Source organism: Rhamphochromis longiceps, linkage group LG10 (genome assembly GCF_057381845.1).
Source record: "Rhamphochromis longiceps isolate RC_006_pf linkage group LG10, R_longiceps_female_GT1.1, whole genome shotgun sequence".
NCBI lineage: Eukaryota > Metazoa > Chordata > Actinopteri > Cichliformes > Cichlidae > Rhamphochromis > Rhamphochromis longiceps.
Window position 1 is genome coordinate 23,081,694 of NC_140566.1, and position 242,067 is coordinate 23,323,760.

Genomic DNA, 242,067 nt, shown 5'->3' on the forward strand with positions numbered 1-242,067 from the left:
CTTCACTGGAGCATCGTCTCTTCAGTGTGTTCACCTCGAGCTCTGGAATGGCTAATTGGCGACCTCTTAACTTTGCCCTGTAGTTGCCCATTTTATACTTTATCCTCTGTTGCCAACCATATAGGCCATTAAAAGAACCTGGCTCTTTGAGGCATGGGTATTTTGCTACCAAGGCTTCAGCAACAGCTAAAATCTGGACACCAGTTGGATATGCTGTGAAGCCAAATATAGTCTCTGCAAGCTTCTCAAGAATGCTACTAGTTACGCTTGGGTTGTTCAAAAGTGTGCCATCATTTTCATAAGCTTGCTTTCCTGCTTCCAGTGCAAGGTCTATATCATAAGAGAAGTCTGGTATTTCAAACTTAAATGGCCATGGCTTAGACCTGTAGGATGGTCCACTCTCATCTGGGGAGGACAACAGGATTGTGTCGCATACAGATGAGGAGGAGCTTGCTTCTGTAGATAGTGGAACTGGAGATTCGACTTCTGACATGTCCACAGTAGTGAGACTTAAGATTACTGGTTCAGTTTTTACTACTTTGAGGTTAGCTTTATCTTGTACTTCCTCAATCGAGGTCAAAGTGAAGAACTGACCATCGAAATCCATGTCCTGGTACATAACAGTGAATGGTCCTGTAATATCAAATGTCTCTCGAAGAACATCATTGAGGTCCTGAAGTGTGCTTGGGATGCCTGCAGGTAAAAGTAGTTTGTGGACATCATCCTCCCCAAAAATTATCCGCAGTTTCGCTGAGGGTGCCATATCAACAGGAAGAAGCTGCAACAACAGAAGAGAAATACAGACATTTATTCACAAGCTTCTCTCCTCACATTTCAAAAAGATAGGCAAATGTGGTGCTTTAAAGTTGTCAGGCGTCTTCCTGCAAGGGTGTATGAAGCCAAAGGATAAAAATCTTTAAGCTCTCTTTGCTCAAGTAACTGCACACTCCCTGTGTTCTCCAGCTCATAACTCCTCAGGTGTTCATTGTACCATGTATTTTGTTGTCTCACGAAAAAAGTCAGTTTGTTACAAATCACCATTATCTGTAACACTTCAGAAAAGTCAGGCAGTCCTGCAGTGGAACCACAACACAACAACATTCCCACTGCATAGTTGGTGCCTAAACTGCACACATTATTGGCAACATGCACAGCTGTAACAGCAGGGAATCTGCATTTCACCAGGTCTTTTAGATCATCCTTAAGCACATCTAAAGAGACCTCTGTTGTTTTTGTGACCGCAAGTGATGGTTTGACAGAATGTGATTGATGATATGCAACCATGAGCTGGTGCTTATTTGCAAGAGACAGCAAAATATTCCTGAAACAACCAGTGTGTCTTACCACCTTCTTGAAAAAGCTGTGTTTGGCCTCGAATCTCATTGTCCAGAGGGCAGCTAGGGGGCCAAATTCCCGAATGAGCTGAGGATAGTGCTCAAGGAAATGGTGCTTGGGAATGAGCTTATGTTGGGGGAAAACATCAAGGAATCTGCTTCAGTGTTCTGAAATGATGCTGTCAAGATAGCAAATGCTTTCTTCAGTATGGGCTCGAGACATGACAAGGTCCACAATGTCTTTCAGTGTCATCAGCATCTGCCATACAGGCTCTTGTTGGGGTACTTTTAAACCTATAATCAGAGGCAAAAGACGTAATAAGCACCAATTTTCATGTGCGTTGCCCCCTACTGATTTTCGAGTCGAAAAGTTAGCAGGAATGAGATGAGGGCGATTTGTTTTATCACTCCACTTGTATGGGAAATTGGAAATGGCATCATTCAGTTCCATGAGAGAAAAATATTTTTTCTTGATCAAGTTATCAAATGCCAAAGCCAGTTCCACTGGAACAATACCCTCCAGCAGATCATGTAAAACATCTGGAGGGTAACCAGATGTAACATGAAAATGCTCAAGTTTTTCTGACAATGCACACTGTTTTTTTACACCATAACAATGAGGGTGATCTGGACTAGACACAGCTGTCTGTACATGCAGTGTATGTTGATCTTTGGTTCTTTGATGAAAAGACCCAGATCTCACTTCATTGGACTGAAACTTGGATCGCTCCCCAACACAAAACCGGCAGATGTATGACCCTGCAAAGCTTTCGACAAATCCTGCCACAGAGTGCGCCCCCAAATTATCTGCCACCACACTGACCACAGTCCCTTTAATGGCTTTCCCTAACGCTGGAACAAAAAGACCATCTTTCTCCAAGCTTTGGATATCTGTTAACAGTGGCTCTAAAACTCGCTGGAATCCAAACTGCTTGGTGTCTTCAGCCTTACACAGAATTGCAAGGTAGATTGATGTCAATGTGGAACGTAATTGCACCGGAATGTTTCCCAACACCCAATAGACAGCTGTGACTTTGTGCTTTTTTCGAGATGTCCCAAGAGGATTACATACCTCAAAGTCATCAATGTACAGGATGAGACTCACTCTGTTCTCCTCTACAGAGAAAAACTTGTTGTTTTGATAGTGAGATCCATCACGAAATGTCTGGTACTTAAAGTCATTTTCAGTTTTTTTTTCACCTTCAAATGTGTTTTCTTGAAAAGACTTACTTAGGACCTGCACCAAGGAGGGCAATATTGGGACATACTGGAAGGTTTTGCCCTTTTTTTTAATCAAGTATGTGTTCTTCTGGTTCAACAACTGAAAAATGCTTCTTCATAAATTCTCTTCTCTTGTAATAAGTTGTGAAAGGGCCACCTGTCCCCAAGGCAGTACTTATAGGGTGTGTCTCACAAAGATTTTTCACTAAATCTGAGATAATGGCTGGATCCAGATCACAGTTATGGCTTTTCAAGGTGGACACCACCACATCTCTTAAAAGTGGACCAGATGCAGAGGTGGATATAAACTGAAGCTCATCTACTATTTCATCAATGCATTTGTTTGGGACATTGAACATGCTTTCTAACTTTAAAAATAGATGGCCAAATTTCTCTTTTATATCTTGAGACAACTCCTGTGGTTCCCCATCCCAAAGCTCTAAGCTCTCTTCCACATAGGTCTCATCCTGAGCAAACATGGGTTCATTAGGTTTGCTTTTTAATACTTCAGTTTTAAAATCCTCAAGGGTGTGTGACTGGTGTTTTCTGTGTCTATGTGTAGCAAAGGTGGAATAAATATTTGTACTGAAGTTGCAGTCTTTGAAGACACATGCAACTACTTCAAACTTCCTTAAGTGGTTGTTAAGATGCTCAAAATACTGCTTCTCTGAATTAAAAAAAACAGAGCAGCAAAGTAGACAAGTAAATGAAAGAGGTCCACTTTGTGTGACCATCTTCACATGGTGTCGAGACAAATGGGTCTTAAGGGCATTAAATGTTTTAAACGAGCAAGGGCAATCAGTGTGAAGACAAGGGACTGACTGGCTGCGACCACCATTTCCATGCTTTAGTCTGTAGTGTTTTAACAATCCCAACCTCTTCTCTGACTCAAAGCTACATATCTTACACATCCATCTCATGTTGTGGCACCTTAAACAGACAAATTATGTGACAAGTTAAACCTAATCGTTACTAATTTGATCTTACCTTGTGGAGTTCAAATTAGCAGTCAGAAGGTCCTATGTTCTGTAAAAAAAAAAGAAAAAAAAAGAAAAAAAAAGAAAAAAGGTTATCTATATGCTTTTCAACTAATTTCTACTAACTCAAGGATGCACACTGATATTAATTTTTTTTTTTTTTATTATTATTATTTTTTTTACATATGTTAGTTCGGTGGCAAATTTAAAACAGGTCAATATGAAGACTTGAGTGAAATCGAGTGCGTATATCGTTTTTTGTTTTGTTATTTTTCAAAATACACCTCATGGCAGCTGTGCAGCAATTATTTTAAACTGGACCATGGTCGTTTTATTCACAAAGACGTTAGTTAAGGCAGCAGGCGTGTGTTGTTTAGGTGGCCATCTAAGCTGTAAAGTGCTGTGGGAAATTCTGGACATACCTCCTGCCAGGAAAGTTAGTCAGCAAGTCTAGCAGGAAAATACACTATTTGCTAGCGCAGCTTCTTTCAGTGCGGAGAAACTGACTTAAGTAGGTGAGCCAACAGGAACGTACAAAGTTTGTTCCGCTTAAAACTTACATTCATGGTTCTACTTCTTCCCATTTCCGTCAAGTCTGCCAACCGTCGAAATGTGAACCATGGTATGTCTGAAGAAAGACCGCTCAAATGTGGGGAGGGGCTTTGACGTCATGCTCCGAATGCAGAGAAGGTGGCCATATTCACTGATGTCACTCCATTACATTTTACTTGGAAATATCAACTAATTAAGCCAATGAATTGGTTTAGTGAATATTACTTGGATCGAATGATTCAATTTACATACAAAACTGAGGACACATAATTACAAACAATCCTCAAGTAATGCACTACAAGAAAAACTGCTATTTTAAAGTAATAGCACTGAATTTGTATTTTTTTGTAAAATTTATATAGCTAATTGAAATAATAATTACAGGGCCAAAAAAACATTTTTTTCAGTGTAGGATGTTGATATTGATACCATAGGTGCATCTAATAAGAATTTCAGACAAGTTTGAATCGCAGTAACCTCGACCTCAAGGTCAAGGTCGCATATTACTAACTCGAGAAAGGAGCAATGTGGGATTTTCAAATTCATCCCACAAGTACAGATACTAAGGAGCTTTCACGAGGGGCAATCGTGGCTCAAGAGTTGGGAGTTCACCTTGTAATCGGAAGGTTGCTGGTTCGAGCCCCGGCTTGGACAGTCTCGGGCGTTGTGTCCTTGGGCAAGACACTTCACCCGTTGCCTACTGGTGGTGGTCAGAGGGCCCGGTGGCGCCAGTGTCCGGCAGCCTCGCCTCTGTAAGTGCGCCCCAGGGTGGCTGTGGCTACAATGTAGCTTGCCATCATTAGTGTGTGAATGGGTGGATGACTGGATATGTAAAGCGCTTTGGGGTCCTTAGGGACTAGTAAAGCGCTATATAAATACAGGCCATTTACCATTTTCTGAAAAAAACCTAAGACTTTCAAATTTATACTACAGGCCGATGCCAGTATTTTTTGATTGCACTTTGATAGGAAATAATATCTGGAAATTATTAAAATATCTTGAAACCAGTAGGTGTTAAGGGCAATTGGCATCTCTGTTCTTTTAGATTACACAGGAGCAGCCTGCTCTGTGCACTCAACTGAAACAAAACTAGGCATAAACTAAAGTGACAGAACTGCTATTGACTTTCATGGGAACAGAATTAACTTAAGTCTGTGCAATTTATTCCCCCCATGTAAGCTTTACTCCAGGCCTCGAGTGATCCCTCAAAGTCGGTTACAAAGTTTGGTAAGTAGCATAGCTAATGCCATTTGGAAATCAGTGCCAAACTGCTGAATTCAAGACTAATGTCAGTCAGTTAAACAGGTCTATGGACGATCAAATTCATCTAAATAATTAAAAAATAAACCAAGACCTGCAATTTTGAGCCTTTTTTGTGTCTTTAAGCTAACTTGCTTGTTAAGCTTAAGCTTGTTTCTCAACATTTTGCATTATGTGTATGTATTGTTTAGTTATATGATTGATAGGCAATATTTTTAGATTATAGTAACAAATAATAAAGGTTATATTTATAAAATATTGAGGTAAAATTAAAAACGTGGATTATCTATTATACATACATAATTCATTGAGCAACATATGACATTGCTTAGCTGTGTCATCCTGTATTTGTTTTCCAAACATGCCATGCATAGAACAATTAATTTCACTGCTTGTATTAATAAGCATCCTATATTAATACAACAGGGGGCTACATAAATAGTCACAGCATTGTAGCGTGGCTAACGGGGTCTGATTGCAGTGTGTAAAACCAACACAAAATTGATCACACAATAAAGCACATACACAATGATTATTATACCCATGTAGCTGTGTGCGTGAACAGACCTTGCTGTGTTAAAAGATGGTGATTTTGCACTAGCTTGATGAAGCATGTTTAAGACTCTATTCCCACAGGGCACTTTAATTAACATATTAAATATTACAAGATGGTGCAATATTAATGTCTCAGACATGGCGCCATCCCATTTTCTTTTCCTAGTGTATACAAAAACACTACATAACATGCATTTATGTTTGCTTACATGTTTGTGTTTATGTGCATAAAATATGCTTTCATGCGTTTGTGTATGTGGAATGCGTTTGAGGATTAATTTCATAGTTCGTACTAATGAAGTGTTGGAAGCATGTCTCTTTCAGTTGCAGCCAACTGCCAAAAGCACCGCAGAAAAGACGAATGATTTTTGTTTGCTTTGGGGTTGTTGTTGTTTTTTCCATTTTGTTTTGGCACTTAAAATTTGGCATCCTGACTTGGGATTGAAAAATAGATGCTTCTGGAACTGATTCTGTGGAATAACAATACAGTCTACTATCCAAGACCTTCAAACGGCACTGATGACACATTTTTCTGATTGAGTTGTCATGAGTTGACTGGATTTATTGCTCTTGTATCAGCAGCAAAGATGCACAAGCTGTTGACAGCAGAAGCAGCCAAATATGAGTCAATATATCTAAATATATATCAGGTCAACAGAGACAAAAATAGATTCTGGTTTGGAATGTAACTGGAAAAAGATGACAGCATACTTTCACAGGGGCTCTTTTTCAGTTTTCCCAATACACTGATGTAATTATTTATTGGCTTACATTTTCTAAACTTCCTAAATTCTAGAGAGACTTTAAAGTGAAAATAAAATTCTGATGGTCCTTATTATTCACAAAGTGTTATGAAATTCTTTATTCACCCTTAGGCTTGTACTGTTTACAAACAGCTTTCCACTTGTGCCTCACAGAACTACGCATGAACTTGTGCTCAATTCGAAAGTGTTGATACGTGAAATGAAATCAGATAATTTTATTTAACTACTGTAATTAATCCATGTAATTTAGTTTAAAAAGGAAATTTAATCCATTAAATCTAGCAGTGCTATTTTGCATTATTTTATTTACATTTACCATGCAAAAAAAAAAATCCGATGCCATGCCACCCACTGATGGATGCAACAGGAAAAATTCAACAGGATTTTTAATTGTTAACACAAGTAAGTATAGCAACTTAGAATTCTACTTCAAGTTTTAGAAAATCAATCTTCTGTTGTCTTTTCTAGTTTTGAGTCCAGCTTGCTCAGACTTCAACACAGCTGAGGCTTTCCTGGATTCCACAGACATAATCACTGGGATGTTTTGAGTGGGACAGGTTGACACACTGGGGAGGGGTATGTGACAGAGGAGGACAAACAGCTTATGTAAGACAAAAAAAATTCTCATGTATAATGAGCAGCAGGTGCATCACCTAAAGCCTAGGTAGCCAGGTAAGCACACACCCACACACACAATACAGGGAGAAAAGACGCAGTAGGTTGGAGGGAGATGGGGAGATGGTGGGGTTGCACCTGAGGGGTGTACTATGAATCAATATGAATGGCTTAGTGAGCTATGTCAACCTTAAAGTGAGAGTTTTCTGTGTCATGAAAGTGGATCTCTTTTTATCTGGCTTAATCACCGTGGTAACTTGTGCTGAACACATAATCTGTTTGGAAGCAGGTTATGCTCCAGGTTTTTAAATTTTAAAACCAGCTGGAAACACTTTGTATTCACTGACTCTTTTATTTATAGCACATTTTAAGTATGATATAGATATACAGGGAGTGCAGAATTATTAGGCAAATGAGTATTTTGTCCACTTCATCCTCTTCATGCATGTTGTCTTACTCCAAGCTGTATAGGCTCGAAAGCCTACTACCAATTAAGCATATTAGGTGATGTGCATCTCTGTAATGAGAAGGGGTGTGGTCTAATGACATCAACACCCTATATCAGGTGTGCATAATTATTAGGCAACATCCTTTCCTTTGGCAAAATGGGTCACAAGAAGGACTTGACAGGCTCAGAAAAGTCAAAAATAGTGAGATATCTTGCAGAGGGATGCAGCAGTCTCAAAATTGCAAAGCTTCTGAAGCGTGATCATCGAACAATCAAGCGTTTCATTCAAAATAGTCAACAGGCTCGCAAGAAGCGTGTGGAAAAACCAAGGCGCAAAATAACTGCCCATGAACTGAGTAAAGTCAAGCGTGCAGCTGCCAAGATGCCACTTGCCATCAGTTTGGCCATATTTCAGAGCTGCAACATCACTGGAGTGCCCAAAAGCACAAGGTGTGCAATACTCAGAGACATGGCCAAGGTAAGAAAGGCTGAAAGACGACCACCACTGAACAAGACACACAAGCTGAAACGTCAAGACTGGGCCAAGAAATATCTCAAGACTGGTTTTTCTAAGGTTTTATGGACTGATGAAATGAGAGTGAGTCTTGATGGGCCAGATGGATGGGCCCGTGGCTGGATTGGTAAAGGGCAGAGAGCTCCAGTCTGACTCAGACGCCAGCAAGGTGGAGGTGGAATACTGGTTTGGGCTGGTATCATCAAAGATGAGCTTGTGGGGCCTTTTCGGGTTGATGATGGAGTCAAGCTCAACTCCCAGTCCTACTGCCAGTTTCTGGAAGACACCTTCTTCAAGCAGTGGTACAGGAAGAAGTCTGCATCCTTCAAGAAAAACATGATTTTCATGCAGGACAATGCTCCATCACACGCGTCCAAGTACTCCACAGCGTGGCTGGCAAGAAAGGGTATAAAAGAAGAAAAACTAATGACATGGCCTCCTTGTTCACCTGATCTGAACCCCATTGAGAACCTGTGGTCCATCATCAAATGTGAGATTTACAAGGAGGGAAAACAGTACACCTCTCTGAACAGTGTCTGGGAGGCTGTGGTTGCTGCTGCACGCAATGTTGATGGTGAACAGATCAAAACACTGACAGAATCCATGGATGGCAGGCTTTTGAGTGTCCTTGCAAAGAAAGGTGGCTATATTGGTCGCTGATTTGTTTTTGTTTTGCTTTTGAATGTCAGAAACGTATATTTGTGAATGTGGAGATGTTATATTGGTTTCACTGGTAAAAATAAATAATTGAAATGGGTATATATTTGTTTTTTGTTAAGTTGCCTAATAATTATGCACAGTAATAGTCACCTGCACACACAGATATCCCCCTAAAATAGCTAAAACTAAAAACTACTCCCAAAAACATTCAGCTTTGATATTAATGAGTTTTTTGGGTTCATTGAGAACATGGTTGTTGTTCAATAATAAAATTATTCCTCAAAAATACAACTTACCTAATAATTCTGCACTCCCTATATAATATAAAATAGGGTGATAGATTCTGTGCTAGAGATGCATGTTTTTTGAGTTGTCAAAGTGTGCCTTGCTAAAACCTTTGAATGAAATGCACACTGTGTGTTGTATTGACAAGGATGTGCAAATGATGTATTATGCATGCAAATTGTGTATTAATTTTGTGATGCAGAAAACGCATAAATGCTATTATACTTGATCATAATCATAAGTCTGTTATTTTACTGGAGTTACAGGTACTACAACACAGAACTCACCCCAAGTGTACCTGTTTATGTTCCTGTCAGTCAAAGCTATGCCCCCAGCTTCTCTGTAAGGCAATGGGACAGTAACCTTTAATGTTTAAATGTATCCAGTTTCAGAAAGTGCAACTTGAAATAACTTGAATTAAAATGTTAGTTTTACCACTCACTGCACTAAATCACTAGATTAGTTTTCTGCAACATTAATCTCTTGTCTTGTTTGCAAAAGTGTTGCATTTTACTGTTTTATCTTCATACATTTTTAATCACCATTTTATCATCATCATCTGTTAATGTCTATGACTTGGAGGCGGCACTAATTTTGTGGAGCGTACACACAAAGCCGACTTCACAGAGAAAGTTGAAAACCACTGTTTTTTGACTGGGACTACAGGATTTGCCGAGCTAGCTAAGCAAAGAAAGCTTAGTTGTGTTGAACTTCCTTTATAGAATACAACTCTGAAGGTGAGGGGGAACCACAACACAACCTCAGTGAAATGCTTTTATATCACTTTCATTTTGGATTTATTTATTTATTTTTTTTATCTTAAGCTCTAAACTGGAGCTAAGCTGCAGTTTAATTCTCACATTAAGCCACAGAAGAATGGAAAGAAAGTCAATCAGGAATTGCACCAGAGAAAAAGTTATGTGTCAAGTGCTGCGGGACACAATTTTTAAAAATCCATGTAGAAATATGGCGAGTGGAGCTCTGAGCTCATCTTACCTCAAGTGATGCTCAGTGCTCATCATGCTTGACTGTCATTTGCTGACTGTCAGAATGAGCAGGAACTCATGATAGCAGTTTTTGAACAGCACTCAAAATGCACAACCATGCAGTAAGTTTAAAAATTGCATCATTATGTTTTTATGCCTCACAAATGATCAATTCATGCAAGAGCTCACTAAGTGATAAAAATCAAACTCACCTATGCAACCGAGAGGTCAGTACTGGGTTGCTAAATAATAATAATAATGGATACTTTATTGATCCCCATGGGGAAATTACTTGTTTTTCTCTGCATTTGACCCATTCACTCAGTGAAGCAGTGGGCAGCCCACTAAGCAGGCGCCCGGGGAGCAGTGTGTAGGGACGGTACCTTGCTCAGGGGTACCTCAGGGTAGCCATTAAGTGGATTCGAACCGCCGACCTTCCGATCATGGGGCGACCACTTTACCTACTGAGCTATCATGAATGCTGCAGCTGTGACTTAGAAATGAGGAACTTCCACCCACAATGATGTGCGCTTGACCTTTTGCTTTTTCTGTCAATCCATGCTGTGACTGCAAAAGGCCTATTGAGTTCAGTGTTTGAAAGGGGATGCACGGTGCGAACTGAATGGTTATATTCACATTCAGTGTATGAAAAATGAATGTGAATGCTTAAAAACTGCTTTCTTTGTAATTGACAGCAGGGGGTAACTCTTGTGGTTGCAAAAAAGATTGCACAGTAGTTTATTAGAAGCAATCCTATTTCTCACTTGTTCAGTGCCAGATTGTCAACATTTTAGTTTTTTTGTGGACTTAGCACACTTACATGTTTAAGATCCTCAAATAAATGTTTATATTAAGATAAAATGACCAAAACAAATATGTGGTTTTCAAATTCATCAATTAAAAGGAAAATGCTACCCAAACCTTTCTGGCCCTATATAAAAAAAAATCACTTTCCTTCCTTGTTAAGCAATGAATTAACTGCAATTAACCACATTTGTTGAAAAGCTGTGTTCAAGCTCATTAACCACACACATATCTGATCACTGTTAAACCTACTGAATCAAGAAATCGCTTAAATGAAACCTGTCTAACTAAGTGAAGTATTCTAAAGGTTAACACATAACGCCATGATCTAAAGAAACTGAGGAATAGCTGAGTCATTGACATCTATCAGTCTGGAATGGATTACAAAGCTAGAAAGCTACAAGAAACTATGTTATAGAGTCAATCAGGTAATGGACTGCAAGTATCACAGAAAGGTGTACAGATAAACCAAAAGAACTTGAGGGTTTTAAACTCACTGCTGTAGCCCCCTGTCCTGAGGAACCAGATGACCAAAAATACTATAATTTTTTAAAGTTTATTTTACTGTTCACTAGTTATTAAATCATTTGATACTATGTTTCACTGGAATAAAGGACAATTCCAGCTAACTTTGTACCACTAGTAAAGTTTAGATGAGGCAATGTCTTTTATCCATCCATCACACTTAGCTCACTCTTCATTACAATAGACTCATACAGCATCTGCATCACTGCAGACATTGATTGACTATCTGTCAATCTCATGTTGCCTCTTCAGGCTGCGCCCAACTGGGCTCCATGGGCTAAGACCTGGCTGCCAGGCACTCTCTCTTGAGTCCCTTCCCCAAAGCCTAGCTAATTCAATGTTTTTATATCATTTCTTTCATTTTATGCGTTATCCCTCTCATCTATTACTACCAAATGTATACCACTAAGACACATAGCACTGACATGTAACAATTACAAAAACAGTTCTAAAAGCACCAACTTAAAATTTACTGATTTTAACAGATCAATGCTGACATCTAACTTCCTGATATTGCTAATCAAGTGCATTGATTTGAATAATTTAGTGATAAACACTTTTAATGGTTCTCATAAATGTACGCTGGGTTGTTGCAAATGAAGGAAATGTCATTTCCATTACCAAATCCCAACCCCAGTCCATTAGCCTGCAGTTGCTCAGATTGATGTGTAAATTATAGGGTGAAGTGCTCAAGTGTTAAACATATCTGCAGCATTGGTGCTGTGTGAATGAAAACATGATTTATTCTTTTATGCTACTGAGCACTCATAACTGAAACAGTAGTTGAGTCAAAATGTAGTTCGAGTGGACTTGCAGGGGCGTGAACATCATCAGGCTAGTTACACCCTTTATGCATCAAATATCTACTGCAACTTATAAAAAGAACTGTCCCCCATCTTCTTGGAGTCACTAGGTGGGGGACAGTTGGGTGTGCCATCTGGTGATTGTGTTGTCCTGCTTGGGGACTTTAGACTTTAGCACTGAAAGACTGAACTGCTGCTTAGCAGACGAAGTTCTCTTTTCAGATGAAAAGAAAATTGCCTCTTTTTGGGAACTCATGGTCCTAGTCTGTGGTGATTTAAGGTGAGTATATTTTAGAGCACTTCTATCTGCTGACAACCTTTACGGAAATGCCTACTTTTTCCCCCACCAGGAATTAGCACCTACCCATGGTCCTAAAAGTACTATGAAATGGTTTGCTGACCATGTAATTACTGTGCTTAATTGGCCAGCTAATTCACCTCACATATAACCCACAGAGACTGTATGGAGTACTGTCAAGAGGAATTTTTATATTTTAAAAAAATAATCACCCAATGGAAAAACACAGACGACCTGTATTTGGGTTTCACTCTCTTCAGCAGCTTCAGCCTGCTCACTCCATGCCATCCTACATTGATACAACTGATGCAATTCATGGTAAAAGAACTCCAACCAAGTACTGAGTGTGTAAATGAACATGCTTTTCAGAAGTTGGACATTGCTGTATTGAAAATACTTGACTGATCTTAGAAAATATTCTAATAGCCTACCGTAAGAAGGTAGGAAAATCTCAGAAATATTATTCTTATTTTGTTACTTATTCAAATGACTTCCTTAGTCTTCCTCTTGGATGAGAAATTAAACGTTCCTCCCACCCATTCTGTTCATCCAGATGAACAGAATCAACTTTCTGGGATGAGCTATAAGACACAGTCATCTAAATTAATGTGGAAAAAACAAAACAAACAAAAGAAATCTTTGATATATTTCACTTATTTACAATGAACATAGATTATTTAAAGTTTAACCTTTTGAATTTAATTGTGAAAAATTTTCCCAATTTTCTATTTTTTTTAAGACACACTTGTAAATTGTAGCTAGAGAACAGCATGCTATGTTGTCGTTGTTTCAGTCGATTTACACGGTCAGCATTAACTTAACAGCTCTAAAATGTTATGTGTTATAGTTACTGTTACCAGTTGACATTCCGTGAGTTTGCGTTGTGACTTTCCTGGAATGACAAGACCTCAAAAAATCTTTGGCTTACTTCAGTTAACAGAGATATAGCATTATATGTCTATTTACTAATCTTGTCAGTGTGATTGCAGAACCATGGCACAGCTGAAGCTAGATCAGCCTTTTGTGCACAAAGACTTGTACCATTGTTTGCTCCACAATGCTTGGCAGTGTGCATCATTCAGCTGTGTTGCTGAGAAAATCATCCCGGCTAGTGGCAACAATGGCGATACACACGGCTGATCTGATTGCCGCACAGGAGTGCTCGCTTTCATCTGTAATGCTGGAAAACAGATCATGTAGCTGCAGCTCTTATCTTAAAGATGGATGCTGACAGCCAACACAGGCTTTGTGTGCTTATTCCTGCTTTCTCCCCTAATCTCTATTTTCTATTATGCACCTCTTGCTCATTGCTGCTGTTCTCTTCCTCATTACGTTTCTCTTCCACCTGTCTCTACACCTGCTTCATGTGTTAGCATGCCTTCTCTACCTGTAAAGTGCCTTTTCCTATCAGTAACAGCTAGTATTTAGTTATTTTGTTTCCTTATTTCCTCTTGTCCTTTCTGTCTTTACTCCTTCCCTCTATGCAGACATCCAGACTACTCATTTTTTCCATCCTCTAACCTCTCCCACTCTTTCCGCTCATTGCCTCGACCTCATCCTGCTCCCTTTCTCACCTTTCATCCTAATTCAATACCTTTCCCTCTCTCAACACTGTTTATCACCTCTCCTTTACACTTCTATTCACATCCCATCAACCCATTTCTTATTTTATCTGTCTCTTTATCGCAGACTTTGTCCAGCTCAAAGAGTCACATGCAGACCCCATTCCCTGATCTTGAGAAGATAGCTGATCCCACTGATGCTATTTTAGGACCTGTCATGCATATTCTCCACCCTCTTCCTTTCCATGGAGAACTGGCAGCCACAAAGAGAGACATGAAACATGCATTCTTCCCTCCCAGCCAGACATTTTCCTTCTGACTGTGACTTTGAAATCAGTATAATTAACTGTATTGTCCGGGGATGAGCTAGTCTGGCAGAAATAGCAGATTTGTCTCCATATGCCTTTTGGAAATAGATTATTTAATTGTCTTGAAGTTTTGTCAGAGGACCTGAAGTAGGTAGAAGAGAAGTTTTTCGAGTTTTTTTAATGATTTTTTTAACATTGCATATCTACATCCTTCACTGAGTACATAAAGGTCACCATAATTCTCATTTCCTATAACTGATTAGTCTCTGATCAAACCCCAGTCGGCACTCTAAGAACTAAATCATCACTATAATAGACATCGGCTGCATGAAAGTCCCCATAGTGCAATTGGTTACTTTATAAAGATTGGGAATATTACTGAGGACAGAGACCTTTACATGATGAAGCACACAAATTGCTTCTATATGATAACTGAAAACACCATCCAATTTTTCAGTTCCATTTCATTTATATGGTACCAAATCACAACAGCAGTTGCCTCACGATGCTTTATATTATAAGGTAAAGACCCTACAATAATGATAATAATGTAAAATATAAACATAGTTGTGCTAAAACACTGTGATAAAACATTGTTGTGCTAAACATTGTGTGCGTGTGTGTGTATGTGTGTTGTTACTCACCTGTCATTTAAAGTCCTGACTTGCCCAACAGCAAGCATTGTCAGGTTTCTTGCTGATCACTGGCATGCTTGTTCAGCTCCTTCAGATGTCCTCATTAGCCTCATAGCACATGTTGTGTAGTGGGATGTGTACCTGGGTTATGGGTTTTTTGTTTTCTTTACAGCATTTTTGCTTGTCATAGTCATAAGAGCACAGGTGAGAGCATTAAATATGACTGTATTCTAGTTGAATCTGAAGAACTTTAGGTATGGTATGCAGTGAGCCCACTGTCATGGTTTTCCTGGTATACATGAAGGAACAAAACAATCAAGAACCATTTGCTTTCACCAGTAATTTTTCTACTTTGACATATCAAAATGTCAGGTGTAAAAACAGCTCAATTAACAGGGCAGCTGTGGTTCAGGTGGTAAAGCAAACCATCTACCAGTCGCAAAGTAATTGAATTTATCCCTGGTTCCTACAAACCATGTGTCGAAGTATCATAGTGAACCCTGACTTGCCATCGGAGTGTGTGTGTGTGTTAGCTAAAAGTGCTAAGGTATCAATATAACCATATGTGTGTGATTGGATGACTAGGACTATAGGCGCTCAAACTGAATAAAATGTGCTACATAATTACCAGTCCATTCGTATTGGTGGTTAAGCTGATAATTTTTTCTTGACAACACCAGGATAAGTGATGTAATTTATCAAAATCATAAAAAAAATCATCCTTTTGGGCTATAAATCTTTTCTGCAGCTTCTGGACAAAAACAACTTTATATACTACTCAGTAAATAGTGTTTAACAAATGGAGTGGAGTTAATTGAAATTTTCTCGGGACTATGGTACGATACTATATGTAGATTTGTGCTGTTTGGTGTCAAGTAGAAAAAAGAATGCAATGCACACAAGTAATGGATTTTTTTTTTTCAATCCATTGTGGGTCTTTAGAAATAGTGCATATTAATATTAATTTTACTCTTTGCCATTTGCCTCCAAATTAAATTATAGAGTAACTCCAGAGAGAAGTAGTTCCACGAGTTATTTTAGTTATCACACTGTAGAAAAAACAGTGTTACAGAACTCCAGACTGGGTTGTTATCAGCCTTTATTAATCCCATATACATGACCAGAGGCATCTTTCCATATCTTGTAGAGGAATCATTGAGCATCATTATCGTCTGTTGTAATCAGGGGTTAAAGTGGGCTGGAACATTTCAAAGACATTCTGTCACCTTCAGTTAATGACCAATTAAATCTGATAGGCAGGTTAATGCATATTACTACGGAATGAGTTAATTTTTCATGTGCTGCAGTCTAGCCTTGCTTCAGTGACAGTATGGAGATTCTTGTTCGGTAATATGAAAATAACCCCATCCCACAGTCCACATACACCCTCATCGCCCTTTTCTTCTCCTCGCTGTGAATGTTTCATGGTGCAGATATAAAAAAAAAGTTGCTTTCTGTAGAGAAAAGGAACAAGCATCAGTGGCGTCGGATTTTAAAATCAGATACTGGATCTATATGCGAAGTGTTGCTCAATTATGTCTTTGTGAGAAGTCCTGCAAAACTAACTAGACTATACAAATGTTCTGTTATTTAAAGGTTATATCAAGATGTTGTAATGTTAATATTAGCAGTATGACTGCAGGTTAAACTGATTAGTTCACAGTACTTTGGTGAAGTTTATAGTAATATGTTATACTGGGCTGGTCGAGAGCAGCTGTGGTGTTCATGGTCAGTGTTAGTTTACATCAAGGGTAGCCAAAATCAGAATATATCAAAGGTGATGAGTGCAAATAAATTCACTCATTAAATTCTACCTTTTATACTAGTTTTAGTATAAAAGCCACAAAAGCTTGTGAAGCATCTGCTTATATTCATATTCTGTATAGTTTTTCATATTTATATCCTGTTCATATCCTGTACATAGCTTGTACTCACTACAGCCTGTACATACTTATAGTTATAGAATATTCACAACATACTTCATACCGTGTACATTATAACATACCATAATAGACCAATTTCTGTAATATACTCACATATCTATATTATTGCTAATATATATTGTAATATATCTATATCACTAAAGCACTTCTGGATGGATGCAAACTGCATTTCGTTGCCCTGTACCTGTGCATGTGCAATGACAATAAAGTTGAATTCTATTCTATTCTATTCTATTCTATTCTATTCTATATCTTGTTGAATTCAGCTAGCTAAACCCACAAAGAACTGTGACTAGCAGCCTGGGTCAAATGATCACAGCCTGTACACAAAGTAAAGCCTACCGGAGCTCACAAAGCAAGATATTATGTGACTTTCTAATCACTTTTTCCCACATTGCACCAGTGCACCAGATTTTATGATACCCCAAGCTGCTAAATCCCACTTTAACTCCTGGTTATAATGAGTGAGAAAGCAAGACAAATTATATGAGTGACAATATCAGGTGGTAAATACTACAGGAAGCTGGCAAATGGAGGTTTGTTCTGATGCCTAAATCTCACTAAATAGACTTCTCTTTAGCTTAGAGTGACAAAAAGTGAAAAGGAAAAAACAAATGAAGCAGGAATAACAAATGTTGCATGCAAAATTCTCACCTTGAACTCGTGTGCCACTGTCAGTAGTTCAACTATCACTAGGTAGAAAGAAAGCGTCACCTGCTAGGCCTCCTTGGCTGATAACATTCATAGCTCGTTTTCAGAGCTAGCATCCAAACGCCCTGCAAAAATGTACAGCAAATCGGGGTGATGCTAAAAAATACTTTTAGTGTGATGCCACTGAAATGCACATAAGGAGCTGCTGGCCACTCAAGTGCTCATCCATGAAGCTTTAATATCAAATGAATACTGAAGATTTGAATATATCACTGCTGCTTTTAATAATGCCACAGAAACTTACGAGAACCCAAACAAGTGAAAAGTGCTGAAAACGTTGAACTCTGTAAGATTTTGAGAATAAATGAAACTCATAGAACACTGTACAGAATGTCTGGTTTATTGGTTGTACTCATACATTTTTAAAATTACTATATGCTTCGTATCTAAAGACTCTCAGATGAACTGTACTGTCTCTAAAGGCAGACATAAGTAACGCCTTGAATACAGAGCAACTCTCACCAGCAGTGATTGTTTGACAATTCAATCTGATGAACTCTGAAAAGTAAATCTATAATTTATATAATAAAGACTTTCATAATGCCACGGTTACTAAAGCAGGATTTAACCTTTCAGGAGAATTTGTGGTGAAGTTTTATTCCATGAGCTATGTGCTCCTGATGAGAGTTGCTTTGTTTTGCCAGAGCTCAGTCAAACTGCAGTTTAGTTTTTATTTGATAATGTTATACACCGGTGGAGGAACAACAGACACTATCAACACAGTTGTGCTTATCTTTTTTCATTTTTTCTTTTTTTTCTGTCAAATATCAGTTTTTAACATAATCTTTTTCACAAGAACAGACTAAGTCAAATCTGTTATAAGTTTTGTATACCAACATGCTCACAATGCTTCTGAACCATTTTTTCTTTTTTTATTTTCATTTGTTGTTTTTCTGTGTGTGTGTGTGTGTGTGTGTGTGTGTGTGTGTGTGTGTGTGTGTGTGTGTGTGTGTGTGTGTGTGTGTGTCAGATCAACATACATCAAAACCGACGCCCCTTTTTGTTTCGTACAGTATCTGCCGGGTCTGCCATGTTGTATTAGAATATTATGATATTCTTTGCGATTAGCAGGCTTATAAAGGCAGGAGGAAAATAAAAAGACCTGCAGTCATGTACACAGGCTTCACTTCACACAGGCAAGAAAATCACAAACCATAATAGGTGCAATCCAAAATGATCTCAGTCAACAAACATATAATCAATTCATTCTCCCATCCTTTACATACGTCTGTCTGAAAACAAGATTGCAGTCATTCTTTATCAAAAAATTCACATTTCTACTGAACTGAAAATCACCTCTTGTGCTTCGAAGATGAAAACTGACCAGACAAATCTACAAAAACAACAAATGCTTGAATAATGACAGACACCTTATTTGTGACTGTGATCTACGTGTAAGTTAATTAACTTTCTTTCATTTAAAATACTGTGTTTCTGTATTACATTATATTTTTTTGTAAATTGTGCAACAACGTCTTTAGTCTACTCTAGAAGGCCACCAGGTGTCTTGGTATATGTCTCCCTCTTTGTCCGTTCAGCAACATTTCGAATCACAGCTTGTGAAAATCTGTGCTTGAAAATGCTCTTAGGTTTTCATGACAGTTGACCTTGTTGTTGAATCATCTCTAAGTAAGAAAAAAACGATGTTTTTAAACTGATGGGTAGAGTCAAGCAAACAGAATCCATAAAGTCACTTCAGCATAGCTGAATATGGACAGCAAAACCCAAACTATTGCACATATTAAAATATATTAAACATATTAAAAAATTACAAACGATATGCTAAAAACTAAAAGCTGGACCCTCACATTACACATAAACTATGTTTGCTCTTGTGTTTTAGTTTGATGATAATTGTACCAGCAATTAAAAACACACAATTTATGGGTTAAATGTGAATCAGTCTTAAGTATGCTACCTACTCTAAAAAATTTAAATCAGCCAGAGACAAAACTGTTTTTCTGTCTATATGTATGCATGTACGTTTGGTTCACACCAAGCAAACATATAGAAAGATTTATACATAAATTCTCTCACCTATGTACGCTGTGAACTGGCTTTGTACTCAGCTAATCTTGGACTGCCTTTCATTGATTAGCCAGACTATGACAAGAAGTTGTGATCTTCAGCTTTATCTTCTGGGTGTTTACGTCCACATGAAAAGAACAGTATCAGAAATTTAAGGTACGATCATAAACCTTCTAATCTCACCCCATACAACTCAAATGCTACAATACCTGATTTAAATTTGACATTTTTCCACCTTTAAGGTCATTTCCTTAGTTCCAGTACTGGTTTTAGATCACTCCTTTGACTCTCCTATCTGACCACTTGCAATGTATCCTGCTGTGAGTTCACAATGTGCCAACATCAAATCAATGTCATTAATCAAACACACAGTGTTGACGTCTTAGGTATGCTCTGTCACGGTTCTGGGTCCATTGGACCCAGTATTTTGAGTTTATTATGTTTTGGTTCACTTTTGCATCATGGATTATTCTTTGTTTCTCTGGTACTTTGTGTTTCAGTTATTTTGGTGTTTTGGATTGTTTCTCATTCTCTTGTTGTGATGTTTATTATTATTATTATTATTATTATTATCATTATTAGAGTTTCATGTTTCTATTATCCATGTTTTAGGAATGGTGGTTTCATGTATAGTTCAGTTCCATGTTTCATTTTCTGTCTCTGTGTTGAGTCCATGTCTCTGAGTTGTGATTCATGTTTCCTGTTTTATTGTGAAAGACTTTGTCTTATGTTAGTGTGTGCAGCTTTGTTCCCCATGTCTCGTTAGCCCTGATCTCTCCCAGCTGTGTCTCCCTTCTGTGGCCCATTTCCTCATTACTACCCTGTGTATTTAAGCCCTGTGTTTTCCCATGCCCAGTGTCGCGTCGTACCCTCAGATTATGCCTGTGTGTTTTTGGTTTCGGGGTTCAGTCCTCACTTCATGTTTTGTTTTCTGGCCAGCAATAAAGCTGAGGTTTTTGAGTTGCATTCCGTTTTCTGAGTCCTGCATTTGGATCCTCCTCTCTGCCTGCCCGCACACAGAGCCCTGACATGCTCAGAACTATGCTCACCATTTTTTAACATTGATTGGGTTTTGTACTTTGTCCACTGGGGTTAGACGGCATTGAGTTTTAACAAGTTCCGCAGTGCTGCCAAAACGATGATCTATAAGCTCAGCCAAATTTAAATAGGGGATGGTTTGAGAATGGCAAGGTTGTGCTAAGGAGTTGTGGGATCGTATGTTTGAATGTATAATTTTTAATCTGTGTCACCCTTTTTGTCAGGCTTTTACTGTCCTGCTGCATTTTCCTGCATCTGCTAAAGGGGATTTATACACTGTTCTTCTGAAATGGAAAAATGGATGTAAACACCCTCAAAGTACTTTTATAGTCACTGTTTCATTTCAAATCAAGTTCAGAGCCAAAACAGCAAAAACATATGACTATTCTAACACTCCATTGTATTCTGGTTGAAAATCAGCATCATAGTCATCAGTGATTGTGACACAGATGAGTGTGCTAGAGAAGTCCATTTATGACACTGTTGTTTGGAAAAAAAACCCAATATAAATATGAGATCTGTTATAGATATATCTTATATTTCCCTAATCCCTGATAGCCCAACGCTAAATGACAAAACAATAAAAACAATAATGGCTGTATTACATTATTGTCAGTCTACTGCACATTAAGAACAGAGTAGCAGCAATGCCTCATGGATTTGCATGTTATATACAGAGAGCATAATACATTTTTCTGGTTAGGTATGATTTATGGTGTTTATTTACATATGATATGTAGCCTGGATTAACATATTTCAACTTCAACGAAAAAGATCAATGACTTCAAAATGAAAATGTAATATTCCAGTAATGTAGAAAAATAAATTATATTACTTGTATTGACATGAGGAGAATGATTAGTTTATATCTAGCACCTATTGCAACCACTTACTCTATACTATAATGAGCTTTAGCAGACATATGGTTATGACTATCCCTGGCACTCTTACTGCCACTTAACTTCTCTCACAGGAAATACATTATATGGGCAGAATAAGTGCTCGACGGTGTATTAAATTAAAGGGCATTTGATAGAAAAATAAGTGTAATAAAACATTTTAAATCATCCTTCTTTTTAACATATCAGGGATTGTTTTAAATTAACTGATCTTTGACAAGTATACATTATGCATATTTTACTCTTAGTTGTGTGTGCTTTTTTTTCTTGCTTTGCAAAAAGCTGTGATTGTTTATAGATCGCACTCCTCTGCACTTTTATAACCCTCAATGATAAATACAAGTCCAGCCAAGTTTGTGTAATATAATTATTTTCATTTTCACCTCTGTTTTTATATATATATATATATATATATATATATATATATATATATATATATATATATATATATATATATATATATATATATATATATATATATATATATATATTTTTTTTTTTTTTTTTTTTTTAATCAAAAGGTCAATCTGAAATTTCAACAATATAAAGAAACTCATTTAGATGTATAGCTTCCTAATGCTAACATCTTTTATCACAGCTACCCAACTATTCAGAAAAACTGTGATTTTATTGAATGCCTTGACCAACACATGTACCAATTTATCAGCTACTTCCTCATGAAGGAAAATACCTTCATGACAAAAATGGAATAATTCTGTCTCATAATCAGAAGCCTTCTCATCGATGTGAATCCCTATCCCACCACTTTTAATACATATCTACAAAAACAGTGATATATATAGTTATCAACTCTTCTTTTACATTTGCAGTTAGTATTGTAATAATAATGAACTAACCTGGCAATGAAAAAGTAAACGGCAGCTTTAAGTGACCAATAACAATATGAAATCTAAAGACAAATGCCTTATAATTGCACCATCAGTGAACGTTTCTGTGCTTTTGCCATTGGCAGTAACTTTTTATTCAGCAAGGACTTTGAAGGAATAACAATCATCTTCCAGGGGATATTAACTCATGCTTTTAAATTGTGTTGCTTTAATATAGCAGTTGACTGTCTACACTGCAATAGATCCCGCAGACCCTGACAGAGCCAAGTAGTAGGTAAATGAATACATGAATAATGACTAATTTTGACTGAATAGAAGAGCAGCTTGTCTTTGTCAGTAACCCAAGAGCTTCATTAGTAATTGTAAACAAGAGTTACATCTATCAGCTCTATCAACAGACTCTATCATCAATAACTATTGATTAGCTTGTCAACAGTCAGTGTAGAAGGCATCTGTCTGTGTTCACTGGGTAAGCAAATACAGCAGTCCCCTTTTATCCTTTCCATATTTATTGTGCCATATTAAGCGTAGTTTAAATGACACTGTGCTTGATTGCTCTGTGTGTCAGTATGTGAATAAAAGTTTGATTGCTTTGTTCATTTTGGAATGTAATTATGCTGCAGTGAATATGATTTTCAGTACATGGGGAAAATGTGTATGTGTGTGCTATATTTTTATTGAACTTCACTGAATCTCTGGTACCTTCACTCTTCTGCTTCCCCTTCACACAGTAATGTGGGTATTGCTCTACATCTAACCAACATTGTGAAGATCTATGCAAAAGTTACTTGCTGATAAAACTGTGCTTACACCAGCTCGGAAGTCTCCAGAAGTTGTTTAAAAGTAATTAACCCAGCTTTTCATGCCATCCTGTCATGAGACATTTTTGCGTGCATTTATAGTGAGAGCACTGTTTGAACAGTATGAAGTGTTTTTGGGTCCCAATGTGGACTTATGTGTGACCTCTAGGCCACCCGGGTGCAAACAGACACAAAACACGCACACTCACATAAACACACACATCTAAGGAGCTTGGAAAGAAAACCTTTGACCTCTCATCCAAGAAGCTTCTTCAGTTTGACACTTCTCGCTTTTCTTTCAACCTCCTTAGATTACCATGACCTGGATGACTGAGAACCTTCACAGACATAAACACATACAATCACATACTAGACCAGTGCTTATCTGCTTTGACTAAAACCGTGGCTCTTGCGATGGTTTTTCAGTGAATGATGACCGATTACAGCATGTGCAGTCCAGCAGCCATCAATAGCCCCAAGTGTAGCCATCAGCAAGCCTTCTGGTGGTTGATCATTTCATGGACATTGTCTTTATCCACTTGTATTGGTCCTCTGGGATAAATTATTCAAAGTTCTGAAGGCATTCAGTAAGTTACAGCACACCTACAGTACATACAGTAGGCCTAATCTACATGAACACACATACAAAGCCTACTACCATACATACGTCAATAATAGAACAGTCTCTTTTTTCTTTATCATTCCTTCTAGCTTCTGTTTAGACTCTCAGCGCACTGGCATAAAAGTAAGGTTTCTTTCAGAAACTTGATTTAAATAAGTTTAGTGTTCTCTCCCCTTTGTTGCAAAATTTATGATCAAAAAACGCTTGAACTGATTCTTGGCCTCATGTGTTTGCTCCTTCAGCTGTGTTTCCTGCCTCAGAGACGATATTTTCTCAGCAGGTCAGCCTGCCACATGTACTTCCTCTCAGGGAACCTCTCTGGGATCTTAATCTTGCGGAAGTCTTGAATGCACTTTTCCAACTCCTCCTCAACTGTGAGCTTCTCTTTTGTGGGCCTTTTCTTGCAGCTGCTGGTATCACGGGAGCTGGCTGTAAGAGTGCGCAGCAAGTCACTCTTGCGTCGTTGTTCAGACTGCTGGACCATGGTGACAGGGCCCTTTTTCAGCGGCCTGTCCAGGGTTTGGACATTGGCACGGGGATGCGACTGGCGACTTACTGGGCCACAGATGACTGTTCCCTGGGGAGAGCTGGCCTCTGACTGGCTCTCAGAGCTAGAGGTGGAGAGCTCATTAAAGGAGGTGCCGCTCTCACCCTCGCCGTCACCTTTGTGGTTCTTGCAGCAGCAGTCACATGGAGGGGACGACCAACGTGATGGACCACCTGGAGAGAGAGGGAAGCAGAGCGGGAGCCAATATTAGATGCTACTTTTTCCACCTTTTCTTTTCTTTTAAGACCAATCATTGTGAAGAGAAAAATGAGACAGTAGCACAAAGAGTGGCACAAATTACAGAGACAGGAGAAGAAAGGAAAAGTAACAAGCGCTACAGACAGACAAAGACGAAAAGTCAGCTAATGCCAAATGGCAATCACATTAGGACAGAGTGACATGACATCGGGGACAGCTGGCTGGCCTCCAGTCATAGAAGTGAGTTGGCTGACTATGTGACAAGCTTGTATTGTTCAGAGAACTACCCTCATAGATTCACACTGTCATATGAAACAAGTGGAGGAGCTAAAGCCTTTTGAAAACAGACAATGAAGGTCCAGATTTATACGTTGTAGCCTACATGTATTCATACTAAAACAGTAGGACGAAGAGCCAGGACAATAAACAATCATCTACACTGCAAATATGTGTGTAACCGAGGAAGAAAAAAAACAATGTGAGCAATGGTCAGTTTTAAGACAAACAAATAGCAGATTGCACAAGTTTGATTCCCCTGAAATGTGTAGTCTTATTTGCCATCATACTGTATTAATCTCTTTAACAATGAAACCAAAGGACAATGCACAGTTGTGGTTAGTTTAAACAGTGAAAACCACAATTAAACCAAATTTATGTAGCACATTGGAATCAATGTGAGCCAATCTACATCAATAAAGTGCAACTTGTATGTAGACACATTGTATTCTGGTTATATTCCTATATAAAAAGGAGATTTTACAACACCAGTTTAGCTCAGCGGGTTAGCAGGTGCCCATCTGCTGTGTGGCCAGAGACCAGCAGCCTGGGTTTGAGTCTGACCTGTGGCTCTTTACTGCACGTCTTCTTTACTGTCACTATCCAATAGTGACCAAAAATAATATTAACCTCCTAAGACCCAAACTCTTCCATGGCATGCGTTTTTAATTTCTCTTTGATATTTAGGCTGATTGGAACCTGGTGAATGTAAAAATAAAGTTATACCAGATTTTTTTTTTCCTAATTTTTGTTTCTAAGAAAAATGAGAGCCACATATGAGGATATTCATTTAAAATTTCAATAGAACAGTTGCAGTATAATTTTCTCGTAAGTGGATATCAGGCCCTTGTAGAGCAAGATTTAGTATTTTGGTCTAAATAACCCAAAATGTAATGTCCACTAATGTGGACGCCAGGTACTAGGAGGTTAAAAAAAATAGGTTCTAAGAATCTATAAAGAAAATTCTACTTTAAGTCAAAGTTTTGGCCTGACCCTGAATGCAAGCAGTGATTTTGAAGGTGAATTTCTGTGTGTATATAGATGGCAGCAGACAACAGATTTTTGGTGATTTATGATACTTGTTTGTTCCATTATCTCCAGCGGACTGCATGTAATGGCAAACTGCAGACAGTTATCAGACTGACACCATTTTATTGCCATTTTATAATTGTCTTGATGCACATAGACACTTTGAAGCCAGGAACTGACAGTGAGTACTCTCAGACCTGGTCCTTATCTTTGAAGTAACCATGTCAACCCTGACTGACAACCAACAAGCCATGTCTCATTTCCATCATGGCAACAAAATTGCAAGTTTATTGTACTCGGTCATAATAATTTTTGTTGTGGTTTGGTCTACATCCACTTTTTTCCCTTGTGTGACTGTAGCATGAAAGACCCCATATTTAGTATTTCCTCTTTCGCCTTTTTGTGCATTTGAAAGCTCCACAAAGTGACAGGGCCAAAACGTGTAACTTCTCACTTTCTGTCATTGTTTCTGTTGTACAAAGACAAATCTTCATGCACTTCATGAACTAAAATCCAAGTTGACTTTTATTATTATTATTAGTTGTCGTCGTACTAGTAGTAGTAATAGTAGTAATAGTAGTAATAGTCACCCCACATTTTCCAACTGTTGGAAAATTGTTAGTTAGCGACGCTAGCCACTTTGTATATGGCTAACATTACCTTTAGCTTTGATGGATTCCTGTGAAGAATGCTGCAAAGCTAAGGAGCTATCAGAAACTGTAGAAACTTTAAGATAATTTAACAATGAATATTGACTGGATGTGGGTTATTGTATTTTCCTGCTTTGTTTTGATTTACTCTAATTTAAGCTGATGTTGTTTGAAACACGTATTAAGAAAATTGTGGAGTTTATTAGTGTTAATGGGGTTAAGCGAGCGGTCTCACATAATTGATCGACTCCAGAATGGAAGCAGTTGCTCAATCTAACCGCTGCGAGAGCGTACAATAACCTGAAATACTCAGGAACCAGCGCAGTGCCACACCTCTCCCTGCAGGAAGCAGCCATTTATTTTTCATGCTAACCTCCTGAATAATTGAACGGGTATCTGTTGCTGATGGACTTCTCTCTGTTTAGCGAAGCGAGAGATCAAAACCCCCGAGGCTAACACACACATGCCCCCACCTCCCTTTCTGATTTTGAGCCCCACCCCTCACCTCCCCTCAGCTCCACACACAAGCTCTGACAGGACTCAGCTTTCCACGCATCTTCTGCTCATCACATTCAATAATACCATTGTTTCTTTTCATGCTGCTGAGCATTTCACTTCAAACAAGATTGTAGAAGACTATAAATAACTCTGCTTAAAATAAATGCCCCCCTGCTTTTAATTCCCTTTATACTCAGCAGCATGCTTGGCTCGTTTCTAGACAGCAGAATGGAAAACAATTGATCCATCCAAGATTTGTTCCTTCTATTGTTCCTCATAAATAGTCACAACTCATCATAACTACATTTTTGTGAGTATAGTTAGAATAGAAATTTATAGTAGAAGTTATATTTTGCTGTGTATGTTGTAAACAGCTTTGACACTGAATCCAAAGCGCACACCCAAATACACTGCTGCCTGCTGTATATTAAACAAAATTCACCTTTCAAAGTCCTTGACAGAAATGGAACACAACACTCTACCAGCAGTGAATCTCTTTAATTACCACTGGCATTTAGAGATTTAAACTTCCATGCACACATTCACAGAAAAGATAGAACATGTGATATTTCATTTCAACTTGCAGTTTTACAGGTATAAACACAATTAGAATGAGATCAGAAGAAATAAAAAAGATGCACTCCTGGCTGCAACGTAGAGGATTTAACCCCATGATAGCCATCTCGTCCCAGCTTTTTTACTGGACACATGAGTTAATTTATGTCACTCTGAGTGAAAGGCTCCCCCCAATTAATGAGATGCAGGCTTGTAATTGGTGACATGAAAAATGGTCTTATACCCTGGAGAATTGTCGAATCTGCTAGTAGCCAATCTGCCTGTCCACATAAATTTAACACAATGGGTACCACTGTTACAACAAATCAGTAAAACAGCGTGTCGTGTGTGTGTTTGTGTGTGTCCCTGTGGCTTTGCGTCTGTGCATTTGATATATGACATTCTGTTTAATCTTTGGCATTTGGTAATTATATCCAGGTCTATTTAGCTTTTTATCCTGTAAGTCTTGACATTGACATGCTGCTTTAATTCACAGGTACTGTGAGTAGCTATTAGCCTCGCGAACATTAAAGACTACAAGGAGGAATCTGATTTGTCACTTTGACTAGCTGAATTTCCTGTTAAAGCTTTTACTTCAGAGAGAAATTGGTTGGCCAAAAAATCTAATTGAAGACACTGCTTATAAGAGCTTACAAGAACAATCCAAACCCTGGTCATCAAAATTAAGGAAATAAATTCACGGTATGTCTCTTATCGTCACGTGAGCACTGTAATTACATGTAATTACATTACTTTCTCCTTTTTTGCACTTGCTCCTAGCCATTGATTTGTATTACATATGTAAACTACATCTTTGCATCACACTATAAAAACTTGCCAGTGTAACTGATCCAAGCCCATTGTCACAACCCTGTGAGGTCAGACTTCATTCATATAGAACTGGGTTAATATTTCTGTTCATTCTCTGTTAATACCACCATCATTTATGTTTTGGTTTTTTTTCCAATGAGTATTGCACTGATTTCCATGTTTTCTCTGATCTGCAAATAAGAGAAATCTCATTTACCTTAAGTGTGATATCTCAGATGCCCTCAGTCCAATTTTGCATCACCATAGATGCATTTTGACAGTGTGTTTTACAGCTTCAAAATTTACACTGATGGAAGCGTTATAATTAAAGGTCAAGGTTTTAGTGTTTGAAAGGCTAGAGCTGCTACACAAACTGATTTTAATTATACTGGGTAGGAGTGATTCATCTTGTTGCTGAGTGTCCCAAAGGATGCTTGCATCCATCACTCAGGTTAAAATTTGTAATTAAAAGTTTGCTTGTTGTTTTTTGCCTGAGGTTGTCTGAACCGTAAGATAAATATCCCTGCATCATCTACCTAATGAGCAATGACCATGTAGAGTGAGTCTTTAAGCCAATGGTGTGACCTATTGTAATGTGTTGACACCTGTGCTGTATAACGGGTGACCTTGCATGAGTTGTATTCAACTCTAACCTAATTTCATCGTACAAAACGGCCAGGTACAATTATTGTCACCTTAGATGAGTTAAGTTAGTGAGACGTTCTCTCCATGGTTACATGAAACTCTTTTAAATGAGCCTCGCTGTCAAAACCTAACCAGAGATTCATGTATTCCCACCTATCCCAGCTGTTACAGGACAGACCAGTCTATTTCAGGGTCAGCTGACCCAACATTCATATCTTTAGATTGTGAGAGGAAACTAGACAAAAGTTGTCAAGTCCACACAGAAAGGCCAGCTGGTGGATTTGTGCTATAGACCTGGAGGTGACAGTGCTACCCACATACCACCAAAGGAGAGAAGAACAGAAAACATCTTCCATTCAGTTTTTTTTCAATCCACATGAAAATAAAAGCAGAAAATTATACTTTTAACTTTGTTGAGGAAATAATAAAATAGGTTAGGCCTATAAATTAGACTCACTAACAGGACAGAAAGAAAACTACTGACTTTATTTGTACCAAAATAATACAAATTATCATGTGCATTTTCAACACTTCTCTCACCATAAAATATTTGAAGTCGTTTCAGAGTCGTGGTGCTGGGCACATCTTAAGGCTGATTTATAAAATCCACTCTTTACACTCAATTAATTCATGTAGCTGTGGTTTTCACAGAAGATAGACACAGAAATAGAATATGCAGTACAATGTGTAGTATTAGAGTCCAGCTGCACAGTTAGATCAAAAAACAAAAAAAATTTAATTAAATTAAAAACAGGTCAGAGAGGTGGCCATGTTACCCAGTATAAACTCATATCCTGGGTTGAGTTCGTGAATTAGAAGTGCCTCGAGAAAAGGGCCTTGATCGCCAAACAGCTCCAGTGACAGACAGTAAAACTGTTGTGTTATTGAGCCTCTTCTGATTGTGTTAAACTAATAAATCGAAAGCGGAGAAATTTCTGTTATTTCCTCAAAGGTACCTTGGGTTAAAAAGAAATTTGTTTTCAGTAACGCCGACTCAGATATAAGTCACAAAATATTATCTTTAAACCATGCACTCCTTCAGTCAGTTGAAGCATGTGTAATCCATGAGACAAGTAAATATGTATGTAAATGCTATCTATATTATCCTGTGCAGTATACGTATGGCATTGTGTGAACTAATGTAAGCCTCATGCATACATTGCTTCAGGGCTGAGTGCATGATGGTGTGTGCTTCTGTTAGTGCAGATAGAATTCCGTACTTTGTGTGTTAATGCTAATAAGTAACATGCAATATATGATATACTGACTGTGTGTGTGTGTGTGTGTGTGTGTGTGTGTGTGTGTGTGTGTGTGTGTGTGTGTGTGTGTGTGTGTGTGTGTGTGTGTGTATCTGAGGGAGAGAGGTATACATCAACAGTTCGCATGCCCGCCTTTGGTCATCCCTCAGTGTGTAAGCGATATTGGCCTTGGAACTAATATCTGTACACTGTTGGGCAGAAAAGGGGATTCTGGTGTCAGGGCGGGCTCCCATTCAAGTCATCAGAGGTGTCAGGCTGTCAGCTATGCCTCTGGCCAGAGTCACTCAGAACACACACTGCTTCGGGTGTGTGTCTGCAGGAGACGTATTCTATGTGAAGCAGATGATTTATGTGATCTCGTGTTGTTTCTTTTCCGGGCAGGTGGGCAGGAGGTCGGACCAAAGTCTAATGACTGTCACATGGTATTACATGCACACACAAACACACAGTGCTTCCTGACAGGTGCCTGATGTATTAATCTCAGCAGGGCCCTCCACAACTTGTGTTAGCCCTGGCCAGTAAAAAGACTGAGCTTGTCACAGCACACACAGCACATATAAAATGAAATTAATGTTCTTATTACTAATCCATACATTATCTATAATTTATTTCCAACAGCTATTATTTAAAAAGGCTTGCTCATTTTCTTTGTCAAGCAGAATTACAACGTGTTTTCTAATGTGGTTTTGTCGAAGGGTCCAGTAATTATGTTTTAACAGTTAGGGTGGTCATGCAAGCATACAGTACTGTGCAACAATCTTTTTTAATTCATATTTGGCTTTTTAACCATTATTGCTTGAAAAAAAAATTCTTTAAGTCGTCTTCAGGATTAGTTCTCCAGGCTTCTTAAAGGACATTCAAAGCGCTTCTTTGAATGTTGGCTGCCCTTTTTTTCTGTTTTAAGTCAAGATGACCTCATACTGCTTCAATAATGTTGAAATCTGGGGCTTTGTAGAGTAAAGTCTATGACTGATAGTATTCCAATGTGTGTTTTTCTACCCAGGTATGCTTTAACTGCAAAGGCAGTCTGTTCAGGATCATTGTCATGCTGAGAAATGAAGCTGGTGCCAATCAAATGCTCTACAGATAGTATTGCATGGTGGATCAAAATCTGACAGTACTTTTCTGTGTTAATAATTCCATCAATTTTGACAAGATCCCCAATATCACTGGCTGAAATACAGCTACAAACCACAACATCTCTCAGTTTCTCTGTCAGGTCTTTCCTGGATTATCACTAAAAAAAAAAAAAGAAAGAAAGAAAAAAAAATTCTGAAAATGGTACAAAGTACAAGGACTAAACTAAAGATGTAGTCGATTTCCCAAGAAGCGCATTGGAAGCCCTTTATAAAGCCTGGAAAACTACTTCTGAAGACCACTTTAAAAAATTACAAAAAACTCTGGCTCCTTGGAAGCAAAATATGAGGAAATAAGGGGTGACTCAAGACTTTGGCACACTACTGCAGTATAAGCTGAGATATTCTAAAATAGAACATTACCATATATGCCTAATCATTTTTCATGTAATTTGTCTTTACTGAGAAAATCTTAGTTGGCATTTTGCACACCGCACTCAGTGACAGGTGGTGCTTCATCACCCTGATGAAGAGAATAGCAGTCCAAAAACACATAAACATACTTTAAAATGTCTCTAACAGCCCATGCAGCAGCATTCAGTGCCATTGTTTCCAAATATGCGTGACATGTTCAAACAGCCTCGGATATTTACCCAAATATGCTGGTTTGAGAAAATTTGAAAAATACAAATCTGCTCTTCTTAAACAGAGCTCCAAGCACACAAGGCAGAGGCTGCTGGAGTATTTGGTGGTCATAAAAACGTGAAAGGACTTTTTAATGACTCTTGAATGAGCAGATAGAGACATGCTGCACATTCATTTTGGAGCCTTTGGAGCCAAAAAGCCTTCTCTTTTAATTTGTTTTCTTGTTGTATTTCCATTTTTCTCTGCACTTCCTTCCCTTCTCTCCTTCTCTTGCCATGCCTCCCTCCTTTACTCTCTCTCCTAAAGCCTGTATCGATGGGTTGGCGCATCAGTGGAAGTGTATGGACGATTGCCCTCTGATTGATTTCTGTCATATAGCCTCTCAGCACTCGGAGGCTGTTCACTGGAGATAAATGATGTTGGCACAACAAAAGCAAATAAACCTCTTCTATCTATCACTCCCTCACTCTGTCAGTTTTTTCTGCCTCCCACCTCCCCTCTGCTGTCTGCATCACTCTGTTTCTGTGTCATGCTCCCTACCTGGGTCTCTCTCTCTCTCTGTCCTCCCTTTGCTTTATTAGTTCCCCCGCCTTCTTCTATCAGTCTTTCTGTCTCAGAATAAGGCTTCTTCTATTTCCATAAGTTGTTTCTAGTATTTTGTTTATTCTCTCTAATTATAGTGCTTCGCACCACATCTTGGCATATCAGCTGCCCCTTGACAAAAGGTTTTCTGTCAGATACCTGTATGGTTCCTCAAGTTTTCTAATGGAGCGCTTCAGTGAAGTGTTACAGCCAAGTTACTTAACAAACAACAAACAAATGATTAAATCTTTGTGGAATTATAACAGCAGAAAATACATGAGCAGCTCAAAATGAAAACTCACTCATTCGAGTTGAAACACATTAATCACAGTCATTTTGACTGAGATTGTAATTTTACACGTTATGTCTTTAAGGGGTATTTTAACAAGGAACTGCCCCAACAAGTTCTTTTGGTGTACCCACCTCCACTCCTCCTCTTACATCTCTTCTAATTCTGTTTGGTTAAAGTTTTCAGAAATGCCTGAATGCTTCTAGTTGAATTCTCTTGAGAAATGGGAGTCAGAATGCATCATGGTCACACCCATTAATCTTTTGTGATGGATGTTCCTCTGTATGAAAGTTGAGCGCTGGTACAAAATGGAAGCGACGTCAAAGACTGACAGTGACGGCTTGCGAGTCGCTTGGAACGGCCCTGTGCTCTAATCGTCTCTGAGATCATTTTAATTTTGCAAACTAAACTTTTTTTTACTTTAACTGAGACCAAAATATAGTCAGCCGAGGCAGTTTTTGGTGAAGAACATTATGCCAAATAGCAAGTAGGAGTAATGCAATAATGAACTGTGTAATATAGCACTGTAATGTGCTATATTACACACACTCATTGTGTATGTGTGTTTTTTTTAATATGATGCATGGATTCAGCCTGTAATTCGATCACAAACTCAGCCGTTTACTTTCACTCAGTGTCAGATAATTTCCTCACAAGAGCACTCAAATAAGCTGAAATAATCCCACAAAGTTGATTCAGTTCATCTGGATGCAGCGTTTTCCATGAGAGAAATGTTCCATCACTCATCCAAGTCACTTATTCAGTCTCAGCTGACTGCCGGTTTCCCCAGACTGCATATCGACTGCATAACGAAACTAGCACCATTGCCTAACAATGAGTCACAAGATCAGTTTCGTGATTATTAATATGCAAATTATTATGACTACTGATAAGTGGCCATGAGTGCTATTCACAGAGAGTCGGGGAAGTGCTCTAATGGCAGCATGGTACAATGGTGAATCTCTTCCTCAGTTCAAATAAGTTGTTCCCTTCTTCCATGCATGATCTCCGTGACTCCCGTCCAGGTTGTGCAGGTTCTCATCAGTGAAAAAGTGGCTACTGGCGTGTAAGTAGACTGTGGGTCTCTAGCTGGACAAGGTGGCTCTTATATGTTGTACCACCCATTAGCATTGTTTGTTTTCCCAGGTGTATAATTTACAGCAATCCTCTTGGCATTTAACTGCATACGCTATATTGCTCTGTTTGTGCCAGGGATCTTGATCCTTGGTGTTGATCCATTTTTGGCATATTGTGTTTTGGGATTTTGAGGCCACCAAGATGTTGTTTTTTGTAAATATGTGTCTCATTCCTTTCCTATGAAAAACACTCGGTACATGAACCAAATACACTGAGCCAAATAAATTATTGATCATGCATCAAGACAACACACCATAAGAGGGGGGGAAGCTCACAGCTGAAGATAATTACGTGTCGGCATCCTAACTTAAAGGCAAAGAAATCTTAAACTGCTGTAAGTGCTTTAAAACTTGCACAACTTAGTGACAATAACTGGTGAAGTGTCACCTTCAATCCATGCTGATACTTTGTGTTTGCGTGTTTTGATTTCTCACTATTTACATGTCTTTTCAGAATTGTAAAATAAATGCAACCTATAAGTTAAATGTACCATTCAGAATAAAAATGTTAAATACCAAATGTTTACTTATGAGTAGTATGCAGACACTTGTATTAGATGTTTTCTTTTCTAAAGCTCTACTGGGAAAGTTTGGCTTAACGCAAGCTTCACCAGGCATGCTGAGTTTTAAAATAAATGCCTTTTCCTTTCAGCTAGCCCTCGAGTTCATGTTTCTCTACAATTGAATTGGTTGGAATTTCAGTCTGTCATGGTCACTGATTTTGGTCTCAGGGTTTTCACTTTAGGTTTTTTGCACTGATCAATGTTAAATGTTTTCTGTTTGGTGTCTCTGTTGTTCTAATGTTGTAAGTATTTGAATTACTATTTTGATTTCGTTATCATTAAAGTATCTTGAGCTAAAGTTGTATTTATGTATTTGTGTTCGTGGAGATTGAATTCCTGTTAAGAAGATTTGCTTTTCTTGTGTTAGTTTTTATCCTTGGCTCTTTCATTCAGCTTCAGTTCCCACTTTGTGTTTGCTATTTGTGTTTCGTTCTGGCTGCATCTCTTCACTTGGCTTAAGTACTCTGGTCTCCGTTTCCTCTGCATTTACGTTTTGATTTAGCTATTATGGATCACTTTTTGTTGCACCTCCAGCATCCTGTATTTGGGGTCTTAACTAAACACTAAATGCAAATATATGAGACTGTGCATAACCGTGCGGTATTCATGCAAGACAGTTTATTTTGGCACAAAGTTTCAAGACTGCAATTCGGACTGCAGGCTTAGGATGCTGCATATCGTTCTCTCTTTTTTTTTTTTTTTTTTTTGTTCGTGCCATTGGTCCACCCGATGAAAACGGATCATATATTTTAGTGCACAATGTCACAAGGATAAGTTACAAGTGTCTGTATCAGAAGGCTTACACTGCCACGCTCCCAAGAACATCAGCAATCAGGAGACAAGTGGTTTGAACTGCTGATAATTTATTATATAGTTTAAAACTGAATTACTAATGTTTCTCAACCCAGTATTACTGCAATCCCTGGGAAAGTAGAGATTATATAACTGAGGCGATCCAAGCAAAAACAAAGCTAAGAGAAAGTAAGAGTTTGCTCTTCCTTTGAGCATCAAACTGATCTGAGGCACCATAGAGAATCAATCAGAAAAGAGGGAAAATGAGACTCTGGCTGCACTCTTTGCGATTTTCTGGGGATGTGAGTCTATTTTCTGGTTCAGAGTTGGTATCACTGTTATATAGTGTATGTTATTTTAGCTCAAAAGCTCAGACAAATGCGTTTTTGGATCCACAAGTCAGTCAGCTTTTCATCGTTAGTAGAGAAGCTTCTGGTGCTCTCATGGCTTCCCAAGAAAGTTCAGTCCCTTAGAAACTAAGTAAGTAATTGTTTTCCCAATCACCTTTAGGTGACAAACATAATCCCTGGCTAAAATATTTACAATACTGATTTTTTACAGTGTTTATTTTTTTTCGCTGGGTAATTGCTGTCAACGTGTTTTACTATTACATCTAACTTAATTTATAAGTTTTACAAGAAGCACATATTTAAATGAAGAGTTTCTGTCTGGTTAGATGTTTTAAAAATATGTGCACAAGATTTTTTTTTTTTTCTTGGCTCCATGCGGAGGTCAATAGAACAACAATTACAGTTGGCAGTGATTCAGCATCTTGCTCAAGGACAGTTCAGCGTGATAGATGCTGGTCAAGTCAGGAGTCCGGACCTGCAGCAGCCTGCTTTACATCTCTGTCTGGCTATTAGCTGTGGGAAGAAGCTTGGTTGGTCAGATATTGATTAAACTCTTCCTGGCCCCAGGAATGAGCTCTTGGTAAAGATGTTAGCTGTCAAATGAAAATTCAGCATATTCTGAATTAAAGAGGCATTTTTCCTTAACTGTGCTGTTTGTTCAAAGAATATTTGCAAGGTTAGCACAGTAGATAATTGGAATGAAGCGTTTCTCCTCCATCCCCGTCTTTCTCATAATGCAGCATTATTAGTCCCTTGCAAAGCAGTGTGAGCTGATGCATTTGACTATCCTCTTAAACAGGCCTCTTCTTTAATGCCAGCATTTTCTCACCCCTTCATTTTAAGACTCTGTCTCTTTGTGAGTGCGTTTCTGCACTCGTGTTTGTTTTGTGTGTCTGCTGGGTGGAAACGCTCGTCTTACCGAGCAGGTGTTACATTTGGCTTCTGAGAGTGACACTACATGCTGACAGGAGTTTCCATTTCTTGCAGCACCCCCTGAAGGGTTTTTGTGTCCCTCATTCTTCCCGCTTATTTCCTCACTCTCTTTCTCTTAGAGTGTCTGTAAATTCCATATTATAAAATGCAGTGTGTCTATTGTTAGACTGCAGTCATCGAAAAGTACATATATAACACAAAGCCAGAGCATTCTACAGATGAGAAAAAAAACTTACAGGATTCATTCTTCTAGATTACAAAAGGTATTTCTGCAAATTGATTAAACTTCTTGTTGTACTTACTTTTTCTCCTTTCAGTTTCATCTCAAATGTAGAAAAATTGGAGTATTTGCAGAATGAAGGAGAATGAGAAATTGAAATCTGACATAAACTAGTGGTGCCCTGTACTAACATGCTCTAGAACTAATTGTAGCAATGGGCACTTGAGTAATTTGAAATACTTCAGAGTAGCTGTGCTGACGCAGGCACAGTGAAACTTTCCTCTTGAAGACCAGTCCTACTGATTACTAATCAAGCCTCCTCCTCCTCCTCCTCCTCTCCAAATGTTCAAAAAGGTTCAATTTGAGAGATTTCTTTTTTTAAACAGACACCAGCCTATGCTAGCATTCATTAATAACCGCCACATCCAGACTGCCCTCTTAAACTTTCATCATGATGCAAACTAATGATCCCTCTCTGAGACTCTGTGTCTCCCAGCTCATGCTGAATGCCAGGCCATCAGTGCTCATACACTTACTGTTTATATTTACAACTTTAATTAGCCTGCCTACATTAATAAATATGAAAAAGGGCAAACTCAAAGCACAGACTGTAAGTCAGTAGCTTCTACTAATTCTATTTTACATTCTACCTTGCCTTCCAATTATGGCTACATACAGCACACATATCAAAGTAATGTACGTAGTGTTAGCCACTCAGACTTTCGCTGACATAACAGGCTTTTGCATGCATGTCACAAGTAAAAAAAACAAAACAATTAAAACTTTAAAGTACTGACAGAGCTGAATAACATTGTCCAGTAACAACACAGTTGTCTGCTGGGAAACCTAATCTCCTAATCCATTTTTTTCTGGTTCTGATCTGATACCAATACCCTGGCTGTAGGTATCTGTGGATATGGAGTGCAGTACCAGCCTTAATTAATAATCTTTGTTTCTCACTCTGAGGAAGATATTCACTAGGCTGGACTTAAAGGCGTTAGTATCTTTGTAGCACAAAATGGAATAAGTAAATAAATCCAACAATATAAATTCACTGCATTTTTTGGTATTCGCTAATGAAATAAGTAATGAAAGCATACCCAGGATAAACATGGTGAAAAAAATTAATGTGTCGGTGTCATTCATCCGATTTATTTCTACTGATCTTATTTTGGATCAAGGTGAGATTCATTAAGCAGCAAACTGCTGTCATTTACACAGTAGTTTCACCTTTTTTTCCCTCACACACAGGTGTGCAGCTAATAGGATACAGCTGAAGTGAGATATTTAATCACACTGACAACAGTGTGCTTTCTTAGCATAAGCATAATAAAAGCCTACAAATGAGCATCAAACTGAAAGAACGCTCTTCTAGCTTTTATATCAGGACAGCCCAAACACTATGAGAAATGAAGAGACAGAAAGCATTGTTGTTCTATGTTAGTTCACTTTGATCACAGTTTGTAGTGAAGTAAAAACATTTGCCAACATATAAGTAGAATCTTTCTGAAATAGCCTTCCACCAAACTACTGTCCCTCTGCTGCTTGCTTCTTCTATTGTATGTTAGCTCTGCTGCTTGTTGCTGGTAGGATATAGTAAACTCAAACAACATAATGTTGAACTGAATGGATCAGGTGATAAACTGTCACTGATATCCAATCCTACTTTTTAGGTCAGTATCAGATCAATACCCCATTCAAATCACAGATCACTGCATTCCTAGTACTGACATATTATTTGACACATAACATCCACCGAAACATTGATGCCGATCAGTGGATCCACCCATAGCACCAGCTCGTGGCAGCTGGCACCTTGAATGAATCAGTGTTTTTAAAATATGTATTGCATTTCTCATACATAATGAATTATTTTGGTTACTTATGTGCAGATACAGTTAAAGGAGTAAATAAATACACAATTATTATTAAATACTTTTGACCCATTTGCTGATTTTCCACAAATCTAGCCTTCATTCATGTACTGCCATGCTTTTAAAAATAACAACTTAAAACACAACATTGACACAAAGGGTAAAAATGTCTCTCGGAGTTAGAAAATGACTTATAAGACAAAAAACGGTGGCAGTAATGACTGCAGCAGTTTATGCAAATCAGGATCTTATTTATATGATTTGAAAAAAGCTAAGCTAATTCCCAGTGACTGCAAACATCCACATGAATGTGTAAATAAAGTCACAGGTGACTAATGGGAGCCTATGAAAAAATAGAGTGGTTTTTAATCTGAATCCATCCAAGCAGAGCAGCATGAAGCAGCGGAAAATGTTGCAAGCATGCAGTAGGCATTAAGAGGAAATGCAGCACATGCAGATGATGACACATGGCATTAACAATAAGTCAAACTAATCATCTGAGAGGAAGGTAAAGTACAAATGTTTGACAGACAAAGGGGTGCAAAACAATGATGCAGACAATGCAAAAGTCATCATTATCTGGTCCTTGATATCCTTAGGAAAAGATGATTTTTCTACAGCTAAAAAGTCACAGAATTAGCAAATGTTGGATGTTTATTAAATATTTAGATAAAGTACACTGCTGGCAATTGTTTACTCTGAATACACAGCTACAGGCAAACGTTTGTGGCAATAAGTGTACACGGGATAGTGCAGCCAGTGAACCAAAATGCCGTGGCACAGTGCAGATCTGTGCAGATGATATCTGTACCAACAAACTAGCTGTAATCTGCAAACAATTGTTTTGGCATTATCGCCTCCCAGGAGGAGACCCGCAGTCCACTATATCTGTCCCTCTGTCATACACAGTCTCATTATCAATCTACGACACAGACAAGGCTTTTAAAATGTAATTGCTTATAGATTGCTCAATGTTTCTGTTGTAATACTGACATTATCTCGACTCTGGCATTGTTTCAGTTGCATCTGGATGACTGCAAACTCGAGGTTAAATGGCACTTTGTTTAATTTTAACTCCTCTATTAGCAACATCATTTGCACAGGTGGACATTCATTTTTCATCTTTCTAAAGATGACTATTATTTTTCCATCATTACCAACATCAACTATTTCATTTTCTCTTCTTTTCCTTTTCTCACATAAGTCATCAGTCTTGTTCAGCTATCATCCACTTTCTTCATCCATCTTCAATCAGTTTCCTCCTTTGTCTCGCAAATCTGTCATCTAACCCCTCTCATGCCTTTCTGCCAACAAAATTAAATGTCTGTGCATACTTCGTCCTCTGTTTTTTTTTTCGAAGATTTTTTTAAAAGCTGAAAATCATAAAAAGTTTAGCAAGAATCATGGCTTCCATTTCTGACATTTCTCTTTATGTTTTCATCAACAAGACTGCTCAGGAGGCTAAAGACAGTGCGCAGCAGTAACATCCCAGGAGACTGGCTCTTTTTGAGCAGCAATAATAATAAAAAGTATTGTAAATTAAACTACCATCTTGGGTTTTTTTTTATTTTTAAGTCATGAAAGTCATGAAGGTTCCCAGCAGTTAAACTGGTGAATTGTGTTTTTTATTTCTCCAAACCCAGTTCCAAAAATGCTGTATGATTCTCTGTAAATGTAAATAAAAAAGAATTAAATGATCATTAAATGTATTTTATATCATAATAGAACATAAAAACAATATACAATGTTTTAACAAATAAAAGTCATTTAGAGCTTGATGGCACCAACATATTTCAAAATAGTTAAGACAGGGCCATGATTACCACAGTGTAGCACCCCCTCTTTTAAACAGTAGTCTGTATATGTCTGGGAACTGAGGTGACCAGCTGCTGGACTTATGGAAAAGAAATGTTGTACCGTTCTTGTCTGATATAGGAATCTATAGAGTTCAAGATCTGGACTGCAGGCAGTCGTCATCTGGACAGGAGCAGATGTTGCTCTAAATCCTCTATACACTTTTCAGCATTGATGTGCAACCTGTCAATTCCATACACTAACACATCCCAATCAGATTTGCGCTGGGCATTAACAACAAGCTGGATAGACCCTGTCCTCTTTAGTCCAGAGGAACTAGTGTCCATGTTTTCCAAAAATAATTTCACATTGCAATTTCCGTCTGACAACAGAACAGTTTTTCACTTCAGTCCTTTCTGAAAGAGCTTTGGCCCAGAGAAGCTTTGGCATCCAATATTGACTTTTGACCTTGATCCTGGTGCACAGAGATTTCTCCAGATTTGATGATGTTCTGTACTGTAGATGATAACATATTCAAACTCAAACTGAGGAAGATTATTCTGAAACAATTTCACAATATATAGATGTTTTTGGGGTTTTTTTTACTGATTAGTGAACCTTTGCCCAGCTTGACTTCTGAAAAACTCTGCCTCTCTAAGAAGCTCTTTTTGTATCCAATCATGTTACTGACCTGTTGCCAATTAACATACATAGTTGTAAAATGAGTTTAGCAGTTCACATGACTGGCACTAATTTCCCCTGTGCGGTCTGCAGACGGGCATTTGAAGTCTTTGGGCAATGAATGTGTTGCATGTGTGAACAGTAGATGAATGAAACAAATACGCGAAATGATGGACGGTCAAATCTGAAATAGATTTTTTCAAAATCAGTTCAGAAAAGGAATCGCAGCAACACCTCTGCCCCATCTCTGAATTACAAATAATTCAAAGATCAGACAAGAGTTTAAAACAAACATGAGCAATTCTGGATTCAGACAGAATCAATGTAGATGTCCGTGGCGGACGGTTGGAGTGATGAAAGGGCTGACTCAAAAGTAGAAACATCAAAAGATTTAAGAAAGACTGTTGGCTCTGAAAGGTATACAGACTGATCAATATAGCCGTGGTGTTTAATCCTCTCGCATCCTGGCAGGGTTCTCTGTATTTGGCCTCTTTATCTCTCATTCCATCATCATCTCTTTTTACTCGATCTGTTTTACTCTTTCTAAGCGGGTTGCCACATGCCGCACGATTGTCTTTCTTTACTGGGAGGAAAAGCTGAGATAGGAAACAGATGCGATGAGCTCTGGAGAGATTTGGTATGAGGCCAGCCAGGATCATTTTCAACTGAGGCATTTAGGCAGGGTGTTAGCACTACATCACTTCATATTGTGAATATCTCTCTTTTGTGCTTTCGCTCCTTGCAGGTGGCTGTGAGACGGCAAGCTTTCGAGAGTTTACCATCTTATCCCCACGAACTCTCTGAAAACAAAACACTACTCGAGAATTGCTTTTCCCCCTTTACACACCACTTCAAGCATCCATTTCACATTAAGAGCCTCCGTCTGGAGCGCCATCTGTAAACGGCTCATCGCTGTTGTCCCATTTCACCTGGAGTATTCCCGGCAGGGATGATTTAAAGAAAACAGCACAGGATAGGGTGTGCAAGAAAACGAGTGTTTGGTGGACCAAAAGGAATTTTTCCCTCATGGGGACATGACAGTCTTTAGCGTAACCTACTGTAAATCTCAGCATGTTGATGTTATCACTGCACGTAGCTTTCATCTTATCATTCTGTTTCCTTCTTGCTTCTCTGTCAGTCATTCATTATGTTGAGAATGTGCTGGCATTTTATCAAAGCAGGAGGCATCAGTGTTCCCTGTGTGAGGCCACTCTTTAAAAAAAAAAAATAAGTAAACACAGTTTCTACTGTAGCACCACTCATAAAGAGAAATTAGAGAAAAATGGAAGTGGAACAGCCTGGGCAAGCAAAAACCAGTTCACAAAAGTGGCTGTAACCAGTTTATGCACGTATTGGCTTGTCTGAAAGAGCACTTTTTATCCGCTTGTGCAAATGTGTGTAAACAAATGGGTATACATCATTATTTGAAATATTTAGGTGTACAGGCCAGATCTGATGATGTTATTATCAGTAGGATAGTGACAAAGCTGGACTGCTGTTTACCAACCATGCCAGTTCAAAGGCTGTACAGCCTTCAAGGCAACAGCTTTGAAATAGAGTTGGAACTGGAGCATTTTTTGGAGAACCGAAAGCCCTGGACAGCTTCCCAGGGGCCTCATTAGGGACTATGTATGATGGGTAGTTGGAGTAAGTAGGGCACAGCTACCGAAAGCACAGACAGCACAAAATCACACATGTATGTTTCTCTTTTTACCCACACACATTCATACAAGTACGTTCAGGCACACAGCAGGTGCCGGGAGAGAGCCTGACAGAGCACAGAAGTAATTGGCAGTAAAATGATATGTCAGGTCTTCTGTGTGCAGAAAGTGTCAGGCAAATCGCAGAAACAAATTTAGACAGATGAAAAGATAAACAAACTGTGTGATTGACACTTCTTGACAGAAAGATGAGCGAACTGAAGTGAGTGTTTGCAGTCCTCTGATTTTTTTTCTCAGTTTAGTTTAATAATTTCAAGTGCTTAGTTTTTTGTTTCCTTCATGAGTTTGTATTATGTGTATACATTTAAGTGTCTTTGAGTGTGTGGTGGATCATTAGCTGCAACAGCTTTGGCTTATTGTGACTTTTAGAGCATCTCCAGAGTTGATCTCATGTTAAGTGTCATTAAGCCACTCGTCTTTTCACACAGCTGGGGTGAGCCTGAATGTGTATATCTCAATGTGTGACTGAGAGTGAGCATGTTTGTGAGCTGCAGTGTGTGTGTAAGTGTGTGTGTGTGTGGGTGGGTGGGTGTGTGTGGGTGTGTGAATATAGTGGAAGCAGGCTGTGTTCCGTCATCCTACATTTAGCTCTTCTACAGCTCACTGGCAGAGCTCCATATGGTGTCTTTCAGTTTCTACCTCATACACCCATCACATTGTGTGATTTATGCTTTTTTAATAGGTAGCCCACCATACATACACACAAACAGGACCCAAAGCAGTCACACTTCACAGTCACGCACGTCTCTCTGAAAGTAGACATTTAGTCAAAACTGCTGAATGAGGCATGTACGTGATTTTCAATACATGAGCAAGCCTTTTATTTTCAGTAAACCACATAGAATATGATATGGTAGAGAAAGAGATACTGAACAATTACAATACATTTATTATGATGATGTTGCAGATTTTTAAGTTAATGGTAAAAAGCAAGTTCATTTATAACATGAATTTTAGAACTTTATCAGTTTTAGTCTAATTGATCTGTCTGCCTGTGCTCGACATGCAGCTGGGACTGCTCAGCACATGCAGCTGAGACACCAGCAGCACAGAGGTTTTTTACGCCTTTGAGCTACTCAGTCATCTGGCATCCATTTAGAGCTGCAGCATAACAACAGACACAGAGGCATTGTTTATGCAAATGCATTCTAATGCATATATACTGGGTGCCACCAGTTATTTCTGACACACAGTAGCGCTTGTTTGCCATCGAATCCTTGGTTAACTCCACCTGTTCAATACCATAAATTGTCTAGTAACAAGTCCAGATGGCCAGATTGCATTCCTTTCCTCCAAACCACAAGTAAAAGCATTTACAGTATATCATACTAGCTCTCACATTTTGGCAGAGGTAGCGTACTCTTAGGAAGCTCGGCATTTAAAGCAACGCTTTCTGTGCTGAAAAAAAAAATGTAAGTTTTAACATATAACATAGTCATTATAGATATTTTAGCTTTCAGACTGTGGCTACCATTTTTGACAGGTGCTTATTGAATTATCTCATTTCGTCGTGTCCTTTTCTTCTAAATGCCTTTTGATTGGTTTAGGCAGGGAAATTAAAGCTATTGTTTCAACGCATTCAAACTCCCAGCCTGTAACATGGGGATACTTATTCGGGTCATTTTGACACACAAGACACACTATTGGCCTAATTTTTTATACTACAGCATAGTGCTCCAAAATAACATCTTTGTAGGTGAGGAAGTACAAAAAAATCAAATAAAAAATGTCCACAAAGGAAGCAACAGAGATGTCAGTCACAAGGATCACAGGAGTGTCACCTGAAGAGATGGGAGTTTGTGAACCATGTAGGGTTTTTAAGTTTAATTTCCAGTCACTGTTTAAGCACTGAAACTAAACAATGAACCATGATGACAATAACAAGAAAAACACAGAAAAAAATTTCTCTATCTATCTCAAATTTTGAAGACTGGTTTAAACTTTGAAAAGAAAAAAGTAAAGAGTGTCTAAAAACATAGAATCAAGGAGTCCTGATCAAGCGGCTACACATGACAAATTAACTGTTTATTCATGGCAGTTCACCCAACTTCTAATATTTGCACATTAAATGTGTGGTTCATGGTGCATATGTCAAAGTTGTGTTGGCGATACTTCCACATCTAGCTGGTGCTACTAAAGGAGAGTTTGTCACAAACAGAGAAATGTTATTTCAAGTGGCTGGTAATATCAAACGCAGCTAATATCAGCAGACAAAAACTTTGTTTCTGTGACATTGTATCTCAGTAGCGATGTAGTTAGCGTACAGTTCATGTGTTTCCCAGAGACAGTTAGAAAAAAAAAGAACGTTAGGCTAATGTGTGACACTCTCAGAGACGGAGAATGATGAAAGAAAGAGAGGAAATGTGAGAAGGATGGGGAATTATTTTTAAAGTTAAGGACTACTCAGCGAGTGGAAATTTAAAACTTAAATGCCTCAATTTATTTCAGAAATTTGGAAAGGATCAGAAAGGATCCAAAATATAAGGCAAGTTAGTGCAGGTTAGTAGTAGTTACTGGTTAGTTCGTAGTACTGTTGTGAAGTTTACAGTGTTGCAAAAAAGTCTTGTGCACAGCAGCCGGTGGTGTTCATAGGTTTCAAAGTTAGGTTGCACTAAGGGCAGCAGTTTAATCATTTAAAATGATGATGCTGATTAGATTCACTTACAAGTTTGACCTTTTATGACAGCTTTATTTTGTCTTGGGCTTGGAAATCAGCCATAATAGGCTATCAAAACATCTGTTCATACGTTGGCACTTAGCTGGCTAAAGCAGCAGCACAGGTCAGCTGATCTGCAGACTGTACTTAAAGAAAAATCTGCTAGAATTCACAATACAAATTATTGTGACTCATTTCCAATTGATTCTTCTCCCCACGCTGCACTTGTTAGGGTTTCCCAACCTGCCGAATCCCACTTTAACCTCTGATAATAGGCTCTATTTCACTTATCATTTAACACCCTTTGTACTCATGCTGTGCTGTCTTAGTCTGTTATTGTTGCTTTTTCGTTGACCTTTTCTTCTACCCACAGTCAAAGTAACTTTGTAAAACCTTTTTTCATTTCTACCTGCTTGTTCTATCAGTCTTGCTTTTCAGTCCAGACTTACGTGTTAATGTTACAACGTCATATGGCTCTTCAGGTTTTATTCACTGGATTATTGGCAGTAAATGGGCCAAAGAATTATGACGAAATAATTCTGAACAGTCATATGATGATTATAAATGATGTTGCCTGTTTTGGTGGCTTTCATGTAAACCACAATGGCAAAAGCACATCAGAAAACAGAGACCTGGGGCAATGTGGCAGCTGGAAGAAAGTGGTCAGATTAACAAAAGAGAAAAGGGTTTGGTCATAAATATCTAAACCAATAGATGTCCTTTTAATTCCTCCTTGAAGGATCAAACACATGTTTAATACGCAACCAATCCCAGCCTGAAGTAAAGCCAGTACATGCAGTGGCATTTCAAAATTACGCTTCAACCATTATCCCCTACTGAATTGGACTCTCTTTTCTTACGATTATTACACATTTAACCATCGCATTAACTACAAGGCTGTTTCACACCATAAGTTAATGCACACTCTGCTTCTTCTGTTTGTGTAATTTCCTACAAACTGAGAGTAGCACACAAAAAATACACTCCACGACAGACACTGGATGGTTTCAAGATTAAAAAACTCACCAGGATAATTTTCCAAATGGACGTACCTACAGAGTTTCGGAGGCTAACACCAAAAGCGTATCAACAATTGCAGCATGGGTCTTAATTGTAAGAAGCAAGTCCTGGTGGATTTCGTTTTTGTTTTTTTTCCTTTTTTGCATTTGTGCTTGAAGAATTTCGTGTGTCAGATCCCTTAGGCAATACCTCTGACTCAGCAAGACAACACAGGGAACAACATCTTTCTGTGCTCACTCTTATGTCTCTTTCCCAGCTATGCTCTGGTGACCATATGTCACTTTTCATGTACAATTGGATTTTAAGGACTCTTACACAGCTCTCCTCCTGTCCCGCCACTCTCCATCCATCCAGCTGTCCTCCTGAGATACACCACATGCCTAATCTCCCAATTGGTAGGTAGTATTGGCCATTGCCTGAGCAATGACAGGGTGGAATCGATAAGGAGCACAATGCTAAACGACTTGTCCTGCTGTTTCTCTCGTTCTCTATTTCTCACTCTCTGCCCGTTTTGCTGTTATCCTCTCTGTTTAAATTCACAGTATCCAAGGCAACAGCCATTCAATCTCAACGCTGCGGCGAAATAAACACTCCTTTAATTTGTCTTTATTACTGCCCCGTTGTTCTTTTCTTCATCTCTTTCCCCATATTTCGCACGTACTTGAAATGGAATAGTGAGCAGGGTTTGCAAAATGTCTTTCCATGCTCCATCAGCTTAGAGGTAATCAATTGAAACCTGGTTCTCAATCAATGCCACTAATTCCCTCACACCACCACCCCCTCCTCCAAGTCCCCGCCGCTCTCAAATGATGCATTATTCACTGAATGACATAGTGTGGCCTGTTTGATGAACAGTCCTTTAATGGACTTTGATGACCGATGTAAATGGATGGAGCATCGTGCTCGAGAAGAGATTGGATGAGAGAAAGGGGTCATACGGTACACTATTTAGCAAAACAAGGATACATCTATTAATATTTTTTTTGACACCAGAGGTGGAGAGAGGCAAAGTTACAGACAAAAGAAAGACAACTGTGACTGTGTTGGTAGAAGAGTTGCTTATCAGTTCTACTCCTACCCTATCCTTCTTTTTACTGTGTAATAAGCAAATTAACACCATAATTGGTATCAACAACTTGACTCTCATCATCTAACAGTCTAACAGACAGAATCTAACAGACTCCTCGGGCAGCACCATACTATGGATACACATTTATGTCTTTGCAACACGGCACTTTTCATGCACCATTTGAATAAAGGGACCTCTATTCCAAGCTGTGTGAATACAATGCACTTCTTGGACCACTGTAATGTCTGAGCTTCTCAAATATGTGCATGCATACAGAGCGGAAAATGAATAAATTCCCCTGGGTGAAACATGTAGGTTTGAAAATCTTATTTGAAGCCAGCAGTGAACGGTCCCACCAGATTATTTTCCTAAGCGGAGCCTGAAAATGGTAACAATCAGTGATTTCTAGCGCAGGGCAGAACTTCATAAAGCTCTGTCATGGTTGACCAAATACCAGTAAACAAAGAAAAAAACAGATGATGGATGTTCTCTCTCACGGCACAAAATGAAAAACCCGCACAAGTTCATGTAAAGAAAAAGAGGATAATAAAGAAAGCGAAATTCGGTTTATAAAATGTTTTTATCTTATGATCAGTATCTGTTGGGGTAATCTGTCTATGACAGACCAAATCGCCTTCCATAACTTGTAATGTCTAACCCATGATTTTTTTTTGTTCTGTTTGCTGTTTCTTTTGATTCAATCCATACTTGATTGCTGGCCAGAGTCTTTCTGTGTGGATGTCTTGACCATCACAGAACAGAGGTGGTGGCCTACAACACTAATATTTAGCCAACACTAACCCGTCCTTGAGATCCCATTCCCCACTCACACCTTAACCCTGGTGACGGTAATGACTCAAACGAATGCAGGTTAATGACTCATGGGGGAAACAAGGTTCTACATTGATCCTACACAGCCTACAGACATGCTGTAGCTGTTTGCTATCACCAGGCAGCAGTGCCACAAATAACCAGTCTGTGGGCAACTCTTGCTCGTGCTGTTGTTGTTTCTTGCCAGCAATTGAAATAGCTAATGAAAAGTGTCGTCTGTGCTTCTCATTCTATATTTTTGTTTTATCTTTCATTAAAATTTTCTTTTTCAAAATTCTCTAGTTTTTGGTGAACTTATTACACACAGCATTATCCATTCCAAGCTACTCACTGTTGTTTTTTAGAGGACTGCACTCAAGCACATTTGCATAGGTTAAAAATCCATCAGCTTAAGCTCTGCAAAGTGAAATACCTACGCAAATCGACACGTAAATCATAAATTTACCATAACATGGTCACAGAGCAGGCCAAAAACCATAGGGACTATTTCCAAAGTGAAAACCCCACAAAGGGTTAAATACCTGAGAATCCTGAATTGTTTTTAGAACTGAAGAAGCTTTCTCGATCAGAGATGAAATGTCTTCAAAAAAAACAAAAAAAAACAAACGCAAGTCTAATTGGTTGAACTGAAGTACTCAAAAACCTTTCTCTTTGGATTTTCATGCAACTCAAAACTGATGGTAAGTGTGCATATTAGCATTAATTATGGCCTGCCTCTCTTTGATCTGTGGTCAGTCCTGTGATGGTCTGGCAACGTCACTTCTGTCAACTGGGATAGGCTCCAGTTTCAAAATATATAGATGAATAGATGTCCTAAATAATATGAAATGTGACATGGACAAGCTGGAACTTCTGAGCTGTGAAATAAAAACACAAATTTTGTCTTTGTGTGTGTGTTATAAAAACAAACATCCAGAGGTGAAATGGTTCCCCACTTTAAAATCAGCATCCCGAATAGCGTCATCTTGCTAGAACATATAAGCTAAAATGACTGTACTTACCCATTAGGAGTAGTTTCCTTTTCTTGCTTCCCAAATTACAATAGCATGTCTAAAATCTCTGTGAGCTAAGAATAGCAGCTTTTTATTTCAAACAGGCTGCTAAAATTCCTCCTTGTGTGCAGCCTCTAATTAGGACATTTTCTGAGCCTAATAATCTGTGAATATTCCTGAAAAGCTCTTACTGTTATCTAGACCAATTAAAATATGAAATACAAAACAACCTTGAAAGACCCCTTAGGTAGTCTCGTCTTGTGCTCGTCAGGCTTTCTGTCAAAAGCTAAAAGAAGAGGATATTTACATCTTGGAAACATTCATTATACGAACACTGAGCCAGTACTTCTGTGGTAAAGATTGTGGATGATGGGTTAATCACTTCAGCTGGATCAGCTCAGAATCACCCTGTAGCAGTTGTAACCTACAACAGCCCTTTCTCCCTTTTCAAAGCAATGCCACTTTTAAACAGCGGCATGTGGGGGGATTTTGTAGCAGAAGCACTTCAGATATTTTTCAGTCTGACAGTGTCACGTTCGGTCATTAAAGCTTGTTTTAATTGAGCTCTAATCACCTTGTCAAAGCTTATAAATGTTGTGTTGTTATGAGTGTATTGTCACAACCTTTTTTTCTGCATTTTATGGCCAGCAAAAATAGATGGTGTCAAATAGGTGCTACATTAAACTTTAAGAGTTAAAGTCATATTTGATCCACTTGTCCCACTCCATAGAGTGGATGCAAATAAAAAATATGCTTTACTTTTGGATTTGTGGACTGCTTTCAATGCTCTATCTCTAATAACATCTGTAGGTTGTTTCCAGAGAGCCCTAATCTAGACCAGGCATTATAGAAAGGGATTTGAGTGTCACAATGTAGAATAGGTAAACAGGCCGAGACTGCCGACTACACACAATCAGGCCTTCCGGGCTGATGGATGAAATGGCTTACAGAGGACACAAGCTCTGTGACATTGATGGACAGTCTGATATTGCCTCCCTAATCTTTCCTCCACTCACACACACTCACATACACATTTCTCTGTGTCCCTCTCATTTGTCTTCCTAACTTTTTCTTTTTGCTTTTCTCACTTCTGCCCTGACTCATACTTTTTGGCTCGGGCTCTCTCCCGTTTCTCTTTTCTTCCTTTATTATCTCTCACTTGCCCATTCCTTGTCTCATCATGCCCTTATGGGCTCTCATCTTATCTTATTCCATTGTTTTCTGACTGCTCTGCACCTCGATCGCTTGCTCTACCCCTTTATTTGGCTCTGTTCCTGCTGCTGCCTCTGTCCTTGTGTGCACACACCGACATGCAGATTCCTGTAATCATTCCACGACATCAAACAGCCACTACTTTGCATGAAGGACACGGCTGAAAGACATCTGCCAGCAAACTACAACTCCCCAAAATATTGACACAAGCACATACTACATGCGTCGATTAAAAAGTGTATAAAAACAACATAAATATATTTTATAATAGAGTGAATAATTTAGTAGCATATGACGTGGATCTATCTATCTATCCATCCATCCATCCATCCATCCTTCCTTCCTTCCTTCCTTCCTTCCTTCCTTCCTTCCTTTCCCGGGCCACCTCCTCCAGCTCATCTGAAGGGGATAATGAGGCATTCCTAGGCCAGCTGAGAGACATAATGTCCTGGGTCTTCCCTAGGGGTTCCTCCCAGTAGGACATGCCTGGAACACCTCACCTCGGGAGGCATCCAGGAAAGATGCCCAAATCACCTCCACTTCTTTAGCGGTGTGGAGGAGTAGCAGCCCCTCCCAGATGACCGCATGCATAAGGAAGAGTCCACTGTCTCTCCAAACACTTCCATTCTAAATCTCATTCTTTCTGTCACACAGCTCGTGGTTATAGGTGAGGATTGGAATGTAGATTGTCCAGTACATCGACAGCTTTGCATTTACACTCGTCTCTCTTCACCACAACAGATCAGTACAGCATCAATCACCTGTTTCTCACATCACTGGAAACTAAGATCCCGAGATGCTTAAGCTCCTCCACTTGAGGTTTCAAAATCATGAAGGAAAAAAAAAGCCAGTAACTGTGAATAATCCATGAGCCGATCATAACTGAAGTGGGTTGTATTGGTAGTGATCCTTATAGCTCTACGTCAGTGGGGCACTTCACAAAATCAATTCGCCACTTCTTCAACTCATCATTCTCAGGAAATTTAAATGAGACTGTGCACTTCTGCGAACTCTGTCATCCCTGCTGTAGTTACTAACTGGATGCTATTAAAGATATAGATGTAGTAAGTTTTGGAGGCAGCAGGAGAACCGCTGACACTAATTGGCTCCAGTATTTCTTACATCATTGTGATAAGAAAGCTCAGTCACAGTGTGACATAGTGCTGTGAGTCATACATGTCCAAAATATCCAAGAATTTCCAAGTTCTCCAAAACATAATAACTACACTAATAAGTTTATTATCATTTAGTAATTTAAGCTAAGCTTTGTGAGTCAGTAAGATTAGACAAAAATACCATCCAACATTTAAAGAAGTCTGCTAGAAATCTGAAGCAGAGGAAGCAAAGCATCCATTAAATACAATTTTGGCTCCAGGTGAGATCTGTTGACCTCAACGCTGAGTGCAGCCTCCAGATGCTCTTCTGTTTTAGTAATAACTTAATGTGTCCACTGACCGCATCTAATATTACAGAGGTTTAACTTGGGTTCACTTATTGTTTTCCGTGTTTTTCCTGACGTGTTGTGTGTACTTACTGGCACTCCTCATGACAAGAAGGAATAACTTCTATCTTTCAATAAAATACAACACTGCATTATGTCTTGGGATAAATAAATACACAGGAAGGCCTAATCACTTTCACAGTTCCACACTGTGCCATTTTCCCGTCATTACAAATACATCTAATTAAACCACAGCCTGAGGTATTCCTTTGCCACATTTCTAAAGGGAATTACCTCTTCTTCGTGTTGATATTTTTGTGTTTTGCTTTTGTTTTTCATTTTACCTGTGACCTCATTTGCTCTCTGGCCTGGTTGTGCAGAAAATGGGAGTTTTCACACTGCATGGTTTGGAGAAGTGGAAAATAGCGCGGCACTCTCATCCAACCTGACTACAGCCCAGTGTTTGATTAAAGCAATCAATCGAGAGCAATAGTTAGAGAGAGAGAGAAAGGAGAGGGGCCCATGTGTAGATTGCGGGTCAGACAAAGCAGAACAGACAAGGACTCTGAAGCACACTCTACTTCACTCTTGTACTCATCTGGAGAACGTGTAGGACGAATATCAAAAAGAACACTGAATTGTCCTGGAGGGGAGATAAAAGAGCACACAAATCCCTATTGGACCACAGTTTCTTTCCCTGACTTATGTTGTGGTTTGTTGGTGAGTGTGGGTGGTTTTGGTTTGACGTTAGCTTGCTCCAGTGCTCTCTGTTGACAAATCTTTAGTTCTCAGTAGTGCATTATTGCCCCCCTCCAATAACAGCTCAAAAGTGAAACCCAGGTCAGGTAAATTGTTTGTGAATTGAAAGCACATCCAGTATCAGTGGGCTATGATTGTGAGATGTAATCATCTAAAGAGTGTGTGTCTTTTTTTTTTTAAAGGGCGACTAGAATTAATGAATAACTGATGTGCAGTTTAGAATGCTTGCAGAGTACAGATTTCATAAGTCATATCCTTCCTCACATCACAGCAACAACTGTTGCCAAAGTCCAGTTAATAGGACTGCATATTAATGTGGATATTACACAACACTTTCATCAAAGGCTCTCATTGGGTATCAGCAAAGCCAGACGAAAATAAATCAAGTAACTTGTTGGAAATGAACTGATCTGACCAAATGACTTTGTCGAACCATAATGATGTAACCCGAGTTTTGGAGGTGAGATATGTTGCACATGTCTGGTGGAAATACTCTGTCTGGGAGCAGCCCCAGAATCAGAATGACTGAATAATGATCTCAGAGACAGAGAGATTGATCCAGTCTTCCATCACTGTAATGAGAGACTATAAGACATCCCAAACACTCTTTTCGGGCTCCCTTAAGAACTGGCAGCAGACATTGAACAATTTTCTTTTGCTGACAGAGATTTTTAAGGCCCCAGCAGAGGCTTTGACGAAGGTCCCTTCACATTAAACAACAAGCCACAACATTATTTCTCCAAATCCTTTGAGAAAGGTACATACAGTTACTGATGAGGCAAGGGATTGGGCTTTCAAATCCAACATCTGGATCAACGGGGGACATAGATTTCCCAGGGTGACCACATATAAACATATAGATGTTGGATTGCTAAAGAACACTGAGGCAAATTTGGAACACAAGTATGGATGATGACAGCACGGAGATGATTTAAAAGAAGTCACTGCATCCTTTTTGTTATGCTTTTTGTGGGGGGGCTTGTTTTCTTTTTTCTTATTCAATATGTTCACCAAAAACTTAACTTAGTGGTACGACAACTTACTTTTTGATAATAACTGTTTAAAACAGCAGAAATAATTTTCCATATAGTACTGTAAAAAAAAGTCTTGAGCCATCCCCAAGGAGCTTGACTTCTTGGAATTTTTTACACTGGTCTCGAGCAATAGTTTTCCGAGTTTTTGTGTTGGACATTGGCAGCTTTGACACTCATTTTTAAGTGAAGTCCTACCATTTTCAGAGCATTTTTTTTTTTGTTTAGCCGCTTGACATTTGATCTTTGAATCATTCAAGGGCTAAACAATAGTACCTAATTAAAGGGATCAATTGGTGTTGTGTCTTCACATACGTATACCTATTTTTACGAACTTTGCCATCTTTCACAAAAACATGTCATTTTGCTACCATTATTTCTTTAGCTTGCCATATTTCAGCATGGACGGCAATCTCTGAGGAAACAGTACAAGTAAAGGATAAAAGAAGCAGTAGTAGGTGTAAAACCTACAGCAGGTGAAAAGAATCTGAAAGTAGTTTTCTTGAGAAAAAGGAAAAGGTCTAGCAAGATCTGACACAGCATCTGAGAGATACATCTGATCAGTTGATCCAACTACTATTCACTGAAGCGTCATCGAAAATGGAAAAGAAAAAAGGGAGAAAAGGCTGATGTAAGCCAAATTAAATAAAAAAAATCAGTGGAAACAGGTCTTATGGAGCGATGAATCCAAATTGTGGTTCAAATCATAAAACAAGGTAAAGTCTCTATCGTGGTTTGGAGCTTACATATAAAATGAACAAAAACAAAATGTTGCATCGAGCCCTCTAAATTTCACCATAAAATATTCTTTCTGCATGAAAATTATTTTTATATGTTTTATAGCTTTCATTTCCACCCATCAACTGTGGTTCATGAATTATCATTTCAGTTAAATTACTCAAAAAAATCTGTTTGGGATGCGGGGTTGGCATTTTGCGAGCAAAAGGCATAATCCATGTAGCATTATGCTGGGTTTGTTTGATATGCAAATTGCTGTGAAGTTCAAGGGATCAATCTGGCATCAAAGACATGTCCAGCATGCTCATTTTAGAGACAGACGAAGCTGCATGAGACATCGCTCTACTTTCTTTCCCCTTCACAATCACTACCTTTCAGTAGATGATCTCCACTGGCCTCTGTCTCTCTCACATGTTATGTCATGTTCACTGTTGTCGTGTCTGCTGTCATCACATTCACCTAAGTAACTTTTGAACTATGCTAGATGTTCTGGGTATTTGCATGAATGCTTTTGCTATGATGGGAGTTGCACCAATCAACAAAAAGTACAGCAAACGATCAATTTACACACAAAATAGATGTGAAAAGCCCAAACAACTATTGTAATGAAAGCAAACACTACACTAAGCATCACCGACATTTCAAGTATGGTGTAAATATGTGAAATATACTTTTTTCAAATTGCAGGCAAATGTCCACTTCGGCTCAAGGACAAACTGATTAGACTCCGATGCTCAAAGATCAAATGTAACTGCGATGTGTTAAGGTTCACAATTGAGGAAGGAGAGTACACACCACCCATGGTCCAGAAGCTCTTGGTCAAACGATGTCACAAAACATGCCTTTGGCTGTAACTCAAGAATTCACACTAATTATGATGAAATTCCACACACACATCTAACTCAGTAAAATGATGAAGTGATGACATTTCATATTCAAAAAGGAAAAGGTCAAGTCTGGATATGAATACAAGCTGCCACATTTTCAATTTCACACAGCTGTGATGCGATGATTCTAAATGTTGTATGAGCAGATTTCTCACTGTTTCACATCCTGCTTGTGGTAAAATAAAATGTTGTATATTGTGGCAAGTTTAGACCTAGGTTCATGCAATGTTCATGTCAAGGATCATCACTGGCTCCACTGATGCAAAGACCTCACCGAAGCTTTTGCTGTGTGGTAGTTTCTAAAGGCACGTCGAGTCATAAGCATGACCAACAGCACGTTCTTTATTATCCTCTCTGTTACAGGCTTGTGCACCATGAATTACTTGCTCAGGGTCATGCTGTGAACACCAGTTTATACTGTAAAGTCTTGTAACGTCTCCCCACCCATAGTGTTTGAAAAAATTTGTTCCCTGCAAATTTATCCTTTTTCCCAAAAGGTAATTCGCTCCTAAGGGTTGTCATTTTGACACAAAGGAGGCAATTTAGTTGCAGATGGTGCTTAAGGTGTTTACAGTACAGCACTTCCAGGGAGGGATCTGAGAGTGGTATAAGGTGACTACTTTAGCTGGGATTGTGGCCAAATTTATATCAAGCACAACTTTTGTTTTTTATAGCCAGTCACAGAACTTCAGATGGAGCCTCCCTCTTCTCTCCTTATTTTAACCTTCATCGTTCCCTCTACTCAATTTCTTCATTTATCTTCCATACTGTCCCATTTCTACTCCTCTCCATCACTCTAGTAAGCCTATGCATCACCTACACCTGATTCCCGAGTACTGCAATAGATTATTTATTCAGAGAGAACTCTATAAATCATGTCATCCTGACCAGCATGTGATGCCTACTGAAGGGGAGAGAGAAATGAGTGCATGTGAGAGAATTTGCTCCCTCAAGAATATTGTGACACAAGCGCTGTTAGCTTTCTTTCAGAGAAAACCCTGAATGCTGAAAAGAAGAAGGCCAAACATGCAAGTTGTGCTGTCTGTACTGAATACTGATGAAACTTTAAAGAGGACGTACAGTGTTTTAATGCAGAGCTGTATTTAAATGTTTATAACATATATATTTTAGATATGCAAACAAAATGTGCATGATTACGATGATAAAGCAGATGCTGTAAAAGGTTGGAGATGAGGCCAGAATAATAGAAAAGGAGGAATTTTGATATTGATAAAAGATGCAAGTATATAAAAACAAGTTGCAACATCACACAGAACACAACATGTTAAGGTTTCTCACATTGGCTACATTGTTACATGCATGTTTTTTTTTAATTTATTTTAATTTAAAACCTTCTAATTGAAGATTTAAGGCTGACTTTTTACGCAGTAAAATTACACAAAAGCGATTAATCACTAGGTATTGGATTCATTTCCCTCGTATCTTTTTGACACTTGAATTTAGCTCGAAACTAATCAGGTTAAATCATTCACACAGTCTTTCTTCTGAAACCGATGTAAACGAGAACGTGAGTGAGTGTACATGTGGTTGACAGTAAAGACTAATAACTTATCACCCAGCTGAACTGATCTATAGGTGGTAATTTGGCAAAAACATGGGAAACATGAAAAAAAGAAAAACACTGTGCTTGCTATTCTGAGTATAAACAATGCAGAAATATGTTAAATGGCAATAAAACTTTTGTTAGCTTTTTATACCATTCACACCAAATGCAGTTTCAAAGACAAACTCTTAAGCAACAAAATATAACTTTTCTCAAAAAGGGCTGTGACAATTTGAAAATATTTACATCTCCCGGTGAGTGCTTCTTTAAACTTTTGGAACAAGCACACTAAAGATGTCAAACACTGAGCCAGGTGATGGTTGATGACAGAGCAGCTCCATCTGATTGGTGTCACGCACCTTGAGATTTTTGTCAGTGCAGCGGCAGTGTCAGTGTGGCTATATAGGTTAGCAGATGCGAGATAACGAAGAGCTCCCTCTCTCATCACCTGTCTGCGCAGACAGGGATGCTAAAACATACTCTAAGAGAAACAGCGAAGTAGAGAAAGTGAGAAATGGGAAAATTGGGTAGAAGCAGCAATAAGGTGGCTGTCTTTCAAAGAGAGTTAATGATAAAAGGACACAGGCAGTGAGAGAGATGGAAAAGAGAGTGACTTTGCGAGCCAAATGAGAACATGGCCATATATATAATTGCAGCCATTACCATCATTAGTCTTGTACTCAGATTCACTTGGCTCACACTCTGGCCTCACTCTTGCCAGCCTGCACAATGCCCCTAAAATAGCCCAGTGTTTTAAATTATGCATGGTGATAGAAATAGGCAAACTGCAGCAGGACATTTCCCTTTCTTTCTCACTAGCATATTGCTCCTTTATAAAAGTTAGAAAGCAGTAAAGAGAAATGTTCTACGGGGACAGATATTTTGTTATTCAAAAAGGCTTGATTCGGCACACTATGATATGCTTATATGATTTTGATTTATTACAGGTACAGGAGGTCAAGATACCCTTCACTTGCTGCTTTGGTGCGCTCTGACAAGTGACAAATGGAGTGAAAAAATAATTTGCGCATACAATAAGATAAAATGTGGAAATCTCTGATATACCAGTACCATCCATATGTTTGATGGCTGTGTATTTTCTAGTAAAGCCTCACCCATGCAGAATTTCTACTGTCATACCGACAAATGATTGAAGCTTAAAATTTGCTATAATGGTAAGGGTAACATCACAGGTAACCTCAAAATGAGCCACCTAAAAGGCCTTTTTAAAAGGATTTTTAATGTAGTTCTAATCTGTTTATACATTCAGTGACATAATTGTATATACATATATACACTCAACAAAAATATAAACGCAACACCTTTGTTACTGCTCCCATTCCCCATGGGATGGACGTAGAGACCTAAAATTCATTCCAGATACACAATATAACCATCCCTCCCAAACAGTGGTCACAAATCAGTCCAAATGTGTGGTAGTGGGCACATCTGCTATATTGAGATAATCCATCCCACCTCACAGGTGTGCCACATCAGGATGCTGATCTGACATCATGAGTAGTGCACAGGTGTACCTCAGACTGCCCACAACAAAAGGCCACCCTGGAATGTGCAGTTTTTTGCGCTATTGGGGGTCTGGGGACCCAGAACCGGTCAGTATCTGGTGTGACCACCATTTGCCTCATGCAGTGCAACACATCATCGCATGGAGTCTATCAGATTGTCAATTGTGGCCTGTGGAATGTTGGTCCACTCCACTTCAATGGCTGTGCGAGGTTGTTGGATATTCGTGGGAACTGGTACACGCTGTCGTATACGCCGGTCAAGCACATCCCGAACATGCTCAATGGGTGACATGTCCGGTGAGTATGCTGGCCATGCAAGAACTGGGACATTCTCAGCTGCCATCTGCCCTGAACAATGTGAACCATGATTCATCCGTGAAGCGCACACCTCTCCAACGTGCCAGACGCCATCGAATGTGAGCATTTGCCCACACAAGTCTGTTACGGCGACGAGCTAGAGTCAGGTCAAGACCCCGATGAGGACGACGGGCATGCAGTTGAGCGTCCCTGAGACGGTTTCTGACAGTTTGTGCAGAAATTGTTTGGTTGTGCAAACCAATTGTTCCAGCAGCTGTCTGGGTGGCTGGTCTCAGACGATCTTGGAGGTGAACCTGCTGGATGTGGAGGTCCTGGGCTGGTGTGGTTACACGAGGTCTGAGGTTGTGAGGCCGGTTGGATGTGCTGCCATATTCTCTGAAACGCCTGTGGAGACGGCTTATGGTTGAGAAATGAACATTCAATGCACGGGCGACAGATCTGGTTGACATTCCTGCTGTCAGCATGCCAATTGCACGCTCCCTCATTGCTTGTGGCATCTGTGGCATTTTGCTGTGAGACAAAACTGCACATTCCAGGGTGGCCTTTTGTTGTGGGCAGTCTGAGGTACACCTGTGCACTACTCATGATGTCAGATCAGAATCCTGATGTGGCACACCTGTGAGGTGGGATGGATTATCTCAATATAGCAGATGTGCCCACTACCACACATTTGGACTGATGTGTGACCACTGTTTGGGAGGGATGGTTATATTGTGTATCTGGAATGAATTTTAGGTCTCTACGTCCATCCCATGGGGAATGGGAGCAGTAACAAAGGTGTTGCGTTTATATTTTTGTTGAGTGTATATAGAGAGAGAGAGAAAGAGAGAGAGACAGAGAGAGTTGTACAGACATCTTTGACACTTTTAGCTCCCATTTCACCAATTATTAATTTTTGTATTTTGGTTGTTTGGCACTGTGTGATTGGAAAGTGGGGGGTTACAATTTTTTTGCTGAAATAACTGCCTGCCTCATAAGAGAGATGAGAGCTACTCAGAACACCAAGCCTTCGGGCCATCAAACTGACAGAGAACATTGGTAAAAGCAACTTTAATAGTCCAAAGAGGAATTTTAGGATGGAAGAGTTGCCTCACTAACATCTCAGAATAAGGCAGAAACATTACTTGTACAATTCTAACAAGCATGAAATTAGACCTGGTGATATTGCAACATGGATCAAAGTCTTATGGTACATTCTGCATTCATAACTGAATGAAATGCAGCCCCAAACCATCACAGAGCCTCCACCATGTTTTACAGATGGCTGTAGACAGTGTTGTATCTATCTCCTGACCTCCTATGTATGTGCTGACAACGATTTCACCCAGAAATTTCCTATTTGTATTCATCACTCTGTAAGTTTTCACTGATTTTCAGTCCTGTTCTTGTGTAGTTTGGCATACATCAGCCTTCTCCTGTTTTCCTTCCTTAAGAATGGCTTCTTGACAGCCACTCTTTCTGGATTTTTTCCTGTTTCTTAAGGACATGACTTTCAGACACTTCTTTGTCTGTCTTTGTCCTTGTTTTGTTAATGGACACACAGTACTCCATTCTGAGATATGACAAGTTTTCACCTAATAAGTCTTTTCTCTGAAATCTATACAGATGGGGTTTTTTTTTTCTAAACTGAATGCTGTTTTCCTATCATTTTGGTTTTTGTCAACTGTTGCATATGACTCAACCTCTTTTCTTTGCTATGGGTTTCCCCCAGGACTATTGGAACATTTTTAATCTTGCATCTTGTAAGCCCATCATGTCATTCTTCAAGTCACTGCAGCTTGCTATGTGCTGACACAAATGAGGGGTTTTAGGCTCCAATTTAGGCGCAAAGTTGGACTGACATTATATTGAATGCACTAATTAAAAATTATTGAAATGAAGTTATTAATATCAGAGTTACTAATTCCTCCTAGTGTTTTATTAACTGGTCACAGATGACTAAAAAGAGCAGGTTATGCATGTTTTTGTTTATATTGTATTTTCCATGACATCAGCCTTCGCTGTGCAGCAGAGTGACTTTTAAACACCAGTTATTAAGAATGCAAATAATGTTAGGTTCACTTTATAAGGTACACAGAGCAGCAGTAGAGAGCACACACACACACACACACACACAAAATAATGTTAATAATGCTACCATAAAAAGCATTAGAGGGCAGGGATTGAATCATTAACTTTGCAATTAGTGAAAACCCCACTTTACCACCTGAGCCACTGGTAGAGTGGCACTGGAAAAAGGAGTCCAGCAAAAATAACGGTAGTGGTTTGAAGACAAAGCATAGGTATTAGGTTTGTAAGATACAATGCTACCAGTGTACAGATACAAATAAAACCTTTGTGAAACCTTTCAAGTTTCCTGTATGTCTGCAATGATTGTCTAAAGAAGTTAAAAAGAATCCATGCTAACATGAAATGTTTACACAAAAGAAGAAGAAGGACACTAAATAAACTATGAAATAAAGCATTGCACACATGTGCCAAAACATTCTACAGCTTAATAATAAATGCAACTAATCATCTAAAATTCTTTAAATGAGTCATGGCCAAGGTAGCAGCCATGCAAAGCTATGCTTAACAGCTTTAGGGTTAAAACCAGCATTAAGATTAATCATTAACTTTTTTTTTTCAGCAACAGTTAATCATCCACTGAATCAAATGCCTTAGAAATATCCACAAAAAATTCAGAATAGTGTTGTCTCCTGTCCAAGGCAGCAATGAGGTAATTTATAACAGGTGTGGCAACAGTTGTGCCACAGTCTGTGCCCAATTTTAAAGGCAGACTGAAAATCGCCTGAGACATCATCATCACGTAAAATGTTTTTAAATGTAAAGAGATTTGAGGATCTTAGCTAGGGTTGAAAGTTTGGAGATTTGGGTAATACATTAATGGATTGCCAGCTTTAAGTAACGGGTAAACACAGGCTGCTTTCCACATTTTAGATATAGAAATAGAAATAGAAATAGAACTGGACTGAAGCTTCAGATAAATAATGTGAGTGTTTGGCTCTCCTATAACATCTGCAGATCTTTAAATGATAAGAATCCAGAAAATATGGGCCTCCAGACATGTTATCAAAGTGTTTCAATCTGAAAAACATTTGCATTTAAACAAATCTGCCATGAGCATTTATCTTCAAGCCATCAATTATAGATCTAGCACAAATGAACCTCCCATTAAATTTACTGTAGCAAGTTTATTAAGTCAGATAGTGTTTGCATATAACGGTGACACACTTTTCATGAGTAGTGCCAAAAAACCTGTAAATTTTATACAGTTCACTTTTCAGTACAACACAAATTCTTCAGTGCCATGTGAGTTTTGATGTTTTGTTTATTCTCATCACGGCCAAGTGTGAAGTGGCAGGGATGAGCATTAGCACCTTCAAGTCTGAAGCCAATGGTCCACAGTCAGAAAAGGGTGAAGTGCCTACTCCACGTTGGGAAAGAGTTGCTGTTCGAAATGGAGGACATCCAGTACTCCAGGGTTTTGTTCACAAGTGAGTAAATGACACAGAATGGTGGATCATCTAGAGCAGGGATGGGAAATTCATTTTTCCAAGCGACTGATGAGACACTAGTTATGGAGAGCCGCATCAATAAGCTTATAAAGTGACTAATATAAAGTGAATATTTAGCAGAATTAAGTTCAGCTTATTGGTGCAGCCCTTCACAGCAGTTCCAGTTTCTAATGTGGCCCCTTTGGAAAATCAGTTGCCCACTCCCAATCTAGAATAACATGGATGTTCATTTACAGGTCTATGTTCCAGTCCTCATCTATGGTAACGAAGTGTGGGTAGTCACCGAAAGAATGAGATCACAGGTAGAAGTGCTGGAAATGAGCATCCTTTGTAAAAAAATCTGGGTGTTTATTCAGAGATTGGGTGAGGGGCATTAAGAAGGGGCTCAGCATAAAGTGCCTACTCCTCCACATCAAAAGGAGCCAGTAGAGGTGGTTCAATTGCCCAGAGTATGGTTACACTATTTCATATTCCTTCCTAAGGTAATGCTGTAACATAATAAAAGGTTGACTACAGAAATTCGTTGGGATTTTTTAACCTCTCGGGTAAGAAATCTAAAGCATGTGTGTAACACTGTAAAATGTGTCATGCAACTTTTTAAAAGATAATTTACCAAATTCTTAGTTGTAGCATATTATATCAAGATATATCCAGCTATTTTCTATACCCCCTCACCAGCTGAGTTCTGATTTGGCCAAAAACTGTACATCTCTTGTCAATCCTGTTGGTATCAAGATTATGAGATTATAACTGCAGACAGCTTTTAAAAAGCTAACTAAAATAAAATTTGACATCATGCTGTGCAAAATGGCAACATGTATTCACAGTACAGTCATCTACATCCGTAGTTGGAAGTTGTATACATACATGTTCTCAAAGTTATGAATGAACTATGAACCACTGAATTCAGTTTCATCGCTGAAAATCTGCACCTGTTTTACTGCATCCTGGATTCTAACAGATGTCTAAACATTTTTTTTAATACTTTAATTATAAAGTTTAATATCTGTGCTTCGTTGGGTCTGTTTGATCTGCTAAATGAATTCTGCCTTCAACCTAAAAACCAATGCTATTGTTTTCTTTCTTCAAAAACGAGGCCCATCACTTATGGAGATGATATTTGAGGACAATACATGTAGATAAGAACCAGCTGCTGATAAGAGAGGGCAGTGAAAAGATGAAAGCTATTCTTCAAACAGATGCTTGGCCAAGTATTCACGTATCACATTTTTAACAACACACTGGTTTATTGCCACCTTAATTAGAATTTCATGTCGTTTACTTCACAGGTGAGGGCACAGTGGGTCTTTATATTCTGTAAATTGGATGAACCATTCTAATTGTCAGAATTAATGCAGTTTCATGCAGAAAGGGAATTGCCATTATAATCTTCTTTTCACACTGCTTTCTTCCTTTCATTTACTGTGTGCTTAACTCACTAATGTTCAATGAAAAAGCCAAGTAAACAGCATTTGAACAATCTTAATTTTGTTTGCTGTCATTTCAGCAGTGCAGTACATTGCCCCACAGTACTTTCTGACCACAGTGACAACTCCTAGCATCATTTCATCTTGGCATCTAATAGAATTTAATATATTGCTGCACATTCCAAATGTTCTAATTATTTTCATTACCTCTACTTTACTTCTCCATTAATTAAAAAAAACACACATAATTCTAATTCTAATTTTCCACTAGAATTCATCCTGTTTAACTCTGGATAGATTTACTTTAAGTGAAATTTGCGCGCGTGTGTGTGTGTGTGTGTGTGTGTGTGTGTGTGTGTGTGTGTGTGTGTGTGTGTGTGTGTGTGTGTGTGTGTGTGTGTGTGCGCGTGCATACCTTGCAGGCCTAGGACATTCATCAGATGTGTCCAAGACCCAGCTCTATGATGAAAACATTGACAAAATTGAATGCTTCAATGTGAAAATTGATTCTTGTGAGACACGTGCAACTGGCTATATTTTTATTTTTTTATTGCAGTAAAACGGAATGTTTGTGTATGTTTGTGTGTGTGTGTGTGTGTGTGTGTGTGTGTGTGTGTGTGTATGTGTGTGTGTGTGTGTGTGTGTGTGAGGTGAGAGAGAGAGAGAGAGAGAGAGAGAGAAATTTAGAGCAAGAGAGAGCAAATGAGAGAGTCAGAACCCCCCATTCACAGGGCATAAGACCAAGTAACCTGCCACTGTGGACTTGTGTCCTCAGAGTTGTCTTCTTGGTTACCTCTCCACTGCCCTGCCAATAGCTAGACCCTAGGCTCATCTCCATCCCACCACACCTGGGGTGTGGCTTTAAATGCAGGCTGTGCTGCTGGGAAAGTATCCTCCTTGACCCCAATATACTGCCCTCAAGAAGCTATCAGTGGATCTGTGGGAAGCTAGGTTGCACCGATAATGGTAAGTGTTCAGATGTCACAGCTGCAGGTTTGCTAGGGGGCAACTCACTGAGGCATGCAGGTTTTGAAGTCGCTTTGTGCCTCCTTCTGCTTTTTATTTTTCTTAGACAATTTATTCGGTTTAGGCTCACTGTCTAGCACTGTCTTTTTTTCAGTTTCTTTTTTTCCTCCTCGGGTATCTTTTTCTTGCTTGTTTTTTTTACCTTTTTATTTGTTCTTATTCTTTTGGCCCTGATCTATATGTATTAGTCATTGCTAATTACCTATCAATAGAAGGCTTTCTTAAGGGTTATTTTAGAAGGCACTTGACCCATTTAATTTTTTGTTTTCTGGAAATGCAATTAAGAAGGAGAGAAATGAAACAACAGCTAAGCATAATAAGAACACCATTCAACCAGCTGCCACTGCCAAACTACAGTAGACATCAATGTTTATGTAATTGGAACAGTGCTCCTTTGTAATTGGGTTGCTTTTCTCGCAATATTATAGGGAAATTGGAAAAGTGACTAACATACAAAGGGAAAGTAATTGTACTGTTCATACAGTAATTATCTTTCTATGTAATGCACACAAGCTCACAAACAGAAGCTGACAGGCAGGAGCAGACTGAGACAATAACAGGCTGGGAATTTGATTCCATCCAAGGCCACCACATTACTAATTTTGAGGGCCAAATTGTTAATGTCAGGAACCAGATTAGATATTTGGCAGTTATTTTCATCTGGGGTAGAGTTATCCTAATTAATAAAAATAAAAAAAGAGGACTGACCAACTCTACACAAGCTTACATGTTTTAAGTAGTTGTGTTTCATCAGAGCAGGCAAGCCAGCAAGCTGTGGTTGGCTACTGGCTCTGGAAGCAAGATCATCTCTGCTTACTTCAATTCTACTCAAATCTGTAGGATATCTTGAGTGTGCCCATGACCTATTAACAGTGGCTTAAACTTGCTGAGAGCAGCCAGCAGCTTTTTCTGGTTGCTCGCATATGCATGACCTCCAATCAGTTAAAGGAAGATGGGAGACCAGCATGCTAGACAAGCTGCTACTGGCTTTGCTGTCGCTGATCTGAGAACAGTAAATTTCTGCAGATTTGAGAAACAAAAGTTAACAAACTTCTGGTTTTCACAATCTTAAAAAAATCTATTTTCTCTTTTTAACTACCTTGGCTATCAAGTCTCATTTAAGAAACCTTTAATAATTCCTTTGGCAGGTTAGCAAGGAAAGCCTTGGTGATGGAGAGCAGACATCAACACTTGTTATATCCAGTTGAATAAAACAGCCAAGTTAAACAGGTGCAGGTTCCAACAGCACTTTATAATTAACAATTTAAAAAAATCACTTGCTTGATAGAATGTAATTTATATATTCTTACAGTATATAAAATGTTACCACTAGATGTCAGTAGACTACAGATTGCAATGAAATAAAGTCTGTTTTCTTACTTGTCCCACTTAAAATGAATAAGTGTGTAAAAGGTCAGTCCACTGTTTATGTCAACTGTAAATGTGTCCATATTTATTTACTAGGAGGAAGCTGTAAAATTTTGTGAAAGTAGTCCAATACAGATCGATGAGGTGGTGAAGCTCTTTTCTGATTGATGACGGTGATACTGAGGTAAGTTCTTGAGGATGTCCTTAACTTGTCAGTATGTGTGGCTGTTTTTGCTGCTGTTAGTCAGTATTAGTGAACTTCTCAGTGAAGTAGATCTATTATTGTTGGATTCAGCCATCAGAAGAGAATGAGGTTTTATCCAGCTCGGTCGTGTTGTATCTGGAGATGATGCTGGAGATTAAAGAGAATACAATCATTTTTGCTTGCCTTTCTATAAAAGTTACCACACACCACTGGTTTTAAAAATCCTCCACCATCAGTGAGTGTACAGGAAATCTGAGTGTACCTTTCCTATAATCTAGTATGCTGGTGGCAGGACAGATGGCACAAATAATAAAACAAAAAATCTGTGTTTAGAAATTTTACTTAGTATATAACAGTGTAATAGTAAAGGTTTGTTAAACACATTAATAGTTGGGTTATGTTTGAGGATCTTTGCCCCAATTTTATGCAGCTAAGTTCAATCATGTGTATGTGTATTTTGTGCCTTTAAGAGTCTCTGCAGGTCCTCTTTCTGATTGGAGGAACTGTTTTGGGCTGACTTTGACCTGGCAGCTGCTGACTGGCCCCCAATATCAACTGGGTTTTTCAAAAACCTTGTCTCCAGGAGTTGTTCCTCTGGCAGCAGCAGCAGGATTTGTATATAGTATTGTAAATAGACTGTAAATAGCACTGAAGCAGACTGGGTAAACTGCCTATTTAATTTTTGTAGGTTTTCTCTTTATTATTAAATTAGGGAGTTAGAGATAGTGCTTGTCTTTTGTTCGGTTTTGTTTCATGTAGGTTTTAAGTACTAAGTGGTTAAGTAAATTTCTTTCGAATAGCTTGTCTTGTTTATTATTTTGGCCTTTGTTCACAATAGAGTTTATGCTTTCAGTTTTGGTGTTATTGGTAGCAATAAACCTCAACTTTAACAGCTGATTGGCTGTTGGGTCTGGATTTGTGGGCCAGGGCAGGGACACCCTTTTTAACCCTTATGATACGCTCCTATACCCCTAGACCAGGACATAACATAAAGTGGGGGCTTGTCCGCTGTGTTTTTCTACCCATCTTTGTTTTTTGGTTCATTCTTTTTGCTCATTGTATTTTGTAGGTTGTCTGTAGACTTTTGTTGGCAGTTTTCTTGGGGTGAGACAAGTAGCCTAGCCACATGGCATTCAATGGATGAATTTCATACTTGAACATTGGTATATCTCACCTAGCCTGGGTATTTGTTCATTTTATAATTAACTATTACATTTTGTTTCCTGAATTACAAGTAGTGGAATGAACTAGTCCCAGGTTATATGTCAGACTTGTTAGACCTTCATGCCCCAGATCATTTATTTGGCCAGTTGAAAAGCAACATTTTTTTTGTCCTTGGATCCAGACTGGCAATTAAGGCTGACTGGTCTTTCTCAGTTAAAGCTGAAACTGTAGAACTGCTTCCACTTCTAGAACCTGTCATCTGCCTCACTAACAGTGCTCATAACTCTACTATAATCATAGCTCTTCCAATTGTTATTTACACATTAGGCCAAATTTGAAAAAGAAAATTATTGGCAACTGTATTAATGACTCCTATAGATGAACTTGCCTAATCAACTTAATTGGTTCTTACTGATTAAACCCTTTTTAGCATTGACATTTTGGTCAGTGTTTTTTGTGATTAAACATGGTAGGCTGACTTGATTTGATTTTATATACATAACCTCTAGATGCCACTTGACAATAAAACATAACCATGTGTTATAATAAGCTGCTTTCTCAAATTATATTTTTTATTGAAGGACGTATGTGTACTTAAACCTTTAAAATAAGCAGTCATAAGCGTCTGTAGCATAGAATCATAAAAGTGTTTGAGAATTTTAGAGTAAGGCATTCAGGCAGACATTAATGGGGTGAAAGAACAGTTGAAATATGAGAAAATAAACAACAGTAGCTGAAGTTCTTGCCCTGTGCTGTATCTGGTGTCTCCCCTCATCTCTTGTGCTTCATCCCTGTTCTCCATAGATGAAAGGTGCTTCTGACTCCTTGTCATGCATTAGCATTCAGACTCCCACCTTCCCCCTTATCTGCTGTCAAAACAGCCACCTCTAACTTCCACAGAGAAACACTTTGACCACACATCAATGACAAGCCTTCTTATCAATGGCCTAAACAAGCTTGGTGCACGTCAAAATCACAGACAGCGGGAGCTGCAAGAAAAAGGAATGGGGAATGTGCCTCTGCAGAGTGAGCCAGACAAACACAGAGTGAAAGAAAGAGCAGTGAGCGTGTCTGACATTTCTAGCGCTGGTATTTTGCTGTATGAGGCCTAGAGGGAGTGGAATTGAAGAAGCACACCCACCCACTCACCCTGCCATCCCCCTCCCCCTTGTTTTCCTCCATGCAGCCACATATCTATCCTCAAAATTTGTTTGGGGCATCTTTGCAATGACTTGCTTGAACCAATAAAACATGCAGGGGGTGAGGACTTGTCATAGAGTGGCTCAGCAACACAGAGCATGTAGGAGAGCGAGAGAGAGACAGAGAGATGGAATAACATAAAGAGACAAGGCAAGTGATGGAAGGACAATTTCAAGGGCTAAGGGCTTGTCACGATGAAGCACACATCTTGTGTCGCTGCAGGGGGCAGTAAGAGGGCTATAAAATTTGCATGTCTGCCACTGGAATGGTGTGTGGGAAAAATCAGAGAAATAGTTTGGACGCCGGAGAATGTCAGTGACTTCATTTTGGAGAATACTACAGTTACTCATGCCTCCATACTTTTAAGAATATGTCTTTTTGTTTTTTGATGACCCTGACTTTTGTTGTTGTATTAAACGCCTATGACACCTATGTCCTGCAAGTAATTACTTTAAAAAAGCAATTAGTGACATAAGAGTTTGGGCTTCAACAATGCGTCCTTTTCACTCCTGTTGCAGTTTTCAAGTGTGCTTATGCTGAAGATCCGCACAAATCCATTTCTCCCTGCACTTGCAGCAGCAAAATGAATAGCTAGAAGAAATAATGGGTGATGGAGAGATGAAGAGAATTAAATAAGGAAAAAGAGAAGCTGTCTATTCATAACAAGGGATCAACACTAGCTCAAAATCCAAGTTTATTTGAATTTAAGTGTTTAAAGCTTTTTTTTTTTCTTTGCTATACTTGTATATAAAGCATGTTACAGCAGCACATAGTGAGAGCCAACAAAATTTGCAATCTAATGGTTTAAGCAGAGTTCTAACCTCAATTTTTTTTTAGTTCATCTCTGTTCAAATCTTTCGACAGACTAACATGAACTGGGAACATACACTTTATTTTTAGACAACAAGTCCGATCAGTCTACTTATAAAAGTACACCGATTATAATTTAACAATCCCTTTTTAGTTATTTTATCTTCTACATTGAAGAAAAACAGTACTGCTGTTTTAGTAACTGTGATGATGTATCTGCATCTCTGTCAGTGTTCAAATCATTCATTAAGACAGAACAACAAATACTTAGCAATGGTTTTTGGTTACAATTTTACTATTCTTTTTTAGGTCATATTAGGACACATTAGTTGCAATGAGGAGCTTTAAAGTAAAATCAGTTAAATCAAAGAAAATATATACAAACAGTTGGTTTAATCATGTACATGGTCATCAGAATAATTCATGGATTCATATTTTTTCATCAGCATTGCTTAGTCAGCTTGTTTAGCTAATGCTTAAATGTCTGACTCTATGATCTCAGCAAAATGCTGACAGTGATCAATGAGTACAACATGAAATTGCCCTAGCTTATAAACCTTTGTCACCCCTCCTTCTCTTCACTTTTACCCTCTTTTCCCTCTGCTTTTCTATATATGTTGCATCAGCACAGTAAATATGCTGTTGGCAAGACGGAGTTTAAAGGTCATATACAGTCTTTGCAGAGAACGGGGGCTGAGGGCTAAATGGCATTCTCAGTCTGGGCACTGTGTATGGCCAGAGGGGGGGGGGGGGGGGGTCACAAGGTCTGATGAAAACAAATCCATCACTTTGCTGTCCAGGCAACAGGCCACAGAACTGACTAAAGGGGTGTAGGAGAGCCTTGGGTTACACAGGCGGACAGAGGGATGGATGGAAATGAAAGGTTTGTGTGCATTGTGTTGTGATGTGATGCGATAATAAGCAAAGCTGAGCCAACAGGTCAGTGACGGTAGTGGTAGAAGTAGGATAAGAATATTGCATTATTTTCTGCTTAGGATGTTAAAAGTATAATATTTATATATCTGGGACTGTTCCTGGAATCACTCGCCCAGTTTAGGGGTCACTGCCCTAAGTGCTCCAATTACTATATACTGTACAACAACTACAATTTAGTAATCCACAGCAGTTTTAGATTGATCACTGTAACAGATATCGAAACAACTGTAAAGTGCCTACATTCACTTACAATTAGGATTCTCTGCACATCTTCCAGAAAAATGCAGCTGAATCAGTTGCTTCTCAGTTCAAGGAAAGCAAACTTCTAAAGGTCAAAACAGGGTGGATCATGCTGAATAATTCACAGCCTTTACTTGAACAAAGAAGCTATGTTTTTGACACTACTTCATCAGAGTAATCCCATTATATTCACTTTAGCCCAGAATTCCTTTGCCCACTTGTTGATTTGTTATTTTTTGCATATGTGTCACACTTACGTTTCAGATCATCTAAAAAAAATTCAACATTGGACAAAGATAATCAGAATAAATACAAAATGGAGTTTTTAAATAATGATTTTATTTAGTAAGGGGAAAAAGCTAACCATACCTACATGGCCCTATGCAAAACATTTTTAGCCCTTCTAAACCTACTAGAACTGCAATCAGGCATTTGTGGTAACAGTCTTTCATATGACTGTGGAGGAATTTCTCCCACTCAAAACTGTAGGCTTTTCAAGCATGTTCAAGTTCATGCTAAAGCATCTTAGTAAGATTTAAACCCACACTTTGACTAGGCTGCTTCAAACCCTTCATTTTGTTTTTTTTAGCCATTCAGAGGTGAACCTGCTGGTGTGTGTCACTGGATCATTCTCCTGCTGCACAACCCAATTGCACTACACACAGACAGACATTACAGACGTTTTCCTTCAGGAATTTCTATTAGAGAATTCATGATTCCATCACTGACAGCAAATTGTCCTGGTCCCAAATCACCAAAGCGGCCCCAGACCATGACACTACCACCACCGTATTTGACAGTTGGAACGATGTATTAGCTTTACACCAGATCTAACAGAACTCAAGCCTTCCAAAAAGTTAAAGCTTTTTCTCATCAGTCTGCAATATTTTCCCAAAAGTTGTTTTGGGTGGTTTTTCTTGTTTGTTTTTTGGGGGTTTTTTACGAACATGGTTATGAAAATATATTATGAGTCGCTATATATGTTATGAGACGCTATTCAACTCATTCAAAAGTGGAAGATGTTAGAGGGTTAATAATAGTACAGTTTGGGTTTGGGGTCTTTTTAACTAAAATAAAAATAGTTTTCAATAGTTTCTAACACTTTTTATTATACTGAATTTGCCATAGAAAAGCAATTACACAAGTCATTGTAATGCATTTTTGCAGTGGGTTTTCAGGTCTGTTTGGGTCTTATTGAGCCTAGCATTAATTAAACTCCCATTAATTCTTTATAATTATAGTGGCCATGACTGGTCAACAGAGATATATATTTTATACATGTGGACTAACAACACACTACAAGATGCATCTCGAGAGATTCTTTGATAATAGAGTGATGACCTTGCTGGGGGATGCCGCTGAGCTTCCTTATAGCCTTGTGATCATCAAGGTTCCACAATGTCTTCATTAAAGAATATGACTCATTCAATTTACACCTTTTTACCACCTCCTTTGAAACCCTTTAATAATGTATGAATGCCTTCAGTGTATTCAGACATTAGTTAACTCCAGTTATCTTTTCAAAGGGTTAAGATGGGAGCTGGAGCTTCCCCTGCCAGTGGCGGACTCCCTTAGACGTCGGTGCGTTGGTGGTTCTTTGTGTCCGGGGATGGGCGTCCAGGTACACACCGGCTCACTCCTTGGCGGCCGCTTATCGGGGCCTGGAGCCTGGGGCTTGCTCGGGCCACTTTGGAGGTGGGGTGCCCCCGGCCTCTCGGCCTGGGGCTCGGTCACTCAGGCACGGCTGGCTGCCGGCGGAGCTCACGGGCGCGTCACTGCAACTCCCCCTGGCTTCTGCTCCGCGGCTGCTGAGTGAGCCCTCATTTGGGACTCTCCTCAGCTCTTTCTGGGACAGTGGCTGCCCCTCTGTTGGTCTTCCTTGGTCTCTTGTGTTCTGGGGGCCTCTGGATGTCTGGAGTTTTGATCTCCTCCATACCTGCTTCATGCCCTGGAGGACGGGGCTGTGGCCCCCCCACACCCTCTAGCAGATCATTACATGAAGGAACCTTTTAAAAAACAAAAAACAAGAGCGTCCATGCTCACAGGTGTACACACGGGGGATCACACCCACAAACTACACCCTTTTTGGCTCCTACCTCAAAGCACACTGTGTTCTGTTGATCTTATGTGCTGCACAATAATGTTTAATATTTAGTATTTACTGTCATATTCCCATATATCATTGTGATGTTGTTTATTCTATTACTCTTGTTCTCTTCTGCTTGTTTTCTTTTTTCTTTCTCAGCAGGTGACCCAGGTGATTGATATATGCATTTTTTTTTCTTTTTTTCTTCTTTTTTTTCTTTTTCTGCTCATTCTGTTGGTTTTTGGTTTTTGCCCTTCTCCCCCGTCCCTCTTCTCAGCTGTTTCTCTTTCCCTCTTTCTTTCTCCCCTTCTTTCCCCCAGTCAAGTCTGTCCCATGTTCAGTAAGTGAAAATAAAATAAACAATAAAAGGTGAATCAAATGGACCATTATGGCAAGGCTGGGATGGTCAATTTGGTAAAGTAAATCCGTTGGGCATCTTTCTTTGCCTTTAGACAACAATTCTGATGGCAAAAGAGCCAAACGGGACAGGCGAAAAAAAAAAAAAAAAAAGATGGGAGCTGGAGCCAACCCTAACTGGAAGTTAAACCATGGGCATGTCACCAGTCAATCATAGGCCAGAAACATGGTAGAAGATAATGCTATGTCCCATTCACATTCATTTTGTTTGGACCATGAGGAAGAAACTGGGTTCTTGCATAGGATTTCTGTATGTTTACCAAACACAAAAAGATGAGAACATGTAGCAGTAAAATATAGATGTGGCATTTGTTAGTTGATGAATTTTTATACTTTGTGTTAAGATATTGTGCATATTGTGATTTTATATCAGTATTAAGGATGACCAGGCCAAATTATTCTGTTGATGCACCTTCACTTTCAAACACAGTAACACCTGCCATCAACAGAACTTAGCCACTCTTAGCAGAAAATAGCTTCATTCAGACAGCTGATTGGACAAGAGTGCTGACTCCATCAAGTCTCAAGAAGTTTAGCCAGACAGTGTAATTGCTAATCGTTCAAGCTTGAGACACATCTAACAAGGCGTGCTGGACCCCCTTGGATTGGCTACATAACATTCACTGGGACTCTCTGACTGCGCTGAAAGAGATAGGCTGTCCACTGAGACCAAAATAATGCACATCGTGCCTCTAATGGGCTAATGGGTGAGTGTGGAAAAGATTGGAAAACAGTCTCCACTCTGACTATTGCAGTTAAAGGAAAACCCCTAGAAACGTATGTGGTGATTACAAAATGGAAGAAGAAAAAGAAAGAAAACATGGAACTGGAAGGAGAACAAAACAGTGGGAAAACAGTGGGAACCAGATCAAGTGAAGTAATCAAAAGATTAAGAAGGTAAAAAGAAAGTGAGATGTGCAGCAGTATTAGAGACAGTATAGTAGTCATAAGGAAGTGAGCGATAAGTACAAAAAGGGAAAGAGATAGAAAGCTGGACAGTAATTATAAAGATAGAAAACGAGTGAGGCAGACAGAGAAGAAGAAAGATAGTGAAAAGGTCTGAGACATGGTGTTTGGGGAAGACAGAAACTGTTAAAGCACTAAGAGGCTGGGCGGAAAAGCAATTTAGAGCTCTAATCAGATTGCTATTGAATGTGCAGGAATTAGACTTTGCCCCAAAGCTGTCTTGGATATGACCAGACACACTTAGACTCCAACACCAAGTACAGTTGGGCTGTTGTCAACCAGACAACAAAGTGGCAAAGAATGCCCAAGAAACCAGCCGTGTGTGTGTGTGTGTGTGTGTGTGTGTGTGTGTGTGTGTGTGTGTGTGTGTGTGTGTGTGTGTGTGTGTGTGTTCTGTGTGTGTGTGTGTGTGTGTGTGTGTGTGTGTGTGTGTGTGTGTGTGTGTGTGTGTGCGCATATGTGTGTGTGTAGTATGTTATTTTTGGGGCTGGGATTGCCACTTGACTCTGTGTCTTGATGGTGCGTGTGTGTCTATGCTTGCCTGCATGCCAATAGGTTTTGTATTTCTTTCTGTCTCTTGTAAGATGAGACTGCAGTTCAGTAGATTAGTGAACTGTGTGAATGAGTTTAGCACATTTATATTGGTTGTGGTGAAATAGACATGCAAGCTCTTTTTGGGGGGGGGGGGGGGGGGGGGGGGGGGTTTGTTGTTCAGAGCAATGTTTTTAAATGTGCAGAAAGAACTAACATGGACTTCAATCTATCTCTAACTCAGTGGTATTAAAATTGCAAAAAGGAATAAAATAAAGCAATAATTGTGATAATATGTTGCCATTTAACTGATGTGGCACTTGGAACACTAGATATTAAAAATTACAAAGAAAGTAAACTGGCTGTATTTTGCTGGGTTCTCTTCTGGCTCTTTGTTTTCCAATAGCCACACAATTTCTGGCTGACAGTCCTTCCCATCATGTCCTATCTGTCTGAACTTCAGTCCAGGACAGGCCGCTTAGCAAAGCGGGATTTTTTTTCAACATAATTCGCTGTCAGGCCAAATTGGTGCAGTGGTCTGAACTTGAGCATCGTGGTCGATGGAGAAGGGGTATAATGAGCAACACAGAGTAAAAAGGCGAAGAAAGTTAAGCAGAGAGGATGAGGGGATAATAGAAAGCCAAACAAAGGTTTCTTTTTCAACTGGGGGTGCTTAAGGACATCCAAAAAAGAAAAGAGTGTGAAAGATAGCCAAAGACTAAGAGTGGCAGTGGAGAGGAGAGGAGAGGCAGATGGAGAGATGAGAAGCAAAACAAAAAAAAGAGGAGATAATAGGAAAAGTTAATAGAGGTGTGAAAACAAATGCTGAATAGCCACAAGTGATTTTTCAGCTTTGTTGATTCTTATTAACAGGCTCAACTGTTTAGTCCTGAATCACTGAGGACTTTTGGAGATGCTGCCTCTCAGCTATTCTACTTTCTTTCCACACTGCTGCTGATAAAGTGACATTCTTCTAAGTTATTGTGCTTGTGTGCATAGGTGTGTAATTGTGTGTGTGTGTGTGTGTGTGTGTGTGTGTGTGTGTGTGTGTGTGTGTGTGTGTGTGTGTGTGTGTGTGTGTGTGGGTGGGTGGGTGGGTGTGGGTGGGTGTGGAATGAAGAGGTGGCGTGCCATTCCGCAGCATGTGAGTGAATGTGGAAACAAAAATACATCCAACTGATGAGATACAGTACATTCTGCCTCCCTCCCGCCTCTCTCCTCTCTTTCTCTGTATATTTCCCATCATCTCTTTCTCTGTGGTCTCTCCCTCTCCTCCATAACTTCTTTTATCTGTTTGTAACCTGACTACTTTGATGTGTGCGAGATTTTGAGAGAAAAAAAAAGTCTTCAGCTCCTTCCAAAAGCCCCAAACAGGGAAAGAAACGTTTGAAGAGAGAAGGCAAACTTGCCTAATGGTGTGTGGGTGGGTGGAAAGCACAGATCCTGGCTATACGTAAAAGCTAAATGATTTTTATCCTGTAATATAAAGGAAATTAAACCAACAACGTAATTACATTGTTCATCTGAGCTATAAGTTTTCATAACAGACTTTCAGAATGTAACTGCAAATGCCTCATAATATACAACAGGGGCATATGTCCGCATATGGCCATCACCACTACAGGCTCAGACACAGAAAGTTGCAGCAGGTTTATAAGAGGAAACTGCATTTGAATGTCTCCCACCACCGCAAGAGACTGAATATTAAACACTGTGTAGAAAAACAGAGCGAGATAAATGAGCTATGCCCCAATTCCAGAGAAATTTCATATGGTTATGTTCGACACAACCCACTTCCCAGAAGACTCAAATGAATGGCATTTTCAGATCCAAAGAAGTGTGATAGAGGAATAAACATGAACAATTTAAGAACAAATATGAGCAATACATAATTGATGTATAATTTGTTTTGTCTGTTTTGTTGGGGGGGTTTTTTGTTTGTTTTTATCTGTGCTATTGTATAAAATGGGAATATCATTATGTTAGAGATATGAGAGAGTATTTGTCTGTGGGTGCATGTGTATTGTTACCATTTTGTAGGCAAACTAAAGGTCAGGACTGGATAAGCCACTGCTTCTTCGTGCTCCCTTTTAATCACCTTTTGTTTTTGATTTACAGACCATTTTCAGTCTCCTCTGTTTTGTTGAAAATTTAATCATTCGAAATCAAAGGAGTAAAGAAAGAAAGTCAGTAACTCGTTCTGGTGTTTTTTGTGTTTGTCCAGGTCATATATGTCTAGATTCTTTAAATCGTCAAGCTCCACAAAGAACACACTGAGGTGTTTGTCCCTCTGGGTGCACTGTGTGAGTGCACTGTGCACACCGGTTTAGGTCAGCTTAGTATGTCATCATCCTGTCCCGTTTACCTTAGTGGACATCTGCTATGAGGTGGCATTAGAGGGCACTGAAGTGTCACTGATAAATGTGAAGCAGAATGTGCATCCCTGTCCATCAGCTGGGTACTCTGAGCCCTACAAACGCATGCTTGTAAATCATCTTGGCAACTTACTCCAGTGACTACCTGTGGCCTGAAAGAGGCTGTAATCCACTGATATCAAAAGGACTTGGGATGTGTAATCGTGACATGGAGAGCAAAACAGATTTGTCAAAGTCAGTCCTCAATATGTCTCATTCTTTCAATAAGGAAAATACGCCATCAAGGTGCTTGTTGTAAAGATACTAAATTATGCAACAAAACCTTAAACCATATTAGATCATGACATCAAAATTCATTTGCATTTATAACATGTTTTCATCATCCTCTATGCGAGCACATACTTGTTTCACAGTTAATGCTAGACATGAAAAGATATATATAAATAACAACCCTGAGCTAAATAAAATAAAATAAAATAAATGCACTGGTATTAAATTTGTGTTTACTAAAGTTTTTTTTTTTGACTTTTTTTAACATCCACCCTGCCTTTAGGGGCTAATTTTTATTTGTTTTTTTCCAGATATATTCATTCATTTAACCTGCTAGTACATGTGCATTACTGGGACTGTTCGTGTCATTGGTAAACTGGTCAAAATAATCACACTGAGAAAGTGGGGGGGGGGAGAATGGTAGATGTTATTTGTATACTAAAAGTTAGTAATTTTAGCCCCTATTAGGTGTTTGCCAGGCAATAATAAATCAAGTATATAGTTCAATAGTTATATAAAACAGTTTTTGTATCTAAATTTGATTTTACTGTAACAAAAATGATACTATTTTTTATAACATGTTAACAGATGTATAATTGCTAAAACCAGGCTGTTTTACCCTATTCTGGGGTGGTTTCTTGGCAACATGATGATACTATAATTTATGACATAGTTAAGAACCTTCAGTGGCCTATAATGGACCTGTGTGTCTTCCTCCTAATGGTCTAGGAAAAGTTTGCAGACAAAGAAATAAACAATCATACAGACAGAGCGTATTATAGCAAGATATCTAACTTACTTTCACTTTTGCACTATTCTACAGAAGATAGCACAGCCTAAGATACTGCTAATATTTGTTTTTTCTTTATTCACCCAATTTCCTTTCTTGTCTTTTTTACTCCCTTATCTAAAAGCTTACCTTACAAGGGGCATTGCATCCCTCCTTCTTCTTCTTCCTTTACCATATATACTTAAATCAGTTTGGTAATACTTTTACTTTTAACCACCTGACTTTAAAAGCATTAGCATTATCTTAAGTGCAGTACTTTGTACTGTACTTCAAATTCCCAGTTGCTCCCCTGTTAGTGATTAAGAACATACGGCTGATGGGTATGGGTAGATTGATGGAGTATCGCTGTTTTATAGAATATCCAGAAACTCATGTATTGCCACCATCTCTCAGAAGTCACACAATTCTCAGAAAGCACTGCAAAGACAAGGATACGTGCCACAAGCTATAAGCTCCACACTCTAATCTAGCAAACATTGTACTTCAAACGTTTCTTCTATGCATTAAGTACAAAGAAAATACATTCCATGACACGCCAAATATCAAATTAAAACCGCAAAGCTCCCAGCAGTCTTTCAAGTCCATGCCTTTGACATTTTATACTTCAGAGTTCCTAATAAAATAAAGTTGAAATGAAAAGGCTTTTTGTTGTCTGAATAAAAGCAAAGGTGCATAGTCTTGGGCAGTAGGACATAATCTTGTCATGTCAATTAACAGCATGAGAAACACAGAAGCTACTTTCACATAAAAATTTTAATTTGCCTCACTGTGTACATCTTTTTTTTTTAAATAAATTCTTTTAACCATTTAACCTTTTTCTTTCACCTTATCGATAGCAGCCCAGTTGGCATTTACAACACAATTTGGTTTACCTAAAGGTTAGGTGGATGGTTACATGCAGAATGTTCGTGAGCACAAGACACAGTGTCCAATTGCTTCAGTGAAGCTGCTCTGTAGTGAGTTGTTGTTCTGAAAACTCCCCTGAGGTGATGATATGAATATAAATTGTGCTGCTATAAAGAGCATGCTTGAGGAGGAATATTAAGATTAATTTCCTGGATAAGGTAAAGTTGCTGATTATAAAGCGGCAACAACCTCACTCACACTTCACTGTTATTAAGGGAGGATTCGCCCTCCAGCCACAGAGGGTATTGGTGGCATTTTGCTTAAAAGAAATTCAAACGCACTCACTCTATCTGCCATTGTGTGCCTCCCTCCTTCTCACAGAAAGCGGCCTCTAATTAATTCATTAATAGCATGCAATTGTAAAGTTGCTTCAAACCAAAGTTCTCTATTATTATTATCTGTGTCTCTGCGACACTATATTTTCTTTCAAGGAAATGACTGAGCATTAGCCAAATAGTTATGCATTGCATATACATTATATATGAATTATAGGTATATGTGTTCGTTTGTAGACATGTGTCTGTATGTGTGATGTCACACATACAGACACATGTCTACAAATATGTGTCTGTATGTTAGAGCTGGGCGATATGAGATTTTTTCATATCACGATATGTTTTTTTCATTTCAGGCGATAACGATATCTATCACGATATGAGCCAAATAACTATATTTGTAAGATTTAAATGTGCCGTTGCTCACAAGTAAAATGTGAAATAATCAGCAGCTTGTTTTTATTTAAATATTTATTTCCCATAATAAGTTCAACAGGGTAGATGTACTTAAGGAACATGAGACTTTTTCAGATAAATAAAGGCAAATATTGCAAACTACACAAAAGGCAGCCGCTAAAGCGTTTAAGTTTCAAAATAGAACAAACGAAACAGACTAAATTGTCAATTCCACTTAGAAACAAAATATTAATTCTAAAAATAAATCTTAGTTTGTTTTACAGAAGAACAGACAAAACTGACTAACTTTTGTCAATATCAAATAAACTGAGAACTAAAAGGAAATTCTCAATCTCTCCTTGTTGTATAGCTTAGCTTTTCAAACAGTTTTAACAGTTACTTTAGTCTGACAAAAGCCGAATGACGAATTAGCGCTTCCAGTCAGAGACTGAGGCTACGTACACGGGTATTTGTGAAAACGGAGATTTTCCGTTTTCGTTTTAAAAAATAATCCCGTCCGCACATAAAGGGAGAAATGAAGGAAAACGCTGCTATGAACATGCCAAAGCAGCAGGTGGCGCTAGATTCCTAACCGTGCAGAAATGTTGGCCAATCAGAAGTCTAGAAGCCTCGGTGGGAAAAAGTAAACAAAGCTGGGGCATAGAAGCAGAACCGAGTCGTATGTGTGGACGGACAGTAACTGTGTGTATATGTAAGCATTTAAACACTGCAGAGAGTAGAATTAACAGTAACAGTATTGTAGAAATTCATTTCACCGAAACAATAACGTGGCGCACAGTGTGACGCATGCTCCAGTTTATTGTATTTCCAGACTTGCTTTCGGCACAATTTACAGTGCACGTTACTCTGTTTTTTGTCAGACTTGAAATAGCCGAAATACCTTCACACTACGGAACTTCTATGGCTCTTCCGTTCGACAATCTCTCCGGCATTGGAACCATCATCTGTTTTCTCTTCGGTCACGCTCGGTTGATTTTTCTAGTCGGCACACTCATTTCCTCCATTACGCGCTGGCTCCATTACCCGCTGGCTGCTTCCCAAACAAACACACGTGCGGCTTGGCACTTGTGCTGTACGTAACAAGCCACGCAACGTGACGCTGCGGCTGTGATTGGTTCGGCTCTGCGCTACTTAATTTGGATTGGCTGACTTTTTTTTTTTTTTTTTTTTTTTTTTTAGAGGACAAGAGCGGCGAGGTCTATCGCGATAGCTTAATTTCTCTATCGAGTAAAAGTTATATCGCGATACATATCGTTATCGTTCTATCGCCCAGCTCTACTGTATGTGTGACATACATGTCTGCATTCATGATATATTAGAATAGGGATGCAACGATACCAATTTTTTCAAACCGATACGATACCGATACTTGGATCTGAGTACTTGCGGATACAGAGTACAAAAACCGATACTTCTACCACCCACACACACACACACACACACACACGCAATGAATTGGAAGACAGGTTTTATTTTATTCTCTGCCGATAATAAATAATATCTTAATAAAAATGACCACAAAAAAATTTCAAGTGAAAAATAAGCACTTCTGTTAAATTATTGCAAACAAAATAACGAAAGTATTTGGCATTGACAAACGAACTCCCCATCTGCCCGTGGATCATCAGTCCACTGTGCCGTTAAACCAAAGACTGACATCGCGCACACACTGCTTGTCTTTACCTCTTTAGAAAGTTTTGGCACCATTATCTCCCTGATGTGTGGGCAGCTGGGAATTTCATATCGCAGCTCGAGTATGCTGAGAAGAATCCTATGTTTTCCACAACTGGCATTAGCTGGTCATCCAGAGCGATAAACTGAGTCAGAGCCTCTGTTATTTTAACTGCCCGTGGATTTTGTCTTGACATTTTTCATCGCTTTTCCAAAACCTGAGTTAAAGTTGGCTGTTCCGGTCCACACTGCTGACATTTTGTTTAGCCTAGCTACAGCAGCCTCCAGTTTCTCTTTTTTTATCTGGAGCTGCCAGTCTGACTCGTCTAACCCTGTGCCTCTTTAGCGCGGGATGTCCCCCTAGTGGCGAATCTAAAAAACTACAACAAAAATGACAAGCCACCCTCTGATTAATGAAATAAGTTAGTATCGGTTCATGGTATCGGTTAACTTTTACGAGTATGAGTACACACACATTTTACAGTATCAGCCCCGATACCCGATACCAGTATCGGTATCGGTGCATCCCTATATCAGAATCAAGATATATCATGATTCTGATATATCAAACAGAATCATGATATATCTTATGAAGAAGAAATGACGAATCTGTTACCTATGTACACATCGAACAGTCTGCCGAGACCGTAGATCTTTTTTTTTAGTGTTAAGGTTTCCAGTCAATGGTTATGGTACTAATTCTTAGAGGAACTCAACCTGTTCTGCTCGAATTATATGCTGTTCTGTAACACCGTCACTGTGGTGGTGCTGCTGTATACAGAGAGTTAATTAGAACTTAGTTCATGAAAAAAGCAGCTGTAATTTACTACTAGTGAACAAAAACAGCATAGTTGCAGTTTACAAAACAAGCCAGTGAGCCAAAGTCACTTGAAATCTCTTTTAAATACAAATCTGAATTTTAATACTAATAATTTAAATACTAAAAAGGGAAGGAGCTTCACTTTAAATATTTTTGGTGTGAAATCATTGTAGAAATCATTCTCTAAATATCTCTTATTTAAGAGGACCTAATGACATTTAAGTTTTTTACTGAGTGTTCATCCTTTGTGTCGGTTTTAAGGTGATGAGGAGCGCTGGTTAAATACCATGTTTCTAAGATTTTTAGGTTGGAGAATTTAGAAGCAGGATACATGCAAAGGCTGACACAGTGCACATTTGTCAGAACTACTTTTTCTTAAATCGTGGTGAGAGAAAGACAGTGGAGTTAGATGGCACTGCAAAAGACAGCTTCATTTTGAGTTAACTATCCCTCACCTAGTGTTGATAATGGTAGACTCTCTCATAAGAGAGCACTCTGGACAAGATGTTCGGGTAACTGTACAAAATATCTTGGTCATGTCTTTTTTGGCACTAGACTCTAGTGTGTCCTAATTGTCATCAAATGCAATCATCCAGTCACTCCTCTAATGTCAGGCAGATGGTCAGCACTTACCCAATCATGTACTAACATGCAAATTAGTGTGTCTGTTGTTGGAAGCGGCTGGTGTAATTTTGTGCTTTTATGCAAATCAAGTTTGCATAGAAATCATAAATTGAACCAATCTTTTAGTTCAGATATTATACAATCACTAAATACAGAGGTGAATACAGCTTGCATCTTTCTTGATAACATAAGGCGAAAGGCTACAGCAAACAGCGCATTAGGGACACTGTGGGACTAAGAACAAAACCCACATACAACCTCTTTAACTCATGAAACAAGCGAGACAAGCGGAGAAATAAATAGCCTACTTAATCACTTGCAAATTCCATGTGAGGAAACATGCTGAAAATGGAAATATAACCATGCAGTCAGACGGCATAATTGCATTCTGTTTTGCCCTTAACAATTTACTCAACACGGCAGCATCTTTCAGGATGAAGCATTACACCATATTCAAGATAAAATGTTGCACTATTTCTTTATGTTTGTCCGGTACAATATCCACTCACAGTCCGATATCTGTCTCTTTCCCTTTTTTTTATTCACATAAATAATGGAGGATCTGGTGTGACTATGATGAAAGTTATATAATTGCTGCCAAGTGAAGATTAAAAATAAGAAATCTTGGATTGTGCTCCTGCTTTGATATTATCAGATCACATTTTGAAGCTGTCATTGTGTCAACACAAAGCTCATACTTTTAATCATGGTGCGCTCATGAAAAAGTCATAACAAATAACATTAGGGGAATTAAAAACATGACAAACAAGCGGGAACTCCATCAACAGCTCCTTCTACCCGCACTCTTACTTATGCACCAGGCAATCTTCTTCCTGTTCATTTCAGCTCTGGGCCCCAGGCTGGGTGTTGCAGAAATCAGGATGAAACATCCATGCTATATATCTTTTCCACTGTATAGTATGCTGTGAAGCTAGTGGTCCCCAGAGCACGCTGGAACACACATAAATTGAATTCAACAGAGAATTCCATTTGGGACCAGACATTTCCTGGAGCCATCAGCACTGGTATCATAATGTACAAAAGACACCCAGTATGTTTCAGCCAGAACAATCATGACTTCAAAGGCCCCCACCCTGAAAGAGACTGTGAAGAATCTTTTTGTTTTTTAGGCAAACCTCAAGGTCATTTCTCTCTCAGAGATTCTACACTGAGAGTTACTTTTGGGTGCTTTTAGACTGCTTTAAAAAGAACACTGGTGAAAACAAGACTCATTTGCTCTTTCATCTCGTCTTTTCATAGTGTCCCACTTGTTCTTTGATCATGTGATGTGCCCTCTGACAATAAGAGGAGAAACAATCTAAATCTGCAAAAAGTCCTTAAGAGTAGTGTGTTGATGAATGTTAGTTTTTCTTTCAAACTTGGTGAAGCTTCAGGAAATCTGAGTTTCAGATCACATCTCAAAACTCTAAAGGTCACATTTGTCCAGTTACATGACAGATTGCATTTGCCAACACAACGGGCTACACACCACAGCAGCAAGATGTTTTGAAAGGTTTTATTTTGTTAAATAATTTAGATTATTGTATAATTTTAGATTATTTTATTATTTAATTTTCATCTAGTACAGAAAAGTATTTTGCACAGACTAGTAATATTTGGTTAGGATATTGGTTCACAAGCTGGTCTCAGGGAAGTTCTCAGTTTTCTGAGCACATCACTGGTTCATCCCTAGTTAGTTGCATTTTTTAGAATATATCATTAATACAAATATGCTGCTTTGTACAGTTTAGCCATTAAAAATTACGTATACATTTTTTACACTTGGTAGCAGTTTGTAATCTAATGACTCTCACTTTGATCTGAAATAATACTTGTGAAAATAAATCAGATGCAATACTTTTTTTTTTTTACCTGGGGCTGTTTTCATTTATTATTCAAATAATAAATACCAAAGATTCCACAGATTTAGTTTGGGAATTTTTCCAATTTAGGGAAGCTGTTTAAGTCGAACTTAATGGTTTCTTAAAAACATTAAAAGAGCGAGTTTCTGCTGAGGAATACAGATTTTTAATTAAACACTGGCACTGGCAGATACCCAAAACCAAGTTATTGGTAGTGATCAGAATCAGGAAAAAGCTGCACCATTCACATCTTTAAATATTATACAATATCTTATTAACACTTAAATAATAATCATTTGATTGTCACTCACCAAATCTTTAAATTTGAGGTTATAGCTAATTTTAATACTTATTTTTGTTGTTATTGTTGTTATTTGGTAACAATTCTTATACACATTTTCACATACCTTTGCACCATAAGTGCAACTACCTCATGGCTATGACCTTTTTTCTTTAAAATTGGAAAGTGTAATATGTGTGCACTATTTGGGAAAATGTTCCACTCATTCACCAGTTCACTGGCCGCTCAGGCACCAGCAGCAGTCAGCTATGCTGTGGTGTTTGCCTGACCTAGACTAACTGGTACCCGTTTGGTATTCACTATCCATATGAAGGCCACTTCAGCACATGGGAAGAAGATCAATCCATAAACTGCGTGATCTTCTCAACCACTGGCCAGAACCACCCCACTCATATGTTCATTATGCAGACAATAAGAAAATGGGTTGAGTGTAATAAAGTTATTACCTGCCACTGCAGTTATTTGTTTGTGTGTCTGTATTTCTGCATGCATTTCTGTATTTCTGAGCATCTGTGTGCGTGTGTATGTTTGTGTCTGTGTGTTTATGCATACATGAGGGCCATTTCTGCTGCCAGCATGAGCTGTGGAGTCTCTGAGTCTCCAGAGGCACTGGCAGCCAATAGCTTGCCTGTCAAAGCGCTGCCTTATCTGATGATCCATGAGCGCGTGAAGCAGCAGTGAAAGCCAGCCCATGAAGTGGAAATATCACTTAATAATACCAGATCAGATAACCTCTTTCATAACACATGACCTTACAATTTATGGTGCATATAACGCCGTGGAATCGCGAGAAACATTTCCTGGGCAAACAGAGATTATTGGCTGGCTTAGACGAATGTTTGCACCAGCTGAAGAAACTAAGGGGTAGCAGTGACTGATTGACTCGCTCATTCACTGTTGAGAGGCCTTTCAGAAAGACTTATATGGGAACTGCCCAACTGGAGTTTGTTAGACGCAAAAGCCAAAGACAGTTGGGAGAACACTGTTCCAGAGTTATTCTTTTTTTTTTTTTTTTTTTTTTCTTTTTTTTTTCTTTTTTTTCTAAATGACATCAGAAACAGCAGTATGCGACATTACGTGATGGCAGAGCTTCAGTTCATCCTTTGTCATTTTTTTTTTTTTTTTTTTTTTTTTTTTTTTTTCCAGAGTTATTCTAAATCATTTCCCAAGTATAAAATTAACATTTACAAGAAATATTAAGAGTGATTCACAGACCATTTTTGAAGGTTTTTTTCCTCCTGGGCAAGCTGCCCTGCATTGTTGATGGAGGTTGCTGCAGTTGTGTGCACAGCCCATAAGGAAGACTGCAGACATTAGTAAGGGCTTTTTTTTACGATTTCAATATTGCTGTTTTTATGCTTGAAAAAAAAAAAGAATGATCAATCAATGAAAATGCAAAAGAAGTGGTCTTTGCAGCAAGAATATGAAGGAAACACCAGTTTTTAAGTATACAGGTTAATTGTTGACATGCTGTTATTTGTTAGTGCATTAAAATGAAATAAAACAACCGTTTCCATTTCAAACAAACACAGATCCTGAAATGTGGGGTGTGACAGACTTAAATTCACTAAAAGCTGGAAGAAACAGACTCAACGACGTTACAACAGAGTGGACAACAGCAGCGTGCGGCAATTTAAAATAAACCAGACATGAACTTTGATTATTGCTGCACCAGAACCTCCGGTGAGTCTATCAGTGTGAAAGTTACTCCTAGCTGAATTCAAAAACAGAGCCATCACATCCTGCCGCAGAGGCTTCCAGTACCTCGCCTCTCCAAAATGAAGTCGTTCTGACTCGCATTCATCACACCATAACCAAGTTGATCACAGGAAGTCCTCCGCTCAGCGTGAATGCACAAAGTCATCACTTCAGTTGACTGGTGGCTGCACGCAATATATGAGAAGCATCCATTCACATTAGCACCCCACCCACTCATACCACATCACTCACATTCTCTCTCGGCTACTCCATACTGATAATGGATTCCTGTCTTACCGTAAGCATTTGTGTGTGTGTGTGTGTGTGTGTGTGTGTGTGTGTGTGTGTGTGTGTGTGTGTGTGTGTGTGTGTGTGTGTGTGTGTGTGTGTGTGTGTGTGTGTGTGTGTGTGTGTGCACGCGCGCAGGTGGGTGGACAGGCACGCATTACTTATCTTGTGGGGACCTACTGTAAATTCCTAATAGAATGTCATTGTGGAAAAGCTTAGTGAAAGGTTAAGGTTAAGTTAAGATTAAGGTAATGCTAGAGTTGAACAAGTTGTAGTTACAGTAATGTTAGTAAGTCTGCAGGAAGTGAATGAGAGTCAGTGTATTGCCCTTTGAAGTTATGAAAACATGCTGTCTCAGCAGCAGTATATGTGTCTAGAAAACATAATGTGCTCCATTTTGTTGATACTTTTGGATAGCGGTGTCTTCATTTCAATATCTGAATGTCATATATGGTCATATATATACATGCTGAACATAAAACTGGAGAGTCAATATAAACTGACATGCCAGAAATGTGACTGACACGATCTCCTTTCAGCTGTTTACTTTATGTTACAGAGAGACACATGCAATTACACAGGCTGACAATTTCCTCTTAAGAATGAGGGTTACAATATGAGACACATCTATCTGTGTAAGCAGGAGGACCAAAATACATCACTGTCACTGAAACAGAATGGGAGGGATGGGTATGCAAAAGCAAACCGTTCAAAACCACTTGGATTTAAAAGCAAACTTCACAAAGAAAACCAACTGAAGGCTAAATGTTAACTAGGGAAAAAAGAGGGAACACCAAAACTGGGAGATTTTAAAAAACCCAAGTTGCTCCAAGGCCACCTGATGCTTTTAATACACGTTATAATCAAGGCTGAGATACGTCTATATCCTTGCTGGTTAGTCAATTGCATCTTCAATTTGTAATGTGTGCCTCCAAAGCAATGATTATAAAATAGTTTGAATGAAGCAACATTCATTTTACCAGTTTTCTTTTAGCCTCCATCAATGATCTGATGATTTAAGTGTCCAAAAAATGAGATTAAATTCCAATTGTTAAAAAGAAATCAAATATTGCTTTTTTTTTCTCATTACTTTCACTTAATAAAACAAAAAAAACCCCAAAATGCAAAAAATGATTTAGCATCGCCGAGCTTTAAAATACTTGTGCACAGACATTTATTACCCTTCCATTGTGTTTCTATCTTCCTTGTCTCTCATCCTGCTCTCTCCTCTAATTTATCCGTACTTCTGATTGGCTGCAGAAGCCTCAGTGCTACACATATAAAGCCAGAAAAGACAGAGCATGCAGTTAGCAGTTGACGCCTCAGTCCCTCCATCACCTCTAACAGCACTGGTATCCTTCTGCTGCTTCTCCGGTTTCTATTTATGAATTACGAGCTGAGTTGGGAGTTACTGGCAGTTTTTTAGTTTGATTAGTTTATCTTACTAATATTAGTTTAGGGGAGAAGATGGACTCTATTGTGTGGCTGGCTCATGGTCTTCTTTTGTTTGTTTTCCCCCCCATCTCCCTTGTTTGTGTTTGTGCTTTGTAAGCAATCAAGCTTTCATTATTAAATGTTTGTTGAACTGAAGCAGTTTAGGGATGGATTTAGGGACCGTGACAACAGAAACGTCTAAAAAATGCAGCATAACGTGAATTATTTTCTTTCTCACTCTCTTGTTTTTTTAACTATCAGAACATGATGCCTACATTAACAAAAGTGCAACTCAACAGTCCAGACAGATATTCAGAGATTCAGTTGCGTTGTGCTAGGAGCAAATGCAGCTTCGAAATGCAAGCGTCAGTCAGAGATGAATATCAGACTCAATTCCACCATCAAGCCAGGGTCTTTCTGTGTGTAGTTTGCATGTTCTCCCCCTTTTTGCGTGAGTTCTCCCTGGGTACTCTGGCTTTCTCCAACAGTCCAAAGACATGCAGTTAATTGGAAACACTAAATTGTTAATGTGAGTGTCACCTTGAGGTGACTGCTGAAGCCACATTATGATTGGACTGTGAGCGTCTGCGCACATCCACCTGATAGAAGACCTAAAAAATTATAGCGGGATTAAATACCCCCATCTGACCTGGAAACACATCAGGATTACCCAGGAAGACCTGAAGGACATGGGCGGGGAAAAGGGCATATGGACTACATGCATAGTTTGCTTCAACTGCACTGATTTAAACTGATGAATCTGTTGAGATGCAAGATGGGTCTTGTCCCGTACCAGTTCTGTAAGCAGTGTGTGTGTTTCTGTGTGGATTTAAGATCTAAATCATCTAAACGTCACTATTCATGATTTAAGTCACTGTTGCCTCTGCCATGTGAAAAGTTAAAGATAAAAGGCAGACTGGGGTCAATTTTTTTCAGGATTGTATTATTGCTTTCAGTAGGAGCGTCAGCTGGGGGAAGTTGTAGGACGGAAACAAGAAGAAACAGACAAATGCTTTTTTTGTCATGAAGTATGCTCTAATTGTGGGTAATAGAGCCCTGGAGATCACACATTATACATCACCATATTGTAAGATCACTTCATGTGTTCATGTCATTTTTCAGTGGACGGTGTCTTAGTATGCATGCAAGCTATAGTATAACAGGAACAACTGAAACAAAGTTTCAAAAGAGGCCTATGGATTTCTTAAAAACTTTGACCTTTTCCTTGACTTTCTCTTCACACACCTGGGCAACACTTGCTCACAATTGAGAGCAGGAAGATGGACCCAGCCTCCCTTACAACCAACTCAGTCCTACCCACCCTTTTTGATCTGACCTTTGAAAGTTTTCTTTAGTATTTATGCTACATGTGATTAATGTAAGAGGCGCAAGAGACCAAGAAGTGCATCTTTTCATCCTTAACGTAACTGGGCTACTGTATTGTCATTCCTGTTGGTTGTTGTTAGTCTCTACCTATATTTCTTTGGTGGTAGTAAGCATTAGAAAGGGTTTGAGAATCTACTGAAGAAATAAAGAAATAAAAAGCTTGAGTCAGTGGGAGAGGAGCAGAAAATAAAACACCGCAGAATGAAAAGGACCAACGGGACTGTTGTTTTCTCTGCCCCTGATTTTATTCCTCGGGCACTTGGAACGAAAAAGTGAAGCAAAGAGCAATAATGATAAGGACAGAGAATAGAAAGAAATGGCAGCAATTCTTCCAGAAAGAGAGGATGAAATCACAGCTAAACCCATTTCTTGCAGGATGAAGGGGGCTAAGGAGAAGCAAATACAGACGGGAATATAGTCAGCAAACAACAAAGGTCTCAAGCACCTACCAAACACTCCCATCGTGGGTGGGGGAAATGCAGGGAGGGAAATAGAGAGACGAAGGCTAATAAGCGAAATGACTACACAATGAGACAGAAGCTCAACCCTGAATTTAAAAAAAAAACATCTGTCGGCAGCTGCAACACTGGCAGCTATATCACTCTGTTCACTTCAGGTCTAATGTTTGGAATCAGTAAAACAAGCAGTTGCAGATTGTTTACGGAAGAGAGGAGGCTGTGCTCTCACCACAACACCACAATGTTTTAAATGCTCGGGAGAAAACTGAAACCTATCTGATCTGTATGACTGGCTCAGAATCAAATCCTTAAAGCAGCAGGAAATATGGAAGAGGAAGGTGAGACCTGAGAAGACAAACAAAAAACAGAGAAAAATATGCTTGTGCCCTATATGCTCAACGCCCACTTGTAGATTTCATTCCAAAGCATATTTCTGTGTTGCCACTGAGCCATATCTAAGCATCCATTGATAGTTTGCAATAACGTTAGCTGTAAAACTGCTAAAAACAGAAAACTTTGTAATGCAGCAGACATATACTGAAACCATTACTGGAAAGTTAGCTGTGCTCTGATTAGCCATCATGTGTTTGTTTCTCTGCTGTCCCTTTTTCTGTTTTGCTTCCCCTTTTTAAAAAATGTATTTAGTTCAAGTTATCAGTGTTTGGAAGGAGGGCATTGCATGTAGCTGTACATCACAGATTACTAGTTACACAGTTTTGAATGTAATGAGCAAGCATTTTAATGTGGACTACATTTTCATCACAGTCCACATCGGACCGATTTGAAAAGGGAAAACGTTATTGAATTCCAAGGAACGACAGTGCCGGCAGCCTGGCCTCGTTCACTGGTTGCAAAGCGATTGGACTGGCAGACAAAAAGTGGTTGAAATTTTGAAAAAGGAAAATAGAAAAGAACTTGTCAAAAACAGTGCTACATTTTGTGCTTACTACAAAATGAATTGAACTGTGCTAATGTGAATGAATCCCCCTCTTCATGGTGTTGCATTCAAGTTCATTATAGTAACTTTGCTAACCCACGTTGTCCGCAAATATAAATGAAGGTATTCCTGCAGAACAAAAGCATGCAGTGCAACAAGATGACTGGTTTAGTCTACAAATATTGTACACATTTTTTTATAAGAGGTAATTAGAATATTTTTGGATGTATCCCATCTCGGTAGCTGTAACTGATTACAAATGCATTTTTTTGTAATTTAATCATCAAAAGAGTTGCTTATATAATATACATAGAATATTCTGTTGCACTGAAAACTTTATTAACAAATATCCAGATGGCCCATGTGGTGTGCTTAACAGCACAGAATTACGATGCCCTAAGTGTTACAGTGAGAACACAAACCACCTGACCAGTAAACAGGAGCTGGAAATCAAAAATCCAAACAAGGCAAAGTCCTCCAAAGGCCTTGAGAAGGTATTAACACTAGCATACTACCCAAAATCACACACACGATAAAAAACAAAACATTTTTAAAGAGATTGTAAGTTCAAAAGTAAATTGAATAGTTATTTTAAATATTCATTTTTGGATTAATGGTTGCCAATTTCATATAAATATTTTTCTTTAGCGTTTGTCTGTTTTTGAGTCTAATTTTGATTGGTTGGTTTGAGCATTGTGGCACATCTCTCCAGCCGCACAATGTTTTTTAGCTGAAAAAAGAAACAAAGCATAGCTGATCAAGTATTCTTCGTGTATTCATCCGTGAAAGAGAAGTGAGGCTTGGTGAAGTTAAGAAGTAGAACAAAGAAGAGCGTCTGCAAAGGGCGAATGATGTCTGATAACAGAAGGCAGAGTGACATTTGTTTTCGAGTGTCACACGAAAACAGGGGAGTGAACTCTGAAAAGGCTAGTGTCCCCTGTTACACCTCACACACACACACACACACACACACACACACACACACACACACACACACACACACACACTCACAAGAAAATATAACACACACACACTCCTAATCAGGATGAATGAGATTTGCGCTTCAACAAGGACATGTCATTATATTATGAGACAACTACATTATTGCTCTGATCCTACCATTTTAACAGCTTAGTGTGTGCGTGTGTACGTGTATTTCTGTGTGTGCGCGTGTTTGTGTGTGTGTGCATGACAGTCTTAATTATTAAAATGGGATCATTGCACCTAAATGTCAGCCTGTAACAGTTTTAATTGACTAAATGAGTTTCTGAAGTGATGGATGTAGATAATTGTCTTGCTCCATTTGCTTGTTTCTCATCCCAGCACACACAAGCATGTTCATGTACAAATGAGCCTGCTGCAGTCCTGAGATCATATCAGTCCCTGGTATGGCTGGCACTTGCATGCAGACACAAAGACAGGTCTGCAGATTGGACTTTTGTTAGCGTTGGTGCCTTGGTTGTGTTGACTTTTGTAAAGGCGCACACTGCTTACTAATCCCTCTAAAGCTTTGGCCAGGTTAATCTAGTATCTCCCACCCCCATTCTCTGCGGCCTGCTGGAGCGGGAGGGCTAGTAGGAGGAGTTGGCCGTCCGACTGCGGTCTGGGGTGTGGGGCCTCCCTGCTGCTGCGGAGTCGGGGTGGTCTGCCTCTCCCCACGCAGGGAAAAGGGTAACACCACCTGGGTCTGGGTGCAATTCCCCCCTCCAGGGGCAAGGGTACCTAGACCCGGTTTGTAGAGTATGCTTGGGGAGTGTGATTGTGTGTACAGCGTCTCTTTATGTCTGTCTCCACGTTGGTTGAGTGTGGAGTGAGTGCATATGAGAGCATGAGGGTGGGAATGGATGTTTGTGTCTGTGTGTGCCTGTATGTCTGTGTCTATATGTCAGGTTGGGTATCAGACGCCACCTCTCTGGGGACACCTCAGGCCCTCCAAGGTTTGGAGGCCTATCTCCACCCACCACCACTTCCCCTGCCGGTGGCGGACTCCCTCAGGTGTCGGTGTGTTGGTGGTTCTTTGTGTCTGGGGGTGGGCGTCCGGGTACACACCGGCTCACTCCTTGGCGGCCGCTTGTCGGGGCCTGGGGCCTGGGGCTCGCTCGGGCCCCCTTTGGAGGTGGGGTCACTCAGGCACAGCTGGGGGCCGGCGGAGCTCACGGGCGCGTCACTGCAACTCCCCCTGACTTCTGCTCCGCGGCTGCTGGGCGAGCCCTCATCTGGGACTCTCCTCAGCTCTTACTGGAACAGTGGCGCGGCTGCCCCTCTGTTGGTCTTCCATGGTCTCTTGTGTTCTGGGGGCCTCTGGATGTCTGGAGTTTTGATCTCCTCCATACCCGCTTCACACCCTGGAGGACGGGGCTGTGGCCCCCCCCACACTCCCTAGCAGATCATTACATGGAGAAACCTTTGGAATGCAAGCATGCTGATCCACACAGGTATGCACACATGGGTATTCACAGACGCGGACTAAAGCTTTCTTGGCTGCTGCCTCAAAGCACACTGTGCGCTGTCTATCTTGCGTGCTGCACAATATCGTTTATTATTTAGTAAATATTGATATCTATGACTAGCTAGTTTATTGTGATGGTGCTTTGTTTTCTCTATTATTATGTTACTCTTTGTTGTTTGCTGTCTCCTCTGTTTGTTTTTTTTGTTTGTTTTTTTTTTTTCTCCATACAGGTGACCCAGGAGTTCTTTTTTTTTTTTTCTCTCTCTTCCCCCCCCTTCTCACCGTCTCTTCTCCCCTTTGGTTTTCTTTCTTTCTCTCCCCCTCTTTCTCTCATTCATTCCCCCTGTCCTATTTATTTAAAAAAAAAAAAAAAAAATGACAAAGGATGAACTGAAGCTCTGCCATCACGTAATGTCGCATACTGCTGTTTCTGATGTCATTTAAAAAAAAAAAGAAGAAAAAAAAAAAAGGTTAATCTAGTAGTAAACAATGTGTCTCTGGGCCAGAATGCTGTCTGATCTTATCTATATAGTCTGTGCGAGTGTGTACTTGCATGCATTTGTGCATATGTGCTGTGGGATGTTTGCACTTTGATGCGGTTGCTGTTGTCCCACAAAACCAATTTATCAACAGACCTCCTGTCTGCAGACCATAATCACACAGGTTCACAGACAGCAAATCATCTTCTACACACAGGTAATACTGGCTTGTGCAGTTAGGAGACCATTACACAGGTTGTATGTGTACATAGGGCTCTCAGTAGCAAACCATTACTTTTTCAAACAAACAGCCAGGGACCTGTTTTGGACTGCCACGGACTGGGCAGTCTACTGTGAACAGCTCTCAGTAATTCATTATAGCATGAATAGTAAACAAGACTGTGGGCTAGATGGGATTACAGTGGACGCTTTGGTTTTCTAAAAATCCTCCTAACTATCAGTCGAAAAACACCTGTTCATTTTCACTGGACTTTGATCAGGCAAAGCTAACCAAAAACCCAAGAAGTGATTATTCAGTGGTCTTTTTGTTTTTATTCACACATATACAGTGGAAGCCCGACTTAAGAATACCGCATTAAACGAAAAATTCAAGTTACGAACGCACTGAACGGCAATATTGTTGCCCGTGTTACGGCAAAATGCCCATGTTACAAAATCCACTGGCTCTGATTGGCCGAGCCCACAATGCCCACAAAGCCTTCCGAATCATGTGACAACCCCTTGGCTTTCGTAATTGCGCTTTGCTGTTCCACTTGAATGACGTATTGTTATTCTAGTTATCAATTAGCCTATTGTTCAGCATTGCCTCACTCAAAAGGCGCGATGGGTGCTTCGACTTCGACGATTTTCGACTTATGAAAGACCCTCGGGAACGAATTAATTTCGTAAGTCGGGGTTATATATATATATATATATATATATATATATATATATATATATATATATATATATATATATATATACGAATGTATACATGTTAGTTCTAGTTAGGTCCCACACAGATGAGACAAATAGGCTGCAGCCTATGAAGGCATGTGCATGTAAACAAGCTGAAAGTTCTGCTTTCTAGAGAAGAGAGAGAGAGGTGCAACTGTGTTCAGGTATGAACTCTGATCTCAGTGTGATATATTTACCCTGTAAATCCCCCTCAGTCTTAAAAGGGAGCTACAGATGAAAGCAAAGAAAACAGATTACAGCAGAAATGTTAGGCGATGAGGTGGCTTAAGGTTCAGCATGGTATGTCTAATAATTTGTGTGCATGGTAGGTGTTACTTTGTAATGAAGCATTGCACAAAATTCATTCTGGCTGAAATTAATAGGCAGTAGGTACGCTACACAACAGTGAAAAGATTGCCGGTATCTGTTGATACACTAAGTGTGTTTAAGTGAGCGGTCTGATTTATAATCTTTTCTCTAATGAGAGCCATTTTTCATCTGTGAGCTGTTTATATAAAGTTAACCTTCGAGCGTGTGCGAGGGGAGGAGGGATCATGTGTGCATGCATGCCATGCATATGCTTACAGCATGTGTGTGTGTTTTAATGGACAGGGAGCTTCACAGATACTTAGGAATGAAATGGCGATGACAGTATGCTCTAGCAAGCAGCTGAGTACCCTGACATGACAAAGAGGGATTACTAATGAGACACAGTGTAGAAGTTTGGAATAATCCTTAACAGTGGTACTGCCTGCTAAAAGTGTTTAACTGCTTAAATATAGTATATACTCCTTTAAGACATTCACAACTGTAAAAGTGCCCAGACACTCTTCTCTGGAAGCTCCATGACTTATGGTTTCAGGTATCTGTTTAAGATGTAACTGTAATGGCTTGAGATTAATTATTTCTCCTCTTTTGGGCTCTAGCACATTCAGGATAACGACATTTGACAATTATTTGCATCTTTTCTCTCAGTGGTAAAGGAAGGAAATTTGAAACAAAGCCTTTTCTAAGACCAAGACACATTCGGCTGGTATCACAAGTTACCTTTGCAATTTCTGCCAGAGATAATTTCCTCTGGAGTTACTACACCAGTGCCTCTAGCTATCTTAATACACATAAAGACTTCGTTGCTGCTTCTAAATGAAATGGCACTGTCATTCTGCCCCAGGAAGATATAAAGCACCGAGGAATGAAATTACAAGGGTATGACCATATGCTCAAACGGGATGTGGACCACTGCTGTGTGAGCGACAATGTGTGATTCTAATGAGGCACAACAGAATAAGAAATGGTTCCAAACATGATCAAACTGTGAGGTTTCTTTGTGAAGTTTTCTTCCTGATGGAGCTGAATGCAGGTGCTGATGAATTAAAAAGATGAAGCACCTTGGACGGGACTCAGAAAGTGCCACATTACAACCCCCTTCATTTAACTCCAACTTATGAAGGTAAATGTTTGTTTAAATCCATCAATAATTAATCAATAATAATCAGGCCCCATCTTAAATACCTCATTGTACCATATCACACAAATAGAGCTCTTTGCTCTTAGACTGATAGCTTACTTGTGGTTCCAAGGATATTTAAAAGTAGAATGAGAAGCAGAGTCTGCAGCCTTCTAGATGCCTCCTATGAGGAACCAGCTCCAAGTCTGTATTTAGAAGATAGACACCCTCTTCAGTTTTAAGATTAGGCCAGAAACTTTCCTTTTTAATAAAACATATAGTTAGTGGTGGCTCAGATTACCTGCAATAGATCTTGTCTGATATGGGCTTCCTAGGATGCACTGAGTGTTTCTACTTCACTCTGCTTTTAATCATTAGTTATCATTAATCTTTGGCTTTCTTCCACAGTGTGTCTTTTGTCTCACTTCCATCACCCCCAACTAGTTACAGCAGATGGCTGCCCCCTTTCTCACATCCCTTTCTGTGCCTCGTTCTGCTTAGAGGTTTCTTCCTGTTAAAGGGGGTTTTTCCTTCCCACCATAGCCAAATGCTTGCTCAAATGGGATCGTCTGATTCTTGAGGTTTTCTCTGAATAAAGAAACTTCTTTAAGTTTTTTTTAAAATTCAAGGAACTTAAAGGCAAAAAATTGACAAGATCAATAACATGACTGTTTCAAAACAACAACTTAAAGGGAATCCGTAAAGGGGGGATTAGAGGGAAGTGTAAGAATAAAACTATCATTTAATGACAAACATGATCCACTAAGAGCAGTTTCAGAGATTAGCATCCATCTCATTGTATCCTTATACTTCTTCTATCCACAGTCACCAATAGATGCACATTTCCTAGCCATAAAGCTGCAATCGATGTATTCATATCAATCTTAGCACCTGTTTTAGTTGAACTTGCAGAACACTGAATACTTCTAGACTGACTGAACTGGCAGCTCGTCAGCATCCTCAAAGATCAGGATCGCGACTGTTGGTCTGCTTTCAGAGGCAGAAACAGCTGTAGTGGATGGTTTGCTGCCTAGCTAGAAAATAGTGGTGGGTTTTGATAATCGATTCATTGATTACAATCGATTCTGGCTTGGATAACGTGATATCGATTCATTAAAATCCTGAATCGATTTTTTTATATAAATGTATTTTGCCCAAAATTCCAGAATCTCAGGTGGAACGTCACAAAATTTTGACAACCACCAAACATTTAAAACAGTAAATGAGAGCAGGTACACGGCTTCTGCACAAAGACGTAAACGCAAAGCACGGACCTGCAGATCAGAATCAGTGAGATGTCGCCTTTCTCACCCGACGGCACGGACACGGTCGAGGCTGAAAGCTGACAGCTCGCTGATTCTGATGTTTCGGCGGGTCCGCGCTTTGTGTTTACACCCTTTTTGCGCTGATTCTAAAGCTGTTAGTTTTATCAATCTCCAAACAATATTGACCGAACCAGCAGCAAAAAAACATCGTCATAGACTCCCTCTTACTTTTGCTGTTTTATACTTGCTGTATACCCTTTACATTGCATTTACAGCCAATCTGGAATGGCACATAGCAGGGTTATTAAAGCATTGATGCATTGCAGGAGCCAGCTGGTGGGTTGAGTTTGTGAAGAGGCTCTCCAGCTGCAGTTTCTGTCATTATGGCAACGCTCCACACCTCGTCGCACCACAGTGCACTTATTTCAACACAACGGGAAAGAGCATCAGCATTATATCAGCTGTGCCACCGCCGCAGAGAGAATAGAGTGCCAGGAGTCACAGAGGAAAAGAAAATGGACTGATAGACGGCTAAGAGAGTAGGGAGTCACCGAGGACTTAGGAAAGCTTGTTGTTGATGCTCCACTGTTACTTTGTTTTGTTTGTGTATTTCTTCCTCTTTCTTTGTCTCCGAGCTTGGTAATTCCCCATATTCTCCAGTGGGAGGGGATCATGGAAAGTTACTCTAGCTACACCAAACATCTAAGGGAGAAGTTCAAAATGAGGCTATGCAAACAAGTACTTCTTTCTATATGATCTACTTGGCCTTTCCTTGTTTCCTTGTTGCCCTCTTGCTTTTATATGTGCCAAATTGATTAGAAACTGGCTAAATAAATGCAAAACAATACACAGTTTCAGGATTGGGTTACTTTTTAAGACATCTATCTATAACATATCCCATAACGTATTTTCTATCACTTTCAAAAGGTGAGTAAACTCTATTTCAAAAGTGAAAATTTAGTTCATTTTTTGTTTGCCCTAGACTACTTTTAGAGTTTACCTTTAAGTAACTCTTTTCTTTCTTATCTTGTCATTTTTTTTCCTTCTCTCCCTCTTGGAGCTCTATTGAGTCTTTAACTGAGACAGCTTTAAAAAAGAAAAAAAACACACAGCTGTAGCAGTTAGAATAGCCAGTTCCCAGGTATAAGACAGTCTGTCTACATATACTGAGCCTTGAGAAACCCCCTTTTCTTTATATCTTGCTAAGATGATGGGAAATAGAGCAATTTATTAAAACTTGCAAAGATGTGTTGAAATTCATTATCAAAAACTGAGACTTACAGGTCTAACTTTCCAGATGGTATTGCAAGGTGGATCAAACTCCATATCCATCGGTTTTGACAAGATTCCCAACACCACTGGCTGAGATACAGCCCAAAACCATGATAGAGCCTCTACCTTGTTTTACCGATGAATGTTGACACTCACTGTTGTACCTCTCCTGTGACATGCTCTGTACATATTGATGAGAATTTGAACATTTGACTTTAAACAGTTGACCTGTTGCCACTGATTTTCAGTCCCATTCTTGTGTAATTTAGCATACTTCACTCTTTTCTGCCTGCTTCCCTTCATATTAAGAATGGTTTCTTGAAGCCAGCTTCACAATAAGATTTCAGCAAACAGTATAGATGACCAGGTGCATCTCCCCAGTCCTATGTCAGGTTTTTTTTCCCTATTTTACAATTTCCTAAAGATATGACATTTTGCTTTGCTTGTTTTTATTTCTGCAGCTTGACCTGCAATAGTCCCGTTTCCAGAAGCTCATTAAGGATACTCTGCCCACCGTGCATGCTGAGATATGTTAAGGTCTTGGCTAATAGCACTTTGGGAATCAGCTTGTTGGTATTTTATGCCTGTCAAACTGTATTATCTTTGGCATTTTTGTAGATTTGACAAAAGAGGAAAAAAAATGGAGCAAATTTTGTGTGTTTGCAACAAGCTGCTAGTAACGAAGTGCTCAACGCTGGTTCTTTTCTCAATTGAGCTTGGTGCCTTTTTATGTCTTTTATGTTTTGTTTGATTCATAGGTCACTGATAAGCAGCTTAAGAAACATAAAAACATTCTTGTGAAAATGGTCAAATCAGCAATTTTCTGAAGTAATATATATGTATGTAGATAGAGAGAGCGAGAGCAAGCAGTATCAGCAGCAGTTATACAAGCAGAAATATTTGTAAGAAGAAAAGAAAAGTGTCCGTATCTGTATTTGTCCCTTCTTTCAGGCACTGAACTGTACCCCCCACCTGCTTCCTCTCCCATTCTGTCTCACTCTAAATAACGCAAACTTGAGGTGTGTGGTGGTGGACTCCCCTGTGGTGCTGAGGCCAGGGTAGCAGCTGTCTCTATCAAGACTCTCCTCAGAGCTGTCATGGCCTGTCTGCTCCTCGGCTAATCACTTCCTACAGGCCTGCAGCACGGGGGCCGCTGCTGCTAATGTCATCACTGACTGGTCTGGGAGAAGCTTGCAGGATTAGCATGATGTAGTTTCACATGGTGATGAGTGTGTCTTTCCGTGTATGTTAGAGCGGTAGAGTGCAGGTGGTTTTAGCTGGCGGCTCAACGGGTGTGCAAATGCCTCAGGTAGTGCAACATGGGTCACACATTATCACATACACACACACACAAGCACAGACACCGTAATTGCTGCCACCTGCCAAATCACATTTGCCACACAAGGAGTTACTCGTCTGTGCGTAAAAAGCTAATGGCATAGTGTGTCACACGCCAGCATACATGGGCGCATGAAAGTGGCCATTTGTGATGACACATAATTCACTCACTGGCATGTTCCGCGGAGGTAAAAATAAAGCCTCGATGGAAAAACATCCTGATCCAACAAAATCATTTTTTTCTGAAGACTTTAAATATTTCTTTTTTTGCCACATGGTAGATGTTTTGCTTGAAGGTTCTGCTGTGGTCAACGTTAGCAATTCACTGAAGTAACTGTCACAAGAGATGATTATCAATCACTTCAGCCATGCAACAAATTGCTAAATACACTTTGCATTGTAAGGCTTCAGAGACTATTCAGAATTTGAATAGCCTGAAACAGAAAGAGATTGATAGGTACAATTAGAGGAGAAGAGGATACAGGGTGATGGATAACAAGCAAACGGAGGATTGGAAGAGATAAAGGAGGTTCAGCTTATGGCAAGAAAATACAATTTCCCTGAGTGAAGGCTGACAATGTTGGGAATAGAAGGTAAGTTACCTTTTCATCCACTGTTGCAGTGCCCCTAAGCAAAGCATCTGGAGTCACTGAAAAAGTACAGCCGATAGATTTGCTTCCTTAACATGTTTTTACAGGACAAATATCCAATCATTTTTTTAAATAGTGCAGATTAATACAAATGACATACTCATACAATTCACTTTTTCTACTTATAGCCATGATTTAAATACACAAAGGGATGGTCTCAGGGAAACGGCACATCTAGATCAGGATAAGAAGAAGAAAATGGTTGGATGCATGGATGCATGATTGGGTGGATGGAGTTCTAAACTGTCAACGATATGAACCAGTTTATGAAGTGGCAGGTGAAATATGTCTTAATTAATCTGTTTGAGATTCAAGTGTGTGGTGTCATGATGCCAGGATCCAAAGAGCTCTTGAAATATTTTGAATTAATTATGTTACCTTGAGGGAAATCAACTACAAGTGGTGTAGATTTCAAGCAACTGCCATTACATTCAGCACCAACAAATTCAACTCAGGAAGACAAGGATGCAGAAAGACGTCTCCAAGAACCCTGTGGAGATTAATTTGTTATCATATGTTACCTTATATATGAGATCAAAGTAGTTGCATTATAATATGGTATGTAGTTTTAGTTTGCATTAGACCTCTGACTTAGAAGAGTGTGAAAATCATTAGATCTGTTGGATTGACCTGTATTATGTTGAATGTCTTACATTGCTTCAAAGGAGTTGTTAGGATAATGGATGTTATTTTAATCTCACTGATATCATTTACATGCACTGTTGTAAGTTCATTATTACTTCATTAGTCTGCATCAGTTTATCAGTTTCTTAGTTTCTTAGTAAATCGGCTATAAGGTAATTCTCCACCAGCTTACTTTCTCTCTGCTTAAACTGTTGCAACATCACCACTCCACTCGAGCTGGACTGTTACATTCAGATATGCACGTAGTCAGGCCTCACTAACGTGCACATATATACAGACTTATGTAACACACGCACATTCCCTCACATACACACTTATTAACAAAGGGAGGTCGTCTCAGGACATCTCCTCTAGTTGGACTCACAGTTTCACAAAATGCACAACAGATCACACACTTGTTTTTCTCTAAAAGTACCATATGATGTCTATATAAGGAGAACTTTTGGGATTGTGGGGACTTGATATCATTTCCAGTAAGGTCTGTGTGACGTCATCATGAATAATATAAAAGATATGGAGAGCCGCCGCCCGGCGGAGATCTGTGGCTGTACGCTTGTCTTCCCATGCTTCTGTCTTAGAAGTGTGTAATAAAGATCACTATTCTGGCATCTACTGAGACCATGCAGTCGTTTGTCTTCTCCTCAAAACTCGAATCATGACAACCCTAATATGCCATTACAGGATCTGCACATAACTTTGGTAATTTTTGGTGTCACACTGTATCTATCTACTGTCTGAGCTATCTTAGCAGCACAATTATTTTTCTTGCCAAAGCAACAGTAGACTTTGGTACAGTTTGGTGCAGGTCAAACAGAACTTTTCAGGAGATGCTGAAATGCTCTGTTTGGCCTAAAGTATGGTGGTGTAAATGTTATGGCTCAGGACAGCTTTGCTGCTTATCTGATGGAAATTTACAAGTTAGAGCTGCTGTCTGCGAACAAATATGCAAAATGTATTTCATATCTTTCCTAAAGGGGAACATATTAGTTTCCGACGTCAGGGCTTTTAGACAAAAACCTTCATTAAAACGCTTCATTAAAAGACCAGATTTCATGATCAAGTGTTTGTCCAAATGTGTCTAAAGATCAGTCATTTCTGTTGTGTATGGGTTTTTTTGTCCTCTGTGTGTGTTCTAAATATAAAATAACAAGATAGCTGACAATCAAGACTGTTTCTGTGCAAAGATTTATCCATGGAAAAAACGGAAGAAAAAACCTTGACACAGCATTGTCTTGTTTAGCCTGCTTTCCCTGAAGATACTCATTTGACTAAAACAAGCAATTAGGTTTTTGGTAACACTAGCTAGCTAATTGTAGGGTGCTTTGGTACACCACCCACTGGGAGGCCTAAGGGAAATGATTCACAGCTGGTAATGGTAACATAGATGTGTCAGGTAGATTGCCTACATGGCCAAAGCTCTTTAAACAACTGAACATTGCACCGACAGCAAATGCGCTTTTTGCAGAGCTCATCACAAAACAACAGGCCTCCGTGTCATGCCATAACAACTTCCACTTTTCAGGGAATACTTTTAACAACATTTTGAACCTAGCTGCAGAGATTTGGGCCATTCAGCCACATAAGCATTAGTAAGGCAGTGAAATTGGTAAGACCTGCAGCTGATGATGCCATTCATCCAAAAGATGTTAAGTGAGGTTAAAGGAAGGGCTAAATACACAGCAGACTTGTCTTTTGTTTTCCAGAACACTGTGGGAAAAATCTTTTTTTATGGAACTTGCTCAGTGCAGGGGTCATTACTAAGGTGAAACAAGAATAATAAAAAATAAACAGCCTAAGATGACAAGTAAGCAAAAGTAGGCACACATAACTTAACAGACTTAACAGTAGTGTACACTAAAAAGGCTGATAGAATACCTCAAATGAGGAATGAGAAATCTGGAGATAAAATAAACAATTACAGAGTCACACAGACAAAGATGTGAATAAGAAGCAAGACAGAAGGCGTGACGCTTCAGTGAGGCATATAAAGGCAACTGGTGCCGCCACAGCGCTCCTTACCCCTGCGGCGCATGTAGCAAAATGAAGCTGAGGAGAGGGACAGTGGGAACCGAGACAAGAGAGAAGAGTTGGGTATGACTGACTAGAGCAAAATGAGGTGACATGAAAAGAAAAGAGACCGAAGACAGACAATGAAGGAGCGGAAGAGTGTGTGTGTGTGTGTGTGTGTGTGTGTGTGTGTGTGTGTGTGTGTGTGTGTGTGTGTGTGTGTGTGTGTGTGTGTGTGTGTGTGTGTGTGTGTGTGTGTGTGCGTGCGTAGTGGGGGTGGGGGAGACAGGGGGGTTGATGAGCGAGCCAAAAATGTGACAGGCAGATAAGCATGGGACTGTCAGTGACTGCAGTGATTCCACAGCATTATACAAGCTCCGTAATGCCATGCTTACCTGTGTGCATATCTACTGTGAAGTGAAGTACAGGCCAAAGCACATCTGCCATTCTCCTTTGAGCATGTGGCCTCTAACAAGCTGAACATTTGTCAGCAAAGCCAGGAAGCATTTGTTGTTTGTCAGTAAGCAAGGAAAGGCAGCAGCAGTCCACAGATGTTGTATAAGCAATGTGCGTGTGTGTGTGTGTGTGTGTGTGTGTGTGTGTGTGTGTGTGTGTGTGTGTGTGTGTGTGTGTGTGTGTGTGTGTGTTCATCTGAGCAGCCCTCAACACCACTTTATTTAGCTTGTTAGTGCTACTTCTGAAGGTTATGAGAGCCAAGAGCCTTCGAGTCATTGTGCTTTATGCCGGCATTTAATGCAGAGCTCTGGACACAGTTCTGCAAATCGTTTTTCTGTTTGATTGTTCATTTGTTTTCTTTTGTTTTTGTTTTTGTTTTGTTTTTTTAATTACTCCAGTTTGTTCTGGGACCACACGTTCATTTGACTGATGTGATTAGCATTGGTTTTCCCCAAGGCCGCTGATGAATGCATGACTCTGTGTTTTTTGAAACCAGGGGCTCTGGCCCTCATCCCAGAGGTGGAAAAAAATGCAGTTAGGTCCATCAGTTTGCTTGTTTTTTTCCTTTTTTATTTTATTTTATTTTTTCAAATATATAATTTTCTACACCACTATACTGGATTCTGAGGTGACTGTAGCTCAGGAGGTAGAGCAGGTCATCTACTAATCAGAAGGTTGATGGTTTCATCCCTGGCTGTTCCAGTGTGCATGCCAAATATCCCTGGGCAAGATACTAACCACAAGATGTTCTCTGATGCATCCATAGGAGTATGAATGTTTGCAACTGTTAGATAGAAAGCACTTCAGCAGAAGCTGTTGTGGATGGGGTAAGTTACATAAAGCGTTTTGAGTGCTCAGGCAAAGTAGAAAAGTGCTACATAAGAATCAGTCCACTTACCATTCCAAATTAATCAACAAGTGACACAACATGCAGAAGATACTAGAATTTAATGACAAGCAGTTTTATGTGTGTGACATGAGGACACACGTACACAAGAGAGGACAATATTTGTTAGGAAGAAAGCCCCAAATAAACCTTTCACAGAGAGGGGCCAAATCAACAATTTGATATTTTTTTAAAAGAATTGATAACAGGAAGGCCAGATTAGACTTTGTCGAGAATATCTAAAACAACCTACAAGATCAGACAAGATTAAAAATAGCAGAATGAATTATGTGAGGAGAAAAAACTAAAAGGAAAGAAAGCTCATGTCAAACAGGCTGCCATTAGTGTTTGTTGATAAAGTGACTCCTCATACAAATAGAAGGATGAATTGTGAAGTGTACGGTGTTATACTGTCCTCAGATTCAGCCAAATGCTGCAACACTAACAGCGCAGCACTTTGCAGTACAAATGGATAATGACCCAAAGCATACTGTAAAAGCAACCCAAGGGTTTCTCAATGCAATGGCCAAGTCAGTCACCTGATCTCAAGCCATTAAAGCATGTTTCTCAGTTAGTAAATACAAAACCAAGTGCAAAGACCCACAAACAAGTCTCAGCTGATGGTAAAGCCCTAGCAGAGCATCTCAAGGGACAAAACACAGTATCTTGTTATGTCCCTGGATTCTAAACATCAGGCACTCATTTAAAAATTTCTGAAAGATGTTAGTGTGTCCAGTTACTTTCAAGCCTCTGAAAATGTTGGACTATGTGTACTAATTACTATAAACCCTAAACACTAAAAACAAAACTTTAGTTAAACCCCTTGAATTAAATATGAACGTCTGCATTTCAATCGCACCTTGAATGTTTGATTTAAAATTCTCCATAGTTCTGGACAAAGGCAAAACAGTCAGGTCCATAAGTTTGGGGGAAATGACAAGTTTGTTGATGCACAAAAAAAGATTATTGTAATATTTAATAAAGGCCTTATTTTATTGTATGAACATGTTAAAAAATAAGCGTTTTAGAATGTAATGTTATATGTAAAAATTTGTGCAGATTAGCTCAGAACTCTTTTCGCTTGCCAAACATCTGGAGGATTGGGCATTGAGATGAGACAACAAAGCCAGTGGTGCTAAAAAACTGGGTTAGATGCCTACCTTTTGAAATACAAAATCTTATGAATATAAAACAGTGTCCAATGCTTTATTGCAGTTCTTTAAAGTAGGAGAACGGTCTGCTATGTAATTACAAATGTTTTGGGAATGAGGATGGAATAGGAATTTAGAACATGGCTGCTGCTAAAAACTGCAACAGACAAGCTGATTTGCACTGTTTTCTTTTTCTGCTGGGATAAAAAGGATGCCAGTCAGAACTCTGCATAGAATATAATGTAATTATCGGCAAAATGAACACGTATTCACAAAATACTAAACCGAGAGATTGCAGCATTACGAGTGTTACCTGGGAGATAAGTCGGGTCACAACTCTTATTTTTTAGAACTGTAACCTTTTTTGACAACACTGAAACATATTCTCCTTTATTTTTTTACGTGACGATATCTGGCACAACACTGCTGTCAGCTTTAAAATGTTTTATTTGCATCTATATTCACGATGCTGTCCTCTGTACCTTGCTTATGTGACAAGACTTAAATTTAATATAAAACTGTTGATACATTCAGTTGCACATATAGACCAGCACAGTTTTAATTGAAATAGTCAATATGTGATTGAACTGCAGACTTTCAGCTTTAACTCAAAAAAGTTTCATAAAAGAAGTGCAATCATTTTTTAGGACTTGCAGCCATTTTTATACATAGTCCTTTTCAGACGCTCAGAAGTAATCTGAATTGAATCACAAGACGTTTTATGGCCAAATGAGGTCTCTTCCCTTATTATTTCATGGCAAAATTATGCATATAAAACATGTTGAGTTGATTCCAAGCGTTGAACTTGTAATTTGCAGTTTCAGCTTTTCTCTGACATCTCAAGATGAGATGCCCAGAGATGTCAATGCAAATAAAGGAGGCCATCATTAAACTGGAAACCCCAAATAGAGCTATGAGGGAGATAGGAAAAACTTTAAGAGTGGCAAAATCAACAATCTGGTGCATAGAAAGACCACAGAAGACAAGTAAAGTGCATGACTGCAGGACTATTTCTCCTTGACTGAAATAAAATCCTTTGAAATATCCATCCAATAACCAACAAACTGATTTTTTTATTTAAAACACTCTGTTTAGGTGTACAGTGGCAAAATTTAAAGAAAAATGTGCCATTTTCCAAAAAACCTATGAACCAAACATTGTTTCCACATTAAGAAACTGAACGGGATGGTAACTATGAGCAGTATAGGATCCCATAGTCTACATGTACTCATAATGCTATGATATAATTCCTGATCAAATGCAGTGAGGTAGTTGAGTGACTTGGTTTTATCTTATGTCAAATCAAATCTGAGGCCTTTTTATTTCCAGAATTGTTCTTGGTTTCTTAAAAATGCCCCCCTGCTACCATTTCAGGGGTTGTGTGACAAAAGCTTTGCCATCTAAGTAGTCAGGTACTGAAAACTTAAGCACATCCAGAGTATCAGTATGACATTTGTCATCAATTATATACTCTCAGATTAAAAAATATGGATGTTTTTGTTGCCTCGTAAAATCTTATGAGAGCCAGTATAACAGTCATGATGACATCTTCTTTACTACCACTCTGCCAGCAGCTACTGAGCAGCAAAGATGGAAAAATGGAAGGAAAGCAGTAGCAAAAGCTATGAGGGAATGCAAGAAGTTGAAAAGATGGGCTGGATAAAAGCAGAGAGGAGGTGGAATAGCAAATTGTACCATGATAAGACATGGCAAGCATTGATGAATCACTGCTCTCACAACTGCCTTGGCTCAGATGGTTGTGAAATGTTTAAAATCTGGTTAAATCGTTTGAAATATAAGAGCCCACTGAAGGCTGCAGCATGCTGTAATAGATTTGAACACGCCAGAATCGGAACACAGACTAGCCTGTCAATCATGTGTTAGCTGCGAAGCTTTCACTGCTTCCAGGGAGAAGTGGAAAACCTTTGCTTAACCTCAATTACAGGAAATGATCTCTAATGGGTTTCGCTCCACAAACTTCAACTGAGAATGCAAACCTGACTCTGCAGCTGTGCTTGCATTTAAAGAGGAAGATCCAGGCTACCTACAGGGCACAGAAATGTGGAATCCATGCAAGGAATTTATATATAATGGTTCTTTATCGTGGAAATCTTCCAGGCTGCTGGTCAACGAGCAAATCTGCTGGCAGAAGTCAGGTGTAAGAGCACTGCCATACAGACAATCGGATCTCACCACCCACTATAAAGTGACTGGCACGCTCACACCAGTCAAAAGAGTCCACAGCTAGGAAGGCCCACCCATCCCCAGAGCTAGATATTCCCCTCACGCCAGCTGACAACCCATGTGCGCCTTCTAGCGGCGTTCCAAGTTTGCGTGTGCGTGCACGCCTGCAAACGGTGACCTTTCGTTCACTAAAGCACCACTGTGACTTACGGTAGAAAACGTATTCTGTGTAGCTGGACCAGATCTTGTCCTCTGTGTGCTGGTTGACGAACGAAGCTGTGACTGACGAGTTGCAGGCCACCATTTGGAAACCACACTCCGACAGCATGTCAAAAGCTCTCTCCAGGTGCTTGAACTTGAGGTAAAACCGGGAGGTGTACCGATCCGGGGTCCTGTCCGGGTCCCTGCTCTCGTTCAGCGTCTCCCCAAACACTTCTTTGGCAAGGGCTACCCTGCCGCATATTAGTATCCGAGGTACCCTCCTGAACTTGGCGTCACTCTGACTCTCACGGCCCATGGTGCACGACCCTCGATACCCCACAGTGATGAACCCGCTCTTTCTGTCCGCGGGAACGAGAGAGGGTGGCGGGCACTGCCGGTGGTCGCTACCCTGGGACCCATCTTCATAGTCGCTGTGGAAGTAGTCGTCCGGGCTTTGCTTGATATCCTCAGGGGTCAGCAGCTTCACCAGGTCGGGCAGCTGGAAGTATTCAGCCTCTTTTCTGAGCCTCCCTTTTTCCGGGAAGTGGTCCGGGAGGACAACTTGCTTATCCCGGAGGTAGTCCAACACGTACCGGAATAAAAAGCCATCTCTGTCAATGAAATATCGACCCTTGGGGTCTCTTGCTAAGTCGTTAGATGCGTCTTTTTTAGAAGAAAATAGCTTACCGAGCAGCGAATTCGGGGTGCTTACCAAAGTTGAGTGACGCGTGTAATAAACCTGTCCCCCGACGTTTAATTCAACAACATCTGGGAAACTGTTCTGAACTGATGCCTGCTCTTTGGGATTAGTCCTGCAGTTTAGACTCAGCGCCATCGTTTCCGTCATGAACAGCTCCAAGCAGGCTACACACCTCTTTCAACCACAAGTCTCAAAAAAGAAAGAAAGAAAGAAAAAAGCGATGGGTCCGTGTCAAAAGTTGCCCGAGCTGAGCCCCCTGTTATTTTGACGCAGGACCTCCAACTTCATCTCACAGCGATCCGAATGAGCATTTTTCATGGCTGCATTGCCATTATCACCTACCAGTCTTTAACAGTTGTCGAAAATGGAGAGGAAGATGTCACTTCGTAGTCTCGACGGCAAAACTGAAAAGAGCAACTTGAATGGAGTAAAGAATCGTCGTTGTAAGAGAGGATGAGTGTATTCTGGCGCATCAAAAAGCTGACTGCATTAGTGGTTGTGGGACTCCCTTCGCCTCTGGGAAAAGAGCATTAGCCTACATGGAAAACCAGTGAGTGCTGGAAGAAGGCTATTTGACCGGATGGAGGGGGGGAAGCACTTGCCTTGCTTGCCTTTTTAGTTTTTGAAAGTAACATCCAATAGGAATATGTCCTTTTCCACAAACGCACGTAACCAGAAAAAAAGTCGAACAACTTATTTTAGAATCTAGCTAGAAATGAAAAAGGTGCAAATGCGACGCTGTCACTTTTCTCTTTTTGTTTTGTTGTTTTTTTTCTTTAACTTCCTTTCAAGAGCAGACGATTTTGAAGGTTGTAGAGACTGACAGGAGGAGGAAAAAAGCCTTTCAGTGACGAGAAACCTCGCAGAGATTGCAAACACAGTCCTCTAATCATTTTGTCTGTAGCTTGTCACAACATCCAGACATGTCGCCTGGTGCGCGCTGATTTAAAGTACCCTCCTATTCATTAAAAAAACACACACACAATAAAACCCATATACGACTCTTTTTCTTTTCTTTTTTTATGTCCTGAAGAGGTGTTAAAACCTCCGTTTGGATTTCTTTTTCTTTCTTTAAAGCAGTAGAAAGGACCGAACCACTGTTGGCTGCATTACCGGGAACTGTCCGCGGTACTGAAACGAGCATCTCTCTCTCTCTCTCTCTCTCTCTCTCTCTCTCTCTATCTCTCTGTTTCTCTTTCTCTCTCTCTCCCTCAGCCCCTTCCCCCCTCCCTCAGCACACACACCCTAACATACACTCTCCTCACTCTCCTTCGCATACACTTGTACCGCCTCCCTTCCCCTACAGAGTTGGGTGGTGTCTTCAGTGTTGCCCCTTCTCTCCTACATGTACCCGCATGCAAACGCAGGCATCTGTGTAAGTAAACCCCGCATGTGAGCAAAAATCATTTGTCCCTATTTGAATATACAGCACACTAAAGTTTGCTATATTAGCCTATGCCATTTGTAATACTAGCACCGCTGTATGCAAATGTGGGGAAACTGGTGCTGTCGTAGGTTAAGGAGCTGCAATGAAAAATATATATTTTTTTAAGATTTCCCAGCCGCTTACAGTGCATAGAGGAAGAAATGTTCCATCCATTGCTGTGCCATTATTATAACGAGAGCACAATGCTGTAATTTGACCCGCAGCTTGAATCCATTTGCATGGCATTTAGTTTAAATACATCATTACAGGACACGTTTATTTTTACCATAGTGCGTTACTGTCGTGCAACATATTTGCAGTTTCCACTTTAGAACTGTTTTACAAATTGAAATCCAAAGTCCAAATACCTACATTCAAAATTCAGATAAACGCTTGCGAAAAAAGAAAAAAAAAAAGCACATTTGAATTGAAGAATTGTGTGAGCCTTCAGCATTTGCTTTGTAAAATGAACAACAGCGCCTCCCTATGTTTTCCCTCCCAAGTTCCTTTTTCAGTGCCATGGACATATCCTCGCACAGAGAGGTGATGGAATTAGTGGGTGAAAGGTTTTTGGTTTACAGTTAGTGTAAATGAATGCATTTATGCATGCTGCGCTAGTTTTTCATTTGCATTTGCAAAGTTTCCGGACAGACATTCCAAGGCTTGGATTGTCACTTTTCTGTTTCTGGGGAAGTTTTACAAAGAGGGATCTTTTTTCTCTTTTTTTTTTCCAATCAAATTTTTATGTCATGGGGACAAAAGTAGTCGGCACTATACATGACCATTATACAGAATTCAGTTACTGCATGGTGAAAGTGTTGCAGAACCAAAGAGGGACTTGTATATAAGAAGTCTGGGTGAGAATGATGTAGTCTGCTGGATCTCAGAAAGTCCAAATCATTTTTGTATTTTATTGATTGGTTGATTGATTTACGACCTAATGCCTTCAGCAGCCTTTTATTTTCCTTTGGAGCTCATCTGTCCACTTTTAACCAACCCTGCTGTAAGAAAAACTGCATTTCCAGGCATATTGCTTAACTGTTGTGTCCGCCCTACCACTGAGAAAATGATGCCATTACTTTTCTATTTCAGTGCTAATTCTAATTTTCATCCATTTTAACTGTAGCTTAAAGCAACATAGCCACAGAGGCAATCAAATGCAGCAGATAAATTAAAAAAGTAAAGTCACTAAAACATTTATACTGGAATTGATTCTCTTTCATTTGGTATTAATGCACAATCTCATCCTGCATTCAGTGCTTTTAGTGCTATTAATGCCTTTCTACGGGATGCGGTGTCATGTGGGTTTTTTAAAAGCACTTTTAAACTTTTAATTTTGCTTTAACACAACACCCACACCTCACAGGTTTTGCACAAAAATTACTGGAAATGAAATTCTTAGAGAGAAAAAAGTGACTATTTGGGTTTTTTATTTTTATTTTTTGGTTTTATCGCTTGAGAATTAAGTCACCAGGTTTACTATCAATTTAGCTGTAAAGTCGCACAAAAATTCCTATAAAGTACAATCATGCAAACAGACACACATACACACACGTAGAAAGAGAGGAGGTGTGCCCAGCTGGGACATCAGCAGTCACCCAGAAGTAGGCCATGTCGGCTGCGTCTTCATAAATACATGTGGGCACTACAACACTCCCCACTGTGGTGCTATTTAAAGAGCAGACGATTGACCACCTGTAAGGAGTTGAACCTGCTTGTGCTGACAAAATTAATTTCACCTTAGCTTTCTTTGTCCCCAAAGAGCCCTGGATTCACTGGTGTAGTCTTCCGAAACACACAGCAAGACCGTCACCAGACACATTCATCTATGGTTTGTGCACCGTGCCTGCATTTCCGGTCACAATGTACAGTATCAACATAGGTTTGAATTATTTCAAATAATTTATTTCATTTAAGTCCAGAAAATCAGTTTTTGGAAATTGTCTTTTGCAGGATTCTGAGTTATTCTGTTAGGGTTATAATGTCAAACTTACTGGGTTTTCATAAAACATGCTTGTGCAGTAGTTGCAATTTCCAAATTATGTCCTTGCTCTCCATGTTTTTAAAATCATTTTAGTTTCACATTAACAAATTAAAAATATACACAAACATTCACTCTGTGAGCACAGCGGCAACATTAATAATTTATGGTTTTTCAGAGAGAAACATTATATCACAGAGATTTTTAATTTTTCACTTGAAAAAGAAAGCGACTTGGTGAGCACTCCTCTTCCTTGATACAGATCAACTGGCAGCACAGTTATTTTCTTCCTGTGCAGTGCAGAGAAAACTATTAAAGGGAAATTTTCAGGCCAGTCACAGATGGTTGAAATAAACAGCATACTACTCCCACTTCCATCTCTCATTACAGCCACACCGAATGATGCCAGGCCTTAGATGGGAAATCTGCAAGTACAGCAGGCAGACATTCAATGCATAAATTCAGCCGACTCAGAGAGGATGAGTATTTACCAAGAGTTTCTATGAAAACCTTAGTTATCTCTCAACGTGTACTTTAACTTTTTTTTTTTATTTATGTATAGACAGCTATTTATTATTTGCAAAATTTCACTAGGAAAAAACTCAAGCTTGTTAGCACGGAATTCTGCAAGAGAGCAGTCATTTCAGTCAGATACACGAGGAAAGTGATTATTGGTGTTCTTTAAAACATTTTAGTGTTAGCATCATTTTTGAATTAATCGTTGCTACCAATAGGGAGCCATCAAGTTTATTGAATCACTGTGAAATTAAAGGGCCTGAGAGCAATGTGTGCAGTTTTGCTTGTATGACTAATGATGTGGGCAAATAAATCTGTGCAGTCACATTGCAATAGCCTGACTTCACTTTAATGACAAGTAAAATCAGGTTCTATGGCATATGTAATTTTTAGGGTTAACATTCAGTTTAAGGTTAGATTAAGAGTTAATCAGATTGTGGATAGGGTTAGAGTTAGGTTAAGTGGATTATACTATATGGAAGCTAATGTCCTCTGAGGTGAGACGTGGCTGTGTCTGTGTGTGCATGAATGATTTTCTTAAAAACTAAACCGATTAGTCATAAAAGTCTGACCACACACAGGTGAAGTGAATAGCAATGATTACCTCTTCATCATGGCAGCTGGTAGTTGGTGGGATGCATGAGGGAGCAAGTAAACCTTTTGTCCCCACGGGGCAAGCATAAGGATTTTGGCGAGTTTGACAAGGGCCAAATTGTATTGGCTGGACAATTGTCTCAGACCATGTACACCCGTATTCCCTGATGCTCGTGACATCTTTCAGCAGGATTTGTGCACTGCCACAAAGATAACATGCTTCAGGAATTGTTTGATGAGCACAACAATGAGTTTTAGCTAATATCGTGACCTCCAAATTCCCCAGATCTCAATTTACTTAAGCATCCATGGGACATGCTGGACAAACAACTCGAATCCATGGCATCCTGTAAGTTGCCCACCTCGTAACTTACAGGATGCCACAGCAGACCTCCAGGGGTCTAGTGAAGTCCATTCCTCATCAGGTCAGGGCTGTTTTGGCAGGAAAAGGAGGACCAACACAATATTAGGCAGGTGGTCATATTGATCCGTGTATGTATGTAAATGTGTGGGAAATGTGAAAAAATACAGCTGGTGGCTTCTATTTTGCATATGACCAGAAGGTGGAATGGCAGAAATTAAGAGCCTGCTAATTGCAAAAACCTTTTATTTTGATGTTGACAATCACCCTGTGGCGAAACACTGCATTAAACAGACTAAAACACTTTTGTCCCTATTAATAGTTCAGATTTTTAAAAAGTTGTTATACAGCTTATCAATACTAAATCATCTAAAGTGGAAAACTCTTTTTTTCCTTTTGTTTGTTTAATTTAAAACCATGGTCCACAATTGTAACAGTCTGAAAAAGGGAAGGCTCTATTTTAGTTAATTGAATTATAAAGATCTTTGTTTCATTATTGTTTTTATTTATTCATACACAAAACCAAAAAACAATAACTTCCTGATACTCCGACTCAATTAGATGATCCATGCAGGCTGACTGAACTCTGTCCTGAAAGTGTTTACTCTCCAACACCTGCTGCTAGGACAGCAATGAGTCATCATTCTCAAATGTGCCTTTAAACATTGCTGAGCAATTTTTTGGCTTGTTTTAGAAGTACACTAATGGACTCATTATCGTTAAGGAATATTTTGTCTCTCTGATATCAATCTTCAAACATCAATTCAATGAAGTCCTTGTGGGAGTCGGTAACAAGTCCCGATGCCCCAGATTTGGTATCTAAACAAGATATTTTTAGCTGGTTCCAACAAACAGATCTAATGTGGGAGTCAGTTGCACTGAAGAAGTAGATTGAACTGTTTGACACAATCATCATATCTCATAATACAATGTCAGTAATGTGACCCACAAACAATCTTGAGCAGAGAGTAATCCTCTGTGGTTCAAAATGTCAAGACTGACAAATTGAGGGCATGTCTATGAATTTTGACAGTTTTATATCCTCTTGCCAATGGAGCAATATAATTTCAGCAACATGGTTTTTTTTTTTTAGTATTATTCATTTCAGCAGGTTAAAAATGACTTTGGTCTTGGTTTGTGTCACTTTGTTGCTCTACTCTTGAAAACCTCTCCTTATCCACTCTCTGCACAAGGCCATGAAGCTATTCCCTGCTAAACTAGGCCCACTGCTCTCCCTGGAGACATGGCTAGTTACCAGGAAGCCCACTAAACATTAAGGGCTCTGGCAGCCAGAGCAGAGTGGCTTGGTGAGGGACAGACGAGCAACTTCTGGAGCCAGAATTAGAAGAGGACTGCAAGACACCACAGAGAGCTGGGAAGTTGAACGCCTCAGCTTGTCTTTTGGCCAGCAACATAGCAGCAGAGCTGTCATCCCACTCACTAACATTGACGCTGCAGGTGTCTTGTGTGTGTGTGTGTGTGTGTGTGTGTGTGTGTGTGTGTGTGTGTGTGTGTGTGTGTGTGTGTGTGTGTGTGTGTGTGTGTGTGTGTGTGTGTGTGCTGCACTACTTTTTGTACAGGAGAAGGCATCAAGGAAGCGGGTGGATCCTTGCAGCCAAGTCTAAACAGAGCATCAAAATCTAAGATCCAAAGATATTTTAGATGCAACCGACTGAGCCAAGGCTTTGTACGAGTGTATCTGCACAGAGATGACTGTAGGTCTTACTGCTAAATTAAGATCTGATCAAGAACATTTCTATAATAGTTTCCTGTGTTTGTTCTATACACCCAGTTGACACACATCCTGTGTGATGTTCAGTGTTTACATAATTGTTTTGGGTTTTAGCTTGAAATCTACTCAATGGGAACACACTTTGTTACAAACAACTTGCTAATACCAGGTTTAACCCCAATTCTGCCTTCAGAACTGCTTTGATTGTCCATGGCATCAATTCAACAAGATGCCTTGGTCCATATCAACATGATAGTATCACACAGTTGCTGGTGAGTGTGTAGATCGTTTGAGTACAGTTAACTTATCGTCACAGTCAAGAAATCACTTTGAGATGAGATGAGCTTCGAAGCAGCCATTAGAAAAAGAGCATGTTGTGGACATAAAGGGAGGGACGTGTTTAAGAACAATACTCAGATAAGCTGTGGCATAAATGGTGCACAGTTGCTACTGAGAGGCCCAGAGTGTGTTAAGAAAAGATCACAAGCCTGAATCATTGATACAAAGCAAGATGGATCCATGCTTTGGTTTTGCTGGCACCAAATTCTCATCTTACCACCTGAATGTCATATAAATCGAGACCATCTGACCAGGCAATGTTTTTCCAATCCTCTGTGACATCCATACAGAACAATGTTGGTGAGCCAGTGTGCATTATAGCCTCAGTTTCCTGTTCTTAGCTGACAGGAATGGCATCCAATGTGGCCCATCTGCTTCAAGGTTGTGCATTCAGAGATGTTCGTCTGCATACCTTTTGGTTGCTGAATTACTTCCCATCAACTCGGAGCAGTGTGGCCATTTTCCTCTAATCTCTAACACGATGCATTTTCACTCAGAGAACTGCCACTCACTGGATATTTGCTCTGTTTCTTTTCTCTTGGACTGCTCACTGTGAGCCCTAGAGATGGTTTTGTAGGTAAACCCCAGTAGATCACCAGTTTCTGATACACTCAGACCTGCTCGTCTGGCACAAACAATGTTCAAAATGACTTAAATGATCTTTCATCCTTATTCTGATGCTTGGTTTGAGCTTCAGCGGGTTGTTTTTACCATGCCTAAGTGACTAAATGCATTGAGTTACTTCCAGGGGATTGGCTGTTTAGATATCAGGAGAGTATACACTGCATATTGTTCCAGCAAGAATTCACTTGTGTGGTTTCTTCTAGACCAGTGTTTACATTTTAATAATAATATTAATAACTTATATTATGAATATATAGGTATTATTGCATCTGCATTTCTTTGTTTATTTCATACATGTGCTATGAGATTAGTTTTTTTGTAGATACATTGTATTTCAAACTCTTAAATGATAGATGGTATTTATTATTGCATTCGGTGTCTCACAGATGCAAATGAGTATTTCCAATTTAGATTTTGATCCATAGTTTTAATTTAGGTGTCCTGCTGCTTTTCTAAGTATTTTAGGGGTTTTTTTTGTTTGTTAGTTTTTTAGCTTTTTTGAAAGTTTGGTTTGTGCTGTCATTGCATAAATATATTTATGTTGAAGGCCTCGTTTTTTAGAGGTCTACGATCTTTTGCTGTATTCAAGGCTCCTATCTCATGTACTGTGGCTTCCACAGAGAACAAGATGAGATACAAAAGAATTACAAGACTGCGTCACAGTTTGGAGCGCAACACTTACCTTCCATTATTTGTGATTTTCACTCATTAGAATCGGTGTGTTTTCCTCTAACTGTTAAGGGGGACTGTGTTAGAATGTTACATAGTACACAAGTAGACAAGCTAACTATATGCTTCACAAAAAGTGATAAACAATCCATCCATCCATGAATTCACCATCCAACCACCTTCTAAAATTTTTACCTTGTCAGCGTATTCCCCAAGATGAACTAGAGCCAAACCAAGTTGGCCAAGAGGAGAGATACACTATGTTCAGGTCAGCGCTCTATCTAAGGCGCAGCGTATATATATATATATATATATATATATATATATATATATATATATATATATATATATATATATATATATATATATATAATACAATGTATCTACAAAAAAACTAATCTCATATATATATATATGAAATATTAACAACGATCAGATATTTAAACATGTCCAATAAATTTCTCAGTTACAATACCCTCCCAAGTTTTAACTTCAGGGATACTGTATCAGACAGATTTCTGTTTTCCTTTTCACAAGATGTGCTTAAGGCAGTCTGATCATAACTGACTGTAGAAATATAACTGAACTTATTAATTTATTAATAAGTTCGGTTTAGAATAAGTTTAGAATAAGGAGTATTGCTGTTAAAAATGAAAATAGTAGCCAGACCTTTCTCCTAAAGTTCTTTTTCACTTCTTGGAACAAATGTAGAAACTTTGCACATGAAGAGATAATCAAACTTCTATGCAGTGTTAACACCAGGAGGTTTTCAGTGTATCTTACAGTAGCTGGCGCTTGATTCAATTTGCACCATGTGCGACTCAGAAAGCAGTTGGCCAGGATCAAGTTGTGGGTGTAGTGAAAGGATGGGAGGGGGTGGAGGATCTGACAGCTCCACAGTGAAGGAAGAAATCTCTGTTCATTTGTTAAAGAAGAAAAAAAAATCCATTGAGTCAGACTGTGTGTAAGTGCATATTGACTCATCTTCCTATGTGGATTACATCAGACACAGATGAGCTTTAGTAAAATGTACAGAGCAGCCATGCAGTCAGGTTGATGCCATGTACTGTACATCCAAGGAAATTACAAAGGATATTCAGGAGAAAGTTACATACAGTAAAGTCCATATTTCTTAATACAGGCAGCAGTGTGCATAACAAAGCGTTGACAAAAAAAATCAAATCAAAAAAATCTGAAACAACAGAAACAGTGGAAAATAGAAGCAAATGGTCAGTGATCACAATGGCAACATTTTCTCTGTTTTAAGAAGAATATATCCTGAAGGTGAATACTGATACCAAGCAGCTTACGAGAGATATCTGCAATGAGGAGAATCTTCCCACATCTGCACCAGGCTCTGCATGTCTGAGGCAGCTCCTTGCACAGCACAGCAGAGTTCTCCAAGCCTAAAGGGATGTTGACCCTGTTGATTTGGCAAACCATGCAGATGAGATGTTGCTAAGCATCCGCTCTCTCTCTCTCTGCCAGCACAAAGGCCATGGGAACACTGTGGAGGGGTAGCTAGCCCTGCTGGTGTACTGGTGTGGTGTGTATATTTGCCTCTCCCTGTGTGTAAGAGAGTGTGTGTCTGTGTGTTACATCACAATCTCTCTCTCGCTCCTGCTTACAGACTCTTGGGATTAAAGGGTGGTTTCCACAGGTCTTCAGTGTGTGACAAATCTCTTGATAGGGCCAAATCTCCACAAGTCCTTTGAACTGTAAAACCCCTTTAAAGGTATAGCATCCAATTTTGCTCTTCAGCTGTTCATGCTTTGATGCTTTAAATGTGTTTCATTTGTCTTTATATCCAATCCAGCACTATGTAACTTGGATGCAGTTCAATATTACAGTAGAATGGGCAAAGAAGCATTCAAGTAGTGTATGAAGCCCTCAGCAGACACAGTGAAAATGAATCATTTCTGTGTGTGAGAAAATGAAGGTGACAGTTAGTAGAAGATGTGGGTCTCAGTTCGCTTCTGCCATCAATAATTTCCTCAGAAAGACAGAACATCCAGTGGGGAGTCACCCCACACACAGAACAAGTCAACAAGAATTACAAATCTTGGGAACGATTGCAGCTTTAGACGCAGTTTACAATGCAGTTCACTCTCTGTGGAAGGCAGGAGTTGCAGTACAACTTTATTAATTTCATGTTCTTATCTCGTTCTGCTGTTAAAGCACAGACCACGCTGATTGTTTCTGGCTTATAATTCTGGCTTTCATACTTTGTTTTTTTTTGTTCATTAATGATGTGAAATCTCATTAAGATATTACCAGTCCAGTTGGTGCTTATTAGCATTGAAGACAAAAATAGTAAGGCTCAGGTTTTTGTGTCCGTCCCTCAGAATGAGCCAGTGTTTTTATCTCTCCTCCTGCTGAAAGTCAACAGTCACACAGAGAGAAATCTCTCATTATGGGACACATATTTATTATTCCATTGGCAGTAATTATAATACTGTGATGCATGTAATGAAAGAGACATGTAGCTGTTATTTCTCCTAAATGACACTGATGCGTTTGAAGGAAAGAAAGGTCTGAAAGGTTAGCTATCATGGTATATGAAGTGGTACTTGTACTTTACTACTATTCATACTGAGCACTTGAAGTGCTTTTAAGCACTTTTAAGCAACAAATAACATTCACACATTTGCAAATATATCCCAGATATACTGATTATTGACTTGGGATTCAGTATCTCGACAAAGGAGACTTTGAAATGTAGGCCAGAGGAGCCGAGGAATTGACCACTGACCTTCCAATTAATAGATGACCTACTATCTCCAGATCCAAAGCCACTGGTCATAAACTTTTCACCATAAACTTCATTACCAAATCCCATGTGAGTAACTGTGGTAACTGGGAATTCATGGCAATAAAGGGCAAGACAGTGAACAACATTCAAATACCGACGTCTCTCCTTTAAGCTGCATTCATATAAAAAGAAACACATGCATCTCAGCATCAGCTCACTGGGCTAAAAATAATATATGTTCATCATATCTCAAAGTGAATGGAATCATCATGCTAAGTAAAACTTACTCCAAGTAAAACTTGGAAGGATGTCTGTGAGGGAAGCATAGAAATAAGAAGGAGAACCAAAGCCATGCAGCTATTCATAATATGAGGTTTATTTTAGAAGCTCCTAAATCTGTTTTGACAGGTAGAACACTCGTGGGTCGAATGGTGCTGTCCCTGTATGCCAACCAGAGACAGGAAGGAAAAAAGCTGGCAAAAGTCCACACTACACATTAAAATGCTTCAATTCTTATCTCTCATTTTGCAAACAAAGGTTTACATTGAACCATAGCTACCTTGCATGTGTGTAATACAGATCAAGAAAGCATTGAGAGCTAACCTCATACTTCATTGGTATATCACAGAAGACATCATATTATTACATATTATATTGAAGATAATTCGTGCTGACTAACTCTCTTTTTTAAAAACCTCAAGAGGGTAAAAATCTCATTTCGGAATAAACTTCTCAAACTCTTCAAGTCTTCTATTGTCATTTTAGTGCTTGTGTAGCTAACTCATAGAATGGAGAAAGCTGCTCCAGCGAACCAGATGCCTACTAATTTATGATCTGTGCAGCAGTCATATAGGGCGGGAGGAAATGAATTCGATGAATTAACTGAAGTTAACCTTGTAAATATTCTCAAGATTCATTTCTTTAGAGCTCTGTGTGCTTTGTGAAGCCCCGTCATTTGCGTTAAAATGTAACTGAGAATGCAGTTTAGCTGTAATGGAAATGAATTTTAGGAGACAGGATTAGTTCTGTGCTCGTTAAAATGTTCAGTATGCATTACTGAATAGGAAAAATACCTACCATCTGCATAGTTTTCTTTCAGGGGAACATATTATAAGATTTATAAGTTTTTCCTTGCTTGATGCAGGTGAAATCTTAATCGGGGGTGTAGTAGGTGGTTGAAGACGAAGGTTTGCTTCAGTAGAGGAAATTCAATGGTTTTAATCCACTCATCCAGGCAGGCAGTGACAGCAGGATTACAAGAGAGACTTTTTATAAGAGGGCAATTATGACAGCATATGGCAATACAGTACCCTAAATTCAATTACCCTCTCTGGCACTTTTCAATTTTCTTTAATTAAGTGGATTAAAAAGAAAGGCATGTTCCTCAAGTTTAAAGATGATTAAAAGTCTAAAGAAAGATGAGAGGCAATGAAGGGGAAGCAACTCATTTCTGCTTATGATTAGTCATGGGTGTTTGCTGTAAGAATTCATGTTCCCTGCATCAAATTGATTTTGTTCTTCATAAGACAGAGAAATGATCCATGCCAGGGCTGCACAGCATGAGAAGGGTTTTTAATGAAATTCTTTTGTTGCTGTTTTTTATGCACTTTGGTTGATTGTTTTTTGGGAAAGGAGTTGACCTGTTTCTTGCACAAAAATAGCCTGTAATAGATTCATCCTGGAGCAATCTTGAAGCAAGTGATGAAAACATACACTGACCAGTGACTCTGTTAGGTACGTTTGTTCAACACAAATGTTTAATCAGCAAGCAAAGGTTGATTGGTGGCAGCAATTCAATGTATTTATCCATGTACGGTATATATGATCAAGATCGCCCTCTGAGTTCAAATCGAACATCAGAATAGGGAAGAAAAGGTTATTTAGGTGATGTTAAAACTTTAAACGTGGCAGGGTTGTTAGTACCAGAGGGGGAGGGGTTTAGTATTTCGGAAACTGCTGGGATTTTTTTCCAACGCCACCATCTCTAGGGTTTACAGAGAATGGTCTGAAAAAGAGAAAATATTGAGTGAACAGCAGCTCTCTGAATGAAAATTCCTTCAAGCTGAGAGGATGATGACAGTAACTCAAATAACCGCTCGTTGCAAACAAGGTGTGCAAAAAAGCATTTCTGAATATGTAAGACATTAAACCCTGAAGCAGATGGACTACCACAGCAGAAGACCACACTGGGTGCCACTCCTGTCAGCAACGCACACGAGTATTTAACGACTGAAGACTGAATATTTGTTGCCGGGTCTGATGAGTCTTGATTTGAGCTAATTTTAGGATCAGAATTTAGTGTAAACAGTATGAAAGCATGACTTCATACTGGCTTGTGTTAGCAGTTCCTGCTGGTGGTATAGTGGTGTGGCGGATACTTTTTTGCTCATTTTAGACCCCTTCACACCAACTAATTATTGTTTAAACACCAAAGCCTAAATGAGCATTGTTGCTGACAACATGCAGCAGTGTACCCATCTCCTGATGGCTGCTTCAAGCAGAATAACCATGCCACTTCACAAAGCTAAAAAACAGAAAAAAAGGAAATGATTTTAGCATGACAGTGAGTTTACTGTACTCTAATAACTTCCACTGTCAGCAGATCTCAGTCCAATAGAGCACCTTTGGGATGTGTTTCATTGTATCGTGGAGGTATGGCAAATGCTGGGATCTGAGCATTGTTTTTACCAGGGAGATAAAATGTGACAGATGGTACCAGATCAGTAGATTTCTTCCGCACAACCTTGGCTAGACAACAGTTTTGTTACAATATTGACCAAAAAAGGCTTTTCTGTATATTATTGCCTAAAGACAGAGGGGACTTGCTATGTCTGCCGTGAATAATGATAAATCTCTGGTTCATGCACTTCTGTAGCATTTTTATCATTCATCATTCTGTAAAGAAGAATGTAACTCTAGGCTAGGTAGGGAGCCAGGTGTAATTCAGCTGCCTTTCACACTGCACCAGTTAATTTATGTCAAAAAATTCACATATTTCCTATTATGATTGCCAGGAGTGTTTTTTGTGTCAGTGAAGCAGAAATAATCCAGTTTTAATAAGCCCTGGGTAAGAGATCAAGATAGTAGTAATGGAAGGAGACTGTTTAATAACAGTCATCTGAATTCATATCAGTTTTATTGTTCCTGTTGGCTTTTTCTGTTGTATTAATTCACTATACTGGTCTTGACCACTCTAAAGATAGAGAGCACTGGAATGTATAGGCACCAATAATGTGTTTTTCTTCTTACATTTCTACATTTGTGTGTTTCCATGTCCCACATGTCAAACCCATGTGCATCTGCAATGTTCACTCAGTTCCCATTTCCTCCCTTCTCTATTTCCTCTCGGCAGAGGTCATCAGCACATTACTTTCCATTATCTGCCGTCATCATCAAAGAGGATGGGTTCGCCGGAGTATTTCTATAGCGGTGCAGTCCTCCTGCATAAGCATACTGATTGATCTGTTTCTCAACAAAACCTGCTACCTTTGTTCTTACCATGAGCTCAGTGCTTGTCCTCTTAAATTATCTCACACTTCCTGTCTCTATTTGGTATCACTAGAGAATCATTTACTCAGGATATGAGTCAGAACCTAATAGGGTTACATACCAGATATATATATATGTATATATACATATATATATGTATATATATATATATATATATATATATATATATATATATATATATATATATATATATATATATATATATATATATATATATATATATATATATATATATAGAGTCAGGACGCCAGGTCAGGTCAGGGGGGCGATATCATCACCCCCACCCGAGATTGGGTACATAGCCCCAAGTGCGATAGGAGAAGGACCGTTGAGTGCGAGAGGAACTGACCTGAAAAATAGGATCATGGCCAAGCTTGAAACCTGGATCCCCCGTAGCCGGTTACCAAGATTACGTGAAGTACCCTCAGAAGGTCTGCTAGATGATGTTAATGCAGCACTACGGGCAATACCTACAACCACGATTACCGACACTAACAAGCTGATCTACAATACGGCAGCAGTGATCAGTGACATGCTTGGCTACAAGTTGAACAGCGACAAGGGGCAGTACCCTCCATGGAGAAGGAGGCTAGAGGGCAAGATCAAAGTAGCACGGAGGGAGGTTAGCCAACTAACGGAGTTGCAGCAAGGTGCGACAAATAAGGTGCCTAAGAAATACAGCAAGCTGTCCATACCTGAGGCCTTGGAAACTGCCAAGCAAAGACTCACAGCCTTGGCCAGCCGCTTGAGGAGGTACACCAGAGAGATAGAAGGCAGGAGAATAAACCAGCTGTTCTCCACAGAACCAGCAAAGGTGTACTTTCAGTGGCAAGGGAACAATAAGAGAACTGCACCACCAAGGCTGGAGACGGAGCAATACTGGAAGAGCATATGGGAGAAGGACACAACCCATAACGGCAATGCTCAGTGGCTAGTGGATCTGAGGGCAGACCACAGCGACCTCCCTGAACAGGGTCCAGTAACCATCACAGTGGCAGATATCCAAGAAAGGGTCTCCAGTATGAAGAGTTGGACAGCACCAGGGCCCGACATGGTTCACGCCTACTGGCTGAAGAAGCTGACTGCACTCCACGAGCGTCTGGCAGCACAAATGAACCAGCTGCTAGTTAACGAGAGACACCCGGAATGGCTAACTGAAGGCCGGACGGTCCTGATCCCCAAGGACCCCAAGAAGGGACCGGTCCCCTCCAACTACCGACCAATAACCTGCCTCAGTACTACATGGAAGCTCCTGTCAGGCATCATATCGGTTAAGATGAACAGGCACATGGGTCAATACATGAGCAGGACACAGAAAGGAATTGGCAAGAATACCAGAGGCGCAAAACACCAGCTACTGGTAGACAGAACAGTCAGCCGAGACTGCAAGACCAGACTGACCAACCTGTGCACTGCCTGGATTGATTACAAGAAGGTCTATGACTCAATGCCCCACAGCTGGATACTGGAATGCTTAGAATTGTACAAGATCAATGGGACCCTAAGAGCCTTCATCAGGAACTCAATGGGGATGTGGCGTACAACACTAGAGGCCAACTCCAAGCCCATAGCACAAGTCACCATCAAGTGAGGAATCTACCAAGGAGATGCTCTGTCCCCACTGCTGTTCTGCATAGGCCTGAACCCCCTCAGTGAAATCATTAACAAGACTGGCTACGGATACCGACTACGGAACGGAGCAGTTGTCAGCCACCTCCTGTACATGGATGACATCAAGCTGTATGCCAAGAGTGAACGAGACATCGATTCACTGATCCAAACTACCAGGCTATACAGCAATGACATTGGAATGTCGTTCGGACTGGAGAAGTGTAGTCGGATGGTAACAAAGAGAGGGAAGGTAGTCAGAACTGAGGGGATTGAACTACCAGAAGGCAACATTGCAGACATAGAGGACAGATACAAGTACCTGGGGATCCCGCAGGCGAATGGGAACCACGTAGAGGCCGCTAGAAAAGCTGCAACCACCAAGTACCTGCAGAGGGTCAGGCAAGTCCTGAGGAGTCAGCTGAATGGTAAGAACAAGATCCGGGCCATCAACACGTACGCCCTGCCCGTGATCAGGTACCCTGCTGGGGTAATAGGCTGGCCAAAGGAGGAGATAGAAGCCACTGACATAAAGACAAGAAAGCTCCTTACCATGCATGGAGGGTTTCACCCCAAGTCCAGCACCCTGAGGCTGTACGCTAAGCGGAAGGAAGGGGGCCGGGGACTGGTGAGTGTCAGCACCACAGTCCAGGATGAGACAACGAACATCCAAGAATACATTGGGAAGATGGCCCCAACTGACCGAGTGTTCAGTGAATACCTCAGGCAGCAGAAACCCAAGAAAGAGGAGGGATACGAGGAACCATCATGGAAGGACAGGCCCCTGCACGGTATGTACCACCGGCAGATAGAGGAGGTGGCTGATATCCAGAAATCCTACCAGTGGCTGGACAAAGCTGGACTGAAAGACAGCACAGAGGCACTAATCATGGCAGCACAAGAACAAGCTCTGAATACAAGATCCATAGAGGCTGGGGTCTATCACACCAGGCAAGACCCCAGGTGCAGGCTGTGTAAAGATGCCCCAGAGACAATTCAGCACATAACAGCAGGGTGCAAGATGCTAGCAGGCAAGGCATACATGGAACGCCATAACCAAGTGGCCGGCATAGTGTACAGGAACATCTGTGCCAAGTATAACCTGGAAGTCCCGAGGTCAAAATGGGAGATGCCCCCAAGGGTGGTGGAGAATGACCGAGCTAAGATCCTGTGGGACTTCCAGATACAGACGGACAAAATGGTGGTGGCTAACCAACCGGACATAGTGGTGGTAGACAAACAGAAGAAGACGGCCGTAGTGATCGATGTAGCGGTTCCGAATGACAGCAATATCAGGAAGAAGGAACACGAGAAGCTGGAGAAATACCAAGGGCTCAGAGAAGAGCTCGAGAGGATGTGGAGGGTGAAGGTAACGGTGGTCCCCGTGGTAATCGGAGCACTGGGTGCGGTGACTCCCAAGCTAGGCAAGTGGCTCCAGCAGATCCCGGGAATAACATCGGAGATCTCTGTCCAGAAGAGCGCAGTCCTGGGAACAGCTAAGATACTGCGCAGGACCCTCAAGCTCCCAGGCCTCTGGTAGAGGACCCGAGCTTGAAGGATAAACCGCCCGCAGGGGCGTGCTGGGTGTGTGTGTATATTATTTAAAAATAAATTGATAATGATAATAATAATTTACTAAGACATAAAATTGCATAATTTTATGTTGTTTGACATTTCAAACTGACTGAATTTATCAGATAGCCACTACTACACACTTGATCTTTGGATATGGTGCATATGTAAATGCTCATATCAATACAGCAACAAAATCATTGTGTATAAGCCTCTTTAATCCCTGAGAAAAAAGTCACCGCAGCCCAGAAAACACAGAAACTAACAGTAATTGCCTTTATTTGCGAGGTGTGTAAACCGAGAAGTGACTGAAGTGTATACAAAGTCAAAATATGTATTCCTTGGTCTTCTGTTTTGTTTGTTTTTTTTCTTCCTTTTGGTAGCAAGTGATTTTTATGGACGTGTAGTACCATCAATCGCCGGCAGGATGCGCCAGATATTCTGCGAGCAGGAATTTGTCAGTGGTCCCAACAATTTCCTGTTAGCGACGGCTGGTCCCGGAAGATTTACCTTTCTCCTGACACGTAGCAGCCGCAGCGAAGTTGGCAGGGCTCTGGGCAGAGTTATCACACAGCACAGGTAAGAGTTTGCATGACCGTGGTGTTTCATAGCGTGAGAATAGTGATTAAGTTGAAATGTTGGATTGAGTAGTAAGCCGTCGCTGATATTTTGTGTAAGTTAGGTCTGTGTCGGCTATTATGGCTAGCATTAGCTAGCCAATTAGCTGCAGAGTTAACGGTACGTTAGCCTCCCAAAGATTAGTAGCTCAGTGTGTACCGAAAGCACCAGTTATTCATCTACGTGTCCGTGGTCGTAGCTGTTGAACCATTTTATAGATGGAACAGTTACTAACAATAAGCCAAGAAAATGCTTGAAGCATACAGCTTACGGAATTGGTTTGTTTTGTTAGCCGCTTTAGCACTGATGCGTTTAGGGACCCAACTAGCGTTAATTGTTGTGAGGCTTATTGTTATATCTTATTGTTAACAAACAAATGGAAGGTAAAAATTTTTTTTTTTTTTTTAAATATTACTACTACTGTCACGTGGCGTTGTTTGTGCATTTAGGCTTGAAATTTGGTCGCTGCGCATTTGTGTACGATGACGTGTTTAAAGGTGTCAGGTAATTAACACAAAAAGATTAAACGCAACTAAATGCAAAGGTTGACATTTCGGATAACAACACTGAGTATTTCTAATTGATATTGATAGCTTACGAAGGAAGCTGGCATTGTTAAGCGAGTCTATGCTGTGCAGTGTAAGAGTGTTTTATCTGTATATAGAGCAGACGCATTAAAATAACTTTTCACGCTGATCGACTGTGTTTTCTTTCACTTTCAGAGTAAGAGATGTCGGGTTTTGACAACTTTAACACAGACTTTTACCAGTCCAGCTACAGTGTAGATGACCAAAGCCAAGCCGGCTATGGCTACAGCAACACTGACAACCCCTACAATAAGTAAGTGTATGAAGCCATTTTTAATTGATAATTTCTCAGCTGCTGGTACACTATTACTGGGCTATTTCAGGTGCTCAAAACTAATCTCCAGATCTTTTGGAAACTTGTGTATTTGACATGTAGTGCCATGTAAAAGTATTTTTCGCCTTCCTGATTTCCTAGTTTTTGCATATTTGTCACACAAATCATCAAACACATTTTAATATTAGACAAAGATTACCTGAGTAAATACAAAAGAGATGTTTCTAAAGCTTTTTTTTTTTTTTTAATTAAGTTTCCAGTTACTTATTATTGTGTATTTCCCAGGCCATATGGTCAATATGATTACTCCCAGCCCATGGGCTACTCATCCCCAGGAGTAATGCAGCCCCAGCAACCATACACCGGACAAATCTTCCAGCCCACACAGACCTACACACCATCAGCATCACAGTCCATGTACAGTAACAGTTTTGATGACGAGCCACCGCTGCTAGAAGGTATGTCAAGCACCAAGACTACATGCCGATGTGTTATGTCTGTCTGTCTGTCTGTCTATCAGCAAGATTGAGCAAAAATATTTCATTCCAGTCTCAATACTATAGAAAACCAGAGCAAAAGAGTAATCCATTAAATTATCTCGATTGCATTCTGTGAAATGTATCTCAATAGTTCTTCCAGTTATTCTTTCTTTTTAAGCAAGAAAGCTGACTAGTATGGTTGTTATCATTTGCTGAGAAAAATCATTTTACTTCTTGTTTCATAATACTATAAATTGAATGGCTTTGTTGAATTAAATCAGCTACTGCAAGTACTGTTTGTCAGTCTTTGATATGATTTCAAGGCAGTGTAGGAGGAGCTCCAGTTGAAGTCCCAACATGCAAAAGTTTAGCATTGTTGAAATCAGCCTTCAGTATCATCTCTGATATTCAGCAGAGAAACTCTCTCAAAGCATGAAATTAGAGTTTCACTCGCCTGTTGCAGTTGCTTCCAGACTCAGAGAATTTCATGACTACAAAACGATTTGATAGAATAAAAGCATTGATGGATCAAATGATGGAGTTCGGCCAAGTGTCTGCGTAACTGGCAGGCTTGATTTTTCTGACTGTTCTTGGCAGACCTATTGTTTTATTTTGCGTCTACTTACATGCTTGAGAAAGACTGCAGACATTTATTTATTTATTTTTAAGTGTTTCTGACTGTAGTGTTTGTAGATATTTGGTTCCAGTACTGTCTGTAGTCTTACAGTACCTTATCCCCAAAACAAGTATAAGTATATAAATCTGTACTCTGGGAAATCAGCACATTGTGTTTGACCGGTGTCAGTTGAAATTTTTGGTGTTAGTTTATCAAAATCCGGGTTAAAGACCTGAACTTGCATCTCTGCATTCAGAAATATACTTCCGTTATCTGTCATTTGACAATGATGATAATTTGTTTATGTGTAGCTGCTCCACAAACGCACAATATGTGCACTTGCCCACCCAGATGCACTTATATTGCAGTGTTGCTTATATGTGGAGATGCTTACACAAAACTATAAAAAGGCAGATTCAGTCTAATACAATTTACTCTGATGACTGATGATTACTCTGACCACCATCGATCCTGAACGTCGACTATTGGCACTACTTTACTTGACTTTGTCCTGCAGTTAAAACTGGATTCATCATATCTTCTCTGTACTCTTCTGTAATATGATCAGAATTCAGGGTAGAAAAAAAATAATACTGAACTGGTAATGTTTCATTGTGAGTTTCGTTTTAAGACTGAGCCATTATTTAGTTGGAAAATCTACAATTACGATTCAGATTTCAGGTGTGAAGACACACCTGAAAGCATTTCATTGAAGAAATCCCCGGTTGAGTATTTGTGGAGGACAGATGTGTTTGGAACCAATAGGGCCTGGTGTTTTTATAGAAAATAGTATAGTATAAATATCTGAAATGTCTCATCTCTTCTTCTCTTAGAATTAGGAATCAATTTTGACCACATCTGGCAGAAGACTCTGACGGTTCTCCATCCAATGAAAGTAGCAGATGGCAGCATCATGAACGAGACAGACTTGGCCGGGCCTATGGTGTTCTGTTTGGCCTTTGGAGCAACACTTCTTCTGGTAAATCATTTGGTTGATTTTTAGGTGAAAAATAAAAAGAAGATAAACTGGTAAAGACGAGTAATAGTACTTAAAAATAAGAAAATATTGGCTACTACATTAATAAAAGTGCCAAGTCTTAATTATAATTTGGGTAGATTGGTATCGATGTGTCAGAGGCTGTGTAGTCTTTTACATTACAAACTGTTAGCACTATCAGTAATGAAATTATCAGTAAAGTAAGTGTTCTGGTTTTGTTCAGTTGAACGTGCTCAAGTTATGAGAAAACTATGAATCTTTGTTTACCATGCACCATCTTTTTTTATGAGACTTATGCACAAGGCCTTCATCATGAGCTTCTGCTTCATTAGACTGTACCAAATTCATAGCTTTGATATCCACAGTAATTTTGTTTTTGTTTTACTTTTTTTAGTTTGAGTCTCATTATAATCTTGTGATCACAATCTCCTAGTGTGATCATTGAGTTAGATCTCAGTGTAAATGGCTGCTTCCAATCAAATCTGAGTCATGCAAATGGCTTTTTATTTATCAGCTATAGTTGAAACGGCACACAACTGCTGTGTAGTCAAATTATTTTTGTGTGTTCTGGCAATTAAATTACTGTTAAAAAACAAAAGCACAGAGCATATAACTGTACAAACTCAATGTGTGAACTGTTGGTGGGTGTAGTCCATATCTAATTGTGTGGATCTTTTTTTTCCCCCTCCTCTCTGTTTACAGTCAGGTAAAATCCAGTTTGGTTATGTGTATGGCATCAGTGCAATTGGCTGCCTTGGCATGTACTGCCTACTCAACCTCATGAGTATGACAGGCGTGTCGTTTGGCTGCGTGGCCAGCGTGCTGGGATACTGCCTCCTCCCCATGATCATTCTCTCAAGTTTTGGAGTTCTCTTCTCTTTACAGTGAGTATACAGGAAAACAAAAAGGTTTATGATTGTTAATGTAGCCTGCAAATCTGGCAAAAGGACTTTTAAAAAGATATAGTATTTATTTACTAGATTAATATACAATCTACTAGTTTAAAATAAAGAGTTTTGTCGTATTATTGTAGTACAGCCCGTAAATAACATCAGTTATTAGTAGTAAGTCTAACTTTCTGCTTATTTTTGTGTCCTCTCTAGAGGCATGATGGGAATTATACTAACAGCAACAATTATTAGCTGGTGCAGTTTCTCAGCCTCGAAGATCTTCATCTCAGCGTTGGCCATGGATGGGCAGCAGCTGTTGGTTGCTTACCCATGCGCTCTGCTTTATGGGGTTTTCGCACTCATCTCCGTCTTCTAAAAACCGCAATTCATCAACAGTTTCAAATAACTGTTCCCCAGTTTCTGTAATGTCGGCCTAATTGGCGTAAGTGTAATTAGTGAAATTATTGGCTAATAATGCTGTTACTACAGAAAAGTGGGCGCTCCTGCCTAAATTGGTACCAGGATTTTTTTTCTGTCTTCTTTTATTGGCCTCCACCTTTCCCCACATTACAACTTGACCATTCGCAAGCTGGACTATATGGTGTCACACATGACTCCTCGTCGCCTTCCTCCCCTGATATGCGTCTTACAGGAGAAGACTGTCAACAAGCGTGCTGGGAGGGGGGATTTTCTGTGGACCGAGTTGAGCCTTAAATGGTCTTATACAGTCCTGTGATTTTTAAGGACATTAAGGGAACAAAGTGTTTTGGACACAGGTGGGAAAAAAACTGCAGTTTTCAAGAATAAAAATGAACCCTGCAACCTAATCTGAATTCAGCTAAAATCCCATTTGTCCTGATTTTTGTAAAAGCTTTTATGAGCGTTTTCTGCCTCCCATATATTTAGCAACAACAAGACTAAGGGAAACACCCACTTTCATTCTGCACAGGACTACATTAACAGCGAAGGGGTCGTCTCCTCCGCAACATCGCATTTTCTTCGCAACCGAAGAACCACAAACTTTATCAAGTGTGTCAGTTTTTGAACAGAAAGACAGCTGCTCTGCTACATCTAATGTATTTTATTATATTCTTTGGAGATTCCTTTGAGTTCTGATGCCTTTTCAGGAAGACAACAACAGTTTGCACAAAAACACTGCTCCCAAACCAAACCAGTTTGATCAAATGCTCAGAATTAATATTGGTAGAGATACTGTATGTCTAGGTACAGAAGTGTCTCTATAGGTTTTCGTTCTTGTATGTATCCCTTTTCATCTCTTAAATCTTTAATTTTAGAGACGACTCACTTAATGCTTTGATGTGTCATCTGTTGTTCATGTCTTCTTATGCACATTAAAGTTGTTTTTGAAGGTTACCTGCTGTGTGGGTAAATGTTTCGGTGGTCACCCTAAGAAATTCTACGACCTCTATGAAGACTTAAAAAAACATTTTATTTGGGCCACGGACCCACTGTTGTTTGTTGGCTGGCAGAGAAAGAAACATTCAACATTCTCCTACAGTGCTAAAGCTTGGCCAAGTGAGGGCACTGTCAGCCTACAACTACAGACCCTCAGCTTCAGGTGTAGCCCATCTGCTATGTGGTGTGTGGAGGACATTAGAAAGATTACACTGAAATCCAGTTTGTTCTGAAACAATGCCACATGTCTGCAAATGCAAGAACCTGCAGCTTCCTATTGAAATAATGGGTTCAAACCTGTTCTTTTCTTCACTCTTTTAGCTTTTCTTTGTTTTATACACACGCATACAAAGAGCATCCTTAAATGGATAATAACCCACTTTAGATAGATGAATAATTCAACAATTTAAAAAGGACCCTTTTTTTTCTATTCCAACAAACTTAACACCAAAACAAACTTAGCATTTCAAGAAGACCTAGTGGGAGAAGTCTGATCAAAGGCCCCTTCATATAGACATTCTGTGTATGTGTGGTCTTAATTTGAGTGTCAATTTCAACCTGTACTTTCATAACGTGTCAAAGCTATTAATGGATGGAAGACTGTAATGTTGCACTTTGATGCAGATGTTCTCAGTTTCTCGATTAATAAAAGAGTCATTTCAGGAATTTTTAACTCATGTTCACCGCATTGAGTGTCTCGGGTGCTCCAAATTATTATGCAGTTATGCATCGCCTCAGCTCTGGGGATCAATGAAGCCTTCTCTGTACGATAGAAGCGAACAGGATGTTGACATTCAAACATTCTAACGTACAGTATTTGCTTTCAGGCGGTTTCCAGAGCTCATAGATTTCAGTGCCTTGCATCTCCCTTCACTCAGAGGTTCACTGTTACATTTTCCTCTTGGGCTTAGTTTTTTTTTTCCCTTCTTTCTGTCAGTAGTTGCTGTGGGAATACTCTGCGCCCGTGGCAGTCCTGTGGTAATGTTAAGGAAAGGAAGTTGATACGTCTCATTTCTTATTTGTAAAGTAGTTCCTCAAAATCATTTTAGTCACAATTTAACTGTTTTGTCTCTGTTTTTGAACATCAGTTCACAGATGGATACAGAATTCACTGAGAGGCAATAGTCACTCTTCTAAATACATTTCTCTACAGTTTCCCAATTGCAGAATTGCAACACTCTGGAACATCGAAATTCCTCTGGAAAACCCCCAAAATGTAAAAAAATAAATAAAAAATTAAGTGTGTATCCAACAGAGGCAAAAAATATTTAAACACCACAAAGTTGAGATTCCTAAAGTCTAATAGTTAAGAATTGTCAACAAGATCAAGTACTGTTTAAAAGAGAATCCAGCTTTTTCTGGACTGGACTGGACTCTCCCAAACACGTCACTATAAGACTGGACTCTCACACACGTCACCACACGCACCACCACACATTTCCTATAATCCTATAATTCCTATAATTTATAATCCTTATCTTTATAATCTCTTCTGCTATTTGCACATTCTTTACTGTAAATTCCTAAGTTAATTTGTAAATTTTTGTAGTAAATTGTAAATATTGTAAAACTTTTCTTCTGTCATTTAATGGTCGGGCATTGTACAGCTACAAGCATTTCACCCCCATGTCATACTGTGTATGGTTGTGTGTGTGTGACAAATAAAATTTGAATTTGAATTTGAATTTGAATTTTTCATCGCCTCCTGAATATTTACACTTAGGCGCCTCCAGGTGACAGTGTTGAGTTACTGTCCGTATGACTCACTGGATTTTGTGTTTTTCATGTATTCACTGGTTACAATATGAAGTATATATCCCCTGGAGCAATGACTGCATTGTCGCTTCTTTTCACATTTAGTCATAAAATTTATGTCTCACTCTAGCCCAAGATCATCCGGTAGCCAAACACACCCATCCCATTTTACTCTGTACTCTGACTTTTTTTTGTTCATTTTTCGTTTTTGTGATTGGCTTTTAAACTTTCGGTTTGTTTCTTTTGTAATTACTTAAGTGCCTCAAGTAGGAGAATATATCGAAATCCAAATCTTTTTCACCCACGTAAAGTTCTTATGAATAAATAAATAATTGTTTGAAATCAAAACCATTTTATTTTATGACATGGGCGCAAAGTAATATTAATCTTTGTATTCACTGGAATAGATATATAGTGCCACTTTTGCTGCTTCTGTTGTGCCAGTACTTGTACAGCTAGTAAAATATTACTAATTCTAAAATTCATCTTCACCTTCATGCTGTTTTAGGAGTAGCTTATCATTCTGTTTGTCTCTGAGGAATAAGGCCCACCATTATGTCATCTAATGTTGGATAATCTCACCTCCATCTGGCTGGCCTGGGACACAGTCTGTCCTACCCAGCAAGCATGCCTGGCTGACCAGTGAGCTGCAGATAATATTGAAACTGTCCCCAAGAAAACACCCCATTTTACACAGAGCTTGAGAGAAATACATAGAGCGATAAAAGCTTCTGAGATTACGAAAGAAGGGGAAGAAACTATTATGGGGAAACCACTTAAAGCTCATTGTTTCAGAAAGATTGTGATAATATTGCGGGTCGCTTGCAGGCTGAATTGCTGTAAATCAGGATGCATGTGGCATTCGTGCAGCCTTGGAAAACAAAAGTCAGCATTTCAACTTTTTCTTTTAAAAAAAGCCACATTGGAACCTGGAATTTGTTTTCCATTTCCTTCCTGCAGTTAACTTGGTTAGCATGTGCAGTGCCTTCATGGGAAGATTTTCATTACTCAGAATTAAAAACAAAAGGAAATCAAAGAAGCCACAAAATTGTCATTGTTGGATTTTATTTTTTTTGGGGGGGGGGGTGCAAAGTTAAAGTCACTGTGTAACTCCTAACTCTATTTATTGAGAATGTCATTTCTTTTCTTGTCTAAATGAAAATGTTCATACATAATTGAGTTCATGCATCTACTTCTATAACAATTTTTTTTTTTAAAAATATGTTTAAATATCATATTTTATGAGAAATTATTTTTATTTTAAGTCACTGACAGCAGCAGATTTTACTGGATAAGAGGTGTAGCTTGTGTAAGCAATACACTCCAAAAGGCCTTGGAGCAGTGAGGCTGATAAGGATGTCATCTTCAGTGAGGTGCCAGAGAAGCGACGGGTGGAAATGTAACAATTTGTATTCAGCAACGCAGTGCTGCCTTTTAATGCATCTGCAAAGCCAACAGCACATGAATATTCACTGAGCAACTGTTAGCACAGCACTGAGTGTGATATGCTCCTGCACTTCATTAGGCTAATTGTACCCCTCATTGTACTGTGGACCCTTCTAACAGTTGATTCAGAACTCAATGAACTAATGCAAACACTGCAAGGCCCGATCAGCCGAGTCTGGCTAAGATGAAATATGGATGTGTATGTGAGCGCGTGCATGTACTTCAGTGCATGCTCCTGTGTATTCATGAGTCTAAGTGTAATTTGTGTACAAGCACTCCTGCACAAGCATGTACTTCTGTGTGCATATTGCATATTTGTGTATTCTAAGCGACATGCTCACAGGAACTCCTAATTCTTTATGTAAAAAGATCTTTTTTTGAGAGCAAGGACAAATGCATGCATAAGCTAAACATATTTTAAGAGACAAATGCATTTACACATCAACATACACTCACCACAAACCTTATTAGGACTCCCTTTGGTCTTCAGAACTGCATTAATTCAGTTCATGTTGCAGATTCGACAAGGTGCTGAAAACATTCCTCACAAATTTTGTCTTATTTAATGAATCATTTCATTCATCTCCTGGAAGTTTTCAGTCTTTTGAATATGTGGCTTTACAGCTGAAGGCCCCATCCAAAGTTGTGTTTCTTAATGTTTACATGTTTCCCAAATACTGCACAGACTTTTTAATGATCTCAGTGAACTGCTGTCTGTGATCTGTGTTGATTTTGACTGTGTAATTATTGTTGGGGTTTTTAACATCCATGTGGACATCCCTCAGGACAAAGGGACTAAAGACCTGAGTAACACTCTGGGCAACATTGGGCTGACTCAGCATATAACAGAGGCCACACATAATAGAGGACACACTCTTGACCTACTGATCTCCAAGGGCCTAAGCATTTCAAAGGTTACTGTAGGGCTGCTCGATTATGGCAAAAATGATAATCACAATTATTTTCACTGAAATTGAGATCTCGATTATTTGACGATATTTATTTAACCCTTTAAGACCTACCATAAAACCAAGTCTGCCAGAGCTTTTTTTTTTTTTTTTTTACATGCTGTAGTGCCATTTTTGGGAGCATTTCAAGTTGTTATACATCAATACAACTGTTATAGCCCATATTTTAATAATATGTATGCATTAAGTCCATAGTAATTACATTAATTACAAAAAAGTGCAATAAACTACAAAAAAATTGAAAATCGTTTTTGTTTTGTTTTTTACATATATTTCTACTTGGGGAAATTTAAGAGGCTTATCCCTCAAAACTTTAAATACAAAAAAGTTGCAAAAAATAGTTTCCCACCACAGTAAATTTATTTTGAGTGTCTTCATAGTTTTATTTTGGAGATACAGCAATTTTTATATACTGCAGGAAAAACAAAAGACAATCCTATGATGCAAATTTGCAAAGAAAACAGCATGTGCATCAAAATAAACTATTTCCAGCAGTGCAATTCGAGTTCTAAGCATCACAGAAACTATTCAGAAAAGTCAAACATGACTTATAAAAACACCAGTATAGGCTTTTAAGGCCTACAAGTAAAAAACTACATTTTCCGTGAAAATGACGTCGGTTTTGGACAGGAAATGGCGGACATGCGATAGTTCGCGTTGACATCTAATCTCTAAGGCTAAACCCTACATACCACACAAAGATATGGAGAAACTCATTCATGCTTTCATTATGTCAAGACTGGACTATTGTAACTCACTCTACTTGGGTCTACAATCTTCTCTTCTGCAGCGTCTGCAGCTGGTCCAGAATGCCGCAGCACGTCTCTTGACCGGCACTAGAAAGTTTGACTCTATCACCCCTGTTCTGAAAAATTTACACTGGCTTCCTATCAAATATCGAATTGATTTTAAAATTCTATTGTTTACTTATAAAATTTTGAACAATATGGCACCTGACTACTTAGCTGATCTCCTCTGTCTGTACAGCCCTCAGAGAGCACTAAGATCATCGGGCCAACTGCTCTTGGTGCAACCTAGGTCTCGGCTGAAGACCAGAGGAGACCGTGCCTTTGCCGTTGCTGCACCCAGGCTATGGAATACTCTCCCTCTTCATATTCGCGCGTCAGATTCCATTCAGTCTTTTAAATCACGTTTAAAAACGTATTTGTTTGATCTGGCATTTAAGGCGAATTAGGGTAATTTACATCTGGCTCTGTATTTATGTAATTATCTTATTTTATATATTTGTAATTTATATTTTATTGTGATTTTATTTGTACTGCGATTTTAATGGAAAGCACTTTGGTGTACTTCGGTCTTAAAAATGTGCTATATAAATAAATTTTGATTGATTGATTGATTGATTGACATCTTTTTCATTGTGGGAAGTGTTACGAACAGCTGATCGGATTGGCAAACCGTGTTTCTGGAATATTATTTTTTTGTTCCTGCAAGCGCTTTTTATGCAATTTTTGCAAAGCTTTATGTGGAAGGAAACCGTGACCGAGGACAGGCTGATGGCATAAGATGTAAGTACAACTCCTCTGGCGTCATATGCAAAACAAATTATTGCGCTAGCTTACGTGGTTCCGGTTCTACAGGGATTTAAAGGGTGAACAATAACAATGTATTGAATAATGACTTTAAAAAATAATATAAAATAGTGTGCAAATACTGATAACAGTGCAAATGTTTGCAATATAAAAAATAAATGAAAAATGTAAACATCTATGTCTAGTGAACTTTGCAGTGTTGCTCTGTGGTTCAGTTACGACACTGTAGCAAAGTGTACACACTATGTCTACTTGATCCACGTCAAGTAGAACCCATAATGTTTCCACACCACTGAAGTTTGGGTTTTTTTTACCTCTCTTTTCAACCAACGACAGTCACTCTCCTCCCCAAATAACTTCTGCTTAGCTTTCCGAGCTTCCCTTGGGTCTTCTTAATTGTTGTGATACGTGTTGGAAATGCAGAGAGGTGCGCTCGATTTGCCACACGGAGCAGCGCGAGAGTAAAGCACGAGGGAGGGGCTAATAATCGGCTCAGTCATTTTTAATGATCGTTGAAAGCCCAGATCGTAATCGTGATTAAAATTTGATTAATTGAGCAGCCCTAGGTTACTGTGTCTGATGTGGGCCTGTCTGATCATTACTGTGTTTTCTTTGAAAGTAAAATTTCAGCCCACACAAATATATCAACAGCAGTGATCACAAAACGGTGTGTAACTGAAAACAGTAGTGAGATATTTAACCAGGTCTTCCCCTTAACACCTGACCTGTCCAGAGGTTCGATCAATGAGCTCGTCAATAGCTTCAATGCTAAAATGTTAAATCTCATGGACACCATTGCTCCCATTAAGGTGAAGGTTATCTCTGGAAGGAAAAAGTCTCCATGGAGAAACTCCACACTGGTGAAAAATGAAAACGAGAGTGTAGGAAAGCTGAGCGCAGATGGAGAAAAACAAACCTCCAGGTTCATTATGACATCTATAAAGAGAAACTTCACAATTATAATTTACAACTGAGGATTGCAAGGAGGTCCTACTTCTTTGACATCATCACCAAAAACAGTCTGTCTGTGAAGGTTCTCAGTCATCCAGGTCATCGTAGTCAAAGGAGCTTGCAAAGAAAAGGTCACCAGAGAATTTCAATCTATACACCCAAAAACCACAAACCAGGCGAGAAATTTGGGTGTAGCGATGGATGCAGACCTAAACTTAGAAAAACACATTAAGACAATAACAAAATCAGCTTACTATCACCTCAAGAATATTTCAAGGATAAAAGATTTGATTACTGTAACAGCATCTTTACAGGTCTACCTAAAAAATCAGTCAGACAACTACAGCTCATTCAGAACTCTGCTGCTCGAGTCCTCACTAAGACCAAAAAAGTGGACCACATCAGTCCAGCTCTGAGGTCTTTACACTGGCTGCCTGTCAGTCAGAGGATAGACTTTAAAGTTCTGATGCTGGTCTATAAAGCTCTGAATGGTTTAGGACCAAAATACATCAGTGACCTCCTGACCCAGTATGAAACTTCCAGATCCCTCAGGTCATCTGGATCCGGTTTTTTATCAGTTACCAGAGTCAGAACCAGACACGGAGAAGCTGCATTCAGCTTTTATGCTCCATATATCTGGAACAAACTCCCAGAAAGCCTCAGATCAGCTGAAACACTCAGTTTATTTAAATCCAGGTTGAAGACTCACCTATTCTCAGCTGCATTTGAATAAAACACCAAATCCACACTGTTATGCTTAAATTTCAAAACTTACATTTTAACTACTGATTTTATCTACTGTTCTGATTTTATCTACTGGGGTTTTTTTTTGTTTTTTTTAATCAATTTCAAATCATGCTTTTTATTTGTTTTTGTTCTTTAATGTCTCTGTAAAGCACTTTGAATCACCTTGTTGTTGAATTGTGCTATATAAATAAACTTGCCTTGCCTTGCCTTCCATATTGACCTGATAGAATCGCACAGTTGCTGCAGATTTGTTAGCTGCACATCAATGATGTGAATTTCTCATTCCACCACTCCAAACGTCCTCTGTTGGATTGTCATTGTCGTGTTCAAAAAGCCAGTTAAAGATGTTGGAAGCAGTCATCATTACACTGCGGTCATAAAGGGATGGACATGGTCAGCAACAATACTCAGGTAGGCTGCGATGTTTAAACTATGCTCAGTTGGTACTAAAGGGCTCAAAGCAAAGCGTGTCAAAAAACACTATTACCACCAGCCTGAATTGTTGCTACAAGGGAGGCTGAATCCATGACTTCATGTTGTTTATTACACATTCTGACTCTACCTTCTGAATTTTGGAGCCTGTTTGAATTGTAGCCTCAGATTCCCTTTCCTAACTGAGAGAGTGTTCCCGTCAGGTCCACTTAATGGCTCTGCAATATGTGACAGTTGCAGGAAAATCACTAATAATTTCTTAATTCATTAATGAAGTTTTCAGTAAATTGCCATTCTAGTAAACATACAAAAAATTCAGGTTATTTCTAGAGATGGCACGATACCACTTTTTTATGTCCGATACCGATACCGATATCATAAATTTGGATATCTGCCGATACCGATATGAATCCGATATAGTGTTGTTACGAACTTGTATGTCCATGTGTTTGTTTGTGCAGGTGCTGTGTTTTTTCTATGTTAATTTAGCTGTGCCAGGGCCCTGTTCCGATTGGTGCGTGGATATACTGCCCCGGCGTGATTGGATCCAGCTGGAGGACCCGCCCATTAAAAGGAGGCTGGAGTGCTACAGCGGGAGAGGCCCTCGCGTTTCTCCTCATCACCCAGCAGTAGTCCTGTGGTAGCCGCTGGCTGCAGTATACGCTTGAAAGTTGTGGAAGTGGAGTGGGTAGGGGTGAGCTGCCATTTCTTTTGATCACCCGTTTTCTCCTGTTTTGAGTTAGTTAAGGAGGTCAGACTCTGTCTTTATTTTTGACTTTGTTTTGGTAAGGTCAGGGGTGCGGAATTTGTGTAGGTTTGTTTTGTTTATTGTTTTGGCCTTGGCTCACCCTGAAGTGTTGACACTCCCGTTTTGGTTCTCTTTATTCACATTGTAAATAAATCACCTCATATCTAACGGATTGGTTTCGTGTGACTGCTTGGGTCTTGGGGGGGAAGCGAGTGCCTCGCTCATGTTATGGCCTGGCCCTAGACGGGTCGCAACAGTGTTTTTTAATCAACAAAACTGTTTTTTAAATATCTTGCTGCATTTTGTATAAGTTCATACTCAAGTTTAAAACAACAACTACACTAAAGCTATTCTGTTATACCTGTATGCAAAAAAAAATATTTCATAGTTCAGCAATACTGATCAATCTAATAAACTTAAACCTACACCATCCTCCCTATTCTGGTATTTTAAAGAGTACTTTGCGTAAATATTAAGCAACCTAACTAATAGGGTTCCAACTCCCAGCAACAAAAATAAATAAATAAAAAATAGGGAACCACCCCTCACGCTCCACCTCATGATGCTTAATCGACGTAATCAACCTTAATTTGATGCAGTGTGGAAAAAAAATGCACAGAAATCAATTATTTTTCAAGAAATATTAAATAGATTCAACATCTTTCTTCAACAGAATTGCAGACTGCACAGATGCTACCTTCCCAAAGGAAAAAGTACTATAGCTTACTAGGGTATATTAGACTTAACAGTTACTATATACAGTAATGGACTTCTATACATTTTACATCAGATTAAAACTTTGGGTGTAAGATTCAGATAATTATTTAATAACAGTCAGACATTTTAAATGAAAATAAGAAAGAAAAGTATGTCTTTGTGCCCCCTTTTCCCTGTTAATGCCCTATCGGCCCCCCTGGCTAAACTTTGCTAGATCCGCCCCTGCACAGTTACAGCCGTCAGCTGTGTAGAAAAGGATCCTGGTGTAGAAAGTAATATTAAATAAATTCTAACAACAGTTTATCAAGCTTAAACGTGCTGCTGTTGTTCAGCCGCTGGTTTCCTCTTTCTGGTGCAAAGTGGGCCAAAAACAAAGAAGAGAGACGGACTCCCGACAGAAAAGCCGATCAGCTGATCATTAAATAGAGGTTGTAACCTCAACTCTTTTCATTGTTGTTTTTCAGTTCGGAGCTTATAGTTGCAATTCTCACACGTCTTGACAAAAGGTTTTTAAAAGTCCCTGAAGTCATTGCTGTGATATCATGCTTGGGTTATCAAAGAAATACTCTTCATCTTCGATGAAGACCATCATTAGAATGATGAAGGCTTTGAGCCTAAAAGATGATCCAACCCAACAGCCAGTGTCTACAAGCCAAGTACGGAGCAGTTTCTCCACTGGAGTGCAAAGTCCACCCAGTGTGATGAAACTATCATTGGTTGATCAATCTGCTTTAACTAGCAACAAACTTGCATCAAAAAGAAAGCGATCTGAAGTTGAGGATCGACTTGATGACAAAAGAAGCTTCTCCACAGCAAAGAAGCAACGGCGTTTCTCAAAAGAGAAACCCTGCAGTCACACTGAAGTGAGCAAGACACAGAAGAGGGTACCTAACATATGGATCATCGGCTCAAGTTACATAAAGCGAGGAGAATGGGCAGCACGCCACGTGTTTGGAGAAAACTTTGGACTTGATGCCAATGTTCATTGGTTTGGAAAAACAGGGATGCGCTGGGATGGCGTCCTTCTTCGTTTTGATGCAGAGTTGATGTCCAGAAAGAGTCCACCTGATATTTTGGTCATTCATGCAGGCGGGAACGACTTGGGACTCGTATCCGCCCAGGAACTTTCCTCTGCAATGACTAAAGACTTGACTGAACTGCATGCAAGGATCCCCTCCATGACAATCCTATATTCCTGCATCAACAAACGCCAAGTGTGGAGGTACAGAAATCCAAAGTACATTATGGACATGGGCGAAAAAACTGTAAACTCAATCATGAGAAAGGCAGTTCATTCCTTTGGAGGCTTCATCATTGAACATCCCTCCCTGAAATATTATGACGAAACCCTATTCGGACAGGACGGAATTCACTTCAACAAGAAGGGAAATGACGTGTTTCTGACCAGCATCCGCTGTGCCATCGAGAAGATCCTTTAGAATTTGTCTCACAGAAAATAGACTTGAGAAAACGCACGACCTCTGGCAACCCCAACCTACCATCTGACATCAGGAGCTCTATCAAAACTGTCTTTATTTGATTACTTTAATGTAGTCAAATAAAAATGAGTACAAATCTGAACACTTAAAGTAAACTTCATTAAAATAAAATGATAAATAGATAAATACAAGCTGAATAGTTCAATGTCTTGGCTTCGTTTTAAAGTTTTAATAGTGTCTCTATGTGAATGTGTATGGAAGTAGTTAGAGTTGAAAGACGAGTAAGGTGAATGAGAATTTGAAGATCCTCCCTTTGAATTACATGGAAAATTTTTGTTGAATAAAGTTGAATAATTTAAAAATTATAAATGTTAAAAATGAGAAAAATACAAGCAGTAATGTCCTAAAGAAGAGGAATCTAATGGTGGTTGAATGGGTTTTCTAAGTTGAACGGTGTTGAAGAAGATAGATGCTGAAAACGTATGGAATATATAAAATGGAATAATAAAGATTAAAAGAACAATACTGTGAATGCTGATAAACATTCACACTAATTATACATGAAACATTAGTGAATATGTATAAGTGCAGACATATTCACTGTAAATACCGTGTACATTTTATTTAGTATGTACTTTGTAAGAACAGCTGCAGCAAGTAAAGTTGGATTTCAGTTCTTCTAAAGCCTAAAGTCATTTTACAAGGCCTTCAGGCAGAGAGGCCTAAACAGAAACTGCATGAGGACAGAACTGTCAGTCAGTATTTCTTAGTAATCTTTATGTCAAAGCTAAATATGACACCATATTACAACAACAAACACACAAAATTGCTATACATAGTTTCTTTTTCATTGTTAAAAGTTTTTTGTTCCTTCTTTCTCGATGTCGACATAAAAACTACTGTAATGACGGGCCATTTAAAGCCTGGTAATTGTCTCTGGCATCCTGAAAACTCCATTTTGGCTCAGAGGAGAGCACTTTCACAAACACAGTCCCAAAGATGCATTACTACTGCAAACACACATTTTGTGAATAATTAAGAGAAGGCAGGAGAAAATTAGCTCTTCTTCTAGACTGTGGATGGTTCCCAGCTGTACAGATGGTTTCAAAAAGAAAGCATGGTTTGAAGAGTACAATGGTGTCTCAGGAGTGATTCATTATTTCTTGCTCAGAGAATGTGGAGTGCCTGAAAATCTTTCTTTGGTGAAGGGATCATGGCTTCACATATGTGCAGTTGTTTTTTATTCTGATTTTTGTCTAAATAGTTTTTCTAAGTTACACATGTCTTTTGTTTGTTTGTAAGTTCTTTTTTTTTTCGCCTGTCCCATTTGGTTCTTTAGCCATCAGAATTGTTGTCTGAAGACCAACAAGGATACCCAATGGATTTACTTTGCCAAATGGATCATCGTGGCATTGCCGTATTGGTCCATTTGGTCGATCTTTGTTTTTATTATTTATTATATTTTATTTTCAGATGTTACAGACGGGACAGACATGAGTGAGGGATAGGAAAGGGAGAAAGAAAGAGGAAGGAAAGGAAAAACAGAAGGGGAGAGGGACAGTGAGAAAGGGGGGGAGAAAAAAAATAAAAATCTCCTGGATCACCTGTTGAGAGAAGAATAGAAAACAAGCAAAAAAAGACAAAAAAAAAAACAAAGCAACATACTAAACACAACACCATCGCATTAATCTAGCTAAGTGTAAACAGCAGTAAATACTAAATATTCAATGTTGTTGTGCAGCACGCAGGACAGATGTGCTTCGAAGTAGCAGCCAAGAAAGGTGTAATTTGGGTCTACGAGCAGTGAACACCCGTGTGCATACCTGTGTGGATCAGCGCGCTTGTATTCCAAAGGTTTCTCCATGTAACGATCTGCTAGGGAGTGTGGGGGGGCCACAGCCCCGTCCTCCAGGGTGTGAAGCAGGTATGGAGGAGATCAAAACTCCAGACATCCAGAGGCCCCCAGAACACAAGAGACCATGGAAGACCAACAGAGGGGCAGCCGCGCCACTGTTCCAGTAAGAGCTGAGGAGAGTCCCAGATGAGGGTTCACTCAGTAGCCATGGAGCAGAAGCCAGGGGGAGTTGCAGTGACGCGCCCATGAGCTCCGCCGGCCGCCAGCTGTGCCTGAGTGACCGAGCCCCAGGCCGAGAGGCCGGGGGCACCCCACCCCCGAAGGGGCACCCCACCTCCGAAGGGGCCCGAGCGCTCCAGGCCCCGATAAGTGGCCGCCAAGGAGTGAGCCGGTGTGTACCTGGACGCCCACCCCCAGACACAAAGAACCACCAACGCACCGACACCTGAGGGAGTCCGCCACCGGCAGGGGAAGTGGTGGTAGGTGGAGATAGGCCTCCAAACCTTGGAGGGCCTGAGGTGTCCCCAGAGAGGTGGCGTCTGATACCCAGCCTGACATATAGACACAGACATACAGGCACACACAGACACAAACATCCATTCCCCCCCTCATGCTCTCATATGCACTCACTCCACACTCAACCAACGTGGAGACAGACATAAAGAGACGCTGTACACACGATCACACTCCCCAAGCGTACTCTACAAACCGGGTCTAGGTACCCTTGCCCCTGGAGGGGGGAACTGCACCCAGACCCAGGTGGTGTTACCCTTTTCCCTGCGGTGGGGAGAGGCAGACCACCCCGACTCCGTAGCAGCAGGGAGGCCCCACACTCCAGACCGCAGTCGGACGGCCAACTCCACCTAGCCCTCCCGCTCCAGCAGGCCGCAGAGAATGGGGGTGGGAGAAGACTCCAAACCTCCCTCCACCCGCTCATTGTAGTGTTGATGCATGTGTGTTCTAAGGTGCAATTAAAACCCAGGAGGGCATGGAGCTACCTGCCAAGGAGCAGCAGGTAAGCGCATAGTCCCTCCTGATAGCCCTCAATGTCTAAGTGTATTTAAAATTGAGAGGTGGGCAACGACGCCAGGGGTGAGGTGTACACCCTGATGGTAATTTGGACTCCGTGATTGTGCCCACCCCCAAGATCCTATATGTATGTGTAATGAGAGTGTGAATAATGTGAATGTCTAAGTTGTGGGATAAAATTGAGGCAGAGGCAGCCAGAAGGGGACAGAGGGGGGGGGGGTAGCCTCCTCTGCACCCTGGTGACATACCCCTACTCCAAGGCCCTGGAGTAGTTTGTTTGTAAGTTCAAGTATAATTGTATTATTTATTGTTTCGTCTTATTTCCTTTCACATAGAGGAGTTTTGTTCTCAAACATACATATGAGACACAGCTGATTATTGGAAGGAGGCAACACAAATCAGTCTTACTTAATCATAAATTCAGATGTTATTTCATGGGCCGTGCACAGCTGCTTGAGATCAACTCTGGCACACTTAAGATCGATTTCATCTCAAGTGGCTCAGTCTTGAGGTTTTTGCACTTAATGAAGGATTCATTGTGAAAACAAACGATGAGCACCATGAGATGTCTTAAGAAAAACAAATTCAATGCCCGCTTTCAATCAGTTACAAAACTTTAAAACTTTAGAGTTTACATTAACAGTACAGTTTATACCAAGGCATTGCTTATGTATGGAATTTGGGAAGTAAACCACTTTTATAATTTACTTATTTCTTTTTCAGATAATGGTAAGGTCTAGAAATAACTAGAGATGGACTGATCCGATATTACGTATCGGTCCGATACTGACCTAAATTACTTGATCGGATATCGGAGAAAAATAAAAAATGTAATCCGATCCATTAAATATCACGAAAGCACCTCACAAAACTTGCAACACGCCATAACTCACCTCAGAACGTTAGCACGTTGGAGCAGTATGCATCAGGTGATAGAGCGGCTGTGGCATGCGGGACCTGTGGTGGTCTGGATAGCATTTGGAGCTTCGCTAGCAACCTGACATTTCATCTCCAACAAAGTTATCCCGAGAGAAGTAAAGCAAGTGTGTAAGTCCATCTCTGAATGTTTGTAAAGCATTCCTGCGTTAAGCTTAACAAGCGACTGCCTCTTCTTGCTGCTACTTCAATCATGAAACTGCTTAAGGGGTTTTGAAGGTCTGTCATGTGGAATTCCTTTAATGTCATCTGCACCTCTATGATGTCACAGAGTAGACCCGCTTTTTGTATGCTATTTCCTTTATCACCATCAGAGATGGGCAGTAACGCGTTACTGTAATCCGATTACTTTTTTCAAGTAACAAGTAAAGTAAGGGATTACTATTGCAAAAATGGTAATTAGATTACCGTTACTTTCCCGTAGGAACGCTGCGTTACTGCGTTACTAAAACCGTGATTTTTTTTTGCGAGAATGTCTCATGACAGTGATGTAACCAAGTGCGACGTTCGTGACAACAGCTGTGTGCAGCTCAACAATGGATAATATATCGAGTGCAGGAGACAGTATGAGCGTGCAGCATTTAAAGTGTGGAAGTACCTACCTTACTTTGAGTTTGATTCCATAAAAAGTGACAAAAACATTAGTGTCCGTTGTGCGTGGGAAGAAACCTTCTTTTTACAGCGAAAAAAAAACCCTAAACTTCCAAGCAAGCACTGAGTGCGCAACGACGTAATGGGAAACTCACAGAGAAACTCGCGGATTCTTCCACTGACCGCCGTGGCACACCTGCACCAGGGTAAACCTCCGCCTGCCCCACTCCTGCTCTTTCTGTTTGTGATTTTGATTTCTGCAGCAGGCCTGGATTCTTACATAACATCCAGACAAAAATCAAAAGGCTTAAACAGCATTTGTAGCTTCAAAACTTAGACACAATGCCAGGTGCAGTTGTGCACATTTTCAGTATATTTAGATATAATATTTATTTATTTAATTACCAATTTGTGTGTCATGCTGACCAAATAACATCAAAATGTGCACAAAGTTTCACAGGAAAATACAGTAATGGAGTATAAATAAACTCTAATGACAGTCCAAATATGATGTCAGCTGAGTTGCTGCTTGCTGTGTTAGGATAATGTTTTGAATTATGATGCTTGTGCCATGCATTTTTAATGCTCTGGATTAGAATAGAGAACAAGCATTTTACTTTTTTTCTCTAACAAAAAACTGTTTATTATATTATCGTTCTATTTAGTTTGGGCCACAGCCGGGCTATCAGTTGGATTTATTATTTATTGTTTAGTGAAGTAGAGATAAAATCACCATCATTTTAGGACTTTTAAACTCAGTAGTCCATGCTATGTCAGCAGCTGTGTCTTGAACCACTCTTTTTTTATCCAGGAACCTGGAAGTAATTGGCAGCATACTGGAGAGCTGCAAACAGCTATGGACTTTAGTGCAAGTCCAAAGGGAAGAGCTCAGGCAGAAGAAAAATTCTTCACATGGTTGAATAACCTTGTGGTTTTAATTATTTATAAATGATCCAGTGACTAGAATGTTGGGTTTCACGCACTTGACCAAAGGGTGGAGTAAGGAAAAAGAGAAGCTAAAAAAGAAAAGAAAAATGGAAAAATGCATCCATCCATCTTCTTCCGCTTTATTCGGGACCGGGTCACGGGGGCAGCAGCCTAAGCAGAGAATCCCAGACCTCCCTCTCCCCAGCCACCTCCTCTAACCTATCCGGGGGAACACCAAGGTGTTCCCAGGCCAGCCAAGAGATATAATCTCTCCAACGTGTCCTGGGTCTGCCCCTGGGCCTCCTCCCGGTGGGACATGCCTGGAACACCTCACCCAGGAGGCGCCCAGGAGACATCCTTGTTAGATGCCCGAACCACCTCAGCTGGCTTCTTTTGTTGTGGAGAAGAAGCGGCTCTACTCTGAGCCCCTCCCGGATGAATGAACTTCTCACCCTATCTCTAAGGGAGAGGCCAGCCACCCTTTGGAGGAAACTCATTTCCACCGCTTGGATCCGCGATCTCATTCTTTCAGTCACTACCCACAGCTCGTGGCCATAGGTGAGGGTAAGGGCGTAGATCGACCGGTAAATTGAGAGCTTTGCTTTTACACTCAGCTCTCTCTTCATCACGATGGACTGGTGCAGTGTCCGCATCACTGTGGCCGCAGCACCAATCCGTCTGTCGATCTCCGGCTCCCTTCTCCCATCACTCGTGAACAAGACCTCGAGATACTTGAACCCCTACACTTGAGGCAGGAACTCATTCCCGACCCAGAGTGGGCACTCCACCCTTTTCCGGCAGGAAAAATGCCACTCTAAAAATGAATATATAAATAAATAAACAAAAAGCTACAACATATACAGGCCACCACAATGTCAGTATATGACTTTGATTTATCCATCCAGACATCCATCAATTTTATCCCACTTATCTGGGGCCAGGTCACTGGTATTATAGCCCGATTGTAAGTCTCCTTCTCTCAAGTCACCCTCCAGTATATCCTGGGTTTGCCCTGGGGCTTCCACCCAGGAGGACGTGCCTGGGACACCTTGCTTAGGAGGAGTCCAGGAGGCATCCTAGTCAGATGCTTGAATTCCCTCCACTGGTCCCTTCCAATGTGGAGTGCTTGCCTCCACATTGGAAGGGACCACTTTTTTTTTTGGAATTCCCACTTTTTCTCCAACTTTGGTCTTGCATAAGTTGTCTTGTTTGGGTGCTTTGTCTGATTTACTGACCAAGAGGTTTTGGAAAATTACACTTTGTTTGTAATTTGGTCTCTGTACACCACTACAGTGGATTTAAAATCACCCAATTAAGATGCAATTGAAGAGCAGAATTTCAGCTTTAATTCAGTGGGTTTATCAAAAGTAGTCCAGATGTTTTTGTATATATACTACTCCAGTTTTAGAGGCTCAAAAGTAATTGGACAATTGACAGACAAGTAATTTGATATCCAGTTGGAGCCTATTTAGTTGCTATTCAGTGACAAAAAAGACAAAATACATAAGTGTTGCACTTGCATTTGATAGTTGAGATCCATACAGATAGAAGATGCACTATCATGGTGGCTATCATTGGGCTCAAAAAAAAAAGAATTTGTTGCAAATCACATCTAAACAAGCCTGCAACGCTATAACAAACAACTCGTTAGACAGATGAAACTTATAGCAGAATGATAGGAAGAGAACAGTATGAAGAAGGAAAGGAACAGTGATCTGAATTGTACCACATCAAACATGGCAGAGGCAATGTTATGACATGACATGGCTTATACAGCCAAATGCTGCAAAACTGATTGGAATCTGCTTCACAGTGCAAAGGACCCACAGCATGATGTAAAGGCAACCCAAGAGTTTATCAGTGCAAAGAAATGGGATGTTCTTCAGCGGTCACTCAACCCAAAGCATGTTTTTTTGGTTAAACAGTTAATGCAATGCTTTTGTAAGCCCCCTTGAGACTTGAGAAGTCGGTACTTTAATCACAAAGGCAAAACAACAAAAGTTGTGTCATTTCCCAAAAACTAGTTTTAAGAAGCATTATTTTCTCCTAAAAGCTAAAAACTACATTATGCAATTACAGGATTTTGGTAACTATCTCTTTAGGTAAAGCAATAAAGAAAGCAACATTTAATACAGATAGCGATGTTTCCTCTTCCATTATGCAATCAGATAGGCATTGTATTGCTCCCAAATTCTCAACTATTGTAATGTTCCCAACATGCAAACATCACAATAATAATAAGCATAATAAATGTTTTCTGTTCACCATGTATGTAACAGTCAGTTTGCATATAGTTTATCCCACAAAGGCACCCAGATTTAATGCAACAGCTAAATGTAGTATTCACTGTGAGATTTAGCATGGTAAGGTATGGTTTCTAATCTTGTACATATGTTTGGAAAGAGACCAGGACCCAGATGTTAAATAATAAAAGAAGCATTGTGTTAGTTCACTGAAGTTGCACTTTTTTTTGGCTTTTTCATACCATCTGTTTGCAGTATGCTTTAAAATACCTAAATCATTTATCACTGTGGGGCTAGTAACATCCTATCCAATAAATCCTGGTTCCCAGGGCAGGATTAAAGTCATTCTCGTTCTAAGACAGTTTGTTTGTTAAGTGGTATTTTGTACAGTCCATTTAACAATAGATTAAGGTTTCGTTTTAATGTATGTTCTTAGTTGGGATATTCACGCATAAGCAGTAGTTTATTTGAGTGGTTGTAATTACTACGAGTTCACATAAATAGCAAAGCCATATCATGTGTACAGAACAAAAGAAGGTGGAAAAAAAGGTTTTCACAGGAGTTCTGTGAGGAAACAAAGGACACCTTTACTGGTTCGATAAGAATTAAGAGGGTAAGTAGCAGCCAGGTGCTGTAAACCAAATGCACTTGATTAACTTAATCATCAGCAAGTGCAAGCAGCACTCTAAAAGCAGATATTTTTGGCAACTTGCCAGGGGTGGATCTAGAAGGGTGGCACCCTAAAATGAACTCTTGCCACCCCTAGTGCCACCCTTGTTTTGCATATGACAGCGTAGTTTATTAAAATAAGATAGCATTAACACTTTGAGCCTAGCTACAGTTAACACTGAATATAAATTACAAAACTGAATATATTGCATAGTGTTACTAAATCCAGAGTTGTGATATAAAATATATATATATAAGCCATTCTTTCTTCTAAATACTACCATCATGGTTTAAAAAAAAAAAAGCATTATCTAAGGACAGCACGAAAACAGTAAAGAAACAAAACAAAAAAAGCCGCCCCGTTCTTATTGGTGGAAAACTGTCGACCAATAAAAAAATGACATGGGATTTGGTTGTTTAGGAAGAGGGGAATGTTTTGGGAGTGGCAGTGAGACGGAGCGAGTGAGAGGGAAAGAGAGAGAGAAAGATTGGTAGTGAGTTTTGAGATGTGAGAGATTTGTGACGTTTAGCATGGAAAATGTATTGTTAGTGTGTTGTGTAGTCGTTATTTTGTGTGTCAGTGAGGGCACTATTGAATGTCCCAAAAGCAGATTTCAACGTAAACATTGTCTCCAGGTGGAAAACCAGAGGAGTTATACACCTCCTGCTGTCAGGCCTGCAGTGTGTGTAGGCCTGACAGCAGGAGGTGTGATTGATTGATTGATTGATTGATTGATTGATTGATTGATTGATTGATTGATTGATTGATTGATTGATTGATTGATTGATAGATAGATAGATAGATAGATAGATAGATAGATAGATAGACTACTAGGATTTTATGTTTTTTGTGTGATTTCAGATCGGTTGCGTTAATGCAGTATGTCAATGAAAAAATAACTGTAAATTCAGACATGTGAGATTGAGCTGAAAAGAATGATACCAAGAAGCAAGGCAAGGAAAAAAATAAAATGAAACAATTTGAGGGTGAAATACAGAAGTAAATCAAAAGTAGTCAAAAACGGCCAGTTATATTTTGGAGGGTTAATCCAACAAATCATGAAAAATTAGGTTTACATTTTTTTCACAACAGTACAGATTTCTGACATTTTGTGTAAATTTAAGCAACAATTTGATTTTTTTAACAAAAAAATTGTGAAACTTAAGTTAGACTTGTGTTTGTAAATGAACTGCCCCATGTTGTGTAGCCTTCTGGATTTTATACTTATTGGGCTGCATATTTTTTTTTTTTTTTTTTTTGCCTGTCCCGTTTGGCTCTTTTGCCATCAGAATTGTTGTCTAAAGGCAAAGAAAGATGCCCAACGGATTTACTTTACCAAATTGACCATCCCAGCCTTGCCATAATGGTCCATTTGATTCACCTTTTATTGTTTATTTTATTTTCACTTACTGAACATGGGACAGACTTGACTGGGGGAAAGAAGGGGAGAAAGAAAGAGGGAAAGAGAAACAGCTGAGAAGAGGGACGGGGGAGAAGGGCAAAAACCAAAAACCAACAGAATGAGCAGAAAAAGAAAAAAAAGAAGAAAAAAAGAAAAAAAATGCATATATCAATCACCTGGGTCACCTGCTGAGAAAGAAAAAAGAAAACAAGCAGAAGAGAACAAGAGTAATAGAATAAACAACATCACAATGATATATGGGAATATAACAGTAAATACTAAATATTAAACATTATTGTGCAGCACATAAGATCAACAGAACACAGTGTGCTTTGAGGTAGGAGCCAAAAAGGGTGTAGTTTGTGGGTGTGATCACCCGTGTGTACACCTGTGAGCATGGACGCGCTTGTTTTTTGTTTTTTAAAAGGTTCCTTCATGTAATGATCTGCTAGAGGGTGTGGGGGGGCCACAGCCCCGTCCTCCAGGGCATGAAGCAGGTATGGAGGAGATCAAAACTCCAGACATCCAGAGGCCCCCAGAACACAAGAGACCAAGGAAGACCAACAGAGGGGCAGCCGCGCCACTGTCCCAGAAAGAGCTGAGGAGAGTCCCAGATGAGGGCTCACTCAGCAGCCGCGGAGCAGAAGCCAGGGGGAGTTGCAGTGAGCTCCGCTGGCAGCCAGCCGCGCCTGAGTGACCGAGCCCCAGGCCGAGAGGCCGGGGGCACCCCACCTCCAAAGTGGCCCGAGCGAGCCCCAGGCTCCAGGCCCCGATGAGCGGCCGCCAAGGAGTGAGCCGGTGTGTACCTGGACGCCCATCCCCGGACACAAAGAACCACCAACGCACCGATGTCTGAGGGAGTCCGCCACTGGCAGGGGAAGTGGTGGTAGGGGGAGATAGGCCTCCATACCTTGGAGGGCCTAAGATGTCCCCAGAGAGGTGGCGCCTGACACCCAACCTGACATATAGACACAGAAATACAGGCACACACAGATACAAACATCCATTCCCCCCCTCATGCTCTCATATACACTTACTCCACACTCAACCAACGTGGAGACAGACATAAAGAGACGCTGTACACACGATCACACTCCCCAAGCGTACTCTAAGCCCCGGGTCTAGGTACCCTTGCCCCTGGAGGGGGGGGAACTGCACCCAGACCCAGGTGGTGTTACCCTTTTCCCTGCGGTGGGGGGAGGCAGACCGCCCCGACTCCGCAGCAGCAGGGAGGCCCCACACTCCAGACCACAGTCGGACGGCCAACTCCTCCTTCTAGCCCCCCCGCTCCAGCAGGTTGCAGAGAATGGGGGTGAGAGAAGACTCCAAACCTCCCTCCACCCGCTCATTGTAGTGTTGATGCATGTGTGTTCTGAGGTGCATTTAAAACCCAGGAGGGCATGGAGCTACCTGCCAGAGAGCAGCAGGTAAGCGCATGGTCCCTCCTGCTGGCCCTCAATGTCTACGTGTATTTAACATTGAGAGGTGGGCAACGATGCCAGGGGTGGGGGTGTACACCCTGATGGTACTTTGGATTCTGTGTATCGTGCCCACCCCCAAGATCCTATATGTATGTGTAATGAGAGAGTGAGTAATGTGAATGTCTAAGTTGTGGGATAAAATTGAGGCAGGGGCAGCCAGAAGGGGACAGGGGGGGGGTGGCCTCCTCTGCACCCTGGTGACATACCCCTACTCCAAGGTCCTGCATGTGTGGGTGGTTGTGATGGAGCGGGAAGAGGGAGGCAGCTGGAGATGGGGAGGGAAGGAAGGGAGGGGCAAGTGACCCCTCCCTGGGGCCAGCTCCCCCGCTGACCCCAGTAGGCACCCCCATACTCCGCGACCCACCAGGGAAAGGGGGCCCAGGCCCATCCAGACCGGGGCCCAGCGCAGCAGCGCCTCCCGGCCCCACAGAGCCCAGGACAGTCCACCCAACCCCACCACAGAGAAAACTGCACCCACCCCACCATCCACTCTTCTTCCAGACTACATAAGACAATAAACACCCAGGCTGAGATCTTCCTCCACCTCTCCTGTATCTCCCCCTCCTGTAGAGAGAGCCCCTGAGGAGAGGAAAGCTCCTGCAAGATGTGACAATCTTCCCCACCAGTTGAAGAGCCCCCCAGGTGGCTCGATGCACCGGCGGCACCCTGCTCCAGGGCTGGGCCCCCATGCACCCACCCGCCCACAACCCCGGCAACACACCAACCAGGACCCAAGCCCCCGAGGCCCGGTCCGGGCCCCAGCCCAGAGACGGAGCGCCCCCAGAACCTCACGCCCATCCCGGACCCACCCAGGGGCAGCCAGGCTACCAGGTCAGTAACCCACGTCCGTCAGCACAGACCCTCCCCTAGTCCCGCTGCACGCAGCCGCGAGGAAACAGTCACCTGAGAGCCAACAGAGCCCCTAACCGGACATGACCGCTACCCCGGGTTGAGCCCCCCAAGGAAAATGCCTTGGGGGGCTCAACCCAATGCATATTTATTTATTATACAGGCTATACAGAACATAAAACCAAAAATTCACGTTTTATGTAACTGAGATTTTTAATTAAAAAATACAGACAATAATTAAGTTATAGACAATATTTATATGGCAAACGTGCATACTTACTGGATTTGAATAATTTTAGCCATATTTAACACCTTTATATGTGTTTTTAAAAAAAGGCTCTGATTTTGCCACCCCATTTGATTTCCATGCTACCCTCATGCCACCCTAAGAAGATTTCTCTAGGTCCACCCCTGCAGCTTGCTGTTCTGGAGTAGGTGTGTGTCACAATGTCACAATCTTCCAGGACAGGATGTCCCAGTAAATTCACTCCAAGGACAGACTGTGTAAAACCCAGGCCTCCATCTCAAATTCTACAGGCCTTAGTTTGTATGTTAAATGTTAAAGTTCATGACAGTACAGTTAGAAAAAGACTAAGCAAGAAAGGCTTGTTTGGAAGGCTTGCCAGGAACATGGCAGCAGAGCTTAGGTTTGCAAAGCTGTACCTAAGCACAACACAAGACTTCCTTTGAAGACGTCCTTTGAAGTCTTGTGGTTTGTCTTTTGAACAGATAAGACCAAAGTGGAAATTTTTAGCCATAACACAATGAAAACAACACAGCATATCAGCATAAACACAAATATCAAATGTCAAGCATGGTAGTAGGCTACTGATTTGAGCTTGATTTACCTAGGACCTGTGCACCTTGCAGTCATCGAGTCAACCCTGAACATTATGCCAAAATATTCTTTGTGAGGCCATCTGCCTGACAGCTGAAGCTTGGCCAAAAGTGGGTCATGCAACAAGACAACAATCTCAAGAACAGCAGCAAATCTGCAAAACAATGGCCTAAAAAGAAAAGAAAAAAAAAATCAAGGGCCCCTTTAAAATCTAAACTTCAACCTGACTGAAACTCTGTAGCAGGACCATAAGACAGCTGTACATAAATAAAGCCTGCAAGAGAACTGACGCAACACTGTGGAGAAGAGTGGGCCAGAAATAATTTTGTTTGTTTGTTTTTTTATTTTTTCTCCCACAGGACCGCACAGTCATGACAATGTTCTTCTTCACGTGACTGTATAACTGTTTTCTATGATTGGCTGATTCCTTGACAAAGCTCTGGCTGTCTGGACTCTATATTCTGTATTCATATACTGCTACCAAGACACACTTATTTGGACTAAGCACTAAAATATATTTTCTGTTCTGTGAGTGGCCAGGTTACGAGAACTCATCCCCCTCTGTCTTGGGGCAAATTGTGCAAAGTATCTTTCATAAAAGCTGTGCCCAATCTGGAGTAGGCATGGGAACATTCTTTCTGGCTGCATCCTAATGCCAGATTAAAACGCCATGGGCCTAATTGATGCTTAATGACACATCTAATTACTCCTCCTAGATAAACAAGCTTCTCATTAGTGCAACAATTACCAAGGTAATGAAACCCTTGTTTGGGATGACTTCTCAATGTTATAAATGATAAAACAGGAAGTGAAAAATGCTTAGGAAACAGGGACATTTTTGTACAACGGATGCATGAGAAACCTTCTTGAGGCTATTGTCTTGAAAGGATGACTTGTTTTCTGTGTCTCATTTAATATGAAGTCATCTGTCTGCAAAGTCTTTCTACTTAACACCTTTTTTTTCTTACCTGATTGTTGTTATATGTTTGTGTTTAGCTAGAGCTAGTGTGTTATAACTTACCTCTCCTTGTTAGAGTAATTATACAAAGAGCTATTTTAGTTATGTGCGTGCATGCCTGCCACCTCAAATAAATATTATTCTTCTAAATGCTTATTATTAACGTTACTGCTGCCAAGACATTTGGCAGCAAATTAATATGTAAGGTAGTATCACAAAAGCTTTAACCCTAACATATCATTTCAGCCAAATCTGGCAAGTTAAGACTATTTACAGAGGTCATAAAGAGGTCAAAGAGGGTGCATTGGCATAGACACAGATTCTGCACATGCAAGTGCAAACATCTAAAATGTAGCTTGAGCTACAACCTAACCCTAACCTTGTAGCTCTTATGTTTTAAGTTCTAAGGGTTAATTAATTAATGTTGCACTAATATCGATAATTAGTTATGAGGATGTTTTATGATAAAGCACTGAGGACAGTGTCTAATGGTTGTAATGGTTTACATGGTTATTTATGAATTTATAACAGTTCCAGAATGCCTGATTCACATTCACATTCTGAAATCCTTATTGTACTATTATAAGTTTAGAAAACCTAAAAATTACACTTTTGCTCCTCTCTAAAACAGCAAGTGAAGTCATTAGAAGGATGAAATACAAGCCCTATGTTCTTTTTTTTAACTTCATTGATTTCTGTTTGGATTACTTTGATGGCTTTTATTATATTTTTTACACTATGGCAAACGCTATTTTCAAATGAACTCAAATAAAGTCCTAATTGTTTTACTCTTGTAATTTAAAGACACAAATTAGCTGTTTTTGCATAGGCAGTTTAAACTGACATCACTTTGTAAGTGAGTTTTTATTTTATTTTATGTAATATAGAAATATTCTATCTACCCTTGGGATGTGATGGAACTCCGGTACTGTGGTTAGCATTGTTGTCCCTATGCATATCGGTTAGGTTAGGGATATGCTGGCTTCCTGTCCTGGTCAAAAGTCAAAATACTTTTACTGGTGACTCTAAATTGGCTGCAGGTGTGAATGGTTGTTTGGCTCCCTGTGTCAGACCTGCAATAGATTAGCAACTTGTCCAGTATGAATCCCACCTCTCACCATATGAAAGTTTGAATACACTTCAGCGTAACCATGGCCTTGAATTGGACAAATAGGAGAAAATTCCTATTTGTCCAATTCAGGGATTCAGATGGGTGAATCTGATGGACAGACTCACCCAAGGACACACCAACCTAAGCCAAAACAACACTAATTACATTTTGTGTAGCTCTTTGTTTTATTAATTAAGTTAATTTAAATATGAAGAATGAGGAGGCCTGTAGAAAAACTGAAGGTCCTGAGGAAAGCTAAACTGTGAAAACACTCAGACTTCTAGCTTATGATCTGCATATTGCAAGCTAGCATACAGCTAACACATGCACATTTTTAAAGCTCTTTGGAGTGAAGAAAGAAAACAACAAAGTACCCACACACAACAAAAGTAAGGAAGAAAGAGACAGATTTAAAAATGAGTGCCAAACTAAGTCTGAAAGATATAAATGTGTTTGCTTCATTATCCTACCGCGTCAGATGAAAAAAATGTGTCCATGATTTTAGAAGCATATGAAAAGCATTCTGATCCATGATGGAAACTGTTTAATGTTTCAGTTGGGGTGAATTTACTACTGTGTGACTCATTGCATCAGATCACCCTCCGACCACACAAATGTTTCCCGACTTGGGTGTGTGCATGTGTGGATCTGCCAACCACGACCAACCCCTTCCTCCAGCATGAATCTTACTCAGTCTTTGATGATTAATATATGAGATATGCACAATCATTTAGGAACAGATAGCATCATCTTATGCAGAGCCATAAGTTGAAGTTGAAAAGGACTCCTAAAAACGGCACATGATGAGCCATAATATAAAAACCACTGAAAAGTGAAGTGAATAAAATTGCTACACTTTAAATATTTTTGTGAATCCAGACCAAAGAGACCCCATAATGGCAGTTGCATTATGCTGCATCAGCAGCCTCCCACTCTGCTCTTTGCAGAGTTAAGGAACGAAAAACACAACAAATAGCCATCTTGATCAAATATCCATGTGCGAGAACCAGCTCTACCCTGCATCCCACAGGACCTAAAAGATTCAGTGCCAACATCCGGATGCCTGACACCACAGGACACCTTTAGAGGTCATATACTGTATTCATCCCCTCATCAGAGTTGTTTTGGTGGCTTTTGCTTTCAATGGCTCAAAAGAACTAGAATGAAGGGTGTGCATTTCTAAAGAACAAAAAAGCTTCCTCCATTTCTCACAAACTAAATATTTAATCAATTCTTATTTTGTTATAAAACATGTATATAGAAGTTAAAGAGCTGATGTTAAGAGTTGTTGAAACTAGATTAAGAAGAGAGGTGATAATCAGTGAGCATCAGTAGGGCTTCATTGCTCTTGCACTACAGATGCGATGTTTTCTTTGAGTGTTGATGGAGACGTCAAACCTGGTCAAAAGTGCACTGTGTCTTAATGGATCCAGGAAGCATATAATGGGATGCCAAGAGATGAACTGTAGTTCTGCATGAGGAAGTCAGGAATGGCAGAGAAATATGTGAGGGTGGTGCAGAACATGTATGAGCACAGCTAGACAGTTATTATTTATTTATTTATTTATTTATTTATTGTATATTTATTTTATTTTATTCTACTGTATATAGTATTTTATTCTATTCTGTACAGTTGTGTACTGTATTTATTCTTATTGTATTCTAATTTTTGCCTCATAACTTTTGCACTGTCCACTTCCTGCTGTGACAAAACAAATTTCCCACGTGTGGGACTAATAAAGGTTATCTTATCTTATCTTATCTTATCTTATCTTATCTTATCTTATCTTATCTTATTATGTGAGGTGTGTGGTAGCAGTGACAGATGGGGTTCAAGGTCAGGGTGGGAGTGGCCCTGCGTTCCTTCTTGTTTGCAGTGGTGATGGACAGGCTGAGAGATGAGATCGGGCAGGTGTTTCTGTGAACTGTGATGTTTGCAGAGGACATATGTAGTGAGAAGAGGGAGCAGACAGATAGCCTGGAGAGGTGGAGGTATATTATGGAGAGAAGAGTAGAAATAAGTCAGTAGAATTTAGACAGAAAACATGTGTGTGAGTGAGAGGGAAGCAGATTAAAATGTAATGATGTAAAGAGCAGAGGTAGTGAAGGTGGATGAGATTAAATGTCTGGAGTCAGGCACCCAAGGCAACGGGCAGTGCACAAGACAGGTGAAGAAGAGAGTGCAGGCAGAATGTAGTGGGTGGAGACAAGAGTTAGGTGTGATTTATGATGCATGGATAACACCAAGAGTGAAAAGAAAGGTTTACAATGTGGTAGTGAGACCTGAGGCACTGCTGAAGGTGGCAGAGTTGAAGTTTCTCAGATTTTCATAGGGAGTGATGTGAATGCACAAGATTAGAAATAAGTATCAGAGGAACAGCTGACGCTGAGCAGTTGGGAGACAAAGTTCGAGAAGTGAAGTTGTGATAGTTTGGACATGTACAGAAGAGGGATAGTGGATATATTAGAACAAGGATGCTGACGATAAAGCTGCCAAGCAGAAGGAAAAGAGGAAGCCCTTAAACAAGCCTCGTGATGTAGTGAAGGAGGACATGGAGGGGGTTGGTGTGGCAGAGGAGGTTAGTTAAAAGTTCCAAATCAATATTTATTTGTAGTGGTGGTCGTGACCACTCTTAAATTTAAGTTCTATTCGCTTTCTTTCAGTTCTATTTAGATCTTCACAAATCTGCTGAAAGAGCCAAATGGGTCATGGATGTGTTACTAATAGCTTCCTTTTTTTTATCTGTTGAAATTTTACTCAAGTGACATTTTTTACAGGTATTGACATTATAGTAAGAAGCATGATGTGTGCTCTGAATGTAGTGACTGCTATAAATGTTAATAATAATAATAATAATAAACTTTATTTATAAAGCACACTTAAAAACAAGGGCATACCAAGGTGCTTAACAAGTAACATAGAGAATAGAAGGAAGATAATAGAAATAGGACCAAAGCAAGTACTAAGTATGCAAGCAGGTAGCTGTCACTGATACATAGGAAAGCAACAGGTACAGAGCAAACAAGAAATTAAATGAGCATAAAAGTGCATAATATAAAATCATAAAAGAAATATTAACTAGAGGGAAAGGCAAGATTGAATAAGTGGGTTTTTAGTCATGATTTGAACAGTGCAATGGAATCAGATGCGCAGAGGTCGAGAGGAAGGGTATTCCACAGTACCGGGGCAGCCAGAGCAAACGCACGGTCACCCCGGGACTTCAGCCGAGATCTGGATTGGGTCAGAAGTAGTTGAGTGGCAGATCTAAGTGTTCTAGCAGGAGTATGTGATTTGAGAAGTTCACTAAGATAACTTGGCGCTAATTTATTAATAGTTTTGAATGTAAGGAGTAATATTTTAAATTGAATACGGTACTTTATGGGCAGCCAATGCAAGCTAGCTAGAACAAGAGTAATAGGGCAAAATTTCCTGGTACCAGTCAAGAGGCGAGCTGCTGCATTTTGGACTGTTTGCAGTCTAAGAAGAAGAGAAGAGGGAAAACCGTAGTACAAGGAGTTACAATAATCCAACCTGGAGGTCACAAAAGCGTGAATAAGCTTCTCCAGGTCCTCATGCGGAACATAATGCCTAGCCTTATAAGGCGCAGTTGGTGGAAGCTAGCTATCCAGCGAGCTATCCAGCAGGACACCCAAGCTACTGACATAGTCACAAGAAAAGCTAGCAAAGGAACCCAGGGCAAATGTTCCATTGCTTTGCATCATCCATAAAATGTTTGGCACGCACCTGAGCCAGATGTGACTTTTCTGTTTTCATGGCAGTCAAAGCATATTAAGTAGTTTCCAGTAGGCTGTAACTAATGAGTAGTTGTGTACCGGTAGTGGACTAGTAAGGGCCAACTCTTTAGTTTTGCCCTCTCTGTTTCATACAGCTCTTGTATACACCTCACACCTGTGACTCTGAAGGGCAACTTGCTGTTGAGTCATTGTAGGCAATCTAAATTGTGTCACGCTGGCTTTCCGTCTCGACTATGTAAATTAGTCTGCATGCTGTTGCTATCCATCTGGCAAATGACACTGTTAATTTCCTGGAGGCTGATTTATCCATTGTTTACCACCAAACACTAGCGTGCATGGTCTGCACGTATGACCAGGGCTAACAATATCACCGTTAGCTGCGTGCTGGGCTTGCGCGCACCCTGCATGCATTCAGCTAGCTTTCAACTTCTGAAGATGAAACTTCCCATTCAAGAGGTCATTTTATATCATTCACTGTGAAACATTAATAACATTAATTGCTAAAGTGATATTGCAGTAACATGTTACTATAGTAATATGTTACTATGGCTACATTATTATGTCAACATTAGAACTCCTTTAAAAAGCTCACTGACTAATCATTTCTGCCTCTCTTTAATGTTGTTAAACGTCTATCTGGCTTACAATATTGTAGCCATACATACAGATATACTGCATTGATAATTATGTCTAAACCAGCAGACACTAGGCAATCTTTTTAAGACTGCTGCAGGTATATATTGTATATGAGCTTTAGTATTTAAATGTGTAATGACTGTTAAAACAACATAAAGGTTGAGGCCTGATGTGTCTGTGCAGCACTTTTGGTTGTGTGAGTAAGTGTGTGCTTGTGGGTGTGCTACTACAACCCTGCACAGCCATGTCCTCAGTGCTTAGAGTATGCTAGCCACTTTACCCATCATAAGTTGACTCCAGAAGGTCACAACAGAACATGTAGCCATGGTGACAGCTTTGCCAGTTTAAGAAATGGAATAATCTAGGCGCTGGGCTACAAAATGAAACCAAATCTGCTCAGAAATCTGTGTGTGGTATTAAATAAACACACAAAATTCATGCATACGCACACTCAAGGAAATCATGTTCAGGAAAAAAATATGTTGCAAATGAAGGAGAAGGAGCATGACGAATTATTGTTTAAACTAAAAAGCTAGCTGAGATGTGCTATTCGTTCTTCACTTTTATCCTCACACGGCACCAGAGAATGCCGGGGACACAGATGTGTTCATTTCACGAGTGTACATTTTATTTTGTCATTTTATTTTTTGACGATTTAAAAAAGCATTCCAGTTCTTCCCCCAAAAAAGCTTCTATATATAAAAGATTTTGCTATTTGTCAAGTGATTTCCACAGCTGGTTGAGTTTGGGCGCCAGCCTGAATCAGTTATTGCTGAGACAAAAAGAGAAATCAGATGAACCAGACTTTTCAAGGTTACTTTGCAATGACCAAACATCAAGTTATTATCTGTATGGTTAATCTGTCACTTTAGATATTCACCTTTCATCCAAAGATGGTTTAAAACTAATACAGTTCCAGTAAGCTACAGCTATATCTTCTTATTAAGTGAACATATTGTCACCTCCTATGAATGTGCTTTACAAATATTTCACACCAGTGTCACTTTGGCCTACTAGTCATCAACACAAGACCCTGCTCTTCTCACTTAATCTGAACTCATATTTATTAACTTCTTTGTATTTGCTGGAAGGCATATCCTCTATAAATGCTGGCATATAACGCTGCATTGGTTCACACTCTCACACAGGAAGTGCTTACTTTGTTGTCGCCTCACACCAGCAAAATCCTCCTACGATAGAAGCAAAGCGAAAGTTGTTATGCATTGGGTTAAACAGTGAACAGAAGTCGCACAAGATGTATTGTATACATATACAAATAATGTTTCTGCTTTATTTATTTATTTTAATCTCTTTTTGTTTTATGAGGTGGGTGTTTTTGAAAGGTTCTTTTTTTAGACATAGCGGCTGTTAAACCTCCCAAAATCCATTTACAAAACTGGGGATTTGTTACCTGATCATGTTTCACTCTCTTTCTCTCTTCCATAAAAGAATAAGAGAATGGGATCTGTCTCTGTATGTCTCTCTGGCACTCTGATTGCCAGGTGAGTAAGTCACCCTGTTAAATAGAACATCTGTTTGCCACGTGTCAGCTGTGAAAACAACAGCTGGCTAAATCCTAAAAACAAAAAAGCAAAGGACCCAATGAGAATTGCACACATGAGATAGAATAGTCACATTTTAAAAACTAGGTCAACCTGTCCATATATTCATACGCATTATGCCGATAGTGACAGATTAAAGGAAAATGTTCATGCCTTATACACATTTTTAATACATTTTCCCTTTAGAGCAGAGATGTCAAACTCATATTACATCATGGGCCACATAAGCCCAATTTGATCTTAAGTGGGCCTTTATGTCAGTGTAAATAAGTTTAACTGCACATTTAAGCCCTGAGACATCTTAATATAAGAAAAGAAGTGCAGTTTCAACAGATAAAGGAATCTTGCTCTAATAAATTAAATAAGTCTTTCGGCACAACTCTTTGGGCACAAAATATAAGAAATGAATGTGTAAAATTACAGAAGTTTTGTTGGCTTGTTGCCCAGACTGACCTGCAATTATAAAATAAATATTTTAAAAGTTATTCCTGTTAATACACAGAAAATGTCCTATTTGTTTCCGCTGTGGATTGATTAAAAAAATCTATAGTAGATATTGAAAAAAAAAAAAAAACAGGAGCTTTTCTGTCATTTATTAATTAATCTATTACTTTATTACTTTGGCTCAGTATGAAAAGCCACTGGGGAGGACTTTGTCAGTAAGAAAATCTGTAAATGTTGTGAAAAATCCGCTAAAAGTGCAAAATTTATGATCTCCTTCACATTTTCATATTCTTTAAGAGGCCAGCGCTGTGCAGCCTGACTCGTATTCATTAGATAACACCTGAGTGGTGCCCTGTTCTCTTCACAGATAATTCATGCTTTGGTACTCAGTATAATTTAACCGCACCCTTTAATGTAATAGGTACTTTAGAAAGAAATCATTCTGACTCAGACACAAAGTTGCTTCTGACTTGTTCCCTAATCTCTTATCTACACGTTTTCCCTGATGTTCATGATATAAGTATCCTGTATAACTCAAAAAGACTGTTATCTAAAAAATTCCTTCATACTTTTGACAGCAAAGTTAGGACCATTATAATGTGACAAAAATAAAAAAAAGTTATCCACAAAAAGAAGAGTACTCTCCTATATGGCACGTTATTAACCAAACAACAGAATAGCGGTGAGAGAACTTAATAGATCTGGATTTGGCTTCGGAGTTCTCCGAAAAGACACACATCATTGTACAGTTCTCGTAACTGACTCTAGATTTCTCAAACGTGGTTTGATTTGGTGTGCACTGGTTGCTGTGTTGCCAAAATGCTAAAACCCACATTTAGTTTCATGTTCATCTTAATGCCTGAAGCTGGAATCAGACATTGACTTTGTTTAAACAAAAAAAATTGACCTACAATAACTGCATGTGGGTGTAGAGTAGACCTAAAAAAAATTTCTTTGGAGGAACATTGGTCCGTGGTTGCCTTGAGATTTGTGAAACAGCCGCATAGTTGCTGCTGATTTCCTCAGATAACTCAAGGGATATTGGTTAGCTAAATTTGTGCTGACAACATGAACAAAAATATAAATGCGCTATGGAGGCAGCAATACAAATGGAAAACTAAGCACAGCGAAACATCCAAATAGGTTATCAGATGATGGAAACAACGAGGAACATAAAGTTACTGAAGCTTTCGATGAGCCAGAAAATCAAACGAGGTTAGGGTGACATCGGGTTTCATTTCTTAATTCACTGCTGCTCAGGGTGAGCTTTAATCCACAAATTAGAAGGTCAGACAATCAGTCTGAACAACATGTGCACTCAGTTTTTAAAATGCCCTACTGTGGAGGTTGTTTATAAAAGCTGCGTAAATGCCATCAAAAGATGTGTTTGTCATTTAGTTCTAACTCAGAAATGAATCAGATGCATAAAATGTGTGTAAATGTTGAGGACGAACAAACTGCAAAACACTGAATTACATGGAAAGGCATTTAAGCTTAGCAATATATATCTTTATTTTTCAACATTTTGAATATGGAGTCAATTACTATTTTATTTATTTTTATATAAGGAACCCCATTAGCTTCCACAATAGTTGTTGCTAGTCTTGTCCACATAATTTGGCTCTTACATCCACAGTAAGGTTTTACAGCTGTAATAATATAAGCATGCAAATATCAATAATATTGAGGCACAATACACAAGAATCAAACAGGTCACAACATTGCCCTCTTACAATATTTACAGTAATGAAAAACTGTGTAAATAGGCTTTTAAATGTTTGTTTTTAAATTGCTACTTTACTATAGACTTTAAGGTACTGTAAGATCTTGTAAAACATATTTTTACTTGCATTAGCAATATAGTTTCCAATTATTATGGATTGGAGGCTTAATTAATGATAATCAGACATGGTTTTTAGATTTAGTTGTGTCTGGCCTTTCAGATGATTTTATGTGTTGTTTTTTCAGTTTTATTTCTAAAAAGAAAAAGAAATGAGGATCTAAAGGAGCTATAAAAACTGCTCTTGCATTATTAAAGTGGGTGCATTATTTAGCGACGTTAAGGGCTGGCTTGTCTGATTCTGCTGGGACAAATACAGGCAAGCCTTTACAGTAAGGTCTGCATTCCACTCTTAATGACTGTGCTTCTGTAGAAAAGAATCATCCCGTCTTTTGTTTTTGTTGTTGTTGTTGTTTTCCCACAAAAAAATCACGTGTGCTCAAGTTTTTATGGATTTTCTTTACTTTTCTGTTTCGTATTAGAAAATGCATCGTAATAGAGCATCGATCGCATTAATTCTCCTTCTGACTGCACCACGACACGATCCTTTGGGGAAACTACAGTAACAGTCGCTTACTCAACTGTCTCAACTGTTTTGTGTATGGCAGCAGTGGCAGTTGGCTGGTTTTTTTCCCCCTCCGGATGTTTGTAGTTGTACATAAAGCATAGCAGACTCATTCCTCAGCCTTATGTTCTGTTTATATGCTCACACATTTACTGTTCTGTGTCATCCTGACTGTCTGTGTGTGTACAAAAGCCATGTGTCACATTTGCATCTTTGTGTGTGTGCGCACGCATGTGTGTATAAGTGAGTGTGGAGAATACTGAGTTTAGAAATGACTGGACTAGATGCAGGCTGCAGCTTGTGCAAAGTGTAAGTTTGGTGGTTCCAGCTGTCGGAATTTGTTGTTCTGAACGTGAGTGGCACACTCTGTTACTCAGACCCCAAACAGTTGCCATCATTTTAAAATCAGATATCCCAGAAATCCAAATTGAGTTATCTGGTCTAAGAACAAAATAAAATGAACAGTATGTTCCAATCTTGCATTTAGTACAAACCCTTAAAAACCTGGTTTCCTGTACTAGGTTAGATAAACATCCACTTTTTACTTTTTGAGTTCTTACTGGGGATGCAGGAAACAATAGGCTTCAATGTGATGCCACTGTTACTGGCATCGTGCATGATGTGACATGGAAGGTACACCAAAGTGAAACTTTTTGTTCTTCCTGCCTGTATCGCTGCCTTTCTGTCCTTCTTTTGAACTGTCTCTTTCTGTGTTAGCCACAGGGTACATCTGATAATTAGCAACACCAAAAGTGAAATTTGTGGTTTGCTCACAGAAATGTAAACAGCACGTCGGCTAACCTAACGGCATAGTTGCAGGGAACTAAGCAACTAGTTGTCCAGATAAAGTGCTTAAAGAATACATTTACAGTTTGAACAACAACAACCGTTATCTTGTCACTCGGTCTTCTCTTGAGACCTTTGTCTTTCCTTATGTCAGGTTCTTCTTACAAGTAGGTTTGGTCTGGATCTTTGTCCTCCAGGAGATTCTAATTTTTCTTTTTGTCCCTTTCTTTTTCACGTCCACCTCTCTCCAGTATGTTTATTTAATTTGTGAGTGATGTGATGTCAAGTTTGGCTCTTGTTTGTTTGTAGTCTGTTCTTCCTCAAGATCTCTGTTGTGATCATGTGTTCCAGGTCTGTTTTGAGGGTTCTGGAGTTCTACAGTCCTTCCAGATCACATTTCTCATTCAGTATACAATTCTGTAATTTTATCATCTTAATTGTTATTACTGTGTTTGCCCATTGTGTATACACAACATCTATTTTATGTCTGTCTGTCTCTTCTGGAAAGGCCATGTCCCCTCTGTTATTCTTACTGAGGTTTATTGCATTATTCGCCTTTATTTTGTTGTGTAAGAACAGAGGTTGTTGTATAAACAACTAAACTGACTTGCTTTGAATGCAAAATCAGTTTTCTTTTAAACGCTACTTGTGCATTCGACATATTGAATTTTGTAACATTAATAGCTTTCAAGTCAGTGTTCTGATTTGTAAAATTCGAGCTTTGAAAAACCAGATAATGCTACTAATAATGTTATCATTTTGCAAAGCTAGTCACAAAAGAAGAAGAAATATCTGTTGGACATGTTTTAGATTTGTGCTGTGACATTTCTGCCTCTGGGGGAGTGTGAAAGTGGGTGTGAGAATGCAACAACAAAAGAAACAAATGAGCAGGATGGAATCAAGTCAAAACAAGGTGTTCTATCCCAAAGTTTAAAACTTCTAAAGTTATTTTTGTTACAGTAAAAAAAATGGCCAAATGTTGCTAAATGATAACTAAGTGATGAGTTAACAGTAGCTTATCTAGACAGTATGAATGTTCACAGATGAGGACGGATAAAAGAGCACATACTTTGTTAAATGTGTAATTTTTTTCCCAGCATGGTAGTTTCACTACACAAAAAGCAACTTGAATATAATGTTTTCCAATCATACAGCTGTGTAGATGTATAATAAATGGCTTCTACTTTTGACTTTGACATGCACTCATCGGTCACTTCATTAGTTAAATCTTCTCAGTATTGGGTTGTACCTTTTTTTTTTACCTTCTCAACTCCATTAATTCTTCATGGCACACATTCAAAGTGCCGGAAACATTCCTTTGAGATTTTGGTCCACATTGACATGATGGCATCACACAGTTACTGCACATTTGTTGTTGCACATCAACAATGTGAATCGCTTGTTCCACCACATCCCAAAGGTCCTCTACTCAACTGAGATCTGTTCACTGTGGAGGTCATTTGAGGACAGTGAACTCATTGTCATGTCCAAGAAACCAGTTGGAGATGAGCTGAGCTTTGTGACATGGTGCTGGAAGCTCACTGCGGTAAAAAAGCGATGGAAACGGTAGGCAAGAACACTCTGGTAGGTGGTAGTGTTTAAAGAGTGCGCTCAATTTGCACTAAGGGAAAGAGTGTGTCAAGAAAATATCCCACCTCCTGTGACCAACAACCACGCTACATTCTAATGCTCAGTGTGAACTTCAACAGGTCATCTTGACCATATCTGCCTAAATGCATTGAATTGCTGCCATATGATTGACTGATTAGATAATTGGGTTAACTAGCAGTTGAACAAGTGGAATACATGAATTGGATAGTGGGTGTTTATTAAGGGTTAAAATGGTATCATTTTTAATCTTTTTTGTTTAGAATAAAGAATTATATGTTCATGGAAAATTCCTATGCCACATCCTTGCACTTTCTGTATTCAAAATATTCACTACACTTGAGTTCTGGGCTTTGAGGTATACTTTAGAGTAGTGTTTTGATGCAAAAGCATCACTTTTCATCTGAAATGTACTATCAAGTGGGATCAATTCTTCTTTATCTCTTCCGATGTTTCCTGTGCCATTGACTCAGATTAAAACATGACATTTTCTCCATTAGTGCAAAACAAGTTAGCAACATGTTTTTTTTAATCAAATGCTGTTCCTGTCCTTTTTTCCAGTATTACTCTGACTCACCCAGATGCCACTTTGCATACTTCAGATATAGACTTTTCTAAAAGGTTATACGTTTGTGGTCGTGGTTAACTAGTGGAAAAATACACTGCCACTTCTATGCCAGTTCATCCACTCTACAGGTCATATGGTGGTGCTTTGTCAGTTTCATTTAGCAGTTTTCTTTCACAATTTGCAAACTTCCATTTCTTAGTAGTTTCTTGGACTGACGTAATGGACCCAGGGCTCCTTTGACATGTTTCAAAATTATTTGACATTAAAATAATTTCACTAGGGATCAATAAAGTATTCTGATTCTGATTCTGATTTCCCATAGTCCTCACTTTATAGGCTGTTGTCATGTTTTGATCAGTCAGATGCTGTTGTTGTTGTTACCACATAAGAATGAGGCTGAAATACTTGCTGTCAGTTCTTGACCTTGCTCTAAAAGTCCTGTTGAGTTTTACAAGGTCTAATCAGTTCATTAAAGTCTGAGTCACTCTGCAGATTTCACAGTATTTTTAACTGTTTTGTAAGATCGCAAAATAAAAGAAAAGTGTACTCTAACAATTGAAGAAATTACATTTTAGCTCATTTTTATTTAGGGTGTATTTCTTTAAAAGATAAGCAAAGGTTATATTTTATCCAGTTAGTTCCCAAATATTATTGGCTGACTTGTGAAGTGACGTGTCTTTCGGTGTGACTGCTTTGTAACTTTCTCCTTTCCCCTGAACTTTAATTTGAAATGTGCCTTTTTATTGTGTCCTTTGTGTCGGCCCATGTACTTAATGGAGCCTAATGGACAATTAAAATCACAGGGCAGATGTTTATCAAGATTTTTGCACAATAAATCCCAATCGCTACAAAAAAACAAAAAAGCAAAACAACAACAACAACCAGCTACTGCCAGTAGTAGTAATAATGGTATACCATTATTACTACTACTGGCTCTAACCGCACTGGAAACCTAAATGATTAACAAACCATAAAGAAGAAGATAAAAGGAGACACTGAACTCATTCACAGAATAATGAACACGAACACATCTGATGGAATGCTAGATAATTAAGCCTGGCCGGCTTTCATCACTGAAATAAATAAATAAATAAATAAAGGAAAGAAGAAATAAACAAATACACGCAAATACCAGTGACACCAACGATTATTCTAGTATACAGTGGAAGACACAAGCGAGCTATATTACACAACCACGATAGCATACTTCTACATGTATTCCGAGTTGAACATACATGCACATGGAGCACGGCATGTCCAATGTTTTTATTGCTTATTGGTGAATAGGATCACCCATTGTTACCCAGCATTAAAAACTCACTGTGTTCCCTGTGATGTTTTGAGAACAGTGTGGTTTTCTCAGGCCCTGGGGAGCTCCTGCATCTCTCCAGCCACACGCCCGTTAATGAGACATCTGCATGCACTGGACACACTTTGCTCCTCCTAATAGGATGACATACATGGACGGCAACGCCTGCTACATCTTCCCATTTTCCTCCCGCCCCTTTAGCTTGTCTGTCTTTCTTCTTTAGGTTGTTGGTTTGGATCAAGCTATCCTATTTTATTTCTTCCCACCGGTCTGCACAGACTCAGCTGTCCCCCCCCTTTCCTTTCCTCACCTTGTATGTCTTGCTGAACAGTCATTGTTGCAGTCCACTGAATAAATGGGAAATAAATGTCAAAAATAAAGGCTTTTTTCTGGTAGAAGTGACCAACAGAATCATATTGCTATGTTATTCTCACTCAAGACTCACTATTACACTTAACTGTAAAGAATGATCAGCAAGAGTATTGCCATAATTACTAGCTAATGCTTTCTATAAAAACTTATGCATTTCCTCTTAATGCCTGAATAAGGTAAAAGTAGACACTAGTTTAATTTTCTAGTGTCTACTGAAATGTGGTTTTTTTTAAGATACAAGTGAAATGACCAGGCTGCAGTGCTATCAACTTGCTCAAAAAAGATACAGATCTGTTGAACCTTCCTAGTTCTTGAAATAGACTCAACCATTTAATTTGCAGCTATTCTCCTGAAAAATGAGTCACTGTAACTGTGCTTCTTTTAAAATTCTGCTGCATTGCCTGCCCGGGTAGTTTGACCTCTTATTTGTTTTGGGTTTTTTTACAACTGCCATTTACAGATGTCCCACAAACGCAACGCGTGCGCACACACCCACAGACACGAGACATTGTGCCTGTTCAAGATGTGCTTGTGCAGAACAGCTAGATTGTGTGTTGCAGCTTTATCAAGACGTATTCGTCCAAAAAACATAAGTGTTTGAAGTCATTTATAACAGGAAACCAGATTTATAAAAGAAAAAGGCTCAATAAAAACATAAAGCAATATAGTGTGAGTTTTATCCAGTTATCTCTGGGAGCCTGTTTCAGCTCTAATGACAGTGATACAAAATTAGGGATAAATTAGGGATAAAACCTGATAAAAGCACTAACGTGGCCGTGCATGAAGGGGGTGTGGTTTGACTCACCGCTCACTGGTCTTTGCCTGTCAGTAGATTTTAAGTTGCTTCAGGCAAGTCTACACTTCATTTGTTACAAGAATTTCATAGGTTCTTAGACACGCATTATATGCGTGTCTAAGAACCCTCAGCAGTCTGCTGAAGGTACTTTTGCAATTTAAGACGTTTCATAGCAGAAAAGATTTTGCGATATTTTAATCAATCTCTGACATGAACTATGAAAGGCGAGTCTTTTAATAGCTAGGCTTTTAAAGGATTTGATCTGAGATTTTCTCCTTTATTATTTTCACCTTAACTCTAAATAGAACCCCAAGCTCAAGTAATTGTTATTAGCAGCCTTGATTTTATGTCTGAGGAGCTGTAGCAGGACATAGGTCATATGGCCTAAGAACTGTCTGCTTAGTCCTGTGCCTGGTGGATATAAGGGGCCGATGAAGACACGTTTTGACAGCAGTTTTCAGTGGGCAAAGGGGCGTTCACCAAGTGTTAAACCAACTGCGTCAAGGTGGCACAGACAAACACGGGGATATGGGAACACACGACATCCTGCCTTACACTAAAAGCGAAAAGGTTTGATGTGGAATAAACCTTAATAGAATAGTATGAAAAGAACAAAAGCTGGTGCGTTTCAATCTGTAAAAAGCGGATATTTATGTTGATTAGTAAATACCTCGGCAGTCGGCACACATTTTCATTTAATGCTAGTAAAGACGATTGCAGCAAAGAAGGCTTTTATTTTTGAGAGCTAAAGGAAGTGCGCATCGCCTTCTGTTTTAGCTGTCACCATTTCACTAAACGATCGCCCTGCCCTGTGCCTGAGTTTGCAGTTGAGCGCGCTAGGGATCGCGGCTCTATTATATAACTTTAGAATACTGGCGCTTTTAATGGCGCATAAGCAGAACATTGCGCCACAGATATGTCGATTTCCTGCGGATTTATCCCGAGTTCAGTGAGCGATCGATCACTTTTTTCGCCCCCTCCTGCCGGTGGTGAGCATTAAAAAGTTATCGAGTGATCCGTGAAACGGCGCACACGGCGGATCTCGCCAGCTCGAGCTGGGTCAGCGTCGGGCTGTTGATTTTACAGTTAGATATATTGCGGAGAATGTTTTCTTGCCATACGGGCACAGAGGCAGCAACAAATACAGCTGATACTTCACCACACAACAAAACTGCAACGAAGGGGTTTTATTCAAGCGCTTCACCTTGTGGACGTTGCGGCATTTCTTACATTCTTTTCAAGTTGGACTACTAAAAGATGACCTAACCGGTGGAGTACAGGTTAGGTACTCATACTACAGGTATGAGATCTTTTCAAGTGGAAACACTTGTCTTCTCGTTTGGTCACTGCAGAAATGTTGGCAGGGGTGAAACGGGCTGTTCCGTGGAGTAGGCCGACGGTGAGGGTCGTGCGCGCTGACAGCTCTGTTTGACAGATCACCACGAGCGCTCGAGGAAAGCGTCTCTTTTGGGTCGGAAGAATTTGTTTAAGAAATGGGAAAACGTTGCACAAACTTCAGCCTACCAGCTGCTTATCAGGCTTTGCGGCTAGCAAGCGTGTGACCTGTGCAGTTTCCCATATAACCAACAGGTTGCACTAATGGTGTTGTCATGCTTGGTGGGAGTACCATGTAGAAAGTCAGGAAATCCCAAAGTTCTTTTTTTTCATATATATATATAACTTTAGCATCCAACTGGTATTTATTGGTCAAAGTGAAGTTGGAAAGAAATGCATGATCTCATTAGCTTCAGTTTTGAAGCTGTGCATGACAGCTGGCAATAATGCGTTGTGGGTGTGGAAAAGTTGTTGAACCTTACGGCCAAAACATAAATCATTTTTTGCATTTTCTGTAAGATGCTCAATAAAACAAAGGAAAAAAATAATCATGTGTGCACGGAAATCCTGCGCAGCCACAAAAACCCCTTCATAAATCATTGGACTTCAAGCACAATACTGCAGTGCTATAGCTATTTTAGACGCTTTAAAGTGTTTATGAATGTTATATAAAGTATTCCGGAGGAAGAATGTCACCGCTGCGGCTCAAGAGCTGGAAAAGATCTAGCAGAAAAGACCCCGGCGACTTGCATTGATCAAAACATCACCGGAAATTATCCGGTCGTCACGCACGATTCGGCAGTGCGTTATTTTAAGGTTTTGACATTTACAGCGTATCAAATGGTCGACGAAGTTTACGAGCTAATATGCTGGCCTATTTGTGTTCCCTCTTTATTTTTAATATATAGTTTATTCAGGGACACCGCTGCGAAACACTCCAGACCGACCCTTGCTTTAATCGGTTTAAAACTTCTAAATTGGACTTTGAATGTATTATTTACTCGCTCCTTCTTGCAAGTGGGCAGAGGCAGTCGTTCGCGCCAGATGCCTAACGTGGTTTAGTGTCTCCCGAGTCCAACGGATGCATGTTGTTACAAACGCTCAATGGGGATCTGACGGTGCGGATACCAGTAACGCAAGTTGTCCGGGCATGTCTTAAACTTCTTTTCCCTGTTCACGGAGGAAAAGACACAGTTCCTAGAAATAGCACTCATATTTTAGTCATTTATTTCACGCAAGCCTAATAGCCCTGGTCTGATTTTGCAAGTCGGTTTTAAGTGTTCTCCCATTTGTGTGTCTGCCACATTGTTGGAGTGTGGGTGTTGGGGGAGGGGGTCATTCAGCTGCTGTCATTTATATAAAGATGAAAAATAAATAAGTAGAAGCAGAAGAGCGTAGGCAGAAGCACAGCAGCGGAACACTGCTTTTAAAGAGCGCCACTTTGTAATGCAGATGTTTTCAAACACCTGTCAGCATCAGTGATCAGTATTTCAGTAAGATTTGCTGTTTGTTTCGCTTCTTCATTATCTACTGTATGGGTCATCTCATTCAAGGCAAATTTTGTCTCTTTTGTGTGTGTGTGTGTGTGTGTGTGTGTTGTGTTTTTGATTCACCCTGGCTGTCCTCACTGTTACCCACAGGACAAAGAAATGGATCAGGGTGGACTGAAGCGCAATGGTAATCGAGACGACGGCCTGACATTTGCGGAGATAGAAGGTACTGGTGACACACCTGGTTCACTGTTCCAGACTGCAATGCATCTGCCTGGGTCTCTGCCCCCTGCCACAGTGGCCCCCAATAGACAGGGTGGAACCAATGGCCAGGGGGAGCTTGGAGGCTTGTTTGAGTCTCATCAGCATCATGTTCTGGGTGAGGGGACAGACATGAAGGAGGGTAAAATGATTCGAATGCAGAAACAACAACAACAGCAGCAGCAACAGGATATTGGTATATTCGGCATGGGGGACAGCTTGCCATTGTTTAACCAGTGTATTTCCGATACACCCACATCTGTCATTAACACCTCAGACACTTCCGTCCTAGGCAACCTTCCTCTGCCTGACCTTTTTTCCCACCCCATAAAGACGGAAAGCATTCTTTCTCTGGACAAAGACTTGGGAACTTATAGTGGGCACACAGGCACTGGTCCATGCGATTTGGATGGCAACAGTGGCCGCCTGATTGAGGATACAGAGATTTGGCAAGATCTGGACCTTCCCAGCTCACTGCCAGAAATCAGTGCTTTTGAGTTGGATTCAGAAGTGGCACACTTGGATAACATTCTACAAGAGAGCACCGGTGGTGGCTGTCCTGTCGGTGGCTTGCCAAAGGAAATAAAGCCTCTCATGGGTAACGGAGAAAACTGTACCAGTGTTAATGGCACAAAGCAGCAACACCATGCCCTACACCCCCATCAACAACAGCAGCAGCACCACCAACTAATACATCACCAGCAACATCAGCCCCAGCATCACCAGCCTCAGGCCCTTCTCTCCACTATCATCATCAAGGAAGAGAAGGATCCTGATGAGTCTTTCATCCAAATCTGTACCCCTGGTGTGATAAAACAGGAGAAGCAGGATAATGGTTTCTGCCAGCCTCAGTGTCTCCAGAGCGGCATCAGCTCTCTCCACGGAGGAGGACCACGCCCCATGTCCTCACCTGTGAGTGTCGGCGCAGTGCCCGGCTACCACTACACAGCCAACCTGAGCTCAACAATGGACATACAAGACCAGAAGCCTTTTGACATGTACTCAAACATGCCTCTGATGGGGGATGGCTGGGCCCGGGGGAAAAGGTATGGAGAGACATCTGGGATTCAGAGCAGCGATGATGGGCCCACTCCTGTCGCGTCCTTGGCACCTTTTTCTGTTGGCTTCTCCAGGTAGGTTGAACTTTATCCCACTATGTTTGCTTTTGACTTCATTGCAACGTTTGTCGTTATTCTCAGTCATCATATGATTGGCTTTGTATTGACTCAGGAGAGTATGGCTGTGCTTTGAAAAAAGAAGTTTAATTGTAAGGAGAAGGGAAGTTGATAATGCGTTATTTGCTGCAGTCTTAGGTGTGAATTCTCTAAATACAAACTTTGAAGACTAATTACTGCTTTTTAGTCCACTAGATGGTCAATTAACTTTAGTAGTATATAAGCACAATGATTGCAGCGTTTCCTTTTCCACTGCGCTACAAAAATGTTTGTGCTGCTCACTTAGCTCCTGAAATGCTAAGTTCAGTCTGGCAACTTGACATCTCAGTCAGTTTTTTCATAACATTTAACACAATGTCCTCTAGTGTGATGATTTTTTAACACAAAAGCACTTGAATAAGTCAGAAAAGATGCTCAGGAGCTGTTGTATGCTTCCCTGTGACATTCTTAACAGCATTTGGATGCAGGGCGTCTGGTGCTCATCACATCTGCAGACACTGCAGAGCATACTCTTAATACAGCCACTTTGCAGCACATTGTAAATCTGAATCAAGTGTAAATTAAGAGTAAACACTACATATAATATGTATGCAAGAATAGGAGACTGATATAAGAGAAATATTTTGCTGTTTTTGACGAGGCGCAAGGTGACAGTAGGGAAAGTAAGCGGTCTAACTGAAGACTTGATATGAGAAGGTGTGTGAGAATAGCCATCCAGATGAGATCTTATGTTTTCCAGTGTCACAGTATTGTGGATTCTGGATTCCAATATCTGACTAAGCTATATTGCTTAACTGTTCTCATATACGGTATCCAAGAACTATTCATTTGGTATTTTTCCTCTATTGTTTTGTTTTTGTTTTTGTTTTGCTTGTTAGAGAGCAATCGCAAAATAATCTAAACATGTCATCCCACCACAATTTATTAGAAAACGTGTTATTTGCATCTCTAAAAATGCAGTGTGCTCCTGTTTAATTTGATGGAAATGAGCGCTGTGAGAAAGATGTGTACGTGCAGCTTGGTGAGCATGAAAAGTGTCTGGTGGACACACCTCGCTTCAGCTTGGAAAGACTATCTGATAACTGAACCAACTAAGAGCGTGACATTGATAGAGGTTGAATTTTTAGTTTTATGAGTCTACATGGTTATATGTGAAAGTACAAAGATGGTGTTTGATTAATGTCTAGTAATAATGTGAGCCCGTACTGGCCTTCTTAAAGACCTGTTAAGGGATTTAGCTCAGGACAGCTGTAAACAAGTTGTATATGAACGAGTTTCAGCTATCGCTAGCTCTTTTCCGTCAGTCTGATTTTCTGTTGATCATATCTCTTTGTTCTGGTAAATAGTGCAAGTCTCAGTCTTCCCAAGCCACTGTCTTTCTCCTGTATATAAACTGTAGTGAACTTTATTGCTAAACACGGACACAGGACTTTTGTAACCGACTTCCTGCTGTGTTGATCCCTGTTGCACCAGCATGAAGTGTGATAACGTACTGTGATGCTCTTCGGGACCTGAACACTGCAATGCAAAATCTCTTACAGTACAAACAACTTAATGCAAAAACAAACTCACCTAACAGTCCACTGACCATGCAAGTATAACTGGACTATACGATTTATATATCCTTATTTAGCAGTTAAGCTGTTCCCATGATGTATAAATTATTTAAATCAACACTTCAGATTTACCAATGAACCAAGTGTGAAAGGTTAGATTTTTTAGTAGTGACACTTTAATTGACACTAAGCTGATTATTTTGAATGCGATTTCACATAGATGGATGATTATTTCAAAATAAAACTTTTAAATCATACACGGCTAATAATAATTCAGTATATGAAATCATTAAATATTTAAAAAAAATGTTTCATTTTGTGTTAAATTGATTTATTTTTTTATTTTTTTTTAATATGAGCAACAACCCGAAAACAAAATGAATCAGCTTTTACATGAAATAAAGTAAAGCATTAGATTTACACTACAAAATTTTCAGGTACTTCATTTTCCAGTAAGCTTGGCTCTAAGCTCTGGCTAGCCTTAGCCACTTTCCATTTGTTAGCTTCTTCAAATTGGGCATGTTTAGCTGGGTCTAGGTGATATAAGAGTCTCATAGGTTTGTTGTTACGAATGTTTTCATGGTGGTTCCCCTGTGGTTTACTTTGTCTTCCTCACTTACAGTTAAGAACTCGGCTCAGTCTGTGAGACTGTGAGTGTGAGAACAACTATTTGCCTGTTCTGCTGTGCATGTGCTGTGCATGCATGAAACACACTGGCTGGTAATCAGACATATGCGTGATTAACAGGGTGAAAGTGCTGAAATTTGTCCATTTCGGGTCCCTGGCCAGTCGATCGATGCGTCTCTGAAGCAGAACTGTATAGAAATGTATAGTGTTGCTGTACGTTACAGTGCTTTTGCATTAGATCACATTATACTGTATTATTTCACAGCTATGTGTGTGATACATGCCATATCTTAACGGAGGGATGAAAACAGTGACTGGTGGCTATATCATATATCACATATATATCATATCAACTACAACCTTCATATCATTTAAGCCATCTAGCTGTTCTATGGGAATTTTCGACACCGTTTGAATGCAGTTTGGCCCAACCACATTTCTTGGCACAGGATTTGTGTTACATAGCTGATAATCAAATAGACAAATGTTTGTTGCTGCATGCCCAGGGTAAAAGGAGGCACTTACAAGATTCATATCAATTCTAGAAATAGCATGACACACCCTCTTATTAGGAGACATTTGTTTTAACTTGTTTTAACCTGTTATACCTCCCAGTCTTCTTATTTGTGTGGTGCTAAGTTTAAAATGTTGTGAGACATGCAAAGTAAAAAAGGGTTAAAAAGCTGATATCAACTCTTCTCTGTTGCTCCGTTGCCTGCGTCAGTGTGTGTAAGAGCACGGCTGAGGATAGCAAGCTGTGTGTGTGTGTGTGTGTTTGTGTATTTGTGTGAATGTGTGTAGTGTACACAGGGAAGCTGGGAGGCCACGTGTACATATCTGCTATGGTGTGCTGCTGTCTCGCTCTCCTTACCATGTCACTCAGTCACTTTTTTTCTCTTCACCTACTTACCCTCGCTGGCCCCCTCAAAGCTCTTTATTTAACAGAGGCATGCAAATGCTGTACACACACACACAGTTGTCACGTAAACACAGACACACAGACACACAGACACACGACCACATTCATTTTAGAAGTGCAGATTGTGGTAAAGCTGAGACATTTTTTATTTATTTTTTTGCGTGTTTTTCGCTTTTTTTTTTTCTTTTTCTTTTTTAACAGGAAAATTATGCTTTTGTTCGACAGTTGGGTGTGTTGCGATTTGCATCATAAAGTAGTTGTTACTGTTACTGAGGACTGCAGATGCTTTGTGTTATTGTTAAGTGGTTTTCAAACTCTGTTTAAAAAAAGAAAAAAAAGTCAGCATATGTCACAGACTGTTATTTACATTTTTTTAGAAAATATATTCTGGAATCATTGCAGCGCATTATATAATATAAACTTTAAGACAAGAGATTAGAGAGACCACATGTTTGACAGCATGTTTTGCAACCATGCCTTGCACACACAGTTCTGGAGCATGCATGTTAGATTTCTCATAAACTGTCAAAACCACAGTTGCTAATGCAAAACATATGTGTTACAGGGTCCAAAATAAGTGATATCTGCTATAAAGGTTGTTAGGCACAGCAATATACTGTATAGTATATAATATACCGTGCTGTGCAAAAGTCTTGAACCATTCCTTATTTCTTTATATTGTGCAAGGACAGTGGGAAACATACATGGAAATACAGAGTGTTATGCCAAAGCGTTCTCAGCCAATATGACTCCATACTGCTTCAAAAATACTGAGGTCCACCTTTTGGGAAACTCTGTTCACAACTGATAGTGATCCACTGTGGGTTTTTGTTGGGGTTTTTCAGTGTCATGCTGAGAAAAAGAGCTTTTAGAGTCAGATGGTATTGCATGGTGTATCAAAATCTGATGTTATCTTCTGCATTCATAGTTTCATCAATTTTGCATTTCAACACTCCTGGCTGAAATGCAACCCCAATCACGACAGAGCCTCCACCGTGTTTTACAGATGGCTGTAGACACTCACTGTTGTAGCTCGCTCCTGACCTTCTCTGTAGATATTCACGATTTGAACCAAAACATTCGCATTTTGATTAATTACTCCGTAAGATCTGTTGCCATTGAATTTGAATCCAGTTCCTGTGTGATTTGGCTTAGCTTAGCCTTTTCTCCAAGTTTCCTTTCCTTAAAAATGGCTTCTTAACATCTTCCTTTGAGACTATTTCTGATGAGGCTTCAGTGAAAACTAGTTAACTGAAGGGCCAACTACATCACTGTGGTCCTGTGTCAGGTCTTTGTTGGATATTTTTCCAACTTTCAGATGCTGTTTATATGCTGTACATGGTTTTTACAGGCCTGCCACTTCTTCTTTTCTCTTCTACTTGACCGTTAGGTTTAAGGGTTCACTGCACACCAAGTCAAGTTTTTGGCTAATAGTCCTTTGAAAATAACATTATTGGTGCAAAAATTCTATTTTATGTCTGCCAAACTGTGTTATCGTTGGCATTTTTTATGGTTTCAGCTGAATAAATGTGACCAAATGAAGTGTCTTTGCAACAAACGGCTTCAGACAAAGTGCCTAAAGATAAATTTTAAAATTGGTTCTGTGCTAAGTTGTCTTGAGTTAGACGCATTTTCTATGATTCATAGGTCAGTGTTAATGACCTTCAGCATGAAGAGTATTGTAAGCTATAGCAGCAGGGGAAAACACTAAATTATACTTAACCGTGTTCAAATACAGTTATTACTGATTTTTTTTTAAACCGTAATTAGTGAACTTAAATACACAGATGTCACCCGAACACCTGAAAGCAAAAAATGTTTTAAATCATACTATTAGTCTGATACTTTTTTTTTAAAAACTATTTCTGTAAATTCTTCCATGCATTGTTTATATATGTAACAAGGAGAATAATAAGATGTATTAGCTCAGTTATCTGTAGTGGCTTGTGTCTAAAGATAATAATAATTATCATCATCATTACTGTAATTATCAGACTTAGGCCCAGAAAAGGGGTAACTTGAAACTGAATGACATTGATCACTTATTTATTAGCATTTGCAAACATAAGGAACTGTATGCCAAGATTCACCCTTGCTTATTTACAGAATAACAGTAATTGCGCTGAGCGTGATCAGTTTCTCGTACAGTATATTATCTTAAATAGAACTATACATTGCAAAATAACAGGATTTCTTTGTATTGCCTTGCTTAGCACTATTTACCTCACTGCAAGAAGGTTCATCTGAGGCTTTTCTGTGTCGAGGTTGCATGTTCTCCCTATGTCTGTGTGGGATTCCTCCCACAGACCGAAGACATTCTTGTTATATAAACGGCAGGCTGGGAAACTCGAGTCAAACCGAAAACCTCTATAATTTTTAAAACGGGAACTACCAACAAAAGGTCGCTAAACTATGGCAAATACTAGGTCAACTTCACATCTGTTGTGTCAGTTCCTGTATTTCTAATCTCCGAGATAATGCCACCCTCAGTCAGCTTTGTTTGTTCAGGTTACTTAATATCTGTACAAATAGCTGTTTGATGAGCTGTATAAAACATTGCATTTCTCTGCAACTTACTGGCTGATTGATTTTAGGTACTTAGTATTAGCCAGACAGTTCATGTGGGATCCAGATATCCAGGCTGAGTAATATGAAGTGTGTTGAAATGTTCTGTGATACGTTATATTAATTCACGTTAATGTTTTACAATTCTCCTCTTTCTGTTTGTCTTGCTATCTGACACTTTCTTTGGTTTTGTTTTTTCTAGTTCCTATTGTGAGTCTTTGAAGCACAGGGTCAGAGTGGTGCAAAGAGCTAAACTGAGGTGTAGTCCTGTTCCAGCCAAGCTGTTTCCTTTTTGAAGACTATTTTGGTGGCTGCCAGCTTGCTGCTGTTGTCATCTTTAAATGCCTACATAGATCTTAACATGTATTAATCACTGTATATGGGAACTCTCATACAATGTCAAAGTTTTGTTTCACTTTCTGTCTCTGAAATGACTAGTCTGCGCTGGGAAATTCAGATTTTTCCTTTGAGTATTGCTTCCTTCTCTTCCTGTATTTTTACATTTTCTTTTTCACAAGAACCGTTGTTGAAAAGGCTTTTGTTTCAGCCAGATTTATTTGGAAAATGTTTGTGGGCTTTCCAATTTATAATAGAATTTTTGGATGATTGGACACTCACTGACTTCTTAGATTTACTTTTAATCTGAGAAGCTTTGTATGCACAACACCCACCAACATACTTAATTGATCAGACAAAGACTCAGAAATGCCTCGTTACTCATTGTGAGATGATTGTGCATTGTGAACAAAGCTAGCTGGGCAGGGGAACATTTTTTGGTATAGAATACCTGTACTCCGAAAAGATTCTTGTCGTATTCTCAATAACCTATTCTTAGTAATGTAATGACTATCATCACCGCGATTCAAAATCCTGAGAGTGCATAGCTGTCTCTGTCACATGTCTAACCTCTCCCTTCTTTTGATGACTAACCTACCAATGCAAACTACAGTAGCTGAACCTGGAAAAACTGGAGGGAGATGGTAATGGGGCTTGTTTGTGACACTTTATGTCCTTCTTGGCGATGCTTTCGCGAACGTTTTAAAATCATAATACATGCGAAAGCACCAGGTTCTGGTAACCGTATGAGACAGACCAAATGGCAAAAGCTATAGGCACTGGAAATGTCTACATGCTGCAAATAGAATCACAAGGTTTTCCACAGGAAATTGGTTTGTGGAGGTGGTGAGCAAAGTCCCACCACTTCATTTAGCACCCCCGTCACCCGCACACTAAAAACATCCCCTAGCATGCAAGTATACATTTGGGTGACAGGTTAGAGAAAGAAGCCAACAGTCTTAATGATAATGACAGTGGGAGTGCTGGGTGGTGGCTGTCTGATATAATGCTGAATCTTTCAGGGTGATTTGAAATGCTGCATTAAATCGTTTTATATAAATTTTTGTGCTCCTTACGCATATCCTAACTTCTCAGCTGTCAATTGACTTTACCAAACTTTGTACTGCAACATAGGATTTAACCTGTTGTTCAGAGCCTGAATCACAGAAATCCTGATGCATTTCCTCATCCATTTCTCAAAATCAGATTAGTAACACATTAACTGCATACTTTCCTCAGTTGCGTTATGCTAGCTATGTTTCCCGTTAAAGGGGAGTTCACTTTGTTTTGCATTCCTAAAAAATCTCAGCATTTGATAATGGTTTGCCAACACAAATGTCACAGGCATTAAAAAAAAAAGTTGTATTTTTGACTGAAGCTGAACGTTGACAATTATTAAACAAGTATTAAACATTATGACATCATCCCTATCTACTGCATCTGTTACCTCTCTCTACAGTCTTTGTGCATTTTTCTCTTTACATAACTCTGTCGCCTTCAAATTGCAAAACAAACACAGGAAAATTGGGGAATTTTGGAGACCAGTAGAAAGTTCAGCATAAAAATTATAATTGGACTTTGTAGGCATTGTAAATAGTAAATGACGTGTCATAACTTGTTTTCTTATTGATGAGTCGAGTTGGAGGAATTTCCTGCTCGTCGCCGAATAAAAAAAAAAAAATATATAAAAAATCCTCAGAGCAGTGTGGGCACTGTGCCATGGTGTGCTCCTTCGGTTCTGAGAGTGAGAGTTATTGGATTTGTTTGTTTGTGAGATATTTTTGTAGCTGTGTTGCTTTTGTGCTGCCTGTCTGCCTAAATGTGGGTCATCTAGTCTGCGATAACCTTTAATCCAGTCTTCCTGACTCAACGAGAGGCGGTTAAACTCTAGAGGGAATACAAATGTCTCCTGTGTCGACACAGTTGTTTTTTCAGTGTTACTGCCCGGATTAAAACTCGTCTAGGTGCAGCACGGTTCGACTGCCAAATTTCTGTTAATTTTTTACAGCAGAAGCAAAAGGTGGAGCACGCTTGAAGTTTGGGTTCAGCTTGGTCAGCGTTTTTCTGTCTAGACAAGATTCATAATTCCTGTTAATGTAACTGACTTGTGCTTTATTGATCCTTCTTATCTTGCATCGTAAAAATTTAAGGGTAATTTAAAATCTGTATTTCAGCACATTTATATTTCACTAGGAATAGGCTTCAATTTTGATAAGATTTAAACTGAATTATACGTCATTCAACAGGGTTGAACTGGATCTCTTGCTCCTTCTTTTGTGTCTCTTTGAGGATCACTTTTCGAGAATGCTGTATAAATAAATTAAGACTCCTTTGTTTGTAACTGTATACACTATTTAGATATGAGAAACTAGATTACTCTTCAGCAGGGCTGCTGTTCTTTTATTCCAAGGTGGGAAAAAACTTTGAACACCATTTTAACTTTGGGATTTTTATATTTACCTACATTCAGTTTTTAACATCTCAGATATATTTAATTCTATTTATTTATATAATAATTAGCAGCATAGAAACATTGATTTATGAGTTGAGCTGTTTTTTTGTTTGTTTTTTTATTTACTTTTTTTACCGTACAATAAAATATTGTAGTACGGTATTTGTCATAAACTAACTTTGTCATTAACTAAATTTTAACTGATGTAAGTTTATCAAATGTTATCTTATCCAATCTTATCTACTTATGCAAAAACTGCTAAAACAAATTCCCCCAAACTTAAGGGAGAGGTGGGGGAAAGGGCAGAGGAAAATCCTAATAACCCTCAAGCTGTTTGAGCTTATCATGCTTATGCCGTTTCTTTTATCTATGCCAGATATTCTAAAAGATTGTAACATAGTTTAATCATGATTTCTATGCAAAATGAATTTTCAGCATCACAGTTCCTCCATATTTTTATGCCATACTCTGGTGGTTTAGACTGAAAACAATTTGCACCTGCCTCTGAAAACTGCCAGCTGTTTATCTGCCAATTTGATATCTAAATTTGAATTTAAGTCTGTTAGCCGTGGTTCACAGCAAAGCGTTATAATCTTCTGATCAGAAGTATGCAATTACAATAAAATTAAAGCCTGTGATGTTGAACATATATTTGACCCCACTCATTTTTTTATTGTTGTTGCTGAACCAGTTGTTTTAGTAGCGCATATATCGTAAATGACCTCATTAGGTCACTCAAAAGCGAAGTTTGGAGGCAGATCAGAAACAAATTCATTAAAATTACAACACTTTCATATTTTATGGTATATGCACTCTTCGAATACCTTTCAAGTAGGGCTGAACGATATATCGCATTTGCGATAATATCGCGACATGATCAAGTGCAATTTTCTAACCGCAAAGGCTGCGATTATACTCTGGACATGTCCAAATTCATGGGCTGCATCCTCCTGAGGCCGCATTTGTAGACCGATTACGTCACAGCGACGCGCCGAAGGCTGTCCAAATTACTACCATATCCCAGAATTCATAGCGCGGCCCAGCCAAACTCCAGTTTCCAGCAATGGCGGCCGCTACTAAGTTTTAAAATTACTCATACTAATCTTTCAGGGTCACAAAATAAACTTTTAACATATTTTCAGGCGAGAAAGTAGTTGTGTAAACATCAAATATCTGCTCGGTTTATCAAGATATCCCATATTTGCAAAAGTGCTTCGACGTTTTCAGAGGCGTCTGCTACCCACCAGCTCGACAGCTAGCCGGGAGCTCGAGGGTTACTGATGCGGCCGAGAACGGCACAACTCCCGGCACATCATTTTCAGATCACCGCGGAGTTTCGCTGCTCGGGTTAAACGTAATATATAAGTCACTTAGACAACCTAAAAATGTTATTGTTGGGCTTTTTTCAGTGTTTTGTTTGTTCGTGAGTAAATCGGTTTGGCTGAGATTAAAGTTATTAGATTAGATAAAATAAAACTTTATTAATCCCCCGGGTGGGTTCCTCCTTGGTTTTCACACAGCTGACTAAACGTCAAACAGAAAACTTATTAAACAGAAGTATGAGACAGTCGAGAATTTACACCAGTGTCTGGTTATATTTTAGATAGCAAGAAGCAGACGGCCGAGTTTATTAAACTCCACCGAGACAGCGGTGACGCTAATCAGAACTAGACCGTCCAATTTCACGCCTTTAAATTTTAAAGGCGTGTTTGTGTGTGTGTTTATACAATTGCTATTATGTTTGCACTTTATGTGTAATGTTACTGACTGCAGAGATCAGTAAGATGTGTGTATTTTTTATTTATTAGTTTTATTTATTTAATATTATTTTTTAATTGAATGACTGTCTAGTAGTTCACAGATGTCGAAAAACTGAGTGTGGTAAAGCCACTGATTTTTTTTATGTATATTTCTGCAATCTGCACATTGTACTGACTTTCATTTTAATGTTTACACCAGGGTTCCTTGTCAGCACTTTATGCTCAGATGTTTGTAAGCTAAAAATAAACTATTGTGTATGTTCAAATATACTGTTGTGATTGAAGAAGTTAAATAAAAATGTCAGTCATCAATTCATGCATCACCTCATGTCATCATAACAGAGGTCTGTCTTCCAGGAAAGAACAGTTTAAAATTAATGTAATATAGTATTGGCCATACTATATGATGTATTGCTTGTCTTTGTTTAATAATACAGAAGACAAAGACCTTAAAAAATAATCGCATATCGCATCGCAATCGCAATATTGGGGCAAAAAATCGCAATTAGATTATTTTCCATAATCGTTCAGCCCTACTTTCAAGCATTACAGTAAAATGCATTTTATTGTATTTTATTATCTTAGACCTACCAATAAACATTTTTCTTAACGTTTACATGTAGTGATGCACGCAATCTATTTCCTAAAAAGTATATTTACATCTTTGGACTTAGTATTCTCAGCTCTCTTTGCCACATGCATACAAAGTGTAATGTATGAGGTTGCCAAGGACCTTGTCCCATAGGCCCGTCAATTATTTACCTAACCAAGGTTCCTGTACATGTGGAGGCAAACATTCTCTCCCTGAAGCCTTTGTTCAGACTTGCACTTGTGTAGTCTCGCATTTCATTCCAGCTTTGAGAGAAAACTTGACAATGGCCCCGCTTAAAACACTATTAAGGAAATTAACAAGTTACTCCTGGTGACTAACTTGTAGGGCTGCATGATTTTGCATAAAATGAGAATCACGATTTTTTGGCTTAGAATTGAGATCACGATTCTCTCACGATTTTCTTTTCCAATATAAATATTTATTGCACTTATTAACTGCACATCAACTTTGTAACAGTTGAAACTGAACATAAAAACAATAAATAAACATAAAAACAACAAATGTCTCACGTTTTGTGGTTGCCGCAAAATGTTGTACTGCTTGAAATTCCATCTCCACCGTTGCTCGACACTGCGTGAATAGAGCAGGTAGTGCAACAATAGAAAAATAGTTGCGGGACGGCACTGTGTAGCGTTTGTCTAGGGTGTTGATCATTTTCCTAAATCCCTCGTTTTGCACAGTGTTGATGGGAGCCATATCTTTGGTCAAGTGATAAGTGATAGCCTCCGTAATTTCTTTGTGCCTGCGGGAGTTCGACGTGTATAGGGAAGCGCTGTATAAGGTTCCCGTTATTGATGTTTGGGTGGTTGACCGGGACGGATTTTCTCCTGTCACTTTGTCGTCATCCTTGACGTGCTCTCCGTTGTTTTTTCCCTGCTAATTTTAGCATCACATGGCACAGCTTCTGTATCATGTGGTATAAGGCTCCGTCCTTGTCATTTGTTGAGCAGGAAGAGTGAGCGCTTGTTTTCATGCAGATTACGTCCCGGATCAAAATGCGGTACAATCGTCGTCGTCTTTTTTTTTTTTTTTTTTTTTTTTTTTTTTTAAATTGTTGTCATTTGGAAATGAGATCGCACATAAGTATGAATCGAGATCGCGATTTTCTAACGATTAATTGTGCAGCCCTACTAACTTGTGATCATGCGATTGTAGAAATGCTGCTACATTCTTAAATTCAGCTTTAGGTTGAGATGACACACCAATATTAAGAACTGATTGCATGCTCATAATCGGTGTGTTTATTTGCATTGTTTCTGAGCAAACTAAAAGCATTTTGCAAGAGTCCTAATTTCTTTTGCAACCACTAAATAAGCATGTTTTGAAGTTAGTTCGATTCTGACCACAGGTTGTCTGATAAGTCAGCAGCAAGTGTGGATGAAACTGCAGCTTGTGATAGTAAAACTGTACTGAATGGATGGAGTTATGCTGATCCGGCATGTGTTGGTATCAGCGCTGGTCGTATCGAACAGGCGTAGACTCTGTTTATCATCCTGACTAAACAAGCAGCTGATTGAACGACTGGTTGGTGAGTGCGTTTATCACTGGCTGGTGTATGTGCAGGACACATTGGGGGGGGGGACACAATGGTAGATCTATCTGTTTCAAACATTTTCTAACAATCAAATCTGCTCAGTTTGAATTGAACTAAAGCACTTTAAAAAGAAATTATAAATTCACATAATAACAACCATAACAGTAGAGTACATTTATGGAATAACTGAGTAAAGATGGGGCAAAATATCAGTACAGCAACACAATATATCTCTTCCTATTCCAATACCATTATTAATGCACTGGTCCAGTATCAGTTGTTCTGAATTATTTGCTAATATGTCATGCATTTGTCTGAGGATATTGACCTACCTCTCAGACACTCTTATTTCATCATTTAAAATAGAAGCCCCCGTGTGTCTGGAGGTTATGTATTTTCCGCACAGCTACTGGTAAGGCCAGTCTACTATTTTTAAAGGTGCTTTAGCTTGTTGTGATGATGTTACATTGTGCCAGTTTTGTGTTGCCAAAGCAATGTTAGAAATAGACCTGTGTGCTGGAAGAAGCATGCCAGCCATGCCGTTTATTGTGTCTCTATTGACATGAGTCAACAGCACATAAGATTTTTAAAGCTTATGCTTTTTTTAGGTTGTTGTCAAATCACTAACCTGCCCATGGCAGGGGTTATTTTGAGGGGGGGGGGGGGAATCGCACAGGCATTAATTCACCATCAGTGCATTTTGCATTCACCAGTGTTTTGGTTTATGGAAGTTAGCATGTTAACTCGCCTCAGTTACACAGGCCTAGACCATCTGGCAGTCACCAGTTGCTAAGGAAAAAGAGTGTATACTGGTTGAAGAATGGTGGCTGGAAGTTTCGCACAGCTGGTGTGAATTTGTTTGCAAAGAGGTGCACAATGCTGTACGAAAAAACCTTCTTGCAATTTGCTCTGCTGGGGTGTTGACAGGGCATCACTGACCAATTGCCGGGCATGTGAGACTGAGGCCTTTATTGCATGTTGGCAATCTGAGTTTACAGTTAGCTGAAAGCATTGCTGTGCCTTAATCTCAATGTGCCACCAGTAAGACTGAACACTTCTAAGAGCAGTTTAGCAGTTTTGGTATTTACTAATGAGCTGTAGTGACTGAAAGCCCAGAAGTGCTTCTTCTGTTTTTTGTGTGTGTCTCTGGTCTTACTGCATATGCATTTGCAGGAATTTTCTCTTTCAGGTTTGCTGCTTGTAGTTCACTGAAAGTTGTGCCAAATTTAGTGATGTGAAAAAGGACGTTTTATTTTGCACCTGTTGTGCCTGTGATAGTAGTTGTTAGGAGGGTTAATACAGTTGGAATGCCAGAGGCTGATGTTATCAGGACGAGAGCAAACCTCGGGGTGAATGATGGATGTCAAAGCTGTGCGCCAAAGCTTAAACTCCTGCAGGCTCTTAACTGAGTGAAGAGCTTAATAATGCTGGTACTTTTGTGTATCAGAGCAGAACTTATCTAAACGGAATCAAAGTTGGCATAGATTGTCAGTTAAAAGGGAAAGCCCCAACACAAGTCGCTTTTTATAGCACACTGGAGGGTTTTCAGTATTTTAGGTTGTTGTGAAAACCACAATTGGCAGCGCTAATGGAAGACTCTGTTTGCTGGCATTTTTATTGTAAATTACAATATTAGATCACCCCCTAGAACTTCAACTTACCCTCTGGACATTTTAGTGATTGTGGCCTAAGTAACAGTGCTTTGTAGTCTTATTTGTCAGTCATGTGTCATGTTGTCATTTGTAGTCTTACTAGACCTTAAGTGGCTCTTTCAACATTTTACATACAGTGCTTAACGCATTTATTAGACCACCTGTCATAAAAACAAGAAAACACTAAACATAGTAATAATGTTATTATAGTAAATAACTATAATAACTGTAATTTGATGTCTCTACTCAAAATATTATTGATGATAATAATAATAATGATAATAATAATAATAATAATGTGCCTTACCTTTTTTTTCCCCTGCTTTCAATCAAATTAATTGATAACAACATTATATTTTTTCTTACAAATATCATTTTGGTTAAACAATTTTAGCATATTGGTGGATTAACCATTAAAGAAGCATAAAAAATGATAACTGGTAATTACCAATACTGTTGAGGTTTTAGGGTTCCTGTGTCATGAACCTTGGGTGGTGGTATAATAAATGTGTTAAACACTGTACACTTAAGTTGCAATTCAAAATTCAAAATGACCGCTGAATCCAAAGATTGAATTCAAAACATTTCACCTCTGTTCTAAGTTTTTTTTTATTTCTATATTTTTTGCATGATGCATACCTCTGTTGGGTGGCAGTAGTTCAGGTGGTAGAACAGGTTATCCACTTATTGGGAGGTTGGTGGTTCAATCCCTGGCATGCTCCAGTCCATGCCAATGAGATGTGAATGTGTCTGTCTGCATGCGTGTGACCTTGTGTGAATGTTAGACAGAAGCATAGAAGTGCTTGTGGAAATATGGGTGAATGAAGCATGTTTTATAAAGTGGTTTGAGTGCTCAGGAGTAGAAAAGCGCTATATAAGAGCAAGTCTGCTGCACAAGAGTCTACTTGCCACAACCTCCATATACCCTCAAGACAGATCATACCCTTGTTCCTTTCCGTCTGACTCTCTCTCTCTCTTCTTTGATGTCGCCTACTTTGACTGTCTTCTTTTATAAAGGTTTCCTTTTACACTTTAAGTTTCTTTCTATGCCGTTGCCTTCATTTTCTGTCCCTGCTCGTCCCCGACGTTTGATTTCAAATCCTCCACTGCACTCAGTCGACAGTAGAAATCATTAAGCAGATTACGCGCCTTCAGTACTGTGGCAGTAATTTCAAAGGTAAAGGAAAACGGTGGTCACCGCACGCCAAGGCACCCTTGAAAACAAGAGTTTGATTCTCTGCAGGAGGGAATGAAGTAGCAAAGACTACTTTATCCATTTCTCACACTTTCAGACATACTGGGTCAGATACCTACTGAATTGGGCTCCAACACTAGCCTAATTTCATTGCTAATATGTTTCCATTATTCAATTCCTTTTTATTTATTATAAAAGTTACATTTTCTGTTTTTACTGGCAAAGTAGAGGCTGTTCTGCCAATGGTTTGAGTGAAAGTAAATAAATTCCTTGCTGCTTTGAAGTGGTGCTAGGCCACTGTAGCAGGAAGAATCATATATTACTGCGGTCATCACTCTTCTCTATAGATCAGTCATCAGCTCTAAATTTAGAATAGTGGCCTTGGTTTCTCAGGCACAGTGATTCAGGTTATTCCATCATAACATAACAGCAGTGCATCAACTCTGAGATTTGTCGCAGGCATTTTGAGAAAAGTATCCCAGTATGGACTGCTTGGGTTTGGAAAATCCTGCATATTTCAGTTACCCAGCAGCTGGACTGGTGCAGGTTGCCTGCTTAGCCCATAGCTGTTAACATTAAAGGACCTCATTCTACCAAAGCTGGAGTTTGAATAATCTAGAATGGCAGTTATCCTCTCAGTTATGTAGACTCAAAGCTACATGTTTGTTTCATGTAATGTTATGTGACAGATCTTGATAAAATGTCTTACTTTTCTTTATCCCCATCCAATTGTAGAGTAGTTGTATGACAAGAACGAACAAGTACAGGTTTACTTGACTTGAATGCTTTTGCATTTGTACACCGCATGCTGATGAGGACCGCAAAGGTACACTTTGATTCTGGTTCTGAATTAATTTAAAGAACTTTTGGTCTTAACTTTCATTTAATCTTATGTCATCTCTTGTAAGAGAAAGCAAAATGCTGTGGCAACTATATCTGGAGGTATGCACTCATTCAGATGCGAAGTGAAACATGCGTTTTTCTGTCCTGGCTGAAACAGACTGACAGAATGCTCTTGTTTCTTGCATTCGGTGCAAGATCATTCTGCCTTACTTGCTAGTACTTTCGATATGTTTGAATTTGTTCTTGGGCAAATTCAACCCCCCCCCTTATATCTGGTTCTTTGTGTTCTTTTGCTAACACTTGGAAACCAGCCAGTAGTTTTATGTAACCACTTTTTTGCAGCAGACAGTTGCATTGAATTGTTAGTTTGGTGCAACCTTCTTATGCATGCTTTGAAGTGCACCACAGAATACCATTATTATATGCAAGTGGATTTTTCCTTTATGCATTACATGCATCATCCATCCAGTGCTAGTCAACTATGGATGATAAACTCTCATGAATTTTGATGCATAATGCCTATTTAGCAATTTAATAGTACAGTTATTTCACATTGTAGTAGAGTTACATTGTGATGGAAGATCTTCTCTCGCTGTGGGTAAAACTGCCACAACTTTCCTATCCAGCCTCTATAAAAAGACACGTTAGTAAGAGATGTAATAATGTAATGATGTCTGGTTTAACCCTTGTATGGTGTTCGGGTCTGTGAGACCCGTGTTCAGTTTTTTTCAAAAGAAAAATTAAACAATTAATTATTTTTTCACGTGTAAATGTGTTGTGTCTTTCCACTCACTCCACTTGATTATAACTGATTTATTTATAACATTTTATATAAAAGAAAAACGAGAAGCACATTAATTCATAAATGTGATCTAACAAAGGTAAAGGGAAAAAATTAACCATGTTTGCTGTTCATATGTCTTGTAATTGGGATGAAGTAAACATCTGTTGAGTAATTTAACATAAAATTGTTTGATAGTGTTAATTTGGAAAGCCAAAACTCTAGCGGGTCCACCAGACCCATGAACACTGGCTGAGTAACAAAAATACGAACACCACACAAGGGTTAAATTAATCATCCCTTGGTTAAGAGCTATAGGACATGAAATCAGTTGTATTTCCTCTTGATTGGCAGTAATATGTAAGAAAAGCACTGACAAATTGTCTACTGTGAGTAATGTTCTTTTCCTCCTTTTCTTTCTGCCTGTAAATACAGGTCTCCTTAATTCTACTCTGTTCCTCCTTTAACTGTCATCAACATGGGAGCTGGGCAATGAAGAAGGGGAGGAGTCTAGCTCTACTGTAAATGGGCCATAATCCAGCTGGGCCAAACTCTGCCTCTATATCTGACTGCAGCTTTCTCTCCCGTGGCTTTTCTCACTTTCCTCTTTCTCACTCTTTCCTCATCTTAGCCCTTCTTTTTTCTCACACTCTGGGACACTTGAACTTCCCCTTTTTTATATTATATCTCACCTCATTTCAGTTTGCTTTAAGCTACTGTAACTTTCTCTGGACTACTGTTCTGCTTCTAACCTACTTTCAACACTTTGTGTTTTCTTTGTAGATGAAAGCTGCCCAACAGGCCTCAGCTTTGTTTGTGTATTGTACTTTCATGTTCATTGAGAGCTTTTCTAACCTTGTTATTCTTCTGAAATGGTAGACGAGGGCTGGAATTCCTGATGAGCTTCCCATTTCTCAAATAATGTAGACTATTTCTTCCTATATTCCTGCAAGCAAGCTCGACTTAAGGGGCAAATTCTCAGGTGAGCAGTCCCAAAAAGTTGACACTTTCATGAGCCAGCAGTGCTGATTGCCACTGGTCCTAAAATGAATAAACCATCACCATCACCTCAAGGCGCTTTATATTGTAAAGACCCTACAATATTGGTGAAAGCCCAGACAATCACAACGCCTTATGAGCATGTTGATGGTGGGAAGGAAAAGCTCCTTTTTAATGTTACGAAACTTCCTGCAGAGGCTGAGGCAGGGAGGGAGGGAGGGAGGGAGGAAGCCCTCTGCTGTGACTGGTTGGGGTTAATGGGAGGGAGACAGGACAAAATTCACACTGTCTAATGATTAACTGTATCATTAGTCATTATTAAATCCAGAATTGATATTGATTTTTGTTGTTGTTGATCTAAGTCAGCCATTAGCGCCATTATGCTTTGGCATAATAATGCATAATTACACTTGGAATAAATGCACGTATGCATATGCAGTAAATATAATACAAGATGGAGATCTTTTGGGTCTGAAATATGAAGCCAGTGCAAAAATGTCTTCCATTTCCCTGTCACTTTGCAGTAAGTGCATTCTGTGCACTCACGCACACACTCACATTAGACCACCACTTGCCCAAGTGAATATGATGTAATAAATTAAGAACTGTGAACCTGTACTTAAGTAAGAATGCAATTTGATGTCTGTAACTTGACACAAAGTGCTTTTCTGTTACAAAAAAAATGTGAACATTATTCACCCCTCAGGCCTGTTTCACTTTCATGAGTTTGGATTTTGCCATTTAATGTCTTGCATGTTTAATGCTGGTCATTGCTCAGCTGCTGTGTGCTCGCTGCTGCTTTTGTACATTAAATAAATTCAGCTTGTACAGCGACAGTCTGAGGCCTCGTCATAATGTCTGCTCTTCTCTCTCCTGCACATTTCCCTCCTCACTGCATGGTCTATCAGCCTTTCAGCCATTAATTACAGCTGACGCTCTATCCATTTTCCTCAATCTGCTCTTCGCTGTACTCTCTCCTTTCTCTGTGTCTGTGCTCTCTCACCACTGATTCATCACTCTTTACTCTGAGTCCACCCCCTCTTGCACAAAAACGATAAATGGTGTTTGTCAGAATACATTAGCTTTACCACTACAGCTCATCTCTCATCTGCATGATTTTAGTCAATAACATTATTATTGCCTATTACAGAGAAAATGTGTTTAATTTATCTTGGCAGTTAAAAAAAAGAGAGAAAAATTTTTTTTTTTAGACATTTATTGTAATGGATGTTATAGTTCAAGATAATTTTTTTTGCATTCATGTTTTATCTGTGCCACATAATCCGCTAATAATTTTCTGCATAATTTTAGATTATTTCTGGTGATCTTCCACATGCTTGCTGCTAGCCCCCCCACCCCCCAAAGAAATCCTGCAGTCAGGTGCCAGAGATTTAAAAAATGTAATCTGAGAGATATGGTCACAAGTTCGTGGACACGAGACAAGAATTATTAGTAAAAGATGGTCTTGCTTACGATTGCTGGATGTCTGCAGCCTAGCCCTAAAAATCACAACAGTACGAGTGAGGCGGCTTCAGTGCACTTAGTCATGCTGTTCTTTCACTGCTGTTGCTATGGAGCTGAACTTCAGGTTCAAGTTTTTTTGTTTTTTTTTTTTAAATAACTCTGAAATAGGATGCATTTTGAGTTGAAGTGAGCATCATGCCATCCAGAGTAGACAGTAGACAGTTTTCTTAATGCTAAGGGGAATTTTTTGTCCTGCTGCAATCGGTCATATGTCCATATTATGAATGGGGACTTGTTTAGAGTGCAAATGAAGGCAGGATTATATGATGTGGCAGATCTGCAGCTGCATCACAGAGCACTGCTGGATAACACTCTGCCTCGTCTACAGCACACAAATTGTGACAGTGTGCCTATCTTAATGAAATAGATGGCTACAGAATAATGTCATCTGGAGGTCTGTATGATTATAAAGTGTCTACACTGAATTATGAGTCATTGCTAACAGTGGAAGTTGAAAATTAGTCCAAGCTTATCAGTCCCTCCTGTCAAATCGGGCATGTTTTTAGCTCATCCGGTTGCAGGACCAATGAGCTCATGCAATGGGAAGGTGTCTGTCATCCTTCCTGCTCTGTCCACAATTCACAATAACTGCTACTTCCCTTAGAGTATTGGTCAGGTTTTAGTGAAACGTGCAAACACAATCCTCACCTAATGGATTTTCAGTATTTCCAAAATATGCCCAAGGACAAGGTTTGTCATCTTACAGGCAGTTTTTGTGCTTTTTCTGGCTGTGTTTACTACTCACTGTGCCACAATACTCCTGAACTCAAACACTTTTGTTTGGTGTTGAGCAACATCACAACATTTGTGCAGGATATGACTGTTTGAGGGCCTCCTTGACTTCTCAGTGGATTTCAATTCTCATTAGTTTGTGCAGTACAGCCTATCAATGACACTGAAAGTTAGATTTTTCTTTGTGTCCAATTCTATAACCTGTGAGCTGTGAGCTGTGGTGGATCATGAGCCAGATGAGCTACTGCGTCACTGACATTAAAAAATAATTTGGCCAGACTCATAACACTGGAGCTTTTTCATGCCTGAGTCACAGGCCAGCTTGTGTTCAGGCACACAGATAGTAAAGCTATTCCACTGAAAATGTACAGGCCTTCTTGTTTCAACACAGAAAGTTCACCAAGAATTAAAAAAGGTCTCGACTGAGCAGAAAGTCCAAACATCAAAATGGGCTCTTTTATATTTTCATTTGCTGTATTATTATTATTATATTGATAAGTTAACATGTACACAGCATTTAAAGAATGTAGGCAACTGAGCTAGAGCTGGTTTTATTTTTATTTTCAGTTTTTTGTATATACCATCTGGTGACTTACTTCGCTGCATAATAAGACACTGAATTTTGTATCTTTCTAGTTTGACTGTGCATTATTTCAGATGGAAATGCCAAGAGACAAGAATGTAATATAATGACTGATGCATAACATTTAAATTCTTAAGTAAAGACCAAACACCTCATCATGGTTAAATTACAGTAAATTCCTTATACTCAAAGTATGGCTTTTGGTTTTGGTGATGTTCAGTGGTCCTATCTGTCCACACCTTTGAAAGATTTCTGGGACTGGAGAATTGAAGTGAATCTCCACCAAATTAATTCTGTAAATACTAAAATATTCAACTGTAAGTCAAGCTTAGAGTTTGTATGCATTTATTATTGAGTTTATCCTCCATTGGTTATTTGTGCTTTAGACTCCTGTGTTACTGTATTGTGATGTATTTCAAAGGTATACCCACTGCACTGCAAAAGCAGTCTTACTCACTATACACCAGCATACACTGATTTCACCTGACATCAGAAAATAAGCACACAGTGTGGTTTGCAAAACATTTCAACCCACTTGTTAAATGAAACAAAGCTGATAAAACTGAGTGGTAGTCAGTTTAAACATGGGATAAAATAAGCAATGGGGGGGTCTGTCTTTAAAAGATCCTTGCAAGACTTTTGACATATGTTTACTATGCACTGAAATGAAAAGACGACAGGATGGGTATGGTCAGATAAACAGTGATTTCAACAGGCAGGAGGACCTGGGGAAAATGGAAATTAGGTAAGTTTGTATGTGTATTCAGTTAAAACACACGTGTGCTTCCAGCTTACCTCTAATGCATTTGTTAGTGAAGTCTATGCTTTACTGTGTTTGCTCAATTACGGTTGACCCGCAGTGAAAAATGCTACTTTTTGCCATTAATGGTTCTGTTTACTTGTATTAAATCAATGCTACAGATGGGATCCGGAAGGAGACAATTTGGGGAGATTTTTTGTTTACTTGTGGTTGACATTTCCTTTTTTATATTATTGTTTAAGCTATCTGTTCCCTGTGTGTGTTTCTAAACAACTAGAAAGCATATGGGTTCATTAATGTTAATAATTCCAAAAAATAGATTGTTTTTCAAGCTGACGCCAACTACTGGAAATCTAATATCAAACCTATTGTTTTTTTTCAGTGTTTTTTTCTCATAACTGTTACCAATTACCCTCTTACATACTGGAAATTGTTGATAGCAAGAGAAGAAGGGTTATCAGACACACCTTCTCTAAGGTCTTCTCTCTTATCTTATCTGCTCCGCTTCATCAAGTCAATGAGTTTGCTTGAGCGAAATCTGACACATGGACGTTTCTTTCCTCCCTCACCCTGGGCCCAAAATCAGCTCAGGGGCTCATATTCCACTTGCTTTTCTCAGAGGAAACCGAAATGTGGGGTAGGGAGGGCAGTGTCCGAAGGGTGGGGCCTTCAGTAGTCCGAGCGCAAATCGGAATCTACACATCTAACTTCTTCCACGGGGTTTTACAGTGGTTTCTTTTCATTTCATCACTTTTCAAGAAATCGGCTCATCCTCATCCTGCTTTTCTGTTTCCTTCTTTCACAACTTACTTATCTGTCTTCAAATAAGGCCATCTGAGTTGTGAAATCTGTGAAACAATTCTTGCAATGGAATGATCTCCCACTTTAAAAAAAAAAAAAAAAAAAAAAAAAAAATATATATATATATATATATATATATATATATATATATATATATATATATATATATATATATATATATATATATATATATATATATCTTATATAAGCAAGTCAGTTTTCTCTTCATGTTTTCTCTGCTTTTTTTTTTTTTTTTTTCGCTTTCCCTTTCGGCTGAGCAGGTTGGTTAAGGGGCTTTTTAAGCGCACTTTAGTGGGTTAACGATCAGCCTGTTTAATCCCATGGGTGTGTTTGAGCATGCATGGGTGTGTCTGGTGTGAGTGTGTGCATGTGTGTAAGAGATAGAGAGGAGGAGGATGATAACCTTGAGTGAATTGGAATCAGGATATCCAAAGAAAAGTAGCACTGTCCCTCATGGACTTGAGGTAAAAGTCTGCTTTTGCACCTTTGATGCTGCCCACAGAAACACAGCAGGAGAGTAAAGCTGCGCCAGCAAGGACCACAGGAGTCTCGCATCAAACTCGCAACCCATAAAAATCTATTATTTTTAGGGCTTTCACAAGCTTTTATTAAGGCTCTTCCAAGCTTGTGTGTGCATTTGCTTGGTTACGTGTTTGATTTGTTTTGTTTATTGGCTGTCTCTGTCTCTTTGTTTTGAGCTCTGTTGTTGTTGTCATAATGTATTAGCTTTCAATGAGTTTGGTACAGGCTAAGAAAACCATTGCTGCACTTTGACAGCTAAACAGATGCTGTTTCAGTTTTCTAATAGAAGGTAAATATTTAATTGAAGTTGGTCATTACGCTCCAGACTGTACTGTTTGCAGTGCGCCTTGGGCTAGAGCGGAATAACTTGCCGGTGTTTTTGGCCAGAACAGGTTATGTAAACCGCAGTTGTGTGGTGTTTTATTTTTGTTTTTATTAAGCGTGACACCACCTGATTTTCAACCACATTTCTGGCCTCCATTAGCGACTTTTCTTAAAAGATATTTTGCTCCGTTGTTTTGTTTCTCCTCTTCTTAGGTTTAAGCGGGTTAGATTGTCCTAACCTATATTAGTGTCAGCTTGAAATTAGTTTACTACAGATAAAAAGACTGATAAATTCATGACAGGCAGTAACTTGTGACATGTAATGTCAATACTTTTGAGAACTGGGGGGAAAATTTTAGCTTGTCTGTAAAATCAACATGTTATTTAATAAGGGTCTCCTCCTGAGTACGACTGATGAAACAAACCTCCTACTTTTTTACAATAATTATTTTTTTCCCTTTGCAAATCTTGCACATAATGCTCAAGAGTTAAACATTTATGATGAAGCTATGAGCTATATGTGTGCTTGCTTACTAACAGTCCAGTGGCGCTCTACGCAACTTAATGTACTGTTTAAAGTAATCATTTTAGACTTTGTAGAACTGCTGTTTCTTTTTAACTGTAAAGCAAACAGAAAGGAAGCACAACTACATGAAAACAAGTTTTCCACTCTGCAGTTGCAGGCTGCAGACCAAAGCAGACTGACTGACAGGTTCTTAAGTAGACTTATCACTTAATCTTCTAACTGTATTTTCCAGCAGAATTATTTTGAATTAAGGAATAAACTGTCATCTGATGTGTATCAGATCACATCAGCCTTCCACTTTCCAGTGGTCTGCTGATAATGCGGGATACGTTTCAGTGTTAGAAAGAAATCATGTGGGTAAATCATAAACCCCTTATTAGCTTTTAAGAGAGTTCTAGGCTCTGTATCAGAATAGCAAAAAATTTTAATTATAATTCTTCTTTTTTTTTCTTCTGTACTGTTGATGACTGATTATCATTTCATGGTGCAATAAACACTTTGTCAAAGCTCTTTGTGAGAGGAAACTAGTTTGACAGAGTGATTGCATTGGGTTCTTTTTATTTAGTGTCGGTTCCTGAAACCAGTTCCCGTGTCGTTGTTCTCCTGCATTTACAAAAATAAGTCTCACAGTCTAGTATTTCATTGGGCCACTTTTACTTTTGATGCTAAGGTTATGGTTGCTTCTATTCTTACGCAGTGTTGCAGAGTGGAATTCATTTGTCTTTGAAATCTTGTATTGATGATGGGAGAGTCAGACTGCTGCATAAAGCCTTCTCCATCACATCCTAGAGATTCACAGTGGGTTAAGGTCTGGACTCTGTGGTTGCCAGGCCATGTGTGAAGTAAAGAAAACACTTGTGACCTGGCCAGTATTGACACCCCTCCTGAATCACCATGAGTGTGCTTCTGAAAAGTTTTGTCCTGATCTATCCCCGGTGTCCAAAGCTCTAAGCTTTGCCATGTAGTTTTCCAGCTCCAGTACATTTCCTTATTATTATTTACATGTTCTGTACTATAATTACACATGAAGAAGGTTACTTTCAGTTACTTCCTTGTAACAAGGGGTCACTGCAGCAGATAGTTCTGCATAGATGATCTGGGAGATTTCTACACCAGATGCCAGGGGTTTTGTTTCTCTGGCTGAAACCAAATCAGCAATCTTTTACTTGACAAGCAAATGTGTGAACTACTACACTGCAGAGGCATCTTTTCCATTCATTCATTTATGTTTGCCTTTATCTCTTCTTCTTTTATTATTATTTTATTGAATAAAGCCTCGCGTAGCCACAAAATTGCAAGTTCTTCGACATGCAACACACACACATACTAACCTTAATGAAATATGAAATATACTAATCTGTATTTTTTTCTTTTTCTTTTGTTTCCTTTCTTGTTTCTTTCCAGTTCTTTGTCTCTGTTTAGTATTGTGTTTTTTTTAATAACATATTGGGCAAACAAAGACAGAAAGAAAATGATGTCTCATGCTCCCTGAACCACTCTTTCTCAGTGTGAGTCTGATGAATCCTGGCGTTGTCATCTTGGAATATGTTTTAATCTCCTGCTTACTTCACTGATTCTTTCTTCATAATAAAAAAGCAATGTTATATACTGAGAAAGCACGTTTTGGGCTTCTTATCCCAGCATTATCATTTTTTCCAGTTCTCTTAAACAGTTGGATGTTCACGTCTCTGTACAGTCCTTTACATGTTTATGCCATGATAAATATTTATTTAGCATAAATATTCTGTTAGGTAACTGCTTCTTGCTTAACATTGCATATGTTGTAAAACGAAAAGCAGCATGATAAGGAAATACTTTCTGTCACCCTTTCAGTACTTTTTAGTCAGCAGTACAATATTTCTGACATAATGTTAAAAATAGTGGTAATGATGACATTTATGGTAATTAGTCATGAGTTGCTGAGAGGAAAAGTGTCTTTCCTGTCAAAATGCTGTTGTGAGAGAGAAAGAGGAAAAAGTGCATGAAAGGAGAGAGGAGACTTTCTTCTGAGGCCGAAGCATTAAAATCCTAAATTAAGGCTAATTACATAAGAGGACAAGGGGAAATGCTGTGCACCCTGAGGCCTTGGCCATCTATCTGATTTAAGACACACAATGTGTCAGCGGTAAATCGAATCTACAGGGAGCAATTGGAGGTTCTCTGCACACACACACACACACACACACACACACACGCTTGTATTGTGATAAGGCTGCGCAGCACACAGGATTTATTGCACTGGTGTTAGAATTATCCTGTCATCTTCTTTATTTTATTAATCAGCTTTTGGTCAAAGATGTGATGGAAAAAAATGTTGAGCATTTGTTCCACTGTGAGGTTTTAGAGCACAGTGTTTGGCTTTGTGGTATCGGTAAAAGCGAGACGATTTTAGATGTGATGACTAGAAAATCTGTTTTATTTAAATTTTGACATTTTTGTCTCCTTTAAATAACAAATTAGCAACAAACTGACTATTTGTGATTTTTAATCAGTGATGACAAGTTCTTTTTAAGTTGTTTTGCAGAATCAATTTAGACTGCTTTGTAAAGAAGTGTATAATATTTTGAAATGTACTAAAGTAGAACAGGGTTGTAGGAAAAAAAAAGGTGACACATGAGTGGTTGTACTTGAAATATTCCATTCTTTCACAGTTATATATGTTAAATAGCAAATGATTAACTTTTCGTTTTTAAATGTAATTGTTTAGCTGCTCCTGGGCTTTATTGTATTCATCTATTAAAAGCTGCCTGTTGTATTCAAATGGCACACTGTATTTTATTATACACTGTATATACTTATAAAAATGTAACATGCTACTGGTCTGAAAAAGTAGATCATCTGTATCTCACACTGGAATAAACTTGCAAGATTGTGCCATTGCCCTTCATTTTGCTCCCTGTGGTCGACACCATGTGGCCCAATTTCCTGTAAAGCTCCACATTCCAATACAGCATAACTTCTCTCCAGGGATTTAGCACGTGACCTCATCTAGCCTAAACCATGCCCTTCTCAGAGAGAAACAGTAGAAGTTTTGTCTCTTGGTTAACTGCTCTCCTCTGTTCTGCAGATTATCTTGTACATCAAAGTGGAGAAGGGCCTTACTGTTAACACACTTTGCAGTTTGACTCTTACTGTAGCTTTGATTTGTTCCTTCCTGGCTTCGTCTGCCTACGCACATGCGCTTGTCTTTGCTGACTGTGTAACTGAAGTGGGGCACAGAGACGAGACTCCTGCAGGGTAGTTTTGGTGATGCTGCACGTTCTCTGCCATCTGTCTGTCTGTCTGGATCTTAGTAATGACATGCTCAACATCATTACTGTAAATGATAAAGTACAAGAGAAATGGTGAAAAGAATAGCAGGGATTAATTGCTGCGATGGGGGATTAGCAGAAACAAGGAAAGAAATGCCCTTATAAGAGTTCACATTACAAATGGAATACTGGCCTACAGTGTCTCAAAATCAACTCAATTAATCTAAATATGTTAATAATAATGGATTGGATTTATATAGCGCTTTTCAAGGCACCCAAAGCGCTTTACAATGCCACTATTCATTCACTCTCACATTCACACACTGGTGGAGGAAAGCTACAGTTGTAGCCACAGCTTCCCTGGGGCAGACTGACAGAAGCAAGGCTGCCATATCGCGCCATCGGCCCCTCTGGTCAACACCAGTAGGCGGTAGGGTAAAGTGTCTTGCCCAAGGACACAATGACCAGGACAGAGGGCCCGGGGATCAAACCGGTGACCTTCCGGTTACAAGGTTACAAATGCGCTTCCCAACCCCCAGCGCCCCTGTCGCCCAAATAAACAAGTTGTTAAATATTATTAGCCCTTTAATACTTAAATAAGTATTATCCCTTCTACAACCAACTGTCCTACTCTACCCTACCCACCCCATCTCTTCTTTGTTTTTGTTTTTTATTTTTGGTTGTTGTTTATATCTTTTTCCCCTAAAATATTAAAGCATGTAAGCTGCTAATGTCATTATACACTCACAGGTCTTTATATTAGTTACACATTGTTAGTGGGTTCCTCGTTCATGCTCAGAACTGCTTTAATTCTTCGTGGCATTGCTTCAACAAAGTGCTGGACAGACCCATATTGACATGATAGTATCACACAGTTGCTGCAGACTTGTCAGGTGCACATTCATGATGTGAATTTCCTGTTCTACCACATCCCAAAGGTGCACTGCTAGATTGGGATCTAGTGACTACGAAGGTCTTTTGAGTGCAGTGAACTCATTGTCATCAAGAAACCAGTTTAAGATTATTTGAGATTTGTGACATGGTGCATTATCCTGTAGCCATTGTAAGATGGGTACACTGTGGTCGTAAAGGGACACACGTGGTCAGGCTGCGGTGTGGTGGTGTAAACAATGCTCAGTTGGTACTAAGGGACCCAAAGTGTGCCAAGAAAACGTCCCCCCATACCATTACACCACTAGCAGCAGTCTCAGCTAGTAATACAAGGCAGGAAGGATCCATGCTTTCATATTTTTAAGCCAATTTCTCACCTCGCAATTCAAACAAACAAAATGTGGCAGCAGAAACTGAGACTCATCAGGCCAGGCAACATTTTTCTAATCTTTGTCGTTCAATTTTGTTAAGCCTCTGTGAATTATAGACTCAGTTCCTTGTTCTTACCTGACTGGAATGGTACTTTTGTGGCTTTCTGCTGCTCTAGCCCATCTGCTTCAAGGTTTGATGAAGCTTTCAGAGATGCTCTTCTGCACACCTTGGTTGCAAAAAGTGGTTATTTAAATAACTATTGCATTCCTATCAGCTCAAGTCAGTCTAGCTATTCTCCTCTGGCATCAACAGGACATTTTTGCCCCAATAAACTGCCGCCCACTGAATATTTTATCTTAGATGGACCATTCTCAGTAAACTCTAGAGATAGCTGTGTGGGAAAATCCCAGCAGATTCGGCAGTTTCTTAAATACTCAGACTAGCCCATCTGGCATCAACAACCATGCCACTGAAATCACCTTTAATCCTCATTGCGAAACTTGTTTTGAACTTTAGGTCATCCTGACCGTTACTACATGCATGAATGCAATAGATTGCTGCCATGTGATTGGCTGAACAGGCATCGGGGCAGCTGGACAGGTCTTCCTAATAAAGTGTAGGTATAATGTTGAATATTCCCTATAAACAGTTTTTAAATAGTCTAGTTATTTGTTTTCACAACACAACAGCATATCATAAATCCCCAAAGCCTTAGAAAATCCAAAACACGAAGCTACTGAGAGAGAAAAACCTTTAAAGCTAAACTATTTTGCAGCAGCTCTGAATCAGGTCATCCACTGCTTTAATTATCTTCTCTTGTAATTCTTGTTCTTGTAAAAGAACTACTTCCTAATGTAATGTTATGCTTAATCATAACATTAAGATGATTGCTGTGCAGCGCTTTGCATTGTGTTTACTTCACCACTGAGCAACCCTGACTACACAGTGCAAGTTGAAGGAATAAATTCCACTAATTCCTGATGAAAAGAGGCGACAGAACAGATTGAAGTAACTCATTTAGTTCTAAAAATTCCCCAGCCTGCCACAGTGGAAATGAGTGCTAATGAGATGTCTTTGTGTCCACTTTGCTAATGATTCTTTGTGGGCATCTGTGTCTGGTGTATATTTGAGAATAGCAGCATTGAGGGAAGGAGAAGGAGAAGACGCAGTAGCAATAGCATGGCACAAACTGTTGCTACGTGTGAGAGGAAGTCAAACTGTTAGGCTGAGATACTTATTTGTGCTTTCACTTGTGTCCTATCTTTTTGAACTTCATTTTAAAACCATCCTCAAAAAGAGCTGGTGGACAATTTGTTGAGTAGGTTTTTTTGAAGTTATGTTCATGTCATAGTAGTTGAGACATAATTTACGCTTGATATTTACGCATTTTCTAGTATTACCAAATTGAGCGGACTATAGTTCAGCACTCCTTGCATGAAGGTGAGAAGGGATGCCAGCAACAGATTTGAGTGCCGTACACTTTCCTTCTTACAGGCTGCATGGCACAAAGACTTTTTCAGGGAGGTATAAATGCAACATTTGAAGAAACCGTCATGCTTTCATTTTTTTCTATTGAGTCTCACATCTGTTTGATGTTTGCTTCGAAGACACTTTGAAAATACTTTGTGAGGATAGTCGCGAACAAATGTTCAAGTTTTAGGTTGGGGAAGAAGTGACTGATGCTATGAAATGATGATTGAAATGACAGCCGTGCGTAGGAGATTTAGACATTCACATGCGAGGATGGCAGAGTTGGTGGGTGAGTGTTGTTTAGCAAGAGGAAGAAGGGAGACGAAAAGAGGGAGCCATGACACAATCACATGACAATTTTTGAAACAAGGGTAGCTTTATAACCCCGCTCCTCTCTGGCAACCAAAGGCTCTGCTTAAGTAATTTGAAGACCAGATCAACAAACCCACACAGGTTCCTATTAGCAACACAAACTGAAAACACACACACACGTACGCCATGTATTCCCGTTCCCGGGTAGGTGAGTTGGATAATCCCATGACTCGCCTGACCTCCTCCATACTCCCTGCAAGTAGTGAATCTGGATTGGCTGAGAGGCCGGGCTGGGGTGGGGTTGGAGGGCGTCCGCCCCAGCGGCCGTAATGCGAATATTATATAACTTGGAAAATGAGGTAGAGTGAGGGGGGTGAGCAGTGAGAAAGGAAGAGAGAGACGGATGTGAAGAGAGTGAGGAAGTGAGAGTAGCAAGAGGCAACAAAGGAAGAGTACAGTAAAACGGTAAAATTACACAATGGCTTAAAAAATGGAGAACAGACTTATTGTTTTTATATTTTACTACACTGACTAATATTTGCTAGAGCAGGGACGCAGGCTACTTTTCCTGTGCCATCTTATGTGAAACTGTCAGACTTCCTTTCTTTTCAAAACCCAGGGCTTTTGTTACACAACAGATTTCAAATTTGAAACTTGTGCTACGTGTCAAGAATTATTTGCAGCATTTGTTGTTTTGTTTTGTTTTGCAAATATCATTCATAAAAATTACATATTTACAATCAAATATATCTAAAATAAACCTGCAAATCTCAGTTAAAATCATAAATCAGTGTCCAAACAGCTTTTTATTTTTTGCTTGCAGTTAAAAATTCCACATAAAAATGTTGACGTTTTATCAAAGGGAGCAGCTACAGTCACTTTCGGTATGCGTCAGGATCCAACACTGTGAATGCTCTTATTTTCTACATCCCTCCCATGGGCACCTCATACTTTCTGCTCCCACACATTAGCCTAAAAAAGCTTTGATCTGAATGGAAAAACTAGGCTTACTGTATATCAGTTCCCACTGTAGTTACTGCTATATGATTCCCCAGTGACAGATCAGGTCAGCTCAGTTCACGCAGTCTCTCCATGGTTGCTACGGGCAATTTATTTATTTAAGACTGTTGTCCATGCTGCTCTATGTCTTCTACTGCTATATCACATAATTTTTACTGGTGTCCATTAAACAACACGTTACTGCAATTAGTTATAAATCAGGATCCATTTTAATGGAATGTAGTTTACAATGAACACCATATGCTATTTTTAGACACATACTCTTTCTTAGCATGTGTTCAAACACAAACGCACGCAGCGAAAGCGATGTTTGTAGGTAGAAGTAAAAGGGTGTGGGAAGTCACTGTCATCATGGCCCAGCCTTTACTTTCCTTCATTTGCCTTTTAAGACCAGGTTCTAGACTGATGCAGCAAAGTCCGTGCAGTAAATCACAAATACACACACACACGTTCCAAAGGCAGTTTGGGTGATGAAAGAGCAGCAAAGGGCCATGAACTGCAACCTGCTTTTTGTGTTTATTCGTGCCTTTTCCTCAAACCCCCCCCACTGGAAAGTATTGGTTAATGCGTATGTAGGCGGGTTAATACACTTCTCTTTTCTGCATGTGTACATTTGGCACTTTGTGTCTTAATCACTGTGCAGAGTTGGCTTGTTTGTCAGTACATACAAACCCTGTTGCCCGTGTGAGTGTGTGCATCAGAGAACGATCGACTGTGTGCACGTCTGCTGTGTTCTAGCCCAGTATGCATTCCTAATGAGGCTTGACTCTGTGCTACATGGCTCAGAGCCACACATGATGTCTCAGCAGTGGGAGGAGCATATGAAATGGCTCGCAAGTAGGGGTGGGGGGTTATAAATCTTTAATCCAAACACCACCCTGTGGTCATTTTACATTACCAGCAGTTGAGTCATGCCGTAACGGACCAGAACAGAAATTTGTAGCATGTGACATTTTGTTGTTGTTGTTTACTGAACTTTTAAACATTAAAAATGAGAATAAAAGAAGTGATAAGATAATTTTTTTAAACATATAGCTACTCTACATTGCAGTTGTGTTAATTTTGACAGGATATTTTGTTTTAGTCTTAGCCATAATTTTGGCATCTAAATTCTTTTATTTTTAATCTAGCTTAAGTTGATTAAATATTATAACATTATAGTAGACTCAATATGAGATTTATTCAGTTGACCCAAAATAAAAAGTGTAAAAGTTGGTCATGAGGGTTGCTCCATATGGTTTTCAAAGCATCTTCTTTTCAGTGATATCAAATACAAAATGTGTCCATATGTCTACTGCCCTCTTCTTCCCAAGCAGTTGATATTTTGTCACATTTTCATGACAAACAGGGAACATGAAAGCTAGCTGTATTATTTGCCAGTGCAAGAGACTTCTTCAGTTTTAATAAGATCAACTACAATTGTGAGCTAGATGGCTGAAAATCTAAACAGACACATTGCCTCCACTTCAGCTGCAGAGGATGAGGTGCCTGCATTTGTCAGTCTTTCTAAACTTCTGTGTTTACATTTGTTTAAATCGGATGATTGGTCACAGGTGGTCTCCCACTTCACTGGCCACTTTTTTGTGGTCTCCTAGAAGTCCAGATATTTACAGCTCAAGCTCTGCCCCATAATAAGTGTCCACAGTTTCGTCAGTTGCTCCTTTAAGTAGACGAGTAATGAGAGCACCAGAAAGATGAGCACATAGCAGGAGCATTTGCCAACATTCACAGAGTTCCAGTGTGGCAAATAAAGTTTAAACACATTGAAAGTTGATTTGATTTCCATCAGTCTATACTCTTCCGTTTATCCTTAGAAGCAACGACCATAGGATGAGAGGCAGGGTACACCCTGGACAGGTTGCTAGTCTGCTTCAGGGCTAACACAGAGAGACAGACAAACCATTCACACTCATATTCAAACCTCTCGGGGGAAAAAAGAAATAAAGGGTTTTATGTCCACTGAAATGCTTGGGCTTTTAACTCTTTTAAGGTCTGCTTGAATTTTCATTGTAGCATCCCAAATGGGCGTGTTGGGGAAATTCCACATTTGCAAAAGCAAATTTTATAGACTTAATTTACAATATTATGCAATACCTGTCATAATGAGGTATTCTGTGTTTGTTTCCTTACGATTATGGCTCAGTTGCTCATGCTGGAAATGATTTACCTAATGACTTCAGATTTGAAAAGCTGTGACACCACAAGTGGAGTTGTTTGCCAGGTTGATGATGAACAAATAGCATAGATGTTTGTTTTTGGTATGATCCTCATTGTTAAAACAACTCATTTAAAAAGTCCTGTGAAAGGACCGCATCGAGCCCTTTGAAAACACGACTGTAGCAGAAATGAAAAATAATCGCCCATCAGTATATTTGTGTAAAACTCTGCCAGATCCCTTGTGTTAAGGAAGGATCCGAATGTAGCACACACACTAGCATATTTTGGCTATGTAATGACAATAGCCTTTTAACTGACATATCATGTAATTAAAATTAGCAGTCATTCAGTTGTTATAAAAATCCTTATAAGTAATCCCATCTTGCATCAGGATCACTGGTGTGTCCTAATATATGGACTATGTACAGGATCAACTGAACAATAAGGGGAAAAGGACTGTTTTGTATATACATTGTCTGCACGTAACCTATGTGCCAAATTTGATTAGACTATTGAAGCAGATTACTGTACTTCCAGCTGAAACTCCTAATAGTTTCAATTTGTGGGTTTGATGAACCATACTTAGCCTCTGAGGTTATAGTGATGCAGAAAACTAGGTCTGAAATTGAGGTATGCATATTTAACAGAGGTGCATTTATTTTTGTGGTGCAATGGAACAGTACTTGTGGAAAAAGTATTCTGTGTTTTGTGATTGCATACTTTGCTCAGATGGGGATCAGAAGTTTAGCTGGGACTGCATTCCGAATCCAGATACCATTCGAACTTGGCTGCGTTGGAGTCATCTTGACTAGCTCACCATAGATATGAATAGACATCTTAGCTTAAGGTGTCTTCCAAGAGCCATCAACGCTACTCCCCTTGGTTGCGGTCCAATTTACATAAGCAAGTGTCGTCTTTCCAATGACCATCAGAAACTAGGCCCTGTGAATTTGGGTCATGCTTTTTTAGATAGCAGTGCTGCTGATCTGTGAGGTGGATTCAGAGTTCCAGTTAATGTAATCCACTGTACTTTCCAGTTCTGATTGAACATGTGGAGAAAATGGACAGCAAAACACTTGAAGCCTTAGTTGAGAAGTGATGTTGTATCAGCACTGGAGCCAAGATATCTGTGGACCTAAACGCAAAGTCATTGTCAGGCTTAGCAAGCTAATCCTATTACATAATCCCCATATACATTCCAACTAGTGTGCTACCAAAACAAACAACAGGGGAAAGATTTAAGTCCTTTAATGCGGTCAAATTCCTGTGATGGATTACACGGCAGTGTCAGTCGAACACAGCAGACGTAATGTATTCTTGGTTTGCATCCTGCCACTTAACTTGCAGTGCAGCTGTCAAATTGGTCTTAGTGACTAGTTAAGCCTCACAGTGCACTTCATGTATGTAAATCTCTCAGTTGGAAATAACAACGTGTATGACTGTGTGTGATTACACAAGAAGTATAAAATTCTTTACTTTGTATCGTAACACACTTAGAAGATTGGACTGAGATTTAGAGCCTAGATACAGCACAGAGAAGCTGTTAGTGATAGGCTTCATTGGATTTGGCTTAGAGTTGATTTGTTTTTCACTTTAAGCATTCATTAATGAAAAGACATCTGGCTCATCATTGCGTTGTGTCAACCTGGGGAAAACACTGCAAACACTATGAGGGTTTGAATTCCGATGAGGGATGCATTTTTTTTTATCACCCTAAGATTTGAGTCGGTTCTTTGTTCTGTCTCTGTAATACTGTGTATATTTGGGATCCGTTTACAGAAAATTGCATGACTAAATTTGGGCTCATTCAAAGGTGGTGTGAATGAGTCACCCTACACATGACATTTCCATGCTGCAAATCAGCATTCTTGACACATGTTTTCCCCCTCTTTCCTCTCTCTACATATTACAGTTCATCACCCAGAGAAGGAGAGATCAGCAGCTCTGTGGTACCTGCCCAATCCAAGACCAGCGGGCAGACTCATAAGATCTGTTTGGTGTGCTCAGATGAGGCCTCTGGATGCCATTACGGGGTTGTAACATGTGGCAGCTGCAAGGTTTTCTTCAAGAGAGCCGTTGAAGGTTGGTCTCCCGCAATCTGCACCCACTGCCTCAATCACTCAGACACGGCACACTCCTCATTAATGCTGGAAATTCAGTTTTACTTTGAATGATGGTACTATGGATGTTTAAATTACATATGCTTATATACATATGCACTAAATTGCTAGTATTTATTACAAGTTTTCTCCCGTTACACTACAGCTCTTGATGCTTCTGCACATCTCTGCTCTGTCCTGAAGAAGAAAATTTAATGATTTCTCCAAGTTCAGGGTCACAGTTGAATAGTAGAGTGCAGGGTGAGATCTTATTTCTTCAATTGTTTGTGGGTTTAGTACATTAGTTGTATTTCTCCACCTCTTTTATTCCCCTTCTTGTTTGTTATGCCCCAAAGCAGGGACTGCTTACAACTGGTTTTGATTACCAACAAAACAAAAGCGTGCAGAGGAAAGGCCGTAATCCAGAAATATCATCTTTCCATTTTCTTTTCCAGCTTTCCAATAAAGTGGCCACGCTCTCTAGCCAATTTATTAGGTACACCTTACCATACTGGTTTAGACCCCCTTTGCCCTAATTGTTCATGGCATCGATTCAGAAAGGTGCTGGAACCATTCCTCAGAGATTTCAGTACATGACCTGTTAGCATCACACAATCGCTGCAGATTTGTTGGCTGATAAGACTCTCCGGTTCCACCACAGGCCAATGTGCTTGGGATTATTCAAGCTTTGTGAGGCTGAGGCGTTTAAGCAATGCTCAGTTGGTGTGAAGGGACCAAAAATGTGCCAAGAAAGTATCCCCCACACTGTTGCAACACCACCACCAGCCTGACCGCTTTTATACAAGACAGAAGGGATCCATGCTTTCATGTTGTTTACACTAAATTCTGACCCTGTTGTTTTCAAATGTTTTCAGTTGTCCAATTTTGTTGAGTCCATGTGAATTTGTAGCTTTAGTTTCCCATTCTTAGCTGGCAGGAGTGGGACCTTGTGGGTTCTTCTGCTGCTGTAGTTCATCTGCATCAGAGTTTGACATGCTGTGCGTTCGGAGATACTCTTCACCATATCTTGATTGGAACAAGTTATTGTTGGTTTCCTAGCAGCTCAAAGCACGGTGGCCATTCCTCTGACCTCTGGAAAAAATACCCAGAGAATGCCAGGGCATTCTAGACACTTGCCACTCATTAGATGTTTTCTCTTTATTGGACCATTTTCTGTAGCCCCCAGAGATGGTTCTGTGGGAAAATCTCAGCTCAGAATACTCAGACCAGCCAGTTGCTGCCATGCAGCTTTCTGTGTACATATCTGTGTTAACAAGCAGTTGAGCAGGTGTACCTAATGAAATGTCTAGTGAGCGTATCTTCTAATGGGGTACAGGCAAGGTATTTGATTTTATTTGATTATATTTTTGTTGAATCACAGTGGTTACATAGACCTATTTAATATGTGCACAAACAAGTAAGAAAAGGTTAGCTACATATGTACTTCAATGTGCATATTTATCTCTAAATGGTTTGTGTGTCAGAATGCTTTGGAGGGACGGGCAAGAATGCATTTGACAAACCGTATTTTGCATTAAATGCTTTTACTGTCATGCATTCATCCCTGAGCTTCTCTTCTGCTCTCTTTCCATTCCCTTTCTTTCTACAAGCTGCCTCTGCAGATGTGTTACAGGTTGCTTAGATAGGGTTTTCTGAGGTGTATTTTAAGTCATTATTAGCGACTAACCCTAACCCTAAGACATCAACTTCAATTTATCATTGCCCAAACTTACTGAATATGCACAGAAATGACTCACTTAATTTCAGGTATCAGTTAACATAGCTCTGTCCTTTTCTTTCATTTCTATGCGTTGCTGGTGAAAGAATACCTCGCGATCAGACTTGCTTTAGGGAAATCATTACTCTGAATATTTGGGGACACGGTGTAGATGGATTATTTGACTTCTGCAGCAGTTAAGGATTAACTGGGCCGGTTTTTAATGGAATTTATTATAGAAACATTTCACAGTCTCCAACATAGAAAAGGAAAAAAGTATCAGACAAACTGATACAGATAGACTGAAACTGGAAACAAGAACCCTTGGTATGCCCTGAATTATATCCTGATATCTACGATATTTACTTCTATGGTATACTAAGATCATGATTAACGGTTATCCAGCATGTCGGTATTTGTTATGCAGTGCTGGTGTAACTGCCAAGCATTCGATATGAAGTGCAATTTCACTGCCTACAGTAATAATGAGAAAGTCATACCTGTCATTTTTGTTTTTCTCTCCCCCTCTTCCTTCTCTGGTCATTGTCTCTATGGGGAAGGATGGAGAGCACGACAAAACACAGATGGTAAATAAATACACTTTTAATAATAATAATAGTAATAATGATAGTAATAATAATGATTATTATTTTGATGATGATGATGATGATGGAAATTTTAGCATTCATGATTTGCCAATGTCCCCTGTACTTTTTCAGCACTGATCAATCTGTCTAGAAACATGCATAGCCTGTTCCGCCAGCTATCTGTTAATGCATGCAAATGTACTGATTTGGTCATTTAAATCAGCATAAATTGCCTGTGAATGATTTTTGCACTCTTCATTTTCTGTCTGGAATGCCCCTCATCTTATCTTCCTCTACGATGATAGATCTAAACGCAATCACATGCTGTCTCCAGTTAGGTCTGTTTTTTCAGCACTTAACCCACATTACTTCCTGAGATCTGTCATGAGAAATGAAACCTCTGCCACCCCTGTAGTTACATTTTTCCTTCTGTTAATTATAAAGCGAATTATGAAATACTAAACATTTGGTGGTTTACCTTTACAGAATCAAAAAGTGGATTCCCTTCCACTGGTCACGTTTAAGCTCAGGACCTCCTGACTGTGACTTCACAGTGCCAACCACTAACCCTGTATGCCAGTATTGGTTACAAACTCAGCTACGGGCTTCACCATCCACTGCTGATGGGTCGTGCCAGACCCTTGTTAGCAGATTAGGGCAGGATAAGGGAGGGAGAATACCAGTGGGATTCAGTTGGCACTTTTGACACTACAGATGGCTGTTTACGCCATTGTTTGCAATGACTCTCTGTGATATCAGCGACGGCTGCAACATGCAGCTCCAATCTTGTCATCACACCACCAATTTTTATTGTGGAATATTATGATTATTACTGGGTTTCGTAGCGCGTTTATCATGATTTCTATGTGGACATCTGGATTAGTTTCGCCACCTGTAATATGCAATATAGCAGCGCTGATCCCTGCTTTTTGTGCTAATTTTCTCTGTGTATGTGCTGGCAGGCAGGGGAAAATGACTCTGTTTAAGCTTCAGTTCTTTTTCAGCTTCTGCCTAGATCACTGTAGCTTCTGTATGCATCCCTGTTTGTACAACCATATCTGTGAACATATTTTACTGTTTACCGATCATTTTCAGCCATGTTCATTCCTTGTTAATGCAAACCAAACCCTTCCTGCTGCTCATTCTTCACAGTATGAGCTGCCCACTGGTGGACCAGCAGGATGCTACTGTTGTAAAGAAGTTACTTGTAAATAGAGAGGGAATATCAGAGTTAGCAGAGCTTCATTAAGCCTAGTTAAGGCTCTGGATTTCAATCAGATTGAGATGATTTGGCATTAACTTAAAACAGGTCATTCATGCTTGAAAACCCTCCAGTGTGGCTGAATTAAAACAATTCCACAAAGAAGAGTGGGCCAAAATTCCTCCACAGTAATGTAAAAGGCTCAATGACAGTTGAACACTTGATTGGAGCTCTTGATGCCAACGGTGGCACAACCAGTTATTAAGTTTAGGGGGCAATTAGTTATTCACAAAGGGACAGGGAGGCTTAGATCATCATTTAAAAGCACCATTTTATACTTACTTACTTTATACTTACTTTGCTTGTCTTTATCTAATATTCAAATTTGTTTTATGACCTGAAACATGTGTCAAATGTGCAAGAAAACAGCACTGGATAAGCTTTTCTGTATACAAAGGCACGTACTATTTTTTTTATGTTGTCAATTGAATAATATGATTCTTTTTATATAGTGCTTCTCTTCATATTTATATAGTGTTCCTTTCCTTTTTAAGTGCCCACGAAATTTAAGTTGTCACACACTGCCCTTTAGGTCAAAAAGCATCAAAAGCATTACATTTTAAAGATCAGGGTAGATTAGGAGATCAGTGTTCATCCTCCACCCTAGGGGGAATACTGACGCTGGTGACTTTGTATACAGTCAATGAGTTTTTCTGCAATCATGCAGAAGGTTTTCAGCGGGTCTATAAAAAAATAAATGAATGGTTTCTGGAGAGTTTGTTGTATCATCTATTATAATGAGTTTCAGTAACATGAAAAGACTATTTATTGAATCCTCTGCTTTTGCCACTCGTTATAATGTGTAGAACAGCCATTACACCATGATGAGTAATGCTATTATAACACGAGTGACTAATAAGTAGGCTTTTCACCGTTCCCCACCATAGTAAGCTACAATGTAGAAATTCAATTGCATAGAACGGACATATTCGATTGATAAGATTGGATGAACTTATCAAACAATTTTTCACAAGAACACCACAAATGATAGAGGAGGGATGTTTTTGTGTTGCAGAGCTGGAGCAGACTATAGTCTGACGCTTGGTGCTTTGCAGCACAAATCCAGTGAGTAAACACAAAGTCGAAAAAGTAGCCTGCATTCCTGATATATTTTTTAACTCTTCTAATTTGTGATTTGTGCATTTTATAGTGTGTCCTATGTATAAGCAGTCTTATTTCAGACAATGACACACAATTCCAACTGTGAGAAAAGCAGACTTCTATGTAAAGCCAGTGGAAATGAAATGTAGAAATGTGCTGACTTTCAGTTGACAGTGACTGGTAACTGAAGGAAGTGGTAAAAAAATTGTGAATCCTTTGCTCTGGCAGATGTCAATTAGTTGCAACTTTTCTAAATAACTGCCCATGGTCTGTTTTTCAGAGTAAACACCACCAACACTTCATATAAAATTCTTGGTTGGGTTAGTTACTCATATGGGGAAAATCAAAGACACTTCTAGTTAATCATCCCATTTTGATTTCAAAGAAGTGTCACAGTGAAACTTTAAACTATGACCAATTCCACAGCATAGGTTATCTACTGAATAGTCATCACAAAAATAAAAAGCATATCTGTTGCTAGAAGGAAAGTGATTAATGTGATGCTTCCAGGTCCTGTCGTATAAGTGTTACATGCACTGGAACAAAAACGCTGTTGCATCAAGACTACATAACTGAGACATAAAATAGATCTTCAAGCATAGCCCATAAAATATTGAGCAACAGCCCAATGATTTAGTGAGGCCTTTCACAGCTAAAAAATACAGACCTGACAATTATATTGACAAAATGCTGCAGATTGTGATCTTGAAAGTGTTCAAGAGACAATGTTAATGTACGAAATGCCAAATTCATCCTCAGGCATGTTTGTCCTTCTGCTGTACACTTGCAATGAGGATCAAAGTTGCACTGTCGTAAGACATACTGCCACAATATGAAAGCATTTAGTATGTCTTCAATGAATTTACAAACATTAAACAAGTAAGAAGTTTCAGTGCAACCAGGGACTAGCTGTGCACATCTGTAAAATATAGAATTATATATGCATTCATAATTCTTTAACAACAAACTATTGCTTGCAAATACCCCCCCCCCCCCCCCCCCCCAAAAAAAAAAAAGTAGTTTAGGTGGTGATTGACTCCACATGACTTCCTCATTGTGGTCACAAATCAATTGTTCCTTCTTGTGTAACAAAGGATTATTAAGAAATCAAAAGTATCCATGCTCTATAATCAAATGTGGACCTGTTTTAGAATCTGGTGCATGCTCCATAATAGGAATGTTAATGATATGGACTGTGCGTTACTCTCAAAGACCAATGGCGTGGATTTTGCTGTCTAGTCTAAGTGCATAGTTGTGGAAGTGAAGCTGTTAACACCAAAGGGATCCCACAAGCCTGTTAGGCTTACTGTACAACAGGTGATTAGTGTGGTCATAGATATTGCTCGTGCTAATCCTTCTCAAACATTCTTTGCTAGCTAATGTCTTCTTTCCCCCCTCCTTCTTCTCCTTCTTCTATTTACAGGCCAGCACAACTACCTGTGTGCAGGGAGAAATGACTGCATCATTGATAAGATCCGCAGGAAGAACTGTCCAGCCTGCCGCTTCAGAAAATGTCTTCAAGCTGGAATGAACTTGGAAGGTAAATGATCAGACCCATCTTTAAATGAGTCCAGCCAACGTTCAATGCTTTAATGAAAAACTGGGCATCTTTATCTTGTCTTATGTGCAATATTGTGAAGTAAAGTAAAGTACCTGTGCTGGTTATATTTCCAGCAGGCTTTGATTGGATCATTCACACAAAGGTGGATGTTGCAGTTCTTCTCTTAAAGTGTGAATTACTCTTTTCTTGGACTCTCATCTGTATGTGCAAGGGCTTGTTGCTGATTGGTGCTTCCACTTGGCTTATGTTCAGCCTATAATATTGACTGCTCTTCTTTCATCTTGGCTTCCACCATGATTAGACCAGCGCCACAGCCAAACTGCAGCAGTAATCCCTACAGCTGCTTCAAAGTGCAGCCAATTTGTCATTCGGGGCAGCTGTGATTCAGTGCGAGCAGCTTTAGTTTAGGGAAGTGGTTCTTAAAGTTTTTCGGGAAGCCCCAACTTCAGAAGCTGAAAAAAGTTCATGTCCCACACAATTTGTAATCAATCATTAATAAAAACTGATCCAAATTGGTTCATTTAATGAAATTAATTGTACCAGTAACCTAATTTTCCCTTCAAGTATTAATTTCACTTAGTGTCACACTTTCTCCTTGGATGTCCATGTTCTACTTGCAGTGGTTCATTTAAAGAAACTCTGGTCTAGGCAGTATAATTCTTGCAAGAGGTCTCTGGTCCAAATCCCAGATGATCTAGTGAATATGAGCCAAGTGGAAACACCAATCAGGATAAGGAGCTTGCACATATAACTCTGATTGCAAAAACAAACAATCACATTACTTAGTAAAAGGAAGCCAGTGATACAGAGCTGTAACAACAAATAAGAAAGGCGCATTCTAGCAGTGTGGTCTCAGTGAAAGAGTGGTTGCCATGAAATCATTCATAAGGAATGGAAATCATAGAAAATGAGGTAAACGGAGGCCAAATTACACAAGAACTGAACAGAAAATCTTTGACAATACGTCTTATCGACTGAATGATACTAATTTGAATAAAATTCTGGTTCAAATTATCATCAGTATGCATGGAGGAGGTCAGACGAGAGGTCCAACAGTGAGCATATACAGCCATCTGTAAAATGTAGTGGAGGATCTGTCATGGTTTGGGGCTGCATTTCAGCCAGTGTTGTCAAAATTGATTGAATTGTAAACACAGAGAAGTAGCGTCAGATTTTGATTAGCCATGCAATACATTTGGAAAGCATCTCATTAGCAACAGCTAAATTTTTTAGTGCAGCAACGATCCCAAGCACACTGCCAGTACAATAAAAGCGTATAAAAAATGAAAAACACAAACACTCATGGATTGGTCTAAGGAGACCATATGTCACGGCTGGCGGGGTGAGCCGTGTGGTGTTGGAGGAAAAGGAGGACCCAAAATGCGGCAGTGACTGATGATTCGAGTGATGTTTATTTACAAGTAGTGGAGTGGCAAAAACAGGCAGTGAGGCATGACAAAACAACTGAAGAAACCTAAACTGGGAGAACTAAATGACGAACCTGAGACCATACAAAAGGGGTGCAGGGCAGAGACAGGAACGGAACACCATAGAACGCAGACAAGCTGACAACGAACACAGACCGACACCCACTAAATATACACACACACAAGGTAATCAGGTAATCACACACAGGAGGGAAGAACAGCTGAACCTAATACACATGAGGACCGGAGGAGACAAGCTGAACACAATGACAACAGACACAGACTTTCAGAACAAAACAGGAACTCTAGGACACGAGCCTTCAAAGTAAAGCAGGAAACACACAGACTGATTTACAACACAACACGGGGACATGAACAGAGCACCAAGGACAGACACAGGTAGGGCTGAATATACACCAAACTTCAGGTTCAACCCTAAACTAATACAAAATCAGAATAAACACAAAACGCTGGGTCAACGACCCAGGACCATGACACCATACCTCAACATTATTGAACCAGTGTGTGATCATCCTGGTAGAAAGGGAAAAAAAGCAGTCAGTATCCAAATAACTTTAGTAGAGTACTTTAATTACAAGAAAGCTGTGGTGAAAAGTAAAGGTGGTTAAACCATATATTGGCTCTATTTTTGCCTTAAATCCAGGTTTTCCAGTTAGGTTTGCACACATTTCAATAAATTGCTGCACTTATTTCCCATTTTTTTTAGCAAGATAAATTGGAGTGGCTTGAAACTTTTGCACAGTAGTTTATTTCACTTTAAATTTGTTATCAATCAATCAATCAATCAATCTTTATTTATAAAGCACTTTTCATACAAAAAAAATGTAGCACAAAGTGCTTTACATGGTTAAAAGCAGCCCACCCCACCCTCCAACTCACTCCCCACACTCTCATTAACATAAACGATGTGAATACACACATATCCTCCTCCCCCCCCCCCCCACACACACACACACACACGCACACTTTATGAATCCAATGGCACAGAAATTTCCCCCCGAAATAGGTAAACTATCATTCTTTTATTTTAGCTTTAAAATTGAGCTAAATGACAGATTACTGACTATGTAAAGAACATTTTAGAGTACAGATGAGATTAGTAGTTTAGTATAAAAATAAAGGAAGAACAAAGGAAAAAAACAAGAATAGATTAAATATGGCCTGATGGCTAATATGGCCTTTATTGTTCTATATGGTTCACACTGATCACTGCTTAATTCACTCCTAAGTCCAAGCCTCCAAAACTTCTATTACCTGATGATCTTTCACATTTTTGGGAAGCAACAGGTTGTAACCAAAACAACAGCTTTATAACCAAGAACCTGCTTGTTGTGCTGTTTCTGCTTGATGCTCCCTAAGGGGAATGAAATTGCTGTTACTAGTTTGTATGAATCAGCGTTGAGTGAGATTACATGTTAAAAGTGCAGTTTTGGTCACAGGGTGAAGGTAGGTTCACAGAGAGTGAGAGGAACAAAGACAGAGAGAGGGATTTGATGGAAGTCAGTGCATCAGCAGACAGACTCCCAGCAGAAAGGCTCTTAGTTGCCATAGAAACACCAAGAGAGGAAATTAAAAAAGGTAGAGTAGGAAAAACACGTTTTTTCATGGTAACCTCTCAAAGTCTGACGTTTTGTACATTTAGTAGCAGGAAATGTTCAAATGAGGCTTAGATAATGTACAGTTGTGGGCAAAAAACACAGCAATTTGCCATATCTGTTGTTTCACTGATGTCACACTGTTGGAGAGAAGCTGCAAAACAAAAAAAACAACAAGAAAAATCCACTGTTAAGTCATATGTCGTCATAAATGGAATTCTTTTTGTGATTTTGTAACTATTTGCTGGGCAGAGACCAGCATGTGGCACTCTCCTGATCTTTAACTGGTTTGTTAAAACTCAAAGTGAAATTTCTTCATCCATGTTGTAAGGTGGGGTGAAGCAAGCGTGTAACTTAAATAACTTATTAACGTTAACTGGGAATATAGAAGTGTTTATACAGTACATGGATGCATTACAGTGTTGATTTTTCTAGGTTAATTACACTGTGCAGTAAAACAGTGAAAGCTAATTTTGAGTTGATTATTCACTTCAGGACATAATAGCCTGTCTTTATGTCACAAAGTAACTTTTTTGTATTCTGTGTGTTTCTAGAGCCAGAGAATTTGGTCAGATCAGTTTATTTCAATTGTTTTTATAGTTCTAGTTTCAGTGACTGTATATGTTTTCATTTTAGTTTTCATTTTAGTTCCATTGCCCAGCCCATGGAGAAGCAACCCTTCTGTCCAGGGTTTGCTCCTTGTGCATGTCTGGATCTCTTCCAGAGATGCTGTTGTTCCTAGAAGTATGTCTGCAATACCCATTGGGTCTCCAATTCGTCAAAATCACGAGCCTTTATCTTGCATTATTTTTTAGTTGTGAGGACATCTGCAGAAGAACTGCAGGTGTGGCAAAAATTGTGTTTATGTGGCAAAAATACTACCTATTACATATTGCAGCTGAGCACACAAAGGGCATGTACCACAGCAGAGACCATTTGAGCTCAATATTTTTGGCTCTTGAACTGATGTTCAGTCTTGGACACTGCACACTCTTCCAAGAAAAAAACCCATTTGTTCTTGGAGTCATAACTGATCTTTGAGCTGCACAGTGAAGGATTTTCAGAAAGCGATCTAAAAACAATAGCAGTGCCTAGAAAGGAGATGGAACTTGAAAGGTCAAAATTAGCCAGTCAGCCTGAAATGAGGTAAAATGAGGTAGAGTTTATGCTTTTTATGCATAGAATTGCTGAATTGTTTTGATTGCACCTTGCACAAAACATTTGTAGAAAACACAATGCTTGTGAACAATTTATTTTATTGAAGCATCTTCTGATTTTTTTTTCTGTACCTCTCTTTTATTGCTATGTCTCACCTCACAGCAAGGAAAAACAAAAAGCTGATCAAGATGAAAGTGCACCGGGCTGGGGCATCAGAGCCCACCATTAGCAACATGCCTGTTCCAGTCGTACCCAGGAGCATGCCCCAACTCGTGCCGACCATGCTGTCCATACTGAAGGCCATAGAACCAGAGATCATCTACTCGGGCTATGACAGCACACTGCCAGATACTTCATCACGGCTCATGTCTACTCTCAACAGGCTAGGGGGACAGCAGGTTGTCTCTGCAGTCAAGTGGGCCAAGTCACTACCAGGTAACAGAAAAGCTCTTTACCATGGATTCCCTTTGGTTTATTTTATATGCACAGACTTGCTCAAACAAACTCCATCACTGGTGGTAAATCCATCTAGAAAATTGAACTAATGGGTCTCAAGTCGATGATGAAAAACAACTACATCCACTTTCACTTGTCTATTTCTTTTAACACATGATGCCAGTTAAGGAAGTTGCCTCAGTCGTACGTCCCCACTTAGGCCTTAGTCATATAGGCCTATAGACTGACCAACAACAATGTGGCTACCTCCAGTTGTTATTTTAAAAAGTGGGGGACGAGTTTCCAGCAATGGTTAGCATGAAATTGGTCACAAAGAAGCATATGCCACTATACCGAAAACATTGTCGCAAGTAGATTGCTAATAGCACAAAAGGCAGTACTTTTACTTTGAAGGCACATGTTCTCTTATTATGGTTTGTATTGCACTTCTCAGTTTCACTACTACCTGGTGAGTAGTTTGCGAGTGTTTCAGTAGTACATACTTCTGTAGTGCTCTTCTGGTTAAGACCACAGCCTTTATTTGTCTGAGTGTTGTCATAAAAAGTAAATAACGAGCGAAAGTGCAGTTGTGGCTCAGTTCAGTAGCCAGCTGGGTGTCATCTTAATGGTAGGGTGACCAATAAGGAAGTGTTTGATGCATCTCACTTCAGACTGCACAAAAGGTAAATTTTTGATTTTTTTTATTCCTTTTTCCTCGTTCCTTTTTTTTTTTTTTTTAAACAGTTGTTTAGTTACCAATGTCATGTCACCTTTTTAATGGCTGAATCCATAATTACAGATGGAGGAGTAATTGTATCTCATGGCCAGAGTTTTTAGAAGCCTAGCACTTCCAAGGTATAAGGTCATGACCGATGTTAATAACTCATTAACTCTTAAATTTTGGGGATCACTGCATTGTTTTTGAAGCTTGTCACAAGAGCTCAAGAGCAGCACATGTAGTTTGTGCATTGCAGTGGTACTGAACACACGTGTGCACCCCTTGATACCAAAGGGAAATATGCCACTGCTAAAATGCAGCTTATACACAATAATTTGTATATTAACAAGGGAAATGTGCTTGTAACTATAGATTTGACAGAAAACTACCAGTCCATGATATAATCTCAGATCCACACATATAGAATGTATCTTTATACTATTTATTTGTGAATGCTGAAATGCATGGAAAATGAGAATTGGAAAAAACTTTCTTTGCCATGTTTGGGGACTCTTTTGCTCTAAGTGGAGCAAGACACTACACCAAAACATAGGATTCAGCACATAAATGGATATACTAAAATTATATTGTTGTCAATATAACTTAAATTCATGGTTTAAATGTCAAGAAAAAACAATAATTGCTGGGTTTTATTCCTACGCCGTTTCCATTCCACCAAAACAAAAATGGAAACAAAATGAATTTGAAACTCCAACCACTCGTGCTAGTTTCAACTCATGGAAACAGAAAGCACATGACCTGCTAATCAGTATTTCTGCTCCTGAGAAACCTGCCAGAAAACCATAACATTGGCTTATGTTTTTGTAATTTCTTTTTATATGACAAGGGGAAAAATGAGGAGAAAATCTGGTTTTAAATCTTATGTATGTGATGTCCAGAACTGGCAAGTCGATCGAGAGGAGAAGCACTAAAAGGAGGAGGAGGGGTCTCACATAGCTGAGCCATATTTCAAGGAAACAGAAAATGAAAGGACTTAATGTGCAGTTCAACTTTTATTGTTTTGAGAGCAGAAACAACTGAACAGCAACTCAATTTAAATATCCAGTTAACTGTATGGTCCATTTCTAGTATTTCTTAGCTCTTTTGTGGTAGTTTTAATAAAAGAATTGAGCAATTACTTCCACTTGTCTTTAATGTCTGTATTCTCTGAAATGAAAACATGAAAATATTCTGCACTGCTGTTTTAAAAGTATGCACAACTAATGACTATCACCTGAAACATATGCAATCATATGTGCTTACTAGGGGTGCAACGATACTGGTATCGATATTGAACCGTTCGATACAGTGCTTTCGGTTTGGTACGCATATGTATGAACAATACAAAATAAATTTTTAATTTATTTTATCAACTTTCCTTCTGACGATGCTGTCTGTGTTGAGCGCTCAGTGGATCTGCGCTCGACAGTTCAGCCTAGGCGGAGTAGTCGAACGCAGATTCACTGAGCGCAGGGCAAGCTAGCAGACAGAAGTTAAGCTCTCCTTGCAACATGGCAAATTGAACCTCCCCCACCCTCATTCAGATCTGGGGTTTGGAACTATTTTGGTTTTCATGTGACATATGACCCTGAAGGTAAGCGTGTCATGGACTAAAGTAAAACAGTATGTTGGATGTGCCATGCAATGCTCAATTACATGGGTGGGAGCTAGTGTGTTAGCGCAGTTAGCTCATTAACGTGTTGGCCGTCCAGCCCCATGCACGGGCAACCCCCGGTAGCTCGTTATCGGAGATTTGCCATGTTGTGGCGTTAACGTCATTTCAACAAGATTTACGCTGACAGCACTAGTGGGAACACAACAAATATGACTGCACATTTACACCGACATCATCCTAGTGCAAAGACAAGTGGAAGCAGACAAAAACAACAAGCATGCATGCTACAAACTTTACCGAGTCATTTAGACAGCCGTTAGCACATGATTCTCCTTATGGGGACCTGATATGTTTAATATGCTGCTGAGAATATAGCCCAGAAGAAGCGTATAGTATAGCTTTTATTTTGGAAAGAGCCATTTCTCTGTAATAAACTCTCTTTTCCAAAGATGAGTGATTCCTCAATCAGATACAGGGCTCGCAAAATCGCCTGCCCGATGTCCTGGGGCTAGCGATTTTTCCAGTCGGGCTACCAAAATCTATCTCTGCCCTGCCCATCGGCCTATCGTAGGAAGGAAAAATATATGTCAATGCTTTTGCATTCTTTCGGAAATGTAGCTGGGTAATTATGTCATTGGCATCGGTGAGCCACTGTCAATATGTGACATATTGAAATCTCGTTTGAATTTGCGCTTGTTTTTTGCTTTCACTTTGCAATCACACGAACTGTGTATAGAGAGCGACAGCACTGATTGGTGAGTGATGATAATTTGCGCACCAATTCCTCTGACATCGTCTTATCAATCGTTAGCTTACTATGCAAACATGACAAGTGAAATCTCAGCAGCAAGCTTAAACATGTGAGAGGTTGATCGCGCAGAGAATCGCTGAGCGTTATGTGAGTGCGTGTGTAAAAGCAGCAGGTCAGGGCTGTTCGGGGTTCTGTTTGTACAGTTATGTTTTGTTTCTGTTGCCATAGTGACGGGTGACGCCCTCTCGCTGCGACGGTGTGTCCTTCCGGGGTCAGAGGGCGCCCTGTGTGGTGTTGCTGTTGTTGTTGTTGTTGTTGCTGTGCTGTTGCTGCGCTGAGCAGTTAGCTAACGGCAGTGTTCTTATGCAGATGTCAATAAACGGCTGTGCTCCCTGGCTAGCTCACGGGAAGCAAGACCAAACGATACCTCCGTCTCCTCCTTGTCTGAGCTCGCCACATTGGTGTCAGAAGTGGGATGATGGTGGCACCCCATGTTCTGACCCGAGTGACTTTTCCCCGGTGCGCCAAAAGAAGGCACCTGGGCATTTGCAGGACTTTGTGTGGGGTAATGGGGTCGTCGGGGACGACTGACCCCTTAGGTGGGCGCTATGTAGCGGGTCAGGGCTGTTCGGGGTTCTGTTTGTACAGTTATGTTTTGTTTATGTTTCCATAGTGACGGGTGACGTCTTCTGCAGATGTCAATAAACGGCTGTGCTCCTTGGCTAGCTCACGGGAAGCAAGACCAAACGACACCTCCGTCTCCTCCTTGTCTGAGCTCGCCACAATATTTTAGTTCTGCTGAGCCAAATAAGACAGGTCAGGGTGAAGAAGTGACAGCCAAAGAAAAGCTTACCACAAAACGGAAAAGTTATGACAAATCAGACTATAAGGCAAAAAGAAAGTGCAGCTTTATGGTTTCATGGACAAAATAATTTCTGTGGCTGCAATATGACGAGCGAAATAACCAGGGCTGCACATAAGTGGTCCGCAGGTGCGCATTCGCTGTCAAAATAAAAAACGGGCACAAGATAAGAAGTTGCAACGCGTGTTTGCATACATAAGATTTTCAGGAGGAGGACAGACATTTGTTTAGAAGTCTTAAAGATGTCGAAGAAGCTCCTTTAAGCAATTACTGTGATGTTCCTCCACCTCCAAAGAAATGTCAGAAGGAGTCCGAACCACAAAAGAAGCGCGTATTCTCGGAAAAGTAGTTGCAGGAGGTGAGCTGGCTTCAAACAAATGATGAACGCACAGAGATGTGGTGCGGAATGTGCCGTGAAAATTTAATAAATGACAAATTAAAAAGGCATGAACATTTTTTTTTTGTATCGAAAAAATATCAAACCGAACCGTGAATTTTGTGTATTGTTGCACCCCCAGTGCTTACATATTAGCACATTTGTAATAACCTCATAGCTTGCTTTGTTTTGAAGACCGTCAGTCCTAGAGAGAGAGAAAATCACAGACAGTATTTGGTGTCTCTTTTTGGTGTTGCATCTTTGAAATTGTTATTGTGGTTGTTTTATGAACTTCTGTTTATCTGGTTTTAGTTGTTCTAACAGTCTTTTTACGTCCTTAGGCTTCCGCAATCTGCACCTTGATGACCAGATGACTCTGCTGCAGTGCTCCTGGCTCTTTCTCATGTCTTTCAGTCTTGGCTGGAGGTCATACGAGCAGTGTAATGGCAGCATGCTTTGTTTCGCCCCTGATCTTGTCATCAACAAGTGGGTAACAATCACAGCTGTTCTAATATTTGAGCAGTTTTGTTTTTCCATTTGCTCATTTTACGGTGTTAGTCTCACTTCATCATTTGACTTACAAAGTTAACCATTTATCTGTGACTCTGCTTTGTGACTCAGTATAGAAATCAGGTCAGAAGGCTGAGGGATAAAGTCACATGTAAATGAGAATTTGCTGTCTAACAATGAGAATATGGTTATAGTTTTTGCTGAAATCTAAACTCCAGTTCTGTGTTTTATTATGAGGGACGTGGGAAAGGGTGTTCGCTAGTTTTTGCTGATCGCCAAGCTGTGTAGGCTGCTTAACACTTCATCCAGTTTGTATGTTAATCTTCTTAAGAAGCAGACATGAGCCCAGGACTGACCTTCTCACCTAATTTTCAGAAGCAACAAAAAGGCCCCATGAATAAATAAGCTAGGCCAGAACATCAGCTGTTATTGCCACGTTTCGCAGGTTCCTGGTCCAAATGCACTTTTTCTGAGGCAAACTTCATAAACACAAAAAACCTTGATTAAGGCAATGCCGAAAAAGGGGGGAAAATAAAAATAATAATAAATATTTAAAACCATTAATCCTGCAGATAGCACACCCAGGAACACAGTATGACTCAACAAGGAACAAATACAAACTTAGGTTTTTAATATACACAGGAGTTAATCAGGGAGAGTGGAAACGCCAGGGTAACAAGACACGGCTGAAACTAATTAAGACATAAACGGATAAACGGAGACATAAAAGGCAACAAAACTAATATCAAAGCACATGGGGACTAATAAAATAAAACAGGAAGTAACTAAATAGGAAATCATATACAAGAGACAATGACTAGGGAGGCTAGAAAAAAATAAAGTATAAGGAATCAAATATCTGTAATAATAGTCTGTAAACACTTCAAGAGTTACACTACTCAAGTAATTCAAAAAAATACAGGAACAACTGCATTATGAACTATACTGTAAATAATTTTCTATGCCACAGAGGCAGGGCTCAGGTTAGTCTGCAGTATGTTGATTACATAGCCTCATTTTTTTTTGTTGCCATTTGCCATTTATTTGTAACAGCAAGTGACTACCCCTCCCTGAGTCTGGTCTCTTCCCATTAATAGGGAGCTCTTCCCTCCCACTATTGCTTGCTCATAGGGGATCATATGATTGTTGGGGTTTTCTTTCTTACAGTAGAAAGCAAATTCAGGTAAATAGAACTGAACTATTAAGCTATTTAAATACCTGCTGGGATTTCTGAAAGACCCATCCAGTTGTTCTACATTTGTAAACAGTGCTAAAAACATCGACATCTTGCAAACAGCTCAACCTTTTTATTGAAAATGGTTAGAAAGAAAGCCCTGAGCTGTTTGCAAGATGTCGCGTCCAAAAACTCCAGAGAGGAGTAAAAAATAGATATGAAATGTGAAGGAGTCATTGCCGATGGCACTGCAGTTGGTCAGAAAGAGTAGACAGCGCTCAGCCCAAGGCTGTGTATCAGGAGAATGTGCTGTATTGATTTTCTAAGAAAAAAAGTAATGTGGGCTGTGTGTTAGTGGAAGTGAGGTGTGAAAATCCATCATGACTGATTTTAGAGTCTGTATTTCTCCTGCAAGGATGTAACACATCCCTGCCAGGGCTATTTATTGGGAATTGAATAACAGCATGAGTGAAACAGCTCCAACTCTAACCTGTGTGTCTCTTTTAATTCTGTTTTCTTCTGTTTCTTGTCTTCACCTGCTCTACATTTCCTCTCCTCTCACAGAGATCGCATGAAGCTGCCCTTCATGACTGACCAGTGCGAGCAGATGCTGAAGATCTGTAATGAGTTTGTCAGACTGCAGGTGTCCTACGAAGAGTACCTGTGCATGAAGGTGCTGTTACTGCTCAGTACAGGTAATGGAACACAATTCACTTAGAAAAATGACAGCAGTGTTTTTCAAAAGTCTCTCTGCTGGACTGGAAAAATCACTTTTTATTGTATCTACTGTGTTATACAGCTGCAGCTTTTTTCCATTTCCTTGCAATTTGTCACAGTAGGGCTGTTCTGGTCATGTTCCTCTTGATAAATGCGCAGAGGATTTTGATTGCTGCTGCTAAAGGCCACAAATTTCATTACTTATCAGTAATGCATCGCCTTTGTGGCAAAGATTCAACAGGGTGCTGGAAACATTCCTCAGAGGTTTTGGTCCATATTGGCATGATAGCATCACGCAGTTGCTTTAGATTTGTCAGCTGCACATCCATGAGGCAAACCTCCTGTCCCACCGCATCCCAAAGGTGCTCTTTTGGCTTGAGATTGATGACTGTTAAGGCTATTTGAGTACAGTGAACTCACTGTCTAATTCAAGAAACCCATTTGAGAAAATCTGATATTTGTGACATGGCATGTTGTCCTGCTGGAAGGAGCTATCAGGATTGATCATAATATGGTCATTAAGGGATTGGCATGGTCAGCAACAATACTCAGGTATGCTGTGGTGTTTAAATAATGACCAGTTGGTACTAAGTTGCCAATTGGGCCAAGAAAATATCCTCTAACTTCTACCACTGATACAAGATAGGGTGTATCCATGCTGACTTGTTGTTTACACTAAATTTTGAAATATCACATCAGAAATCGAGGCTCATCAGACCAGGCAGTACTTTTCCAATCTTCTATTGCCCATGCAAATTGCAGCCTCAGTATCCTTTTCTTAGCCAGCAGGAGTGGCACTTTGTGTAGTCTTCTACTGCTGTAGCTCATCTGCTTCCAAGGTTTGATGTGTTGTCCATTCAGAGATGCTCATCTGCACACTTTGCCTGTAATGAGGGCTAATTGAGTTACTTTTGTCTTCCTATGGGCGCAATCTGGTCATTCTCCTCTGACCTGTGGCATCACCAAGGAATTTTTGCCAAGGGAACTGTCACTCACTAAATATTTTCTCCTTTTTTTGATCACTCTCTGTAAACCCTATAACAGAAACATCCTAGCAGATCACCGGTTTCTGAAATATTCAGATCAGCCCGTGTGCACTTGCATCACCTTTTTTCTCCCCGATTCTGATGCTCAGTTTGAACCTTCAGCAGGTCATCTATATATGTAAATACATTGGGTTGCTGCTGTATGATTGGCTGGTTAGATATTTGCATTACAAGCAGATCAACTTGTGTACCTAATGAAGTGGCCGGTGGTTGTATGTTTTAATACTGCAGTTCAAAGATCCTGTTTAAAATCACTGCTGACAGCAGCAAATGGTAAGCATGCCGCAAGTGTCTACACTGTCAGAGGCATAACGGCAGAACAGTAACATTCCTGTCTGCAATAATTTAAACCCAGTCTGCTGACAAAAGCACAGTAGATGTTTTGTTCTGTAGATGCATTATTATGTGTGTCTGTCAGTGCTCGCTGGACCTTTATGTCACTTTACGTTCACAGGGTGTTATGTACCCTAAACCATTTCAAGCACTTGTCTTGCATTTTCTTTAACTTCATTGTTTGGTTTAAAGTGTATCTTAAGTGTTTTATTTCAGGGGTCTTCTTCAGTTCTGAAATTCAGCGATCGAACATGGAGCCATTTCTTTTTAGAAGGACACATGAATTCAAAATGCCACAGAAAAGACCGGGTGTTACTGTTACTATCAAAATATGCAAGTTTGATGTTCTTTTGACATTCTTCACCAATCTGCGATGTAACAATGTGATATTTTCTTTTAGATGCCTTCTGTTAAATGTTACTGCTCTTTGAAAGTGCAGTCCTTTCACAGATCGTACCTTGGTAGAGAGTCATTTAATTTCCATACTAGAGGCTCCACTGAGAGTTGAATTAGTATAACTTTTGTGTTTCTTATCTCACTGAATAAAAACAGTTAGCTTTTTTATTACTGCTGTTTAATCTTCTTTTATGTACGAGTGTCCAGTGAAAGCACATTATTAAAAAAAAAAAAAAAAACTAATTTTCTTTTTTAACAATTTAGTTTAGCTAAAATTGGATTCAGAAGACATTTTTACAAATTGTAAATTTATTCCAACTGCATTTTATTTGCTGTGTATAAATTAGTAAAGGCTGTTAAAGGACAGACTCAAATAGGCAGTGTTCATCAGGCCTCTCTTTATTTAATGTTTGAAGAGGTCAAATAATGAAAGCTGTGGGTTACCAATCAGTAACGTAACCCTACATGCTACACAAGGAAACAGTATCACTAAATCAGACCTTTCCCACTTATTTCAAATTTTCTTGTCTGTGATGGAGAGCATTATTCTCAGAGAATGGCGAAGAAGAGGATGCACTTCAGAAGCTATTAGCTTGTTATGCAGGAGGAAATTACATTTCCATACTGTGCACCGGCTGCATTTTTGTACCTTAGAGCGATTTCCATCCGTTTCCCTCAGGGATGGAAATACTATTAGATGGGACAACTTTGGTTTGAGCTGCTTTTATCCATTCTCGCACACATTATATGGAATTTCAAGTCACTTATAAGACTATTTGATATACTGTCATGTTTAGTTAAATATAGAGAATAGAGAATGCTCAGCAGCGTGAAAGCACCACAAAACATAAATAACTCAATAAAGAATTTATAGGTCATAGAATAAGAAAACACAAGTTGTTTAATGAGTTTGCAGTGCCATTGTTGCCTAGCACAATCACTGCAAGTCACTGCTAAACTGTGCGGCTCACTGCCTGACACCAGACTGACAAGAGTCCACAATGTGCTGATACAACTGTATTGCTTTTCAAGTTTGAAGTTTTTGCTTTTCAGCAGTGACCGGCACAGCGAAAGTCCTCAGTGTGTCCTCTTTAATATATCATTTGAACGCAGAGAATCATTTTGAAGGGTATTCAAATGTCCTGATTTAAAAAGCAAAAGTGACACCTTGCACTGCAGCTGGTACTACTTTTAACCCAAATTCCAAAACTTTGGAACATTTTAAGCAAACTGCAATTATTTTCAAATCTCATAAATCTATATTTCATTCATAACAGTACACAGAAAACATACATTTCTTTACCAAAAAATAAAATAAGGTCATTTTGAATTTGTTGGCAGCAACAGCTACAACAGCTTAGTACCATGACTGGGAATAAAAAGAGCATGTTAGAGAGGCAGAGTTTCTCAGAAGTAAAGAAAAGTAGATGTTCACCAGTCTGCTAAAAACTTTGTCTACAAATTGTGGAATAATTTTAGGAAAAAGTTCCGCAATGTAAAATTGCGAAGACTGTAGGATATCTCAAAGAATCTCATCATCTACAGTACATGTGCAAGGGACAAGGCCAAAAATCAATATTGAATGCCTCTGATCTTTGGCCCCTCAGGCAGCACTGCATTAAAAAGCAGCTAAATTATGTCATGGAAATCACCGCATGGGCACAGGAACACTTCCAGAAATCACTGTCTGTCAATACAGCCATCCGCAAATGCAGGTTAACGCTCCATCATGCAAAGAGGAAGCGATGTGTGTGATCATGATCCAGAAACGCTGTCCTCTTCTCTGGACTAAAGTTTATTTAAACTGGACTGAGGAAAAGTGGAAACTGTTCTGTGGTTTGAAGTTCTTTTTGGAAAATTGGAGACCATCCTGTTTGTCATCAGAACTCAGTTCCCAACCTGCATCTCTGGTATGGGGGGGGGTGCATTAGACCCTCAGGCACTATCAATACTGAGAGGTGTATACAGGCTTCAGGGTATCCAGATAACCTCTTTTACAGGCAAGGCTGGCATATTTGAGCAAGACAATCCTAAACATCAGCTGTTAAAAAGCATGGCTTCATAGTAGCAAAGCCTGCCTGTAGTTCAGCCCTTTAAGCAACTGAAAACATTTGGCACCTGATGAAATGAGAAATATACTCTGTCAGTCTTCTCTGATCCAGAAGAGTGTTGATCATTTGTGTCTGAATGCAAACTTCTCACCTAACTCTTTTTGCCACACGAACAGCAGACACAGACCTGATAAGGACAAATTCTTTGATAAAAGCTTTGTCTTACTTTTATGTGTGTGTGTTTTTTTTTTTAATTTATACCTTCAGAACCCCTTCCTATGTTAACCACTAGCCTAACAGAGCAACAGTGTCCTTGAAGCTTACCAGCTCCAAGTGAACATGGGAAAAAATCGTATTTTTAATTTTTTTTTTTTTAAATGATACTGATATATCGCTCTGTGTTGTCTCTGTGTGTGTGCAGTACCAAAAGATGGCCTGAAGAGTCAAGCAGTTTTTGATGAGATCAGGATGACCTATATCAAGGAGCTGGGAAAAGCCATCGTCAAGAGGGAGGAGAACCCTAGTCAGAACTGGCAACGCTTCTACCAGTTAACTAAGCTACTTGACTCCATGCAGGAGGCAAGTGAAACACACAAACACACACACACACACACACACACGTTTAAGTGTTTTTAGGCTACTTTGTTTCATATAGCATTTTCTTGATATTTATCCCATAGATTGGCTTTCTTTGTTTTTTTTAATACCAGCCAGGTCTTTTCCACCTAAAGAATACACTCATATTCTGTGTAGTGCATTAAGTTTCAATCAAGTTAGTTTTTAGCACTCTCCCCTTCTGCCTCTCTGTAAAAACTTGTTGCAGACGTAAAGATCTTGCATTTAGAACCTACTCCACTTTAAGGGAAATCCTTTTAAGTAAAGTGAGTAAACAACTCTTACTAACCTCTTTGTGTCTTAACCAGATGGTCGAGGGTCTTCTCCAGATCTGTTTCTACACCTTTGTGAATAAAACCCTCAGTGTGGAATTTCCGGAGATGCTGGCAGAGATCATTTCCAACCAGATACCAAAATTCAAAGATGGAAACGTCAAAGCTCTGCTGTTTCATCAGAAATGACTGCCTTAAATTGTGAATCAATGCCTTAAATCCTGCCCTGCACATATACCTCTCCAGGGGCCCCTAGCTTACATATCCTGCCTCCCTCATCGCTCTGATTCAGTTTCTCAGTTTTTCCTGGGCCTCCTCTAGAAATTCTGCCACGCCCCTTCGGGGCTCAGCCATTCAGCCTAATCTTGGAGCACAATACCTGTGGCCTCAAGCCCCCATCCCAGTCCTAGTCCTGCCATAGTATCCTATAACCGGCTACCCTGAGGTACCCCTGAGCAAGGTACCGTCCCTACACACTGCTCCCCGGGCGCCTGCTTAGTGGGCTGCCCACTGCTTCACTGAGTGAATGGGTCAAATGCAGAGAAAAACAAGTAATTTCCCCATGGGGATCAATAAAGTATCCATTATTATTATTATAGCCCTTCCTCTTAGTTGGACTATGAATGTCTCTTGGGGTGGATGCATTTTGGGCAATTTTTTTTTTCAGTCCTCCCTCACCTACTCTACACCCATAGCCCTGTGCTTGTATTTTTAATGCTTTCTTACAATGGCTATGTGCCTCATATTAATTCAAGCCTCTAGTATTTTACTGCAGTTTTCACAGAGAAGCTAACATATAGAGTACAAACACCTTTTCCTCCAAGAACATTACACCTTGTATACTTTGCAACTTGAAAGGATTAGCAGTTCAAGCCTAGTGTCCCTCCTGCTGTGAATTACTTATCACTTCAGAAATTATTCAAATCACAATTCTACACAAGACCACTGAGAAAAGAAATCAGCTAGAGACATATTCTCTATTTATTTTATGCAGGCACACAATTCAAGTCACATACAGAAGCAAGAGACACACACGCACACACTCACTCAGCCAAATGTTTACACAGGATGTACCTGAGGGAAAACCAGTGCCTTTTAGTTTTTACGCTCTTCATAGCCATCCACTGTAAGCTGTAGGTTTTTTTGCATTAGAAGTTGATGTCGACATCTTTCCACATGATTTGTCTGTTTCTCTATTTCCGCGTTGTAATTTCTGTTTTCTATTTCCAAGCTGCCGTTTCAGTGTTCTTAATGTGGAAAACTCTCCCTTTTGTTCTTATCTCCTGTTCTGCATGTAGGAACACAGCCTATGGTACAGATAAGTAATGTTAAATGTTTAGTTTTATCACTTTGCAAAAAAAAAAAAAAAAGTCCCAAAACAAATTTTTTTGATATTTTATTATCCATGTGAAGTATATTAGATAAATTTGCTGCCTCTCCCAGTCAGTATTAAATTCTGTTAAAAGTTTACCCAGCGTATACAATGAATGCACCTACAAATAGCTTTTTTTTCTTGCTTAAGCTTCAGCCAGCTTTGATCTAAATGGGTACTGCTAAAATTAAAATTAAAGACACATTTAATGTTTTGTACTACTTGGGAGCAGACTGACTTAAATTTTAGGATTTCTATCTTTAAAAAGTTTTTTATGCTTTAATTGCATTTGGGGGAAAAAGTGTTTTATAACGAAAATGCATTTGAAAAAGCCATCCGAAGTATCAAAGGGCCTGCTTCAATATGTCAGACCCCAAAAGGTACTACCATTAGGATTGTTGTCATTTTTTCATTTTTCAAAGTAAAAGGTTTAACTGGCTCAAAAATGGTAGCAACATAGCACTCATGATAGGAAATGAAGGCATAACATTGATAGTTTCCCTCAAGATACCATTTTGATTTAATATTTCCCTTTAATTACCATTAGCTGAATGTACTTGCAAAATCAGGACTTATTATATGGAGCTGCTGTGCCAACATTGTGAAAATACAAAAATATATTTGTTTAAAATAAAATATTTATTTTGTATACTGGACGTGAAATGGATACCCATAATTGATGAAACCTATGTTTTAAAAATATTTCCCCTCTAAAGCTCAAAACGTTGGTCTATTGATTTGTGAATCCAACCTCAGGAAGTGAGTGATTACTTCACATGGATGCGCTCTACTTGTTCCTAATGTAATGGAAAAACCCATTTTGTTTTGGGTTTTTTCTTTTCTGGAGATGTGACAGAGTACTTCTGATCTGACATTAAGTGGTTGTTGTAACTTTGCTTCAGGGTGCTCATTTATTTACAAAAATAATTACAAAAAAAAAGGATTGTTCAGTGTCACACCTACACCAGCTTAAAGTACTGATTGTTATCATTTAGCCAATTGTACGATAAACCTTTTTGTGATCAACAAAAAAATTGTATTTTTGAATTTTCAAAATACATTTGTAATGTGAAAATCCATACCAGCTTGTGTGATGGCCAAAGCAAAATGCAGTGCAGTTGTATGCTGGCTTCTGCCGGAAGTGTTAAAACAAAATGCCCTTCACCACCTCCTGTAGAGTACAGTTACTTTCCTCCGTATGTGTCTTATGACTGTCAGGCCTCTCTGCCTAAATTTCAACTGTACAGGTTTTCAGCTGTTTACTCTGAACAGTACTCACCCCTCTGCTGCACATAACTCTGAATGCCAATTAGCAGAGACCAGGTAAGCAGGTTGCCATAGAGACTGGTCATTTGTATGTTAGTTACGGCTAACAGCACAGTGGGCACTGGAAGCATACAAGCCACTGCTGGATAAGAGCCATCTTCTTCTTTTTTTTCTTTTAGGGGTGGTCACTCGCTTCAGGGTTGTTTCATTGACAGTGCAGGCTTTCAGCTCCACCTTCTAACTGTGCTGCGTGTCCTTGTGCTGTAAAAAAACACGGGCTTGTTGCTGCTCGCATCACTGTGTGTTGATTATTCTAGAGAAAATTTGACTAAACTATTTGGTTGGATAACTTGGAGATGGTATTACAGTTGTTCCAAGGTGGTGGTGCTTCAGAAAACCAGCTTTAACATGTAGATGTAACCATATTGATGCTTATTTCTGAATGGCTATCCGGTTGTTCAGTGATGACGCGACGAATCCTACTTCCGGGTCTAAAGTAGTCTGCGTTTAATATGGCTTTTGTGTTGTTAACATGTTTAATGTTATGTATTTTCTTCTATTTGATCTAAAAAAGCTCCTAAAACAGTCAGTGATCACTGTTGACCTCCCCCGGCTTTTATTACCGCTAATCATTTATTTAAGCTCAGTTTTTAAAACCTTAGGATGTAACTGCAGCCCAGCCCGTGCAGCAGTATATGAATGACTAACCTCGTATTGTGGATGGATTATCTCAGTTGTTCTCCTGGCTGAAGTTTGGTCCTTTTACAGCATCCTGCCATGCGATTACATTTGTTCCTGACCACCGAGAACACTCACGTTAACTTTTATCGAGTGGGAAAAAAAGTTAGCTTGTTTATATTATGCTAACATAGCTGTGTCGCAAGCACGTAGCACATCATTATATACCAGCTAGCCAAACTTCAGTAACCCTACAAACATCACTGTTGTTTAGTTTTCTGTCTTCATTTATGCTGGAAGTGATAGCAGAGCTGTACGTTTTAATTTGTTTCCAAAACCCCGCAGTCAGGACATGCTATATTGTATTTGGATAGAAGCTAGCGAGCTAACTCCCTGCTAACTTCTAACTCCGTTAAATGTCATAAATTCAGTTTTCATGGATGCCTGGATGTTAAACTCAATTGTTACACCCGGTAGAGCAGAACGCTGATCATTTTATTAAAGATGAAAGACTTTAGACAGTTTTTCAACTCTCAGTAATGCCATAGTGATTGTTTGATATATGGACCTGCAGCAGAGTTTAGACCCAGACACGGCTAGTGACGTCAGACTGAACAATCGGATAGGCGCATATAGCAATGCTAGCATATCTAGTGCAATGTAAACATCATCTAAGACTACAGAACATTTTTGCATTTCACCTTCATGCTCGATTAAAGGCCTTGCGAAAGGGAGCCAGAGAGCCATAGAAATAAGATTTCACATCAGGAAATAGATAAACCCTTAACATATATCGATGCTTTTAGAGATTGATCTATTGTAAAAATGATATTTTCTGTGATTTTGATTACATCGGCTTGATCCTCTTTGATATGACTAATTTTGCTCAGTCATTTTTGTACATTGAATGAGTCAAGAAAGTAAATATTTTTCTGTTTGTTGGTTTGTGTTTGATAAAGGTAGATGTGTTAAATCCATAAGGAAGTGTTGAACATGTTTGTCTTGTGAAGTAAATGTAAATTCTACGAGTCCATGAAAAAGTCTACATGAAAGCTCACTGTGTTTTTGAAGATAAGGAAATGAGGGAGTGGGACAGAGAAAGACTGGTGGAGATTTATATAAGAGTGACCAAAGCAGAGGAGAAAACAAAAATTAACAAAAGAAGTATTCAAGTTACATTTTGAGTAGCACTTACTATCCAACTTCTAGTACTTCTTGTTTTATTTTAAAGATGTCTTTTGTAAAGGTCGTGGCTTTGGACCCCATGTATTGTTCTGTGAGGATTTACTGGTCACTTTAAAAAGAAAATTTAAAATGTTGACTCTCCATATGAAAGTAAAATTTACCAGAGCCTGACAGAATTGCACTACCCTGATATTGTTTGATATAATCTATTTTGTATAAAATACATGCAAATGTTATCTTTAAAGATTAAGGGCAGATCATGTTTCACTGGTATATATGGCTATAGCTTTCACTAAAGTCTGTTTTCTTCGTATTTCAGTTATGTAAATGTAATCCAATGTTTAAAAAAAATACAAACCATTAAAAAAACAGTAGTTTGTATTACTTCTGTATTACACCCTTCCTGTAGTCGGTGTCAATAGTTTCACCTATTTGATTAAATGTTGAATTAAGTTACGTGTCGTTCTCTGACATTGGGTTTGACATCGAGAGTGGAAATTTGGAAGAACTGATTGCTCTTTAGTTAAAAGCATCTTACACAATAAAGTCTCCTGTTTTTCAACACTCAGCTACATGGATTTCATTTTTTTGACTTGGAACAGAGTTAAGGAAAATAAGCTTCATTTTGATATATCAAAACAGGTCTCACTGCCCAATCTGGAATCATGTACTGGAAACATGATTTGATAAACATACACGTGAAAACATGCATACGTCCTTTCACTGCCACGGATTCCTTTTATGTGTTAGATTAAATTTATTGAACCATTATTATCTGACATTTTTACGTTACCAGTACATGCCCATGATTTTGTTAAGTCTGAGATTTTAGTCTGTTAAGTGGTTGCTAGCCAAGCCGATGGCATAGTAATATATCACGCATAATGAAAGTTTGAGGTTATGAGTTAGATATTTCTGCCATGAAAATAAAATTATACAATGCTTTTATAAGCTGTTCCAGGTGCATAAACATTGCAAAGGGTTTATTTTAGTCAATTGGATGGTGGTTGCTTGGCAACATGACTAGCCTTAAAATGTGATAGATGGATAAGACCCTTCAGGGGGACGATGTGCCAATTATGGTTGCTCAATTCCTGATCATGTAAGACACAAACATGGAAACAGACTTTGTGTTGAGGCCACACTTTATCTTGCTAATTTATATACCAGTATATTATCAGACCTACATAATGTTAAAAATGTTTAGCCTGACTTTTACAGAACTACTAAAAATAATATTTTAGCTATTAGTTCATTTTTATGAGTTTTCTTTTTCAAAATTAAAGAAACAGTTATATTTTATTTTTATTTTGCTCATTTCACATTTTTCCTTTTTAAAGTTATGTAACTAATTAAATTAAACGCACACACACATTTATGTGTAGTGTATTGTGTTCTATGAATGTGCAGAATGAAGTCGTCCCATTCCTTCCTTTCACAATAAAATTCCCTGAATATGAAGTGTGGCTTCTGTGCCTAATATTAGTGGAGAGGTTTAAACTTGCATAGTTGTATAAAGTAACTGTAGAAATTAATATAAACTTGCACTACTATTCTTTAAATTGTGAAATAGTTATTTACTATTGTTATTTTAACTATTATTGTTATTATTATTACATGTTTTTAATATATGGCATGTCCAAAAGCACAAACACTGGTAATTTCATTAGACACACTTTGCTAGTTCCAGGCTGGATCCCCTTTTGTCTTCTAAATTTACCTTAATTCTTCATGGCGTAGCTCTAACAAGGTGCACAGACCTCTTTGTAGAAAAAAAAGAAACAAGCCCAAACATACAAGTAAACTATATTCCCAAAAGTTTTTGCTCATCTGCTTTCACACAACTCTGACCTAGAGTGACTTTTTTAATCCTCACAGTTTAATATGATGTTGGCTCAAGCTTTGCAGCAATAACATCTTCAAGTCCCGAGAAGTCCTGACTCACAGTCTCTGCACTAATTCATCCCCAAGGTGTTCTGTCAGGTTGAGGTCAGGACTCTGTGCAGGCCAGTCAGGTTCTTCCACACCAAATTTGCTCATCCACGTCTTTATGGACTTTGCTTGTGTGCAGCTGTGTTGGAACAGGAAGGGGTGACCCTAATCCCCAAACTGTTCCCACAAAGTGGAGAACATGAAGTTGTTCAAAATGTCTTGGTTCCTGAAGCGTTAAGAGTCCCTTTCACTGGAACTAAGGGGCCAATCCTGACAAATGCCCTCACACCATAATCCACAGGTGGCATCCCTTCACAGTACCACGCTGGAATTCACTGAGCTCCTCAGAGCGACCCATTTTTTTTTCAGAAATGTTTCCAGATCAGTCTGCATACCGGCTGGATTTTGTACACCTGTGGCCATGGAAGATATTGGAACACCTGAGTTCAATAATTTTGATGGGTGAGTGAGTACTTTTGGCAATATAGTGAACATTTAGAGCATGTGTGCAAGAAATCTGATTTTTATGTATGGACTGGGTTGTATTATGTTCTTAAATATGAAAAGAGGCCAGCTGTATCCTTCCTGTGTCATATAGCTGTTATGCTAAGCTAAACTATATGTAAGCTATTTGCCTCCTGATGCTAGCCCCACACATAATGTACTGGTATCAGTCTCTTTGTCTTTTATGAGAAAGAAAGCATGTAAATGCATTTATAAATTAACTAATAAGTGCTAATGAATTAGCCTGCAGTCACGAGTGCTTGAAACTTAAAGCTTACATTTTCATGTCATCTTAGCTGCAAGTTATAACTCACCACAAGTAGATTCTA

General features: G+C 39.5%; 5 protein-coding genes and 1 long non-coding RNA gene across 7 annotated transcripts in view; 4 read left to right on the forward strand and 2 right to left on the reverse strand.

Annotated features, from left to right (window-relative positions):
* Window positions 1–4,204, reverse strand: part of LOC146660941 (uncharacterized) — a 20,578-nt gene extending 16,374 nt beyond the window's left edge. The window contains exons 1-5 of the mRNA XM_085421668.1: window positions 4,136–4,204; window positions 2,407–2,571; window positions 2,038–2,280; window positions 1,345–1,461; window positions 1–778 (exon numbers count right to left, since the gene is read on the reverse strand). The exon at window positions 1–778 is cut by the window's left edge and continues 260 nt beyond it. Coding sequence (XP_085277794.1) covers window positions 1–778; window positions 1,345–1,461; window positions 2,038–2,280; window positions 2,407–2,571; window positions 4,136–4,204 — 1,372 coding nt within the window. The remainder of the gene's footprint in view (window positions 779–1,344; window positions 1,462–2,037; window positions 2,281–2,406; window positions 2,572–4,135) is intronic.
* Window positions 4,205–22,413: 18,209 nt separating this feature from the next.
* kctd16b (potassium channel tetramerization domain containing 16b) lies at window positions 22,414–110,193 on the reverse strand. The gene is made up of 2 exons (XM_085421018.1): window positions 108,965–110,193; window positions 22,414–24,715 (listed from the first exon to the last, which is right to left on the reverse strand). The coding sequence occupies exons 1-2, from the start codon at window positions 109,800–109,802 to the stop codon at window positions 24,252–24,254; spliced, it is 1,302 nt and encodes a 433-aa protein (XP_085277144.1). The 5' UTR covers window positions 109,803–110,193; the 3' UTR covers window positions 22,414–24,251.
* Window positions 64,876–138,591, forward strand: LOC146660943 (uncharacterized). Its single transcript, XR_014913564.1, has 3 exons — window positions 64,876–65,073; window positions 66,598–66,685; window positions 138,373–138,591. It is a non-coding gene; the product is annotated as an uncharacterized LOC146660943 (long non-coding RNA).
* Window positions 127,823–133,174, forward strand: yipf5 (Yip1 domain family, member 5). Its single transcript, XM_085421017.1, has 6 exons — window positions 127,823–127,918; window positions 128,680–128,797; window positions 129,104–129,276; window positions 130,747–130,892; window positions 131,613–131,794; window positions 132,014–133,174. Exons 2-6 carry the CDS (start codon window positions 128,688–128,690, stop codon window positions 132,174–132,176), a joined length of 774 nt encoding a protein of 257 aa, XP_085277143.1. The 5' UTR covers window positions 127,823–127,918; window positions 128,680–128,687; the 3' UTR covers window positions 132,177–133,174.
* Window positions 138,592–143,111: 4,520 nt separating the features above from the next.
* On the forward strand, window positions 143,112–143,972 carry LOC146660945 (uncharacterized). The gene has a single exon (XM_085421669.1). It carries the CDS (start codon window positions 143,112–143,114, stop codon window positions 143,970–143,972), a length of 861 nt encoding a protein of 286 aa, XP_085277795.1.
* A 29,877-nt stretch (window positions 143,973–173,849) lies between these two features.
* LOC146660946 (glucocorticoid receptor-like) lies at window positions 173,850–235,388 on the forward strand. 2 transcript variants are annotated; one of them, XM_085421023.1, is made up of 10 exons: window positions 173,850–174,344; window positions 176,020–177,263; window positions 212,316–212,485; window positions 214,780–214,806; window positions 218,592–218,708; window positions 223,093–223,365; window positions 228,029–228,173; window positions 229,936–230,066; window positions 234,336–234,493; window positions 234,838–235,388. In XM_085421023.1, the coding sequence occupies exons 2-10, from the start codon at window positions 176,029–176,031 to the stop codon at window positions 234,988–234,990; spliced, it is 2,409 nt and encodes an 802-aa protein (XP_085277149.1). In that variant the 5' UTR covers window positions 173,850–174,344; window positions 176,020–176,028; the 3' UTR covers window positions 234,991–235,388. The 2 variants fall into 2 exon arrangements, with proteins under 2 accessions (XP_085277149.1, XP_085277150.1); XM_085421024.1 differs by lacking the exon at window positions 214,780–214,806.
* Window positions 235,389–242,067: the final 6,679 nt, after the last annotated feature.

Excerpts from the sequence above, each read along its gene's own strand:
- kctd16b (XM_085421018.1), bottom strand. The coding sequence starts at position 109,802 with ATGACGGAAACGATGGCGCTGAGTCTAAACTGCAGGACTAATCCCAAA. Across the intron at positions 24,716-108,964 it reads CACAGAATACGTTTTCTACC|GTGGTCCATCACGTTGGTCG; the intron begins GTAAGTCACAGT and ends CTCTCTCTCCAG.
- yipf5 (XM_085421017.1), top strand. The coding sequence starts at position 128,688 with ATGTCGGGTTTTGACAACTTTAACACAGACTTTTACCAGTCCAGCTAC. Across the intron at positions 128,798-129,103 it reads ACTGACAACCCCTACAATAA|GCCATATGGTCAATATGATT; the intron begins GTAAGTGTATGA and ends TGTATTTCCCAG. Across the intron at positions 129,277-130,746 it reads CGAGCCACCGCTGCTAGAAG|AATTAGGAATCAATTTTGAC; the intron begins GTATGTCAAGCA and ends TTCTTCTCTTAG.
- LOC146660945 (XM_085421669.1), top strand. The coding sequence starts at position 143,112 with ATGAAGACCATCATTAGAATGATGAAGGCTTTGAGCCTAAAAGATGAT.
- LOC146660946 (XM_085421023.1), top strand. The coding sequence starts at position 176,029 with ATGGATCAGGGTGGACTGAAGCGCAATGGTAATCGAGACGACGGCCTG. Across the intron at positions 177,264-212,315 it reads TTTTCTGTTGGCTTCTCCAG|TTCATCACCCAGAGAAGGAG; the intron begins GTAGGTTGAACT and ends TACATATTACAG. Across the intron at positions 223,366-228,028 it reads GTGGGCCAAGTCACTACCAG|GCTTCCGCAATCTGCACCTT; the intron begins GTAACAGAAAAG and ends TTACGTCCTTAG.